Source organism: Taudactylus pleione, unplaced genomic scaffold, assembly GCF_031769625.1.
Source record: "Taudactylus pleione unplaced genomic scaffold, aTauple2 ptg000006l, whole genome shotgun sequence".
NCBI classification, from domain to species: Eukaryota; Metazoa; Chordata; class Amphibia; order Anura; family Myobatrachidae; genus Taudactylus; species Taudactylus pleione.
In genome coordinates, this window is record NW_028284409.1 from 8,474,830 (window position 1) to 8,763,187 (window position 288,358).

Here is a 288,358-nt window from a genome sequence, read left to right on the forward strand (position 1 = left end):
ACCACACACAAATTTTTTTTTCCTCTTAAGCTGATGTAGCTGATGAAGTGAGCAAATCACCTAGCATACAGCACTGCCTCTTCTAGGCAGGAAAGGTGTGGCTGTGGGTAACCTGCAGTAACATGTCCTCAGATTATCTTTTATTTCAAGAAAACACTTTAAGGTATTTATGGTTTAATTGAGGTAATAAAAAAAAGAAAACATAATAGGAGGAATGAACTTTAGTGAATTTAGCTATTTACTACTCATTGTCCTTTGCTACAGTAACATGTTCCTTTACTCGGATTTGTAAATGTATGTCTTTAAAACCTCATTAAACTTAAATGCTCTTCTTGTAACATATTTAACTAAATTGGATGGAATAAATTGTTGTTGTTGTTGGGTCCACAAATTATAAATGTTCTCCATAAAGGCCTTTATGCACCTTAGTTTTTGCAATTGAAATCTATACTATAAAATAGTTACACTGCTAGATTCCCATCCCTCACATTAGATTTACTGTTAGATTAGTGGGGATTTTATTCTATAGCTGTTTGATATGCAGACAGTTCAATGATAATAATAACTGAATATGATGGGGTGGCTGTATGTGTCTATATTTTAATGAATACTGTTATGATGGAAGTAAGGTCAGGATATACTGGTAATGATATTAAAGGGAAAATGGACCCATCAGCAAGTACAGTAGAAATGGTCTATGGTCAGATTGAATATATGAGATTAATATTGCATTTTGTGCATTATAACAAGATAATATGATAATACATTGCCAACAGTCCCTCTGCCATGAAGCCATCCTATAAAGCCTCACAAATGTCCTTGGGCACACGTGGCTACCTGTAATAGAGTTTGGCCTGTCAGTTGGCGATCACAGAGTGCTGTCCTGAAGGTCTCTCTGTGATGAGTGTAGTGTAGTGTAAAGAATTATTGGGCTAAAACCCTTTTACAAGTTTGAAATGCTTTATTCGGCTTGGTGCAGATTATTTAATGAAGAGTATAAATTTAGACCACCTAAAGCAATTTTGGTAGCTCTGAGCAATTGTTTATAATCCTGCTCTGTTAACACTATGTGACTCCTGTTATTCATTTGCTTATGAGGATACAGTATTGCATATCTTTATGAAGGAAGTTGTTGCTGCATATTGTATGCCTCACAAAATGAATGACTGCCTGAGAAGATCAAGTGGCTGACTCTTACTATTTTAAAGCATGGATAGTTAAGGTATCACAATTTGCATAACAGACATTACAGGAAATGGCAAATGTACTGTATATAGCTTCCATCAAACCACACTATGGGGGAGATTTAGCAAAGATAGATATAGGACCTCATTCAGAGGCGGTCGTTAGATACAAGCGGTCGCACAGAATCAGGGCGGCCGCTTGCATCCTGAACAGCCGCCTCCTTGTCGATTGTTAAGCTGTGGGTTACCACCCACAGTTTAAAGACCGCCCAGTTTGATGGTCGCGATGGTGATCACCATCGCGACCATCGGGGCTTACGACCAGACCCTAGGGTAGGGTCTGGGCACTCGTAAGCCCCAGGGAGCATTCTGCTCTGATGGAGCAGGAAGCTCCCCACTGACATCACTGATGATGTCAGTGCGGCCACCCACAAAACGGCAAGCGTTCCTTAAGGAACGCCTCCGTTTTGGAACCACCCCCGGCCCGCCTACCAAATGGGGGCAGCTGTCGATCAACATCGACAGCCGCCCCTTTAGTAACGAGCTCCGGAGCGACAGAGTTTCTCTCCGGGGCTTGCGCACGCACAGTGCAGCCGCTGTGCGTGCGCAGGCCAAACCATCGAGTCGGTTACGAGCGCATCAGCGCTCATGACCGACTCTGAATGAGGTCCATAGTACCAACCAATCAGTTGTGTTTGAAAAAATACAGTTAAGAGCTGATTGGTTAGTACTTTATTCTCTCCACTTTATCTAAGCTTAGATAAATTCCTTCCCATTATGATAGAAAATATGCTCTCTACTATACAGTATGTATAGATTATCAGAGACTTGCGCAGAAGCCGGCACAGGGGGTGCCGCAGCGAAACCTCCCTCACTACCAGGTCATGGATTACCCCGTCCCCCCTTCCTCTGGGACAAAGACTACTCACCTGAGAGAGATGTATATAACGAAGGTGCACAATTATTTTAGTGCATGCAAAGCATGAGCATCTATGTCCAAGTTGTGCTACATTGGGGCTGGGTCGGGATGCTGGTGCACACATGACCGGAGATCAGAATGCTGACGCTGGAATCCTGACTGGATTGCTATACCAACACCTATAGGTAGGTTGTCTAACCCTTCCCCTAACTCTAACCCCGCCCTCCCGCAGCCTAACTCTGACCCTCCCCCTAGTGCCTAACCCTAAACCTAACCCTCCCCCTAATACTTACCGTCGGGATGTTATCGGTTGGGATCAGCGGCATTTCTAGAGAGGAGGGGGCCCGTGTGCAGTCTCCGACATGGGCCCCCTCCTTTCTGTCCGGTGGCCAGCAGCGCACTGAGCTGAGCGCGACTAGCGCCGGTGTTATAGACTCTGGGCACTAGAGTCTATAGAGTATGCGCAGGTCACTGGGAAAATGGCCGTGGCGGCCATTTTCCATGTACTGCGCATGCACAAACGATGGAAAAGTGGCCGTGGCGGCCATTTTCCTGTCGTTTTTACAGTGCCGGACCCCCGCTCCGATGTGGGACTCCGGAGGGGTATGTAATATTATGGGTGCAGGGTGTGTGGTATGGGGCCCCCCTGGACCCAGGGGCCCGTGTGCCCCGCACATCCTGCACCATTATAGATACGCCCCTGGTCGGGATGCCGGTGCTGGGATTCTGACCCCTGTCTGGATTCCATTGCCAGCATTCTGAGCACTGGCATCCCGACCGTCGCGATGCCAACTACATCCCCTACAAATCATTGATCAGCTACATGTTGATGTTAGAAGTCACCACATAAAAGCACAATGCTATAAACCAATCTGAAGTGACTCCTAGGGGCAGATTAATCTTTGGAAAGTGATAATCCACCAGCCACTCACCTAACTGACATGTTACAGGCTTTGATTGAAAAGTGACAGGAGCTGATTGTTTGGTACTTTATCACTCTCCAGAGCTTGGTACATCTGCCTCTGTGACATGATAATTATAGTAGTGTGTGCATTACTCTTTATATTACATAAACCTAAAGGAATTTATACATATTAAGTTCACATAGATTATGTACTTATAGATAAATTAGGCAGAGGTAGTATAGTATTGCCAGCACCTACATGCAAGACTGTGCATACCTGAATAACCCCTGAAATGTGCAATGGCATTTCAGTTTACTTACCGTCTGAGCAGTTAGAAATCTAATAATTTATGTCATCTTTATAGAGGGAGAGAACATGGGACACAATGTGCATTTATTTAGTTGTTTTATCAACAGATTTATATTGTCTATGTTCAGGAATGATTCACTGTTGCTGTTATGGGTAATAAAAGCCAGGTGCCTTTTTCCACATTATACTTTCATCTATTTGGCTTTCACTCCTTTGCTTACCTCAGTACAAACCACATTTCCTTAGTGATATTACCAGCAGTAGACAAAGCTGCCTATTTATAAGTCTATTTACAAAATATGAAACCAAAATTACCATTATTTAATATAATGTGCAGTCATCTTGAGACATGTTACCCTGTAACCAGAGCCGGCCCTAGCCAATTTGGTGCCCTAGGTAAAATTTTGACTGGTGCCCCCTAGCATATAATCCCACCACCAATCTTATTGTTTATACGCGGACGCCAAAAATAACACATCAATTGATCGATCAATGTATCAGTAATATGTTCACAGACATATTGCGTAGGCTCTGAAATTTTGTCATTAGCTATGGTATAGCGGAGTGTGTTATTGAAAGTATCTGGAGCACTATATAATATATATATATATATATATATATATATACACACATATATATATATATATATATCTGTATATATACACACACACATATATATATATATATATATATATATCTGTATATATACACACACACACACACACATATATATATATATATATATATATATATACATACACAAATATTTTTATATATATATATATATAAATATATACGTAAACATATATATACTGTATATCCATATATACTGTATATCTCTCTCTATATATATACTAGGGGTGAGCGGGTTCGGATTTCTGAAATCCGAACCCCCCCCCGAGCCCCCCCTGATCCGAGGCCGATCCGAGTCAGGTTCGACTTTTCCCGCCTGACTCGGATCTGAAATCGAGGCAAAACGTCATCATCCCGCCTTCCGGGTCTCGCGGGTTTTGGATCCTATATAAGGTACCTGCGTCGGCGCCATTTTCTCACTCGGCTGTGGACAGTGAAGAGGGAGGGTGGGAGTTAGGGCTGGCTGGGGTGTGTAGTGTAGTGTAGTGCAGAGTAGTGTTGTGCTGTGCTGTGCTGCTGTTGTCCATAGGGGCTGTGTCCACTACTTCAAAGTCCATAGGGGCTGGCTGTGTTGTGCTGTGCTGCTGTTGTCCATAGGGGCTGTGTCCACTACTTCAAAGTCCATAGGGGCTGGCTGGACTGTGTTGTGCAGTCAGTTGTCCATAGGGGCTGTGTCCACTCCAAAGTCCTGTGCAGTGTCCCAGTCCTAAAGGGGTGCTGTAGTGTTGTCCAGGGGGTGCTCTGTCCGTCAGGGGTGCTCCCCCCAAGTGCTAAAAAAATATATATTTTTTCTGTGTTTGTGAATTGTGTGCGCAGTAGCCGCACGTGCATCAACAAAGTAGTGCCAAGCGTGCGCCTGTGTCATAAGTAAAGGGCCGGCTGGCTTGACCGTTAAAGGGTGCTGTAACCCCCAAAGTAAACTCCAAACCAAATAAAAAAATATTTTCTGTGTTTGTGAATTGTGTGCGCAGTAGCCGCACGTGCATCAACAAAGTAGTGCCAAGTGTGCGCCTGTGTCATAAGTAAAGGGCCGGCTGGCTTGACCGTTAAAGGGTGCTATAACCCCCAAAGTACACTCCAAACCAAATAAAAAAATATTTTCTGTGTTTGTGAATTGTGTGCGCAGTAGCCGCACGTGCATCAACAAAGTAGTGCTAAGTGTGCGCCTGTGTCATAAGTAAAGGGCCGGCTGGCTTGACCGTTAAAGGGTGCTGTAACCCCCAAAGTACACTCCAAACCAAATAACAAAATATTTTTTCTGTGTTTGTGAATTGTGTGCGCAGTAGCCGCACGTGCATCAACAAAGTAGTGCCAAGCGTGCGCCTGTGTCATAAGTAAAGGGCCGGCTGGCTTGACCGTTAAAGGGTGCTGTAACCCCCAAAGTACACTCCAAACAAAATAAAAAAATATTTTCTGTGTTTGTGAATTGTGTGCACTGTGGCTGCACGTGTATCAACACAGGAGCAGCGCCAAGCGTGCGCCTGTGTCCCATAAGTAAAGAGCCGGCTGGCTCATTTCTGAAAGGGTGGTGTAACCCACAAAGTGCACTACTCTCCAGCAAAAATAAAAAAAATATTTTCTGTGTTTGTGTGCGCCTTAGCCGCACGTATATATCAAATCGATATAACATAAATGGAGGACCAAACTTTCTCCGATAAAAATAAAATAGGGTAAGATCAAGAACCACTTCCTCCTAGTGCTGAAGCTGCTGCCACTAGTCATGACATAGACGATAACATGCCATCAACGTCGTCTGCCAAGGCCGATGCCCAATGTCATAGTAGAGGCCGCATACAATCCCAAATGACAAAGTTCAGGAAAATGACCTTAAAAAAAACATTTAAATCATCTGAAGAGAAACGTAAACTTGCCAATATGCCATTTATGACACGGAGTGGCAAGGAACGGCTAAGTTCTTTCCCTATGACTAGTGTGTGTCATACTAGTATGAATAGTATGTTCATGACTAGTGGTTCAGCTTCACATGACGATGGAAGCCCTCCTCCCGCTAAAAAAATCAAACGAGTTAAGCTGTCAAAAGCACAGCAAAGAACTGTGCCTTCTAAGAAGATATCACAAATCCCCAAGGAGAGTCCAAGTGTGGTGGCGGTTGCGATGCCTGACCTTCCCAGCACTGGATGGGAAGAGGTGGCTCTTTCCTCCATTTGCACGCCCCCTGCAAGTGCTGAAAGGAGCACCCACAGTCCACTTGCTGATATGCAAATTGAAGATGTCACTGTTGAAGTACAACAGGATGAGGATACTGGTGTAGCTGGCGATGAGGAGGAAGTTGGCGAGGAGGAGTCTGATGGTGATGTGGTTTGTTTAAATCAGGCTCCGGGGGAGACAGTTGTTGTCCGTGGGATGAAAAAGCCCATCACGGTCATGCCTGGGCAGAAGACCAAACATTCCACCTCTTTGGTCTGGCAATATTTCTATCCAAATCCGGACAACAACTGTCTTGCCATATGTACCATATGTAAAGGTGAAATAAGTAGGGGTAGGGACGTTAACCACCTAGGAACATCCTCCCTTATACAGCACCTGCAGCGCGTTCATAAAAAGTTACTGTCAAGTTCAGAAACTTTGGCTAAGACCGTAAGCAGTCCAGGGACACCTAAATCCCGTTGTCCTGTTGTATCCAAGCGCCTGCAAACCACACCATCAACTCCCTCCTCGTCAATTTCCTCCTTAGTCAGGATCGGAAGTAGTCCTGCAGGCCATGTCACTGGCATGACTGACTCTCCTATCCGGGATTCCTCCGGAGGATCCTGCATTGCTACGCCTCCTGCTGCTGCTGCTGCTGTTGCTGCTGCTGGGAGTCGTTCATCATCCCAGAGAGGAAGTAGGAACACCACTACTTTTACTAAACAATTGACCCTCCAACAATCCTTAGCGAGGAGGATGAAGTACGACAGCAGTCATCCTGAAGCAAAACGTATAACTGAGGCCTTGACTGCTATGTTGGTGTTAGACGTGCGTCCGGTATCCACCATTAGTGCAGTGGGATTTAGAAAATTGATGGAGGTAGTGTGTCCCCGGTTCCAAATCCCGTCTAGGTTCCACTTCACTAGGCAGGCGATACCGAGACTGTACAGAAACGTCAGAAAAAGTGTCCTCAGTATCCTGAAAAATGCCGTTGTACCCAATGTCCACTTAACCACGGACATGTGGACAAGTGGAACAGGGCAGACTAAGGACTATATGACTGTGACAGCCCACTGGGTAGATGTATCACCTTACGCAGCAACAGCAGCTGCGTCACCAGTAGCAGCATCTCAGAAACGCCAGCTCGTTTCAAGGCAGGCTACGCTGTGTATCACCGGTTTCAGTAAGAGGCACACCGCCGACAACCTCTTAGAGAAACTGAGGGAAATCATCGCCCAGTGGCTTACCCCACTTAGACTTTTCTGGGGATTTGTGATATCTGACAACGCCACCAATATTGTGTGGGCATTACATCTGGGCAAATTCCAGCACGTCCAATGTTTTGCTCACACAATAAACTTGGTGGTGCAGAATTTTCTGAAAAGCGACAGGGGCATGCAGGAAACGCTTTGGGTGGCCCGAAAAATTTCTGGCCACTTTCACCATTCAGCGACTGCGTGCCGAAGACTGGAGCGCCAGCAAACACTCTTGAACCTGCCCCGCCATCACCTGAAGCAAGAGGTTGTGACGCGGTGGAACTCAACCCTCTATATGCTTCAGAGGATGAAGGAGCAGCAAAAGGCCATTCAAGCCTATACATCCACCTATGACATACGCAAAGGAGGGGGTATGCACCTGACTCAAGTGCAGTGGAGAATCCATTCCGTGTTGTGCAAGGTTCTCCAGCCCTTCGAACTTGCCACACCTGAAGTTAGTTCAGACACTGCCAGCTTGAGTCAGGTCATTTCCCTCATCAGGTTTTTGCAGAAGCAGCTGGAGAAAGTAAAGGAGGAGCTAAGATGGAGCGATTCCGCTCGGCATGTGGGACTTGTGGATGAAGCCCTTCATTCGCTTTGTCAGGATTCCAGGGTGGTCAATCTGTTGAAATCAGACCACTACATTTTGGCCACCGTGCTCGATCCTAGGTTTAAAGCCTATGTGGTGTCTCTCTTTCCGGCCGACACAAGCCTGCAGAGGTGCAAAGACCTGCTGGTGAAAACACTGTCAGCTGAAGCGGAACGTGACACGTCAACAGCTCCTTCTTCATTTTCTCCCGCAACTGGGGCTGCCAGGAAAAAACTTAGGTATCCTAAGCAACCCGCTGGCAGTGATGCAGGGCAGGCAGGACCAAGTTTGGACATCTGGTCCGGACTGAAGGACCTGGCAACAATTTCTGACATGTCTACTGTCACTACATATGATACTGTCACCATTGACAGAATGGTGGAGGATTACATCGGTGACAGCATCCAAGTAGGCATGTCAGACAGTCCATACCTGTACTGGCAGGAAAAAGAGGCAATTTGGAGGCCCCTGTACAAACTGGCTCTATTTTACCTGAGTTGCCCCCCCTCCAGTGTGTACTCCGAAAGAGTGTTTAGTGCAGCCGGGAACATTGTCAGTGAAAGGCGTAGGAGGTTGCTTCCACAAAATGTGGAGAAGATGATGTTCATAAAATGAATTATCAACTTTTCCAGGGAGACCAGCCTCCAGAACGTACAGAGGGACCTGTGGTGGTGGATTCCAGTGGGGACGAGTTAATACTCTGTGAGGATGAGGATGTACACAACACTGAAGAGGGTGAGGAATCGGTGGATGAGGAGGATGAGGACGACATCTTGCCTCCGTAGAGCCAGTTTGTGCAGGGACACATTAATTGCCAGCTTGTTTTGTGGGGGCCCAAACGAACCAATCATTTCAGCCACAGTTGTGTGGCAGACCCTGGCGCTGAAATTATTGCTTTGTTAAAGTGTGCATGTCCTGTTTATACAACATAAGGGTGGGTGGGAGGGCCCAAGGACAATTCCATCTTGCACCTCTTTTTTTTTTTGCATTATGTACAGTTTGGGGCCTAGTTTTTCAAACTGCCATCCTGTCTGCCATTGCAGTATCACTCCTAGATGGGTCACGTGTTTGTGCCGCCCACTCGTGTCGCTTAGCATAGTCATCCAGCTACCTCGGTGCAACCTTTTGGACATAAAAACACTATTGTGAGGTGTGAGGTGTTCAGAATAGACTGGAAATTAGTGGAAATTAAGGTTATTGAGGTTAATAATAGCATAGGAGCAGAAAAACCAACACATTCTGCGATTTTAGCTGTTTTTATGCTTTTTTAAAAAAAAATACAGATCCAAAACACAAAACCCAGAACCCAAAACACGGAAGGGTGGTTTTGGCAAAACCAATCCAGATCCAAAACACGAAGAAAGATCCAGATCCAAAACACGAAAAGTGGCCGGTGCACACCCCTAATATATACACACACATATATATCCAAATATTATATATATATATATATATATATATATATATATATATAAAAGAGATGAACAGTTCGGATTCTGTGGAATCCGAACCGCACCAAACATAGGGGATCCGAGTTCACCCGAACCCTGTTCGGGTGTTCCCCGCCTGACTTGGATCCCCGTTCGGGGCCGAACGGCAGCCTCCTGATGTCGGATTCTCGCGATAGAATCCGACGTCAGGGCTCCTCTAGTGTAGGGCAGACCGCTGTGATAGCGATCTGCCCTACACAGATCAAACACACAGCCGCCAGCAGCAGCTGTGTGTTTGTAATAGCAGCCAATGAGAGTCAGGCAGACTCTCATTGGTTGCTGCACGGAGGAAGCCATGTTGGAGCTTACTCATGAGCTCCGTCTTCCGGCTCCCTCCACACTTAATAGAGCAGCAGAGCGGGACGGACGGCGGCGGCGGCAGGTGCGGGGATTCAGGTAAGTTTTTTTTTTCTTTTTATGTGTGTGTGTGTTTTTAAGGGGGCGCTACTGGGGGCATGCTAATGGGGGCACTGCTTCTGGGGGGCATGCTAATGGGGGCACTACTACTTGGGGGCATACTACTGGGCGCATGCTAATGGGGCACTGCTACTGGGGGGCATGCTAATGGGAGCACTGCTACTGGGGGGCATACTACTGGGGTGCAAGCTAATGGGAGCACTGCTACTGGGGGACATACTACTGGGGGCTTGTTAATGGGGGCACTACTACTGGGGGGCATGCTAATGGGGGCACTGCTACTGGGGGGCATACTACTGGGGTGCAAGCTAATGGGGGCACTGCTACTGGGGGACATACTACTGGGGGCTTGTTAATGGGGGCACTACTACTGGGGGGCATGCTAATGGGGGCACTGCTACTGGGGGGCATGCTAATGGGGGCACTACAACTGGTGGGCATACTACTGGGCGCATGCTACTGGGGGACACTGTTACTGGGGGGCATACTACTGGGGTGCATGCTAATGGGGGCACTGCTACTGGGGGGTATACTACAGGGGGGCATGCTAATGGGGCAAAGCTACTGGGGGCATACTAATGGGGGCATACTACTGGGAGGCAAACTACTAGGGGCACTGCTACTGGGGGGCATACTACTGGAGGGCATACTACTGCGGGGCACTGCTACTGGGGGGCACTACTACTGCGGGGCACTGCTACTGGGGGGTATACTACAGGGGGGCATGCTAATGGGGGCACTGCTACTGGGGGGCATACTACAGGGAGGCAAACTACTAGGGGCACTGCTACTGGGGGGCATACTACTGCGGGGCAATGCTACTGGGGGGCACTGCTACTGGGGGCATGCTAATGGGGGCACTGTTACTGGGGGGGCATACTACTGTGGGGCACTGCTACTGGGAGCATACTAATGGAGGCACTGCTACTGGGGGGCATGCTAATGGGGGCACTACTACTGGGGGCATACTACTACTGGGGGCACTGCATAGGGGGCCCTACTACTAAGGGGACTGCATAGGGGGCGCCACTACTGGGGGCATTGTGTAAGGGACACCACTGCTGGGGGCATTGTATAAGTGGCACTACTACTGTGGGCATTGTATAAGGGGCATTACTACTGTGGGCTTTGTGTATAAGGGTCACTACTGTGGGAATTGTGTAAAAGGGTCACTACTGTGTGCATTGTGTAAAAGGGGCACTACTGTGTGTCGTAACATAAATAAGAGACACTACTTTATGGTGTAATGTGAATAAGATTGTGCACTGTGACTCCTAGGTTCGTAGCCCACTTTGTAAACAAGTACTGTGATTCTGCTGGCCATACCCCACTGGGTGGGTGCACTACTTTTAATTTCTGCCACTGCTGTGTGGCAATGTGTCATTGATGTGCTTTAAACTGTGGTGTCTGTGCCGCTGCTTTGTGGCTTGGTAACTAGTCAGCTCACTCCAACCTTTGACCAATAATGGTGAAAACTATAATTTAAACTGTGAGGTGGTCTAAATTCACTGTAAATGACTGGAAATTAAGGTTTTTGAGGTTAATAATACTCTAGGAAGAAAAAAAAAGCCCAATTTATGTGATTTTAGCTTTTTTTGTTAATTTTTGTAAAAAAAATCCAAATCCAAATCCGGACGACGAATTAGAACCATATCCGGCAAAAATGTTCCGACGCACATCCTTCTTATATATATATATATATATACATACATATACACACACACACATACATACAGATCACACTGTCAGACGCAGCACTGACAAAAAAATACTCTTTTGCCCCAGGCCTTTCCCCCAGCTAAATGTAATGATGCTGTGGCTAGTGGCTGGCTGTGCTTTATTGTTATTAGTTGTTTTAAACTCTTACCTGCGGGCGCCGGGAAGCAGCCTGAGTTATTCAGAATGGCTGGCTCTGGCTGGGAGAGGGTCTTAAGATGGAGGCGGAGGGCAAAGGCCCATGGGAGGTGTGGCAGTGGCAGGGCATGCGCAGCATGCCCTCCCATGGCCATCTTGGCTCCTCCTGTAGACTGTCAGAATGAGCTTCTATGCAGAAGCTCATTCTGACTAAGTGCCGGGCGGATGCGGATCCCGGTCACATGACCAGCCTGGCCATATGTTGCGCTGCCTGATTGGAGAGCTATGATCGCGGCAGCATTATGGGGGAGAGAGGTGGTAGCTACGCCGCTGGCTCTGGGGTAGGTGGGACTAGGAGCAGCGGGCAACGGAATCGGTATGAGATACCGGCAGTAGCAGCCCGACAGATTAACAGATCCCGGCAGCGGCAGCCCGACAGCGCTGGAAATCCGGATCGTCCTTAGGTAAGTAATAACTAACCTAACCCCCCTAACCCTCCTTAGGGGTGCCTAACCCTAATCTCCCCTGTAAGTGCCTAACCCTAACCCCCCCCTTCCCCGCTGCCTAACCCTAAGTCCTCCCCGGGGGTGCCTAACCCTAACCCTCCCTCCCCCTAGCCTAACCCTAAGTCCCCCCCGGGTGCGCTAAACCTAACCGTCCACCCTCGCGGCTGTCTGCTCGCGAAGCCCGGCATCCCTTCAATCGGGATGCCGGGCGCCTGTCTAGATATAGACGCCTGTCATTTAACCCACGCCGGGATAAAGCAGTCGGGAAGCCGGCTGTCAGGATCACGTCAGCCGGTTTCCCGATTGCATCCTGCGGGCAACAGCTAGCAGCAGGCGGCGGTGGGGGGAGGACTGAGGAAAGACAGGCAGAGCTCAGCCCTGGAATGCCCCTAGCATACTGAGTCGTCCCTAGGAATTTGCTTATAATGCCTATGCCTAGAGCCGGCTTTGCCTGTAACTATATGATGGGGAACCATTATTTTTAAAAATAATCAAGGCCACTGTAGAGAGGTACTGTAAGTGTACCTGTTCACCTGAGTGCTCCCTGCCTAGTAATGTCTAAACGCAGGATGGCCACTATGTGCAGGGCCGGTGCAAGGTTACCGGGCGCCCTAGGCAACATTTCACCCCCTGCTCCATCCAATTCATAATATGCCACACATCAGTCTCCCCAGTTAAATAAAATGCCACACAGCAGAGTCCCAAGATCATAATATACTATATAGAATATTTCACACAGGAGAGCGCCAAAATCATAATGTACCTCATAACACTGCAGCAAATTCATAATATATCACACAGCTGTGCCACAAATTCATTATATGCCACTCAGCCATGAATTATGCCATACAGGTTTTTTTTGTGGACGCAGCTGCCTAAGGTTGCCTAATGGAAGCACCGACCCTGCCACTATGGAGATGGTCTGTCTAAACTTGTGATTTAAGGTATGTACAGCATCATACTAGCAACTAAAGTGCCCAATAAATCACCAATAGTCAATGGTTTTGCCATTGCCAGACCTGATGGTTCTCTGCCATCGATGGCAGAGAGTGCAGTGATGGGTTTTTCCCCCTCCCTGACACCCTCAAGGTGAGATGTATCAAACTCTGAAGAGAGATAAAGTGGAAAAGTCGTCTCTAGCAACCAAACAGCTTCTAGTTAATATATATATTTAAACCTTAATTTCAGCTTAACACATTAATTTATTATATGTAACTATCCCCTCACCTTAGCAGAGGCTACCATACAGTATATTATATTGTATGTCATCACCATGCCTAGCAGGGTGTAAAGGTGGCCCCACACAGAAGGATCAAGTAATTTATTTTTAGACAATATTAAGGAGGGTTTTATATGTCTTGATGCCATTTTCACTAAAATTGCTTCTTCTGGGTTTCTTCTGTCTTTTTTATCATTGACATATTAGTGCACTGTACCTGTCAGTGAACATATGAATGACATGTTACTTCTGAGTGACATACAAGGGTCATATTACTAACCACGGGGATATGCATGACCAATAACTGCTGATAGGAATGAACAACTTCTGATGGAGAGATTATTACATATGATTGTTACACTTTTGGGCCATTACCACTTAGTAGGTTTATTACTTATTTATAGGAGAAGTCGAATGATGACTATTACTAATCCCAAGGATCCCTATGGCATTGGGTGGTACTGTTTATAGTTATAGTATTGTATGGAGGGTATGCAGTCAGGATGTTGACGGTCTAAATGCCGACCGTTGGCATCTTGACTGTCTAATCTCGGTAAGTGTCTAAACACAGGTGTCGACATCCCAACGCCTGTCATTAGACTTACTCCGGGAGCCCGCCGATTGAAGGTAAGCCGGGTGCGGACAGCCACGGGGGGAGGAGGGTTAGTTTAGGGGTTCCCAGGGGGGACTTTGGGTTAGGCTGCGGGGAAGGAGGGTTAGGTTTAGGCACTTAGAGGGGGGTTAGGCACTTGGGGGAGGAAAAATACTTCTCAGTATCTTCACTGCCGGGCTTCCGCTGTCGGGATTTGAACCGCCAGCCATGCGTATGGTGGGCCTGTATTGTTTGGTCTGCAACTAGATTGTGATCAGAGCTTTTCCACGGAAATGAATGGGAATTATCTGTTATACACTGTAAAATGTGCACCATAGTGCAAGACAGAAATTTAAATGAAGTCTACTACACCCAAACCGTTTTGTTCACGGGGTTGAGTGATTTTTTTGCTACTGCGCATGTATCTAAGGCTCCAAAAATGTGCACAGTGCATGCGCCCCACGGTGTGCGCACAGAGACACAGTTGTGATTGAGACGCACTTTCTCAGAAATGTACTGGAAATGTATTGGGCGTTGCTGGGAGGTGGCTATTTAGATGCACAAAAACGGTCCATCTTATGAGGGAATCAGTATGATGCGGCCGGCGTTTCAAAACCCAACAGCGGAAGCCTGGCAGTGAAGATCCCGCCAGGTAAGTATCTTTTCTATTTACTAACCTAACCTACCCGCCTTATCCCTAACCCTCCATTAGGGGTGCCTAACCCTAACCTCCCCTTCCCCGCAGCCTAACCCTAAGTCTCCCGGGGGGGGTGCCTAACCCTAACCCCCCAACCACCTCTTGCCTAACCTTACCCTCCCGAGGGGGTGCCTAACCCTAGCCCCCCCCCCCCCCCCCCACCCTGCGGCTGTTCGTGCCCGGCTTACCTTTTGATCAGTAAGCCTGGTGTCAGGCTCCTGGCGTAGGTCTAATGACAGGCGTCAGGATTTCGACGCCTGTCAGACACTTGCCGGGATTAGACAGTCGGCATTTAGACCATCGGCATGTCAACTGCATACCCTTATGGGAGTGCAGCGGACGTGTTGCTGAAGTGGTTGCTTAAACGCTCACATTAGAGGCCATACTCTGGCGGAGAATCTGCACCTAGCATGAGGCTGGTGCAAGTTTCAATGGTGCTATTGATGGTTGCTTTTGAAGATGCACCAAATGGGATTTCAGCATCTAAAAATGCTCAAAGTGGGCGTCTCAGTCCTTGCACATACAGACTCATGGCTATACATCAGGGAACGGTCTGTAGCGCTATTTGCATAAAGTGCCATAAACAAGACCAGCATAAATCACACACGATCGCTGAAATTTGAAAATCTAACAACAAAGCTCAACATCCAATAGTTACACTCAGATTTACACTGATACGTTTGTGTAGGTTCTGCTGGGAATACATTGGAAGATTTTGAAAAACATTTTGGGAAGATCCAGCAAATATTTACTTTTTCAGTTCCCGTCAAGGTTGTAACCTGTCAGATATCAATACACATGACCATATGAGCATTGCTACTCGTGTTTCAACAAGCTGTATTCCTGGCACCCCCCTCATCTGTTTCCTTTCCTTCCCCACCCATTCCATGAATAGATAAAGGAGGATCTTCCTGTGCAGAGTTATAAGATAAGAGCTTTATTGTCATGCGTTATGGAGGTTGATCAGCGACTCTGAGAGATGATCTCATTTGCTAGAAAATGCCAAGTGAGCAGGGTCTATTGCCAGGTCAATGTACTTGTGTGGGAAATGCTACTTTACAGAACCCTTAGTGACAGTAGTGGAATAAGAGAGCAGAATGCCAAGTGTCACACAAATGGTAACAACCCAGTATTTACTAGAGATGTGCGGGTTCGGTTTTACTCGGATATATTCGGATCTCAAAAATGGCATTTTATTGGCTATCATGTATTTTGGATAGCCAATAAAATAAATCCGAACTTGCGATAATTTTGGCGAAAAGAACCGAGTAAAACTGTACCCGCACATCTCTAGTATTTACCAACATAGAAATATAATCCTGAATCATTCAGAAAATATCTATGTAAATTATTCATTTCTAACTGTAGAAGAACTGTCATTGTTTTTATTTAGGAATATGTATGTTATTTTCTTATACAATGTACAGTATGTACAACCCTTATTCAAATGACGGACATTTTATTGATAAGACATTTACCTTGCATGAATGGTAAATACAGTGCATCCGGAAAGTATTCACAACGCTTCACTTTTTCCACATTTTGTTATGTTACAGCCTTATTTAAAAATGGAATAAATTCAATTTTGTCCTCAAAATTCTACACACAATACCCCATAATGACACCGTGTAAAACGTTTTTTTTGCAATTTTTGCAAATTTAATATAAAAAAAAAAAACTCCAGGATGTCTCTGTACATTGCTGCATTCATCTTTCCCTCTATCCTGACTAGTCTCCCAGTTCCTGCCGCTGAAAAACATCCCCACAGCATGATGCTGCCACCACCATGCTTCACTGTAGGGATGGTATTGGTCTGGTGATGAGTGGTGCCTGTTTTCCTCCAAACATAACACACGCCATTCACGCCAAAGAGTTCAATCTTTGTCTCTCATGGTCTGAGAGTCCTTCAGGTGCATTTTTGCAAACTCCAGGTGGGCTGCCATGTGTTCTTTGCTAAGGAGTGGCTTCCGTCTGGCCACTCTACCATACAGGCCTGATAGGTGGATTGCTGCACAGATGGCTGTCCTTCTGGAAGGTTCTCCTCTCTCCACAGAGGAATGCTGTAGATCTGACAGAGTGACCATCGGGTTCTTGGTCACCTCCCTGAATTAGGGCCCATTTCCCCCTATCGCTAAGTTTAGACGGCCGGCCAACTCTAGGAAGAGTCCTGATGGTTCCGAACTTCTTCCATTTACGGATGATGGAGGCCACTGTGCACATTGAGACCTTCAAAGCAGCAGATATTTTTCTGTACCCTTCCCCAGATTTGTGCCTCGAGACAATCCTGTCCCGGAGGTCTACAGACAATTCCTTGGACTTCATGCTTGGTTTGTACTCTGACATGCACTGTCAAGTGTGGGACCTTATATAGACAGGTGCATGCCTTTCAAAATCATGTTACCTGAATTTACCACAGGTGGACTCCAAATAAGCTGTTGGAACATCTCAAGGATGATCAGTGGAAACAGGATTTTGAGCTTCATGGCAAAGGCCGTGAATACTTATGTACATGTGATTTCTTAGTGGGGTTTTTTTTTTTTTATTACATTTGCAAAAATCTCAAAAAAAATAGTTTTACACGTTGTCATTATGGGGTATTGTGTGTAGAATTTTGAGGACAAAAATTAATTTATTCCATTCTGGAATAAGGCTGTAACCTAACAAAATGTGGAAAAAGTGAAGCGCTGTGAATACTTTACGGATGCACTGTATTAACTAAGTTTATCATTACTATTGTTTATATATTGCCACCAATTTACTCAGCATCATGCAGAGAATATTTGTCACTCATATCAGTCCATGTCCCACTGGAGCTTGCAGTCTAAGGAGTCTATGGGGTCTATTTACTAAGCCTTGGAGAGAGATAAAGTGGACGGAGATAAAGTACCAACCAATAAGCTCCTGACATTTTTCAAACACAGTCTGTAAAGTGACAGGAGCTGATTGGTTGGTACTTTATCTCCATCTCTAAAGCTTAGTACATAGACCCCTAAATTCCCTAACACAGTGGCCTCACTAGGAGGTTGTGAACCCCACCAAGTGTCACCCTCCAAGGCGGTGACACAAAAAGGCTGGGTCCTTCTCAGTGATCAGCAGCACTGTCATGTGCGCAGCGCCCGGTTCTCAGTAACTGAGAAGTAATCGGCAATGCAGGGAAAGTCTCTGGGGGCAGCTCGACATCTCCGGGAGTGTCGGGCATGCCTCCACAGTGATTAACCCAGGGGCCACACTCTTCACCAGTGAGTCCGTGCCCTCTTTTTGGCCATGCTCATGACTTCAGAGCGTGCAGTGGATCTATTAGGTGCACCAGGTATCACCGATCCCAATGACGCCACTGCTCTAACATACACTCATACTGTACATGTACATACTAGTAGTACTTTTTTGTAAGAATCCAATAAACCTACCTTTAAGTTTTTGGAGTGTGGGAAGTATCAAGATCACCAAGAGGAAATCACGCAAACATGGGGATAACATGGAAACTCCACACAGATTGGCCATGACTGGAAATTGAACCATCGGCATCCCGACTACATCCCCTCGCATGCATACTGGTGTTTTTTTAACTGTAGTAGAAAATATCTTTCCAAGTATTACTTCAATTTATTTATTTATGAATTTAGCCAACTCCACTCTGATGAGCATTGGCGTTTATCCAGAGGCTAATGACATGGAGTGTTATTTTTCTATTTTTGTTATATCAGCTAAATGTGAACATGTAATGTAATAATATAATGTGGAAACTGCATAATTAGTACTTTTCTTGGTCATACACACTGTAGTTGTTTAGAGAATTGTATAGCACATATTGAGTATATCTTGACATTATCTGTAATGCACGTTTCCTCTGAGAGAGTTACGTAATATAATATGCCATTTTCCCAACCTGATGATTTGCCATTATACCTGCAGACTGAACAAGGTCCATCAGTCAATATGACATTTATATTTACTTATCCACAGCCAGGTAGTATGGACTCTCAGTTCCGTGGACACTTACCAACAAAGAGCCTGATTCACTACAGTTTGCGGCCGCGATTATGCACATAGTCTGGCTGCGATAGTATGCTAATCCATTGCGATCGCTATGCCGTCGCAGCACTACATAGGGAATGCCCACCTTACCTTACACACATCTGTAATGTTTAGCAAGACTGCAAAACCATTGGTAACAATGAGTAACATTGCAGCCTCACGCACACTTGCACAAGCTCTGACCTTACTCAGAAATTGCTAACTTCATTGGACGCTATGAGTGCTCAGGCTGCGTATTGGCATCGCAGTGGATAATTTATGCACGCCCCTGTAACTGTGTTCTAACCCACTGGCATGCCTGCGTTTAGCCGACCACCCCCATCACCTCCCACAAACGGCACTTCCTGTCAATCACTCTGCGGTGGGCCTGCATAGTCACAGAGATCGCAGTCCCGCTCGCAGTGGCCAGTTCACGCATGCGCAGAATGCAACAATCGGCCATTTGCGTGTGTAATCGCAGACGCGATTAAAGATATATGTTCCACTGCTTTATTTTTATAAGCTAAAATGAATAAAATAAATTGTGTAATATGATTAGTAGTTGGGAATAACGGTATCTTTTTGCAAAGTCACCTGTACATAAGTTTTTATAAATGTTCCCATCTTACATACAAATAGCTGTCCTGGCAAGCCACCCTCTTTTATTATGGATACAGTTTTCACAATAAATGACAAATACAATGTATATACCAACCAATCTGAGCTGTTTATGCCTGAAATGCATTCAGCTTGGTAATCAATGTTTTATTGTGACAGTCTTCACTTCAGTGAAGAACTCATATGAATCTTTTGCCCCCTCTCTTCCCAGACCTGATGCTTTCATGCCACCAAATGGTAGATTAAGGTCTCTCACAAGCCAGCAGTTGGTCCACACAAGACCCGCTTGCAATCTTTTAGCAACACGGTGGGTACGTCCCAGGTCTCTTGTCCAAACAGTTGCTGCCAGGCCATATTTGACCCCATTGCCTTTTCCAATAGCTTCTTCTTCTGTATCAAATGGGACTACACATGCTACTGGCCCAAAGATCTCTTCTTGCATACAACAGGACTCTTCTTTTAATCCAGTGATAATTGTAGGCAGCATGAAATAGCCTCCTTGGTTTTCTGGTGGGATGTTTAAAGAATCCACACCTTCTCCACACACAACAATTGCACCTTCCTCTACAGCCTTCTTGACATAACTCTTCACCTGGTGGTTGGATAATTTGAGTTACAACATTACTTTTATCAACTATCAGATTACTCAAAACACTTGTTGTCCCCAAGAGTAGGACAACATATAACAACATGAAACAGCATAAGAGGCTGAAACTGCTCAATTGCTCCATAAGGAAATACATTTTGTAAAAGGAGTAGGGACATACATCTCCTAGGAATTGAGAAAAAGTAGCTCTAATCTGACATTAATCTTATTGAATACATTCCATCCCTATCCAAATTAATACAAGGTAACCAGATCTATATGGTAGAATAATTGATCTAGTTCCTTCATATGGTAAATCCAAGTAACCAGGTAGGAGATGGCTTTTACAGTATTAGTTCTCATACATTGAGCCTATTGGAAAGTATGTCAGAATAAGTAAAGTCCCAATGCATCAGCATAATGTAATTTCCTGTCTGTTTCATCCCTGATCGTACAGATTTAGAATTTCTGTGAAAAGATAAAATTACCTTTGCTAGATGGTTTTGGCTAATCAGAGCTCCCATGCTGGCTGTAGAATCAGAAGGGGCACACACCTTCCATTTTCTGGTGGCCTCTACAAACCTCTGCAGAAACTCTTCATAAATCGACCTCTGAACGTAAATTCTGCTGGTGCAAAGACAAATCTCCCCCTTGGGAATGACATTAATGATCATGCTAATTAGTTCACTCTGAAATATTGGTAATTTTACTGTATTTAAAAGTATAACCTTTTAACAACCCTTCCAGATCTCTTTTGGGGCTGAGAATTTATAATAGCATCTACTCTGTATGTTATTATAACCACGCATGCGGGATGCCAGCGCTCAGAGTGCAGGCTCTAGAATTCCGACACCAGTCAGAATCCCAGCACTGGCAACCTGATGGTAAATCGTTGGGTTAGGGGAGGGTTAGGGACTGGAGGGAGGGTTAGGCGCTAGGGGGCGGAGGTTAGGTTCAGGGTGCGGGGAGGGAGCGTTAGGTGTATGGGAAGGGTTAAGATACTTACCGAAAGTTGTTGGTATCTTAACCCTGTTGGGATGGCGGCACCGGAATTCTGACCACCAGGATCCCGAGCGCCGGCATTCCGTACCCAACCGGTTATTACGAGCTCTATTTATTATGCAGTGATAACCCCCTTACCACATAAAACAGGAGAAAAAGGGGTTACCCCAGCTTTGTTTGTTCTATTATGATGATTTTCATGTAATATTGCTTTCACACTCAGGTATTGGGAATACGATCTTCTGCCAATTTATTAAACTACAGTGAGCTAATTTTAACACAGGTTATCTTGGGATATTATTATTAGTTATTATTAATATATATTGAAATAGATCCAGTGTATTCTGTTGCACTTTACAATTGGGAACAAAACATTAATAAAACAAGATTTGGTTATAACAGACAGACAAAGAGGTAATGTTTACGGAGAAGCCATCGGAGAGGAGAAATAGGTGAGAATACTTACCTCTTCCTGCTCCCTTTCTGGCAGGCTGCTGGTCGAGCTCCTAAGAGTACACATCTATGCTAAACAGACCCTATTGTATTATTATTATTATTATTATTATTATTAGTAGCATAAAAATAGTAATGATTTTTTTTTAGAAACATGGGAAAGGGGGAGGGTGGTTTATGCTTATATGTGACAGGTATATCACCGGCAATGATAGAGATCTGCTGGGCTCAGATGTAAGTCACCTAAAAATATGTCCGACGCCAGTCTGCAACTCGGTTTGACCTATGCATTGCGGAGATACATACGCAAAATGGGGATAAAAGCATTGGTCAAGAAACCTTAGCTGGAGCATATGTTTCTGACAAAGGTTGATCAAAACTTTGCAGGGGATCCAGGTTTTCGATCCATATCACGATGTACGAGTGTGTAGAGTGTGTATGTGTAGAATAGTAAATTGACGTTTTACTTACTACTGTATCGCTGCGATGCAGTATGTTACTGTAAGTGCCCCTGCTAGAGAGAGGAAATTGATAAATATACCCCTGTACATGTTCTCATCTCATCACTGCGCACTGTAAGCAGTGCTGTGTGATAATCTGTGCTTTTTTTCTTGCCAATGAGCTCTAAAATATCTACAGTGTGTGAAAAAAATTATCTTCAGTGTCCCTCATTGGTCTGGATAAACTGTATACAGGATAGTTATATATTATATGTATTCAAGGCCGCCAATTTCACAGCAATATCCCTACTGCACATGTCCATTTTCCAGGCGATTTTTACAGCACCGATGCGCGACTCCGGAGAGGTAAATATTAAAAATATGGGTGCAGGGCGTGCAGTGTGGGTGCCCCTGGACCTGTGTGCCCCATTATAGATACGCACCTGTATATTACCATCTCAAGTTGTAAATTACATTGTGTATTACATGTCAACTGTCTGTATTTTATACTATGTAGAATAGCACCATCTTGTGGTAGAAACTGGACCTGGAAGTTAATAATTTGGAACAAACAATATTTCCTAATTTATAGATATAAAATAACTAAAATAATGTGAAACCCTTTTTCACATTATTTTTAGTATCACTTAAATGTATTAAAGCGCTTTTGGAGCAGTTTTTTGTGAAAAAAAAAATAAACTACTCCAACTACTCCTTAAATTCGCATTATTTTAGTAAGCATACTTGTAATGGGAAATGTGATCTGCTCAAATGTAGTAAAATAAAACTGTAAAAAATTAACAGATGAAGTCTTGTGGTAATGACGCCACTTGGACATGGCGTTATTAGGACTTTCCTCAGTTTCACCGACTCCTGTTCTGCTCTGACAGGCAAAGCAGAGCTGGTAGCTAACACCTGTGATCAGCCTTGTGTCTCTAAACAGACACAGAAAAACTGACCGGGGGTCATAGGGCAGGTTCCCAGCAATCAGCTGACCAGAGTCACAGAGGAGCTCACTAGATCACGTGCGTGGTCACATTCTCATGGTGTTTTGAGAAAAATACCCTGAGAAGTGCGGGGCCGAGTTTCGCAGGGACAGAGCTTTTTTTTCGCAGGGACAAGCTCTGTCCGTGTATTCAATATTTGATACATCCTTGCGGTGTATTCAAATATTGCATTGTTATTTGGGGAAAATTTATAACATGCCATCCGCATCTGAGATGCGGATTGTGTTAAATATCCCTCTAAATGGTAACTTTTGTTACCACTGCTACTCATGGTTGCTGACATTCTGGCTGTAGGGGGGCGTGGCAGGGACATCATGTTTAATTAGGGGCGCAGCGGGGGGCATGACCACGTGATCATGTCATCATTGCTGCTGCTACACAATGCCGAGATTACTGGCATTGTGAGGCAGGGGGTGGGGCAACGATGATACAATTCAGCATGAATCCAATCATCCCCCCCTGCTGGGTGGCTGTTTGTGTTTTGTTGTGGGTGGGCCAGTGATGGTGCAGGGGGGGGGGCCTGGGGTAGGCAGTCATGACTCCCAATCTTCGAGAACCTCACGGCCATTTCGGGGGGGGGTAGGCAAGTGCAATGCTACATTTCACAGCATTAGCTTCCTAAACATAAGTGGGTTATTTGTGTATAAACACTGACAACATAAATATATATACTGCTTGCTCAGTGTATGTTATACATAGCAGTAAGCCGTTCATGCCCCTCTAAGCAATAGATATTGTGATCAGAAAAGTGCATTAAATAAAAGCAAACAAATAACACTTAAGCAAATTAATATTATCCCATCACTTCCATGGGCGATTTAATATTAAAATCTAAGTGAAAATGTAATATTAAAGTAATATTTATTTAATAAAAGCGTATGGGATGTATTTAGGAATCGGAGATGAGCCAAAACTGCTGGAGAAAATTAAAGTTATGGCAGACTTACCTAGATAACTGCTTTTCTTCTTCAGGGTCCATAGGGTCCACATGGATACCATGGGGATATTGTAGTTGGAGAAATCCAGACACCAACAGTTAAAGCTTCAGCTCCCAGGATACCTCGGATCCTCCTCCATATATACCCCGCCCTTAGCCACAGGCATTCAGTTTTGTTAACAAGTCTCAAGGTAGGAGAAGGAAAGAGGAGAAGGAAGAGCAATCGTACACCAGAAACACTCTTACACAAAATGAGGGAATCTGTGCTTCAGGGTGGGTGCCCTGTGGACCTCAAAGAAAAGGAGTTATCTAGGTAAGTCTACCATAATTCTAATTTTCTTCTTCAGGGTCCATAGGGATCCACAGGGATACCATGGGGATATCCTAAAGCAGTTCCCCTAAGGGCGGGGGACGCTCCTAAGCAGAAAGGAGAACTCATCGCCCAAAGGAAGCATCCTGAGAGGCAAAAGTATCAAAGGCATAGAACCTAAAAAAAAGTGTGGACTGAAGCCCACGTGGCTGCCTTGCACAACTGTTCAGCAGAGGCACCACAACTAAATGCCCACAATGATCTGATTTTCTAACAGAGTCTGTACACTCCATATAAATACGGAGTGCACAAACTAAATCCAGGGAGGATTCACCTACAGAAAGACCTGGAGCTTGAACAGCTGGAACTACAATTTCTTCATTCACATGAAAACGGGACACTACCTTAGGAAGGTAACCCTCCCTTGTACGAAGAACAGCTTTATCCTGGTGAAAAATCAAAAGTGGGGAGGGACAAGAGAGCGCTGCCAAATCAGAGACTCTGCGAGCAAATGGAGGCTGAACTCGCAGAACTCCCTGAAAAAAATTCTAATATCTGGTAATGAGGCAATCTTCTGCTGGAACCATGACTGTGCAGAAACGCATTCGGTATGAAATACCGGCTGACGCATGGCCGGCAGTTCGATTCCCGGCAGCGGCAGCCCGACAGATGCAGAGATCCCGGCAGCTGCAGCCCGACAGTGCTGGAAATCCCGATCGTCCCTAGGCAAGTACAAACTACCCTAACCTAACCCCCCTAACCCTAACCCTCCTGAGGGGTGCCTAACCCTAACCTCCCCCCTGTGCCTAAACCTAACCCCCCCCTTCCCCGCTGCCTAAACCTAATTCCCCCGGGGGGGTGCCTAACCCTAACCCTTCCCCCGGGGGTGCCTAACCCCCCCTTCCCCTAACCGAACCCTAACCCTCCCGGGGGGCGCCTAACCCTAAGTCCCCCCGGGTGCCCTAAGCCTAACCCTCCCCCCCATGGCTGTCCGCTAACGGCGCCTGGCATCCCTTCGATCAGGATGTCGGGCGCCGGTCTCCCTGCGTCGGAAAAATGACAGGCGTCTAGATTTAGAGGCCTGTCATTTAACCCTCCCTGAATAAAGCAATTGGGAAGCCGGCTGTCGGGCTTATGTCAGCCGGTTTCCCGATTGAATCCCGCAGAAACACCCAAAAAAAATGCATACCAAACATAGGGGTGATGGAAGTATAAGTATACAAACAACTGGAGATCTTTAGTACGCTTCCTATGCAAGCATGTTTTTTTAATTGTTACAAGGAGTTTAAATAGGTGAAACAAATATATTCACTGGATAAATTATGTGGATAGAAGTGAATACAGAATATCAATTGTATTACCGGTTTAGATACATTATCTGAATATACAGTGTTATATATGTGATTTCATAGTCTATTGTATAGACATATGTGAGTAAATATTCCAGACAAGATTTCACTACCTTTTATTGTAATAGATGCAAACAATATTATTATTTTTTGAGTATTAATACATTTTTATTAAATATATTTTAGCTATTTCTACAGTACCTTCAATTAATTTTTTGTTCATTTTTGTGACAGTGCAGAAACCTGCCAGGCGGAGACCACGGTCTAACCCCGCCAGGAGAAAAGTCAGTACCCTGGAAATCTGGAACACCTTAGAATCATATTTTCTGTTGTCCCACCACTGACCAAAAGAATGCCAAACCCTGTAATAGATGCAGGCAGAGGCAGACTTTTGTGCCCTAAGCATAGTCTGATTTGCAGAAGTGGAAAAACCGTTTGCTCTTAAGATGGAAGATTCAAGAGCCACGCCGTCAAAGCCAGATGAGCTAAGTCCGGATGCCGGCACGGACTGTATATGGACAGATTCTGTATGTCGGTGAACCAGTGACGTCTGGGCCAAGCTGGAGCCACCAGTATTACTGTTCTGCCTTCCTGCTTGAATTTCCTGAGCTATTGGGAGGAGGGAAATCGGAGAAAAGAGATACGCCAGCTTAAGTCCCATCTTACTGCCAGTGCGTCCACAAAGGTTGCTGATGGGTCTCTGGACCTGGACCAGTACCTGGGGACCTGGTGGTTGTGACGTGATGCCATAAGATCTACTTCTGGTAGACCCCATTTGTTTACCAGAAGCTGAAACACTCCCGGATGTAGAGACCACTCTCCGGCATGTATGTTCTGGCTACTTAGGAAGTCTGCTTCCCAATTGAGTACTCCCGATATGAGTATTGCCGAGATGGCCGGAAAATGACGTCCTGCCCAAATCAGAATCATTGTCACCTCCATCATGGCTGCATAACTTCTTGTGCCTCCCTGATGATTGAGGTAGGCCACAGTATTCGCATTGTCAGACTGGATCTGAACCGAATACAAGTACTTTGTATACTGCAAGAAGTTCCAGAATGTATGGACAGATGACTTTCTTGATTTGTCCATCTTCCCTGAAAGGTGTGATGACCTGTCACTGCCCCCCATCCATGAAGACTGGCGTCCGTGGTGAGAAGCACCCAATTTGGAATCCACAATGGGCACCTTTTGTTCAGATGATCCTTTTTTTGACACCACAGGAGGGAGTGACGAACCTCTGGAGTGAGAAGGACCCCCTGGGACCTTATTAGATGATACTGTCCTTTCCACTTGGATAGGATCAATTTTTGCAGAGGCCTGGAATGGAACTGAGCATACCCCACCATGTCGAAGGTGGATACCATTGATCCCAGAACCTGCATCGCTAAAAGAATGGATACCATTCACTTGAGTAGCAGCTTGCGTACTCGCAATGATAGAACAGCAATCTTGTTCTCTGGCAGAAGCACCCTTTGTGCCCGAGAATCCAGAAGAGCTCCCAATGTACCAACTGCTGCGTTGGAGAAAACAATGATTTTTCCAATTGATGATCCAGCCGTGCTTTTGTAGGCAGGCTATGGTCAGTTGAAGATGGTTTTGTAAACTCACCGGAGCCTGTGTCAATATCAGAAGGTCATCCAGATATGGTAGTATTCTGACTCCCTAATGCCTGAGATAGGCCGTCATGTCCGCCATTATTTTGGTAAACACCCTGGAGGCCTTAGATAGGCCAAAGGGTAGTGTCTGACATTGGTAATGTTGATGAAGGACAGCAAAGTGTAAGAAATGTTGATGGGATGGCATAATAGGAATATGCATCCTGAATGTCCAGGGAAACCATATAATCCCCAGGCTCCATTGCCAAAATAATTGACTGTAGAGTTTCCATACGAAACTTGGGTACATGGATAAACCTGTTGAGGGTTTTTAGAAAACTGAGGGGGGCGCCAATGCTCTTTGTGGCACAGGGCATCAAAAAGTCTAGTTACGGCTCTGGTGAATGGCTTTCTGAAGGGCCAAATCCTTGACTGCATCTGAATGAGGATCTGTACAAAAATACTTCTGGGGAGGATGCCTCTTGTAAGTGAGGGCATACCCCTGAGACACCACTTCTTGGACCCAGGCATCTGTTGCTGTCTGACGTCAGTAATCCGCAAACTGAAGCAGTCGGCCTCCAACCCTGGGATCCCCCAGGAGGAGGCCCGCCCCATCAGGCCGAAGGTTTGGACATCTAGCCGGCCTAGACCTCTTAGTTTGTCACCTTATAATCCTGTGAAAACTAGACGGTTTAGAGGAAGACTGTTCCCTTGCTCATCCCTGAGGATGGAAGGACTGAAAAGAAACCTGCCTAGACTTTATTGTAGCCATATATGGCAGACCTGCTGACTTTGAAGCCGACAGAATAGCTATTATTTTATCTAACTGAAGAAGTTGGCCTCATCAGGCCGAAGGCTTGTCGTCCGGTTTAGAAGCTGGACGTCTTGCAGGGCCAGACCTCTTAGTTTGTCGCCTTGTTGTCCTGCAAATACCAGTCAACCTAGAAGAAGACTGTTCCCTTGCTCGTCCCTGAGGACGGAAGGACCGGTAAAAAACCTGCCTAGACTTTATAGTCGCCGTAGATGGCAGACCTGCTGATTCTGAAGCCACCAGAGTAGCTATAATTTTATCCAACTCTGCTTCAAAAAGTACCTTTCCATAGAAAGGTAAGACTTCTAGCGTTCCCTTTGTTCCTGTATCAGCTTTCCAGGATCTTAACCAAAGGGCCCTGCATTCCACTATTGAAGCTGCTGGTGCCTTAGAAGCTAAAATTCCAGCATCTACTGCAGCTCCTCCCAGATAGGAAGCCACTTCCTGTATATGGGAGACATACCTCATCTGTTCTCTGGCAGCATTTGGTAGAGAGTCTTCCAATGCCCCTATCCATTCCCAGGCTCCAGCCACAGCTGGATGAGTAACAGCTCCAGATGATGAAAATATTGCCTTAATACATGCTTCATTTTTCCCATCTGTGGAATCCTTCAGAGAAGATGCTGATGGAATATGCAATTTAGCATTTCTGATTAAATGCGTCACATGAGCATCCACAGCAGGAGGTACCTCCCGCTTAGTATATACAGAAGCAGGGAAAGGATACAAAGATGTTATTCTTTTATTCACATAAAATAGTTTGTCCGGGTTACCCCATGCCTCTTCCAGAAAGCTCAGTGAGCTGTTCAGATACAGGAAACACCGTTTTGGCCACCTTTCGGTGGTGATTAAACACTTGAGCTTTCTTACTATGAGCTGGTTCATCATCCTGAATATCTAGGATTGATTTAACCGCCCTCACCAAAGAAGGAACATCAACTGTGGATGGATGGTCATCCCCCCAGAGCTAGACCCTGGAGAAGAACCCTGCACATCATCTGATTCCTCTGATGCGTCTGAATCCATATGTTGAGTAGACTAATAAAGATAACTTGCGCTTAGCCGCCTTAGTAACTACCGGTCTGCTTTCAACATTAGTTGGTGCCACACTCTGACTAGAATGACCATAAACCTCCTTCCAGGAAGGATGCATAGGAGGCGCAAACATGGCATGCTGTGGATACCACATCCAAGGAGGCATTGTGGGAGCAGCCATAGGATCCACAAACTGCTTCATTACCTGGGACAAAGAGAATACCCAAGATGGCTCTTGTTCAGGAACAGGTAAACTGGACTGGAGAGGTGGTTCTTTATGACAGACAACACACAAACAATCGTTTACATCCTGAGGAGACAAAAAAAATCATACATGATTTACATGAAACCAGCACAGGGGGCTCCCCCTCCTGTTTTCCTTTGACATGTTCAAAATAAAGGCAATAACATTGCGTTTATGTGACAGCCTTCACAAACCCTTAATGAATGTGAAGTACTCAAAGAAAAACCTCCACCCCAAGGGGATGGAAAGAAAAAACAGTGATAGCTATTATTGACAGACAGAAATAACAGATAACAAATAACAGTGTCAATACAGCAGCTAACCAACAGTCACATACAATGCATATGTAATATAATTAAAATCGACTCTAAATCAAGTAGTCAAACACCAGGTATATAGAGCACTATATACCTTAACCAAGGGAGAGGTTTACAAGGAGACTGACCCAAACCCTCCTGAGACCAACAGCTACAGCAGCACACTGATAGTGGATCATGAGCGTCTCCTACACATGGAGGGTAGGCGGAGCAACCCAGACACGCAAAACCCTTTGTAAGGACTGCGTCTGGTCGGGGGGGGCCTACCTTCCCTAAGCTGCATCAACCAGCCGGGTGCGCTGGCCTCATGGCAGCAGAATTGCATCTGCTGCCGATCCGGGGCGTTAGACGATAAGGCTCCAGTGGTCTAGTGAGGACGTGGACGCTCCCGGGCACTGACTGCAGCAGCTTCTGGTGCGTCTCCGGCGCACAATTCCCCGTAAGTGAGGAATCGCCTTACCGGACATCTCCGTGCATCTGGTTGCAATCAGCATCATTGCTAGCAAGCTCAGCTGTAACCCGCCTGAATTACCATCCCTGTTACTGGTGTTGTGGCCCGACGGAGGTAGATGGAGTCACAGTATATGCGTCCTAATTCAGACGCTCAGCACTGCTACCCCAAAAACATAGAAATAAAATAAAACATAAAATAAAAGCTTAGGACTGCCTGAGCAATCCCGTTACAAAGTTGCATCTTAATCCTGGCACACCAAATGAACAATTGAATACCTGTGGCTAGGGGCGGGTTATATGTGGAGGAGGATCCGAGGCATCCTGGGAGCTGAAGCTTTAACTGTTTGGTGCCTGGATCTCTCCAACCACAATATCCCCATGGTGTCTCTGTGGATCCGTATGAACCCTGAAGAAGAAATATGATTTCTCCTGCAATTCCTAATTTTTGGCTGCTTACCGCAGTCCTCATTGACCTATATGGGGAACAAATCAGATGAGTGCATACTAAATGCACCTGCGCATATTACTTTCTCCATTTGTTGGCAGCATGAGGCTGCCATTGACAGGAAGAAAACCTTCGCAGAGGAGTGGGGTATTCGCCAGGGCTCCAAGAGTTGCTTCAACCTGGTAAATTGTAGCTGTACATCATTATGTACCACTGCGATATGCATGGAGCGATTCATAATGATAGTTACCTATGGCCCACCGCCACCAATGGACATAGAACCCTATATGTATTAAAGGAGTAAATAGATAGGCAGTGCTAATTATTATCATGGTTATTATTGATATTATCCTCTATAAAGCACCAACATTTTATGCAGAGCTTAACATTCAGAGTATTGTGTCATCAGCAAAATACATGCAAAGTGCACAGGGCAGCCAAATACAAACATGGAGCAGAAGCCTCCATCAGCCACAATGATGTGTATTCTAAGCCAATGCCAAAAGCTCTGCACACTCAGCTGCAGGACATGAGCTTTGTATTGTGCCTATTTATCATATCTGTAATGCAAATTTATAGCAGATATTGCCTGCTTTAGTGACAGACTGTATGCATACCACCAATGTATGGGAGATTTTCCTCCGATTGCTAATGCCATCACCAGATGGGTTTTACCAGGCTCACTCCAATGGAAAGAGGGATCTCTTCAGGACACTCTGCTCCCGTGGCCTATCTATAATGGCTGTACACTGGCCTCATGCCACACACCGTGCATTCGGAATAGACTGATAAGAGCTGTCCTTTGCAGTGGGCGGACTTCCAGGTTTATGACCAGGGAGTCCCTCTGCGCATGTGCGAGTTGTGTCTCCGTTAAAAAACCCATAGGCTTCTATTAGGTAACACCATCTATAGACAGCATTGCCTATTGGATCAAAGCTCCGGAAATTTTCACTTTACAGAGCTTGGTGCATATGGTGATTGCGGTCTAACCGCCGAAAACTGCATTTTTGGAGGTTTGACCTCATTTTCCAGTAAAGTACATCCTGCACCAGAGCAGGAGATCGTAAAGACTCTGGTACTGTGCTTTTGAGCCTTTGCAATCTTCTGCACATGCAAATTCTGCATATTTTACCAGAAAGATCGCCGCAGGTAGCAGGGGTCTATTTATTAATCAGGTGTACTAATATTGTATTGTACTTTACAGTATTTATAAGCAGAATATTGGTACACTAACACTATTTTTATGTTCTCTAGTCGGATGGTAAGCAGCTTCTTTTAGCATGCATGTGTTACAGCTAGTATTGATGATGTTTACAATATGATATAGACATATCTCTTACCTGATTGGAAAAACTTGACCTTACAGTGGTGTTGATACATTCTTCTAGGTTTGCATCTTCAAAAATAATAGCAGGATTCTTTCCACCAAGTTCCAATGACAACTTCTTGCAGTATGGGGCGCTCTTCTCTATAATGCGCTGAGCAGTTACAGTACTGCCAGTAAATGAGATAATGGGCACATCTGGGTGACACACAAGAGCCTCTCCAGCTCTTGGGCCCATACCAAACACAATGTTCACAACGCCTGGCGGAATACCTAAGTAAAAAAAAATATATATAAATAAAAAAATAAATATATAAAAAAGAGAAACAGGAATCCGGCTCTCACTCAAATTATTTACTTGAATGGGTGCCTTCACGATGGATAAAAAGCATCAAATGGTAGGTGCGGTACTCCATGCATTAAAAATCCATGTAACCAGCGTCAATGAAGTCAACGTTTCAATGTTTAATACATTTTCATCAGGACATGAAATACAAACAGTATCTTACCTTTGAACCCCATAGCACCCAGTCAAAATGCATGCCAAGCCGGAGGCGGAACCGCACATTCGGCTGGTGGCGCACCATATTGGCGTCATCAAGGCGGTCACATGGACAGCAACCGATGAGGACACCACTGTATACTCCATCACCATAAAAAGCCCTCATAACAACAATAAACAACCCTAGCAACGCAGCTAGAGAACCTGACTACATGCAACAAATACATTCATGAGTCACATAAAACAGAATAAGGTACTACGACAGCATAGCAAGGCATATAAATGTAAAAAAAGGACATAAATATCACGGTATATAGGGCAAACAAAACAGCCCCCATTAAGTAATACTACATGTCACAGAAAACATCGCCCACTTATAAAACAATCAAGTTGATAAGTGATAGTCAAGTACAGTCAGAATACTATAAGGTTCCAATAATGTTTAAACTTTAAAGCAGCACCTGGGTCCTACAAATTACACAAGGCAATGTAATGCCCATGGTGTTCATTGAGCCCCTTAGGAGCAAGGGTCCCCAAATGATGTATCCATCTAGTCTCTCACTGTACCGAATAGGAGACCAATGAGCGGCCATTCTCTCTTTAAAGGATCTTTCGGTCTTACCAAAGTATGAAAGACCGCACGGACAAATGATCTGGTACACTACATAAGAGAAATTGCAAGTTAAGGTATGCCTAATGTCATACTACTTACCTGAATGCGGGTGAAAAAAAGAATCTGCAGCTATTAAATAACAGCAGGTTACACACGTGCATCTAATGCAAGCTAATTTTCTATACATACCCTGGGTCGGTGTAATTCTGCCTACCAAGGTGATATCAGTTTTCACCAATATGTCCCGTATATTACGGCCCCGCATATAACACGACATAATTCTAGTATTGACACGGTTCATATTATTATCCTTACTGAATAATAAGCCAAACTTTCTTGGAAGCCACATTAATTTTAGTACTGACATGACTAAAATGGTTAACTCATGGAAGTGCTAATGATTTGGTCCCTTATATTATGACCATACAGAAATTTCATCCCACGCTTCCTGAAGCACCTCCCACAAGTTGGATTGGCTTGATGGGCACTTCTTGTGTACCATACGGTCAAGCTGCTCCCACAATAGTTCAATGGGGTTGAGATCTGGTGACTGCGCTGGCCACTCCATTACAGACAGAATACCAACTGCCTGTTTCTTCCCTAAATAGTTCTTGCATAATTTGGAGGTGTGCTTTGGGTCATTGTCCTGTTGGAAGAGGAAATTGGCTCCAATCAAGTGCTGTCCACAGAATATGGCATGTCATTGCAAAATGGAGTGACAGCCTTCCTTATTAAAAATCCCTTTTACCTTGTACAAATCTCCCACTTTACAAGCACCAAAGCAGCCCCAGACCATCACATACCATGCTTGACAGATGGCATCAGGCACTCTTGCAGCATCTTTTCACAAATGTTCTTCTGTGTGATCCAAACACCTCAAACTTCGATTCATCTGTCCATAACACTTTTTTTCAATCTTCCTCTGTCCAATGTCTGTGTTCTTTTGCCCATATTAATCTTTTCCATTTAATTGGCCAGTCTCAGATATGGCTTTTTCTTTGCCACTCTGCCAAGAAGGCCAGCATCCCGGAGTCGCCTCTTCACTGTAGACGTTTACACTGGCTTTTTACCGGTACCATTCAATGAAGCTGCCAGTTGAGATCTTGTGAGGCATCTATTTCTCAAAGTAGAGACTCTAATGTATTTGTCTTCTTGCACAGTTGTGCACCGGGGCCTCCCACTTCTTTTTCTACTCTGGTTAGAGCCTGTTTGTGCTGTTCTCTGAAGGGAGTAGTACACACTGTTGTAGGAAATATTCAGTTTCTTGGCAATTTCTCACATGGAATAGCCTTCATTTCTAAGAACAAGAGTAGACTGTCGAGTTTCACATGAAAATTATTTTTTCTGGCCATTTGGAGAGTATAATCTAACCCACAAATGTGATGCTCCAGATACTCAACTAGTTCAAAGGAAGGTCAGTTTTATAGCTTCTCTAACGAGCAAACCCGTTTTCAACTGTGCTAACATAATTGCACAAGGGTTTTGAAGGGTTTTCTAATCATCCATTAGTCTTCTAACGCGCTTAGCAAACACAATGTACCATTAGAACACTGGAGTGATGGTTGCTGGAAATAGGCCTCTATACACCTATGTAGATATTCCTTTAAAAACCAGACGTTTGCAGCTAGTATAGTCATTTACCACATTAACAATGTATATAGTGTATTTGTGATTAATTTAATGTAATCTTCATTGAAAAAAACTGTGCTTTGCTTTAAAAAATAAGGAAATTTCTAAGTGACCCCAAACTTTTGAACAGTAGTGTATATATATATATATATATATATATATACACACACATACATACTGTATATATTTTAAGGGCACTGTCGCGTGCCCTTATAATAAGGCTGCATCTAAAAAACTGCAATTCTCCCGTAGAGAATTCCGGAGGGGGGACATGGTGTTTAAGGGGCTACACCTCAAAAGCTATTGGAGGTACGGACCTGAAATTTGGCACGGACTGGTAGAACTGTCGCTTGGTGCTGCATGATTTCAGGGCATAAACATAAAGGGGTCCCCATCTCCAAGGCATCCCAGGCCTAGGCTTAAAGCCCGGGGCTATCCCCGGCACCCCTGGCCGATGCGTGCCGGGTTGATTATGTAAAGTGTGGTGAAAATAAAGAATTAAAATAGTTTTTTTGCTGTGTAACTACAGTTCCCAGCAAGCCTCCCCCGCATGCTGGTACTTGGAGAACCACAAGTATCAGCATGCAGATCATTACAGGCCTGCTGGTACATGTGGTTCCATAGCAAAACAATATAAAAAAAAACACAACATACCCCGTAGAAAAGTAAAATTTTATTAAAACATACATGCACACTATCTCACACACTCACCTGGTATCCCTGATGCCAATCTGTCCTCTTCTCCAGTAGATAATCCAATGGAGTACCTGTAATAAAAAAATCCATACTCACCTCCTCCTATGCGTAGATCTGTCCAGGGACTTGGCAAAAAAAAACATGCAATTACGTGAGCCCATGAACATTAGTAGTGTTCTCTAAAAACACTACTACCCGAATGACAGCTCCGCCATGAGATTTCAGCACAGAAATCCCGGTGCAGAGCGCTCAGTGGCTGAGAGAGGCAAGCCTTCCGCCTAACAGCCAATGTGCGGTTCTCACCATCGACTTCAATGGTGATAACTGTGATACCCGAGCGTGCCAGTTTTGAAATTCAAAGATGGCCGCTGTGCCAAGTCATCGCCCCGTCCCCTCGGCTGGCTTATAAAAAGCCTGCACGAGGCGCCATTCAGTCAGTCCATCAGCCGGGAAGCTGGAGAGAAGACCAGCTGAAGCATGAAGACACCACGGAAGACCTGGATGGGCGCTGGCCATGCAAAAGATCTTAAAATGCCGCCGCCCTCCAGGTGAAGGTGCGGAAAAATAAATTATTAAAACAAACTGTCTTTGTTTTATTTTAATATTTCTTTTGCAGGGGTACAATAGGTACCAGCAGGCGGGGCATTATGGTACTACTGCAAAAGACAATATTTATATTTTTACCACACTACACGATCAACCCGGCACCCACCGCCCAGGGGTGCTGGGGCTAGCCCCCAGGCTATCAGCCTGGGTTGGGGTGCCCTGGAGAGGAGGGACCCCAACTCCCCAGGGATCCCTGGCCTGGGCTTACTAGCAGTCAGGGATGATGCTTCAGCTGGAGGGCCCGGTGACGGGGCTCCCATGGCTGTGGCATCACCCCCCGGCTAGAAAGGGTCCACAGTGCTGGTTCTGGTAAATACAGGGACCTTACGCATTTTTTTCCCCCTGTATTTCCAGAACCAGGACCGGCTCAGAGCCCAGTGCTGGTTGTGCTTAATACGGGCGACCCCTACGTCATTTGTTCCCCCATATTTTGCCAACCAGGACTTGTTCTGAAAATCCTGGTGCTGATTGTGTTTAATACGGGGGATGTCTACGTCGTTTGTCCCCTGTATTTAGCACAACCATTACTGGGTCTCCAAAGCCCGATGCTGGCTGTTTTTCAGGGGGTGGGGCCATGCCGTTTATTTATTTTTTTTACACAGGGTTTTTTTAAAACAGAGAAGCATAGATGGGTCTCACTGATCCCATCTGTGCTTCTGTGTTCAGTTATACACAGATGCAGGTATCACGGATCTTTCAGATCCATGCCTGCATCTGTGTGCTACTACCTCCCCTGGGTCCTTCCGCCTGCACCACCGCTGCCGCCAATGCCCCCGGGTCCCAGACGCAGCTAACGCCTGATGCCCCCCCAGGTTCTGGCCGTAGCTTATGGCTGCTTCCTTCCCCGAGGCCACCGCCGCTACTGCCTAGACTGACCGGCCATCTTGGGGCACCCAAGTGAAGTACATCTGATGGACGCTCCTACTGAGGCTGCACATCAAGTTGAAACTTCCTATCTCTATAATGGCGGATTCTTGATGTAATAGTTTAAAAACTGTAACTTTCTCAATTACCTAAAAGCACCTACCGTTGAACAATAGCTACCTAATAAAACAAACCCCAAGTCTTCATTCACCCCTACCCTGAATTATGCCTTCACCAATAATACCCCATAGAGAACAGCAGAAAAGTTGTCCTAATTGAGTGTCAGAAAAAACAGACAGCTGGAACTTTAGATTACTCACAAGTCCTAATTTTTTATGTTTTGCCCTGAAATTTGGCATGCAGCACCGAGCGACAGTTCTACCAGCCCATGCCAAATTTCAGCTCCGTACCTCCAATAGCTTTTGGTGTAGCCCCTTAAACACCATGACCCCCCTTGGGATTTCTCTATGGGAGAATTCCAATTTTTTTAAGTGGACCCCTACGTCGTTTGACCCCTGTATCTTGGTAACCAAGACTGGCTCTGATTAGCCTAGTACTAGTTGTGCTTTATATAGGGAACCCCTACGTCATTTGTCCCCTGTGTTTAGCACAACCAGCACTAGGGCTCCAAAGATCGATGCTGGCTGTGCTGTGGGGGCACGTAATTTTTTTTTTATATTACACATTCATTTTTTAAAACAATGCATGGAGAGATCTCACAGATACGTCCATGCATCTGTGTCTTATTGATTTGATTTTCTCAGGTGCATGCCCAGGACCAGTGAGTCCCTTTGTCACCCGATGATGCTTCTGTGCACGGCCCTGTTGCTGCCATTGCCCCACACACCTGCAGCCTGATGCCGTCTCTCTCCCTCTACACTCTTAATACACCCTCCTGTGTGCTCTCTGCTCTTCCAACAGTGTTAGTGTAGCCATTTGTTATCCTTCTGCCCTGCAGGTGGCCCGGTTTGCTTGTCAAAACCCTGATGGTTAATAAATTATAAAAAAGCAATGAAATTCCATAGACAATAAATCTTACAGTTTCACGTGTCCAATTAAGGCTTCTTAAACATGATCTGAAATTTCACAAAACCTACTGCATTTGTGCCATACTGCATGAGTGTATTCCAATGAGCACACAATTCTGTGAATTAGCAGCTCCACCATTTTGTGAGTGGCAGCAATCTCACTCTGCGAGAGTGCTGAATCTGCAGTTAACCACACGGTGTCATGGCATACTATCTCTGTGTTACGTAAGTAACACGTCAGCCTTAATGATCATAATTTCATTGCTGTTTTTTAGTTTGAGTGGCACAAATTCAATATATATATATATATATATATATATAGATAGAACATGGAACGCACACAGCTTGTGTATTCTCAGCGGGTGCCAGGTCTGTGGAATCCATATACAAAACGGCTCCAATTAGTAAAAAAGGAACCAGGACCAGCACTCCATAAATAACTTGACATTTATTGTATCACCATGTATGTTGATACACATACCAGCTGGCCACAAAAAATAGAAAATAGAACGGGTAGTACTTAGCAAGGGACCTTGATGAAGCTTGACGAAACGGCCGTCGGGGCTCATTCGGGTTTAGAGCACAGCTCCCCGATTACTATGATGCAGTTGAAGTGCTAAGTACTACCCGTTCTATTTTCTATTTTTTGTGTCCAGCTGGTATGTGTACCTTGCTATACATGGTGACACAATAAATGTCAAGTTATTTATGGAGTGCTGGTCCTGGTTCCTTTTTTGCTAATTGGAGCCGTTTTGTATATATATATATATATATATATATATATATAATAAAAATGCGATATGCGCAGCAGTTTCTTATAGGTGTATCCAGATTAACCAGTTCTTTTTCAGGTGGAGTGCAGCTACATCCCCGTCTCCAGCCACGGAGCAGAAAGTCCCAAAGATATGTAAACAAAGGGAGAGCGTACTCGTAAGTAATGAGTATCAAAAACTTTACTGAACTTTAATTGTTCACATTACTTATCCATTTGAGCACTGATCCATTTGTCTCTAAAATACTACACTATTAGTCGCACGTTTTATTATTATTTTTCAATATATATATATATTTAAACAAAGGGAGAATGCAATCGTAAGTAATGAGTAGCCACGCCCAACGCATTTCGTCATTGATTGACTTTGTCAACACCTCCTGACGAAGTCAATCAATGACGAATTGCGTTGAGCGTGGCCAGTGACGTGGACGTGTGTGAGCGCCTCCCGCTGGTTTCCGGAGTGGGCTGTGATCTGCAAGTGGCTGACTACTACACATGGTGGAGTGAAATCCGTCCACAGCTAAGATCATTACTTTTAACCTCAATGTATGTGAACAATTAAAGTTCAGTAAAGTTTTTGCTACTCATTACTTACGAGTGCACTCTCCCTTTGTTTAAATATATATAAAGAGAAATAATAATAAAACGTGCGCCTAATAGTGTAGTGTTTTAAAGACAAATGAATCAGTGCTCAAATGGATAAGTAATGTGTGTACCAAAAAATCTTATCTGATAGTCAGGCAATACTTCAATGGTCAGGTAACTTGAACCGATAGCACTTTCCAGGTTTCCATGGGATACACCTTTGTGATAACCTTAAATGTGGGCTTGCAATTTTTTGCCCGTCAAGAGAACATATAGTGTAGTATTATATGCAACAATTAGAAACACCACTGGACGTAAATATATCTGCGCACCAAAAGATGCGTAAGTCAATGCATAAACGATGTCACACCTCTGTGCTTCAGGTCATACTCAGTAACAGTCTGGCTTCATATAACAACAGATTGAAGACCTCAGACCAGAAATGGAGAGAATTCTCTGTGAATAATGTTTAATTTAGACCATACATAAAGCACAATGACAGAGTAAAACCAACAAACTTAAAATAAAAAACAAATAACCGCTTATCTTTTGGTATTGTAGCAGATACCAGTCCACTAATGGAGGTTTTTGGAGAATCAGTTCCAACGCGTTTCATCCCTCTGGACTTCCTAAGTATGACCTGAAGCACAGAGCACCTGTTGCGGCCGTTTAAAAACCCCAAATATCTTTAGTAGGTCAATTCGGGGGTACCCATATCCCTTGGAAACCTGGAAAGTGCTATCAGTTCAAGTTACCTGACCATTGAAGTATTGCCTGACTATCAGATACGCTTTTGATTGTTTATTTATTGGTACGCACATTACTTATCCATTTGAGCACTGATCCATTTGTCTTTAAAATACTACACTATTAGGCACCCGTTTTATTATTATTTTTCAGCACCTTCTTCTCAGATTGCCATATGGATTATTTGGAAAAACTGCAGCCACCTGTTATATTCAGGAGTGTTTTACACAACGTATCATCAATCTTTAACATATGACTATTTACTTTACACAAGGAATTTTGAAATATATATATATATATATATATATATGATGCTATATACAGTGCATCCGGAAAGTATTCACAGCGCTCCACTTTATCCACATTTTGTTAAGTTACAGCCTTATTCCAAAATGGAATGAATTCATTCTTGTCCTCAAAAATCTACACACGTTTTTTTTTTAGATTTTTGCAAATTTAATAAAAATAAATAAATAAGAAATCACATGTACATAAGTATTCACAGCCTTTGCTCAATACTTTGTTGATGCACCTTTGGCAGCAATTACAGCATCAAGGCTTTTTGAATATCATGCCACAAGCTTGGCACACCTATCTTTAGGCAGTTTCGCCCATTCCTCTTTGCAGCACCTCTCAAGCTCCATCAGGTTGGATAGGAAGCGTCGGTGCACAGCCATTTTCAGATCTCTCCAGAGATGTTCAATCGGATTCAAGTCTGGGCCACTCAGACTTTTCGCTCCAAATTGAATACCCCATTAGTCTACGTCCAACTGTGATCTGAGACTCATCACAAAGCCACAGCTGTATCACTCCACAAGTGTAAATAATAACATCTCTGAGACACTGCTCACAGAAAAGCAGCCCATCACTGACATACACATTTTTGTCAGAAATATTTCAAGAAATGTCCAAATTACTTCATGACTCAATGGACCTGATATTAGTCCTCAACAGAGAACTTGAACGGGATTTACCTGAGCAGCCACTTCGGCATCCAGCACAGCAAACAGTGAGTAGACATGCCAGCCTTAGCTCTGAAGAAGCAGTAAGCACTTCCTGCCAGTACAAGTCACTGTACAACACGTTTTCTTTTCAAAATGAACCACTCTTAGGGCTGTATTCAATTAGAAACGAAAAGTCTGTCGCTGATGATGTCATTTTCCGCCATTTTCACTTATCCCCATATTCAATTTCAAAGACTTTTCACGAGTGCGAAAAGTCTGTAAAAAAACGGGAATAATTTTTCACCACTGAATAGGTGCTGAAAAAAGTACAGAATTGGGGTTTTGGGGTGCAGACTTAAAAAAAAAAAAAAAAAAAAAGTACTCGGCGCCCCTTGGAATGTCTCCTAAAAGTAATCTGTGGCAAATAATTTAAAAAAAAAGTTTGATAGTACACCCCAAAGAAAGTGTTTTCGTGGCGAAAAAAAAAAGTTGGGGGACAAAATAAAAAAGTAGTGAAATAGACTCAGGGGGGTCCCCAAGTATGTGGCAGGTGTTTTTTAGAATGTGCTTAGTTGCGGCAGGTGGATTTTTAATGCTAAAAATCACTTTAGGGACTTAAAAATATGCTTGCACCCATTTTCATGTACCCCAAATTTGATGGGACTAGTTTTTTTTTAAATGAAGCTAAATGCTATTCTTCACCAATTCTTTAAAGACGCATTAAATCACCCGTCACGGCCGTTTAAAAACCCCAAATACCTTTAGTAGGTCAATTCGGGGGTACCCATAGTGATCCCCCTTGTCAGACCATCTTTGGGGGGTGACAGGCTGATTTCCCCAAAAGTGACAGGACTTTACGATACTTACCTTTTCGCCGGGTCCCGTTTTCGTCGATTCCTCATTGAATACGGGGATACGTGGGCATGTATCCAATACTTTATCCCCAGGAAAACCTGCGATGACGGCGAAAAGTCCGAGGTTGAATTGAATACAGGCCTTAAAGTGACAGTAATTATGAATGTTTAACTGTTCAACGCCTATTCTGAAAGATCAACTGTTTTATTCACTCACACTGTTATCCAGTTAAATGTTTATTCATTCAAAATAATTCAAATGAAACCGCCTATTCTAATCTATTTTTTACTCCTACTCTATCTGTTTCACCGTAGTGTACATCATTCTCCACATATAACTATTTTGTCACAACAGAGACCATTTTATAAGATAGATATACCGCTCGTGTGTGCAGTCGAGCTCTGTTATATGAACGTCTTGGTAGTTGAACATACAAGGCCAAAGGCCTTATGTGTATATCAGAGCGCGAATGCACACACAAGAGTGGTTTATCTAATATATATATATATACATATATATATACACACACACGGTGTGTGTGTGTATGTATATATATATACATACACACACACACCGATCAGCTACAACATTAAAACTAGTTGCCTAATATTGATTAGCAACCCTCGTGCCTAAAAGCAACTCTGACCCACTGAGACATGAATTCCACAAGGCTCTGAAGGTATCCTGTGGGATCTGGTATCAAACATCAGCAGCAGATCCTGTATGTTGTGAGGTGGGGTCTGTTTTCCAGCACATCCCACAGATGCTTGATCAGAATTTGGAGGCCAAGTCAACCTCTTGAACTCTTTGTCATGTTCCTTAAACCATTCCTGAACAATTTTAGCAGTGTGGCAGGGACAGTGATGTGCAGTGAGATGAGGCAGAACATTTCCTGTCATACTTAGGTATACTACAGAGTCTTGACTATAAAAAAATATAAGAAAAATTTTAAGAATAAATTATAAAATATCTTCTTTGTATTATTCTAATCATTTTTATAGTCAAGACTCTGGAGTAAAAAGTGTATGGCAGGTCGCCCTGACCAAAACACACCAAATTTCCATCACTGCTGCACCTTTGTACAGGGCCAGATTATAGGCAGGGCAGCAGGGATGGTCATCCCTGGGTCCCCCACACACGGTCCCCAGCCACATCCCCCTGATAAACCAATTTTTATTTTTTAACGGAGCCACCTACCACGGCCCACAATTAAGCCCTGCCATCACACCATCAGTGGAGACAGTAAAAAATAGAGAAGTTCTGTTGAAGATCCCAGAAAACTGCCATCCAGCCATGGGTAGTGTATACCGCTCAAGCCCACTACCGCAACAACAGTGCCAGCCACCTTGAAAGACCCAATCCCCACAGCCACTGTGAACTGGGGGTCAACATCAGTAGACTTTAAGTCCTGGCAGCAGTCCCTGTGGCGTAGAATTGGATTTTGCGTCCACATGGGCATAACTGCACATGATTGCATCAGCAAACCGTAACTTTCTCTTGTAAATGTATATGTAATGTTATTTGTGTAAAGGAAATGACAAACCTTTGAAGATGGACAGAAAGTTTTAACCAGAGGTTATAGGAAGTTTGTCTCCCTGCCAGCCATAATTATGTCAACTTGTATATAGCCCATAAGAAGGATGTCCAGGGAAATTACCAGACAGCTGGCCAGATCCTTGATAGCCAGTCTGTAAGAGATCTGTGTTCTGTGAATAGGCAGAGATCAAAGATGGGGGCTTACAGGCCAACGAGAGACAGACCGACCAGCAAAGTGTTGAATCTCTCGCCTAAACTATGAGCTTCAAACAAGCTAGGGAGTTAGCAGTGACCTAATCCCTGCTCTGTTGACCAAGAAACCCTGTGTCACAGACAGGCTCCAGAGGTGTATGTTTAATCAGCTAATCCGTGTGCACGTTTATTGACCTAAGCCCACTTCTGAAACTTCAGAAAGGGCTGAAAGATAATTAAGAACCCCTGCACAAATGACAGGGAAACCCAGAGGCTTTAGGCAGCTGGACAATTCTCTATGAGGTGACCAGAGTTAAAATCACCTCAGGGAGGGGGTCGGGCTGAGCTTGGAAGACTAGCATAAATATGTGATGCAACTATAGTTTGTTGTTCTTTCTGAGGGGCTATCATGCAGTACAGAGTGATCCAGAGTTCGTCATTGATACTGCCCCGTCTCACATCACGCACAGTCAACGTGGTTTGTTTATTCCCTTTTATTTTATTTCTGAAATTGTAATTAATTTGTGTGCAACCTTTTATTTAATATTATTATAATCTTGTAACTTTTTGTAACTAAGCTTTGAAGGTATTCTTGAATTAAAACATTAATTCTAGTTCGGGAACTGTGCTTTTGTGACCCAAGGTCTAATTTGGCCCATGTTACATATTTTTACTAAGTGTGCATAATTGTTTAGCAGGTAAGAGCAAAGGCTCACCCTGTATTTAATACTAAAGTTCCCCTTTGCTGGTGGCAGCTATCAGGTTTATTTAACAATGCATGCTGAGTTAACTTGTAAAAGTCATGGGCGGCGATTCACAGATTGGCGTATCTGGAGAGATCATCCAGAGGTCGCGTGACAGTCCCCATAAGGAAAAGGTAGGAAAAGATTAATCCCCCCACCAAATACACTGTTGAGAGGCAATCCAATTTTACGGTTTCAAAAAGGAGCTATAAGCATATAACCGTTTTGTTAATGGCATACAATGAATTGGCTGCACTAATTTGTGGCATACTATGTATTGAGGGCACTATTATGTGGCATACTATGAATTGTGGGCATGACTGTGTGGCATACTCTGTATTAGGGCTCCTGCTTAATGGCATACTATGTAATGGGATCCCTGCTGTGTGGCATGCTATAGATTGGGGGCCTTACTGCAGGTCATACTATGTATTGGATCTCCTGCTGCTATGTTGTAGACTAGAGTCCTTGCTGCACAGCATACTATGAATTGGCCCTGCTATGTTGCATACAAATTTGGGGCATCTCTGTTTGGGATACTGTGAACACAATGATGTGGCATGGTAGAGCATCATAAGAATTGGTGGCCCTACTGTGTGACATACTATGTATTGGGGGCACTACTGTGTGGAATACTATGAAGTGGGGTCTCTGCTGTGTGACATATGAATTGGGGACATGAAGGTGTGGTATATTATATTGTGAATTTGGGATACTACTGTGGGGCCTGCTATGAATTGGTGGCCCTGTGTGGCATGCTATACATTTTTTCTTGTGCGCTATTCTACATGGTTTCTATCTGCTGATTGACAGAAAGGTCTTTTTATCAAATATGGCGAATGTTTCGACCTCCATTCAACTCTTTCTTCTTTATATTGTTGAAATACTGTTCTGATTGGATAACATAAGTTGCACAAGTTGTTCTTTCTGGGAAACTTTTAAATTATTTGGCTTGACCACAACCAGAAGTACAGTACTACATTTAATTAGTCGATATCCAAACATGGAATGTGGCTAAAGCTTTGTGCTTACTGCTTTCTCATTTCACATACAGTATTATTGGTCTATTTGTTCTATGACGCTCATAGGCTTACAGTGTGGGGACATGTTTGAATTTTAGCAGATATGACAATGCAATGAACGGCCATCGCGATCAATGGATTGGGAGTACAAACTGCACAATCCGTACAATATATTGTTCTGATCTGCAACAGAATAATATATGGTACGAGTAAAACGAATTGTATATTGTGTGTGCCCAGCTTAACTCTTGACTTCTGTCCTCTCTCATCATCTCTTCCCAGTTTCACCTTCCAGTTTCCCCCCCCCATTCCCCTACATTGTAAGCTCTGGTAACAAGGGCTCTCATGTTCTTGCTTCTTACTCCATCCGCACTCACTCTGCAGCTCTGATCCCATCTGTCGGCCCTCATTTACTGTCAATTTGAACTTATTGTATTGTTTCAGTATAATAATATTTTTACGGCACTACGAGCACTTTGTGCTGCAATATAAATAAAGGTTAATAATAAATAAAAAAAGAGCAATGATGTAATGCAATCTGTGAAGATTATTGATAAGGAGAATGCTATATTGGTATCTGGTTAAAATATTTATAGGAGATGAATAGCTACAGATGACAATGTTGTTATGATGGGACACATATACTGTAAAAGAAGATGGGAAACACTAAGAAGTTAGTAATGGTAGTTACTGTACAGTATGTCACGAATTGGGGTCTTAGCATTTCTTACAGACTCAGACATTGGTTTATTTCGGTTTCCAAGACATCACAGGGACGCCTCCCTGTGATTAACTAATGCACCTGTGTGCTCACCTGGTCAGCTACACCAATGGCTATTGACCACCTACTATTTAACCAGTTCCTGTGAGCAATCCATTGCCTGAGCAACCTGTTCCTTCCCAGAATATTTCTATGCTTACTCCTGTATTCTGTGATCGTGTCCTCTGTGACTCTTTCTGCTACTTGTGGATTCTCACTATTTACCATCTGCGCTGAGTATCGTCACCTGCCGGCAGCGCAGCTTCCACGCTGCATACAAACCTACCTTCCATCTGCACCTGTGCTCCATTACCTGTCAGCGTAGCAGCTTCCATGCCGCATACAGTCCTGCTTTTCATCACCCGCTGTGCTCCATTACCTGTCAGCGCTGCAGCGCTCACGCTGCATACAGACCTGCTCCAACCACTTAGTTCCATACATCAAGTATACTACTTTCCATCTGTCGCTGTGTTCCGTTACCTGTCAGTGCCGAAGCTCCCTCACTGCATACAAGCCTGCTCCAACCACTTTGTCTCCATTAGCAAGCATACCGCTTTCCATATGCTGCTGTATTCTGACACCTATCAGCGCAACAGCTTCCACACTGCATATTTACTTATTACTCCTCAGTGCAGAGGTCTTCATTCCATCATACCGCTGGGTCAGTGCATGCAAGTTATGCTGTTTTACTCTATGCTCAGTGGTTGTCCAGGTAAAAGGGTTATACTATGGTGATGACCTTGTATTAGTTTCCCTGCACTATTGTCTTGGGCTTGCACAGAGAAGGGTGCTGGTTCCAGGGCTAGGGTCCCGTGTGCAGTATATGGTCTGTACACTGATGTGTCCAGTAGCTGTATTCCTATCCTGACTCTCAGTTTCCGAGTTCCTCATTGGTTCCAGGTCTTGCGTCAGAGCAGTACCAAAGTTACAGCTTCCACAAGTTGCACTCTGAATACATAAGACTCAGGTTTTTGGCTTGAGTTCTAAGTTCCTATCTACCATACTAGTACTATACCTGTTCTGAGTTCCAGGGGTCACCCTTGTCACTGGGGTATATTGCTGGTCTTACTGGCCTTCACGGGTCACTAGATGGGTGGTTGCCCAGTGGACCTGGTCTGTTCCAGGGCAGTATCCTTGCATATCACAAGTCTGTGGTTCCTACAATGTCACTAGTGTACCTAAGCTCCTGTTCATACACATGAGCAAAAGTATTATCATGCCACCTCATTACCTATGCACATCAGTCAGCCCGAGCCGGATCTACATAGTACCCAGACCGTGAAACAGTACTTACATACAGTAAAGTAGCACATGCAGTAAATTAACACATACACATTATATATTAAACAGGTATAGGGCAGTACAAATACTAGAGTTGTGCAGCACCTGCCAGGGTGCAAAATCTAAATAAGCTACTTTCATTATTCCAAGCCTACCACTAGGGTCACCATTGTGTTGAAATAGAAAATAGATTTGCACATAACCATTCTCTATTGTTTATCTAGTTGGTATAATTGTTGGACTATTGTGTTAATAGGGAGCAATCAATTACACATACTCGTCAAGAGCCACGCCGGGCCCCAGTACAAAGGGGACATGGCCTAATCGCGGGAGGCGTGGTCACGCCCCCTTAGGTAAAAAAATAAAGATTTGCAACGCCCCCCTCAGCACGGCGCAGCCAGTGGGGGGCGTGATCAGCTTGATTGCTCCCCCCACAGGCATAGGAGACAGCTGTTAATGCTTCTTAGCAGCCACGAGCAGTCTCCCAGTGCAGCCCAGCACAGAGCAGCGTGTGCTGGGCTGCTGTGACCTAAGAGGGGGAGGGAGTGGTGCCGGACCCCGCCGGGTCCTTCCAGCAAGCCCGGGCCCAGATAATTTGTACCCGCTCCCCCCTTCTCTCGGCGCCCCTGATACTGGGCTTACCTTCTTCCTCTTGGTGTACAGGATACTGTATGTATTTCCTGTTTCATCTGGCCCCTATGCTTTTGTGGTGTAGCTTCAGATACATTTAGGGTGGTAATAGGAATTATGGTTCTGGCAGACAAACCAGATTGTGGATGGGGGGGGAAACACAGCTGTGTGATCTTGGTCACACCTCCTGTAGGAAGGACCAGCTTTTGCTGAAGCTGCACGGTAACACATGTGCATAGTTGTGGTCTTTATCTGGTCACTAACAACGTTATGATTGGTGGAGTTTTGGGTACTTTAATAGTTTTTCATTTGATTTTTGGGGATAAAAGAAAAACACTAGAATGTAAAAATCCAGCTCACAAATCTGCAATATTGAGACATTATTAAAAAATCTCACCGCAGCTCCCCCTGGGGACAGAGATGAGAAAGACTGGCAGGGGAGAAGAGAGGGGGGGTGTTGATAGCAGGAGTGAACAGCCCTGTCCTAACCGTGTTTCCCCAACCCCACCACCGTGCCTCTGCAGATTCCAGAGGGTAAGATTGGTGGTGAGGGGGACAGAGATGAGAAAGGGAAATTTGGGGTTGAGGAGGAAAGAGATTATAGACAGGGAGGGGTATATAGATTAGAGACAGGGGGCACAATGCATTATGCATTGCATTCGGGATGCCACTCTTCGCATGTATGACGGCGTTAAATAAGCATGAAGGAGACCGCAAAAGACAGCTCTCTTGGTAAGAGCTGTCCTTTACTGGGAATGACACACACGGCAGGTGGTGCTGGGAGGGATCCGATTCTTTGAATAGAAGCCCATAGGCTTATATAGGGTAACACCACCGCATTCAAGCATTCCGGGGCTTGGTGCAAATGGGAATTGCGGTCAAATCCCTTTGCTGTATCCCATCCCCAGGGAGGTGATTGAGCAGGCAAGAGAGACAGGGAGAAGATGAAGTGAGGAGGACAGAGATGATAGACGGTGAGGAGAGGAGCAGCGGGTTTTTTTGAGAGGAGGCATCCCGCGGGTCTCCGAGAAAATGGCACCTGCTCCGTTTTCCCGGGGACATCAGTACTGCGCATGCATAGGTCATTGGTAAAATGTCCGACGCAAAGCAGCACTACAGACTATGGGTGCTGGGTGTACGGTGTGGGCACCCCTGGACTGGGGGCCCGTGTGCCCTGCACCCATTATAGATACGCTGCTGAAGAGGAGGTAGGGGGATAGAGATGAGAGATGGGGGTTGAGGGGGACAGTAATGAGAGAGAAAGTAGGCATGGGTATTAGGGGGACAGAGATGAGAGACAGGGTACAAAAATAAAAAATCCCGCAATGCTGGGCATGATAACTAGCGACCCGATATATGAGTCCAAAATACTATTAGTATATGTCTGGATGATATGTGAAAGCTCCAGAGTCTAGATAAAGCATTCTGTTCAATATTTGACCAAAGAAAACTATCGCTATACAAGGTTTGTATCGGAGGTCGTTGGGATTATGTTTTTGGAAACAAGTTTTTAAGAAGCCACCCGGAGAATGAACCACAATGCACAGTTTGTGATTTTGCTTCCAGTTAATTTTGTCATTCTCTAGCGTCTATAATTTTTTTTTACAGCAAACACAATTATATACACTATACAGTATGTATGTATGGTCTCATTTTCAAAACTTGGTAGAGTACTTGGTGCTATAAAATCAATATTAACATATACTACCTGATTTATTCAGGAGCTTGCACATCATCCAAGCTGTGACTGAGGTCATCTCACTTGGTTTTGCCACAACTGTGTTCCCACTTGCAATAGCAGGTGCAATCTTCCAAGTCAGCAAGTACAAGGGCAGATTCCAAGGGCTGATTAAACCAGCTGAAAGAAACAGACAGTTAGAACAACTAATTTAATGTACTTGTCCCCTACCAACCTCTGTCTTGTAAACATTACCGACTCCAACAGGGGTGCGCACAGTGTAATGCATGCAGTTCAGGGGATCCATCTGTGTGCATTCCGTGGTATGGTGCAGGATGGAAGTGGCAAAGAATCGGAAGTTGTACACGGCTCGTGGTATATCTATAGTCCGAGCAAATGCCACGGTTTTGCCTGAAAGGAAAAGGCAGTGTAACTTACAAAGTGCATTGGCACAGAACTTCATATTAGATATTGTGGTATTTGTTAGTTGTACAACCCTTGAAAGAACCAGATACAAATGTACAAATTCAGATTGAGGATGATCGTGTTAAATCACCAGTTTTTCAGATTTCATTTTATTATTGGGGGAGATTTATCAAAGCTTGGAGAGAGATAAAGTAGAGATAGATAAAGTACCAACCAGGGGCGTATTTATAATGGGTGCAGGGTATTCAGTCCAGGGGAGGGCCCGCACCGCACACCCTACACCCATAGTATATTTACCCCTCCGGAGTCCCACGTTGGCGCCAGTGTCTGGGCTGGAAAATGGCCGCCGCATCCATTTTCCCATCATTTGCGCATGCACAGTACAGGAAAAATGCCCGCCGTGGCCATTTTTCCGGAGACCGCAGATGCCGGTCTGAGAAGAGGGGGTCCGTGGCGGAGACTGCACATGGGCCCCCTCCTCTCTAGAAACGCTCCTGGTACCAACCAATCAGCTCCTATCTGTCATTATTCAAACACAGCCTGTAAAGTGACATTTAGGAGCTGATTGGTTTGCACTTTATCTCACTCCAAGCTTTGATAAATCTCCCGTCATCAAAATTATTATTGCCGGCATGTCATGTACATGATCCAATTGTAACAAACTCAAGCCCCAGCGCACTCACAGACAACCCTTTCTCCGATGCTCCACATGAGACCTCCTAGGGGGAAATGACTCTCTCCCCTATGCCTCTGGGGAAAGTAGCACAAAAGCCATGGGCATAAATTCACTGTCCCTCTGGTCATCTAGAAATAAATCATTCATGTCACCTGGGTTACACTCTTCAAAGTAGCTGAAGTCTGGTTAATGTGGAGCAGGAGTCTGGGTAATGTGACTGACAATGACACCTTGACTAGGACACCCTTGAAGGTATAATTAAAAAAGAAAAAAAAAAAGTGCAGTTATTCCTCAGCAGTAAACATGATTTGTTTTCCTATTAAAGATTGTTATTTTGTAACTTACTAATGCTTTTTCAGCTTTCATTTTATTATTAGCATTATTGGGGGAGACTTATCAAAACATGGACTAGTGTTTGTATAAATACATTTTTATACAAACATTAATCCATGCATGCCAATATATATCTTGTGCACATACAATTCCCCCTCTCAAATGTATTAGAATTCTGATTGCATACATTTGCATGGCTTCTGGGAAATGACATTACCCAGAATTACATGTTCAATTTTGTAAATACAGGTAAAACATCAAAAATACAATTTGGAACAGGTACCACTGAGAGGAAATGGCTGATCTACAGTACAAAGAAGGCAGAGGCGTGGGTACTCTTGCCTTGGAAATACCCGTGCATATTTTATTTTAGTAGATGTAGTGCAAACCTTCTTAGATTTATGCAAACTCATTTCCTTTAGCATACAAGCTAACTTTCCCAGTTTGGGATTTGCAGGCAAACGCCGTTTATTTCTGACTCATTTTCTGCAAATATTTCTACAGCATCTTTACATTTGTTTGCAAATTAAGTGGTTTGTCTCAATAGAGATGAAAAATAGTGCAAAAATACCAGCCACAAAACATACTGTCTCAGTTATATTCTGTAGATTTACCATCTCAACAAATTAAGTTTCATGCAAATTCCCCTCAAACATCATTTTTGAGTAGATGTCTGCAGATGGAGATGTCCACCTAACAAAAGCTCCCAACAGCACGCTTCCTACTATAGACATCATCTCTTAATGGATAGTACTTAAAAATAACTAGGGAGCCTATTCATCAACACTAAAAAAATCGATGGCGGTAATTAGGTTTAGAACTCGCATGGAGTTCTACCTAATTACCGGAGGAATTCATCATTCTTCCTCTCCATAAGTATCTATTCCTGAAAGGCTGTCATTTATGCGGACCGCTTTTCAGAAAATAGATACTTTTCCCTGTTTACTCTAACTTACCGCAGCTGTAATCAGTGCTGTGCATGCGCCGTTACATTCACAAAAGCGGGCATGTGCAGCACCGATTACAGCTGCGGTAATTCTGTGTCCCCCCCAACCCCCTCTCCCACCTACCTGGCCGCCTGTCACAGGCTGCAGCCGCGGACCCCAACCTCCCGTCTGAAATGCAAAAAAAAACGAAAAAAAAAACTTTACTGTGTTCTGCCAGAAGAACACAGTCAGAGCAGCAGACGGTGGAGGGACCAGGGAATGACGGGGAGTCGAGGAGAACCTGTCCAGCTAAAAGCAGGTAAGTGTAACCCGCTATACGCCACCTGAGAGTGGCGTATAGTAACACCATCAAATTCCGAAAATACATACATTTCAGAATTTGATTAATAACCTAATTTCTATATCCCCATACTAATGTATGGGGAGTGTGGGAATTAACGCAGACGGACTTAACCAGGAGATATCAGTGATATTTCCTGCGTTAAGTGTGTTAATGAATACTAAAAAAAAACGGTAATTAAGGAAAATGTCCTTAAAACCGTTATTTTAGTGTTGATGACTAGGCCCCTTATACATGGGAATTCTTTTTGCAAAATCTTAATGTCTTATGGTTCTAAAACACTATGGGTGGGATGTACTAAACAGAAAATGCAGTAAAAACCTTGTTTTCAGGGTTTTACTGCATTTTCCGTATGTATCATCACCTAGCCGCCGGGTCTCCGATGCTGGCGATACCCTATATAAGCCTATGGGCTTCTACCGCATCGCGCTGCTATGAGGGATCTGATCGGATCTCTCCCAGCATGCCCCGGACTCCCAGGTCATAAACCCGGAAGTCCACGGCACAGCACACACCGCAATGGACAGCTCTTATCGGAAGAGCTGTCCTTTGCACTACTGATCGCATATGCGATGAGTAGGAATGCGAAGCATGGTGGGATGTATTCTGCAAGGAGAGTACATCCCACCCTATATGGTGCTTTACCATAGACATTTGTGGAACTTAAAACTATAGAGTGGAGCTAAGCATACATAGGCCTCCTATAAATATCATCTTTTGTCTTGCACTCTGTGTTCACTACACACTCTTCCTTCATAATGTAAAGATGCTGTATAGCGTGCCACTGGTGCTACCACATCAGATTCTGACCATGCAGCTGCCACTTAGCTTTGAGAGAACAAATGTAAGATACTTTCCCATGCTGCACTTCCTGCCATCAACGTATGACCACCACCTGCTGTCCTAGCATCAAAGTCCTCGTTAGTTACTTTTCTATGAATTGTGCACCAAACACTCTTCTGTTGATAAGCAGCACCCTCTGCCCTATTTCATCTCTCAGGTATCTATGCCTACCATGTTATTCCAACCAGCACATTTAATAGGATACTGTGAAAGCACATCAACCAATTGAATCCAGGGTACATTAAATGACTCCTCCCTTGCTTCCCCATGAAAGGCTGCTGCATTTCCTCTCCTAGCTCAAGGTCCGGTGTATGAAGTCGAATGAGCCACCAGCTGTTGACCACATTTGCCTATCACTGTGAGCTGAGCCAGCAAAGCATACAATGCCTCTTGATCATCTTTGTCACTGACCCTTTTCTCTCCCCTCTGCAGATCCTAAAAGGCTCTCTTTGTGGTCATCACATACCAACATCAATATAGGAAATGTGTTTATGCAGTACCCACACATTATTCTGTGTAGTTTTGCAGAATATTTAGAATTCTCAGAAGCAGAATTTAAGGTTGCTTATGCATCCTGACGTGACAAATTAAATCTTCCCAAACTGTCCAGCAAGGCAACAGAGTGAGCTGAAACCAAATGAGTGTATAATTTTTTTTGTATCAACATTATATAGAAAGTATTTGTGGATCTTATTTCGGCATTAATCCACCTTTCTAAGACAGGAAAAATTAGAGTTATGGTAGACTTACCTAGATAACTCCTTTTCGTCGAGGTCCATAGGGATACTATGGAGATATTATGGTCAGGCCCTCCAAGAGCTGCGCGGGGCCCCGGTAGAATGGGGGTGTGGTCTAATAGCAGGAGGCGTGGCCATGCCCCCCTAGGTTAAAAGAAATAAATTTACGTTTTGCTGCGCTGCGCACTGAGAGGGGAGCGCTGTGAGCCTCTCAGCCCGGCACACAGCCAATGGGGGGCACGATCAGTGTGATCGCTCCCACCATAGGCATAGGAGACTGCTCCAGAAGCTGCTTAGCAACTGCGAGCAGTCTCCCACTGCAGCCCAGCACACAGCAGCGTGCGCTGGGCTGCTGTGATGTACAAGGGAGGGGGTGGTGCCAGAACCGGGCCCCCACCAGGCCCCTCGAGGAAGCCCGGGCCAGGGTAATTTGTACCAGCTTCCCCCCCTCTCGGCGCCCCTGATTATGGTTGGAGAGATCCAGGCACCAAACAGTTAAAGCTTCAGCTCCCAGGATGCCTCGGGTCCTCCTCCATATATACCCCACCCCTAGCCATAGGTCTTCAGTTTAGTTAACAAGCCTCAAGGCAGGAGAAGGAAAGAGGACAAGGATCATACACCAGAATCATACACCAGAAATAGTCTTACACAAAATGAGGGAATCTGTGCACGAAAGTAAAAAATTTACCTATGCAGCCAGTTGCGTCAGGGTGGGTGCCCTGTGGACCTCGAAGAGGAGAAGTTATCTAGGTAAGTCTACCATAACTGTAATTTTCTTCTTCAGGGTCCATAGGGATCCACAGGGATACCATGGGGATGTCCTAAAGCAGTTCCCCTAGGGTGAGGGACGCTCCTGAGCAGAGAAGGAGAACTCATCACTCAAAGGAAGCATCCTGAGAGGCAAAATTATCAGGGGCATAAAACCTAAGAAAAGTGTGGACAGAAGACCACGTGGCTGCCTTGCACAATTATTCAGCAGAGGCACCACGACTAAATGCCCACGATGGCTCAACAGACCGAGTAGAATGTGCTGTCACCGTGCTTGAGACCATATAATACAAAAAGAGCATCTGATTTTCTAACAGAGTTTGTACACTTCACATAGATACGGAGAGCACAAACTACATCCAGGGAGGCTTCACCTTCAGAAATATCTGGAGCCTGAAAAGCTGGAACTACAATTTGTTCATTTACATGAAAACGGGACACTACCTTTGGAAGGTAACCTTTCCTTGTATGAAGAACAGTTTTATCCTGGGAAGCGACAAGAGAGCGCTGCCAAATCAGACTCTGCGTGCAGAAGAGAGAGCAAGAAGGAAAAGTGTCTTCACTGTCAACCACTTCAAATCTACAGAGTCTACAGGTTCAAATGGGGGAGCTTGTAGCCCCTTAAAAACCAAAGACAGATCCCACGGTGCTACCGGTGGAACAAAAAGAGTCTGAACTCACAGAACTCCTTGGAAAAATATTCTAACATTTTGTAATGAGGCAATCTTCCTCTGGAATCAGACTGACAGTGCAGAAACCTGCACTCTCAAAGTGGCCAGGCGGAGACCGCGGTCTAACCCCACCTGAAGAAAAGCTAGTACCCTGGAAATCCTGAACACCTTAGGATCATACTTCCTATGGGAACACCACTGATCAAAAGAATGCCAACTCTGTAATTGCTGCAGGCAGTGGCAAGCTTCCGTGCCGTAAGAATCGTCTGAATTACAAAACTAGAAAAACCTTTTGCTCTTAGGATGGAAGATTCAAGAGCCATGCCATCAAAGCCAGACGAGGTAAGTCCGGATGTCAACAGGGACTCTGCATTAGTAAATCCTGCCATAGAGGAAGAGGATATGGACTGTCTACGGACAGATTATGTCAGTGAACCAATGATGTCTGGGCCAAGCCAGAGCCACCAGTATTACTGTTACGCCTTCCTGCTTGAATTTTCTGAGGAAAGAATACCGAATTTCTGGAGTGAGAATGATCCTCTGAGACTTTATTAGATGATACTGTCTGTTCCACTTGGAGAGAATAAACTTTTGCAGAGGTCTGGAATGGAACGTAGCATACATCACCATATCGCAGGCGGATACCACTGATCCCAGGACCTGCATTGCTAACAGAATGTATACCCTTCGCTTGTGTAGCAGCTAGTGTATTCATAATGACAGCGCCACAATCTTGTTCTCCGGCAGAAACACTTTGTGCCCGAGAATCCAGGAACGCTCCCAGATGTACCATCCTGCTGTGTTGGAGAATGTGATGATTTCTTACAATTGATTATCCAGCCGTGCAGGCTATGGTCAGTTGAAGATGGCTTTGTAAAACAACCCGAGTCTGTGCCAATATCAGAAAGTCGTCCAGATATGGCAGAATTCGGACTCCCTGATGCCTGAGATAAGCAATCATGACTGCCATAATTTTTGTAAATACACGGGGAGCCGTAGATAGGCCAAAGGGTAGATCCTAAAATTGGTAATGCTGCAGAACAGCAAACTGTAAAAAATTTTGGTGGGATGGTATAATAGGAACATGCAGATATGCATCCTGAATGTTCAGGGAAACCATGTAATCCCCTGGCTCCATTACCAAAATAATTGACCGGAGAGTTTCTATACAAAACTTGGGTACATGGGTAAACTTGTTGAGGGTTTTTAGATTTAATATACAGATGTGCCCACATACATCTATCCTCCGTGTGATACAAGTCGCACCACATATAACGCGGGAGCTCAGTGTGACTCGGTAGCGCCGAGCGTCTTTTTACCTTCACATGTGTCTAATTCGCACAACAATGCGTCTAGATAGCACAAGCAGCTTCTGCTGACTAATATGATATGCAGCATTATATTTTCAGCTGCTCACATATTACGGCAACAATAATAGTTGAATCTGTGAAACTATAACGTGAGCTGCTAATATTATTTATTATTAGTCACTGAATAATTTAGACCTTTGGAGTCCTGGTCGAGTACTCTAAGAATCATCGTGAATGGATACTGTGTTTGCTTAGTACAAGGATACAATGTTTTATGCACATGCCACTTTGTGACTTTGGAAGCTAGATTTTTATCCATAAGCTTATCCAAATTAACCACCACTTTATATTAGCTGATGGTTTCTTTATATATTTTGTGTGTGTTATTTGGATTTTTTTTTCTGCATGCAGAATGTATTTTATATGGAATTTTATGATAAGCAAATTGATCTGTTTATTGGAATAATCCTTGTGATATTATAATACATTGTTATTTTCTCTACACTTTTTTGTGTCTCTCATGGGTCCAATACAGGCGTTTTGGCGCTATCATTTGTTCACTATATACTATCTCTAGGTTATGGGTGTTGGCAGACTCCTGGGAGAACTGCCAGCCTCCATTCGTCCTTTATTAGAAGAGCGCCCTATAATTTCTATACATGATATGCAGCATGCCTATGTTCTCTGAGCGAGTGCAGGTGTATCTGCATGCGAAATGCTATGTTACAGTGTCAGCGGCTGTAACACTGCAGCATAGTATATAGCATGCAGATACACCCGCAGACGCACACAGAACATACTGTAGGCATTCTGCATATCATTTTAATCATCAGAAGTTGGTTGTGCTAACTATTCACATCATTGTGTGAATAAGACGCATTTGAAGGTAAAGAGATGCACAAAAAGACATTTGGCGCTCCTAAGTCACACCACATCATGGCGCAACTAGAAGGGCTGTTTAACGCACCAGGAGGCTAGATGTATGTGGACCCATCTGTAGGGCGATAAGCCCTATTCCGTTTCTGAACCAGAAATAGATTGGAATAATAACCCCTTCCCTGTTGCAACACAGGAACTGGGACTATTACCCTCACCTGCAGCAGGGAGTGAATGGCTTCTTGAAAGGCCAAGGCCTTGACCGCATCTGATGGAGGATCTGTGCAAAAGAACTCCTGAAAGTGAGGACATACCCCTGAGAGATCACTTCTCGGACCCAGACACCTGTTGTTGTTTGATGCCAATAATCCGCAAACTGAAGAAATCAGCCTCCCACCCTGGGATCCCCCAGGAGGAGGCCCGCCCCATCAGGCTGAAGGCTTGTTGTCTGGTTTAGAAGCTGGACATATTGCAGGGCCAGACCTCTTGGTTTGTTGCCTTGTTGTTTTGCGAATACTAGTCGACCTTGAGGAAGACTGCTCCTTTGCTCATCCCTGAGGATGGAAGGACCGAAAAGAAACCTGCCTAGACTTTATAGTCACCGTAGATGGCAGACCTGCTGATTCTGAAACCATCAGAGTAGCTATGATTTTATCAAACTCTGCTCCAAAAGCGCCTTCTTTGATCCTGTATTAGCTTTCGAGGATCTTAACCAACGGGCCCTGCATGCCACTATTGAAGCTGCTGATGCTTTAGAACAGGCTTGTCCAACCCGCGGGCCGCATACGGCCCAGGTCGGCTCGTAATGCGGCCCGCATACCTCTCAAGTGTCCCGGATTCAGCGGGACATTCACGATATGTCCCGCTGTTCCGGGATTGCTCACTGTAGTCCCGGCGCCCCCAGACCACGCCCCCACGCTCTCCTTCATTCACTGTGCCGCCACCGTAATCACCAGTGGCGGTGCCATGTGCCCCCCGGGCCGCAGCGTCATGCGGGCCGGTGCAGTCTGTGTCACTGTGACACAGACTGCACCGCGTGTGTAGCGCTGACCGGACGGAGTCCGGTCAGCGCTACACAGCACAAACACACAGCCGCCGGAGCTGGCAGCTTTGTGTTTGCTGTAATCAGCAGCCGCTGAGAGTCTGTCAGACTCTCAGCGGCTGCCGCTGCTCCCACTGCGGGAGCCATCTTCCAGCTCCCGCAGTGGGTAATGGGAGAGCCGTCGTCATGACGACGTCTCTCCCATAATGCAAAGCGGCCAGAGGAGCCGGTGGAAGCGTCGGGACCAGGAGCGGGAGTTTCAGGTAAGTGGTTTTTTTTTTTATTTTTTTTATTAAGTCTCTCTCTACTAGGGGGGGGGATTACTATGGGGGCACTACCAAGGGGGGGGATTACTATGGGGGCACTACCAAGGGGGGGATTGCTATGGGGGCACTACCAAGGGGGGGTTACTGTGGGGGCACTACCAAGGGGGGCGATTACTATGGGGGCACTACCAAGGGAGGGGTTACTATGGGGGCACTACCAAGGGGGGGTATTACTATGGGGGAACTACCAAGGGGGGGGATTACTATGGGGGAACTACCAAGGGGGGGGATTACTATGGGGGCACTACAAGGGGGGGTTTACTATGGGGGCACTACCAAGGGGGGGTTTACTATGGGGGCACTACCAAGGGGGGGGATTACTATGGGGGCACTACCAAGGGGGGGATTACTATGGGGGCACTACCAAGGGGGGGATTACTATGGGGGCACTACCAAGTGGGGGATTACTATGGGGGCACTACCAAGGGGGGGATTACTATGGGGGCACTACCAGGGGGGGATTACTATGGGGGCACTACCAGGGGGGGATTTCTATGGTGGCACTACCAGGGGGGGATTACTACTGGGGGCACTACCAGGGGGGTGGATTACTATGGGGGCACTACAAGGGGGGGGACTACTACTACTGGGGGCACTACAAGGGGGGGACTACTACTACGTTACTGTTATTTTATTTTATGTGCGGCCCAAACCAAGTTTTCATCTTCTAATGTGGCCCAGGGAAGGTGAAAGGTTGGACACCCCAGCTTTAGAAGCTAAAATTCTAGTATCTACTGCAGCTCTTCCCATATAGGAAGCCGCTTCCCGTATGTTAGAGAAATACATCCTCTGTTCTCTGGTAGAGTGTCTCCCAGTGCCACCATTCATTCTTCAACAGTTTTGGCTATCCAGGCTCCAGCCAGAGCTGGACAAGTAACAGCTCCAGATGATGAAAATATTGCCTTAAGACATGCTTCAATTTTCTTATCTGTGGAATCCTACAGAGATGATGTTGACGGAATAGGCAATATACCATTCCTGATTAAATGTGTTACATGAGCATACACAGCAGGAGGTACCTCCCGCTTAGTAGATACAGAAGCTGGGAAAGGGCACAAAGATTATATTCTTTTATTCACATAAAAACGTTTATCCGGGTTACCCCACGCCTCATCCATAAGCTCAGTGAGCTGTTCAGATACAGGAAACTCCGTCTTGACCACCTTCCGTTGGTGATTAAACATTGGCGCCTACTTACTATTAGCTGGTTCATCATCCTGAATATCTATGATTGATTTAACCGCCCTCACCAAAGAAGGAACATCCACTTTGGACGCATGGTCCTCCTCCCCTGAGCTAGTCCCTGGAGAAGAACCTGGGGCATCATCGGATTCCTCTGATGATGCGTCTGAATACATATGTTGAGCAGACTGATAAAAAGATAACTTGCGCTTAGGCGCCTTAGTCACTACCGGTCTGCTATCAACATTAGATGGTGCCATACTCTGACTTGACTGGCCATAAACCTCTTTCCAGGAAGGATGCATAAAAGGTGCAATCATAGCATGCTGTGGATACCCCCATCCAAGTAGGCATTGTAGGAGCAGTCATACAATCCATAAACTGCTTCATTACCTGGGACAAAGAGGATACCCAAGAAGGCTCTTGTCCAGAGACAGGTAAACTGGACTGGTGAGGTGGCTCTTTATAACAGACAACACACAAACCATCCTATACATCCTGAGAGGACACATGCCATACATAAGTTACATGAAACCAGCACAGGGGGCTCCTCCTCCTGTTTCCCTTTATCTGTAGACATGTTCATAAAGGTAATAAATGCAATGTTATGTGACAGCCTTCACAAAATCTCAAATGAATGCGAAGTACTGAGGAAAAACCTCCACCCCAAAAGATGGAGAGAAAAAATTGTGATAGCTATAATTGACAGACAGAACTAAAAGACAGTGTCAACAGCAGCTAGCAAACAGTCAAGAGGTATACACGGAGACTGTCCCAAACCCTCCTGAGACCAAGGCACACTGATAGCGGACCACGAGCGTCTCAAACACGTGGAGGGTAGGCGGAGCAACCCAGACGCGCGATAATCTTTGTAGGGACTGTATCTGGGTCGGGGGAGCGCCTACCTCCCCTAAGCTGCGTTAACCAGCCGAGGACGCTGGCTTCTTGGCAGCAGAAGAGTCTGCTACCGATCCCCGGCTTCAGATGATAAGGCCCCAGTGGTGTAGTGAGGACGCAGACAATCCCGGGCCCTCCCTGACAGCAGCGACTTCTGGTGCGTCTCTGACACCAGAAGCAAGGACTGCCGTGCTCGATTCCCAGTAAGCAAAGAATCGCCTTACCTGACATCTCCATTTGTCCGGTTGCAGTCCAGGTTGCAACACTGCTGCTAGCAAGCTCAGCCACGGCCCGCCGAAATCACCAGCCCAGTTACTGGTGTTGCTGCCCGGCGGAGGTAGATGGAGTCATAGTATATGCGTTTTAATTCAGACACTTAGTACTGCCAACCCAAAAAACATAGAAATAATATAAAACATAAAATAAAAGCTTAGGACTGCCTGAGCAGTCCCGTTACAAAGGCGCGTCTTGAGCCTGCCGTACCAAAAGAAAAACTGAAGGCCTATGGCTATGGGCGGAGTACATATGGAGGAGGACCTGAGGCATCCTGGGAGCCAGGGCCGGCCCTAGCCCAAATTCTTTGGTAAGCGAGTAGGTTTTTTGCAGTGCCTGCAGTAGTGGTCCCCCCTGTGCAGTGCCCCTTGTGCCCCCATTAGTAAGCTTATATAGTGCCCCCAGTAGTAGTCCCCCCATGCAGTGCCCCAGTAGTGGTCCCCCCTTGTAGTGAGTTTGTACACTTCACATAGATACGGAGAGCACAAACTACATCCAGGGAGGCTTCACCTTCAGAAATATCTGGAGCCTGAAAAGCTGGAACTACAATTTGTTCATTTACATGAAAACGGGACACTACCTTTGGAAGGTAACCTTTCCTTGTATGAAGAACAGTTTTATCCTGGGAAGCGACAAGAGAGCGCTGCCAAATCAGACTCTGCGTGCAGAAGAGAGAGCAAGAAGGAAAAGTGTCTTCACTGTCAACCACTTCAAATCTACAGAGTCTACAGGTTCAAATGGGGGAGCTTGTAGCCCCTTAAAAACCAAAGACAGATCCCACGGTGCTACCGGTGGAACAAAAAGAGTCTGAACTCGCAGAACTCCTTGGAAAAATATTCTAACATTTTGTAATGAGGCAATCTTCCTCTGGAATCAGACTGACAGTGCAGAAACCTGCACTCTCAAAGTGGCCAGGCGGAGACCGCGGTCTAACCCCACCTGAAGAAAAGCTAGTACCCTGGAAATCCTGAACACCTTAGGATCATACTTCCTATGGGAACACCACTGATCAAAAGAATGCCAACTCTGTAATTGCTGCAGGCAGTGGCAAGCTTCCGTGCCGTAAGAATCGTCTGAATTACAAAACTAGAAAAACCTTTTGCTCTTAGGATGGAAGATTCAAGAGCCATGCCATCAAAGCCAGACGAGGTAAGTCCGGATGTCAACAGGGACTCTGCATTAGTAAATCCTGCCATAGAGGAAGAGGATATGGACTGTCTACGGACAGATTATGTCAGTGAACCAATGATGTCTGGGCCAAGCCAGAGCCACCAGTATTACTGTTACGCCTTCCTGCTTGAATTTTCTGAGGAAAGAATACCGAATTTCTGGAGTGAGAATGATCCTCTGAGACTTTATTAGATGATACTGTCTGTTCCACTTGGAGAGAATAAACTTTTGCAGAGGTCTGGAACGGAACGTAGCATACATCACCATATCGCAGGCGGATACCACTGATCCCAGGACCTGCATTGCTAACAGAATGTATACCCTTCGCTTGTGTAGCAGCTAGTGTATTCATAATGACAGCGCCACAATCTTGTTCTCCGGCAGAAACACTTTGTGCCCGAGAATCCAGGAACGCTCCCAGATGTACCATCCTGCTGTGTTGGAGAATGTGATGATTTCTTACAATTGATTATCCAGCCGTGCAGGCTATGGTCAGTTGAAGATGGCTTTGTAAAACAACCCGAGTCTGTGCCAATATCAGAAAGTCGTCCAGATATGGCAGAATTCGGACTCCCTGATGCCTGAGATAAGCAATCATGACTGCCATAATTTTTGTAAATACACGGGGAGCCGTAGATAGGCCAAAGGGTAGATCCTAAAATTGGTAATGCTGCAGAACAGCAAACTGTAAAAAATTTTGGTGGGATGGTATAATAGGAACATGCAGATATGCATCCTGAATGTTCAGGGAAACCATGTAATCCCCTGGCTCCATTACCAAAATAATTGACCGGAGAGTTTCTATACAAAACTTGGGTACATGGGTAAACTTGTTGAGGGTTTTTAGATTTAATATACAGATGTGCCCACATACATCTATCCTCCGTGTGATACAAGTCGCACCACATATAACGCGGGAGCTCAGTGTGACTCGGTAGCGCCGAGCGTCTTTTTACCTTCACATGTGTCTAATTCGCACAACAATGCGTCTAGATAGCACAAGCAGCTTCTGCTGACTAATATGATATGCAGCATTATATTTTCAGCTGCTCACATATTACGGCAACAATAATAGTTGAATCTGTGAAACTATAACGTGAGCTGCTAATATTATTTATTATTAGTCACTGAATAATTTAGACCTTTGGAGTCCTGGTCGAGTACTCTAAGAATCATCGTGAATGGATACTGTGTTTGCTTAGTACAAGGATACAATGTTTTATGCACATGCCACTTTGTGACTTTGGAAGCTAGATTTTTATCCATAAGCTTATCCAAATTAACCACCACTTTATATTAGCTGATGGTTTCTTTATATATTTTGTGTGTGTTATTTGGATTTTTTTTTCTGCATGCAGAATGTATTTTATATGGAATTTTATGATAAGCAAATTGATCTGTTTATTGGAATAATCCTTGTGATATTATAATACATTGTTATTTTCTCTACACTTTTTTGTGTCTCTCATGGGTCCAATACAGGCGTTTTGGCGCTATCATTTGTTCACTATATACTATCTCTAGGTTATGGGTGTTGGCAGACTCCTGGGAGAACTGCCAGCCTCCATTCGTCCTTTATTAGAAGAGCGCCCTATAATTTCTATACATGATATGCAGCATGCCTATGTTCTCTGAGCGAGTGCAGGTGTATCTGCATGCGAAATGCTATGTTACAGTGTCAGCGGCTGTAACACTGCAGCATAGTATATAGCATGCAGATACACCCGCAGACGCACACAGAACATACTGTAGGCATTCTGCATATCATTTTAATCATCAGAAGTTGGTTGTGCTAACTATTCACATCATTGTGTGAATAAGACGCATTTGAAGGTAAAGAGATGCACAAAAAGACATTTGGCGCTCCTAAGTCACACCACATCATGGCGCAACTAGAAGGGCTGTTTAACGCACCAGGAGGCTAGATGTATGTGGACCCATCTGTAGGGCGATAAGCCCTATTCCGTTTCTGAACCAGAAATAGATTGGAATAATAACCCCTTCCCTGTTGCAACACAGGAACTGGGACTATTACCCTCACCTGCAGCAGGGAGTGAATGGCTTCTTGAAAGGCCAAGGCCTTGACCGCATCTGATGGAGGATCTGTGCAAAAGAACTCCTGAAAGTGAGGACATACCCCTGAGAGATCACTTCTCGGACCCAGACACCTGTTGTTGTTTGATGCCAATAATCCGCAAACTGAAGAAATCAGCCTCCCACCCTGGGATCCCCCAGGAGGAGGCCCGCCCCATCAGGCTGAAGGCTTGTTGTCTGGTTTAGAAGCTGGACATATTGCAGGGCCAGACCTCTTGGTTTGTTGCCTTGTTGTTTTGCGAATACTAGTCGACCTTGAGGAAGACTGCTCCTTTGCTCATCCCTGAGGATGGAAGGACCGAAAAGAAACCTGCCTAGACTTTATAGTCACCGTAGATGGCAGACCTGCTGATTCTGAAACCATCAGAGTAGCTATGATTTTATCAAACTCTGCTCCAAAAGCGCCTTCTTTGATCCTGTATTAGCTTTCGAGGATCTTAACCAACGGGCCCTGCATGCCACTATTGAAGCTGCTGATGCTTTAGAACAGGCTTGTCCAACCCGCGGGCCGCATACGGCCCAGGTCGGCTCGTAATGCGGCCCGCATACCTCTCAAGTGTCCCGGATTCAGCGGGACATTCACGATATGTCCCGCTGTTCCGGGATTGCTCACTGTAGTCCCGGCGCCCCCAGACCACGCCCCCACGCTCTCCTTCATTCACTGTGCCGCCACCGTAATCACCAGTGGCGGTGCCATGTGCCCCCCGGGCCGCAGCGTCATGCGGGCCGGTGCAGTCTGTGTCACTGTGACACAGACTGCACCGCGTGTGTAGCGCTGACCGGACGGAGTCCGGTCAGTGCTACACAGCACAAACACACAGCCGCCGGAGCTGGCAGCTTTGTGTTTGCTGTAATCAGCAGCCGCTGAGAGTCTGTCAGACTCTCAGCGGCTGCCGCTGCTCCCACTGCGGGAGCCATCTTCCGGCTCCCGCAGTGGGTAATGGGAGAGCCGTCGTCATGACGACGTCTCTCCCATAATGCAAAGCGGCCAGAGGAGCCGGTGGAAGCGTCGGGACCAGGAGCGGGAGTTTCAGGTAAGTGGTTTTTTTTTTTATTTTTTTTATTAAGTCTCTCTCTACTAGGGGGGGGGATTACTATGGGGGCACTACTATGGGGGCACTACCAAGGGGGGGATTGCTATGGGGGCACTACCAAGGGGGGGTTACTGTGGGGGCACTACCAAGGGGGGCGATTACTATGGGGGCACTACCAAGGGGGGGGTTACTATGGGGGCACTACCAAGGGGGGGAATTACTATGGGGGAACTACCAAGGGGGGGATTACTATGGGGGAACTACCAAGGGGGGGGATTACTATGGGGGCACTACAAGGGGGGGTTTACTATGGGGGCACTACCAAGGGGGGGTTTACTATGGGGGCACTACCAAGGGGGGGGATTACTATGGGGGCACTACCAAGGGGGGGATTACTATGGGGGCACTACCAAGGGGGGGATTACTATGGGGGCACTACCAAGTGGGGGATTACTATGGGGGCACTACCAAGGGGGGGATTACTATGGGGGCACTACCAGGGGGGGATTACTATGGGGGCACTACCAGGGGGGGATTTCTATGGTGGCACTACCAGGGGGGGATTACTACTGGGGGCACTACCAGGGGGGTGGATTACTATGGGGGCACTACAAGGGGGGGGACTACTACTACTGGGGGCACTACAAGGGGGGGACTACTACTACGTTACTGTTATTTTATTTTATGTGCGGCCCAAACCAAGTTTTCATCTTCTAATGTGGCCCAGGGAAGGTGAAAGGTTGGACACCCCAGCTTTAGAAGCTAAAATTCTAGTATCTACTGCAGCTCCTCCCATATAGGAAGCCGCTTCCCGTATGTTAGAGAAATACATCCTCTGTTCTCTGGTAGAGTGTCTCCCAGTGCCACCATTCATTCTTCAACAGTTTTGGCTATCCAGGCTCCAGCCAGAGCTGGACAAGTAACAGCTCCAGATGATGAAAATATTGCCTTAAGACATGCTTCAATTTTCTTATCTGTGGAATCCTACAGAGATGATGTTGACGGAATAGGCAATATACCATTCCTGATTAAATGTGTTACATGAGCATACACAGCAGGAGGTACCTCCCGCTTAGTAGATACAGAAGCTGGGAAAGGGCACAAAGATTATATTCTTTTATTCACATAAAAACGTTTATCCGGGTTACCCCACGCCTCATCCATAAGCTCAGTGAGCTGTTCAGATACAGGAAACTCCGTCTTGACCACCTTCCGTTGGTGATTAAACATTGGCGCCTACTTACTATTAGCTGGTTCATCATCCTGAATATCTATGATTGATTTAACCGCCCTCACCAAAGAAGGAACATCCACTTTGGACGCATGGTCCTCCTCCCCTGAGCTAGTCCCTGGAGAAGAACCTGGGGCATCATCGGATTCCTCTGATGATGCGTCTGAATACATATGTTGAGCAGACTGATAAAAAGATAACTTGCGCTTAGGCGCCTTAGTCACTACCGGTCTGCTATCAACATTAGATGGTGCCATACTCTGACTTGACTGGCCATAAACCTCTTTCCAGGAAGGATGCATAAAAGGTGCAATCATAGCATGCTGTGGATACCCCCATCCAAGTAGGCATTGTAGGAGCAGTCATACAATCCATAAACTGCTTCATTACCTGGGACAAAGAGGATACCCAAGAAGGCTCTTGTCCAGAGACAGGTAAACTGGACTGGTGAGGTGGCTCTTTATAACAGACAACACACAAACCATCCTATACATCCTGAGAGGACACATGCCATACATAAGTTACATGAAACCAGCACAGGGGGCTCCTCCTCCTGTTTCCCTTTATCTGTAGACATGTTCATAAAGGTAATAAATGCAATGTTATGTGACAGCCTTCACAAAATCTCAAATGAATGCGAAGTACTGAGGAAAAACCTCCACCCCAAAAGATGGAGAGAAAAAATTGTGATAGCTATAATTGACAGACAGAACTAAAAGACAGTGTCAACAGCAGCTAGCAAACAGTCAAGAGGTATACACGGAGACTGTCCCAAACCCTCCTGAGACCAAGGCACACTGATAGCGGACCACGAGCGTCTCAAACACGTGGAGGGTAGGCGGAGCAACCCAGACGCGCGATAATCTTTGTAGGGACTGTATCTGGGTCGGGGGAGCGCCTACCTCCCCTAAGCTGCGTTAACCAGCCGAGGACGCTGGCTTCTTGGCAGCAGAAGAGTCTGCTACCGATCCCCGGCTTCAGATGATAAGGCCCCAGTGGTGTAGTGAGGACGCAGACAATCCCGGGCCCTCCCTGACAGCAGCGACTTCTGGTGCGTCTCTGACACCAGAAGCAAGGACTGCCGTGCTCGATTCCCAGTAAGCAAAGAATCGCCTTACCTGACATCTCCATTTGTCCGGTTGCAGTCCAGGTTGCAACACTGCTGCTAGCAAGCTCAGCCACGGCCCGCCGAAATCACCAGCCCAGTTACTGGTGTTGCTGCCCGGCGGAGGTAGATGGAGTCATAGTATATGCGTTTTAATTCAGACACTTAGTACTGCCAACCCAAAAAACATAGAAATAATATAAAACATAAAATAAAAGCTTAGGACTGCCTGAGCAGTCCCGTTACAAAGGCGCGTCTTGAGCCTGCCGTACCAAAAGAAAAACTGAAGGCCTATGGCTATGGGCGGAGTACATATGGAGGAGGACCTGAGGCATCCTGGGAGCCAGGGCCGGCCCTAGCCCAAATTCTTTGGTAAGCGAGTAGGTTTTTTGCAGTGCCTGCAGTAGTGGTCCCCCCTGTGCAGTGCCCCTTGTGCCCCCATTAGTAAGCTTATATAGTGCCCCCAGTAGTAGTCCCCCCATGCAGTGCCCAAGTAGTGGTCCCCCCTTGTAGTGCCCCTAATAGTAATCCCCCCTCTTGTAGTGCCCCTAGTAGTCCCCCCTTGTAGTAGTCCCCCCATTGTTGTGCCCCCCCTTTCAAGTACCCCCAGTAGTAATCCCCTATTCTAGTGCCCCCAGTAGTAATCCTCCCTTCAAGTGCCCCCAGTAGTAATCCTCCCTTCTAGTGCCCCCAGTAGTAATCCCTTCAAGTGCCCCCATTAGTAATCCCCCCTTCAAGTGCCCCCAGTAGTAATCCTCCCTTCTAGTGCCCCCAGTAGTAATCCTCCCTTCTAGTGCCCCCAGTAGTAATCCCCCCTTCAAGTACCCCCAGTAGTAATCCCCCCTTCAAGTACCCCCAGTAGTAATCCTCCCTTCAAGTACCCCCAGTAGTAATCCTCCCTTCAAGTGCCCCCAGTAGTAATCACCCCTTGCAGCCCCCCCCCCAGTAGAGACACACGTAATAAAAAGAAAAAAAAACACTTACCTGAACCCCCATCGCTCCTGCTCCCGCCGCCGCTATCAGCTACTCCTGACCATTCTCCAGGGCCGCTTTGCATTATGGGAGAGACTTCATGACGTCATGAAGTCTCTCCCATTACCCACTGCGGGAGCCGGAAGATGGCTCCCGCAGTGGGAGTAGCATCAGCAGCCGATGAGAGTCTGACAGACTCATCAGCTGCTGAAACAAACACACAGCTGCCGGCACCGGCGGCTGTGTGTTTGGCACTGTGTAGCGCTGACCGAACTCAGTCCGGTCAGCGCTACACGCGCGGTGCAGCTGTGTCAGAGACACAGTCTGCACCGCTGTAAGCCTCTGAAATCTGCATGGTCGCGGCGCCCTTCACTATGTGGCGCCTTACGCGGCCGCGTACCATGCGTAACCATAGAACCGGCCCTGCTGGGAGCTGAAGCTTTAACTGTTTGGTGCCTGGATATCTCCAATCATAATATCCCCATGGCATCCCTGTGGATCCCTATGGACCCTGAAGAATAAAAACTGAATCCTATAAATTGAATGTACACCTGTTTGCATAGCATATCTTACAAGTTTTTGTACTGCGCATGCTGCAGAGCTGAATATATGCATGTACAGGGGATGCAGACTGTTGAGCATTTCAAGTGCATCTACACTTACTAGTGAGGACTCGGCTGTAACAACGCATTCTCATGTAGGCATGACTCAGTGAGGTTATGTAGATACGGCAGAGTGTTATGCAGAGTTGGAATTAAGCATAAAAACACCTGTTTACAAGCATAAGATGTATTTTTTTCACAAAGTATTTGCTGATGCAAGTGAGGACTGATGATGATGACTAGATCCAAAACCAAGCAGATAGGGGTGGGTGCGCTACAATACGCCTACAACTTTTGCGTGCATGCAATGCGTCAGATTTCTATGAAACTAAACATCAGGCCCAAAACGTGTAAGGGTAGCATGGTTTCACAACAAGGCACACCATTTTAAAAACCAGACAACCTAGAGAATCAAGCGGTCTATTTACTAATCTCCTTGGGTGGAGATAAAGTGATTGGAGATAAAGTACCAGTCAATCAGCTCCAGCCATGTCATAGGCTGTTTGAAAATTGGTTGGTACTTTAGATCCACCCACTTTATCTCCATCCAAGGCTAAGTAAATAGACCCCCAAATTAGGAAATTAGATTATTGAAGCCAGGATGGGAGGAACCTCAGCATCAGAATCCCTCTTAATCTCTGCAATTCTCAATGTTTTGGGCAAATTATTAAAACAGGAAACTCCCCTCTTTCAAGCAAGTGTGCTCCTGAATTTTTAGGTGCCAGGATGTGTGACATATAGTACCCTCTCCATATACCTTGCTGTACTAGTATTTATGTAGTGTAGGTAATTATTATCTGGTCATCACACTGATCACCAGATAATATCTATTAAAGGGACACACAGATTGAAAGAGAGGACTCCCCTGTTTCAAATGAAGGGTCCCTAATTTCTAGTTGTTAGAATGAGGGAGATCATCCCCTGACTCCATTGTTTTCTGTAGTGCGGTGTGCTTAACCCCACTACCTTAATGTGACATTATTTTGTCACCTTCTTCCCTGGTCCCCACCAGTAGTTAGTTGCAGATAAGTGCTAGTTATTATCACAACGATGCTTCAGATCCTATAGCTGTTCTCACCTTTAAGTGCTTGCCGACAGAGTGCATTGCATAAAGACACCTGCAAGAAAACAAAACCTATGTACCGAATGCTAATGGTACCTTTCTGTGTTCCACTGTACATTGGGGGAGATGAGCACACTTTCAGTAAGCCACACATTCCTAAAGTATCCAACTATTCAGCCTGTTCCTCCTTCTGAATTAATGAGACGGCTCTTGCTCACAGAGCAGAAGGAATCTTGTTACAGTTGTAATCCACTAGCTCCGTTATCAGATCCTTCTATGCACCTTTTAGAGATGATTAAGGCTCAGGAAAAATAAAACCATTTAATTCATGAGAACATACCTATGATTGATTACAACGATGTTCAACATGCTCTGTACTGTAGTGCTAGAATCTGTAAAAGTAGCCTAAGGTTTTTTCTCTGTTCAAATGCAGTACTCCAATAGTAATAAACTGTATATACCTGTGTATCTGTCCAGGTCTGTTGCCTTGAACAAATGTATATAAATACCCTTCTACTATACTATTTCGGTTTATAGGGGTGAGCAATGACCAACAAGCGCTGGACGATTATAAAATAACTTTTGTTGGTTTCAAAAAGAAAATAGTCTAAGACAGAGGTTCCCAAACTCTGTCGTCAAGGCACCCTAACAGTCCATGTTTTAATAATATAAATGGTTGAGCACAGATGGTTAAATCAAAATACTGATATACTGTACTAATTAAGTCACCTGTGCACAAGCATGGTTATCGTTAAAACCTGGACCATTAGGGTGCCTTGAGGACCGAGTTTCGGAACCTCTGGTCTAAGAGGTGATGACTGAGTGCGAAGAGTGATGTCAGAGCAGATTCAGTTTATAACTCAGAACAGCAGTACATGTTTTTTTTAATTGCATCCTAAAAACAATTAGCGATAGATTCTGAGTTGGATGCACAGCGTTAAGTGCTTACATCACATTTTACTTGCTTTACATATTTTCAAAGCATCCCTGTATATTAAGTTGTTAAACACCTACAGTACAATGTCTATTGTTGGGACAAAGAATCTCAATATCTTTGAATGTAACTGCCAATATTTACTAAGTGAGTGCTGGGACCATTGCTATAATATTCCTAGCAAAAGGGATGCAGCCCCATGGTACAGGGGCATGGCCATGCATCACACTCTTGCTTTTTGTCACGCTGGGAGCATGCCCAGCACTTTCCGAGCTGACCCCAGACCCGCTCCCTAGTGTATGGATGTCTCGGTGCATGAGCACGGCATCCATTCACCTGTTAGAGGGTGACTTCCCCCCCTGGGACACTGCGGCCCACAGGTGGGATAGCGGTTCAGTGCCTGAAAAGCATGACTGTCCTACCAAAATTGGGATGGTTGGGAGGTCTGCTGTCATACAATCCTAGTGGGGTATGGCCTTGAATATACTGTAAGCATAAAAGGAAAATAAAGATTAAAAGTTAAATATTAAACCTTGCTTTAGGTGGTCGAGCACAATTGAAGAATAATACAGGGTTCCAGAAATAGTTACCAAACTGTGATTTTGAAATAAGGATGAACATCAAATTGTTCTCCATTGATAGGACACAGCAATGGTTCAAATCATCAATGGTTTTCAGTCTATGAGGCACAAGTGCAGACATGTAACGAGGTGGACAAATCAGAACTGGTAGAGCTAAGGGACAGTTTACAGGAGAGGCAAAGCAACGTTCGATTGGAAAAAAGAAAACAAAAAACCTGTCATTGATATTTGATAAACATCTATGGTCGATGTCCATCCCTATTTTGAAAGAGGAGCCTGCTCATAACTGTAGATTGCTACAGACAGGCATTATTGAATTCTGCAGACATGCAATGTTATTCAAACTAGAATGAGGGACGTTCTCAAGGTCACCTTGATCTTTAGATTCTGCTTGTGCAAACTCCTCCATGTGGCTCTCAATAAGGTCAGCCAACTTGTTCATGACTGCAGATCTATCCTGGGGGCTCCAGGAGGACCAGATGGGAAACGCAATTTTGGCAGAACTGACAGCATCATTGACCTTGAGAAAAACATAATTTTCATTTGCTGCACGTTATTAGGCATAGATAGTTATAGACTTACTGTACTTTTATACATGACCACTGGCCTAAAATGCAAATTGCTTAATGTAAAGTAACAAACAGAAATATTAGACAAAAGTTTCAAGAACTTATCACAATGGAAAATATTTTACATAAAAGGTCATTCTGACCATTGTACTTGCTGGTTCCGTTTTGGTAACAAACTTTAAAATCCTAATATTTATATATAGCCATGGCCAAAAGTTCTGAGAATGACACAAGTATTGGTTTTCACAAAGTCTGCTGCTTCAGTTTTTATGATGGCAATTTGCATATACTCCAGTATGTCATGAAGAGGGATCAGATGAATTGCAATTAATTGCAAAGTCCCTCATAGCCATGACAATGAAGTTAATCCCAAAAACAACATTTCCACTGGATTTCAGCCCGCCGCAAAAAGACCAGCTGACATGTCAGTAATTCTCTCGTTAACACAGGTGAGAGTGTTGACGAGGACAAGGCTGGAGATCACTCTGTCATGCTGATTGAGTTAGAGCAACAGACTGGAAGCTTTAAAAGGAGGGTGGAGCTTGAATCATTGTTCTTCCTCTGTTAAGCATGGTTACCTGCAAGGAAATACATGCAGTCATAATTGCTTTGCACAAAAAGGGCTTCATAGGCCAGGATATTGCTGCTAGTGAGATTGCACCTAAATCAGCCATTTATCGGATCATCAAGAACTTCAAGGAGGGAGGTTCAATAGTTGTAAAGAAGGCTTCAGGGCGCCCAAGAATGTCCAGCAAGCGCCAGGACAGTCTCCTACAGCTGATTCAGCTGCGGGATCGGGGCACCACCAGTGCAGAGCTTGCTCAGGAATGGCAGCAGGCAGGTGTGAGTGCATCTTCATGCACAAAGAGGCGAAGACTTTTGGAGGATGGCCTGGTGTCAAGAAGGGCAGCAAAGAAGTCACTTTTCTCCAAGGAAAACATCAGGGACAGACTGATATTCTGCAAAAGGTACAGGGATTGGACTGCTGAGGACTGGGGTAAAGTTATTTTCTCTGATGAATCCCCTTTCAGATTGTTTGGGGCATCTGGAAAAATGCTTGCCCTGAGAAGGAAAGGTGAGCGCTACCATCAGTCCTGTGTCATGTCAATAGTAAAGCATCCTGAGACTATTCATGTGTGGGGTTGTTCCTCAGCCAAGGGAGTGGGCTCACTCACAATTTTGCCTAAGAACACAGCCATAAATAAAGAAGAGCAACTTCTCCCAACCATCCAAGAACAGTTTGGTGATGAACAATGCCAGTATTATGGAGCACCTTGCCATAAGGCAAAGTGATAACGAAGTGGCTCGGGGAACAAAACATCAAAATTTTGGGTCCATGGCCAGGAAACTCCAGAGACCTTAATTCCATTGAGAACTTGTGGTCAATCCTCAAGAGGCAGGTGGACAAACAAAAACCCACAAATTCTGACAAACTCCAAGCATTGCTTAGGCAAGAATGGGCAGCCATCAGTCAGTATGTGTCCCAGAAGATTAACAGCATGCCAGGGTGAATTGAAGAGGTCTTGAAAAAGAAAATAAATGTAATGGTCAACAAAAGCCTTTGACACTTATAAAATGCTTGTAATTTTACTTCAGTATACCATAGTAAAAAAAACACTGACGCAGCAAACTTTGTGAAAACCAATACTTGTGTTATTCTCAAAAAACTTTTGGCCATGGCTGTATATATCCACAATCAACAGAAGTCTGAAGGAAATAATTATTCCAAAGTTATAGTAACTGTCCTAGATAGACCAGTACATATGGGGAGGTTGTTCATAGACCACCCAGCTTCAAATAATATTGCCATATAGAAATTAAAAGATCATTTTGTCATAGTATGGGATCATATACAGTATTTAGAGATGTTAAAAGATGCCTTTTTATTTTGGCTCAACATTTTTTTAATGTTACCCCATAAAAATAATGCACACCATTCATAAGCATTGCAATTCCTCAATCCACCGACTCCGATCCGCAGGCATCAATGATCAGCGACATGTTGGGAAATCTGGGAAAATCTGCATGTTAAAAATCCTGACTCGTTGATCCTGATAATTTTTTGGCAAATCAGGGAATTCCAACATGTTTCAACACAGGAGTCAGGGTATCAAGTAATTGCAGCAGTCATTCGCAGATGTATGGGCCTCATAATTTGTTACCAGGTAATTGGGTTTCTTTTTGGTTAACTGAACAGTAAGAGACACTTCATGCAAAAACAACATTGATACACCTAGTTGTCTATTTGCGTGCCATGTGATACGATTGTTAACATATGATTTCATAAGGGAGGAGCTGAAGCAGAGACTGGAGTAAGGAGGATGCTGTGTGTTTTATATTGTAAATTTTTAGCAACAGGACAGGAATTAAAGATACTGACTCTGGGAAAGAAAACGCATAAAAAACAAAAAGGAAGGCTATTTGTAAATTACTTTTTTTAATCTAAGACCAAGCTGACGCAATTCACTATAATGTATAAAACCATGTGTTATGGATTACAATTTCAGCATCCTACTTTAATAATGTAAAATATATCTGTATGATATAGATCTTTAATGTATGTGAAAGTCATACTGTGGTGTTATTTTACAGCAGTAGTCTAGCATTCAGAGTAAAAACGGAAAAATGCAATTGTTCTCATCATAATCCAATCATTTTGGTTAATTGTAATCCTAAAGTATCTGAACGCAATTTTGCCACAAGTGGGGGCCAGATTGTAAGATTCGCTTGGATTGAAATGATCCGATATGATCAGAATGCAATGGGAATTGGCTGCATATGATACATCTTACTATGGGAATCAGTATCTATGACCGCCGCATCAAATCCCGATGCCGGAAGGCCGGCAGATGAAGATCCCAACTAAGGTAACTACCCAAACCCTCCCTTAGGGGTGCCTAAACCTAACCCCCCCCCTCCCTGCACCCTAACCCTCCCGGGGCGGGGTGCCTGACCCTAACCCCCCCTTTCCCTTGCCCTCCCAGCGGGGTGCCTAACCCCAAGTCCTCCCGGGAGACCCTAAACCTAACCCTCTCCCCCCCGCAGCTATCCGCTCCCGACGCCTGGCTTACCTGCGATCGGTATACCGGGTGTCGGGATTTCGGCGTGGGGCTAATGATAGGCATCAGTACTTAGACACCTATCATTAGTCCCATGCCGGGATTTCAGTGTCGGGAAGCCGGCAGACGGCATTTCCACCGTCGGCTTCCTAACTACATCCCTTACTATGCAATAGTCGTCTGATGACCGCATAACTTGCGGGCAATAGACCAACCTGATTTTTAATTCTACCGGATGCAATCCGATCTGCAATCAGGTTTTTATGATTTAAGACAGGGGCCTTGCTGTGGTTGATCAACTTAGCTAAAGTAAACCACAGCCTAGTATTTATATCAGCCTTGCAATTCACTACAAGGCTCTTCAGGTGTCACAACTTTATAATGCTTTGCAGATCAATTAAAGTCTGCAAGCAGAAGTACTCATTTATGAAGCACATTGGATATGAAGTACAAGATGCCTTTAATTGTACTGGAGTACCAATGCAGCTAAAATGCAATATGCAAATTATTCCATGAGGATGAATGATCACCAACAAATCATAAATGCTTACAGGCACTAATTTTAAGCTATCAAACAGATAGTCAGTAAAAGACAGATCAACAGATTATGTGTTATCTACTGATTTCAAAATATTAGTGGAAGATGCCATATTGCTTTTTCTTGCAATTAAAAATGCAATATAATGAATACACATCATTTAGCATTTTAGACAATTATAATATGCAAAGGAAATGATCACAATACACCCCCCTTCTCACCTCTTCATTGCTACTGTCTGGCACTCTGCAGTAGATTTCACCTGTAGAAGGATCATATGAATTAATGTAGGCTTTACTAGAAACAAATTTCCCACCAATGTAATTTTGAAGCTCTAGAAGTGTCTTTTGTCCCTCCATGTTAGCAGCAGAGTTGTATTTGTTTCAAGGCTTTACAAATAGGCAGAGTAAACTGGAGTTTGGACTGTGCAGTACATCCAAGTTAACTCCACCCCATTCTGCAAATATTCAACTTTTGCAAATACAGTAGTAGTTCTACCTTCAAATCCAATCAGGTCTGTGGAATACATAACGGTACATGATATATGTAAACTTCAGAAATCAAGGTGTGATTAAATGGCCCTAAAGTGTTCAATAATAATAATTAAAAAAAAATAAACAAATGTGAAGAAAGAAACAAGTTGTTCATATACCAGCACAAAGTAAAAACTTTTGTAATTAAAAATAACTCACACCAAGACAGGTCACTGCCCCCAAAAAGGGCAACATTCTTTCATAATAATAAGTGTAGAAAGATATGGAGGTTGTGGGTCAAAACTGGATATGTACTATATACCTCATTAAAGCTGAAAAGGTTTTCAATTTTGATTGTTTGGATCTAGATCGACAGAGAAACCATATCATACCATTGTACACATTATTACTACAGTTTGAGTCTCCCATATCCAAAATGCTTGGGACCAGGGGTATTTTGGATAACAAAATATTCCGTATTTTGGAATATTTGCATGTCATAATGAAATATCTTGGGAATGGGACCCCAATATACACACAGAAAGCATTTATGTATTATATACACCTTATACACACAGCCTGCAGGTAATTTTATACTATATTTTTAAAAAAAAATTGTGGCTCAAGCAAAGTTTGTGTACAGAAATTAAATGAATTTATGTTTCATATACACCTTATACACACAGCCTGAAGGTAATTTTATACAATATTTTTAATAATTTGTGCGGTAGACAAAGTTTATGTACATTGAACCATCAAAAATCAAAGGTTTCATTATCTCAGTCATGCCAAAATTATTCCGTATTTCGGAATATTTGGATATGGGAGACTGAACCTGTATAACAAAAAAAGTTTTTTTGGTTGATTGAAGTCACTACACTGCCCTTTTTAGGGGTTCATTAACAATATGCTGTCTCCCATTTTTCAAATACAGGCATAAGACGCACGCCCGAAAGAGGGGAGTGGCCTCATGGGTAAGGGCCACGACAAATATGATTTGTTTTGGAAGGGGTACCGATCCCGTTGTATCAATGTTATCTAGGTGTCACTGCCAAATACAGTATGAATCCAATGACTGCAGTGATGATACACAATAATTATGCAGTATAACTCACCAGCTCTAGATGTAGGAGAGCACTGGTGAAGCTGTACCTGCAGCAGGATTTGTCCATCAGAACAGCCATGCACAAGCCTGGAGCAGGCAGTGTAGATCACGACTGAAGGTCGGCAGTTGAACTCAGGGTACTCGAGGTGTGCTGGCAACACCTAGGTCGGGAATCGGTGGCTGTGTTCAGGGCTGCCATCAGAAACTGTAAGTCGGATAGCTTCATGTGTAAGGTGTCCCGTGTATGACAGTATTTTGAAATGTGTGCGTTAAATAAAAATAGAGGATGTGACTGAAGGTACTTGGGGATGTGGCCAGATGGAGGGGGAGTCAGCCAAGGAGGATATAGGGGCAGCCAGGAGATGCCGGGGATAAAATAAGAGGAAGTTACAAGTGAGATTATAAACAGAAAATTGACAGACCTGAACAGCACGCCCTGCTTTGCGGTACCCTCTGCCGTGGCACGTCGCTCCACCCTAGTTACGGCCCTGGCCATTTCCCTTTGGTTTCTTTCTTGTCATTACACTGTGTTTTACTTATATTTCATTCTGCAGTTCAGGTTGCACTAATATCACTGGTGACACCTGACATGTACATCTTTGGAGGATATGGTTAAGAATCAGACTACTGACCATTAAGTTTTATTCTATAACCTTTACAATTCATATCTCCTCTATCAGCATGTTTGACCTTTAAATGCCTGTTATGTCACATTCCGATATTGTATAGGTACTATTTATTTAGTTCCACTGGTGATGGTACAGGCTGATTAATGTATCCCTGTACATTGCATTTCCATTGTAGGGACCTCCATCTTATGTGACATATGCTTGCAGTTTATTTAAAAAAAAAAATAACTAAAAAGATTTTCATTTATTAACTTGGAACCGCTGGGAATTTCTCTTTTTTTAAAAAATATACAGTACCATTAAAGTGTCTGCACTAAGGGATATGTACTTGAACTCCATACATCATAAAAAATAATGAAAATGCAGTAATATGAAGTACCACTTACATTACAGCCCTCTTATTCCCTGTTGAAATAAATTAAATTTACTACAGACTTGATCATAGAGCATTCAGTTGAAGACAAATGGAGCTAGGAAGTAGTTTTTTCTTTTTTTTAAATTGTTATGACACACGTATTATTCTCCTAAAACCTAAAAGCAGAATACAACCAAACTATGCGATCATTGATCTGTATGTAAAAAGCATCCTAAATTGTGGTCAAATCAGGGGTGTTAGACATTGAGAATAAAGCCTGCTGGACACCTCCTCATCTGATGCTATATCATTACATGTACTATTACTGCAATAGTGCATGTTTATGCATATATGTCCTTGTATGTATTCTTAAATGTAGCCAGACGGGGTCACCCAAACTGCTATTGTGATGTTCCACTGTTCATCAGGAGGTGCATGCATCATGCTAGGTTGTATCCAACCCAGACGGGCACACTGGACCCAGATCACACTTAGTGACCACAATGTCTTAAAGACTGGGTGTGATCTCCGGGACCACAGAGGGGAGATGAAATACCATGCAAAGTTAAGGCTATAAAACCATAGCTATTTAGTTGTGTAGCTAATTTTAACCTGGTCATTGCTGATGCGGGGAAAAAGTTTTGGTTGGTAAGGATAGAGAAGATTCAGTTAGCTTTGCTACTCTGTGTACTTGCCAAAAGCGGTAAGACGATGAGCTTAGCCCCCCACCCCATGTACAGAAGTATAGTGTGTGGCTCAGCAGCCGGGATTGCACATCAAGGTGACTGTTTAGATGCTGGTAAGGCGTGGAAGTGTGCAGTACTGTAAATTTGCAGTGCTGTAAACCTCTTGGTATTGTTGCCTGAATGATGACGTGTCATTTGTGTATTTTCATACAATAAACGGGTTTCTTCTTTCACCCACTATCTGCCTAGGCAATTTATTTATCTCATATTGATATACCAGGAAGGCCAGTGGTGATGCATAAGGCTGACCTATAGGCACACTAGTTAGCTGGCAGGGCAAAGAGCTAAGTATCACCCTGCATTTCTCACATAAACATATATAAACCAGGGACGTGCAGTCAGGTTGGGGGCAGAGCCTTCCCAGGCCATACCACCACCCCTATCAAATCTACGGAGCTTCCTAGAATTGCAAGAGGTGTGGCAACAAGAGCTCAGCCTCACCTCTCAGACAATGCTTGCACAGCTGGGACAGGGCCACACCACGGCCAGTAATACTGCATAGAAAGAGAGCCAAAAGAAGCATGCCTCACTGTAGGGAGGGGGTGCCTTGAGCACCTTGGATGTCCAGGAAATGCACTGCTCAGTGACCCACCAGAGCTCAGTCAGCAGCAGCAGGGAGAGGAAGAGAAGCAGTTTGTGATGCAGGTAGGAGAATCAAAAGACACTGAAGCTTAGTGTAGTGTGGGGAGAGTTACAGTGAGTAGGGGCTCCCAGCACTCAGACCCACCCCCAGTGGCGTCACAAGGCGGGTGCGGGGGGTGCGGCCCGCACCCGGGTGTCACCCGCCGAGGGGTGACACCAAGGTGCAGGATCCCCCTCAGTGACAGGAGCCGGGTGCTGCACTATAGCATTAAGTGCAGCACTCGGCTCCTGTCAGTGAGGGAGCCCGCACTGCCCATGCCCGCACCTCCTGCACCCCCCGCCGGGCATCACCCCATTGATACCTAATGTATCATTTTGTTAACCACGGCCACGAGCCGGGTTCGCGCCGCGAGGCCACGCCCCTCCCGAAGGCCCGCCATGCGACGCCACGCCTCCAACACACCCCCTCCCGAAGGCCACGCCCCCATTTCGGCAGGTGCCGAGCGCATGGCGTCCCTCCCCGCACCGGGTGTCACCGTGGGGAGGGACGCCACTGCCCACCCCTATGTGTACAAACTCTTCTAAATTGATCATGGATCTTACAAAAGGATCGGTAAAGTGTGGCTATGTTATAGCTGCATTTATGTACAGTAGTGCTTAAAAGGCAGAATAAAAACTACTTCCATGCCTACTCTTATACTAAAATTACAGATTAAACATGAACAAGTTTAGTGACCAATTGCTCTTCACAGTTGCTTAACTTATTACATCTGTTGGTACAACTCATATCTATGGCTGCTTGTGTGATTCATTTAAAAACACAAATCACCAAATTAGTCATGCAACATATTTAAGAGAGCAAGTAAGCATAATATCACTGCATATATATAACACTTACCAGCATACCCATGTCTGTACTCCTAAAAAGAAACCTACTGTATATAATTCAGGGCAAGCTTTGATCACAGAGCGTTCAGGAAATTTGTGTAAATACAAGCCACCAATTTGTAAGAGATCTATTAGATCTCTACAGCAAGCATGTTCATGTCTACTGGTTTCCAGCTACACTGATTGGGTGGTAAGAGTTTAAAAAGTCTTATTTTATTACGCCATATACCTGGTGTACTTGTTAATACATAGAAGAAAATATGTTGGATATGAGCTGGTCTGTTGAATTTGCAACAATATTATATTTACATTGTCAACCTTTTAACTGCCTATCTATAGTCCAGATCCCAACTTATGTAATGTGTTGTACTAGAGGAACACTTATCAAATCATTTCAGATTACATAAGAACACACAAGACACGTTATGCTCAAACTGATTGGGTTTTTTTTGCTTTTAATTGCAGTTATTTTAAATTCCTTTTGATCATTTCATAAGATTGGCACATCCTCTGCAGCATCTCTAACACAACAAATAACCATCTCATGGAAGGTTTCTATCTTTTCAAAGCTCAGCCATGCTCTAAAACTTACAAAAATAATATGGAGTCCATTAGTTTTGTTCCACCTCATATTCACCACTAAATATATTAAATCACTTCTTATTACTATAAATGAAAATAAAATAAAAATGCAGACATTTCAGAAAACAATTGTAAACATGTCTGCCAGTTTCAGATTAAAGCATCATGCTAAATCCCAGCTTAATTATTAATATAACTTATTGTTGCATTTTGTATGAGAAGCTGCTGCATTCATTGATTTAGGACGGTAGAGAGACGTGGAGAAGCACTTTATCACAGGTAGTATGATGCGCTGAACTCTGGACGAGGACTCTTGGCTCTTCCTTCTCTCAGATAGAGATGCTGAGAAGTGATCTTCTAGTGACAGTCCACCGAGATTCTCTCTGGCTTTCTGTACTGTACGTCTTAACTGCACTTTATATCTTCAGCCAGGCAATCCAGGAAGAGAACTTGTGTGTCCAATGTTAATCTACTCAGCTGGTCGTAAAAGTCTCCTTGATGCACTATTAGTGTCATTATTTTATCTAATTGAAATAAAATAAATGAATATAAAACACAATGAAGATGACCTATTGTAATAAAACTCAGTAGTGAATTTAAAATATCAAATACATTTTGTCTATGCCAGAGGTTCCAAACTCTGCTAGTACAGTCCAGGTTTTAAGGATATCCATGCTTGAGCCCAAATGGTTAAAGCAAGTTGACTGAGGTAATAATTAAGTTACATGAACGCAAGCATGGAAAACCTTAAACAGTGATTTCCCCTGTACCCCTGTGGGCCAGTCCGACCCTGTCCTTAAAACGTGGAGGACTGTAATAGCGGAGTTTGGGAACCTCTGGTCTATGCTTTTGAAACAGAGTTGAGAAGGTAAAACCTAAGTCAGTGTTTCCCAACTCCAGTCCTCAGGGACCCCTAACAGTGCATGTTTTCCTGATCTTCTAGAAGGTGCACAGGTGTACTCATTACTAGCTGACATTTTAAAAGATCCACAGGTGGAGCCAATTATTTCACTTGTTGAAACTGATGAGATCTGTAAACCATGAACTGTTAGGGTCCCTCAGGACTGAAGCACTGCCTTAAGTAATCTCAATAACTCTTCTGATGTTAGAAATCAGGCGACATATTTCTTTTTGAAACTAAAACAATATCTGCAAAATAATGTTAGCAACTGATAAAACAGTGAAATAAACAATACATTTCAAAAACTATTTATTCATGATACAAATATGCCTAGCTATATCCTTGCCAGTGGTGTGGCAAATCTCGCCATGCATAGTGCAAGACACGTGCCCGTGAGTGCATACGCGCACTGCGCACGCAACCGCACCTCCATAAGAATGTATGGTGCACGCCATATCGTACAGTAGTGTATGCAGGCACACCTTTGTGGTGCGATCAGCCACAATGTAACTGGGCACATCTGTATATGGCTGTTTTCAATATAGCAGCAAGAATCTAAAATATTGTACCATAGAGCAGTGGTTCTCAATTCCAGTCCTCAAGAAAAACCAAGAGGTCATGTTTTGTGGATTTCTTTATTCATGCGCAGGTGAATTCATCTTTTTAGCTGGGTCAGAAATTATACCACCTGCTTCCACAGACAGATATCCTCAAAACATGACCTGCTGGAAAATCTTGAGGGTTGAGAATTTGGCCATAGATCACTGGTTCTCAAACTCGGACCTCAGGAACCCACACAGTTCCAGTTTTCCAGGTCACCCAGCAGATACGCAGGTGTATTCATTACTCACTGACACATTTTAAAAGCTCCACAGGTGGAGCTAATTATTTCACTTGTGATTCTGTGAAGAGACCTAGAAAACATGCACTGTTTGGGGTCCTGGGGACCAAGTTTGAGAACCTGTGCCATAGATGAACCTATTAGAAGTCACATACTTCTGAGGGTGAAAAAAAAAAGAATACAGAAATCTTCCCTGTCCAGCAGCAGCAGAAGAGGTGCTTTTTCAGTGCAATTAAAAGGATACCAAATGCAGTCATTCAGAACAGACAAGTTAATAGTAGGAAGAAAACCCATTGAAAGAAGCATGCAATTTCACATAGTAAAATCAGAGGACAATTGTCACTACATAATGGAACATGCAGAACAATGAAAGACAATACCCAGGAAAATGACAAAGCGTGAGTGCAATATTAAAATATTAAGAATAATATGTGAGCTGTAATAAGCAATACACAGAAAAGTAAGTAATACAGAGCATGCAAGAAGAATAAATAAGGAAAGCAAAGGAGCCAACATTACGACAGGATTAGATTGGGGCCTATGCGTGTGAGTTTACAAGAAAAAAAAGCCTCTGTTAGCCAAAGTTGTTGGAGAACATTTAAGGATATAGTATATGCTGGTGCAATCATGTTTGTGATTTGTAATCATTGTGTAAAAGAAGAAGTCTCTCAGAACCAGCAACTTTCATTTTGGACTCAAACACCTTTTAATAAACTACTTACTTTGTTTTGCTATTAAGTCAGAAAATACTATGCTCTCCGGCATCATTAAGCCCAGGGACTGTACCAACCATATTATAATACAGATATGAAGACATTATGTGTGTTTTATTACACTCTTTGAGGCCATTTTTCAACATTTGTGCTTGTCACATTCCCACATCAATGATTCATTTTTTTATGCCGTACCCACACAAATTATAACTTTTTTTTTTTTTAAGAAAACTAAAGCTGCATACATACTAGACGATTTTTGTCAATGATATGGACGATAATGATATATCGTTCAGTGCATATGCAGTGAACGACCAACAATGCGATGTCTTTTGTCGTCCGTACATGCAGCTCGATCTGACGATATCGTCAGGAATTGCCTGTTCAGAGATGTGGCAGGTTGACTTCACTGAAAGATATCTTTAAAGATATCTTTCAGTGTGTACAACCAATATAATTTGTCCTGCACTACAGAAAGTTCGAAGGGAATTCGTTCACCAATATCGTTCATACAGTACATCAATTTTCATAAGATACCATTAGTCTTTTTTACGCCTACTAATGTCAAATAAAATGTAGCTAAAAGAAATACTTTGAGGTTCTTGCTTTGGCACTAATCTACATTGTAAAAAAATGCAAAAAGCAGGATTCTACGTGTAGGGTTTCATGAAAAAATCTCAACTTGAAAATTAAGTTTGTTTTTTTTTTTTTTGCCAATTTTGTCTCTTAATGATGCGTTAAATGTGTAGGAATAATATAGTAGCCCAACAATGCCTACCATGTTCTAAACTAGAAAACCTACTGCACTAAATGAGGTGACCCATGTTTTTATTTAACACAACATGGGGGAGATCTGGGCACCAGATCTCCTCCAGCAGTGGAAGATTTTATTTTTTGTGTACTGTTTCAGTCATTGTCTGGTGATTACCACTAAAGAGGCACATCATTTGAAAGAGGGAGCCCCCACGCGTGTGCAAGCCAGTATGCGGAGATAGGGCACAATGGGGTAAATGTATGGACCTCTGATATGGAGGGGGGGAGTGGTAAAGTGGAGTTCAAAGTTAAATGACAGGGGCGCTGTTAAATAGGGTGCTATTGATGATTTCCAATTTTTGGCAAAGATTCTGTGGCATTACAACTATGCCCTATAAGCTTGTCTTGATGTTTGCGACCGGACCGAGGCACTCTAGAGCGCTACAGTAGCATCTCGTGTCGTGTGAGACATGCCTGTGAACTGCAAGACCACCATGTGTGGAAAAACGTACCCTCCTCACAACATTGTTTCCAGCAGGAGCTAGGAGTCGATGGAAATTGGGTGTGAATCTTAGATGGCATCAGGTACCATCTCGTATCTACCTTATAACACGTTTCCCTTATAGCCACATTAAAGGAATCTTTAGCAATTCTGGAACTAATGGCAGACCATCCCTTGTCATCAACAGGAGTTGATAGATCGGCCTCCCAAACTAGTTCATAAGGTTCCCGGTCAGGTCAAGAGTCGTCGGGGCCAGAATTGATAAAGTACGGAGATGTTGCCTTTCTGACCTATCGAGTATATACAAAGGCGTTCAATACAGCACGGGAAGGAGATTTAGAGTTAACATAGCTAACAATCTGCAAGTACTGGTAGTGGCATGAGGAAAGGAGTGAGCAGCGAGTTTGAAGGTCCACCTCTGGACATTTCAGTTCTTTTCTTTGCTTCTTTGAGGTCCGCAGAGTTTGAAGGTCCACAAATGGTGGGTGATGGAGCAAATTTACCCTTCACATGCCAATACCTGTCAACAGGGCTATTTTTATGGAAAAATGGGTTCACGAACTATGGAAGAGGTTACAGGGGGTGGAGCAATAGAAAAAAATTATATATATTCTATATATAGTATTTAGAATAGAAGGCACTCAAAGTGGACTGTAAAATAAAATTTAGCTTATGGAAAATACATTTTGGCCCAGGACATTATGTCATAATGAGAGATTCGGGAACGGAGTTCCTGCTGAAATATAGCACTGTCTTTCAATCTGTAAGCCCTGCCAAAGAGAGACCAAAGAGCTGCCACAACCTGGAGGAAATAAAGGATGGTCCCAAATAGGGGATATAGGAGAGGGGTGCGGCGCTAGATCATGGGAATTACGAAGTCTGTCCCACACCTTTAGAGTGAATTGGATAGTTGGAATCGCATAAGCAGAGGCTGGTCCATGAGATTTAGCGAGCCAGATGATCCCATCAACCTTTCCATACTGGAGCATAGCATTTTTAAGATCCACCAATTTCTTACAACCCGGGTCTGAAAGCCACTATATTACATGGTATAGTTGTGTAGCGTGGTAAGAAGAGAAAAGTACTGGGAGAGTGAGGCCCTCAGGAATGGATGGATCTAATGGTACGAGGCCTTTGGGGCACCTAGCTTTGAAGAGGGTACTTTTTTTGCTTTTTAAGGGCCATTCATTGAGGACGACGAGAAGGACATATCTGCAGATTACAGGTATATAATCAGATGATGAGTCCTTTTATTTGCAGGGATAACATTTTGAATTTTGGTAGCTTAGGAGTGCAAAGTAGTATTTCAATATTGCTTATTTAGGCGCCACTGATGTTGGAAGCCAGGAAATAAAAGTAATTTCTGCCACGCCTCAAAATAAGCCACAAGCCCTCAGTATGGTAACGTAAATTTTCAAAAAGATTTTTGGTTTTCCCTGAGGGAACACTGTGCCAGACACACCAGTGAATGCTGCCCAATGATAAATCTTTCACGTGCCTAATGAAAGATTGTAAAAGCCACAAAGCAGTTTGTTAGGAACATTATGATGTTAGAGTGTGTGTAACAATGTAAGGGCTACCTCTGTGACAACTCCAGCTGCTATAGATGACCCACTATAACGAAGCATGAACCTGCCAAGTTCTTTAAAGTCTTTGTACAATTCTAAAGCAACAGGTCTCTGTGTTTGTAGCTCTATTATGGCATTCATCCCTTTTGTTAGGCATCTGGAAGAGAATACAGAACATAAAGATGAAACATGTATAAAGGAGAATAAAAGTTTCCAAACTGAAACAAAAATTATTACATTATGACAAAGATGAAAAACAGCCTGCCACACTGCAGAAAGAACATTAGTGATTCTATATGTCAGACATTTACACTATCCTATTCAGTCTGCAATTACATCTACTGAGCACTGCTTTAACGACTTTTTGGTCATGGCAACATGATTTCAACCATATATGTAATTAACATGCACTTCAAAAATTAGTATAGATCATATTATTTTAGGACAGTAAATATCTTGGTATTTTGTCGCCTCTACTTACCCTAACAAGTGGGATGTACATAATTTACAAGGGGGAGAACGCTATGCAGGACCGAAGGAAAAACTTAAATAGTCAGCTCTTGAGGACCAACAACTTGTAGTAAAGAAAGAAAGAGGAATCTAGAGGGCAAACTACTGTATACTGGAACAAGTAGCAAAGGATTGGATCAGTGAGGGGGATGATGCGACCCTACAAACCTTTACTTGCAGTCCCCAGCTCCTGATAGAGTCTCTTTCATTGCATAAAGGTTATTCATTTAATCTTCTACTGAGATTAAGAGTAATGTGCGACCCTGCTAAGGGAGAGAGGGCCAGAAGTAGATCAGGTATACAGGTTGAGTTTCCCATATCCAAAAAGCTTGGGACCAGGGGTATTTTGGATATCGGAATATTCCTTATTTTGGAATATTTGCATATCATAATGAGATATATTGGGAATGGGACCCAAATATACACACAGAATGCATTTATGTTTTATATACACCTTATACACACAGCGTGCAGGTAATTTTATACAATATTTTAAATAACTTTGTGGCTCAAACAAAGTGTGTGTACACACATGAAATTAATTTATAAAAAATATATAGAAATTCACCAGCGCTCCAGAAAATAGGCAGCAAACCTAATACAGGAGTGGTCTCTAACACCAACCAAATACATATACAGTACGTGGCCTAGTATGTATTTGTATGGTGGATTGTCATTATCTTTTATATACCTCTCATATCCATTGGAGTGATTTCGGTGTGTCATCCCTTAATAAGAGAAGACCATAGAGAATTAAGCAAGACTCTTCACTTTGATCCTTGGAAATGGAGCACTGAGAGGTGGAACATTATATGAAGTTCTATACGTACTTGTTACAAATTAAATTAATTTATGTTTCATATACACCTTATATTACAGAGCCCTTAAGGTAATTTTATACAATATTTTTAATTATTTTGTATTGCAACTAGAGAATTACTGCAAAGTAAAGATCTATGATGCTGACTGACAGAAGAGACTCCAGGATGGGGAAGTTGTTCATCATGTGCCCTCTGACTGGTTAGCACTTATGTTACTTTAAGTTGTTTCTTGAGCTTACAGACGTATTGAGAGTGGGATACCTGAAAGAACGTGAACAAACCCACACAAGGGTGTGCTATAACTATCCCCTTTGTACAGATGGGTACCCCACTTATGCACACGAGGACACAGATTTAACTCTTTTTCCGTCTTTTTAATCTCAATTTCAAGACACTTTCTCATATGATCCATAATGATCTCACTGCAATTTGATATATACCAGGGAACTGGATGGTTAAAGAAATCAGACAGCAGAAGGGCGCTCCCCAGTTCTCTCATCTACCATTCACTGCCTCCTGGCACACAGACAACAGAAACTGGTGGGAGAAAAATGTTACTTCCACTGTGTATTACTGATGAACTGGAATGGGGATTACATTGTGTATGGACTTTGGATACATTTTATACTTTATATATGTATATTTTGTGTGGAATGAAACATTGAATTTAAGCTTTGAATACAAACCATTTTTTCAGCATTTAGAGACTTGAGAATTGCTCAGAAATAAATTATCTATATACTTCGCCCCTTTCCTTTAATTTGCTGTAATTCACTAGTGATATGATATGCAACTAAGATGCACATTCGTGCGAAAAAGACGCAACACTGCTCGAAGCAGCTCACTTGCATCGGGAATCCTGCACCTTATGGCGTATATAGGCTAAGTGTATGTGGATACTTTTGTACTTTTATTGTTTATTTAGAAGGGACTTCAAGACCATAGCCCTTAAGTAGCAGGGATCTCTTTGTCCTTCCTGTAGTTGTATGTTAAAAAATAACTAATTTAATTTTAAAATATATACCTAATAAAAGTTATATTTTAATGGGTAAAAGTATGCCCTCCAAAAATAGTTTATTTATTTTTCTTGCACATACAATCTCGGCTAATTATACTTATATGTTGTTGGTTCTGGATTTTTTGCTTTAGCTAAAGTGATTGTAAGACCTGTGCTAGAATAAAAAAAAAAAAAAAAACCTTCTCTTCTGCATTATGTGCCAGTTACCCAGATCCCAGAACCTGAGCAGGATATTACAGCCAAAGTATGTATAGTCACTGCAATCAGCCCCTAAACAAGATGAAAGGCTGTGTGGCATAACATTGGCAAACGCTACAGCACAAAAAAATGATGTCATTTTTAGAAAAATCTGTCTTCGATATATACACACTAAAGTACACTATGTTATACATAAATAAACAGTGTACGTTATATAAATATAATTCTCACTTTGGTTTTTTCTTCATCACTTCTCCTGTGTTCTTGTGTAGTACACTGACCAACTTCCTGATGGTGGCCGGCTCACTCACAGTTTGGTAGTGTATAATTACCTACATTTGAATAATAGAATTAAAACACATTAGGGAACAATTTCTGTGATATACTTACAGTAAAGCACAAAGGTAAAATAATGAAATAATGTTAAGCTGTGCGTTATGACTTCAGGTGGAAAGCTAAATGTATTGTATATATATTTGTGGAAGAGGGGGATATACGGTTTGTCTTGCCTTTCCAGGAATACACAGTCAGAAGTTGCTGTCAAATGCTGACGTGACATAGCTCTATGATAGCTCATCTCACATACTTAGTCACTAACATATAAACAGTATAGTAAGCAAAAATGCTGTAGTCTTTGTGTTACTTAAAAAGTCTACTTACAGTGACCTAACGAATCAGAAATCCCAATTAATAAACATTTTAATTATAATACTTTTTTTTTTTTTTTTAATCCTCTATATATACAGAGAGCTCCTTCTCTCTGAGAAATATCATTACAACTCCTAGACACTCAATGTTAAAGAAAAAAAAAATTAAGTTATCCTTAATACATATGAATAGATCCCTCATCATACATGGTCTTTTCAAAATCAATGCTTTACATAGTTATTTTTACACTTAACTGCACTTTAATAGAGAAGGAAATACCAATGAGCGCAGGAGGTTGGCCACTATAGGGTGTGTTTAAACTCCAACATGGTGGCCATTGCTGTGAATACTGAGTGCATCTGCTACAGCTATTTGAGTTACTTTTTTCCCTACAATAGTGAAACAAACAATACAGACACTTTGTATATTTACAGTACTGGTTTGAGGTCTTTCCTGGTCAATAAAATGTGGTGGGAGGCAGCGCTAAAGTGAATCAGTGCTACAGCCATGGCTGACACTAGTTTTCCTTTTAGAACCAGCAATATGCCGGCACTTTGAATGATTTCCAGGGACCTGCAACATGTCTTTGGCTGCAGGGAGGAATCTTGGGGATGTGCCTGCACCATTACTACAGTAAAACCCCTTTGTAAGTAAATGTACAGTCAAAAGTTTTAGATACATCTCTAATTTTTCCAGTTTTTATTGAAATTTAAGGAATTCAAGTCCAGTGAATAACAGGAAATGGTACAAAGGAGAACTGTGTTAAAAAAAAATTTAGGTAGAAAAAAAAACCTGAAAAATAATGTGAATTTTAGAGTTAAAAAACAAACAAATAAAAACAACCTTTTTCAGGGAACACTTCATGGGTTAAGAACTTAGAGCTGTTCTGAAATAATGAGCCTTGCTGGGCCATGGAGCACTGTCAGTGGACTACAGAAGACGGTCTTATGGACTAATGATTCAAAATGTGAACTCTTTAGTTCATCATGCAGTGTGTTTGTACATCATAGAGTAGTCAATAGAAAGGTTTCTCAGTGTGTGGAGTATATTTAGTAAGTGGCAGCTTATAATAGCCACTGCCTACTGGCGTTTTTAAACTCATATTTTAAAAGGGCAATTCTTTTAAGAGAGAAATAGCCCATGTTTTGCTATTAAAGGCATCATCCTTTCAAATTTAGTAAATAAACCCCTGAGACATCAACTGTCAAACATGGAGGAGGAAGCGTTATGGTCTGGAGCTCTCTTGCGGATTCCCCTGTTGGCAACTTGCACAAAATAAGGGACATCCTGCACCAAAAGGGCAACCACAGCATTTTGCAGTGCCATGCAATACCCTCTCGTCTACACCTAGTTGGTCAAGGGTTAAAAAAACAGCAAGACAATGACCAACAAACCTCCAGCTTATTTCAGAACTACCTTTGAGGATAACACCACAATGGTACACTTCAAATCATGGAATGGCCAGTACAGTCCCCAGACTAAAACCCCACTGAGCTGGACAGAAAGGTGAAAGCAAAGTACCACATTAGTGGGAAGAACATCCCAAACAGTATTTGATTTACCCTGTACATTAGAAAGAATGCAAAGAGTATGTTTGGATATCTTCAAAACCTGATATTTAGACAATTTTTTTTTAAACAAAATGATTCAACAATTCATTTTTAATTTTCCATCATTTGTTCTATGCTTTAATTTCAGAGTACAATGAGACATTAAACTGCATAAATTTCAATAAAATCTAGAAAAATGGGGATGTTCTAAAACTTTTTACTTGTAGTGTATATGGGATTGTACCTCCACTATCCAGCAGTATATTTTGGAGTTTGATATAAGGCTGGTCAGGTCAGGTTGATGACAATAGTTAATCAAATTATTACAAAGGCATAAACTCTTATATATGTCAAATATAATTTTAAGCAAGATGCACCATATTTCCTCCTTTGGAAAATGTATCAAAATAATAAGAGTTATGGGAGACTTGCCTTTGTTAACTGTTTTTCTTCGAAGTCCATAGGGTCCACAGGGTTACCATGGGGAAATGTGATTGGAGTGATCCAGACACCAAACAGTTAAGCTTTCAGTTCCCAGAATGCCTCAGGTCCTCCTCCACATATACCCCACCCCCAGTCACAGGCACTCAGTTTTGTAAACAAGCCCAAGGTAAGAGATGGAAAGAGGAGAAGGAACAACAATAGAAACACTCTCACACCAAATGACGAAATTCAGGACCGAAAGAAAAATTACCCAATGCAGCCAGGTATGTCAGGGTGGGTGCCCTGTGGAACCTATGGACTTCGAAGAAAAAGAGTTAACAAAGGTAAGTCTACTATAACTCTTATTTTCTTCTTCAGGGTCCATAGGGATCCACAGAGATATCATGGGGATGTCCTAAAGCAGTACCCCTAAGGGTGGGGATGCTCCTGAGCAGAAAGGAGAACCCGCTGCCCAAAAGGAAGCATCCTGAGAGGCAAAAGTGTCACAAAGGCGTACAACCTAACAAAAGTGTGGACAGAAGACCACGTGGCTGCCTTGCACAATTGTTCAGAAGAGGCACCACGAAGAAACGCCCACAATGGTCCCACAGACCGGGTAGAATGTGCCGTCACTGCGTTTGGAACAGGGAGATCAGCCTGCGTGTAAACCTGAGAGATAGTCATACGCAACCATCGAGCCAGAGTTTATTAGCTGGCCAGCCTCGTTTGTGAAAACCATAAACACAAAAAGAGAGTCTGAATTTCTAAAAGAGTTTGTACAATCCACAGATGCGGAGAGCACGAACCACATCCAGGGAGGCTTCACCTACAGAAAGGTCTGAAGACTGAAAAGCTGGAACCACAATCTCTTTATTGACATGAAACGGGACACTACCTTAGGCAGGTAACCCTCCCGTGTATGGTGAACAGCTCTATCCTGGTGAAAAATCAAAGAGGGAGCGACAAGAGAGCGCTGCCAAATCAGAGACTCTGCGTGCAGAAGAGTTAGCACCGTAGTTGGAGAAATAGATTAAGGCGGTCCAGAATCCACAAGCCACAATGAGGTTCTCAATTGTTGAATAAAGGCCACATGCGATGGGGAGCTAGACGCGTTTCCCTGCGGTAGACCCGCAGCTTCCTCAATAGCATATGCCTCATTGTGGCTTGTGGATTCTGGACCGGCTTAATCTATTTCTCCAACTACGGTGCTTCAGGTTCCTCACCATCTGTGGGCGCATCACCTACTCGTCAGGACCTTTACCTCTTTCAAGTTGGTAACTATTAACTATTTTAGCTGGACATTATTCCGGATTCCATCTTTTGAGGATTATCATTGATTACTAGCACCAGGCCCTTTGGACTGAAATTTTCTCATCTCTATACCTGTGACTTTTATTTTTTCATTTTATTAATATTTTCAACAACCAACTTATTTATTTTGTATGATACTGTTTCATTGTAATATTTGTGCACTATTGTGTATTTTACTGGCATGATTTGACATGCATATTAAGTTAACACAATTTTTACCGTCAACCAAGCCTATACATCTATTTTATTATTAGTATCCATGTCATAATAATTTTGAGATCTGTGAAGTTATCTCTGATATCGACCTAAGAATAGTGATATACTCACACTAGCATTATTATTTCACCATTTATTGTGATTTGTGAATGTGACCACTAGATTATTCTATAATTACTTGGTACATACAAGATTTAGCACAGGTTCTTTCATTATTTGTGGTTTTGTATTAGTTAGGAGAGTGACATCCTCCTTGAACCAGCAGCTGTCAGACAGCGCCATCTGATATTTTTTATCTGACTGAATGTCTAGGTAAGCCATAAAATCCCCAGGTTCCATTGCCAAAATAATTGACTGAATAGACTCCATACGGAACTTGGGAACAAGGATAAACTTGTTGAGGGTTTTCAGATGTACAATAGGGCGATGAGACCCATTTGGTTTCTGAACCAAAAATAGATTGGAGTAATAACCCCTTCCTTGTTGAACCACAGGAACCGGGATTATCACCCCTGCCCGCAGCAGGGAGTAAATGGCCTCCTGGAGGGCCAAGGCCTTGACAGAATCTGATAAGGGGAGTTGTACAAAAAAGCTTCTGGGGAGGATGTCTCCGGAAAGTGAGATTATACCCCACTGAGAGACCACTTCTCGGACCCAGGCGTCTGTTGTTGTTTGATGCCAGTAGCCCACAAATTGAAGAAGTCTGCCTCCCACCCTGGGATCCCCCAGGAGGTGGCCCGTCCCATCAGGCAGAGGGTTTGTCGTCCGGCTAGGAAGCTGTACGTCTGACCAGCCAGGACCTCTTAGTTTGCGGCTTAGTGGTCCTGCGAGAACTAGACGGTCTAGAGCAAGACTGTCCTTTTGCTCTTACCTGAGGGCAAAAGGACCGAAAAGAAGATTGCCTAGACTTTGGCAGCCTCAAAATCTGGCATCAACAGCTACATCAGAGTGGCCACTATCTTATGCAATTCTGCTGCAAAAAGTATGTTTCCATAAAAAGGTAAGGATTCCAGAGCCTTCTTGGAACTAGTATCTGCTTTCCTGGACCTTAACCAAAGGGCTCTACGAGCAACAACTGAAGTTTTCGATGCTTTAGAAGCCAGGAGCCTAGCATCTATTGCAGCTTTTCCCAAATACTGTAAGAGGTCGCTTCCTGTATGTGGAAGATATATGTCAGCTGTTCTCTGGTAGCATTCGGTAGAGTATCTTCTAATGCCCCACGTCCATTCTTCAACAGCCTTGGACACCCAAGCTGCAGACAATAGCTGGTCGAGTAACAGCTCCAGACAATGAAAACACTGATTTAAGACACGTTTCAAGTTTTCTAATCTTTAGGATCTTTAAGGGAAGATGCTGATGGTATAGCACTCGTGACTAAATGTGTCACATGAACATCCACAGTAGGAGGGACTTCCCATTTAGTACATTCAGTAGGTGGGAAAGGATACAAAGATGCTAATCTTTTTGCAACATGGAACCATTTATCCGGGTTACTCCGTGCTTCTTCCAGAAGTTCAGTGAGTTGCTCAGACTTAGGAAACTCAGCTTTTACCACCTTCTGGTGTTTAAACACTGAAGCCTTAGGTCTAGGGGCTGGCTCATCATCCTGTATATTTAGAAATAGTAGTGATAGTATACCTGACAGTACAGAAAAATAGAGGCAGTAACTACACAGCAGAGCCAGCAAGAGTCACATACAATGCATATACAATATACTTACAATGGGCCCTGAATCAACTACTCAAAGCACTAGGTTTGGTAGGATTTTGAGCACTGTATAACCTGGCCTCTGGGGAGAGGTATACAGGGAGACCAGACCCAAACCTCCTGAGACCAGCAGCTTCAGCGCAACAATGATAGTGGTCGATGTGAGTCTCATAACAGAGGAGGGTAGGAGGAGCAACCCAGACGTGGGAAGAACTCCGCTGGATCGGTGTCTGGGCTGAGGGGAGGGGCTGCCGAGGAGAGCCTACCTTCCCTATGCTGTAACAACCCCGGGTGCGCTGGCCTTATACATGGCCGCCGCCACTGTCCCCGACGCCAGACTGACTTGCCCCGGTGGTCTAGTGGGGAAGCGGATGCAGCGGGCGCCCCACTACAGCGGCCTCCAACCGCCAGAGGTACGGATTGCCACGTGGTTTCCCGCAGGCGGGAAAACCACCTTACCTGTGTCCCCGTGCTTCCGGCCGCAGTCCAAGGTCCCAGCATCGCCGTTAGCCAAGCTCAGCTGGTGCCCGCCGAAATCACCAGTCCGGTTACTGGTGTTGCGGCGCCGGCGGGGGTAGATGGAGTAGCAGCACAGGCATCAATAAATCATAAAATAAAAAGTTTGGGACTGCCCAAGCAGTCCCCCTTTTATAAAAGGTGCATCTGAATCCTGCCACACCAAATTGAGTACCTGTCGCCGGGGGTGGGGTATATTTGGAGGAGGACCTGAGGCATTCTGGGAGCTGAAAGCTTAACTGTTTGGTGCCTGGATCACTCCAACCACATTTCCACATGGTATCCCTCTGGATCCCTATGGACCATGAAGAAGAAATATCCATTAATGTGCATTTCATGCTACAGATGTGTCCTCATACTTCTAGCCTCAATGTACTCCATGCAGTGCAACTTGCCTGGCTTGACTGAGCCGCCAGGTACCATGTAACTCTGCTAGTGTCAGGCGTCTTTTTTGGCCGCAAATTTCGACTTGGACGCACCAGGAGACTATGCTGTTTAATTTGACATGCGACACTTGTATATATGAGTGCACCTAAGCCTGTGTACGAAGCACAATGGAACTTGGAATGAAAAAAGCTGCGGCCACAACATTGTAGCACTTTATATGCAGATTCAGAGACTCCGGTGCACACAGATATACAAGTGTTGCAAATCAAACGGCATAGTCTGGTGGTGCGTCCTGGTCGCATTGCATCTTCAGCAAAAAAAATTAATTATATATGCAAAACGGTCGCCCGGTGCTAGCAGAATCACACGGGACCTGGCGCACCAAGAGGGGCTTTTTGGCCTAACTGCAGCAAAGATGTGTAAGGACCCATCTGTACTTTGTTGAACATCAAAATCAATGCTATTGTGCAAATAAAACAGGTTATCATTTGGAATGTCCTATGTGGACACCTGTTTTTCTAGCAGTCCCTGTGATTGCATCCATTATGGTCAAGCATGTTCATTATTTACCATTATGGTTAAGTATGGTCTGCCATTCATGGCTCACGTTATGTACAATCTAAATGTGTAAGAAAACAATCAGATGTGTAGTCCATTCCCTCATCTCTACAACATGTGACACAAACAAATGCAGACTTACAGGGAAACCTTGTGTTATAGGAACGTCAAAGTTAAAGATGAGAACTCTGGCTCGGAACCGAGTGCAGGCTTTAATAGGGTCGTTAGGACTGCAGAACACATAGCCCACACTGCAGAGGAAACAGCACAGTGGAAAACATTATACCATGACCATAGAATATGTGACTATCAGAATAGTTCATTTGCAGCAGTCAGAGACAACTTTCACCACTTATGAAATTCATGTGCTATCCGTCTAAGCATGACTTCAGGTCAAAATACAACCTGGGCTACAGAAACATTCATCCCTAGATGGGAATGCCTTACTACTGTCACGTATGAATATTCTGCTATGAGATGAGGAAAATACTTCCATACATAGTTTCAGGGGATGAATGTGCATTTTGCACCTTCTCTACAAATGATCTATACTGCCTTGTTAATGGACCAACATGTAATAGGGCCCATACACCTAGACGACCAGCATAAGATCCGATTCATATATACGATTTCCCTACGACTCCCAGCAGCTCCCTGGCAGTCCCGGCAGTAAGTTTGTTGTTTTTCTTTAGCACAGGATCTGTCGTAAGATCGATCCTGTGTCTCACAGGCTCATAAAAAAACAGTCATTGAAATGACTTGAATTGCTGCACGATGGATCGCATGAACAAAATAAACGGCAAGATCTGCACATGATACGATGGACAAGATGTGCTGCACATCTGATCATAAAATCGGATCTGATCTTACTAAAAAAAAAGACACGATTTTCACAAGATCCATCTTATGACTTATCGAAGATCGTACAATCGGCCCGAAATCGTATAGGTGTATGGGGGCTTTAAGACTGCAGCAGAAATGTACAATTTACACAACGGCTTTTTAGTTTTCAATCTTTAGCTTAGTATGTACTAACTTTTTACATTTACAAAGATGAAAACACTGTCTAGAATAGCTTAATGAAGGCTACACAAATATCTAATTTTGCTCAGAAAATGTTGTAAGCAGAGGATCGCAGAACAAGCAGATATCAACATATCGTACACTGCACAGCAAAGTAAGAAAACATCCTTATTTGGTAGCAGTTAATGTACAATAATGGGAGTTGTTAAATCCCCAACCAATGACTTACAGCAAAGGGTCAGGTGAACCTGTGGGTGGGAAATTCAAAAGCCCACGGCCAAAAAAGTATATCCAGAGAAGTCTTACCAAACCAGCATTTCAAAAATGGATAAAAAAAAACAATATATAACATAGTAGTCCATTTCATGGAAGTACTGTATGGATGTACAGAGGTATGTTACAGCATCCCAAGAACATTAAGTGATATTTATATGTTGTACAGTATGTGCAAAGATCTAAAGGACAGATAAAAAGGGCTAAAGTGGCAGATGTACTTTTTGATCACTACAAGATGTCATCAGGCTTACATTGGCTGCATATGGCAAAATAGCAAGGACTTCCCAGAACAATCCTTTAAAGTGCCTACACACTAGACGATAGTTTACACGATTCACCCGATTTCGCCGCAACGGGACAAATCATGTAAAATATGTCCAAATCATGAGTATCCACTCACGATCACAATGCCGATGCGCGTACCCGCTGGTAGTACATCGCCATCTTCAGATCTTGCTTACTGCAGGTAAGATCTGCCAATCTCGTACACGATTTTGTGCAGATCGTACGTGTGTTTACACTCACGATTTAATCGCATGATCTATCGTCCATTCCGTCATTTGACTGACATCCCTTTACACGCCCAGTCTCCATTTTGTGCAGCATTGTGATTTCAAGGAAGATGGACGAGATTCCTTCTGCTGGTACACCTGATCGCGTGGACATCTATTTTGGTGAGTATAGTGCTGCTGAGCAGTGCAAACCCTGTGACCCACTAACCATCAATGTGTATAATGCATGATTATGCCCATTATTTACATTTATCTTATACAGTCAAGATCATCGTGAGGTGTTTGGTAAGCTACAGTTTTATTGTGCACAATCTCACGATTTGGAACTCGTACATGACGCACCATAGATCGTTGGTCACATTGGACACTTTTTACACCAAATCGGGGAGAGTTCAAGGGAAATCGCTCACGATATCGCATCGTGAGCACATCATCTAGTGTGTAGGCACCTTTAGACCTGCATCTCATAAATGAGCAGATTGGCTGTTGGTCAAAAAAGATGTGTCAAGAGTAGTCCACTGCAGGGTGCACACTATTAAACTTGGCTATACTTCTCTTGGCTTGTGCATCTGCTTTGCTTGGTAGTAGTTATGTTACCATCTGGGAGAGCAGCAGTTAGCAGCAAAGAACTTTGTAAGCAGTGCCCCATGGGGAACACTCACCTACAGTATTAGCCTTGCTAGAAATGACAGGTGAATTTCTTTTAAAACTGCAATCCCATTAAAAAAAAATGCGTTTTTAAATCTAATTTACTCTGGTTGACGCTTTGAAGAGACACAATCCTCCTTGACCTCAAGTACATGGAAGACCGGGTCTGACACAGATGAGGTGCCTGTGACCTCAGGAACAAGCTTGAGGGATAAAAAGCAAATTGCCTTGCATTAGCAGCCTCATTAGAGTTCCACACTGAGAAACTTTGGAAAGTGAAAACAGTTATAGGAGATCATCAGCTTAATGTTAGATACATTTGTGATTTTAAAAATTAAATAGAAAAAATAGTCTGTGGGGAATTGTAGCATTAACCCTTGGTCATTCAGTATTTAGTGTATACCCAGGGTCCCTCTACCATGTCCATTTGTGGGCAATACTTGGCACTTTTTTTTTGAACCAATGAAGAAAAGCTTCAAAGTATTTGGATCTGTAGTCACCAAATGCTGAAATGAGGGCAAGTGCCTTCAGCCTGCAGTTGTCACAGTTATGCAAATTGTTTCTTAAATCTATATTTTGGCTATAATTTATTTATGGCATTATTTATATAGCACCTACATATTCTGCTCTTTACAGAGAACAATTATTCATTCATATCAGTCTCTGCCCCAGTCGCGATGATGATCTATATACTCTAGCAAGTATGCGCACACACACTGTGATTAAGATTTGGTGAAAAGACAATTAAGCTACCTGTAGGTCTTTAGAGTGTAGTAGAAAAAGAGAGCACACGGAATAACGCACAAACACAGGAAGAACATACTAACTCCACACGGAAGGGCTCAATCTCAATAATTCCGGTGCTGTAAACCACTGAGTCACCCCGTGCTGCCCACAAAAACGTAGTAAATTAATACTTTGCATTAAGCTTTTACGGTGTCTTTTTGTGCAAAAGGTTTTGGACCTTTTCATCTCGCCTAACCAAGATGCACTGCACAATAATTGTGGCGGTAAGACTAAAAGCACGACTCTTTGGATAGTCTTCATGGCAGTGGTCTCTCACATATTTGTCTGTCAGGATCATGCACAAAGTTATAATAGTGTTTTGTAAAATAACCAAGTTTACTTTTTTCAATCCTATAATATATCATGTTATGTCACTTTCACACCATAAAGTCTGGTAAATAGAAGCAACATACTTTTGGCCGCAAAGCTTTTTCCAAAATCCTAGTCCAAATCACTCATAACCGCTATGCAAACGTATAACCCACTAAGATGAATGAAAAGACGTGGAGTCCCACACCCAGGTGCACGATTCTGCACAATGTGCAATGTGGTGACAGCTGATGCCTTATAGCTGGGAGCACACACTATGAGGTGCTATAAACTGCAGAGTAATAACTTGTGTGTTCCTGTTTACTGAAGGACGGTTTCAGACCCAGTTTCATTAATAATTGACAAATTTCAAGCAACAGTCAAATCTAAAACCACTAGATTTTCACAAACACCACCCTTTTCATAGTGTCCTGAAACTGCTGCTGAGTCAGACACCAATTATACTTGTACCCTTACTTGATTTTGATGATATCCATGCCGGTCAAAGTGAGACTAGCGTGATCTCCTGCCGCGGCCCATTCAACTGCTTCATCATGTAATGTGATTCCTGGAAATGAGTAAGATCAGAACTTTAGTGCTGAATGCAAGCAGCGTCTTCTCTGGGCCAAACGGGGCCATGACTCACCATATTTCAGTTATGATGGCAATTGTTTATTTGCAAAAACAAAAAAGAAATACCATGGCAGTATATGTCAGAAAAAAATACATGTATTTCCAAGATTAAGAAAATACTCCATAAAGAACATAAAATAAAAATTCTGCATTTTATATGATCTGTCATTGTATTGGTTTGGAAGTGCAGGAAGTATAGACATGAGTGACTGCCTTTTGGAAGATGCACACTTGACACAACTTGAAAGCAGGCACTGTTAACATGTTTCTAATAAGTTTACTGTAGTATATTTGCCTTGTAGTTCATAACATGGGTATGAATGCATTTGGTCTTGTGCATATTAGTATGGACTTTGAAATTATGCTTTATTCTTTCCACCATGCAAATTTAAGGTTGGACCCACAAAAGGTCCAGCAAAGAGTTTAACTTTGAAATCCCAAAATGATAGTAAGCTGTGAACTTTGCTTTGTATTATGCATGATGCAAATAATTCAGGGCATTTGCGTACACAGAAATATATTGCATGCCTGAAACTCTGTAGCTTGGAAATAACCCTTGCTGACTTATGAAAGCATTTTTTTTTTTTTTAGGGAAAACAGCAGTGTGTGAGGTGACTAATATACACAACGCAAATGGCATTTATAATTCACATACATTTACGTTTTGTAGCAGCCACATCTTCCGCGTGGAAATAGCGGTTAACACCGATACATGTTTTGTACTGTGGTAGCCAACAAGCAAAAACAAGAGATATAAAACATTACATAAATTATATAATTTTATTGGCTACTGGAAATGAAAATCTCTGAAGACAACAGTATTTCCCTATAAAATAAAAGGTTGCGGTAATGGCGACATGTATTAGATAGTCGATTGTAATTTGCTCCCAAACGCTGGAAAACTGTCAAAAATCGTTCAGGCAAATTGATTAGATCAAACGGATATAACCAATCTGTACAAACGATCCTTTTTGTCTGTTTTCCAGTGGTTGGTCAATTGTCATTTTCTCCCATAAACTACCAGATTTTTGTTCCAACTAGTTGGATACAAAAAGAGAGAATACTAGCGCACTGAAACACTGGGGACTGTCCAAGTTAAGTAAGCTGCAGTTTAGGGTACCTGACTCGAACCCTGAACATATAAACACAAATGAAGAATAAACTGCGCTCAACTAGACGTGGTTATAGAACGTGGAGGGTGTTTATATATAGATATAGATACTATGGGTCAGTATCTAGACAAAATGACACTACACATATTAATGATTTCTGTATTAGTGGAATAGTTCAGTGACCAAAGATTGTAGGAAAAACCTACCATAATAAACTGATACTGACCTGTTGGGCTACTAAAAAATCACTGAGTATGCTGGTACATGGATAAATAATTTAATGGAAAATGAAAAATAAAACAGAAGTAAACTCAAATATAATTGGATATATCAACATATAGGTTCAATAAGTATGAAACACACAGTATAAATAGTACATAGGAATTAAATAGTAAAAGTTCCCAATCCTCTGATTGGCGTGAATAAAGATCAATTATGTAGGGGAGATCAGTTACAGGATCTGCTGATCATGAATGGAAAAGACCCCCGGTAGGTCAATAACTGTATATATCAATTTCTGGAATAGATCACAAGGAGAATTGTCCTGGTGGGTGATTGAAAGGAGAATGTAGGGGAAAAATCCAGTATGTGGAACGGTGATGGTACCAGCGGCGTCCCGCTGATACTTGATGTTAAGTCCTGGTGTTATGTACAGAGATGCCCGGGGTAGACTTCTTTGAGGAGGGAGTACGGACTAACCGGCAAGTAAGGGGTGTATCTCGACCAGTAGGCACTCCTATGGCGACTGTCGGCGGAACGTCTGGTCCCAGGCGTTCGCCAGCACCGCTACACGGAGTGACCACTATGTTGGTGGGGAGGGATATTATGGCTCGAGCTTTTGGAGCCGGTGACCATATATCCCCTCCGCACTTGGAGACTTACCTTCCTGTCTCTCGCCGTTGTCCGCTCCTTCCTCCGGCCGGTGCTTGCTTGCAGTCTCGCGTCCTTCTCCTCGCGTGGCAACGATGGCTGGGGTGTGCGCGTATACAATCTTCTCCTCCGTCTCCTTACTTCCGGGTTGTGGTCACGTGATGATGATCAAGCCGCGGCTTAGTGGGTCTCAATGTAAGCAGTCTTGTGTAACAGATCTCCAATGAAAATGACAGAATCACAATGTCTCAATGTCTCCAACGCGTTACTGCCTATTCAGGCCTTTTTCAAGGAGTAAATGGTGTCATTGATAATGTGTTTAAATAGAGGAAGGTCCTCTTGTAATAGGTCATAGCCCAGTGGGAGGGTCTCAGTGATTATAATGGAAAAGTCTGGAATAAGGACTTTGGGATATGGACCTTGGTACTTGGTTTAACAAATTGCGGACCGTAGAGGTTGATGAAATACAGATTCATACAGCAAGCAAAGAATGAAAATCTTCATAAAGAAAAATATGTCAAAAAATAATAATAATAGTATAAATAGAAATAAAAATAAATATAAAAATAAAATTTAATTAAAAAATAAATAAAATATGAAATAAAATAAATATAAATAAAGGAATAGTAAAAATAATACTCATAATAATTGTCATGATTAATACCAGGGTAGTGAGGGGTGTACTTGTGGAAATGTAAACACATCCATCTTCATTTTCTGTAGTGAGTATTAATAAATATCGGGCCGTATTGGCATCGTTGTGCCCCTTATTAATGGATTATTTAGAGATCTCATTTGTTGTTCTTACATATAATAGATTTGACCTCATTATCTAAATTATGTCCTCGGGGGCGAATGTTCTAAGTTCGTAAATCCATTCTAGTTCCCTAGTGTTGATCCTGTGATCAAAGTCACCACCTCTCCAATTGTATTTTACTTGTTCCAAGCCTATAAATTTGAGTGATTTTGGATTACTTTGGTGATGAATTATGAAATGATTTGATAAATTGTGTTCCACCACTCCTCTCTTAATGTTTCTGACATGTTCACTAATGCGGGTTTTCAATGGTCTAGTGGTCCTCCCTACGTATTGTTTTTTGCAGGTGCACTCTAATAGGTAGATAACCCCTTTGGTGTTACATGTGATCATGCTCTTTATAGGGTATTCTTTTCCTGTTGTGCATGATGTGAAGGTCACGGTGGGCTTGGTTGTTCTGTACCCATAATTGGTGCAGCCAAGGCATGTACCACAGTGATAAAACCCGTTGTTACTTGTACCGTCTATGGTAGTCTGTCTTGATACTTTAGGTGAAATGTGATTATGTACTATTTTCTTCCGCAGTTCTGGTGCCTTCTTATAAATTAATCTGGGGTTAGGAGGTAGGTGTTTGGCCAATGTATCATCCCCAAGTAGTATATGCCAATGCTTGTTTAGAATCTGCCTCACCTCTCTGGCTTGTTTTGAATATTGTGTGATAAAGAGGACCTCATTCTTATATTCGTTTTGCTTAGTATCTGCATTTTTATATTCTAATAAATTGACCCTGTTGATATTTGTTACTTCATCAAATGCTTTTTGTACAGAGTCCTTATTATAGTCCTTCTCAATGAAGTGTGACATTAGGAGTTGGCCCTGTGTCTGGAAGTCACTCATCTTAGAACAGTTCCTCCTCAGTCTTAGGAACTGTCCTTTGGGAATAGTGTTGAGCCAGTTCGGGTGATGCCAACTGGTGGCTAATATAAAGCTGTTAACATCTACTTCTTTTTTGAAGGTGTTGGTTTGTATCTTCCCTTTTTCGATGAATATATTAAGGTCTAAAAATTCTACCTTCTCCTTACTGTACTTGGCTGTGAATACTAATTGGTTATCATTATTATTGAGGGTGGTCAAAAATTGTAGCAGTGAGGTTTCATCCCCCCGCCAGATGAAGAGGACATCGTCTATGTACCTCTTCCAGAGTACGAGGTTTGCCCCAAGCCCCGCCCCCCCAGATATGGTGGTCCTCCCACCAACTCATGAAGAGGTTGGCGTAGCTTGGGGCAAACCTTGTACCCATAGCAGTACCGGTGGTTTGTAAGAAAAAATGGTCATTAAACCAAACATAGTTGTGTTTGAGTATGAACAAAATACTATCAATAATAAAGTCCCGTTGAGTATCTGTTAAAGATGCATCTTTGGTCAAATGGTATCTAATGCTGTTGATACCCTGAGTGTGGTCTATAACCGTATAGAGTGAGGTAATATCCGTAGTCACCAATCAGAACTCGTCCTCCCATTGTATACCATTTAAGAAGTTCAATATCTGGGTAGTGTCTTTAAGATATGCAGTTTGTTCTGTCACATAAGGTTGTAATATATTATCTATGTATTCAGATAGGTTCGATGTCAGGGATCCTATCCCCGATATTATCGGTCTACCCGGTGGTTTGTTTCTATCTTTATGCACCTTGGGCAAATAATAAAACACTGGAATCACTGGATGTTTGGTTTCAATGAATTGATGCTCATATTTGGTCAGTACACCTGTCCGAATGCCTTTGAGTAGATGAGTGTTCAATTCTTGTGTGAATCTTTGTGTAGGGTCATGTGTTAGAACTTCATATGTGGTTGTATCATTGAGAAGTCTCTGTGCCTCTTCTATATAGTCTGCTTTATTGAGAATGACAATCCCCCCCCCTTGTCTGCAGGTTTTATGATAATTGAGTGATCTTCCTGTAATTCTCGTAATGCTGTCCTTTCATTCTTTGTTAGGTTATCATATTTATTGTTAGTATGCGTATTCTCTAAATCTTTCTCTATCAATTTTGTAAAAGTTTCAACATATGTCCCTTGCATGTAACTGGGATAGAAAGTGGATTGAGGTCTTAGTCCTGTAAGTTTATTTGTGTTATTGTCATTGATGTTTCTAACTTCTACAGGTGTAAGTGATGAAAAATATTTTTTCAGAGCAAGTTTTCTAGTAAACTTGTGAAGATCTATATATGTTTGGAACTTATTGATGTTGTTAGTTGGAGCAAACTTTAAGCCTTTATCTAGAAGTTTCAAATGTTGATCAGTCAAGGTGGCGTTGCTCAAATTGAATATGCCTCGTCCTGGTGTGATGGATTTTGTGGATGTCTGATTCTTAATTTTGCTTTTTTCTCCCCCCCTACAGCCCCTTCTGGTGCCTCTAATTTTCTTTTTCCTGGGTTCGGGTTCATGCTGTGTGTCACTAGTGGTGTTTTGTAGAGAGATTCCTCTAAAAAAAACGGTGGCTGGGAGACACATTCTTCAAAATTGATGGTCTTCCGGGTAATGATAGGAGAATATGATTCTCTGTTGGGTGTTCCTACTAGATTTCCAATATTCCAACCTATATCTAATGATGTTCTTGCTAGATCCTCGTAATGTGGATCGTCTTCTATTTTGTGAATGGAAAAAGATGTCTCCGTTACTGTACTACATGTAGATAGCTCAGAGAGATGTTCTATGTCTTGATGATATTGCGGCTGCTGGGTTAACTGTTGAGCTATAGTGATAGTATCAGTCTTATGTAGTTTCGACATGTACTGTTGATACGTTAAGTTCAGTCTCCGGTAAATGGGCGTTCTTAAATTTGTACTTTTAGGGGAACTGAAATTCTTGTTTATATTGTTTTTCTTATTGATTCTATTTGTCGGGACAGTAGACTTAAATGTCTTGTGTGAAGGTTTTTTAACTCCAAATTTATCCCTGAGTATTTTGTTTTTTTTGGTTTCGATTAATTTGGTTTCCCCTTTAATGACTCTATTCAGTATAAAATTTGATAGAGCAATTAAGTTGATAGAATCCCTGACATCGAACCTATCTGAATACATAGATAATATATTACAACCTTATGTGACAGAACAAACTGCATATCTTAAAGACACTACCCAGATATTGAACATCTTAAATGGTATACAATGGGAGGACGAGTTCTGGTTGGTGACTACGGATATTACCTCACTCTATACGGTTATAGACCACACTCAGGGTATCAACAGCATTAGATACCATTTGAACAAAGATGCATCTTTAACAGATACTCAACGGGACTTTATTATTGATAGTATTTTGTTCATACTCAAACACAACTATGTTTGGTTTAATGACCATTTTTTCTTACAAACCACCGGTACTGCTATCGGTACGAGGTTTGCCCCAAGCTACGCCAACCTCTTCATGAGTTGGTGGGAGGACCACCATATCTGGGGGGGGGCGGGGCTTGGGGCAAACCTCGTACTCTGGAAGAGGTACATAGACGATGTCCTCTTCATCTGGCGGGGGGATGAAACCTCGCTGCTACAATTTTTGACCACCCTCAATAATAATGATAACCAATTAGTATTCACAGCCAAGTACAGTAAGGAGAAGGTAGAATTTTTAGACCTTAATATATTCATCGAAAAAGGGAAGATACAAACCAACACCTTCAAAAAAGAAGTAGATGTTAACAGCTTTATATTAGCCACCAGTTGGCATCACCCGAACTGGCTCAACACTATTCCCAAAGGACAGTTCCTAAGACTGAGGAGGAACTGTTCTAAGATGAGTGACTTCCAGACACAGGGCCAACTCCTAATGTCACACTTCATTGAGAAGGACTATAATAAGGACTCTGTACAAAAAGCATTTGATGAAGTAACAAATATCAACAGGGTCAATTTATTAGAATATAAAAATGCAGATACTAAGCAAAACGAATATAAGAATGAGGTCCTCTTTATCACACAATATTCAAAACAAGCCAGAGAGATGAGGCAGATTCTAAACAAGCATTGGCATATACTACTTGGGGATGATACATTGGCCAAACACCTACCTCCTAACCCCAGATTAATTTATAAGAAGGCACCAGACCTGCGGAAGAAAATAGTACATAATCACATTTCACCTAAAGTATCAAGACAGACTACCATAGACGGTACAAGTAACAACGGGTTTTATCACTGTGGTACATGCCTTCTATAGATTGTAAGCTTGTGAGCAGGGCCCTCTTACCCTTATGTATGTCATGTATGTATGTCTTTTACAACCCAGTATAATGTTAATCTTGATTCAAATTGTAAAGCGCAACGGAATTTGCTGCGCTATATAAGAAACTGTTAATAAATAAATAAATAATGCCTTGGCTGCACCAATTATGGGTACAGAACAACCAAGCCCACCGTGACCTTCACATCATGCACAACAGGAAAAGAATACCCTATAAAGAGCATGATCACATGTAACACCAAAGGGGTTATCTACCTATTAGAGTGCACCTGCAAAAAACAATACGTAGGGAGGACCACTAGACCATTGAAAACCCGCATTAGTGAACATGTCAGAAACATTAAGAGAGGAGTGGAGGAACACAATTTATCAAATCATTTCATAATTCATCACCAAAGTAATCCAAAATCACTCAAATTTATAGGCTTGGAACAAGTAAAATACAATTGGAGAGGTGGTGACTTTGATCACAGGATCAACACTAGGGAACTAGAATGGATTTACGAACTTAGAACATTCGCCCCCCGAGGACATAATTTAGATAATTAGGTCAAATCTATTATATGTAAGAACAACAAATGAGATCTCTAAATAATCCATTAATAAGAGGCACAACGATGCCAATACGGCCCGATATTTATTAATATTCACTACAGAAAATGAAGATGGATGTGTTTACATTTCCACAAATACACCCCTCACTACCCTGGTATTAATCATGACAATTATTATGAGTATTATTTTTACTATTCCTTTATTTATATTTATTTTTATTTTATTTCATATTTTATTTATTTTTTAATTTAATTTTATATTTATTTTTATATTTATTTTTATTTCTATTTATACTATTATTTTTTGACATATTTTTCTTTATGAAGATTTTCATTCTTTGCTTGCTGTATGAATCTGTATTTCATCAACCTCTACAGTCCGCAATTTATGTTAAACCAAGTACCAAGGTCCATATCCCAAAGTCCTTATTCCAGACTTTTCCATTATAATCACTGAGACCCTCCCACTGGGCTATGACCTATTACAAGAGGACCTTCCTCTATTTAAACACAGGATCAATGACACCATTTACTCCTTGAAAAAGGCATGAATAGGCAGTAACGCGTTGGAGACATTGAGACATTGTGATTCTGTCATTTTCATTGGAGATCTGTTACACAAGACTGCTTACATTGAGACCCACTAAGCCGCGGCTTGATCATCATCACGTGACCACAACCCGGAAGGAGACGGAGGAGAAGATTGTATAGCGCGCACCCCAGCCATCGTTGCCACGCGAGAAGGACGCGAGACTGCAAGCAAGCACCGGCCGGAGGAAGGAGCGGACAACGGCGAGAGACAGGAAGGTAAGTCTCCAAGTGCGGAGGGGATATATGGTCACCGGCTCCAAAAGCTCGAGCCATAATATCCCTCCCCACCAACATAGTGGTCACTCCGTGTAGCGGTGCTGACGAACGCCTGGGACCAGACGTTCCGCCGACAGTCGCCATAGGAGTGCCTACTGGTCGAGATACACCCCTTACTTGCCGGTTAGTCCGTACTCCCTCCTCAAAGAAGTCTACCCCGGGCATCTCTGTACATAACACCAGGACTTAACATCAAGTATCAGCGGGACGCCGCTGGTACCATCACCGTTCCACATACCGGATTTTTCCCCTACATTCTCCTTTCAATCACCCACCAGGACAATTCTCCTTGTGATCTATTCCAGAAATTGATATATACAGTTATTGACCTACCGGGGGTCTTTTCCATTCATGATCAGCAGATCCTGTAACTGATCTCCCCTACATAATTGATCGTTATTCACGCCAACTAGTTGGATGGTTGGACAGTTAATCTGTAGGTGTATGGCCAGCTTTTATCTATAAACTACAAATACAAAAGATGACAGAGTGAGCAAGAGATGGCAAAAGACAGTGCTATAACTGCGATTATTAGGCATCTGGTCAGAAGAGAAAGTCCTGCTGGCAGCTATATGATCAGAGACAGTTGCACAAACATGTTTACTAATTGATGATAAAAGTATTAGGGCTCCTTTAAATTGTAAACAGAAAAAAAAAACAGTTTGACAAACTTCTTCAAACCAAAAAAAAATCACCCCATAATTCTTAGGTCTATAGATCTCATATAAGTTAAACCATTATAAGAAGCCATCCAGTGGCAAACACAAGATTTCTAGAGGGGGGTTTCCAAATGCTTTATTTTAAAGCAAGTGTGTCCATCATTAACCTTTTCCCACTAATAGAAATGCATCAGTAGAGTGGATTATTGGAAAACAAGCATTACGTGTTAGGTTTCCAGACAAACAAAAAAAAGGACTGTGGTGGGGAAACTAGGACACTCATGGGAGGCCATAGCAATACGTGTTTGTGGCAGCTCTGCAGAAGAACATGTGTAACTAGCAGCGAGACAGACATGAGTATGCACAGGAGGGTTCAGACACAGAAGGGAAAGCAACTGCATAGTGATTTGTGGGCAGGTTACCTAGACCAGTTACTTTTGCATATATTATTAATTTTACATACACTGAAAAAATAAGTCACCTCTGAGAAAGCAACACATCAGTAGCTAAATGATATGCAGAGAGCTCCTCACTCCGCTAAATGGAAATAGACAGCTAAGTATACAATTTGCTTATAGCAACCGCCATTTGTCTCCTGTTCCCTGTCCCAATGATCAAGATTGTGGGGTCTATTTACTAAGCAGTGTTAGGAGACAGAGTGAAAAGTGATAAGGTGCCAGCCAATCAGCTCCTGTCATTTTTCAAACACAGCCTGTGAGATGGCAGTTGGGAGCTGATTGGCTGGCACCTTATCACTTTCCACTCTGTCTCCTTTAGCATGCTAAAGACCTGAATGCCAGTCAAATTACTTAAATTACCTGTACCTTAATTAACTAACAGAGGATATTTTCTGAATAGCTTCTAGTTGACTAAAGAGGACAGGTCTCAGAAATAACAGTTATAGACTGCTATAACCATAGCCTTCAATAGAGGGTGCTACAAGCACATGATTCAGTACTGAAAGTCTGAGGTCTACTAACATTTCACAGCAGTACAGTTAACAGTAAAGGTGCGTACACACGTAACGATTTTTTTAACAATTTAACTATAACGTCGTCGTTATCGTTCAATCGTTGAAAAAACGTTCAGTTTCTGAGTTATAACGATGAACGATTATCGTTCATGCGCATTCCCGTTTGTAGTTCATTCTGACTGACAAACTGAACGACTTTCATTAAGGGAAGTTCCAAAAATCGTTTGTAGTTCCAAAAATCGTACATTACACTTTAAAAACTGACAAAATCGGACAGAAAATCGTTGGTAACAAAATCGTTACGTGTGTATGCACCTTTACTACTACAGTTATCTTGCAGTGGTTACAAATCAGCATCAAACAAACTATTACATGTGACGATGTATTGGCAAACAGTCTGTAGTGATCACATTTTCTTTTCAGTTAATGTAATCTAGAATTGTTTATGAATACATATTGTACAGCCAGGAGTCAGCTAATTGCAAGGGAAGGTATGCAGTCAGGCAGCCGATGGTCGAAATGCCGACTGCCGACTTCCTGATTGTGAAATCCCAACGGGACAAATGATAGGCGTCGAAATCCCGACGCCTATCGGGCACTAGGGGCGGAGGTTAGGGTTAGGCACCTCTAAGGGAGGGTTAGGAGGGGGAAAGGGTTAGGTATAGTTCATGTACTTACCGATCGGGATTTTCATTGTTGCCGGTCTTCCAGCGTCGGAATTTGAACCACCGGCCATAGGTCCGGCGGTCATTCATATCGATCCCGTAAGGGAATCATGGAGAAACCAGTCACTGTTGACCTGTGAAATCTTGATCGTGTATGTGTAAGGAACTTGGGCACAAAGGGTATCACATCAGACTCCCCGCCGGAAATTTTTATGACAAGACAACTGACAAAAGTGAAAAAGTTTAAGTCAAAAGACAGCGCTCCTGACTTTGCCACTAAAAGTATTATTAGTGTCATCTTCAAACAGTGATTGTAGAAATAATAAATGGTATATTATTTTCAGTGATCAGTCTCAGTGATTCTTTCCTTTAAAAATATTTTTCTTAGGCATATATACAGAAACAGAAAAATAACTAACCTAATGTACTTCTATAACCAATGTATTTAGGTTTTCTGTTTTAACATTTTTTGTTTAAATGTGGTTATGAAAGTACTACACTGTTTTATTTTTCTGTATATATGCGTAAGAATGAATCAGATAAACTCGTCTCTGAAAATAAAATACCATTTATTATTTCTAAAAACAGCGAGATCGCTAAGTAAACAGTGGTGCAGTGAACAAGAGCACTTCACAGAAGACGATACTAGAGCAGGGACAGGGAAAAGAGCATGCTCAGTGCCCCACGCTCATACATGTGCTTCTGCTAAGTACCTGTGTACACTACACTTGCATCTCTATGGAAATATTAATGATATACGTACATAATAATCTGTTCAGTTCATCTATTAAACCAGAAGTAATAGCATATGGATACAAAAAAGTATAACATAGCTAAACTAAGGCAATGCTGAGTGATTAAACAAAACCTAAGTTTATTTCTTGATAACTGGGAACTAGAGATAAAAATACATGATATATAGAGTTATGGTATAACATACCTTTTGATAATTCTTTTTTTTCGAGGTCCATAAGGTCCACAGGAATTACCTTGGGATATACAGTATAGTTGGACAGCGTCCATTGAACCAAACAGCAAAGCTTTGGAGATCCCAGCAGGCACTGGTCCTCCTCCCTATATACCCCAGCCACAGGCATTCAGTTCGTGACTAAGCCTCGTGGGTAAGAGCCGGAGAATGGAGAAGGAATAAACATTTCACTCAACAAGCGAAGAGGGAATCTGTTATATAAAGCTTTAAGAACAGGTCCAGGAGCCTCAGGGTGGGTGCCCTGTGGACCTCGAAGAAAAATAATTATCAAAAGGTATGTTACACCATAATTCTGTATTTATTTTTCGAGTTCCATAGGGTCCACAGGAATTACCTTGGGACGTCCTAAAGCAGTTCCCTTAGGGATGGGGACGCTCCTGAGAAGATAGGAGAATCCGCTGCCCAAAAGAAGCCCTGGGAGGCATACGTATGAAAAGCATGGAACTTTATGAACGTACTTACGGAAGAAGAGGTGGCTGCCTTGCAGAGCTGTTCAGCAGAGGCGCCCTGTCTTACCGCCCACGATGGTCCGACAGACCGAGTGGAATGGGCTGACACGTTGTTTGGAACAGTAAGATTAGCCTGGGAGATGGTCATACGGAGCCAGCGGGACAAAGTTTGTTTGTTTGCTGGCCAACCTATTTTGTGGAATCCATATAACACAAATAGATAATCTGTCTTCCTGATCGTCTTGGTCCGATCCACATAGATCCTGAGGGCTCGAACCACATCATGGGAAGCTTCACCTGTAGACAGGTCTGAAGCCTCAAAGGCCAGGACTACAATTTCCTCATTAATATGGAAACAGGAAACCACCTTTGGAAGGTAGTCCGCCTTGGTACGGAGGACCGCTCTATTCTGCTGAAATACCAGATATGGAGGACGACATGACAAAGCTGCTAGGTCAGACACCCTGCGAGCTGAAGAGATAGCTAGGAGAAACAGAATTTTCGCCGTCAGCCATCTCAAGTCCACCTTATCCAAGGGTTCAGAGGCATGTGTCTGCAGTGCCCTTAGAACCAAAGACAAATCCCACGGTGCTACTGGTGGGAGGAATGGAGGTTGCAGTTGCAATACCCCCTGCATGAATGCTCTAATATCTGACAGAGGAGCAATCTTGCGCTGAAACTAAACAATCAATGCCGAAACCTAGACTCTCAAGGTAGCCAGACGAGGACCTAAGTCTAATCCAGCGTGGAGAAAACCAAGTATCCTGGCCACCTTGAATATTTTAGTGTCATATTTCCTGTTGTGACACTACAGAAAAAATTACCGCCAAATCCTGTGATACATATGAGCAGAAGCAGGCTTCCATGCTCTAAGCATCGTCTGTATCACTCACTTAGAAAACCCCCTGGCCTTTAACACGGAAGACTCAAGAGCCAAGCTGTCAAAGCCAGCCGAGGTAAATCCTGGTAAAGACACGGATCCTGAATTAACAGGTCCTGTCGCAGAGGCAGTGGAAACGGACTGCCTACTGATGACGTGTCAGATCCAAAAACCAATGCCTCCTGGGCCAGGCAGGAGCTATTAGAATTATCCTGCCACCTTCCTGCTTGAATTTCCCGACTACCCTTGCGAGGAGGGAGAGTGGAGGAAACAGGTACGCTAACCTGAAGTTCCATCTCACTGCCAGGGCGTCCACAAATGCTGCTGAGGGGTCCCTTGTCCTGGACCCGTACCTGGGGACCTTGTGGTTGTGACGTGATGCCAACCGGTCTACGTCTGGTAACCCTCACCTGTCCACCAGGGTTTGAAACACCTCCCGATGAAGAGCCCATTCTACGGCGTGTATGTCCTGACGACTTAGGAAGTCCACTTCTCAGTTGAGAACACCTGGGATGAAAATTGTTGATATCGCTGGAAGATGACCCTCTGCCTACAGCAGAATCTTTGCCAACTCCCTCATAGCTGCTGGACTTCGTGTGCCTCCTTGATGGTTTATATAGGCTACTGCCGTCACGTTGTCGGACTTCAACAGGCCTGCCCTTAAGAAGGTCCTGCATGAGAAGAAGTGCCCTATGCACTGCCCGAAGCTCCAATACATTTATTGGTAGATAGCTTTCAAGGTCTGTCCATCTTCCCTGGAAGGTGTACTGACCCACCACAGCTCCCCATCCATGCAGACTTGCGTCTGTGGTGATGAGTACCCATTCCAGGACCCATAATGGATGACCCTTGTCTAAGTGAGACATCTCCAGCCACCAGGCTAGGGAATGGTGAACCTCTGGGGAGACACGAATCATCTGACTATGCTGACCATCCCACTGAGCCAGGATCCACAGCTGTAGGGCTCTAGAGTGGAACGGAGCAAAAGCCACCATGTTGAACGTGACTACCATGGAACCCAGTAACTGCATAGCACAGTGGACTGATACTACTTGCTTCCACAATAGACTGTGGACTCGAGACTGTAGTACCAAAATCTTGTCCTCCGGCAGAAAGATACTGTTGCAGAGAGTCCAGCAGTGCCCTCAGGTGCACCATTCGCTGGGTCGGTGACAGGGAAGACTTCTTCCAGTTGATCACCCATCTGTGCCCCTGTAAGCAAACAATAGTCATTTGGAGAAGACGTTACAATATTTCATTAGACTGGGCAATTATCAGGAGGTCGTCCAGATATGGCAGTATCCTGACCCCGTCGTCTGAGATAGGCCGTCATGACTGCCATTATCTTTGAAAATACCCAAGAGGCTGTGGCCAGTCCGAAGAGTAGAGCCTGGAACTGAAAATGTTGCTGAACCACTGCAAACCTGAGAAACCTCTGGTGGAATTCTGCAATCGGAACATGCAGATATGCATCCTGAATGTCCAGCGACACCATGAAGTCTCCCAGTTCCATTGCCAGCATGATTGACCGTAGAGACTCCAACCGTCTTCTAGAAGTAGATGTGGATGGTAATTCTGCAGACTTTGGTGTGGCCAATGACGTCATAATATCATCCAATCCTGGTCTAAACACCACTTTGCCGGCGAAAGGTAATGACTCTAGAGCCTTCTTAGACCCTGGGTCTGCCTTCCAGGACCTTAACCATAGGGTTATCCGGGCTGCCACAGAGTTAGCCGAGACCCTAGATGCCATTATGCCTGCGTCAATACCTGCTTCCCCCAAGTATATAGCTGCCTCCTGTATTTGATCCAGATGAAACTTCTGCTCTCTTGTGGGGTCGACTATAGTGTCCGCCAGAGATCTAGTCCAATCTTCCATCGCCTTTGCCACCCAGGCTACAGCCGTAGCTGGTCTGGTGATGGCTCCAGATAACGAGAGCATTGTTTTAAGATAACTATCCAGTTTCTTATCCGTACTTTCCTTCAAGACAGATGCTGCCTGAATAGGCAATGTAACAATCCTAATCAGTCTAGTGATATGAGCGTCTAATGTGGGGGAAACCTCTCACTTATTAAACGCTCCTGGCGCAAATGGGCACCTAGAGGTTACCTTCCTAGTGGGTGTAAAATGCTTGCTAGGAGTTTCCCATGCCTCAGACATGTAATTCGTCAACTGTCGCAACTGTCCCAAGTGCGGGAAATAGTCTTTAGATGCTGGTGTGACCTCCTCCTCCTGAATATTGAGGACAGACCTCACTGCCCTTACCAAAGAGGGAACATCCACCAAAGATTGGTGGTCCTCATTTACTGAGACAGACTCAGAAGACTGAGAATCCTCATCCGATGAGAAGGTTCATTCCGACTCCTGACGCAACACATGGTGACTCTTATGCCCCGTCTTCCTTACCACCACCGGTCTTTCCACCTGTGGAGAGGCTGAAGACGGTAGTATCCCCTGGGTGGAGTGAGCAGCCATATCTCAACAGGGATTCATGGGGGTAAACACATAGGAAGAACATGCTGTGGGAACCCCATAGCCTGAGGAGCCCCCAGAGCTGGAGCCCGTGTCTCCATGGCCCTGACTATCAAATAGGACAACACTTCCGGCGTGATGGTCATCCATGAAGGCCCCGCTGCTGATGCAGGTATAACAGTACCAGGTTCCTGTTTGCTACAGTTTTTACAGAACCCATTCAGATTCACATCCTGCTCAGACAAGCCTGCGGCACAGAACTTGCAGGACATCAGCACTGTAGGACTCGCATCCTTATCTTCTGATATAATAAAATGTACAAGATATACAAGATATGTAAGATATGCAAGTCTTAATGCAATGTGACTTATACTATCAGTGACACACCCCACCCTCAGAGGGACAAAGAGAAACAGTGATAGAAGTATCTGACAGTCTCAGAAAACATAGACAGTGTACATACAGCGGCTGGCACAGTCACATTCAATGCAAAAAGACACGCAATTGCTACAGCATCGTGGACTCAATCAACTAAACTGGCCCCCGGAAAGGGATGGCAGGATATAGAGTACGCTATAAACAAAACCCAAGGGAGAGGTATATAGAGAGACCGACCAAACCTCTGAGACCAACTGCTACAGCCGTGGACAGACGATAAACCGCGCGCGTCTCACACATGAGGTGGTCATTTATACCAGATGCGGGAATCCTGCCCGGAAGTTGGCGTCTGGGGGGGAGGAGTGGCCGGGGGAGCGCCTAATCTCCCCTAAGCTGCGATTTTGACGGCCGGGTACGCTGCACTACAAGGTAATAAGACATTGACTAGTGCGCTCTAGTGTGTCTTACCACCCATCCCCGGCAACAGACGATTAGGCCCCGGCCACCTTAGTGAGGAATCGCAGAGCGTCTTTCACCCGCAGCGGCCTCTGGCGCGTCCCAACACCAGAGGCTAGGGACTGCTTTGCGCATGATTCATGGAGAGGAATCCTTACCTGACATCTCCGTTTACTCGACCGCAGTGTCTTACGGCCGCCAGCCAAGCCGCACTGAGGCCTGCCAAGAACCTCAGGGCACGAAGCAAACTGGTGTTTCAGCGTCGGCGGTGGTAGATGGAGCCACAGTAGAGCGTCATTACTGGCGCTAGTACAGCTAAACTCTGAAGTTTTTCAAACTTAAGGTAAACCATAAAATAAAAAAGCTTAGGACTGCCTAGCAGACCCCACTGTTATAACAGGTGCGTCTTGCCACACACCAAACAAAAAAACTGAATGCCTGTCCCTGGGGGCGGGGTATATAGGGACGAGGACCAGTGCATGCTGGGAGCTCCAAAGCTTTGGAGTTTGGTGCAATGGACACTGTCCAACTATATATCCCAAGGTAATTCCTGTGGACCCTATGGAACCTGAAGAAAGACAGACTGAAGTTATGGCTTGATACGAATTACTAGACGACAGGGCTGTAACTAGGGATGTGCAACCTGTGCCTGCACACAGAATGCGTCGTCCTCAGGAGGCTCCACTTACCGGTGCAGCCGGCTCTGCCTCCTCCGCACGACGTAATTGTGTTGTGTGATAAGGTGGCAGGCCGGAACAGCCCACATTTTAGCCCTATTATGGCTCTAGTTGGTGACCAGAATTTGTAGAGCAGAGTTCAGGTATCAGCACAAAGAATAAATATTGAATACTCTATTATTTAGATAATTTGCAAGAAAAGTTATTTAAAGAAAAATATGAATACAAGCATGATGAAAAAAACGCACACAAAGCAGGCAGGTCCAGTTGTTTGGCTACACATGTAGTCAAATAGGTCATGTCCCGTCATCTGGTGGCTGGCTTGCCAAACAGTGGTCAAATACTGTAGTTCATGTCCGCACACATAATCATGAGTCATTGGCAAACTGGGTTTGCTGCAATCCTGATTAATATCTCATCATTTCTGACCATGTTCTACAGCCATGGCCAAATGTTTTGAGACTGACACAAGTATTGGTTTTTACAAAGTTTGCTGCTTCAGTGTTTTTAGACCTTTTTGTCAGATATTACTATGGTATACTGAAGTAAAATTACAAGCATTTCATATGTGTCAAAGGCTTTTATTGACAATTACAAAGGCGTTGTTCATCACCAAACTGTTCTTGGATGGATGGGAGAAGTTGCTCTTGGGAATAGTTTTGGTACCATCCTTTATTCATGACTGTGTTCTTAGGCAAAATTGTGAGTTAACCAACTACCTTGGCTGAGAAGCAACCCCACACATCTCAGGATGTTTTACTGTTGGCATGACACAGGACTGATGGTAGCGCTCACCTTTCCTTCTCCAGACAAGCGCTTTTCCAGATGCCCCAAACAATCTGAAAGGGAATTCATCAGAGAAAATAACTTTACCCCATTCCTCAGCAAACCAATCCCTGTACCTTTTGCAGAATATCAAGTCTTCGCCTTACTGTGCATGAAGATGCACTCACACCTGCCTGCTGCCATTCCTGAGCAAGCTCTGCACTGGCGGTGTCCCAATCCCACAGCTGAATCAAGTTTAGGAGACGGTCCTGGTGCTTGCTGGACATTCATTGGTGCCCTGAAGCCTTCTTCACAACTATTGAACCTCTGTTTTTGGGATTAAGTTCATTGTCATGGCAAAGAGGGACTTTGCAATTCATCTGATCACTCTTCATGACATTCTGGAGTATATGCAAATTGCCATCACAAAAACTGAAGCAGCAGACTTTGTGAAAACCAATACTTGAGTCACTCTCAAAACATTTGGCCATGGCTGTACTAATCCAAATTAATGAAGAACATCATAGCATACCCTAAAGCAATTTCATTACAATATAGTCTTCAGTGATCATGCATCATAACTGGACAAGTCCAGAAATAATTTTAAAGGGCAAGAGAAAAAAAATCTGGGGGCGTAGGGTATGCTCCTAGTTGTTTCTGCCACAGCAGCAACAGATCCCTCTGGGGATGCGGATGAGATGCCTGCAGATGGGATGATGGTATAACGACGCAGTAATCCCGACGCCCGCCAGGAAACTGACGCAGTAATCCCGACACCCGCCAGGAAACTGACGGGAGGGATCAAGATACAGATACAGACGCAGGCATCCTCAATGCCGGCATCCTGAAGGTAGGTATATGGGTAAGGGTTACTGTTAGCCTGGGGATGAGGGGGGGTTAGAATTAGGGAATTCCCAGGGAGGGCCGAGGGGAGGGGAACCGCCGAGGAAGGGTTAGGGGAGGGGGGGGGGCGGAGGGGGAGGCTTAGAGTACTTACTGGCCCCTGACGGGATCAGGATTCCGCTCTGTCTTCTGACCGCCGGCATCCCATCTGGTGGTATATCATACCAATTCCTCCCCCTGTAAAGGTTCTCAGAACCTTATGTAAGTTGTATGATTAGTGATGGTTAATGGCAACAACCACACCTAAACCACACAGAGTATGTTAGGTTAGTGGGCTGAGCCAATTTGGTGCTCTCTAGAGCAGTGGTTATCAACCTAGGGTACTTGAAAAATGTTTGTTACTGGCGGGCCAGGAGTGGCAGGACATTCAGGTAACAATGGCACATAGAGAAAGCGTTATCTTAGGGAGATCTAGCCCCATGCATCACAGTAGGATCATGATAACAAAATGAAAAGAAGTCTACCACTGTAGAAGAAAGCATAGGTAAACTACAGTTTTATTGTTCATTTTAAATGTTTGCATATATTGTAATAGATCAGGCAGATCAGTGGCTCAGCCTCAGAAAACAAAAGGGTACGTAGTTAATCTAAGGTAAACTAAAGTAACCTGCATGGTTCAAAAGCTCCCCCATTTGTAATGATTTAATACAACTATGAATCACTTTACCAGTTACTTCAATGTTCTTTCCAGTAAGCAGACAAATAAAAATAGCTTTTATATATTGCGTCACCTAAACATATTATCTAATAGCAATTACATGCATTACAAATGTATTGCTTTGCAAATGTTGGATTACTAAAATGAGAATGGGCTGCCAGGGAGCACCTAGTGTATGCGGAAAATGATTGAGGACCACTGCCACAGAGCATAGTACTCACTTGAACAAACCATAAACATTCCAACTGTATATTGTTATTATCTAGGAAAATATTGCACTAAGTCTTTGATCAAAAATAAAATAAACTTAATTTGCACATATAGACCACAGGTTCTCAAACTCGGTCCTCGGGACCCCACACAGTGCATGTTTTCCAGGTCTCTTCACAGAATCAAAAGTGAAATAATTATAACCACATGTGGATCTTTTAAAATGTATCAGTGAGTAATGAATAAACCTGTGCAGCTACTGGGTGACCTGGAAAACGTGACCTGTGTGGGGTTCTGAGGATAGAGTTTGAGAACCACTGATATAGACACAGTTCCATAGTTGAACTCTTGTGTGCTCTGTTTTTTACTGGATTATCTACAACATATATCACCCGGGCATTCATTTGTATCTCCTGAAGTGCTCCTTTTCCTTTATTTCAAAGTCAAAAAGGTTTAAACGGTTTAGTAAATGTATATTTGTCAAACAAAAAATTCCAATAGTCTTCAAAAATATACATTCATCACAGCATAAATCTAATATTAGTGCGTGTGTGTGATTAATAAAGCCTGCACAAGGTTTTCACACCCTGTTAAAATTTACAATGAGGTCGCTACTAGAAACAACCGGCTTTCAAAATTATTTTTGTAAGAACAGTGGTTTTATTTTTAGGGCATAAAATCCAAAACATAACCCATCATACTTATCTGAATTTTCGGCTTTCACACGGTGATGCAAGGGAATATTAGCTAAGCAACAGTGTATAAACAAAGATGAGTAATAAAACAATATGGGAATCATCCGGTGACGTGAGAATCAGGCCAAAGTGAGTGTGAGAAGCCGTCTACACTCTCAGCAACAAGTGAAAATGTCTCACACAAATCTATTGCTACACATCATCAAACACAGTCACCTGTGAGGAAATTCGTTTCAAGGTTTTGGATTTAACAGTCAGTATCAGTTTGACAGTACGCTACGGTTTCAGGTACAGAGGGGACTTTCAGAAGTTATTGTTGGTCCAAAACAGACACATGTAACAATAAAAATAAGAACATCCTTCGACAGCAGATTTCAACGATGTCTATCGGCTTACCTTTTATTGTGCATGTTTCATTAGGAGGCATGGCTAGTAAACGGTCTCCAGTCTGCACATAGCCAGCTTCAATTTTGCCAGTCACACAAAATCCTGAGCCTTGATCTGTGCACATAACATAAGAGGCATGTTAAACAAAAACCATATAACAGTTATTATCCAATTTAAAAGATTCAGTGAACTAACATAATAGATTTGCATTTCTCTATTGCAAACAGTTAATAAAACTACATCAACAGAAAAAAAGAAAAATATCTAATCAAAAAGCCCTCGCCCTCTTCTTAAGTATGACCTTAGTGCATGCGTCCTCTGCATTCCCCTATCATCCCCATTTCACCTAAGCCACTTTTGGCAGGCAGCAATTAAAACATATTGACCTTCACCAACACTGCAGCGTCTTCTGTTCCCCATTATCAGGCTTTCATGCACAAGTCTCATAATGCCACAATACCATAGATGAAATAACTTGTACCACCCCAGCAGATCAGTGGCTCAGCCTCAGAAAATTAAAGGAAGTGTAGCTCATATAAATGGTAAACTAAAGTAATCTGCATGGTTCAAAAAGCTCTCCCCATTTGTAATGATTTATAAAACTATGAATCACTTTACCAGCTGCTACAATGATCTATCCAGCAAGTAGAATGTATACAAATAAAAACAGCTTTGCAAATCAAATCACAAGTCCTGTTGACAATATTCTGTCCTAAATAAACCATATTAACTTAAAGTATTTCCTTCTACTTCAAAGACAGGTTTGAAAACAATCATATCTGAAACTTCACAAAATCGTATAAAGAAATGACCATACCTTACCTGCCATGTTTTGTCCATCCGTTCCAGCTCCCCTCGCCAGTAAACCCCTCATTATCTTTGATCAGAACAATTTTGACAAATATTCATAACTTTGTCTATTTGGGAATATTCCACTCATCTATAAATTGTACATGGCTATCCTCGAAAATCCAGCAAGTTTCTACAACATATTCATGTGTATGATCACTTTACCCATTTGCTAATTAATCTGATGGATTACATTCCCAGTATTCCAAGAAAACTATTTACAACATTGTTAGTTGTCCGTGGTTTTATCAATGTAAAACCCAAAAAGCATTATTCCTTTTTAAATCTTATTCCTGTACTCAATACTCAACTTACCTACCCAATTGTTCCCTATGGGTCAGGCTAACAGAAAGCTAGAATGGGAGGAGGCGCATATGAGAGGTGCATAGGTAGAGTAGACCATATCTGACTATTTGGTTGTGAACTGTAATCTCTGACTAAAGTTCTTGTGAAATTCAGGGCACAGAACTGTATATAAGCAGCACTACACAAAGAAAAAGTCAGTTTGTTCACTTCCTTCACAAACTTGTTATGGAGCTCAACAGAGGCCACTGGAGAACCATGATCTTCTTTGACTACAAGAGTGGTCTGCGACAGCTGGAGAGTTTTGACCGACTGTGAGCTGCTTTTGGATAGGAAACACCGTCCCGAACCCCTGTGTTTGAGAGGTTTGCATAATTTCAGTGAGGGAGACGGTCCCTGGAAGACTAGGAGCGCTGTGGCCGACCTGTGTCCACCAACACCAAGGATAACGTTGCTGCCGTGCTGGCCACAGTTGAGGTGGATGCAAGAGTGTCTGTGGCCCAGTTAGAGAAGGAGATAGGCATCACATCGGGATCCATCCGCTAGATACTCCAGGAAAAGCTTGGCCTGAGCAAGGTTTCTGCACATTAGATGCTCCATCAGCTGACTCGCAAGCAGGAGGAGGCTCGGGTGACTTGGAGCCGCAACATGCTTGCCAGGTTTGATGGCAGTCACTCAAACTCTGTAGATCCAGGATTCATCGCCACTGATGATCTTCCAGACAGTTTCAACCCAGAGACCAAACAGTCGGCCCAGTGGACCCCAGTTGGAGGTGCGTACCACAGAAGTTCCGCCGTGTGAGCACAGCGTGGCCAAGCAGAAGGTGGCTGTTTTTGTGGCCAAGACTTGTCATGTACTGTAGGTACCGTACCACTCGTGCAGTAGCGCATCGTCACTGGATACTACTACACCAACCAATGCCTGCCGCAAACGCTGGAATCCATATCCAGGCACTACGGGCGCAAGTTCTTCCAGGCACTAAGAACTTGCGCCCGTAGTGCCCTTCTCCATCACGACAATGCACCTACCCACAAGTCCAAGACAGTGGTGGATTTTCTGGCCCATGACTGCATCCAGAAGCTTGGTCATCCGCCGTACAAGCCAGACATTGCTCCCTGTGACGACTTTGTGTTCCCACAAATCAAGTGCAAGATGTGGTTAATTTGTTTTGAGTCGCTGGAAGCTGCAGTGGAAACCTTCATCCGGCATGTAGAAGACATACCTGCTTTGGACTGGTCAAGCTGCTTCACCAAGTATATATATACTAATTTATTTTTTAATTATTGATATTGTTTACACTAAGAAATCACTGCAAGTATTATGCATTACTTATGTAGACACAAGTCTTGTCTATTAATCTTTTGGGTAACCAGAAAAAGTCAAAGATCCTAGAAAAGATTTTTTAGCAAATGGCATTGTTTCCATTATGAAAGAAAAATGAAAAAATACTCACCTTTAAAAACATCAGATGCACAAAGTCTAAAAGGTTTGTCTACTGAACGCTGAGGGGCTTTAAAGGAATCTGTGTCAGAAAAAAAATATGATTTGTAATGATGGAACCGCAATGTCAACAATGCAATCTAACAAGAAAGTTGACGCTAGAGTGATATGAATAAGTATCATTCAGTTTCCTTACTCATACTGTTATAATATGCTGCATACTGCTTTTGCAAGAGAAAAGTAATGAATTAAGGTGCATACAAACACGATTTTTTGAACGATTATCGTTCAAAAAAATCGTTCACTTTCTAAGTTAAAATGATGAACGATTATCGTTCATGCGCGTTCACGTTTGTAGTTCGGTCAGACTGACCAACTGGACGATTTTCGTTAAGGGAATATGCAAAAATTGTTTGTAATTCAAAAAAATCGTTCATTACACATTAAAAAATCTGACAGAAAATCGTTCATAAAATCGTTGGTAACAAAATCGGTGTGTGTGTATGCAGCTATAGTATTAACTTCTCTGATGTTGGAGTGTACAAAGATTAAATAGAATTATTTTCAACAACTGGGCACACTAACATCACTGGTTTGGTCTCATATGCACAGGTTTTGTATTTAAAGGACTTAACATGTACAGTGCAAATCCCAACACCCATCACAGAACATCTTACCAATTTGGTCGATAAGGCACGGTCCTTTATACCAACTTGTGAGGTCACTTATTTGACTCCCTTTTGCCAGATTTTCACCACTGAGGCCGCTGGTAGGAATGTAAGATACATCACTGTCCTACATAGAGTGAAATGAACACCACTGCAGTCTTGAATGTTGACAAACATTGCAATTCCACTTTGCTTTGAAAGCTATTTTGGTGCAATCAATGCCACATTTACTTAACATGGTTTAAATGAAAAGTCTTAATTAATCATTTGCTTAATTTTCCATTGTCTTATGCAAACAACTTATGAAGAGTGCAAGCATCACGGTAACCTTGGCAAAATAAGTAGCTTTCTTTTTGTAATCACTGATATTCTTCAGTGCAAATACCTATAAATCCAGCATTTTATACAATAATTTCTTGTAATCATAGTATTTTTTGCAACATTCTACACTAATCTATATTATACTACAGTCTTTAGAGCTTAACAGGAAGGCATTTTACTGATCATGTAAATCCATATGCAAGTGTAAGTTATTTCATGTAAATGAATGTACAACAGCAAAGAAATACAGAAAACGTAAAAGTTAAATCATGTTACCTTGAAACCAGCTTGTTTTAAGAAGTGTCCAAGCTTACTAGTAACTTCGCAAAACCTATCTTGTTGCCAGTTTACCTGAAAGTAATACAAGAAAGCTGAAAATTAACTGCACACAAAACACACAGATCTAGATATGGCCACTGCATCTTGTAAAAGCAGATCAGGTATATTTGAGGTGAAAGAAATTACATCAGAAAATCTCCAAAACATTTTTGGGGGGCTTTTTTGGATTGGTTTGGGATAGTTTTTCACTCATCAGTTGCTTGTTTTTCATTTCAGAGTTGGAAACACTGGTCTCCACCCCCATTCTGCGCCTCCCTGGTTACATGTTGTGCTGAGCACCCAGGTATGGCCAGTGATCAACACACCCACAGCTGCAGGTGCTCACAGGGCCGTACTTTCCCCTGTGATCTCTGCTCCTCTCCCCCTATGAAGATCTTGCCTTGGCTACCCAGTTATCTATCATCCATGGCTGCAGAAGCTGATAGGACTCACTGCAGCCATGCCTCCCCTTCATTCTATCCCCGAGTATATGGACAGAAAACATATCTGCAGTGGACATTAGCACAGAGCTTTGAGTTCTGTGAACTTTCGTTCCTCTGAATGACATACAATACCTACCAGATAAATGTAATCATAGTAGAAAATGAATATTATGATTGCACTTACTTAACAGGTAAGTACTGTATCATTCAGTGGAACTTTAGTCAACAAAGCTCCAAGCCCCATGCTAATACTCACTGCAGGCACTGTTCCTACTCCTCACCACCTTTCTCAAGCAACAACGATGGGTGATTCTCATAGGGATGCCCACCCCCTGCTGTCTTCTTACAGAACGGTCTACTGACAATTAAGAGTTTTTGTTATTAAATTAATGCTAAACAAGTTTTAATTACATTCTAATCATTCCAATTCATTCATTTGAAAAAATTGGCATTTAGGTGCTGTACTGTGTTTCTAAAAAAAAAAAAAAAAAACTAGGAGGGAGAGAGAGAGGGAGAGGGGGAGAGAGAGAGGGAGAGGGGGAGAGAGAGAGAGAGGGAGAGAGAGAGAGAGGGAGAGAGAGAGAGAGGCAGGGGGAGAGAACCAGGTTCCATTGCAAGTAAATAAAAAAAAGTAACAAAGTTTAATTCTCACATAGTACAATTGGCGACAGGCAGATCACTCAACTTTTCAGTCCTATCAGGACCATCCTCAGGAGGTAAAGCATTGCATCAGCATACATAGGGATCCAGCAGTGACTAATTTTTGCGAGAGGATCACTATACAGCACTATTTCCAAATTTTTAGACTATTTTGTCCAACCAATGATCATAACACAGGATACTAAAAGACACCAATTCCCTACTGCACAAATTCCATAATCTACAAGGTCTACCTAACAGTCTACTTCTATATACCATAGACGCCATATCAATATACACCAGCATCCCCCACTGTGAGGGATTGAATAGCGTACATGATTTTATCCAGAACAATGAAGAATACCAAGGCCCACACTCCAACCAGGAATAGTTTTTTATTTGATAATACATTTTTTCTTCAGCGTAAAGGCTGCGCTACGGGGGTCACATGTGGAGAAAACATTATTTCTTGACAACATCAACTTCAATCAGCATGTACAATTTTACATCAGGTATATAGATGACAAACGTGTAATATAGTCCGGGTCCAAAGAAGAATTCCTTTCAGCAATGACACAAATTAACCAGATGCATGAACACAAAATTTACATAGGAATGCAGCTATGAAGCCATACACTATCTAGATGTGCTCTAATTTCAACAACAAAATTTACCACAAGCCAATGGACTGCAACACTTTATTGCATGCTCAGAGCCATCATCCCACTTCTTTAAAAAGGGGACTCCCCTATTCCCAGTTCCTGAGGATCAGGAGGATCACAATATGCGACACCATTGCAGAATTGGAGATTGATGAAATGATGCATAAGTCCAGAAGTAGAGGGTATCGCCTTCTTAGAGACTTAGAAGCTGCAAAGCTTAAAGTAATGAAAAAAAAACTCAACAGGAACTCCAGGTTTCAAAAACCACAAGCAAGAACAAAAAGAACAGAATGTGCTTTACAACTACATACAACTATCAACAATTTCATTAACAAGACTACTAAAAGCTATGGATAAAAGCATTGAATAATTCAACTGTTATGATGTGCCACAAGAGGGGTAAATACCTTAAGGATTGGCTTGTACATAATGACATTTCACAGCTATTCCCACAAAGGGATGTACATTTGTTTTCCAGGAACAAAGTTGTTACCGTTGCAGACAGCACTACCTGTAGCTACATGGAACCAGGCAACTATGTTGTACATCCACATTCTGGGAAACACATCCCCATCAAACATGTTCTGACCTGTAAATACATCTACATGATCAGATGCCCTTGCAGTCTAGTATATATTGGCAAGACGACATAGTTGTTTAGGGAGAGGACGGTCCAACACCGCACTGCCATCAAACAAGCCTTTGCTAGCAAGAGATAGAGCAACTGGTGGCCTGTCATTTCAAAGAGTACAGACACTCTATAGCAACCTTGTCCTACAAAGTGATCGACCAAGTCCCTGCATGTAGAAAAGGAGGTGACCGTGATAAACGCCTTCTGCAATTGGAATGCCAATGATCCACAACATGAACACTGTTGCTCCTTTTGGCCAGAATGAGACTATATCTTCCATTCTTCTTTTTCTGCTTGTTCTGGAATTCGCACTAGCCTCCCAATATCCCTATATGGTTGATTGCTCCGCATTGGTTGTTGGTATGTCTATTACTATTGGGTCAGCTCACACATAGGCGGTGTTGAGTAGTCATGTACCCAGACTGCCTCATTTTTGCACCCATGAAAGTGTCTGTACAGATTATAGTCAAACCGTACTGGCAATGCCCAATTCCGGCCAATCTTGGAAGCCAAGCAGTGCTAGGCCTAATGAATACTAGGATGGGTGACCACCTAGGAAAACTAGGTACTGTAATCAGGGATTACACAATAGTGAATTTAGCATGTGTGATGGTTGAACATACAACACAAAATCTGGTCTGAAGTTTCATTATATTTCATTATTTTGTTTATCTACAGTACTCAAGAGGAGGGTCTGCAATACCTTTGGGATATGTCTTCCATCAGTGGAAAGTATGTTACATTTTCCTTTGCTCTATAGTATTTGATGTCTTCTTATGTTTACATCTCACTTATTTGTTGATTGCTTATTTTTTGATTTTGGTTTAGTTTTGTTGGTATGGAGTTTATATGTTCTCTCTGATTTCTCAGCATCCATAGGGATCCAGCAGTGACTCACTGCTGGATCCCTATGGATGCTGTATGATGATAATGCTGATGCAATTCTGTGCCTCCTTAGGATGGTCCTGATAGGACTGAAACGTTGAGAGATCTACCTGTCGCCAGTTGTACTATGCGAGAATTAAGAATTAAAATTTGATACTTTTTTACTTGCAATTGATCCTGGTTAGTGCCCCTTTTCTATATTTTGGATGACATCCCAAATGTTGCTGTGATTCTGAAGATGTGAGTGCAACCTATTATGGACAAAATATGTTATATACTGTATATAAATATATATATATTTTTTTTGTTTTGTTTTTTTACATAAAATTGCGTTGGATAAGTTTTAGACCTAATTCAGTCAAAAAAATCATTTTAATAAAAAATATTAGTCAGTTAAGTGGTTAAAATAATTATACCCATGAAATCTTGCCGATTCAAGTGAGAATTTTATTTTAAATGGAGGTATAACAGGTCTTAAAAAGTGGTGTATAGGCAATTCTCTCTGTATAAAAAGCTGGAGATATGAAGCAACAAGTGCGAGAACTTGAAGCCATGATGAGGCACTAGCGTTGAACAGCAAACTTCATAATAACATGGTGGCATGCATTAAATGTGAATGCGGAGGGAACACAGAGCAGAGGAAACAATGAATATCAAAAACACACTGTAATGCAAGAAATAAGGACTATGTGAGACTGTGCACTGCATGTTCTCTCCGCGTTTGCATTTATCATCAACCCAAACAGAAGTAAGTGTGGTAAAGTGCTTAGAAAATAACCTCAACTGGTATAGGAACTGATATGAATAATTACACTTTCTCTATAAAGTGTTAGTTCTACATAAATGAAGGATGGTAATAATAAAATCAGAAAGAAAATGCAAAGGGAAGTTACAAAAAAAAAAAAAAAGCTACCTGATCCATTTTATTGACTGCAACTGCGAGCTGAGTTACCCCAAGCGAGCGGACCAGTAGGGCATGCTCACGTGTCTGTCCACCAGCTTCAAACCCCGCTTCAAACTCCCCACGACTGGCATCTACAACCAAAATGGCCACGTCAGCCTAAAAGAAAGGAAACCGAGGTGGAGTAGTTAGAAAAGTGAGATCACCCCTATAGAAGGCGTACACAGTTCTGAAGCATGATTACATCTGGGATCTAAAAGATGTGAATTGCATTTTAAACAGGTCACCAGTTTACACTGAAGAAAAGAGAAAAATCAACATAATATATCTTAAAATTTTCAAAATATCTCTACTATGTGCTATAAGTGAAGCTCATAACTGAATTAGAAACATAATAATGTACAGAATCGCACATGCTGCCATTGTGGCTTTAACAAATCAAAGAATTCTTCATCACCAATTTCTGTTACAGAGACAAATCAACACAATTCTCTATAGCATTGAATTATTTGCTGCATTCTTAAATTTGTTGATTCCTTCTTAATTTTTGTGATACTGTTGATTGTCAATGTCTTTTTGCACTGCAAGGCCTCAATAAAAACTGTTATAAAAAAACCCCCAAAAAACATGCATATAGTTTATGTGAACGCACTTGTGCAGCTCCTGTGATCATGTTTGGGATGAAATCTTTGTGCCCAGGGGCATCCATCAGAGTGATCACTTTAGTTTTTGTTTCAAATTTGGTCATTCCTACATCCATAGTCACTCCTCTACAATGATATAAAAAAAAAAGCATTGTTTTAAGAACATGGTAGGGGAAACAGTAAAAGCAATCAAATGAAATATTAAAATGATGATGAAGCAACCTGCTATCATTCAAGAATGATATGTGGATCCAATAGGCATTACTCACAGGACAGTTCCAGGCAAGACACTATATACGAGCTCAGATAAACACACACAAGCCTCAGAGTACTGACAGAAATGTTTCTGCGCATATATACTGTATATATATATAACTATATATATCTACCAAACACAATACCTCTGCCTTTCTTCTCCCGTCTCATCCAGCACCCAAGCATATGCAAAAGAAGCTTTTCCTGCTTTCTTGGACTCCTGCTCATATTTGTGCATGGTTCTTTTGTTCACGTGTCCCAAGAGGTATAACAGATGACCCATAAGTGTACTTTTTCCAGCATCCACATGTCCTGTATTGAGGAAAAAATGAGTCACTTATTGTGAACAAACATTTTGTAGATTTTTTGCTTTTCGTTCACAAGTCAATTGAGCTTGAATTCGCACAATTTTGCTCAGAGCCCTATGGCGCTGTGAGCACTTTTGTGCAAGTTCGGGTTGCCGTAAAGTCTTGCATCCGCGAGATCATCACAGCTAATTGGATTGAGCCCTATTAATCAATTTTCATGTTTCTAGAAAAGTTATGTAAAACATACAGGTATGCGTTTTTGCACAGACATGTTAGAATATGTGCATTTGCTATTGTATGTCATGCCTGCCATATTAATTATTTTTCAGTGAAAATCTGGACAGCCAACCAGTGGACTCACGACATGGGGTTTTAATACAATTTGAAACAAAATAAAGCAATGCAAAAGTAAAGCTATATACATTAACATATATGGGATGGCAACAATTAAGGGACAATATAGATAAAACTACTATCTAACACATTAGGATCTCAATTAGTTTAATCCCATATATATCTACTTTACTCTCACCTCTCTCCACTCCAATCCACCCTAAACGCTGCTAATACCCCTCCACACTTCTGTCAATACACTTCACACTGCCAATGATGGCCACCTCTCCTCTCACAGATTACCAGCCTCCAGGACTTCTCCCATGCTGCTCTGCATTACTGGAACTCTTTTCCCCTTCCTATCAGACACTCCTCCATTTTTTTTTATAAAAGTCTACCAACTTTCCTAACCCAGCACCTTTTGTCTCTGCATACTGACTCAACCCATGTTTGACTGCCCATCTCCTATAGATTGTAAGATCTAGCGAGCACAGACCTATTTCCTCGTATACTCTTTCTTGGTATGACATGGTCCGACAGGTTATTCCTTTTGTTATCAGTGACTCTGAAACTGTACACTGCACCCGTCAAGTAGGATACAGATTCAACCAGTGCTGATTTTCTCGAAAATATTTTTGTATGTGCTTTATGTTCTGCAATACCTGTTTTGCACTTTTGTATTCATTTTGCGCAAAGTTTGTGGCGTCACAATATAGATAGGATAATAAAACTTTCTTTACTCTGTGTCACATCCTGCCATCTACTCCCACTATCAGTTGGGCTCCCACAAGACTGTTCTTGGTCCTCTGGTATTCTCATTGCACACATCTTCTTTTGGGAAACGAAGTCAATCTCACGCACAGTCAATAACACAACAATTTCATCAGTAACCCAAGCCTACAAGTAGTGAGGTTAATTCATATAGGTGCTCAAGAACAAAAAAAAAAAATGGTACATCCCTTTATATAGTGTAAAGTTAGTAGTTTCTGAAATATAGTCAATAATGCTGTTCTATTTATTATCAATGTAAATAAGCACCTTTGTTTGTCCAAGATTTTGAATGATCCTAAAATGGTCTCCGTTTCTCTTCCTCCTTAGTGAATATTACTCCCAGCGTGCAAAGAATGGAAAGAAATGTGATAGTGTAAAAACCTTTTAATAAAGTAAAAATATACAAGGTATTCAAATGTGACCACCAAAGGTGCAAACGAAAATGCATGCGAATTAGGCTCCTAATGGATGGTTTTGAGACAAAATCCTCAACAGCAGCTTTATTAAAAGGCTCTTGTCTCAAAACTATCCGGCAAGAACCCAATTCGCATGCATTTTCGTAATCACTTTTGATGATCACATTTGAATACCTTGTATATTTTTACTTTAATAAAACGTCTCTACACTATCACATTTCTTTCCATTCTTTGCATGATGGGAGTAATACTCCCTAAGGAGGAAGAGGTCATTTTAGGACCATTGAAAATCTTGGACAAACAAAGGTGCCTTGTTTACATTACATCAATGGAACAGCATTATTGATGGACTGAAGACTATATTTCAGAAACTACTAACTTTACACTACATAAAGATACATACCATTTTTTATTTTTTGTTCTTGAGCACTTGTATGAATTGACTTCACTATTTGTATGCTATGTTATGTGCTTAGGAACACTTGTTGAAACCCTGGAGATTAATTGGTGCGGGTTTCTCATTTCTGCTCAAACTGAATGCAATTGTATTTTACCAAATTTGTCAGTCCACCAAGCAAGTTGCTTTGCTGTCCCATTTGGTACTATCCTTTGCTTTATTCCTCACATCAGTCCTGTCATCTTCTTAAGAAATACTGCCAGAATACACCATTTTCTTATCCAAGATGCTACCAAAACTCTTATTCACTCTACCATCTCCCGCCTTGACTACTGCAACCGTCTGCTATCTAGCATTTCCCTCATCAATCCATCTTAAATGCCACAGCAAGACTAATCTTTCAATCTCACTAATCCACATCTGCTGCATCACTTTCCTACACAAATCCATGGCTTACTGTGTTCTCCAGAACCCAATTCAAATTCTTCACCCTTATTATTTCATGTACTAATAGTCCCGATATCACTGACATTCTAAATTGTATAAGAATGAAACATGACCTATTACTACAAGGTTGAGCAGTTGTTTTCCTCCTTGTCTTCTCTCCAGCTCCTCTTTAATATTAATTTTCCGTTTGGATTTCCCAGAGCTTTTTCCTTGGGACGGGGTGGAAGTAAGGTCTTCGGATACCTGTGATGTGTTAGCTGGCATGGGAGATTGCAGACTGCTGTCGGTTTCTTCTACTACATCATCCAAAGCTTGACCTCTGGCACAAACAGCTGTATCCTGCCCATTCAGTTCATGTGCTGCTCTGTTCCAAGCACAAAAGGAATATATTTAAGCATGTACTGTGAACATACATATTATAAGTGGATGGGAATAATAGGAGGCTGAGATAAGGCAGGAAGCACCAAAAGTCCAACATCAAATAACCACTTATAAATATATGCAAAACTAAACTGGCCTGAACAGTGGCAAAAAAGTGAAGGAATAACTTACAAAGGCTAGTCTAGTTCGCATGAATGAATGAATGAAGTGAACATACATAATATAAACACAAATATAAATGGATGATACATATAAATTTTTTTTTACAATCCTTCAATTATAATCAAAATGAAAATTACATTCTAATATGAAAACAGCAGCTCTCCTCAAATTATCCAATCAACATGGATCTAGAAATGAACACAAAACAGACAAGTGTCACTATAGTGTAGTATGTTAATATTTGCTTAAAATAATTCTCAAAAATATTATGCCTACTTTCAAATTGTTCTTTTTTTTTATAGATTATCTAATCTCTTAATGAATTCCTCCTCTGTTTTCCAATTGTTAAATGTCTTAAATGTCTTAAGCTGGGTACAAACTCGAAAGACATCTGCAGATAATCATTGTTAATACACACTGCACAACTATCATCTGTCAACTGGCCGAGAGTCTTGCTGGCCGACGGTCCCATCACGCCCCCCTCCCTGTCGCCTCTGCCGCAAATGTACAGGCGGTCGGCTGACCGCCCGTACACACAGCGAGATGTGCAAATATATCTGCCATCTGTACTGCACAGCCGACGTGATACGTCTGTGAACGACTTCGTTCATAGACATATCGTTTGTACACACTGGCTGACGCACGCACAATAAATTGGCTGTTCAGTTGAATGGTGGATATGTCTTCCAGTGTGTACCAAGCATTACTGTTCTCTGCAATTATAGCATAGCACCAAAAACACCATATATATTCATCATAGTGTAATATATGGTTAATTAATGTATGAAAGATACAAGAATAACAACTCATACATAATAGCAATATTAGTAAGTCCTATCACTTAGAACTCCTCTTGGAAAGATGACAATCCTTGACAATCCTCAGAATGTTGCTGCACTCTTCAGAGTCAGAGCTCCTAACTGAATGTCTGGATCAAGGAGTTCTGGACAGTTAACCATCACCTTCCAACTGGTTTCACTGTAGTATAAAGTGGGCTTGGGCTTCAATCAACCAATCAGGTTTTGCCCACACTATCAACAAAAGCTCCAGCATAGTGGAGCTATGCTCCACTATGGAGGAGATGAGTTCTCCTTTTTCTTACTGGTATATATATATGAAATATATTACCTCCATAGAATACATACGGGATCCCGGAGGTCAGAATCCCGACAGTTAGAATAGCGACACTTTGTTGCTATAACCCCCCTGTCCCTACCATAACCCTCCTTGGTGCATGAACCTAACCTCCCCCCCCAGTGCCTAAACCTAACCTCGCCCCAGTGCCTAAACCTAACCTCCACCTCCCCACACCCAAAACCCAACCCTCCCCCTAGTGCCTAACTCAAACCCTCCCCCTAACCCCAGTAATTACCTTCTGGATTCCGGCATCTGCATTCTGACCGCCGGAAATTCAGTGGTAGGGATATTGACTGCATCCCTTCTCCACAATGGAGGCTGTTTGTTTTTATTTTTAATGGTGTCATTCTTCAAATATTATGTTTTTTTTTTCTTGTACTGGGTTTCCACCTGTGTATTACTTGTATTTCTATAACTAATATTGGGCAATTACTTCTTATGTATTTAAACAATACATTTGTGTTTGGTATAGCCCAAATGGCATCCATATCTTACCAGCAATTTCGGTTTCTTACTTCTCAAACTACTTTCTAACCTATGACGGTTGTATATTATATCCACCAATCATATATAATAGTATTTTTCCACCTGATCAGACCATTGGATACAATCAATCCACCTGATACCAATAGTGGGAGTAACTTGATCCTATTTGTTAAAAGCTCCAGCATAGTGTGGGCTTTACAAACATGGTGCCGACACCATGTTTGCTGTAACATTATGTGCACTTTATAAACATAGTACGTAGTGAGATACATTGAATGATGGTTGCTCAATCTATTGGCCATCACAGGTGCATGTAAGGGTTTAATCTAGACAATAAAAAAAAATGAAAAAAATACCCCAGCACACTGCAAAATGCCAGCAAAAGAGAAATACAGCCAAAGATGGTATAGACTATAAATTAAAAAAAAAAAAATTCAAGTTTGGGGATGAATTTATCATTTAATGCCAAAGAACAGCAATGGGCACTAAAATAGACCCCTCATACGCAAACAGTTATATGGTCAATACAAAAGAGAAAACATCTACCAAAAAGACGACATGTAACTGTGTGCTATGTTCAAAACACTTGACGCATCCATACTGCCCATCGAAAAATCAGACCCAATACGTTAAAAAAATTGTTGAAAATTATTTTTTTTAAAAATTTGCGTGATTGTTTTTCTCCTAAGTACGCAACTTACAAATTTTTTTTTCCGGTAATTTAGCATTGGGTTGTGTCCAAAGGGTTCTGAAAGAAATCCCCACATTTTTAGCCAAAAATAGGGATTTTGCATTTTTTTTCTCCTGGTCTGGGATGGAGAAAACTTTTCTCCAGTTTTTTTTTGCCTGTTTCCGTTTTCGTCTGTTTTTTTGGCAAAAAAAAAAAACCGCCCGTTTTCGCTGCTAATTGAATACGTCCCTTAATTTGAAGAAATCGTTTCATCCACAGAATAGTCCTATTCTTATAAAAAATAAGTTAGAGAAACACTAAAGACCCGGCATACTGTTTCAACACCCACACTAGACTATGGAATTAGTCAGGAAAAATACTGTTTTCGATATGAGAGAATTCACATCTAATATATCAAGTGATTCAAGGGATGGCTGCTGAAATGGCGTACACACTAATGTCACATCAGCAATAACTTGTGGAGGAAAGTAAAGAGTTCAACAAATGCATCATGTGCTGGGCAGAACTAAACATTCTGTAGATATCAGCCATGTTCCTATTGGGTGGAAAACTGGTACGTTTTCCTAACTCTATAAAATTTTCTTTGCTTAAACAGGCCTTCTAGCTCTGAGCATGATCTTGACCACTCTGTAAGAGAACTACTTTTTTTTTTTTTTTTTTAACTTAACGTGCCATGCCATTATAGCAAGACACGCTAATCCAGAGGATCCCAAACTCAGATGTCCAAGTTTTAAGGATATCCATGCTTGAGCACAGGTGACTCAATTTGTACCTCAGTCAATTTGATTTATCCATCTAGACTCAAGCATGGATATCCTTAAAACCAGGACAGTAATGGAGGAGTTTGGGATAAAAAAAAAAAAAATGCCATTACAAATCCACAAACTTAAAAAGGTCTGTATACCAAGACCATCTTGGCCTTTCTGATGCCACTAACAGTACCTGAACTGTTCCTCTATTTTCACTTTTTGAGGATGCATGGAAGCATCATCTGTGCAGGATACACATACAACAGGTGAAAATCCAATTGAAACCATAACATTGGCTAGGAATGCCTAGTCCCTGGTTTTGCAGCTTAATTACTTCATCTTGAGTCATAGAGCCATATTCAATTTGAGGCAACAAGTCCGTTATTTTTCGTCATTTCGCCTATTTCAATTATCCCCATATTCAATTTCAAAGACTTTTCGCCGGAGCGAAAAGTCTTTGTTAAAAAACGGGGTTAACTTTTCTCCATGTAATACATGGCGAAAAAAAAGTTTAGAATTGGGGTTTAGGGGTGCAGACTTAAAAAAAAAAATAGCCTGCATCCCTGGGAATGTCCCCTAAAAGTAATGGTGTAAAAAAAAAAAAAAATAAATAATAATAATAATAATAATAATCAGGACACCCCAAAAATGTAACCTTAATTGTGGGGGTGAAAAAAAAAAAATAGGGGACAAGCTTCTAAAATAGCTAAATTGATTCCAGAGGGGTTCCCAAGTATGCGGCAGGTGTTTTCTTCATTGCGGGTGGTAGCGGCTGGTGCATTTTTGAAGAATTTTGAAAAAACAGTTTGCTGGAAGATGGCTGGATGGACTACCCTGTGAGATGCAATCGTCCACTGAGTGTGAGTGCAGAGGAGCTCAGGGGGGTCATTCAGACCCACTCGCAAGCGTCAGTACGCTCGCAAGTGGGTCGATGTTCCCCACTGCGCATGCGCACGACGGAGGGAGCTCCGTCGTGCGCATGCGCGAGACCCGGACTGCGACAGCCAAGCTGTCGCTCCGGGTCTCGCACCAAAGGGGGCGTGCTGTCGATGTTGATTGATAGCACGCCCCCTTTGGTGGGCGTGCCTGCCAGACGGAGGCGTTCCCATGGGAACGCCTACCGTCTGAAGCCGGCCCCACTGACATCACTAGTGATGTCAGTGGGAGTGATTGATAGAGCCAAAATCACTCCAGGGCTTGTGGCAGGGAGACCCTACCGCAGGGTCTCCGTCGCAAGTCCGATGGTCGCGATGGTCAAGACCATCGCGACCATCTTTTTGGACGCTCGTATATGCTGTGGGTGGTGACCCACAGCTATACGAGCGTCCAGGAGGACGCTCCATTTTAATGGAGGAGGGCCCTGATTCAGAGCGAGCGCTCTGGTCAGAGCGTCCGGCTCTGAATCAGGCCCTCAGTCAGCTGTCTACTTTCCATCCCCTCTGAAACAGTATCTATGAGACTCTGTCCTAACCAAACAGCATCTCAGAGGTTGGACAATAAATCATAGCACAGCACTCAAAAGAAGAGTGAAAGAACATGGTAAATAGTGAGCATATACTGCTTATTTACCAAGAAGAACTGACTTTTGCTCTGATCCCAGTAACGCGTTACCTCTCCCCTTGAGAAGAGGGGAACTATTGATTTAATTTAACCCTTTGCTGAAGTTTTATAACAATCAAGGACAATATTATTAATTATATTATTATTATGCCACAGCAGCTCACTTAAACTATACTGGACATTTATTTCTCTCGGTACAGATCTCGGGTGTTATATGGGTGTCCTATATGATATACTAGCTGAAGTATTGCCCATCCTCTATGACAACGGAAACAAGTCTTGTAAACCAGCAAATAACGCTCTGACAGTTATACTGATATTCACAACTTCTGCTTAGAAAACCTGGATGAAAAACGTTTTGCACTTGCGATACCTGCTGGGCAGATTTGTACTAAGGCACTGGCAAGAATGAGTGAGAGAGCAGGAGTATGGATAGTTGGGTGCTCACAATAGTGACAAGTTATCAACTTGGGGTTATCTGCATTGTAACTTCTACATGGACAAATGTTGAATAAAAGACAATAATAAAATGTGGAGTAAAATGAAAACATATAAAGATGTGCAAACATAAGAAAAAAGTTTTGATTTCAACAAGGTATCTGATTTAAATAAACATTTGAATAAATTACTGTTTAGCAGAATTGTTTTTCAAGCTCTTCATAGGGCACGCCACATGTGTGGAAAAACATTCTCAGAGGGCCAGACCATACAGAAGAGACAAACCGTTATAAAGAGGAAAAAAAACTCATAACTGAAAATATGTACATTATAAAGTTAAAGCACATCAGCTTATGTGGATTTAAAAAAAAAAAAGTCTGCAAACTGCAACAACTGGGGCTCTAACGGCCATTCAGACTTACAGAAAAATGCAAAACCCCAAATGTTTTAAGTAACGGACACAGATATTAGTCATCCTTGCACTTGCTACCTACGAAATCTTCCTGCAGCAGCTATTGGCTTTTTCTCAATTATATCTGCTTGTCTCAAGTTTGACTCAATTCACCACACCTGTCCAAATGACACAGGTCTGTCCTTCATCAGCAGTTACTCTCATATCCTGTTCCAGATGACAACGATACTTGTCAAACAAAACAGAACGAAAAGGGGAGGAAGTTCTATCAAACAGATTTTGTACAAGTATTTTTTTTGCTGCTGTCAAACCATTCTGTGTATCTGTTAATATTATTTATAATGTACATATCTATATTTCCATGCAATACTTGATTCAACCTTGACAGCATTCATAAAACTGGACAAATCTAATGTTCTATTATTAAGGGAGTGATCAGACAGTTTAAAAATTAAAACATATTATAAACTGCAGTAGATTAGTCAAAAGTTAAAAAGACCAGAAATTAGGATACTTTCAATCTCTTATGACTGATGTATGAATATCAGATATCAGAGTTAGGATGGTGCTGGCTAGATACTGGAATATCATACTAAAACCACATTGGGGCACAACAGTACAGCCACAATACCACCTGGGCATAGGTTCCTGCCAACATGTTGACACTGAAAATGTCATGTTCTGCTTGTCGACATTCAGGACGCCAATATGTTTAACATGTCGACGGATATGCCGACATCAACAAATGTTGATATGAGGTCGCCATCTTGAATATCGACATATGGTATTTGGGTTGGGCTGCAGTTAGAATAAGGCATATTAGGGTTACAGTTTGGGTTACTTTTCACCTATGACATCCTGACTGTTGACATTTGAACATATAGATATGCTAAATGCCAACATACCCTGTAAACCACTTTGGCCCTCTGTATGATTTTATATGTCCTTGCTGAAATAGCCTTTAGTCTGTACTAGGCCCAATATAGATTACAATTTTTGAAAAATGTCACAATTCTGCAATACTTCATGAAGAAAGCTGCATCCATCAGATACCACTGTGAGATAGGAGAGGCCCAGATGTGCATAATTTATAACTGAGACAGCCAGCATGGAAGAGTTATTGCTGCACTAGTCTAATAACACACATGGTATGACTGATACAACAGCTCTAGCTGCTGAGACAGTGAGCCTGTTATCTACTGGGAAAGCATAGTATTTCTTGGTATGAGAGAGCTGGGTATACTGTACCTGCTAACATCACTAATTTCTTTTATTCCAGGTCAAACCTTATAATACGCAATATTTCTTTGATGACAACTCTGACCATGTACTTTCACGTAATGTAACAGATAATTAGATGCTCTGAGAGTCATGTTTCACTATATACGCACCGCGGTACATCGAATCCCATTTTTTGCTTCTTTCCAGAGACTGTCATCTTGGCAATTTTAGGTACAATTTCCAGCTGTGTATCCAGGGAAGGCAATGCTCTTTCTTTGCCTAGTGAAAGGAGGATTATTAATTTTTACATTTGCACAGAATTAATTACCATTGGTAAGGATATATAGTTTTATTTTATAGCTATACAAGAGGTATGCAAAGGCTTAAAGAGCAAGCACATTACTAACTGTCCAAAAAAACACAACAGACAAAATGGGGACAGGTTCACATAACAAAGGCCCCATTTATTTTCATGTGTGATTCCAAAATCCTGCAGCCGAGAAACAATATAAAATAGTACCGTTTTCACTCTCTGGGAGCAGCACACTGACAGGCTGCCTCAAATAGAACTACTTCCTTCTTAACTTAACACTCACGTCTCCATAATCTAGCCTGGTCTCTGATGTCAGCCATTTAGGATTATCCAGTAATTTTACCAAGAGTATTTTGTGTGTATGTGTGTTACATTAACACCACTGACAAGTGAAGTGAATAACATTGATTATCTTGTTACAATGGCACCTGTCAAGGGGTGGGATATATTAGGCCATAGGCGTCTTTATAATGAGTGCAAGGTGTGTGGTGCACATGGGCACCTGGGTCCAGGGGGGCCCACACCGCACACCCTGCACCCATATGTAATTATACTTACCTCTAAGGCCGATCCAGAAGTGCTGCACTGTAGCAAAAGATCGGCGCTGCAGAGCAGCAAACACTCACTGGGAAAATGGCGGTAGCCATGTTCCCAGTGATCTGCCCATGCGCAGAAAAGATGTCCCCGGGAAAGTAGGCACGGGTGCCATTTTCCTGGGGACTCGCGCATGCGCTGTAGATTCTGGCTTAAAGCCAGAATCTACAGCGCTCAGTGCCGATATCAGAGAGGAGGGGGCCCAAACGGAGGCTGCACACGGGCCCCATCCGCTCTTAAAACGCCCCTGTATTAGGCAGTCATAAAGTGAACACAGTCAAAGTTTATATGTTAGAAGGAGGAAAAATGGGCAAACATAAGGATCTGAGCAACTTTGACAAGGGCTAAATTGTGATAGCTAGACTGGCTCAGAGAATCTCCAAAACAGCAGATTTTGTGGGGTGTTCCCAGTACGTACTGCATACTTGCCAACTCTCCCTCTTTGTAAGGGAGACTCCCTGAAATAGTAGAAAAATCCAAGTCTCCCTGAAGAGTCTAATAAATCTCCCTGATTGCACCTTACCCCCATTATGTAGCTGTTATATTAAAAAAAAAACATATATACATTGAAATGGGATCATTAGTATTATTTCCCTGCATTGGTTATAAGGCACAATGATCCCTATGGCTACATGTATTTTCTGAAAAGTATCAGTGTGTTTTCATCAACAAATAGATCTTACTAACTGCTTTGGGACTCATTTACATTTGGGTGTAAGTCAATTTTATGACACGCCTCCCAGATGTAGCAGTACATGTCCACTTTACCGCCACGCTCATAGGTGTTGCTTTCACAATCTCCCTGAAATGCTTTTTCAAAAGTAGGCAAGTATGACGTACCGGTGACAAGATCATGGGCGTCCAAGGCTAATTGATGCGCAAGGTGGTCCAATCTAGCCTATCTGGTCCAGACCCACAGAAAATCTACTGTAGCACAAATTGCTAAAAAAATTAATGCTGGCTATGGTAAAAAGGTGTCAGCTCGCTACGTATGGGACTGTGTATGCACAGACCGGTCAGAGTGCACATGCTGACCCCTGTCCACCGTCAAAAGAACCTACATGAGCGTTAGAACTGGACCATAGAGCAATGAAAAAAGGTGGCCCGGGTTTATGAATCATATTTTCTTCTTCATCATGTGGACAGGAAGGTGCATCATTTACCTGGGGACGAGATGGGACCAGGATACTACTACTTTTGCTTGTAAACCTTGGGTCATGATACACTGCAACAATTGTTTAGGAATGGTTTGAGGAATATGAGAGTTCAAAGTGTTGACCAGGCTTTTAAATTCCCCAGATCTCAATCTGATCATGCATCTGTGATGTGCTGGAAAAAAAAAAGTCCAAACCATGGGGGTCCCACCTTGCAATTTACAGGACTTAAAGATACCACAAGACACCTTCAGATGTCTTGTGGAGTCCATGCTTTAACGGGTCAGAGCGGTTTTGGCAGCACAAGGGATTTTAATGTTATAGCTGATTGGTATATGACACAGTTGACCGACTTGACAAATTATTGCAATATTTTGGAAGCAAGATTCCCTGAATTTAAATCAAATAAGGTTCGGAGTTCACTTGATGAAGACAAAACTGAAGGGAAAATGCCCCAAGAACAAGCAGGAACTGAAGACATTTGCAGTAAAGGCCTGGCAGAGCATCACCAGGGATGAAACCCAGCGTCTGGTGATGTCTATGCATTCCAGACTTCAGGCTGTAATTGCCTGCAAAGGATTTGCAACAAAGTATTAAAAAGTGAAAGTTAGATTTAGGATTGTTTAGTTTGTCCCATTACTTTTGGCCCCTTAAAAAGTGGGAGGCACATATAGAAACCGTTGTAATTCCTACACCGTTCACCTGATTTGGATGTAATTACCCTCAAATTAAATCTGAAAGTCTGCAGTTAAAGCACATCTTGTTTGTTTCATTTCAAAGCCATTGTGGTGGTGAATAGAGGAAAAAATATGAAAATTCTGTCAATGTCCCAATATTTATGCACCTGACTGTATATCAGACCATTCACCAAACTTTTTAGACAGACCTCTAATATCTGTCTAGTCGTTCGAGCTAATCTCTTGAACCAGTGGATAGATTTTGATAGGGGTTTCACTATTCTATATAGCTTTGGTCGAGGAAGGTTTAGGTGTATGAACCATTCATCTGTAATAAAAGGGAGCAAATCAGTGACTATTTTAATGAAGCAAGTCACGAAAAAAAACTACTGTGCGGTGGGCCTGACTGCTGCTGCAGGGGTTCAAGGACTGCGCTCCGATTGGCTCACATGTGTAAAAATTTGTTTGTGCCTTGACACTCACCGCTGTAATTAAGGCAAGAGCCCTTCATAGCTGCATAGACAATATCTCAAAAGACCAGCAGTATTCATCACACCAGGTTGTCCTCCCAATGCAGCACATGCAAATATTCAATGTCCTCCAAGGTACAAAGGACGGCACACTCTGGATTCAATATATATAGTTAACATATAGGAAAAACGCACACACTTATACAGCAAAAAGAACATGTAGGTGCTTGGCCATAACCTATTGATAGATGCAATACAATTCCGATAAATAGCCACAAAGACCAGCACACACACCACTGTTGAAGAAAAAATTAATAATATCCACATTTATTCTGAACTAGCTATAATAGTCCAAATTAATAATTAGTGTTCACGCTTGTATTTTTTTTTTCTTACGACAGGGTGCTGATCACCGAGGAGGGAGCTCCCAAAATGTAGTGCAATCTCATGGGGAGCGGGCTGGGCCTCGTGACACACCCCACTTTAAAATACTCTGGGGTCATGCCCAGCACTCCCTGAGAGACCAGGCTGACCCCAGGCTCTCCCCAAACTGTGAACAGATGTGCGCAGAATCTACTCACCCACTGCTCAGTGTTCCCCTCCCCCTAACTACCCCCACACCGCGGAACAGTTGGGAGGTATGCTATAGCTATGTGGTGTATTATGTATAGGGGGCACTAAAGTGTAGCATATTAAATGTAATTTTTAAACTCTGCCATTTGAGGATGACAACACTTAATGGGCACTCACCCTATCCCCCTACTACTGAGCAGAGTATGACGACTGAGTATGAGTGCGCGCTCACCTTGTCCAACTCGGCCTGCAGCATCAGCATGGTGCTGAGACACCGGTTGATGGTGATGGCAGCCACGAAGAGGACAGAAAGGCAAGTGAGGGCTTTTTCCCGGGAGTCCGGACTGCAGCCTCTCCATCATGTCCTGGAGGACGGCAATGCAGCGGGCCAGGTGGAGGGATGGCTCCTTCAGCAGCATGATGGTGCTGTTCTAGGCCTGGGGACTCCGCTCCTTATCTCCCCAGGGAGCGCTATGCTCCTCCAGCCACTGGGACAGCCTACGCAGGCAGTAGCACTACAGTCACGACTCCTCAATGCCCCAGCAGCGGTGCTCATCCTGGAAAGATAGGGTGCACATCTCCCGCAGCTTCCTGGCCCTTTTGTCTTTCTCCAGGATCAGATACTTCTGCATCCATTCCAATCACGAAAGGAGCATGGCACCACTCAGCATGGCAGCCGGACTGGGAAGGAAACAAGTTTACCAGAAGACATGGCACTTTGTGGACAGTGGGAGGTCCAGCAGGGCAATGGGGCACATCCAGAAGGACAGGGCGCATTTTTGCTTTTCAGAATCAGATAGGACGTTGTGCCCCGCTAAAACAGCTAGCTTGAACACTAGTACTAATATCAGCAAAGCAAATGAACCTGTATACAGACTTAATTGTGAAAGTAATGGCCCGACAGTCGTTTCAGTGGAAACAACCACCTTAAAAGGACACACAGATAATGAGGGACATATAGGCTTAAATGGAAAGGATACATGTAGATTGTATTGGTATTGGTTAGTTAGTAAATTATTAAATTTCAGCAACTAGCCAATCACAGAAAGTAATAAATTGTGTATATAAAAAATAAAGCTAAAAATTATTAAATTGTTCTGTCAACAAACTGCCTTATGTACCTGACAAATGAAATAAGTCTCCTTCTGCTGAGAATATAAACTGGTGTGCATGCTAGCTAGCTCGTATGGTTTGTAACCACAATTGGTTTTAAGGTTTGAAAGAGGTTTGTCTAACTAATAACTTTTATCTTCTGAACCACAAACGTCTGGGGCTTGGCTCTTGTCGCACAGGTTCACCTTCTTCTACAGCTTGGCCGCAGAAAACATGCTGCAGCAACGATGTATGCAGTAAAATTATATTCTTTAGCTATACAGTCTAGAATTATTACAGAAGTTGTGAGACACGTATAAGCAGATTACATTTTAAGTGTATGATTTCATAAACTTGTCGAACTGCTAAACTCACTAAATGAAATGGGAAGCAAATGCACTATTGAACATGCACACATTGGTTTATATTTCCTTCATCTGATGTGAAAGAAGCAAACACCTTTGCTTGGTATGCCATGACTATGTATCTTGGTAGGTTGTTAAATATCCCTATGTATTCCACAGTTACATTATGGTCTGTAAGTGGTAAAGACCTTTAAATTAAATTATTTTCTTAATAGTTGGCAAGCATTGAAATCATTCTCTAATGAAGAGCCTCTAGGGCTGAACCGTGTTAGATGCTACAGGTGCGTTATTAAGCGTCCAGGGAGGAACTACCGTCACTTACACCTCTTCCATGTCATAGACCCGCTGACCACAGATGCACGGACCAACCAAGCAACTCAACCCCCACTAAAACCGGACCAGGGAACACTGGGAAGTCTACACCGGAGGAGGTACGAATTGCAAGGCAAGGGACATTCACTGCAAGCGGAGATTAGAAGTGGCACCACTTACCGGTAACATCAACCAGTGGCTGGTAAAACCTTTAGGAATCATTAATATTTTGGCATGAAAAACAGAAACAAGATACTAACATAGCGTCAGGTATATATAATCCCAGCATGGGAAATCAATGTTATACCGGCTAGCTATATAAATTACAACACTTTTTGGAAGATATGTGTGCCGTTAAATCTGATTTAAAGCTAACGCAGCAGTCCACAATAAGATCATCATACAAGAGAGTCAGACATGGTGGTGGTAGTGTTATCGTGTGGGGATGCTTTGCTACTTCAGTACCTGGGCGACTTGCCATAACTGAAGTAATAATGAATTCTGCTCTCTACCAGAAAATTATGTGGGAGTATATGCGTTCATCAGTCCCTGATCTGAAGCTCAAGCACAATTGGGTTATGCAGCAAGATAACGATCCAAATAACAAGAGCAAGTACACCTCTGAATGGCTCAAAAGAAATAAAATTAAGGTTTTGAAGCAGCCTAGTCAAATCTTGACTTGAATCTAATTGAGATGCTGTGGCAGGACCTTAAATGGGCAGTTCATGCTTGAAAACCCTCCAATATGGCTGAAATGTAAAGCCATTCTGCAAAAACACAGTAGACCATAAGTACTCCACTGCGATATGAAAGAATGATCTCCAGTTATCGGTAGCGTTTGGTTGCAGATGTTGCTGCTAAAGGTGGCATGATCAGTTATTAAGTTGTGGGGGGATTCATTTTTTACATAACTTTTCCTTAAATAAATGAAACATTTAAAATATATATTGTATTTGTGTTTTGGAAATCAAATAGGGGCAAAAACCTTTTCACTTCACTGTATAAAATGTTGGGTGTAAAAATAAAGGACTAGCAAAATAAGCAGCACTGTGAGGAGTTTTACAATTCATAATTATTGCCTATCCCTTATCACTTAATTTTTCATGCCATAAAATAGCATGGAAAGAAAATATACATGTCAGGAGGGAGAATATACCTGGTGAATGCTATTACTATAGGTTGATTGTTAAAATACTGTACAGGACAGTGGTTTCGATACTCAGCACCCTAACAGCCTAGGTTTTAATGCTAACCATACTTATGTACAGGTGACTTACGTTTAGTTTGATTATAACATCTGTGTACAAGAATGGATATTCTTAAAACCTGGACTGTTAGGGTACATGAGGACCTACAGTAGTTTGGGAAACCTTGGTACAGGATATGAACACAGTCAGTGCATCAAATGCATTTTCAAAATGCTTTTTACAAGTATTAAAGTGGAATTTCAAGGTGCCCACATGTTCAAAGGACATTAATGAGATGTCATAATTCTGTTTGGCCAATTTTACAGCTTTAGAAGTTACCTACTAATAACATAGCAACTTAGTGGACCAGTGGGGACTTGAGGCAGCTACCGGGTTAGATTGGGAAGTGATGCCTGTTTGCGAACATCACTTTTGTTACAAAAAAGAAAAACAAATAATGAATGAAAAAAGTGGGGTTAGGGAATTCAAGTCCCTCCATCTCCACCAACATACAACACAGAAATATGTTGAAGATTGGGGGTGGGGGTGAAATATTCCGTAGATTGGGGTGGAAGGGGGGAGAAAATGTTGTACTCATCTCCCCTGTATTGGCCATACACAAGCACACTTGTTTCAAAGAATGGAGTCACCCCTTTCAAACAATGTGTCCCATTAGTAGTTATTTTCAGGTGATCACCATGCAAAGGCTTAAAAAAAAAAAAAAAAAAAAAAACACAGAAAAAAAAAGGCCTCCACACGTTTTGGGGGACACACAACTACAGCCAGATGTCTTCCATATTATGTAAAATAAAAATAATGGTGTGTATCCAACACAAACTGATCTGATAGGGCCATGAACCCGGCCAATAAAACCTGTCTGCCTTTCTTCTCCGTATTCTTCATTTCAACAGCAGCGTCTGAGGCCAGTGTGAAGGAAAACTATCCATCCATTGACCCGTCCAGGAGTGTTTGACCGTTAATGACCTATAGCCCAGACCATCAGAATTGAGAGACTTCTGCTGAGTAGGCACTAGACTATTTGTGTACCCAGCAACAGCAGATGCATCAGATGGTCCGTACACACTGCAAGATCTGGTGTACGACCGCCCGATATATGGTTCCCCCTCCACATCCGGAACCATGGTGTCAGCCGTCAGATCTTCAGACCTGACATCTTAAAACACAACGAACATACACACTGGAAGATGTTGGCAATTCAGATTAGTCCCAAAACAACAAATCATCCAATATATCATCTAGTGTGTAACTAGCTGAGGGGGCATGCTTACTATTTATCGAGTCCTAGGCCCGGTAATTATGATTTCTTATCGCCTCTATTCGCGGCAATAAGAAATTAAATACTGCCGGCATGCATTATAATTAACATGCAGGAACACACAGCCATGCAATGTGTAAAACTACAAAACTACAATTCCTTCTCTCCGGGTACTTATTGCAAAGTGTAGCAATGGCTAACGCCATACTTAAGTCATAGGGGCTGCTTTTGCCAGAGAAAAATGGGTGACTGCAGCAGATATCTCCACTATTCGCTGTGGTTTCCTTTAAATACATTTGGGAGATATTTGCTAGTAGCCCCCAAAAAACTGGTGTTTCTGTGGTGTCGAAGTCGAATAATTGCATGCGACCGCAATTCAACTGTTAACGGACGATTTGGTAGTCCGCTGCCCGATTTATGTTGGTACAATCCACAATGTAACACTGCGTGCGCACGCACCCAGTGTGCGCACGTATCCACACATTCGCACAACACTAAATAGTGAATATACAACACACTCACAAACACAATATTCATGCAGGGTTTAGTTAGTAACAAGAGACAGCTTCTGTATACATGTCTGAGAAAAGTAATTCAAAATCAATACACCAGGATACTGTGAGTGTTTTACATATAAATTGGGAAGCCCCGCATAGACAAGTATGGCTGTGGCAATTGAAATATAACCCAGACATTGATATGCACAATTGAATTTGTCTGAATTAACAATGGTCAGAGGTTTTGCTTACCAGACACAGTGGCAACGACAATCAGCTGGGGGTCCCCCATCCTGCTTGAAAGTGAACCTAGCTGTTTGTAACACCTTGCATTATAGTTTTAAAAATATGTTAGTAAGGGATAATGTATGTATATATATATATATATATATATATTAAATCAATCATAAATAGACTTACATGCATAAAACACACACACAGACTCACATGCATAAACACCGCACATTAAGCACAGTTGCCCGTTTATCATAAGCACTCTGCAAATAAACGCACCACGCATATTACCAACTTTATGCAATATTCTCTTACACTTACACATACACAAATTACATAAAAAGGTTCTGCAGTAATAAAGGTTATTACTAGGGGTGTGCACCGGCCACTTTTCGTGTTTTGTGTTTTGGTTTTGGATCTGGATCTTTCTTCGTGTTTTGGATCTGGATTGGTTTTGCCAAAACCACCCTTGCGTGTTTTGGGTTCTGGGTTTTGTGTTTTGGATCTGTATTTTTTTGAAAAAAAGCATAAAAACAGCTAAAATCACAGAATTTGTAGGTTTTTCTGCTCCTATGCTATTATTAACCTCAATAACCTTAATTTCCACTCATTTCGTGTCTATTCTGAATACCTCACACCACACAATAGTGTTTTTATGTCCAAAAGGTTGCACCGAGGTAGCTGGATGACTATGCTAAGCGACACAAGTGGGCGGCACAAACACGTGACCCATCTAGGCGTGAAACTGCAGTGGCAGACAGGATGGCATTGAAAAACTAGGCCCCAAACTGTACATAATGCAAAGAAAAAAAAGAGGTGCAAGATGGAATTGTCCTTGGGCCCTCCCACCCAGCCTTATGTTGTATAAACAGGACATGCACACTTTAACAAACCAATCATTTCAGCGCCAGGGTCTGCCACACAACTGTGGCTGAAATGATTGGTTCGTTTGGGCCCCCACAAAACAAGCTGGCAATTTATCTGTCCCTGCACAAACTGGCTCTACGGAGGCAAGATGTCATCCTCATCCTCCTCATCCACCGATTCCTCACCCTCTTCAGTGTGTACATCCTCATCCTCACAGAGTATTAATTCGTCCCTGCTGGAACCACAGGTCCCTCTGTACGTTCTGGAGGCTGGTCTCCCTGGAAGAGTTGATAATTCATTTTATGAACATCATCTTCTCCACATTTTGTGGAAGCAACCTCCTACGCCTTTCGCTGACAAGGTTCCTGGCTGCACTAAACACTCTTTCAAGTACACACTGGAGGGGGGGCAACTCAGGTAAAATAGAGCCAGTTTGTACAGGGACCTCCAAATTGCTTCTTTTTCCTGCCAGTACAGGTACGGACTGTCTGACATGCCTACTTGGATGCTGTCACCGATGTAATCCTTTAAGAGACAGACGCACGCTTGTCGCTGCTGCTTTGAGGATTCAAGTGCGGCTACAGCCCACACAATTCACAAAGACAGAAAAAAAAAAAGAATATTTTTATTGTTTGTGGAGCACACTTTGAGGGTTACACCACCCTTTAACAGACAGACGCACGCTTGTCGCTGCTGCTTTGAGGATGCAAGTGCGGCTACAGCCCACACAATTCACAAAGACAGACAAAAGAAGAAGAATATTTTAATTGTTTGTGTAGAACACTTTGAGGTGTCACCACCCTTTAACAGACAGACGCACGCTTGTCGCTGCTGCTTTAAGGATGCAGGTGCGGCTACAGCCCACACATTTCACAAAGACCGAAAAAAAAAGAACAATATTTTAATTGTTTGTGTAGAACACTTTGAGGTGTCACCACCCTTTAACAGACAGATGCACGCTTGTCGCTGCTGCTTTAAGGATGCAGGTGCGGCTACAGCCCACACAATTCACATAGACAGAAAAAAGAAGAATATTTTTATTGTTTGTGTAGCACACTTTGAGGGTGTCACCACCCTTTAACAGACAGACGCACGCTTGTCGCTGCTGCTTTAAGGATGCAGGTGCGGCTACAGCCCACACATTTCACAAAGACCAAAAAAAAAGAACAATATTTTAATTGTTTGTGTAGCACACTTTGAGGGTGTCACCACCCTTTAACAGACAGATGCACGCTTGTCGCTGCTGCTTTAAGGATGCAGGTGCGGCTACAGCCCACACAATTCACATAGACAGAAAAAAGAAGAATATTTTAATTGTTTGTGTAGCACACTTTGAGGGTGTCACCACCCTTTAACAGACAGACGCACGCTTGTCGCTGCTGCTTTGAGGATGCAAGTGTGGCTACATCGCACACAAGTCACAAACACATTAAAAAAATAGTTTTTTATTTTTTGGAACACTTTGAGAGTTACACCACCCTTTAACAGACAGACGCACGCTTGTCGCTGCTGCTTTAAGGATGCAGGTGCGGCTACAGCCCACACATTTCACAAAGACCGAAAAAAAAAGAACAATATTTTAATTGTTTGTGTAGAACACTTTGAGGTGTCACCACCCTTTAACAGACAGACGCACGCTTGTCGCTGCTGCTTTAAGGATGCAGGTGCGGCTACAGCCCACACATTTCACAAAGACCGAAAAAAAAAGAACAATATTTTAATTGTTTGTGTAGCACACTTTGAGGGTGTCACCACCCTTTAACAGACAGACGCACGCTTGTCGCTGCTGCTTTGAGGATGCAAGTGTGGCTACATCGCACACAAGTCACAAACACATTAAAAAAATAGTTTTTTATTTTTTGGAACACTTTGAGAGTTACACCACCCTTTAACAGACAGACGCACGCTTGTCGCTGCTGCTTTAAGGATGCAGGTGCGGCTACAGCCCACACATTTCACAAAGACCGAAAAAAAAAGAACAATATTTTAATTGTTTGTGTAGAACACTTTGAGGTGTCACCACCCTTTAACAGACAGACGCACGCTTGTCGCTGCTGCTTTAAGGATGCAGGTGCGGCTACAGCCCACACAATTCACAAACACAGAAAATAATTTTTTTTTTGGTTTGGACTGGAGTGTACTTTCGGGGTTACAGCACCCTTTAACGGTCAAGCCAGCCGGCCCACACAATTCACATAGACAGAAAAAAGAAGAAGAATATTTTTATTGTTTGTGTAGCACACTTTGAGGGTGTCACCACCCTTTAACAGACAGACGCACGCTTGTCGCTGCTGCTTTAAGGATGCAGGTGCGGCTACAGCCCACACAATTCACATAGACAGAAAAAAGAAGAAGAATATTTTTATTGTTTGTGTAGCACACTTTGAGGGTGTCACCACCCTTTAACAGACAGACGCACGCTTGTCGCTGCTGCTTTAAGGATGCAGGTGCGGCTACAGCCCACACAATTCACAAACACAGAAAATAATTTTTTTTTTGGTTTGGACTGGAGTGTACTTTCGGGGTTACAGCACCCTTTAACGGTCAAGCCAGCCGGCCCTTTACTTATGACACAGGCGCACGCTTGGCACTACTTTGTTGATGCACGTGCGGCTACTGCGCACACAATTCACAAACACAGAAAATATATTATTTTTTTAGCACTTTGGGGGAGCACCCCTGATGGACAGAGCACCCCCTGGACAACACTACAGCACTCCTTTAGGACTGGCACACTGCACAGGACTTTGGAGTGGACACAGCCCCTATGGAGAACTGACTGCACAACACAGTCCAGCCAGCCCCTATGGACTTTGAAGTAGTGGACACAGCCCCTATTAACAACAGCAGCACAGCACAACACAGCCAGCCCCTATGGACTTTGAAGTAGTGGACAACAGCAGCACTACACTACACTACACTACACAGCCCTAACTCCCACCCTCCCTCTTCACTGTCCACAGCCGAGTGAGAAAATGGCGCCGACGCAGGTACCTTATATAGGATCCAAAACCCGCGAGACTCAGAAGGCGGGATGATGACGTTTTGCCTCGATTTCAGATCCGAGTCAGGTGGGAAAAGTCAAGCCCGACTCGGATCAGACTCGGATCGGGGGGGCTCGGGGGGGTTCGGATTTCAGAAATCCGAACCCGCTCACCCCTAGTTATTACCCAAAGTGTTATTTATATTTGCAATGATGTGAAGTGCATGTTATATTATATTTGTGGTTTAGTACATAATAAGTAGCTCATGTTTGGTGCCATTCTGATCTGCTGTGTTTTTGCAGATCTCCAGTTCTATCGGTGGGGAAATCGCTACAAGCATCTGCAAGTTATGAACTATAGGGAATTAGGTGATAAAATTTACAATGTATGAAGTGTTCAATGCTTAGTTATGCGGCAGGAAAAAGTACACAATGAGCCAAGTACAAACAGACCAATGAACTATGTCGTAACAGAAGACCAAAGAAGAAGAACCAATGAAACAATACCAGCTCATGTCCATTGTATTGCCAATTCCTGAAAGAGTATATGTGTGCGCTCTCTGACCCCAGTCTTGAGTCTTCTTGCTGTGCTGTTGACGGAGGTTTCTTGCTGATGCCGGTATCTGGGCCCAGAGCGCGTGTGTATATAACAACTGTATCTTGGGTCTGTATGATTTATTTGCACTAATTGTCTTTAGATCACAGCATGTAACTATCTGTACTTTTCTTGAATAATAACTTTTGTGCGTTGGACCACAAGTGCCAAACTCAGAGCATTTATTGGGGTGTGCGACTGGTCATAGCGCTATTTAGATGCCATCTATGTTTAGAGGTTTATAGGCAGGATTGTCTAGAGGTTTATAGGCAGGATTGTACCAAGGTTTAATCAGGATATAACAGTGGGATATTACACAATTAATAATAATTGATAAATAAGTAACTTATTCTGTGAAAGTGACACTGATAATCAGTGACAGTGGATACATGATACTATAATATATATACACTGGCTGTTGCCAACGGCATCGCCCACAATGAAATCGCTTCTGTCAACATTTTTTTTTTGTATTTGCGGTGTCATAGTTGTATTGCTTTGCAGAGTGGCCCTGTCGCGGGAGTGGTCCACGGTACCAGCAGCGCTGTACAGACTGGTGGCAGCAGCACCTTCACGCACCACTCCCACCAATGTCACTGTGTGCACAGACAGCTATGTAGCCTCTCCCGTCGCGTGTATGGTGCCACAGCTATCTCTTGCATTGACGATGTCTATAAACGTTGTTTTTGCTATTGTTAAGCTTTAACTTGACAAATCGAGATGAAACAAAGTGTAGGTTATTTCACCCACAAAATGATGCAGTTTTCATGAAAATAGGTTCAATAGTTTTTGTGCCAACTTAGAAGAGACAGACAGAAACAACGTTCTTATTATATTAGTATATATAGATATATCAAAATCCTAAACCTTTAATGGCTGGCTGTCAGTGGGCACAAGAAGCCATCAGATGAGGAGGGGGTGGATATTCTCAGTATATTTGTGTGATCACCCACTTATTTTATACTTTCAGTCTGAGTCGGTAAAAAGTGGGGCTGCGAGGGGGCGGTAATGGTGGGGCTGCTCGACTCATCTGGGCTTCCCCTGTTTAATAGGGTTGGTCAAGCAGTGTGCATTCCATGACATGCAGCTTCATGCTGTCCATTATTGCAGAACACGGGCCGCTGAGAGATCTTTCACACTGAAGGGAATTCCACACTAACCAATGTCCGCAGCAACACTGGTGCATAAAGGGTAGAAATGGCCATCAATCATCGATGTTTCAAAAACATTAATGGTTGCTGGCCGATGTCAACTATGTTTGCCATCGATGGAAGAGAACGGATGCCATTGGTAGATGAGCCAATGTTTTTTTCTTTTTTTGTAGGGCAGGACGGAGCTTAGCCCCGCCCCCGGCGGCCGCTAAGCCCCTCCCCAATCTTTCATTGGCCCGCGGCTTTGTGTCCCAGCAGCAGAGGTGACCATCGAGGGGGTGCAAACCATCAATGGTTCATCATAGATGGCTTGTATGCCATCGATGGTAATCACCGATGGGCCCATCGATGGCCATGTCTAATAAAGGGGATCGGAATTGTGGGGCTATCATCCTCCACCTTAGTCTCTATCTAATGCAACATTTTTCACAATAAATTCTCTAAGAACTTTATACACAACTATAAAATCTGATAGTGGAGCGATAGAGATGCGTTGAGATGCTTTAGGTAAATAGACACAAACTTTAGAATGTTTACTCTACAACATGAATAATATTTATCTAATTAATGTGACTGTATTGCATGGAAAATGTAAAGTGTAAAAAGCAGTGCAACAAGACCAAACTACCCTCTTCATAACCATTTGTGTACTATAGCAGTACACAGGAATATGTGGACTGTACACGGCTCGTCAGCAATTCGCGAATATATGCATGCTTATGTATTTTATTATTACCTGCATTGCAATTAATCGTATATAGAAATGTTTGAGATTATATTCAGCATCAGTATAGTTGTGTGAGTTGCAGAAAGCCACATTTGTCGAATGGCCTCCGGCCAGGACAGGATAAGGCCTTCCTTTTTCTTTCTAAAGTAAATAAGTGTGTGTCTGATGCAACAGCCATCTTGTTTAATATTTTAGTTAAAGGTATGTTAAAAGTTGTTCTAGCAGTAGGAATTATGGGTTTAAAGTGTATTGGTTTTAATGTGCAGAAAGGCAGACAGCAAGTCTCAGTTTTTATAAACAAAAAGAGTTACATCAAGATAGCCTTTGTCTGCCATAAGCAGGAGCTGAAGGCTAAAGGGGCCTACATGGGAACAAACAGCTAACACAGAATAAGTGTCAATATTATGATTAAGACACCCATAACCAATTAAAGCTAAGCACGTACGAATATTAAATAAATGAATATTCTCCATTGGATTATAGCCAGAATTATAGTATAAAGCTCATGAGAGAAAGAGGGAGGGGGGAGCAGTCAGAGCACTCGGAGGAAGGAGGAGAGAGAGCACATAACGAGGGTCTGCTGGGAGCGGTTGCCGTAAGTATGTATGAAATTGACTGACTGGTATGCTGCACTGGGTGTCACAAATTTATTTTACAAGTATTCCCTACTGCTGCTGTTATGTTTTTGTTGTAACTCTGCACTGGCAAAATACATGTATAATTCTGCTGTCTTTAAGTAAAAGTATTTATTTTAGAATCTGCATTTGTGTCAATTATTTCATTTCTCTTTGTGACGGTTAAGATTTATAAGTAATATAGAACGCATTGCGTTATCAATTTTGGAGCCCCAGCAGCGAGATACACCAGTTAACGCCCGCTATAGGTCGGTGAGTGAGGGAAGGAGGGAGAGAGGGCACGGGCAGTGAGTTGCTTTGCTCATAAAATTATTTTTTTATTATTAAAAGTGCGGTATTGTTTTTTCTCTCCTCCTTCTCCCTCGGTCTTTGATTTAGTGGTAAGTTAAACTCTGCTGTATTCAGTTAATGTTCTGAATTTGTTTATTCTTGATAGAAGTTTTATTCCCCGTTATTTTAATAATGTGATTATAATAAGTGTAGTTTTGCAGCCTTAGTTCACAGTCTGGGCAGTATGCCCGTAGATAAGAAAAAGTTATGCTGTTCGGTGGAGCACTTTCCACTGAAATAAAATGTCGGTATTCTTTAAATTCGTTAATTAAGTGATTGCCTTTGCATTATTTTCTTTTTGGTTGGTACGTTGATTTCTGAAATTATTACTGGATTGTTGTTTTTAAGGGATTGTATTATCTGTCAGATATGGGACAGACTTTTATGTTATAATAATTTCTTGAGAATAGAATGTCTTGAACCTGTAAGTATTAGATGTGCTTTAATTGTTTGTATTTTGCTGTGTTAGATTTAGCAGACAGTTTGATTAACATAGATCAGTTTGTGTTATGATATATTGTAAACTTGGTGTTTATTCCTAAATTTGAAATATTGTGTAAGATTTGTTTTGTGTCAGATACAGGTTTTTTGTTGTATTAAGTAATTATTCATGGGTTGAGGTGATGGGAATTGGTGACATTATTGTTTTTTTGGATTTTCTTTATTGTCTTTTCTGAAAGGTGTGTATAGAGATGTGAATCTGTTTATGTGGGAGTTACAGGAGTAATATTATAGAAAAAATATGAGATATGGTAAGAACTTACCCTTGTTATCTCTATTTCTACAAAGTCCATAGGGTTCCACAGGATACCTTGGGTATAGGTTATGACGTCCGGCATCGGGCACCATAGAGTTAAAGCTTTCAGCCTCCCAGGATGCACTAGGGTCCCCCTCCTATACCCCGCCCCGGAGCCAAGGCATCTCACTTTCGTACCAAGCCATAGGCCGAAGGAGGAGAAGAAAGAGAGAAAAAAGATCTGGACACACACAAGAATCACATTCTCACCAAAGGGAGACGGAAAAACCGGTGATCAGAGCAAAGCCCATCAGCAGCACAGGTGCGACAGGGCGGGAGTCCTGTGGAACCCTATGGACTTCGAAGAAATAGAGATAACAAGGGTAAGTTCTTACCATATCTCATATTTTCTACTTCAGGGTCCATAGGGTATCCACAGGATACCTTGGGGATGTCCCAAAGCAGTATCCTTTAAGGGTGGGGACGCTCCTGTGCTGAAAGGAGAATCCGCCGCCCGAAGGAAGCATCCTGAGAGGCAAAGGTGTCAAACGAGTAATACCTCACAAAGGTGTGGACAGAGGACCACGTGGCCGCCTTGCAGATCTGGACTGCAGAGGCACCACGTCGAGCTGCCCACGAAGGACCCACAGACCTAGTGGAATGAGCCTTCACAGAAGGAGGAACCGGCAGGCCTTCATGAAGATAAGCTTCTGAAATCGCCATACGGATCCAAGCTGCCAAAGTTTGCTTTGAAGCAAGCCAACCCTTTTTACGGAAGCCATAGAGGACAAACAAGGCGTTCGACTTCCTAAACGAAGAAGTGCAGTCAACATAAAGTCCTTAAGGCCCGCACAACATCCAAAGTGGCCCCACCCACAGAAAGGCCAGGTGAGTTAAAAGCCGGTACAAATATTTCCTCGTTAACATGAAACCGGGAAACAACTTTGGGAAGAAATTCAGGTCGAGTGCGTAGCACTGCCCTGTTCCCATGAAAAATCAAGAAAGGGGGTCTACAAGAGAGCCCCTAAATCAGAAACACGTCTGGCCGAAGCTATGGCCAGAAACAAAACAGTCTTAGCTGTTAGCCATTTAAGATCCACTGAGCCCAGTGGTTCAAACGGCGGTCCCTGGAGCGCCCTCAGGACCACAGCCAAGTCCCAAGGCGCCACAGGTGGAACAAATGGCGGCTGAATTCGCAGAATACCTTGCATAAAGGTGCGCACATCAGGGATTGTAGCAATCCTACGATGAAACCAGACAGAGCAGAAACCTGCACCTTCAAAGAAGCAAGGCGAAGCCCATGGTCTAGTCCCGCTTGTAGGAAGGCTAGCACTCTAGACAGACAAAACTCCTGCGGTGCATAACCTCTCGGTCAACACCACTGGAAGAACGTATGCCACACGCGATGGTATATTCTCGCGGAAGACGGTTTCCGAACTCTTAGCATGGTTCGCACTACAGAGCTGGAAAACCCCCTGGATCTCAACATGGCCGTCTCAACAGCCACGCCGTCAAAGACAGCCGAGTCAGGTCCGGGTGAAGACAAGGACCCTGTGACAGAAGGTCCGGTCGTAGCGGTAACCGCAGAGGACTGTCCACGGACAGACCCTGCAGGTCTGAGAACCAGTGCCGTCTGGGCCATGCGGGAGCTACCAACAGGAGCATCCCTCCTTCCTGTTTGAATTTCCAGATCACTCGCGGAAGAAGGGAAACCGGAGGAAACAGATATGCGAACCGGAACGTCCACCGGACGGACAGAGCATCCACCAGAGACGCCTTTTCGTCTCTTGTACGAGACCCGTACACCAGCAACTTGTTGTTGTGCCGGGACGCCATGAGGTCGATCTCTGGAAGACCCCACCTGTCCACCAGTAGTTGAAAAACTTTCGGGTGCAGAGACCATTCCCCCGGATGAATGTCCTGGCGACTGAGAAAGTCCGCCTCCCAGTTTAGCACTCCCGGGATGAAGACTGCTGATATGGCCGGAAGATTGCGCTCCGCCCATACTAGGACTCGGGACACCTCTACGAGAGCCGCCCGACTTTGGGTTGCTCCTTGCCGATTTATGTAGGCCACGGTGGTAGCGTTGTCCGACTGGACCTGCACCGGATGACCTTGGAGAACCCGGTGTGCCTGCTGGAGAGCATTGAAAACCGCTCGGAGTTCCAAGATGTTTATTGGAAGCTCTGTTTCTGCCGGGGTCCACCTGCCCTGGAACAAGTGTTGACCCGAGACTGCTCCCCAGCCCCGAAGACTGGCGTCCGTTGTTAATAGGACCCAATTCGCCACCCAGAACGGACGACCCTTGTTGAGATGGGTCGTCTGCAACCACCATTCAAGAGACAGGCGAACCTCCGGAGTAAGCACCATCGTCTGGGACTTTAGACTCTGAGGCAGTCCATTCCATTTGGACAGGATCAGGTGCTGCAGAGGTCTGGAGTGAAACTGGGCATATTCCACCATGTCGAAAACCGACACCATTGAACCCAGTAACCTCATCGCCAAGTGTAGAGACACCCGGCGGCTCTGCAGACAACTGCACACCCGCAACTGCAAGGCAGAGATCTTTTCCCCGGTCACAAACATCCTTTGCTGTCCGGAGTCCAATAAGGCTCCGAGGTCCAGAATCCGCTGAGACGGGATCAGGGAGGACTTCTGCCAGTTTATTAACCAGCCGTGCCGTTGCAGTACCGCAATGGTCAGGTCCAAGTGGCGTAGAAGGAGCTCCGGAGATCCTGCCACTAAGAGAAGGTCATCTAAGTACGGCAACATGCAGACTCCCTGCAGCCACAGGGAAGCCGCCATGACCGCCATCACCTTGGTGAAAACACGTGGTGCTGTTGCCAGGCCAAAAAGTAACGCCCGGAACTGAAAGTGATCGCTGCGGAATGCAAACCTGAGGAACTGCTGATGGCGCGAAAGAATAGGGACATGCAGGTAAGCGTCCTGTATGTCCAATGACACCATGTAGTCCCCAGGTTCCAGCGCCAGAATGATGGACCGTAGGGTCTCCATACGAAACTTCGGCACCCGCAAAGACTTGTTGAGAGCTTTGAGGTTGAGTATCGGACAAAACGACCCATTGGGTTTCTGCACCAAAAAGAGATTGGAATAGAAACCCTGGCCCTTCTGGGAGAATGGAACAGGCACTATAACTCCAGCCTGGAGCATAGTGTGCAAGACCTTCTGGAGCTCCGCAGCTTTGTTCCGGTCTGATGGCAGACCCGTGGTGAAAAAACGAGACGGGGTCTGTGCCGGAAGGAGAGGGCATACCCGTGTGAGACCACCTCGAGAACCCAAGTGTCTGTCGTGGTGACCGACCAACACTGGGCGAACTGCAGCAGGCGCCCTCCCACTTTGGGATCCCCCAAAGGGAGGCCCGGACTGTCAGGCCGCAGGCTTGTCATCTGGCTTAGGGGCCGGACGTCTGGTACTCCAGGCCTGCTTCCGGAGCTTGGCCGATTTTTTGGGGCCAGCCTGTCGGGGAAAGGACTGTGCTTTAGGCCTACCCTGGGCCCTATAAGGCCGAAAGGACGACGTACCTGAACCGGAAGGAACTGCAGCAGACGGGAGACATGCCGATTTGGCTGCCGCCAGCGTGGCTACAATTTTGTCCAGGTCCGGACCAAAGAGAACTTCTCCGTTAAAAGGCAACGCTTCCAAACCCTTTTTGGAATCCGCGTCCGCCTTCCAAGATCTCAACCACAAGGTACGATGAGCAGCTACAGCTGCCGAAGAAATTCGAGACGCCAGGTTACTAATATCCAAGGCCGCTTCGTTGATATAAGTGGCGAATCCAGGAGATTTCCGATCAACTCCGTCTGTTCAGCCAAACAGTCGGATTCGAAGGACGCCTCCAACGTATCCGCCCAGCGCTCCATAGCTCTGGCAACCCAGCAAATGGCCATGGCTGGCCGCGCTGCCCCCCCCCCGCAAGGGAATAAACGGACTTTAGGCAGATCTCCACCTTGCGGTCCGTAGCATCCTTAAGGGAGGACATGGATGGCATGGGTAAAGTGGCACTACGGGCGAGGCGTGTCACATGAGAATCCACCTGTGGAGGGGATTCCCACTTAGGAAAATAATTATCCGCGAACGGATAAGCCACCGCCAAACGCCTCTGCGGCTGGTATCATTTGCCAGGCTGCTTCCACGCCTCCTCTAAATGGTCTACCAACTGACCCTAAAGAGGAAAGACTTTGGCATCACCCTTAACATCCTTAAAAAAAAAGAACTACGTCCTCAATCACTAAAGCTGTGTGGACTGCCCGAATATATACCTTGGACCTAGCGTCCGCCTCTTTAGTACGGAGAGGTTCCTAGTCGGAAAGATCCAGAATCTCCCCATCATCAGTCGTCACTTCGTCATCCTCATAAGGAGCAGACAGACGCCACCGGCCGCATATGTGGCCGCAACACAGACTCCCCTTGTAACACCTCTGACAAGTGCTGTACAGAATTAGTCAGAAAACTAACCCACGCCGGCTCCTGAGAGATCGGGAGAGGGGAATTAGGGAGACTGCGGGGTACCACCAATTGCCTCGGGAAACCCTGCATGGGTGACGACACCACTGATTGCTGGGACAATCCCATCTGTGAAAACGCGGGCTGCGGAGCTAACTGGCCCACTAAGGTTGTAAGCGCCTGAGCGAAACAAGCCCAGGGCGGCTCCGGTACCGGTGCTGTGACCGTAATTGGCCGCGCCAATAAAAAACACTTCCGGCATAGGCCCTCCGCGTTACCCTCCCCCTCCGCTATAGGTACTTTACACGTAGTACACTGAAGCTGGAGAGGAAAGTCACTCTCAGACATAATGGTGGAAAGTATGTGACCCCTCTCACCAATACTTTTAGTATAGCGAGAGACCACCCTGCAGCGCAGCACCGCACCGCAAGGGCTTTAGCAGAAAGAGCAGGGACAGTAATAAGGCTGACAGTTTTAGAAAAGAAAAATACAGGCAGCAGCGCTAGCACAGTCACATACAATGCAAAGAAAATCAATTCCTGCACTAACAGCGCTGATAAATCAACTACACAGACACAGAGTCTGGTAGGACACAGCGCTGCATACACAGACCTGACCACAGCGGAGGAGAGGTATACGGGGGGACCCAGACCACGATGCCTCCAGACTTCCAGCAGCGTTCACCATGCGTTCTAGAAGATGGCCACCGAGGAGCATAGAGGAGGCTGGCCTGGGGGAGGAGCGCTGCCACAGGGCCAGTCGGCGTGTGCAGAGAGGGCTGTGTGCAGCGGGGGAGGCGCCAGCTGTGAGAGAGAGAAGGCGTGCTCCCCTGGCATGCATTTAACCCCTGGGACGCCGCAGCGCTACCGCTCTGCCGCGGTCCTGCTGTCCCAGGGGGGTAGTGGAAGCGCAGGTTAGTACCTGGCTCCACGCTGCAGCCAGTCCCCAGGGAGCCCCCTGCCTGGAGACTCTGGACCATGTATCAGCGGGGACCCACCGCGGGACCCCGCTGCTTACCTGCTGACCCCCTTAAATCCGGCCATGGTCTTAAACATCTGGGGTCACCGCTAGCTGTGACCCCAGATGCCTACCAGCATACCCGGATCGGTACCGGTGTTTTGGTACCGGCGGGGGTGTAGGGAAGACAGCATGGACGTCAGGACTGCTTCCAGATGTGCAGCCACAGCTGCATTGAAGAAAACTTTCAGGGGCTCTTCATGGCCCCCCTCTAACAGGTGCATCCGACTCCGGCCAGGCACCAAACTAAACTGGGATGCCTTGGCTCGGGGGCGGGGTATAGGAGGGGGACCCTAGTGCATCCTAGGAGGCTGAAAGCTTTAACTCTATGGTGCCCGATGCCTGACGTCATCACCTATACCCAAAGTATCCTGTGGATACCCTATGGACCCTGAAGTAGAAAGAAGAGAAGTCCACAGCCGTGGCTAGATAGTATAAAATCGATCTGCAGATATTTAAAAATGAGATATTGTTGTGGAGGTGCTAAACTCTGATAACGAAGACAGGGGTGCACAAGGTAGACGTGTAGTTACAGGGGGTGTAACAGGTGTGCTGACCTTATAACTACAGGGCAGGTAGCACGGGAAAAGGTGTGTTATTCTGATAACGAAAGGTAGGTAACACGGATAGGTTGTTTGGGTTTTCATTTTTGACAGACGTGACACAATTTTAAAGTGAAAGACGAAGGTTAATCTCATTTGTTTTTTAAGGGGCAACACTGTCCAAGTATTTGTATGGGATTGAAGATAGTTTAAGCAAGTGATATAGAGGGTATGAGCAAGTGATGTGAATGTGCAGAGGTTGATTGTAGCCTGCAATTAAGCTACAGAGTCCAGGAGCAGGGCTTGTGAAGCACCTGGATGGTAATGGTTGTTTGAATGAAGGTGAGAAGGAGTTGGTTTGGTGAAACGGTTACTGAAACCAGGGAAGTTTACCACAAATTGTATGGTATCCCACTAACATGCGTATACTTAAGAAAGAATTAAGGTTTATCATTGCAAGTGTAAAGCTTATTTGAGGCGCTGGAAGAAAGAGTGCTCCCATTTCAAGGTCAAGAGATTAGCTACTTGAGAAGAAAAACAGTTTTATTTTTGCAGCAGAAAGAAAAAAAAAGAGAAAGACATTTCTTATTTATGGCATCGAGTGAGTTGCCAAGAGTTAAGAGGGTAGTCATTTAAAAAAAAATGTTTAGTGCTTTGCAGCAGAGGATGAGGTTAGCGAAATGCGGGATCTAGGGATAATAATAAAAAATGCATATGTGATTAGGAATGACAAGTATGTATGCAATTATGAAAGACTTGTATGACGATGAGCGTGCAAAATTTGTTCCTAAATAATCACCAGAATCTTTACCAATGTCTGGCACATTTAATCTGTCTGTTTAAGAAGCTTTTAAAGCAACAATTATTTTATTCAAATTGGCCAAATTTATTTAATCAAACAATTGTAATTTTTTTTACAGTGTAGAATTAAGAATCTACGCAATGACACCTACAGTGTGGTATGGCAGTCAGCCAACGGCACCCCCCTGCCTTCACAGCTCTCTCCTCCTCCTTCTCCCCCCTGCCCTCCTTCCCCAAACCCCCTTATCTTTTGTCTCTTTATTCTGTTTTATTCAAGATTTGAACCTAAGAGACTGCTGTCTCTGAAGACACTGATTTAATGTCTAAGCTTACTGTTATAGCTATGCCTGCTGATTTTTAATCGACAATTTGTTTATGACCATTCCCCAGAAGTGAACTGTTAGATCTGATTCAATGATAATGATTATTACTGATGTCCATGTCCTTCCTACAACTAATCTCACTATCATTAGCAGGTTCAATATGTCCTGGGTACCTTGCATTTATCTAACCATTATTTGTTTGTGAGTACTTCACATTTTCCTGATGAAGTGACACGGATGTTGTCACAGAAATCTGTCATCATGTGCAGTATCATTCACAGCAAAGAAATTGTGCAGGAATTTGTGTCCAGATATAGTATCCCATGTGTTGTTGAAAGTGACAAGAGGTACACATTTTACAGAGAAGGTATTCCAAGCAATGTGTCAATATATGGGTATAAAAAAACAAGCAAAATTAAATGTGTAAACACTAACATTAAGTACAAGTTAGCTAAGGTGGGTGTGGGAATTGCCATGAGTTGGCTGGGGGCTTTATCTCTGGTTTTGTATAGCATTCACACCACTCCAAAGCAGCCACTTAACCTGTGCCTTATGAGCTACTTTTTGGAAAACTGCCTATCCTCATTGTAAGTCCAGCAACAGACTTGTCACTGTCATATGATTTAACTACACATACTATGTTATACAATTCTCACAGCATCTGAAGACTTTACAAGAAAAGCAAGGAAAGCTTATGAAGAGACTGCCAGAGGGACCTTGTCATGGAGTGCAGCCTAGAGACTATGTAATGTTAAGAAATTTCTTATGTTCTGGTTGTCTCATAGATCGATGGCAAGGCCCGTTCCAGGTTCTGCTAACAACCTCGATGTGGCTGAAAAGGACAACTGGATTCACGTACCTCACTGCAAGAAGGTTTCTGACCTGGCGGTGAGGTCAGTTGAAGAAAGAGAAGACACAGATTAAGACATTGACTGTGCTTTAAATTTAACAAACTTATTTGATGATGGGCCTGATCAAAGCCATAGTTCAGACCATGAGGAGGTTCACAGAATCAGGAAATATCCTTAGTGATGCTTCTGCGGGTTGTGGACAAAGAAAAAGAAAGATGGCTATGTGTGAACAAGTCTCTGTGTATCCATTGATTGAAGCAGTTATTTATGTTGCATTTTTAATTTTGTTATGTTTTGATAGTGCATAGGGGCTGTCAAGGACTGGTGGCTGAAGAGGACGGTGTGGAGAGTTATCCTAGGGGTACTGCCGGGGTCATAATGGTAGACTCCACTCCTATTTTGAAACCCATGATTATAAGGGATAGGGTATTAACCACATTAAGAGCTGTAAAAGATGCACACATATTTTACTACTGATACTCCCAGGTATAGGTACGGATCAGAGGATGGTCAGAAGACCAAGGTGAGAAATTCTTAATAGCCCATATGTAAAAATAATTACAATATTTGAAAAATAAATATATAACAAAATATAGGTAAATAAGGACTCATACTGGCACTGGGTATAAGATGTATCTGGTGAAGTATTGGAAAAGAAGAGCCATTACAGTGAGGAAAAGGTGTGGAGGTTTGCCTCACAATTGTGGTTTAAATCAGAGAAGAGGTATATACAATGGTGTAAAGACAGCACCTCTATACGGAAGTGGTATGAATTACCGCCGGATGCAAGACGCAAGCAAATCCCGACAGCGGCTGCTCGACATGGGTGAAAATCCCGATTGTCCCCAGGTAAGTATTTACAAACCTAACCTCCCCCCCTAACCCTCCTTAGGGGTGCCAAACCCTAACCTTCCCCCCAGTGCCTAACCCTAATCCCCCCTCTAAGTGCCTAAACCTAACCCCCCCTTCCCCGCCACCTACACCTAAGTCCCCCGGGGGTGTGCCTAACCCCAAGTCCCCCCCGGGGGTGCCTAACCCTCCCTCCCCCTAGCCTAAGCTTATCCTCCCAAGGGGTGCCTAACCCTAAGTCCCCCCCGGGAGCCCTAAACCTAACCCCACCCCACCCCCGTGCGCGGCTGTCCGCAAGCGGCGCCCGGCATCACTTCGATCGGAATGCCGGGCACCGGTAAAATGACAGCCGTCTAGACGCCTGTCATTTAACCCTCGCTGGGGTAAAGCCGTCGGGAAGCCGGCCGTCGGGATTACGTCTGTAGGCTTCCCGACTGCATACCCTCAATACAAGCTGACACTTGTTCCCTTAACACTTATGAGCTTATAGGAGGAACAATAAGGTTGATTGTTGGGTATGTAGTCACCATGTCATTCAGGGAATGATGTGTTAATGTTTATCTCATTACACTGAAATCAAACAACACTTTACTCACTATGTGGAACTCACACACTTGAACCTTATAATCTCACAGGTTCCCTACGTTTAAAATGAACAAAGTATCCAAGGTATGATCAGGACATCATCATGTGTATTAACAAAACGGTACAGGAGCTGAAGGTACTTATTTGGGAACCAGTATTTGTAACACAATCTTACAAAAAGGACCTTTCCGAATTAAACTTGTTTGGGGATCTTTTAGAAATCATTAAATACACGAAACCTAATTATTTATATATATATATATATATATATATATATATATTTATATTAAAAAACTGTGTAATGACAGAAGGAATGTAGGGGTACAATAAAACATGCAGTCATCGTATTGCAGAATGTGACAAGCAAGAAAAAAGCGTGGATGAAAAGGGTGCCTGCTGTAATGTTCCTTATGTTTTTTTCTAAACACATTGTCTAATAAACCATGGACACTATCACAGGGGTTATATTATATTATTTGTGTGGGCATAGGGCTTATAAATGGTTACCAGTGAATTCTTTTGAAATGGGTCTTATAAGACTATTGCTACTTAATGCAAAGGTAACAAAATAGAAAAATCTAAAAGAAACATAAAAAATAGAGATATGAATGGTATATGAAAAGTACAAGCACCTCTTTACACTGTCCCAAGCTTACAAGATTGGTTTGGAATTTGGTAACATAATAACATTTGGTACATAGGGAAAAACTGCAAATCAAAGAATGATACAAGAATTAAGAGAATTAATAAACAATATCACAGACTGTGGTAAGAGAGTTTCAAGCGATAAAACACAATTAAATGCAGCACACACTACCTTACAGCTACAATTTCAGGATACTGTGTCACATTACAAACAGTATATGGGTTAAAGTATTGTACATACATCACAAATTCTTCTGATGCAGAAGAAATAATAAAAGAAAATATGAGAGATAGTAAGAACTTACCTTTGTATCTCTATTTCTACGAAGTCCATAGGGTCCACAGGATACCTTGGGGTATAGGCGGATGAAGTCAGACATCGGGCACCACAGAGTTAATTTTCATCTCCCAGGATGCACCGGGGCCCTCTCCTATACTTCGCCCCCGAGCCCAGGCACCTCAGTTACATAGCAAGCCAAAAGCCGGAGGAGGAGAACAAAGAGAGAAGAAAGTCTGGAACACACAAGTATCACACTCTAACACAGAAGGAGATGGAAAACCGGTGACCAGGACCAAACCCATCTGCAACACAGGTGCGACAGGGCGGGCGTCCTGTGGACCCTATGAACTTCGTAGAAATAGAGATAACAAAAGCAAGTTCTTACCATCTCATATTTTCTACTGCAGGGTCCATAGGGTATCCACAGGATATCTTGGGGATGCCCTTAAGCAGTATCCTTAAGGGTGGGGACACGCCTGTGCAAAAAGGAGAATCCGCCGCCCGAAGGAAGCATCCTGAGAGGCAAAGGTGTCAAACGAGTAATACCTCACAAAGGTGTGGACAGAGGACCACGTGGCCGCCTTGCAGATCTGGACTGCAGAGGCACCACGTCGAGCTGCCCACGAAGGACCCACAGACCTAGTGGAATGAGCCTTCACAGAAGGAGGAACCGGCAGGCCTTCATGAAGATAAGCTTCTGAAATCGCCATACGGATCCGCCGAAGGAAGCATCCTGATAGGCGAAGAAGGGCTTATTGGCAGGCCATCCCTTTGTGTGGAAACCATAGAAGACAAACAAGGAGTCCGATTTCCAAAGAGAACTGGTACGGCCGACCTATATCCAGAGAGCACGTACCACATCCAATGAGGCCTCACCAGCTGAGAGGTCTGGGGACTATAATTTAAAGGCTGGCACTATAATTTCCCCATTAATGTTGAAACTAGACACCACCTTAGGTAGGAAACCATGGCGAGTCCCGAGCACTGCCCTGTCCTGGTGAAAAATCAGACAGGGAGGTCTACATGAGCGAGCCCCTAAGTCTGACACTCTTCTGGCCGAAGCAATGGCCGGAAGAACAGTCTTCGCAGTAAGCCACTTGAAATCCACTGAGCCCAGTAGTTCAAAAGGCGGTCCTTGGAGAGCCCTCAGGACCACAGCCAAATCCCAAGGAGCCACAGGAGAGACAAAAGGGAGGCTGAATGCGAAGTACACCCTGTAGGAAGGTGCAGACATCTAGAAGAGGAGCAAACCTTCACTGAAACCACACCAACAAGGCAGAAACATGCACCTTGAGGGATGCCAGGCGAAGACCCTTATCTAAGCCTGCTTGTAGGAAAGCCAAAATCATGGATATCCAAAACACCTTGGGATCGCAACCTTTAGGACGACACCATTCAAAGAAAGTATGCCACACCCTGTGGTAAATTCTGGCAGATGCCGGCTTTTGATCCCTGAGCATTGTGTTAAACACAGAGCCAGAAAATCCCCTGGACCTTCAGAGGACAGTCTCAAGATCCCCACACCATCAAAGACAGCCGACCCAGATCCGGGTAAAAGCAAGAACCTTGAGACAACAGGTCTGAATGTTGAGGCAACAGCATAGGAGTGTCTATGGAGAGACTCTGAAGATCTGAGTACCAGCGACATCTGGGCCACGCTGGAGCAATCAGAAGCGTGCCTTCCTCTTGCTTGAATTTTCGAGGCATTCGAGGAAGAAGGGAGAATGGAAGAAATAGGGACGCCAACTGGAAGATCCACCTGACCGACAGAGAGTAGACAAGGAGAGCCCCCGCGTCCCTTATTCTCGACACGTACACAGGCAGCTTTTTGTTGTGACGGGATACCATGAGGTCTATTTCTGGAAGGCCCCACTGTCCATGAGGAGTTGAATTATCTCCTGGTGAAGAGACCATTCCCCCTGGGTGCACATCTTGACGGCTGAGAAAGTCTGCTTCCCAGTTGAATACACCTGGAATGAACACTGCCAAGATGGCTGGGAGTTTGCCTTCCGCCCAAGTCAGAAAGCAGGACGCCTCTGTCAGTGCCACCTGACTTCGAGTTCCTCCTTGGCGGTTTATGTAAGCCACCGTGGTGGTGTTTTCTGACTGGACTTGCACGGGTTTTCCGTGAAGAACGAGTCTTGCTTGCTGAAAAGCCTTGAATACTGCCCGAAGTTCCAATATGTCGACTGGAAGAGCAGATTCGTCTGACGTCCACCTGCCTTCAAACAGGTGTGGACCAGTCACTCCCCCCCAACCGCGGAGACTGGCGTCCGTCGTCAGGAGGACCCAATCCAAGATCCAAAAGGGGCGTCCCTTGTTGAGGTGAGACGTCTGCAGCCACCAGGCCAGAGAAAGATGCACCTCCGGAGAAAGCACCATTGTTTGTGCCTTTATCCGATGGGGTAACCCATTCCATCTGGAGAGGATCAACTTCTGCAGAGGTCTGGAGTGGAACTGGGAAAACTCCACCATATCGATTTTTTATTTATATTTTTTTACGTCGACATCATGGATCCCACTAAACTCAGTGCAGAGTGAATGGACACTAGGTGACTCTGAAGGCAAGTGCGTACCCTTGCCGGCAAAGCAGAGATCTTTTCCTCCGTCACAAAGATCCTCAGTTGTTGGGAGTCCAACTGGGCTCCGAGATTGAGCATCCTCTGCTAGGGAAGCAGGGATGACTTCTTCCAGTTGATCAGCCAGTTGTAATTCTGCAACACAAACATGGTCAGTTGCAGATGGCGGTGAAGAATCTCTGGAGACCTTGCCAACAGCAGAAGGTCGTCCAGATAGGGTAACAGGCGGACCCCCTGCATCCGCAGGTGGGCTGCCATAACTGCTATGACCTTGGTAAACACCTGAGGCATGCCTGCAACTGGAATAGTTGATTGACCACTGCGAACCGGAGGAAACGCTGGTGAGCCGAAGCTATAGGGACATGCAGGTAGGCATTCTGAATGTCCAATGACACCATAAAAACCCCCAGGCTCCTAGCCAATATCATGGAACGCAGGGTCTCCATCCTGAATCTCGGGACCCTCAAAGACCTGTTGAGGGACTTGAGGATGAGAATAGGCCGGTAGGACCCATTGGGTTTCGGAACCAGAAGAGAGGTTGGAATAATACCCCGTGCCCCGTAGATGGGCCGGCACTGGCACTATAACCCCAGCTTGGAGCATAGAGGGCACTACTTTCTGGAATTCCAGGGCCTTGTCTAGATCTGACTGAAGGCCTGTGGTGAAAAACCGGCTGGGAGGCCTTCTGCGGAAGGAGAGGGCTTACCCATGAGAGATCACTTCTCTTACCCAAATGTCTGTGGTAGTCTGATACCAGCACTGGGCTAACTGAAGAAGCCTGCCTCCCACCCTGGGGTCCCCCAGAGAGAGGCCCGACCTGTCAGGCAGAGGGCTTATCCTTAGATTTAGAAGCCAGGCGTCTTGTACTCCAAGCCTGTTTCTTTGGCTTGGTGGTCTTACAGAAACATGACAGTCTACGAAAGGGCTGTACCTTGGAATTACCCTGGGCATGATAGGGCCGAAAGGACTGAATACCAGACCCAGAAGCAACCGCGGCTGAAAGCCGACAAGCAGACTTGGCTGCAGCCAATGTGCTCACGATCTTATCCAGATCAGTGCCAAACAGGACCCCGCCATTAAAGGGCAAGCATTCCAACCCTTTCTTGGGGTCAGCATCTGCTCTCCAACAGCGCAACCACAGGGAGCGGTGAGCTGCCACTGCTGCCGAGGAAATCCTATAAGTGAGGAGACCAATATCGAAGGCTGCCTCATTGACATAAGTAGCTGCGTCTCTGAGATCCGTGTCCAGAGACGCCTCCACCCCGCACTCCATGCCCTGGCTACCCAGCTCATGGCCATAGCCGGTCTGGAAACCCCGCCAGCAAGGGAATAAATGGATTTTAAGCAAAGCACCACTTTGCAATCCGTAACATCCTTTAAGGAAGACATGGAGGGCATGGGTAAAGTTGCACTCTTCACTAGGCGTGTAACATGAGAAGCAACCTGGGGAGGAGTTTCCCATTTGAGAAATAATCCTCCGCAAAAGGGTATGCAACTGCCAACCTGTTGTGAGGCTGGAATCTCTTACCCGGAGTTCTCCACGCCTCCTCTCAATGATCCGTCAATTGACCTGATAGAGGAAATCCCGTGGCATCCCCTTTAACATTCTTAACGAAGGCATATTTGGATTTAGCCACTAGGGGATCCACATCATGAATAACCAAGGCCACAAGGACTGCCCGTATAAGGCTTGGTATAGATATTCTAGACTTGGACTCCGCCTCCTTAGTTTGAAGGAGCTCTGAGTCATAATAAGTTATGCATTTCATCATCATCAGACGTCATGTCATCATCATATTGAGCAGTCTGGTGACTCCCCCTGTAAAACGTCTGTCAGGTGCTGTACCGTGTTGGACAATTTGTTAACCCACGCAGGTTCCTGAGAAGCCTGAGGGGGCGATAATGGGAGACAATGGGGCATAACCAACTGCCTGGGGAACCCCTGCATGGGTGAGGAGGCCAACGCCTACTGCGCGGGCCCCACCTGGGAACGCGCAGGAGGGACAGATATATGACCCATAATGGCCGACAGTGCAGTAGCAAAACTAGCCCAGGGTGACTCCTGTACCAAGCTGCAACTGCTGCTCTCCTGGATTACCACTGTGCGTGGGCTAGCCACACACTTTACACAGCCCTTCATGGTCTCCCTTTCCCTCTGCTGTATGTATCTTGTATAAAGTACACATAGGCTGGAGGGGGTAATCCTGTTCACTCGCAGACATGATGCCAATGAACAGTTAAATGTGACTCCCCACACAGAAAAACTGGTTTACTGTGAGGTAATAAGCACCCTGCAACACCGCAAGGGCTTGTAGTAGAAAGAACAGGGATAGTAAAAAGGCTGACAGAAGAAATAGACACAGTCAGACAGCGCTAGCACAAAGTCACATATAATGCAAAATAATGCCCTGTACTAGTAGCGCTTCCCTCAACTACGCAGACACAGAGCCTGGTAGGAGACAGCGCAGCATACTCTGACCTTTAATCGGAGGAGAGGTATGCGGGGGACCCAGACCACGATGCCACCATCAACACTACCCAGCAGCGTTCGTGCACTTTCTTGAAGAAAATGGCCACAGAGGAACTGAAAGGAGGCGGGCCCGGGGTAGGGGCGCTCACACACGCAACCAGACCGCAATGGAGAGGCACTGTGCAGTGGGGGAGGCGCCGCCTGTCACACAGGGAAGGCACTCTCCCCTGGCATGCTATTAACCCCTGGGACGCTGGAACATGTCCTCAATGCTGCAGCCGCTGTGCCTGCTGGTCTACTGGAAAGCGCAGGATCAGTACCTGGCTCCACGCGCAGCCTGTCCCCAGGGAGCCCCCTGCCAGAGGGCTAAATGACTGTGAATCAGCGGGTACCCTACGCAGGACCCCGTCGCTTGCCTGAACACCTGTGAATCCGGCCACAGTCAGGGACATTCCGGGGACAACGCTAGCTGGGACCCCCGACACCCACCATGCTCCCCGGATCAGTACCGGTGGTCTGGTCCGGCGGGGTAAAGGAGCAACAGCATGGACATCTGTACAGACTGTCCTACTCTAGTTGTGCAGCAAAAGCTGCCTTGAAAAATTTTCAGGGACTGTAACAGCCCCACTCTGTAATGGGGAACAGACTCCTGGCCGGGCACCTACGAAACTGAGGTGCCTGGGCTCGGGAGCAGGGTATAGGAGAGAGCCCCAATGCATCCAGGGAGATGAAAATTAACTCTGTGGTGCCCGAAGTCTGACGTCATCCACCTATACCTCCAAGGTATCCTGTGGACCCTGCAGTAGAAAGGTTGAATTAAATTAATTAGGAGATTTAATAAAAATGAATTTGCTGAACGAAATAAATGTGATGGTGTGATTCCCGACAGTTGGTTCACCTGGTTGAACCCCAGTACCTGGTTCGCATGGGTTGGAAATTGGTTGGGCAATATTATGTACACATTGGGAAGGTTAATATTTTTTGTCATGATAATGTTGTTGATTTTCTATATATTAGTGAAATGCTTCAAGAACATTTTCCAATGCATTAAGAAGAAATCAAATGATGCAATTTATGAGAGATATGTACACGTCTCGTCAGCAATTCGCAAATATATGCATGCTTATGTATTTTATTATTACCTGCATTGCAATTAAGAGTGTATAGAAATGTTTGAGATTATATTCAGCATCAGTATAGTTGTGTGAGTTGCAGAAGGCAACATTTGTTGAAAGGTCTCAGGCCTAGAGGGGATAAGGCCTTCCTTTTTCTTTCTAAAGTAAGTGTGTGTCTGATGCAGCAGCCATCTTGTTTAATATTTTAGTTAAAAGTATGTTAACCGTTGTTCTAGCAGTAGGAATTATGGGTTTAAAGTGTATTGGTTTTAACATGTGCAGAAAGGCAGACAGCAAGAACGATTAAGTGAGGAAGATGAGCCTTGCAGATGCCTTCAAAAAGGAATGTAGTGGTGAGTGTCTGTTTTGGTTAAGGCCAGTAAGGAGACTATTGCAACAATCAATGTGGGAGATAATGAATGGATGAATGAGTTTTTGCAGTGTCTTGTGTAAGATATGGGTGTATTCTTTAGATGTTTTTTAGATGCATGTAACATGATTTGGAAACAGATTGAATGTGTGGGACAAAGGACAGTTCAGAGACAAGATTGACACCCAGACAGCGAGCTTGTGTGGTAGTGTTGATTGTCGAGTTATCAAGAGTGGTAGAGATATCAGGTTGGTAACTACTAATGGCCGGTAGAAATATTAAATTGTGTTTTGGAAATGTTAAGTTTGAGGTTTAAATTTGCCAAGAGATGTGGTATAGAATGAGTCTCGCAGTACTCCAACTGATGGAGAAAGCGAAGAGGATGTGGACTCAGGGAAACAAACACTGAAAGAGCAATTTGAAGACCTAGGGATTGTAGTGTTTGTATGAGAAGCGAGTGGTAAACAGTGTCAAATACAGCAGAGTGATCTATAAAAATAAGAAGTGAGTAATGGCCCTTTAAACTTAAAAGATTTCATCACTCTCCCAGAGCAAAGCATATTTGCTTTATCTACCAAGAAATGGACTTTGGAAATTTGGACAGTGCAGGGAGGCAGTGGTAATAGATGGCTGGAGTGCACATTACACCTGGACATAAATGGACAGAAACTGCAGGCTGCCAATCGTGTGCCACCTTCTCAATGAGTTAGTATATATTTTTCACGTATCCTACTCCATAGCATTAAATATTGTTTTTCTTTAATTAAGAGGAGAAAGTACCCTGAAAATGTCTGTTATCGTCAGAAATAAAAAAGGGAGATAAAAATCATACATACAGCATATATATATACACAGTGTATATATATATATATATATATATATATATATATATATATATATATATATATATATATATATATATCAAGAAGCAAAATTCCTGGCACTCCCCAAATTAAATCCAGTGCCCGTGCACTTGTGCCTTCCTAGGAGGATAATTCTCCAATAGGCAGCAATAATAGATAGGTGGCACTCTGTGTCTTGCAAAAAATGCTACATTTATTCTACAACGTTTCGGGCGTCCGCCCATCATCAAGGATGACGGGTGGACGCCAGAAACGTTGGAGAATAAATACAGAATTTTTTGCAAGACAGAGTGCAACCTACCTATTATTGCCTCAGCGCAGATTTAAAAATTCCTACTAGGTAAATTATCACTACTACTATATTAAGAGCAATATCTATAAAGGAAGTTAGGAATATATTGTGAATCTGTGATGGTCCACTCCCTTCTCACAAATTGTTTATCTTACATTTTTATTGCATCCCAATTTAGTGTGTTGAGCTCTGGGGGTGGGGTCCCAATCAGTGAGCACACAGACATGTTTGTAACTTTAGTTATCAGTGCTCACTAAGGCTGCATAGACGTAGGCTGTATTAGATTCAAAGTGTTAGATTATAAGTGTAATTACAATTTGATAACTAAGTCGGAGTTACGCCGGAGTTAAACTGGAGGAAAACTTAGGGCAAACAACCTCAAAACGAGAACATTTTCTGAATGACAACAAGCAACATATTTAGGTGAATAACCAAAATCACCATCTCCTTACTGCACTCACTGCTTGGACATTGCAAGTACTCCCCTATATGTGTGCTGCTATGGTAGATTGATCTTTGTTGATCATAACACTTTGGACTGGATTGGCTCGGTACATTGTAATTTTGCCCTCATACTACATAAATTCTTGTTTGTATTGCCATTTCCCATTGCGTCACATCTGCCCACTTTAATCATTTGTTTAATAACTAATTCCTGCACCCACTACTCACATACCTCTCTTTATATATCACTTTTGGAGCTGCACTCATACATTAGCAATATTGTTCTTTTATCTCTATTTTTTAACATTTAACAACTTTTATCCACACTGTCCCTACATCACACAGCCTCCACTCCAGTTTTCATCTCACTTATTACCTCGTCCACAGCATGAACACCCGTACTTCAAACAGCCCCCTTATTCAGTGCCCACATAATCCTCTACTTTATCCACCCCCATCCTCTCCCTCTTGTCTCCTCCACTTGCTGTTTCCCCTTTTTTCTCTCATCAGTCTCCCTTCCAACCCTCTACTACTTTCCCCAGCCTTTCCTGTTCCTCCACTCTCAACCACATCCCTCCATGGCCTTGCTACCCCACCACTAAGCCCCACTCCCTCCTGGTCCTGCCTGTCACCTCCAGGGCTGCCAAGAGAAATTCTGGGCCTGGGTACTGCAACATCCTGTGGGACCACATCATGATGGGCATGGCTGCACCCATTTGTGGGTGGGTCTATTATGCGAGATGCACCCACTCATAGGAGCATGGCATAGCACCCAGCAGCTGGGACTAAAGTATTCACTACTGTATTAGGATGGCATGACAGTCCCATAATAGCTGCATTTTTATCTGGATGTACTGTATTTAGATGCTAAAATGTAACACACAATAATTAAACTGCTACTACTTTATTTTGTACATCTCTCATGTAAATAAAACATAATTAAAATCTATTTTCTGTCATAGAGATAGATGAATGAAGGACTTAATTTTGACATAACATCAGGTCATCTTATACACACACATTCCGCAGCACATATCCTAACCCACTGCTCCATGCTCACTATCTACTCCATCTGTGTTGCCCCTCCCCTTTAGAATGTAAGCTCTCACGAGCAGGGCCCTCGTCCTTCATGTGCTTCTCCTCCCCCTACTTATAGTATAATTTACTCCTAACTCCATACAACGGCACCTAACACCTGGTTGCTCATGTCCTGCTGCTTGTGTTATGCAGCTATGTATATAAACCATGGCCTTGTCATGTATTGTTTTGTATTACTATTAACTGTTTTTCTTGTGTGCTCATTTATGTACTGTGTAAGGCGCTGCGGAACCTTTGCGGCGCCATATAAATAAAGGATAATAATAATAATAATAATATATATACTGTATATTTAAAATAAGGAAACTCGATATGCATTACAATTCGTTTTTCAAATAAGATGAGCAAGGATGCTTGCCATGAGATTAAAAAAAATTGTGTGTGTGTGTCTATGGTATTAGTCTTTTTTTTGACTAGACAACTATCATTTACAAACCACATTATCAATCGCTGCTCAGGTTACACTTTGTGGTTACAGATGTCACACATTTGCTTCAGGTAAGGAAGCGATCAACCACAAGTTCTTAAACAGTGGACACAAGCAAAAACAATTCAGCAGACAAATTAATGAAGCATACAATTGTATCAGTTATACAAATATCAGGTATTCTGAAACACAAATTTTCATATCTACAAATATTCCTTAGTTTAGGACACATTCTTAAAATACTTAATAGTTTGCATTTTATCCAATTTGCTGCTTATCATATTACTGCTTTCATAAAGAACTCCCAGCAATTGTGGTAATGCCTTATGCACCCAATCACCAAAAATAAAAAGCTTCGGAAACCGCATATAGAGTGAGACGCCTCACGTGTAAAATTGGTTCCATTTCTACCACAAATTACTATATAAAATGTGACCATTATAATGCCATGATTTTCTGCTAAGTTCCAGCCAGCATACTTAAAAATTACTTGCATATCAACATCGCTGACAGGGAACAAAGTACAGTAAATAGTCATATAGGTACATATATAAAGATATACCTGTAGACCGACATGCCAATTGTAGTGTGCTATGGTGCAATTTCAATGTCAGGAACGATTTAAATCCTTAATAGTTTATATACATGAATGCAGTGTACGTAATTCATTATTAATAGGTTTTATTCACCAATATTAAAGTGTACCCTCAATGCGGTTTTAATATTAAGCCCAAGTATAAGCTTAATTTCAATAGAAACTTACTAACACATACAATTTTTGAGGGGCAAACACAGCTATATCGCTGCATCTCTTTGTCAAAGATACCTTAGTGATTAAGTAAATCAGCATTAGTATGGGCAGAAGTTCCTGTCACACTGATTTTATGTGATCATCCAGAGCCAAAGTTATTAAAGCTGGCAGTTGGATTAAAATAGACAAGTGCAAACCACATTTAGCACATGCATCACGTTTGTGTGAATGCATTGGCTGCCAATGCAGATGCAATATGTAGGAACCCACTGAAATGAACACCCCCAATCTCCAAATTAAAAGCAGCTTACAACGGGATCGGTATCAAATCCCAACGCCGGAAGACCGGCAGTGAAGCTCCCAACAGGTAACTATTACTAACCCTACCCCTACCCCCTCCCCAACCCTCACTTAGAGGTACCTAACCCTAATCTCCCCCCCTAGTGAATGCCTAACGCTAACCCCCCCTGCTCAGTGCCTAAACCTAACCTCCCCTTCTCCGCAGCCTAAACCTAAGTCTCCCAGGGGGTGCCTAACCCTAACCCTCCCTTATCCTAGCCTAACCCTCCCGGTGGGGTGCCTAACCCTAAGTCTCCCCCAGGGAGCCCCTAACCTAACCTTACCCCCCCTCCCCCCAAAGCCCCCGCCGAACCCCGGCTGTCCGTGCCCGCCTTATTTTCGTTCAGTATGCCGGGCTCCCAGCATAGGTAAAATGAAAGGTGTCGGGATTTCGACGCCCGTCATTAGACCCCTGCCAGCGGGATTAGACAGTCGGGAAGCCGGCGGTCGGCATTTCGACCATTCGACCATCTGACTGCATCCCACTTGAACATCCTGAACTGCAAAAATAAGTGTAACGCAACCACTGGATGGTAAAATATAGCACATCAACTATGACCGTTTTGTTAATATATATTGTGCATAATACACTCCCATAGAGGTCAACTGACTGTCTTGAGTTGATAAACTTTGGATACACCGAAAACGACCAGAGTGTTAAAAAAAAGAAAATGTTGCCAGCTCATGTAATGATCCTGGACTTATAACATTGTGATTTGACCAAATTTGCAAACAAAATTTGAAGTTAGACGCAAATATGAGCAATGCTATCTATAAAGTTTAAAAGTATTATAAATGTGTAATGTGAATTTGTATATAGAGTTAGCATACAGTGCTTCTCTACCACCACCTAGTGGTAATCAACCAACAGTGTCCCAATTAAAATAATGCTCCAAAGTTTCAGGGCATTGTAGTATAACTAAATAATTTAGCACCAAATAAGGAGTTGAAAACTTGAACTTCTGTCTCAACTTGAGAATTACGTAGTGGCAAGATTAACCTTCCTTACGGGGAAATATGTTTTTTGATGACACAATGTAAACATTCAATTAATTTTGAGTTTACTCGAGTCATTTCTTGTGTCTTTCTTTTCTGCCGCATTCAGGACTATACAAACAATGTTTGTTTGTTTTTTTGTTTTTTTTAAAGCTATGTTCAATACAACATAAACATTGCTGTAGGAGAGGTATAATATTTCAAATTCAATTATAAATATATTTTGGATCTCTGGTTTCAGAGGTTTTTTTTTGGGGGGGGGGGAGGGTTAATTAACATTTAATACTCAAAAAGTGTAATTCAGTGTAAACCATTAAAAAAATGCTAAAACTTAACATGGATGTTATTTTTAGCAGAATTTCTGGTCACATTAGGAATCCCAGAAGAAAGGAACAGAGCCCTAGCAAAGTAAGAGGAGGGTTCCATAAAAAAGGATACCACTTGGATAGTACAGCGCCAGGAAAAAGAGGAGGGTGTCAGGGAAGTAGATATCACTGGGATGTGGACAGAGGGCCTGATTCAGACCTGCTCGTGAGTGCTGAGCGCTCGCAAGCGGGTCAATGTTGGCCGAGTGCGCATGCGCACGACGGAGGCGGCTCCGTCGTGCGCATTCGCGAGACCCGGATGGCGACGGGCAAGCCATCGCTCCGCGTCTCGCTACAAAGGGGGCATGCTGTCGTTGTTGAGTGACAGCACGCCCCCTTTGGTGGGCGGGCCAGGGGCGTGGCTGTCCAGACGGGGGCGTCTAGGGCTGGCCCCACTGACATCACAAGTGATGTCAGTGGGAGTGCTTTTGGCTCTGTCAGAGCCAAAAGCACTCCAGGGCTTGCGGCAACGAGACCCTACCACAAGGGTCTCGTCGCAAGCCAGATGGTCGCGATGGTCAAGACCATCTTTTTGGCCGCTCGCTATAGCTGTGGGTGGTCACCCACAGCTATTCGAGCGGCCAGTAGGCCGCTCTAAAAAAAGAGAAGGACGGCCCTGATTCAGAGCGAGCGCTCTGTCAGAGCGTCCGGCTCCGAATCAGGGCCAGAGTACAAAGAAAAAGAGAAGGGTGTCAGGGAACCATTACTGGGAGAGTACAGTACCAGGAAAAAGAGGAGGGTGTCAGGGAACCATCACTGGGAGAGTACAGTACCAGGAAAAAGAGGAGGGTGTCAGGGAACTAGATATCACTGGGAGAGTACAGTACCAGGAAAAAGAGGATGGTGTCAGGGAACCAGATATCACTGGGAGAGTACAGTACCAGGAAAAAGAGGAGGATGTCAGGGAACTGGATATCACTGGGAGAGTACAGTACCAGGAAAAAGAGGAGGGTGTCAGGGAACCAGATATCACTGGGATGTGGACAGAGTGCCAAGAAAAAGTAGAGGGTTTCAGGGGACAGGTTATCACGGGAAGAGGACAGAGTGCCAGGGGACAGGATATCATTGGGAGAGGACAGGGTGCCTGGAAAAAGGGGAAGTGTCAAGCTGCAAAATATCACGGAGGAGACCGGGCATAGTGCCAGAGGATATGGTCCAACTGGGAAGGGAACAAAATGCAAGAAAAATAGGAGGGTGTCAGGAGAGAAATGGGATCATCCCAAGGACCATAAACCATTAGTCAGCAAATCAAAAGCATCTTCAGGAAGGAAAATGAGTTTGTTGCAAAATGCTTGTTGATGGTTCCTGGGGACTGCAGGTCTCCACAATCTCATTTAGAATACTACAGCCATGGGCAAAAGTTTTGAGAATGACACAAGATTTGGTTTTCACAAAGTTTGCAGCTTCAGTGATTTTAGATAATTTTGTCAGATGTTACTAAGATATGAAATGCTTGTAATTTACTTTAGTATAAGTGTCAAAGGCTTTTATTGACAATTACATTAAATTTATGCAAACAGTCAATATTTGCAGTGTTGACCCTTCTTTTTCAAGACCTCTGCAATTTGCCCTGGCATGCTGTCAATCAACTTCTGGGCCACATACTTACTGATGGCCGCCCATTCTTTCCTAATCAATGCTTGGAGTTTGTCAGAATTTGTGGGAATTTGTTTGTCCACCCGCCTCTTGAGGATTGACCACAAGTTCTCAATGGGATTATGGTCTGGGGAGTTTCCTGGCCATGGCCCCAAAATTTCAATGTTTTGTTCCCCAAGCCACTTAGTTATCACTTTTGCCTTATGGCAAGGTACTCCATCATGCTGGAAAAGGCATTGTTCGTCACCAAACTGTTCTTGGATGGTTGGGAGAAGTTGCTCTTGGAGGATGTTTTGGTAGCATTCTTTATTCATGGCTGTGTTCTTAGGCAAAATTGTAAGTGATCCCACTCCCTTGGCTGAGAAGCAACCCCACACATGAATGGTCTCAGGATGCTTTACTGTTGGCATGACACAGAACGGAGACTTTTGGAGGATGGCTTGGTGTCAAGAAGGGCAGTAAAGAAGCCACTTCTCTCCAGGAAAAACATCAGGGACAGACTGATATTCTGCAAAAGGTACAGGGATTGGACTGCTGAGGACTGGGGTAAAGTTATTTTCTCTGATGAATCCCCTTTCAGATTGTTTGGGGCATCTGGAAAAATGCTTGTCCAGAGAAGGAAAGGTGAGCGCTACCATCAGTCCTGTGTCATGCCAACAGTAAAGCATCCTGAGACCATTCATGTGTGGGGTTGCTTCTCAGCCAAGGGAGTGGGATCACTTACAATTTTGCCTAAGAACACAGCCATGAATAAAGAATGCTACCAAAACATCCTCCAAGAGCAACTTCTCCCAACCATCCAAGAACAGTTTGATGACAATGCCTTTTCCAGCATTATGGAGGACCTTGCCATAAGGCAAAGTGATAACTAAGTGGCCCGGGAAACAAAACATTGAAATTTTGGGTCCATGGCCAGGAAACTCCCCAGACCTTAATCCCATTGAGAACTTGTGGTCAATCCTCAAGAGGCGGGTGGACAAACAAAATCCCACAAATTCTGACAAACTCCAAGCATTGATTAGGCAAGAATGGGCGGCCATCAGTCAGTATGCAGCCCAGAAGTTGATTGACAGCATGCCAGGGCGAATTTCAGAAACCTTGAAAAAGAAGGGTCAACACTGCAAATATTGACTCTTGGCATAAACTTAATGTAATTGTCAATTACATTATGAAATGCTCGTAATTTTACTTCACCATAGTAACGTCTGACAAAAAGGTCTAAAAACACTGAAGCAGCAACCTTTGTGGAAACCAATACTGTCTCAAAACTTTTGCCCATGACTATAGTTTTGTGGTCAGCACTTATGAAACACTGTCCTTCCGAGCTACAGGTAGACCATTACTTTTTGCCATTAGCGCAATCATTTTATGTGAGAAATGTACTATTTAAATGCTTTGAAGTAATGGAAATGTGTTTTACTGATGTTTATAATAAATGTGTATTGTTTTTACCTAAACTAGTGGTGTTATACAGAACTTTTCCACTATTCTGCATATAAGCAGGTGAGTCCATTCATTGGTTTAACTGCATGTCTTTTTGGCAGATTTTCTGTTTATGCATGAAATCTAAAATAAACATTTTTAAACTGAGTAGTTTATTAAATGTGTATTAGCTGTGCATTCTAATGGTAAAACGTAATAGGGCGAGGGATACTGAAACTGCTGACATTTTGGCGAGTTAGCAGTTAAGTTTACGGCAGCAATGCTTAGTAAGGCAAAACCATGTATAAGAACTTTGTGTTTAGGACATTTTCTTGAAAGTTTTGTGAGAATTGTATTTTATAAGTCTTTAAAAGTGGTTTTCAACCCAAATTGAAAAAAAATCACACTATAAACTAAGACTCTGGTCTTAAGGTGTGTATCCACTTCCAGACTGTGAAACAAGAACACGATTACGACACTGTAATCGTGCTGTCGTTTCAGTCTGTGATGTGCCTACACTGAAAGTTCAGTCGTTCAGTGTAGGGACATCCATCTTCCCCGTACATGCTGAACCTGAAGTGATCGTCAGGTTGACCAGCATGTACGGGCGATGATAGATGTCAAAAACGACCAGCGGGCACTAACATCGCTGGTCGTTTTTTACATTTACATGGCCGATTTGCGGACGATTAGCAAGCGTTTGACCGATAACGATGTCGTTATCGTTCAATCGGCCTGTTTAATTGACTTGTGGATACGCACCATCAGACTTGTCTTCACATACAGCTCTCCTGCTTCACTGATATATTTTAATAAGTTTTAATATTCTATATTTGATAAAACATGGTAGAACCTATCAAATAGAGAAGTTACTTTTCCAATACTTACTGTTTTACTGCAGTTATAATGATTTAAAAAATAATTGTGGGTGTAAGTTTAAGTGAATGTACGTTGATATGACACCATTAAATGATAATATTAAATGATGTTTGTGCAAGATACTCAAGACAGTCATGCAGGAACACGAAATGGGGCTTTCCTGGTGGCCTGTGCATATCTGCTAAACAGTTTCAAGCTGTTTGTACATGATACTTGAACACTTTTGCTTCAATATTCAAACAACATTTGGGGTTTTCAAAATAAAAAAAATCTTTAATCAAAGAAAAAAAAAAAACATACACAGGCTACATACAAATTAAGTAGCAAAAAATGAAGAACAAGTATCACATTTACCAGAAGAGGGAGCTAATGGTATTTCTAGAAAACTAGCATATTGAAGTTTAGATGCCCATAATATATGGCACTACATCAGCACTGTAGTTCGGGAAACCTTCCAACTTAATAACATGCACCACACTGCATTATTTACATAAGCAATGTAAACTAATCTCTTTCACCTAAAATACCTTAATTTTTTTTTTTTTGAGGTATATAATTCTGCAATGAAGATCCTATATCGGAGTGTCAAAGTTCCACGACCAATGAAACAATGTCCAATATTCCATAGACATTGGCCATTGGAACCACATGTACCTATTCAATTGTAATTTAAACTGTCAAATTCTTAATAACTCTTGAAGTAGTAACCATCTTAACATGGAGATCGTTGACTCAAATTGTATAGGAGAACAACTGAACGTGTAATTGAGCATGATATCTATCCCTCTAACAGAGCAGACCACCAAAAAATGATGGTATCAGTAATCACAATGTCTCCGGACACTTTGTATTACAACACTCCAGGGATCCCAGGGCCTTAACAGTAGTGGGCATTGAATATATCCCCCCCCACAGTTAGGGGAGGAGATAGGTTCCGCAGGTTGTGTGTACGTGAGGCTTATTGTATACACACTCTGCGGACTTTAGTTCCGGATGGACTGAATGAAATGGTTGACTTAGATTTCTAGGTGTGGTTTATGGGTCACCCTCCTAGAATGTATGGGTCATTGTCCTCAATCTCTTTTTTTGTACTAGACTTTGTTCTGTGACTGGATTATCTAGTGTGGTGCTTATAAGTATGTAGATTGGTGAACCAATCCTTTTATTGGTAGAGGGGTATTCCTCCTATGTCATTGGTTCTCCACTGCTCTGAGCAGTAATATACTAGATCTACTCTTGTCTGAATAGGTTAATATGTGTGAGTTTAGTTATTTATGTATTTGTTTATTATTATTTTTTAGTAATGTGCCATTGGGATTTATTTAATCTGGGTCTCTTTCATTATTGATCTATTTATAATATTTATATTAATTATTTATATATTTTTATATGTCTTTCTGTTCGTTCTGAATATTTGCTGCTATCAGGAATATATCTACTTATTTTTGTTTTATCATTATTTTTTCGTTTTTTGGTTATTAAATTTTTTTTATATATTTCTTACATATATTAATTTTTGTTTTTAATTCTGAGTACCCTTACTGAGTAATTGAACTATTGAACAAACAAACCAGAAAGTATTGATTTATATTTTGTTAGAACATTTGAAAAGCTGCTCATTGATTAAATGTGTTCAGCTTGACTTGAAAGTCTGCTATTGGTAACTGTGTATTTATAATCCCCTCCTGAGAAGGAGAGACTTATCCTGCCTTTTGAAAAAACCTCAGTCAATGAGGAGAAACGAGTCAAGGTGCTGACCTTTTATTCTGAACTGCTGCTACACACCTAGACAGACCTCTGATTGCCGCCTGTGGGAGATCGAACACACTGAAGTGTGCATCTCAGTCACAGACCACTGCGGACTTCGCGGCTTCCACCTAGAACCCTGCGGCATCTACCGCTGACACCACCTCTCACCACTTCCAGCTGATCCCTGGTGTCGGAGTCAATATCACCGCTCCCTGTTGTCCGCAGGTGAAGGGGTTTCACCATTTATACGGGATCTACTCTCCAACACTGTGGCAGCCAGCCCCAAGCCTGGAGACTCCCGTAACGGGTAGGCTGAATATTGCTGCCGACTGTGCCCCTGTGGAATGTCCTGTTGACCGAGCTCCCATTGATGACTGCATATGTTCACCCGCATATTTGGCTTGTTCGGGACTCCAATACACCAGCGGTGAGTGGCCTCTCTTATTTAAGGAGACACGGATAATTCCATTAAAAGGAAGAGTTATTTGCTACATATATTGCATTATTATACCAAGCCACCAGTATCCCGAGGAACTTTGTCATCCACTAAAGGAACCTTATTAATTTCATTAGTCTTTTCAGCTATTTGACTATATTTTATTTATGTGTAGAAGTGGTTTACTGCAATATTGTTATTAAATTTTTATGTCCTGAGGAGCTGCAGTTGTAACAGGTTTATTGTTATTGTAATAAATATATGGTTCATGTCACATTTCTGGTTTGTTTTTATGGCTAAAAGATTTCAGACGCAGACACAAGAGTTTTTTTCACCAAAAAATGATTCTAACATTAAACACACTTGTAGAACACAAGGACTTTGTGTAATGTTCTTATGTGTAGCCGCAATCCCTGTCCCCATCCATTGGCGCCTCTTATCAAGCTGAGGCTGTCTTATGAGTGAAATCTTCTATTAAATTGGATATTCTCTTTTGGAAAAAACAGACTAATCAAGGTAACACACCCTTTTAGTATACGTTGCATAAAGTATTATCAAGGAATAAAGGTGTTGTTAACAACTGTGACCCCATGGAAACAAACACAATTGTCATTCATACATTCAGCATTCGTTGCATAACAGATATTTATAGCTCAAACATAGGGATAGTCAGGGAACGAGAACAATGTAGCTTTACTACTACAGCACAAATTGTTTTTTAGAAAAGTCAATCAATTGATTTATTAAAATAAACCGGGGCAGTGTAAGAGCAGATATGGGATTCTTGGTGCGAGATGAAGAACTATGAGTAAGATTACTATGACTCGCATAAGTGGAATCAACTCTGAAACATGAATGGAATTTTTTATTAATCTTAAGGGTTGTTATCCTTTGTACTGCAATTATATTATAACATTAGATCAAAATGTTTTTCCTGTCTCTTCTGGTAATTGACAAGAAAAAGTGGGCAGGTTTTAAGTACCACTATGCCGTTTCATAGAACAATCTTTAGGCATTGGTATTTTATTTACATTTTTCAATACTGCACAGTATATAAATAAAAATAAGACATTAACCCGACAAGAATAAATAATCATAAAAAGTCTATTTTATTAAAAACACATGGAAACACCCAGACTAAAGAAAAAAGGGTATCCTCTTGGATTTTATTTAAGGACTATTGTGTTAAAGTAAATAGTCTTTCAAAGTCATTTTTACATTCCCCCATAGTGACAGTATTCAAATAGTGAGTAAATGATCCCCAATTCCTAAACAAGTAAAGCAATAGAAAAACAAGGTTCTATATCTGAACCCAAAATTAAAAAATAAATAAATCATAATTCAAAAATTAAACCAATTGTAGTATTTCCATAACAATAATCACATGCCTCAGACTAATTAGCACAACTGTAAATAATAAAACATTCAGAAAGTTAACATGTGTAACCTTAAAAATTGCTTTTAACAGTATTATGAATATTGTGAATACTAGGGACTCAAACGGAGGGGTCAGCAACCAGATGTGGCATGTGGAATAGTTTTTAGTGGTACGCATAGGTGGGTGCATGGGTGTCTCCATACACACCCCAATGTTAGCAGCCTTCTCTCGGTACCAGGATTTTATCTTGTTAAAAGAGAAAATCAGTTATGCATATAAGCAGAGCTGGTATACTCATCCTTCTCTCTTTGTGAAAGAGCACTGAAAGAGAAGATCTGTGCTGTCCCTGTCAGTGACTGCAGCCATCACATCCTTTGTGCACACAAGAAAGCCCAACTATCAGCATTCTGGACCACAAAATACAAACATGCATAAAAAAAGAGGGAAAACACTGGTACAATGAATGAGCTTATCTAGCCCAGTGATTCCCAAACTTTTTTGAATCACGGCACTCTAGTGCATCAGCATTGTTTTCACAGCACCCCTAAGCCAAAAGTTTGATATTAAGAAATTGGGATAAAATGTAGTGAAGCAAATTGTGCTCCTGTCATCCTTAGGTTTGGTTATATAGTGTTGGACAGGTTTGTGCTTCTGTTTGTGCACATATTTTCATCACATTGACCATAAAGAATTTGATTTGATGCTGGACCACCAACCTGAGGCACCCCTGCAAGTGTCCCAAGGCACCCCAGGATGCCGCAGCACACAGTTTGGGAACCACTGATCTAGCCAATTCCCCAACACAGTCCAAAAATTGTTGCTTTTTTCATTATCTAACTAGATTTAGAATGTATTTTTAAAAATGAATTTACAGATGTTATTGAAAAAAATATTCCTGGTGATCTCAAACAACCCCCCAATCCCATAGGACACCATTGTAATTGTACCACCCACCCCTGAGTTGGCATTTTAACCACCCCCAGTAGGAATAGAACCCCGGTGGCAGAGCTTTCCCAACTACAGTGTCCATTCGTATAAGTAACTACCCTGTTAGTAACACCCCCATGTGTCACAATGTGAGGCAATACCATCCTCCTCACCCCTTTCCCAAATTACCATTATGAAGAGTGCAGTGGTGAGTGGCTCACAGGTGAATGATCATAAATGTCCCTACTACAGCTGATCTCTAAACTTGCAGGGATTAGCCAAATAGTGCTCAGGGGGAACCAAGTTCCCCTCCTTTCACTTTTTCTTCCAGCGCACAGCATTCTGGGGCGCGAATCTGGCAGTAATGATTGTCTGAGATAGCTGCATCACTGCAGGGGATATAGATAAGCCATGAGGCAAATTCCTCCTCAAATGCCGGGGGATGCAGCGGGATTGCACAGAGGCATGGGATGCGACCATGTCAGCTAAAGTCCTGCTGGCTGCAGTCGCATCCCATGCAACTGCACCAGTTAAGTGGTTAACTAGGTTAATGCCAGCACAAGGATAAGAAATGGTTGCCAACCTCTGCCCTACATTTGTGCAGAAATTCCTGACTGAGTTTAACACAAGTCAACAAACATGTAATATAAAGTGTGTGTGTGTGTGTGTGTGGGGGGGGGGGGGGGGGGGAAATAAAAATAAAACATTAACAAAAGAACAAAGTTTATCGAATTAATAAACATGAAAATAAGAAAAATTTATGAATCAAATAAAGGCTAGTAACAGTTAACTGTATTGTAGTAGGAACCTTAGATAAGATAGTGTGGCTATGGACTGAACATATTAAGACTAATGATAAGCACGATAAATTGTAGTTACGCACTTGCAATAGTGCTATGCAATCAAACAATAAAGCCAAGTGAAAAAGAGATGGCCAAACTATATAGTGCTAAATAGGTAAGAAAACAAAAGAAAACCATACAGCATAACTTCTTAAAACTGGTGTCAAAAAACCTTCCATTTATTTATTTTTTAGTAGTAGTTTTTTTGTATAGCGCACATTCTGCTTTACAGAGAATATTTCAGTTAGTGGCATCAGTCCCTGCCCCAGAAGAGTTTACAATCTATGGTGACTATTTACTAAGCAGTGTTAGAAGACAGAGTGAAAAGTGATAAGGTGCCAGCCAATCAGCTCCCAACTGTCATTTTTCAAACACAGCCTGTGAGATGGCAGTTAAGAGTTGATTGGCTGGCACCTTATCACTTTTCACTCTGTCTCCTAACACTTAGTAAATAGACCCCTATATTCCCTATCATATGTACATGCACAAACAAGCTAATCAACTTACCAGTATGTTTCATGGATTGTAGGTGGAAATCACAGCACTCAAAGGAAATCCAAGCAAACACGAGGAAAACATACAAACTCCACACATATTGTATGGTCAGTAATTGAGCTACACCTGATCTCAGAACTGAGACACAGTACTGCTAACCACTACGCCAACCATTCTAACAATACTACATATTTTTCATACTAACCAACACAATACCTTTTGTTCCATTCTGGTAAAGTGGTTCTCAGTTGGGTGTAGTATGACTAGTCAACATTCAGAAGGTCAACATTTAGAACGCCAACAGGTTCTGAATGTCGAAAGTCTGAATGTCAACATGAACGTTGGTTCGACAACCAATATGTTGATATTTATGCTTATTTTAGCCTAACCCCAACATTCAACAACAAAAAATTGTTGACATTTTAACCATGTCGACATAATTGTATGTTGACATACTGGTTGTCGACCTAACGTCCATGTCAACATTCTGAACCTGTCGACAATGTGGTGTCAACATTCTGAATGTCAACCTTCTAAATGTCAACTACCTGACCGGATACCATCTCAGTCAATGATTTAAAGTAGTTACACATTAATATTTTGTATTGCGAACATTTGTTAGACTAGGTAAAAATGAACTATCCTTTTTGCTCTTCCTTGATACATTATCTAGGTGTGCCATTTATAGGCATTTACAGTACAGAGATCTTGGACTTTTTTGTCCAAGTTGTCAGTTGTACGCACAAATGATTTATATGCCAAGTAAACACACTCACTTGAGGCATGCATGTGTGCATTTGTTACCCTTTTCTAGAACTAGTTTTTGCTTTGTTGCTTTTACAATGTACACATTATTTTTTATTATTATCTGGTTGAGTCACAGTTGTAAAGAGGCTTCTTATCCAACATAAGAAAATGACAGCCCAATATGAAGAGTACCATGTCTAGCATTCACTGAGAAAGGACAAAGGACTGATGCTGGCATTGTTGTTTTCATTTTTAATCACTTGCTATTTAATGGTGAGAGACAATCATATTAATTTGAAGTCTGTCACCAATTATAAATGTATCATACCAGATCATCTATGCCAACAAATGGCAGAATGCCTTAATATGTTTCCCTTTTTGTTAAAGAAATGATCACTACGATTCATGGGTAGCGGCTATAGTCAGAAATGAGACCCTATTTTGATTAGCCTCCTGAATTTACTAATAAGAATTGAATGCTTATTGTTTCATCAACAAAAGGTGAGGTGAAATAGCTATGGGACCCAAATGGATCAGCTTCTTGTACAAGTAAAAATTCCAGAATACTTGTTTTATGAAAATAACTTAAATCAAGAATATATTAATAAGCAAATGTTTCATTTGGTAGAAATAAAAAAAACGACATTACGGTTTCCTTATAAATGTATTTTCAAGTATATCTCTACATAGACCCAATAAAGTGCTGACTAAACCTTTAGCGCAGCCTAAAGAGCCATCTTTCATTTTGACCTACTAGAATTCTAGTTTATTATGTCTTTACCACCTTTTTGTAGATGTGCTGACATAGTGCAGGAAAGATCACAGTCAAATTGTTATTTATACAATATCTATATCACAGCTACACTCGCTAGAGCAGAGGACCAAAACCTTAGCAAGTACGTTGTTAGTCTGTTTTTACCAACTTACCAACGACAACACCCTGAAATGATGTGCATTAAAAACAAATCTACTGAGATCTGCTGCAGACTATATAAGACATGATTAAAATAAACTTGTAGATAAGAATAGGAAACATTAGCATTAGGACTTTTCAGGGCATACAAAACAAATTTAAAGAGGACTTGGAAAAATACTATAGCTGCTACAAAGCATTTAGATAGTGATCTAGATCTCATGTTGATACCTTAACCTACATCTACTAATAGGCTACTCAATATATTTATGCACATTTACATGAAAGAAATTCATGACAAAAGCTGGAGTGTCTCAGACTTTCCATTGTAGGTGTGGTGTCAAAAGAGCAAGGGGGAAAAAAAAAAGTGAAACTGTTCACTGCAATTTTCATGTTCTGCTGTAAAATAAAAGACACATACCACTTCCTGTAGCATACCCACAAAGGAAGATACCATTGTGGGGAGGGTTTCCAAAATATCACATTTACAAGTATCCCCCATTACTATAGTACCCCAAGTTCTGGTTATGTAAAGCAAGTAATAAACATACTATAATGTAATAGAGGCTGAGATTACTGATCTGTTATCCTAGATAGATATGTATGATGTGCAAATGTTTGACATGTTTATATAGGAAAAGACTTTCAGAGAATAAAAAATATTTTGCTAAATAAAAAAAAGTTTACAGTTTTTGGTTGCATCTTCCCACCCCAAGAAAAAAGAACCATGTCATACCGATAGATGGGTACATCTGCAGACCATATATCAGAGGTTCCCAGACTCTGCCATTACAGTCCAGATTTTAAGGATTTCCAGGCTTGAGTACAGATGGTTAAGTTAAATTGACTGAGGTACAGATGTGTCCTCATACATTTAGCCTCCTTGCGAGTTAAACAGCCCTTCTATTCGAGCCATGCCGTGGCGTGACTCGGTAGCGCAGAGCATCTTTCGTGCAACTTTTTACCTTCTAGTGCGTCTTATTCACACAGCGAATAGGTAGCACAAGCATCTTCTGCTAAATGAAATGATATGCAGCATGCCTATGTTCTGTGTGCATATGCGGGGGTATCTGTATGCAAAACGCTATGTTAGTGTTACAGCCGCTGACACTAATGTAGCATTTCACCTGCGGACAGATACACCTGCAGACACACATATAACATAGGCATGCTGCATATCATTTTAATCAACAGAAGCTGTTTGTGCTATTTAGTTGCATCACTGTGTGAATAAGACGCATTTGAATTAAAAAGTCGCACCAAACATGCTCAACACTAACGAGGCACACGGAGCTCCCACGTTATTTGTGGCACGACTTGTAGCACATGGAGGATAGATGTATGTGGACACATCTGTACTAATTAAGTTACAAGTGATTTGGCATGGATAGCTTAAAACTTTGACTGTAATGGTGAAATTTGGGAAACTCTGCCATAGAGATTTCCATCTTTGTCCCCCATTGGCCCTTTCCTCAGCTTTGTTTTATTTTAATTCTAAAAGAACATGGCAAAAGTTCTAGAGTATTCTGAAAACAGACATAACAATGGAAGAAGAGTATAAAAAAGGTGTCATCCTAATTAAAGATAAAATAATTTGCAGAGATACACAAGGTATTCCCATTCTTCACCTTTATTAAGTGTACATTTTACACCAAAGCTTGTTAATAAAAATACATTTACTTAAAAAGTTTTATGAAAAAGAGAACCCTCCCAGTAAGATCATTGTCATAGTACAAAGGAAAACAATAGTTGTACACAATTAAAATATTCAAATCTTGTACATATCATTCAAAGCAAAAGTATATATATATATATATATATATATATATATGTTACGAAAAAGCTATACAATTAAGCAATACATACATATATATATATATATATATATATATACACACACACTCACATCAGTGCATGCGCAAATAGGATAAGATGGAAATTTGTGAATGTTCAAAGCATTAAGATGAATTAATCTGCTACCCCAAGTTTTGAATGGATGCAAGCAACAACTCATAACCTTTTCATTTAAAACAATTAGAGTAACCTTTTTCCATAAAGACTTCAATTGAATAAGTGTTGTTTGTGAGGACTTGCCTGCAGCAATAGTTATTACACATCACTTAAATAGCCTCAGAAAAAGGTAATTCCAAAGCATTTTTAGATATTTGCTGTGTAATAATTTGCTGTCCTGAAATCAAGGGATTTGTTTTTTGTCTTTTAAATGTTCAGCATTTGGCATATGACCAGTGCTCATACGCATAGCCCTAAGTGTTGGTTAATTATGTTGTCAACAAATCAATTTCAATTAAAACTGCATACCTAGCTATTGCAATATGAAAGTGCATTTTATGAATGTAAACGCCATCATAATTTTGAACACCCTTTTAAACTAAAGCATAATCTAATTTCATGATCTTTCCATTTGGGGGATGGGAGGGGGGTTTGCTATAATGACATGCTATTACTCATACTTACATTTAAAATTACTATGCATTATTCCAAAAATAACACTTAATTTTGTAAAGGTGTTGGTGTTAATTAAAAAAATAATACTGAGTTAATACACAAGAGACAAGACTATGTTCACCAGAAGTTTAACCAATAAAACGGTTAGTTTAAAAACATTTGGGCACCTTAAAAACCATGCCACAAAAGAATGACTGTATGTGTATGTACGTGCAGGTAAGTCCAGTGATTGTAACTGAGGTTTCCAAAAATGTTTTGAAAGTAAAAGTATGCTATTTTTATTTTATATTTATACAAAATTAAACTCACACTATTATTTCAATGATCTCAAAATATCTTTAAGCACCAAATACTGATTTTAAATCTAAAAGTATTGGTTAAAAATCTCTGCTGAAAAACAGATACAAAAATAAAAAGTTTCTGAAATAAGTAAATCTATAGCTCTATTTATGAAAACTGTACAGAAAATGACAAATCATCACAGGAAAAAAGGGAAAGTTGAAAAGCAAGCAAGGTACCTGTACCTGGTAAGATATAGTTGGCTTTATCTCATAAAAGCTTTTTTTTGACTCTCTTTTACAATGTCATCAGGGGAGGGGGTTTGAAAATCAAACGGTATAAGTGCTGGTTGCCCCAATTCATGTGTTGCAGCTACTGGATTATTATGACTGTCCTGGTAAATCATTAAGATCGTTTTCTTGCATGCTTTTGGAATGTAGGTAAAACACATGCTTAATGCAAATGCAGAAGGTTTGGCTTTCAAGGACCTTACCCAATGGCCACATTGGTCAGAAATTATAATATTTTCAGAGTCAGTGCATTTGTTACTTGAATGTTTAGCTTCTAGCTGTTCACAAGTTGTAGGTTTTGTAGTATCACTGTCAACAGGCTTGCTAATAAGAGAGCGGAGATCAATGTTTATGTCAGCCTCAGCGAAATGCAATGTATTGGACTGAAAAACATTATGGATGCCATCATGAACAGGCTTGTCAGCTTCAGCAATAAGGAAAGATAGTGAAACTTGTGGTTCCCTAGGATCAGTGGTCTGAGCTACGGCAAGGGAAGACAAAGATGTTGTAAGGGATGGAATATCTGATATTGTACTGGGTTGACTGGACAACTGAGACAAAGGTACAAGAGATCCAGTCTGCATGTCTGTTTTACACAGATTCTTCTGAGTATCATCAAAAGAAATGTCCGGCAGTGGATTGCTTTGTTTGTGCTCCTGTATCAGATCGGCCAGTGATGGACTTCCATATTTTGGCACAGACAAATTTTCCCCATTTGGAGCAGATACATTTTCTCCATCACAAGAGTCGCTGTACTCAGACTGTAAAACTGAACTTAGACTTCCAAATAAATTGGTCTGTTTACATAAGATCTGATTTTCTCCTGGCCCAATATATTTCCTAAAGGAAATTGCATTTAAATGATCTAAGCTATTCACAGTGTCACAGGTTACAGAATTGTTGCATACTGCCAAGTTCAAAGATCTATTCATCAAACGCTCTGCCTGCAACTGTGTTAAGCCTGGAATCTCCTCAGAGTGCCACGTAGATAATTCAGAGACTTTAGTTATGGAGAGATCTAGTTCCTGTGAAGTGCCAGCATTACCAGTTGGACTTGAAATTAAGTCAAAAAGACTCATTTCGGACAAGGTACCAGGTTTTCCACTACAAAAGTTCTGATTTGAACTTTCATTTATCAGGGAAGATAAAGACAAACTGGAATTGATATCAGATAAAATATTCTCCCTTTTGTCATCTATCAGATCACCTGAAACAATGCTAGTCTGTGACTGCTTTATTGCTGGTGTATGACAGTCAAAGTAAGAACTCTCAATACATTTTGAGTTCTCTTGAAGAGGACAAGATACAGTTTGATCATTACAAAAGCTATGTAAAGAGGTAAATAGGGCTCCTTACCTTACGATGGCCAATAATTTTCAGATTAGTCAAAGATGGTAAAAAGCCAAAGTCCAGAGGCGAAGGCAGCAGGCACAACGAGGAAGAGAAGAGAGGAAAACAAGAAAAAAAATAGAAAAAGGCATTTATTTGCTAAATGTCATAGCAAAACAGTTATGAGAATCATGGCATTATTAAAGTAAACTACTTTCCCACAAAAGATTAGAATCAGCCATATGAGGAAGTGAATAAGAACTGGCTCATTTAGGACATTGGTTTTTGATACAGCAAGTAGTTCTGGTCTACGCGCTCTAATACATCACATATATGGAAAGGTGCTATACAGCTCCGATACTTTAATAAGTTCTAAAGGCACAAGTAGTAATGAATGCTACAACACGTCTACAAGCATTAATTGTAGTACGTAGGCATATGCCAGGGATCTAGGCAAGTTCCCTGTTAAATAAACTGTAAGGGGCTGGTTCATTTAGCCGTAATGTGCACATATCCAGCTACTACAGTAGGAAAAAGGAGATTTATGTGCTTACCTGTTAAATCTTATTCATCCTCCATAGGGGACACAGTCTCTACTCTGGTTATAGGTTGGTGGGATGGAGTCCAGACACCACACAATTAACTCTGTTAGTCACAACCCAGGCTCCCCATTCCCCCTATACCCTGCCCCCAGCCACAGGCAATTCAGTTAAGTTAAGTTAACAAGCCTAAGGCAAGGAGCAAGAAGGAGGAAAAGCAAGACCGGAATGCACTCAGGTTCAAACACACAAGAAAATGTGAACATGAGAACCGAAAGCAGAGCAAAGCCCTGCAAGCCAGGGTGGAAGTCCTGTGTCCCCTATGGAATCGAAGAAAAGGATTTAAAAGGTAAGCACAGAAATCTCCTTTACTTCTTCCTCCATAGGAGACACAGGCTCTACGCAGGGACATCCTAAAGTTAGTCCGATAAGGGAGGGGACGCTTCTGGGCTGCACTGAGGACCCTTGGCCCAAAAGCCGCATCAGGGGTGGAGAGGTGTCAAAGGAATTGAACTTCAGAAATGTATTGGCAGAATACCACATGGCCGCCTTACACAGCTGCTCAGCAGAAGCACCACGTCGCACTGCCCAGGAAGTTCCCACCGACCGAGTTGAATGAGCCCTCACCAAGGATGGTGCAGGAAGGTCCGCCGCAGCATAAGCGTGACGAATAGTCAAACAGATCCATCTGGCCAGTGACTGCATATTAGCCGGCCAGCCCCGTTTGCTTAAGTCATAAAAGACAAAGAGCATGTGTCCTACTCAGATCCTTTGTCCTGTCCACATAAATCCGGAGGGCCCACATGACATCTAAGGAGGACTCCTCCGGAGAAGAATCTGGAACCTGGAAAGAAGGAACTACAATCTCTTGATTGATGTGAAACCTGGAAACAACCTTATGAAGGTAACTTAGTCGCGTTCGAAGGACAGCTCTGTCATGGTGAAAGATTAGAAATGGAAAACGATAGGACAAACGTGCTCAAGTCCGACAACCGTCTGGCAGAAGCTATGGCAAGGAAGAAGACAGTCTTCCAGGTAGCCAACAAAACTTCACTGTGTCCAAGGGTTAAAAAGGAGAAGACTGAAGGGCCCCAAGAACCAGAGACAAATTCCATGGAGCCACTGGCGGTACAAACAGGGTTGTACATGGAGGACACCTTGAAGAAAGGTCTGAATATCAGGCGACAGTGCAATCTGTCTCTGAATGGGAACCAAAAGCGCTGAAACCTGCACTTTTAGTAAAGCAAGGCGGAGGCCCAAATCTAGCCCAGTCTGCAAAAAGGAGAGAACTCGAGAAGAGAGTGTCGAAATGACCTGGGGTTAAAATTCCTAGCCGAACACCAATCAAAGTAAGTCCTCCAAACCCGATGGTAAATTCTAGCAGAAGAGGGCTTACAGGTATTGAGCATAGTGTTAATGATTGACCTGGAGGACCCCTTAGTTCTCAAAGCAGATGTCTAAAGAACCACCCCATCAAAATGAGACGGGCCAGATCCGGATGAAAGCACGGGCCCTGAGACAGAAGATCTGGCCGCAGTGGAAGATGCAGAGGACCCGCAGAATTAGAGAACTTGGAGGGAAGATGTACAGGAGCGGAAAGGTCCACTGAACCACCAAAACATCCACTAGAAAGGTCACTGGTTCTCTAGTGTGAGAGCAGTACCTTGGAAATTGGTGATTGTGTCAAGATGCCATCATGTCCGGCAAACCCCATCGAAGAACAGGAGATGAATGCAATGCGGATGTAGGGCCCATTCGCCCGAATGAATGTCCTGATGGCTTAGGAAGTCCGCTTCCCAGTTTTGTACTCCAGGAATGTAAACCACTGACAGGGACAGAAGATGCCTTTCCACCCATAGGAGAATACGGCTGACTTCCCTCATGGCGGCATGACTGCGAGTACCGCCTTGATGGTTTATGTAGACGACAGCCGTCACGTCTTTGGACTGTACCTGGACAGGGCGACTGCCTAGAGGAGGCAAAGCCTGACACAGGGCCCTGTAAACTGCTTTGAGTTCCTGAATGTTGATCGGCGATTGGACCTCCTGAGCCGACCACTGACCCTGAAAAGTCTGCTGGCAGGACACTGCCCCCCACCTGTGAAGACTTGAGTCAGTGGTAAGGAGAACCCAGTCCTGAACCCAAAAGGGATGAACACTGGCCAGATGGGACCCCTGGAGCCACCACAAGAGGGAGTGACGTACCTCCTGAGAGAGAACAATCATCTGAGACCTGAGCTTTAGATGTGATTTGTCCCACCAGGCAAGAGTCTCCAATTGAAGAGGCCAGGAATGAAACTGGGCATACTCCATCAGGTTGAAGGTGGAGACCAGAGAGTCCAGAATCTGCATGCAAGAGTGAATTGGACTGCAAGTCCCGAACCTTGTCTGCCGGGAGGAACACCCACTGAGCCCTGGAGCAAGGCTCCTAAATGTGCCATTTCTTGAGAGGGAAGTAGAGGGGATTTCTTCAAATTGATGACCCATCCGTGAGCCTGGAGAAGATCCACCGTGATCCGAATGTCCCTGAGAACCTCCTGAGAATGGGCCAGGAGAGGCGAGTCGTCCAGGTAGGAAAAAATTCGGACTCCCCTGTTCTGAAGATGAACCGCCATGACCTTTGTGAAGACCCGAGGAGCCGTGGAAAGTCCAAATAGCAAAGCCCGACATTGTAAATGATCCTCCTGGACCGCAAACCTGAGGACTCGCTGATGACAAACGGATGGGAACATGCAAATAGGCATCCTGGATGTCTAAGGAGGCCATGAAGTCACTCAGCTCCATGGACAGAATAATGGAGTGAAGAGATTCCATTTGGAACTTGGGAATCCTCAAGTACCTATTAAGAGACTAGACAAGTTTAGAGTTGGTCGGAATGACCCATTTGGCTTGCGAACCAGAAAGACTGGCATAGAAGCCTGTGCCCCGCTGAGATGCCAGAAGAGAGCGAATGGACTCCCTCAAGGCTTCTGCCTTCTCCTGATCCAAAGGAAGACCAGTGGAAAAAAACTGGGCCGGAGGATACTCCCGAAAGGACGACATGTAACCCTGGGAGACCACCCTTCTTACCGAGGCGTTCTCCATGATCTCCTACCAAATTTTGGTAAGAGAAGAAGCCGGCCTCCACACTGGTGTCCCCCAGGTGGAGGCCCGCCCCGTCATGCAGCAGGCTTATTGGCTGGCTTAGCAGCCGGGTGTCTGGTAGACCAGGGTTGCTCACCTGCTAGTTTAGAACACTTGGCAGAGAAACCCTGGGACATAGAGCACGACAAGCCCTTGGCTTTACCCTGCAGACCAAAAGGATTAAACTTTATAAGATCGCGACCTAGGAGCTGCCCCGGAAGGCAGAAAGGCTGTCTTAGATGCCGCAATTGTAGCCACTATTTTATCCAATTCTGGACTGAAGAGAACATCTCCTGAAAAAGGGGAGCACTTCAAGGGGTTTTTTTTGGAGTCGAAATCCGCACGCCAGGAACGAAGCCAGAGGGCTCTTCTAGCTGACACTGGCCGAAACCTTGGAAGTTAGAATACCTGTGTCTATAGTCGCATGCCGGATATATTCCACGAGAGAGAGAAAATCATTCCTGTGGGTACCTGAAGTAAAGCCATCCTCCAAGGCGTCTGCCCAGCGACTGATGGCCTTGGCAACCCAGGCTGACACAAGGGCCGGGCCTTTGATAAAATCACATGTTACTGTGACGAAACGCGTTAGAAGTGACGTTTTCTTGGACCCTTCAACTCTGTTTAATTGACCACTTTTAGTGGTTACAACAGGAGCCAGATACCAATTGACAGCGTGCCTGCCTGCAAATAACCAGCCAAGCCCAAGCAGGATCGTGGACTGTTAGTCAGTCACCAACATTGGTGGTGACAGTGGCCCTACAATTCTAAAAACTGTTTTTCAGTCACCAGTATTGAAGGTGACCGTGGCTCGACAGTTCCAACAAGGATATGGAGCACTATCCCGGCATATAATTGATATTAGCGCCGGTTACGTGTTTGCCCACGGCGTACGGGTATATGACCGGTAGAGGGGGCCCCCTCAATATACAGACATACTTTAATCCTGAGTAGTGTCATTATCAAGCACGTTGTGATATACAGCAATCCGAATTACCTAGCCACCGGTCGCCTTAAAAGAAATACAATTGCTGGGAATGTGAGTACATTGATTTATACGGGCACACCTGTTCCGGATCACTAAAGGCTCTGTGAGTAACCATACATCCTTCTTAAGTCTGTTGATATCTAAGAGGTCTGCAAATATTTCACTTCAGTATTATCAGCGAATTATTGATTGACTAGAGGTCCACATTGATCATAATTGTTTATATGTGATAGGTAATGTTTTTTACTTTTTTTTATTTTTATGGTTAATTAAATATATATTTTTTCATATCCTGACAAATCTTATTTTTTTGCTGTGAACAAACCAGGTAACATTTATATACTGGTAATCATTAAGTATTGTTGTGATACCTTTATCAATTAGCCTTTTTTACATTTCTATGCCTAATGATTCTCACATAGATCATGTTACCTTGAGAGGGTTCAGTATCGGTAGATGCACAGACTGTTTAAGGTTTTTTTGTTTTTTTTTTACAAGGGCTGGGCGAGCTACTGCGCCTGCATTAGAGTAAATAGACTTAAGATAAGTCTCCAAATTTTTATCTGTCGAATCCTTAAGTATTTGCCATGTTAGGAAGAGCAAGGGTGGTTCATTCTTGACCAGACGGGCAACATGCGTATTGACCGGAGGAGGAGACTCCCATTTAGCCCGATCGGCAGCAGGCAGAGGATAAAAGGAATGCACTTAGAAACCAGGAAGCGCCTATTAGGGTGGGACCAAGCCTCAGCCAAAAGGTTCTCAAGCTGCACTGAAACTGCCTTCTTTTGCCATTTAAACACAGGAGCACTGGACACGGGCCGGCTCCGCATCCTTGATTAGCAAAAGTGATTTAAATGCTTTGATCAAAGAAACTACGTCTACTTGAGGCTGGGAATCCTCTGGAATAGAAGAAGAATCCGCATCAGAGGCAACAGATATGTCTTCCTCATGGTCGGTGTCCAGCGACTCTCTGAAAGACTCAGACACCTGCACTAACTGCGTAAAGGATTGCATCCAATGAGGCTCCACAGCAGAAGGCAGCAAATGGCATCACATTGAAAATTTGGGTCACACCTGAAGGGCCGCCAGCTGGAGGAGCGACCACAGGGGCTAAGAGCCTATCTGCTACATGTAGCATTACCTGGGATAACAAAGAAATCCAAGAGGGTTCCTAGCTAGCAGGTGCAGCTGTAAAACAGCGAACACAGAGACCATCGTGGTCCGGAACCAGTGGAAAAAAAAACAGCAGTACAAGCCCTACAATTACCCAGCATAAAAGCACCCACCCTCCTTGGGGGCTTTACCCCTGGTAGACATAGTACAGAAATCTAAGGAGAACCCCACACACCAGAGCAAGAACTGTGAGGTGCAAATAAGGGCAGAGCAGAGAATGTAAAAGCACTACAAATAAATAAGTGGGACTATGCAGAGACTGAGTTTATGCAAAGTACATTAACAGTCAAATGCGCAGAAACATTCAATGCATAATAAGAAAGGCAGAAAGAGCTCAACAAACCGGCCCCAAAAGGGGAGGAAGGAGCAATATGTATAACCTGACCTGCACTCTCCAGAGACAAGCTGAAACTGCAGGCACTCAGAAAATAGCTGCCCAGCGTCCGGGGATGAACGGAGAGAGGAGGAGGAATGACCCTAGAACAGACTTCCTCTTATGAGGTTAAGTGACCAGGGGCGGGGGAGGAGCCAGCAGGGAAAGCCTACCTCCCCCTTCTGGCATGGACCCCAGGGCAAATGGCCGCAAGATCAGTACAGCGCCCCGCTGCCCTGGTGGTCTAGTGGGGATGCGGAGAGGACCTAGGTCCCCAGTGCCAGCGTCTCCCATACCGGCGGCAAGAAGCCGCAAACACGCGGCTCCCTGCAAGCAGTGTCACCTTTCAGCCTGCTTTGCCGGCTTTGAGCTCCCTGCTGTGTCCAGAGCTCCAGCAAAGGACACTGAACCATTTGCCAGCATCGCGACTGCCGGCGCTGGGGTGATGGGCATCCTCTAGGATGCCTAGCGCTGCATAATCAGTAAAGGCTGTAAGCACAGCTTACACTGTGTGCCTGACCACAGGCACCAACAAAAAAAGCTGAATTTCCTGTGGCTGGGGTATTAGGAGAGGGGGAGCCTGGGCTGTGACTAACAGAGTTAACTGTGTAGTGTCTGGATTCCATCCCACCAACCTATACTCAGCGTAGAGCCTGTGTCCCCTATGGAGGAAGAAGAAACCTGGTTTGTTTTTTGCTCACACATCTATGGGACACGTGTAAAACAAGCCACGATTTTCTGGCTATATGAATCTGCCCCTTAATGTTGGCAATTTGGGATGAATTGGTCTTGTACTAAAAGAATACTGACGCAGCACACACAACTGTATTGAGTGTTGTAAGCAACCAGTGCAGATTAAGCTAATTAAGCTTATAATGAAGGAGGAAAAGTATGCACAAATGAAGATGAATTTATTTACTTCACTGTACATCACAAAACATTGTCCAGCAAACTTTTCTTAAGATGCTCAGATTGACTACAAGTTGACATAGCCTTCACATTTAAAAATATCTCTATGCTTGCAAATGGACATGTGGGAGTTGGCATATAGCTAATTTTCTGTACTGCAGTAAATATTCTGTCTCTTTGGTTACATGTTGTTCTAACCTCTGTCCTGTGTCCCCCCAGTTTAGAAGAATGAAAACAGTGCATTGGCCCATCAACAACGCACCCAGAAATAGTCACATGGCAAAAACAGGTTGTTTTTACATTCAAGTTTATTTGTGAAGTCCTGTCAGTGCTCCACTATGCAATGATCTCATATTAGTCAAGTGAATTAAGACTGCCGCAAACATATGAATATTTACAGACAAATTACAAGCATACTAATATTCACACCTCTAATAAATGAAAAAAATATAACCGTTGGTTTGTCTGTTCTACATAGGTAAATGAAATGCATTTTTTATTCTGCACTAACATTTCTTTATTATATACGAAAATTAACATTGCGTCTCAGGTAGGCAAACTGTTACACAAGATATTCCAGTCATACCTGCACCTGTGTGCATTGCAGCACATTATTGAAACATGGTTTGATTGATGTAAGCATTCATAGCACATCCTTCCCACTTTAAAATGTCTCTATAGAAGTGGATTGTGCACATACTGATGAAAAATTATCTTTCACATTCATGTCAATGGGTCAGTAATACCAAAGGCCTGTTTTATTTCTATGCACTTATTATTTTTTTGTATTTCTCATAAATTAAAAAGAAAAAAACCCCTTGGAATACAAATTATTTAGTAGATTTATGAATGGAGGGCGTGAGTAGAAGATATAAATATTTACATGTTATTTTTAGTATAATAGATTGAGAATTTATTGAGACCCCATACCATTATACTGAGCTCTCAGTTTGCAGAGTTGCTACTACAGGTGTTCCAATACTCTTCATTATTCCAGTAGGGAGTTTGGGAAAGGCAGTGAAGAAAAACCATCACCCATTTAAGAGTCCCCAGCCCCATGCTTACAAGCGGGCGCTGTTGCTGCTGTAACAGGGCAATGTATTGCAAGGCTGCCACCTAACAGTGAGCACTTGTCTGGGACTTCTTACCATCCTAGCAGGGGGATCCTATGCTCATTGTAGCTCCTAATTTAGTGGCAACAAGCCCTTGGCTGCACACTGCTGTGGGGGGTTGTCATGTTGACAGTTTTTAGTTAGTGTGCGAAGCGTGTCTTATTCATTTCGATAGCTCATACCAATGGAATTTTCTATATGTAGCACACATGCTGGAAGCTCCATTGAAATGTATGGGATGTTAAAATTATGGGGAAAAACGCTGCTGTGCTTGTGTTGCGATTACATAATATGTTTGGTGCATAGATATATATATGCCTTTTCATATGCAGTTTGCACTTACATTTGTTTATGCAAAGAACACTTGTGGGTAAGGGCCCTAAGTCAGTTATAGTGGAGGCTGCGTAACCCTCTTTTCGCTTAAAGAAATACAACTAATAGAACATCAATAAAAACATACCTTTTGCTGGTCTCCCAGCAGGAGGCAAGTCTTTGCTTTCAGACTTCATGTTTGTATTGCAGTCTTGTTTAAACACTAGGTCCAGGGCCTTGGTTACATCAAACTGACATTGCAATGCTGCATCAATCATGATTTGCTCCGAAACAGTTTCCCCTAGGACCTCCCGCATGTGGTCAAGGCATGAGTACAAACGGGCTGAAACATACAAAAAGATATACATTCATTTCAATAACTAGGCCAAAATAAAAAATGTAAACAGAATAATGTGATTTGGCTAGTGTATCTAAAGAATATTTACCAAGCAGAAATAAAGGTAATTAGACCTATGATTAGGCAAAGGTGCTCTATCAATGGGTAAAATTGGTAAACTTGAAATTTCATAGTAAAATATCCTGTTGAGTAAAAAAAAAAGATAGATAAAAAAAAAAAAAATCCTTATTTATAGTTCTTGGGCTTCATGCACTTGAGCATTAATGCGAAGTGTTCATACATATCTTTAACAGCAATTAAAGTAGCTTTAACACTAATAACTAAAATGTTGGAAAAAGAAAATACAGGTGAACATTCTAAGCACAAAATAATTTTGATATACTACAATTAACATGGAGAAGTGAGGTTCTTAGTCCATGTGCGGGAAAAAATGTGCACTCAGGTATTGTTTCCAAGTCACGCCTTAGCTAATTATACCTTCTACAAAACCTCTGGACATACATAATGTAACTTAAAGACATTAAGTTTATCACAGAAGCCTTGTGCTATATTTAATTGTGCATACAGTGAACGGTTACTAAATTTCATGACAGATGGAAGAACCTACTAACACAATATCAAAAAATATACTAAATGCGCAAGACAGAAATACATATTAGAGAGTTGCTGCCTGTTACCTTATTAGCTGATATTTCTTCAGAATTCTTCCTAAACTAAGTGTACGTCTCATTTAAATGATGCACAAATATATACACATATGGGAAAACAGGATAAACACATGACTTATACATGCCAGATTGACATATTGTATTTAGCACTGACTTTCCAAATGAATTAACCTAGGCTAAATAGTTACTCTAATATAGGCATTTATACATGAGTACAAAGATAAAAAGAAATCTGTTCTTGTTGCAGTTCCCTTTATTGTTACCATAATTGGTTAAGCAAAATTAGAATTAGAATACCTGAGCCTTGGGTATTGAAGTAAAACAGTCTCCCCTTCAGCCAGCAATAATGCAGTGAAAACTAAAATAAAGCATAAAGCTACCTGTATATGACATCCACTTTACTTGGACCTATTAGCGTTAGCAGAGCCCTGATACAGATGCTGGGGAAAGCCCTTGTAGTATCTCTGCGGTGATGTCCAGTGACCGCAAATACGCATGTGTATTTTTTTACCCGATTTTGATGACCAGGGACTGACTTTTCCAAAATGGGTGGGTCTCCAGGGACACGCTCCACTACAGTCAATCCATGGCTGCCAATTAAGACTGATGTATCCTGGTCCGGCTGCAGGCTATAAATAGCAGATGTAGAGCCAGGAGAGACCTCTTTGACGCCTCTCCTGATATGCAGTGGCTACAACGGCACTAGAGCCATGATGCGGCTCCCTGCTCTGGCATGAAGATGGCCCCTGCACCCGCTGTACTAGAGGCTGCAGAAGACGTGGTCTCTGCTGTGGGTGCACTGACAGGGGGACAGCAATAAGTCACAGCGAGTAGGGGGTTTGGTGCTGCGGGAATGAGTGGGTGACTGTTTGGAGTTGTGGTGTGTGTGGGTGCTTTGGGGTAACAAGTGGATATTTGGTGCTGTGGCAGGTCTGAGGGTAACTTCCCACGGCTACTGCGAACAGTGAACAGTGGCGGGCGGGAACCGGTCTGCTGCTACTACTACTACTGCTGCTCTCTACCGTTACCCTCTCCCTATCCCCAGCACTGCCTGCCCCTAACTTCATCCTTGCCCCCAGTACTGCCCCAGCTGTTATCTACCCTTGCCCCCTAACTACGCCCAGTACTGCCAGCCACAACCCCCAACTTGCCCTCAAGTACTGCCCCAGTTGCCATCTACCCTTGCCCCCTCCCTACCCTAAATACTGCCTGCCCCAACCACCTCCTTGCCCCATCTGCTATTTACCCTTGCCCATCCTTGCCCCCAATACTGCCCCAACTGTTATCTACCTTTGCCCCCCTATCCCCTGCAGTGCCTGTCCCTAACCCCCTACTTGCGCCCCAGTACTACACCAGCTGCTATCTACCCTTGCCCCCTCCTTATCCCTAGCACTGCTTGGCCTTACAGCCCTCTTCCCCAACTTTCCCCCACCTTTAACCCTTAGCTCTACCCCAACTGCTACCTGACCTCAGCACTGCCCTAACTTCTGTCTGCCCTCACCCCCCATAACATGTGATGGGACCAAGAAATAGCAGAGTAGGACCCCCATTTATTAAAGTGAGGGCCCTGGGACCCACATATCTTTTCGCTCAGCGTGATCACTGGTGTCACACTACTAATGCTTTAACTACAGACATGTATGGTGTTTTGTATTTGAACACCAACATACGCGCAGGGATTTTCCCAGAAACCGCATGTTTTTTTTCTAATAAACTGCCAGGAAGAAATTCAGCTGCGGTAATTGAAATGGGAATTAACATTGCTTATTTATCCATCTTCTGAGGAAACAGTCGCGCTAAATTGATGGAGAAACGCATCAAGGACTTCACCCTGGGACTCTCAAGAATCTGAGTCCCCTGCGCTATATTATTATTACCAGTTATTTGTATAGCGCATACATATTCCGCAGCGCTTTACAGAGAGAATATTTGCCCATTCACATCAGTCCCTGCCCCAGAGGAGCTTACACTCTATATTCCCTACCACACACTAGGGTTAATTTTTTTTGGGAGCCAATTAACCTACCGTATATTTTTAGACACAGTTAGGGCCATGGTGGGAAATGAACCCATGACCTTATTGCTGTGAGGCAGTAACGCTAACCATTACACTGTCTGTGCAGCTATATGGAACATCCGTTTTGACTCTAATCTTGTCTCCCAACATTACTCCGAATTATATTACCATCTCAAGTCGGGAACCCAGAGCCAACTGGACAGAGCATTCCAATTAAACAGTGTGTGTAGCACAGAGAGCCGGAAGCGGCATGGATTGTTACCGCTGATCTCCACGGGCAGATCTGTTAGTAGCGTGCGGCTTGCTAGCTGCTCTACTGTCACTACTCACTGTTCCCCATACAATCTACAGCAGTGTTTTTCAACCTTTTCAACTTGAGGCACACTACACAAGATTTTTAAATTGCCAAGGCACACCATCCGGCGATGCAGTGTGTGTGACCAATAAAAATATACACACACATTGGCCTCCACAGGAATAAAACACTACATTGGCCTCCACAGGATTAAAACACTACATTGGCCTCTACAGGATTAAAACACTACATTGGCCTCTACAGGATTAAAACACACTACATTGGCCTCCACAGGAATAAAACACACTACTGTACAAGTGCGCTGAGCTGACCACCGCGGCACACTTGACAACCGCTCGCGGCACACTAGTGTGCCACGGGACAGTGGTTGAAAAACGCTGATCTACAATATTCCCGCATATTGTATCTGGCTATAACCATGTGGAATAAGCCAGGAATCTAATGGAGTTGCTTTACACTGTTTGGAGGAAACAAACAAATAAGGAAATTACTTTATATTTTCCCTTGTGCACCTGGATTAAATATTCTGACCAACCCTTGTTGACTGGTTCAAAGAACTGAATTGTATAGGTCCATGGATGATATTATGTCATCTATCAATAAATTTCAAACCTACTCCACGATTTCGTTTAGCTGGTTGGAATTCTGCGAATCAGAAAAGTATAAATACCCTGACACGTGTAACTTAAGTCCCATCTCTCTGTTACGATACTAGGATTCAGTCTCCTATGCCCTAGATCCCGATGATAATTTCCCTCCCCCCTCCGGCCCTCTCTACCTCCCCCTGCCCCCCCCCCCCACTCTCACTAGTTTTTTCTCCCTGCTTTTTTTTTTATGTTCTTTTTAATAATTATATTTTCTATTATATTTTTCTAGAAGTGTATTATGTATTTTCTATTATTCTGCCATGGCTTTTTTATAGTTTATACGCTTTTAGGTATTTTAGTTTCTATTGATGTATTTGATTGTGTTGTTTGCACTTTCTATTTTATACTTTTGCTATGGTGTTCCGTTTGATATTCTCTGGTGCAATGAAAATTTTCTAATAAAATTTCACTTGCATAAAAAAAAAAATGACCAATTGAATATGCCACCTTGTGTTGTGCTCACGGTGCAAAATAAATGGTTCCTGAAACTGTACCTAGATCTACTAGCTAAGATTGACAGTAAAGCCCTGACAGTCTTTGCCTGCTCTTTATAATCTCCCATGCAGGGTCCTGAGGCAAATATGCAGCAGGTCATCCAGTGGTTGACATGCTGTATTCATTAGTTAAGCATTTGCCTAGTATAATCTTGTATATTTAGGACAAAACTTCAAAAATAAGATTAATACCTTGATCAACAGAGCTCAGAGCAATGCTTGAGGCTCTGGGTTTGTCCTGTTCATCATCTTCATCCTCTTCCTCTTCCAATGGCTCAGTAAAGCTTGAATGTCGGTCACGTTTAGAATATATGAACTGAGCAGCTGCAAACAATGACAAAACAAACTGAATGCCAAAACAGTAGCAACAACGTGCATTTAAAAACAGTATTATTGTGTCTGTGGAAAAACAGGTTATCCTAAATGTAATTGGTGTTTTAAATTGTGACAATTGCCCTACATGTATTGCACATCAATTCCAATTAGTAAGAGGTGTGTCAGAAGACCACTTGAAACGTGCAATAAGAGAGCATTAATAATCAATATCATTGATACCATGGGGATGTAATAAAGCAGTTCTCCTAGGGTGGGGGACGCTCCTGAGTAGAAAGAAGAACTCGTCGCCCAAAGGAAGCATCCTGAGAGGCAAAAGCATCAAAGGCATAGAACCTAAGAAAAGCGTGGACAGAAGACCACGTGGCTGCCTTGCACAATTGTTCAGCAGAGGCACCACGACTAAATGCCCATGATGGCCGAACAGACCGAGTAGAATGTGCTGTCACCGAGCTTGGGACAGGGAGATCAGCCTGTGTGTACACCTGAGAGATAGTCATGCGTAGCCATCTCGCCAGAGTCTACTTGTTAGCTGGCCATTCTCGTCTGTGAAGACCCTATAATACAAAAAGAGCATCTGATTTTCTAACAGAATTCGTACACGCCACATAAATATGGAGAGCATCCAGGGAGGCTTCACCTACATAAAGGTCTGGAGACTGAAAAGCTGGAACTACAATTGGGAGATTCTCCTGGTGATGCACGGGACAGCTACACAACGATTTTAGTGAGTCTTAAGTTATAGGCATTGCTACGAAGCAATAAAGTTTTCATATAATAACTATTACTTAACAGACCAGTTTAAAAGGAAAACAAATTTAAATGCATGTAATGCACGGGACTCATAGAAACTAATATTTTCTACCTTAACAGAATGTATGAATAATTCTGTGAAGTATGAAAGGGTACATGCTTGTTAAAATGCATTTTCTCTTTAAATATGCTTCAGAGATTGCTTTGGTATAAATTAAATTAATAAACAACTGTGAAATTTTCTGATTTTTTTTTTTTAAACCTTGTGATGCACGGGACAATTGAAAAAGTGATGCACGGGACTTGTGTGAATTATTACATGTTTTCCAGCCTTGAAGGCTGTGTTTAGTATTTTGGAACAATAATTTGGGCAAATTTATGCTTAGTTCAAAACATAATCGTTAAATTACTTGTTTCTACCATGGCTGGATTAACAATGGGGCAGATGGAGTTGTAGCTCCAGGTCCTCCATTGTAAATAGGCCCACATGTTCTCAAATGGCCGGTCCAAGTTCCGTCCACCCTACATTTTGTATGAAATAAAACTGTCTGCCGGCTTCGCCCCCTGGCCCGTCCAGACTAGTTACTGCTCATCTCAGTCAGACTACTGAGCTGTCGGGTCAATTTCCAATGACTTTAGTTCGGTAACTCCGCCCACTGACAGCTGCTGAGCTGCGCCCAGTGGGTTGCCCTGCTGTAACACTGAGGAGATTCCTGATTAGTGCAGGAACTCCTCAGCAGTGTCTGCTGTGCTCCTATTGGCTGAGTGACATCACACACAGTCACTCAGCCAATCAGAGCACATACACTCCCCTCCCCACACCGTGACTGTCCAGACAGGAGTTTGCTGGATTCAATTTCAGGCAGAAGTTCAACATGAACACAAGAAAAATGTTAAGTCTAATGTCAGTGTGTTACATATAGGCCTGTACAGGGAATAAATCAATTTTAGAAGTGTGACACCCCTCCCTCCCCCTTGAAACCTCCATGTTCCTGATCTCTTTATCCTCTAGATGTAGCAGCCCATCCTGTAACCCCCTAACCACTTCAGGTTATTGGGTCTGAAGTTGAAGTTTCAGTAATGATTCAGCACGGTAGAACTAAACAGTGGAAATGGCCAACACAGGAGGATAAGGTGTTTTACACCCAGGACAACACTGTAAGAAAGATACAGCCTCCAGAAGTTGCAAATGCAAGAGGGTATATTACCTGTACTACTTCCCAGATTTAGTTTGATTTGTGTGATGCACGGGACACCTGTTTTTCTCTATTTTACAGCAAATATAAACAATTATCTTAATTTGTTCATGGACGTTAGTTACATATTCAGACTACAAAGATGAGCTGTGGGGTTTTGTTTTGTGATTATTATTTTAAATACAGTATGAAAATGTTGCCTTTCACAGTGATGCACGGGACGGAGCTGCTTAGCATGTTTAAATGTTAATATTGTTACTATTTCTGTGCATATTTAAGCTATATGGCAGATTTTATATTTAATTTAAAAATACCGGATATTGGGTAGAGTGAACAAAGATACAGTTACAATTTACAGAACAGTGTGCTGTGAAAACTGTGTTATAATTGACTATTGTTTTTTATGATTTTTAACTTCTACATTGGTGTAATGAAAACCCTATCTAAAATGTAGCTTACAGGTAAGTCAAAGTAGTTTCTTATACTTTGGAATTCGTACATTTAATAAATATAAAACACATTTCTGGTTAGTGAAATTTTTTGTAGTTTATGTTCACTTTCTAGAGAATCGCCGAAGTTCTTCATTTACATGAAAACGGTACACTACCTTAGCAAGGTAACCCTCTTATGAAGAACAGCTTTATCCTGGTGAAAAATAAGAAAAAATGGAGAGCGACAAGAAAGCGTTGCCAAATCAGAGACTCTGCGAGCAAAAGAGATAGCAAGAAGAAAAAAAGGTATTCGCTGTCAACCGCTTCAAATCTACAGAGTCTAGAGGTTCAAATGGGGGAGCTTGTAGCCCTATAAAAACCAAAGACATATCCCACGGTGCTACTGGTGGAACAAAAGGAGGTTGCACTCGCAGAACTCCCTGGAAAAAAATTGTAACATCTGGTAATGAGGCAATCTTCCTCTGGAATCAGACTGACAGTGCAGAAACCTGCACTCTCAAAGTGGCCAGGCGGAGAACGCTGTCTAACCCCGCCTGAAAAAAGCCAGTACCCTGGAAACCCTGAACACTTTAGGATCATACTTCCTATGGGAACACCATTGACTAAAAGAATGCCAAACTCTGTAATAGATGAGGGGCAGAGGCAGGCTTCTGTGCCCTAAGCATCGTTTGAATTACAGAGCTAGAAAAACCCTTTGCTATTAGGATGGAAGATTCAAGAGCCACGCCATCAAAGCCAGACGAGGTAAAACCAGATGCCGTCAGGGACCCTGCCGTAGAGGAAGGGGATATGGACTGTCTACGGACAGATTCTGTATGTCGGTGAACCAATGACATCTGGGCCAAGCTGGAGCCACCAGTATTACTGTTCCGCCTTCCTGCTTGAATTTCCTGAGAACTCTTGGAAGGAGAGAAAATCGGAGGAAAGAGATCCGCCAGCTTGAAGTCCCATCTTACTGCCAGTGTGTCCACGAAGGCTGCTGATGGGTCTCTGGATCTGGACCCATACCTGGGGACCTTGTGGTTGTGACGTGACACCATGAGATCTATCTCTGGTAGACCCCATTTGTTTACCAGGAGCTGAAACACTCCCGGATGGAGAGACCACTCTCTGGCCTGTATGTTCTGCCGACTTAGGAGTACTCCTGGTATGAATATTGCCGAAATGGCCGAAAGATGACGTTCTGCTCAAATCAGAACCTTTGTCACTTCTTTCAAGGCTGCGTAACTTCTTGTCCTTCCCTGATGATTGAGGTAAGCCACCGTAGTCGCATTGTCGGACTGAATCTGGACTGGCCTGCCCTGGAGCAGGTCCTGTGCCATGATAAGGGCCTTGCACACTGCTCGCAGATCCAAAATGTTTATTGGCACATTACTTTACTGATTTGTCCATCTTCCCTGAAAGGTGTGATGATCTGTCACTGACCCCCATCCGCGAAGACTGGCACCTGTGGTGAGAAGCACCCAAATTAGAATCCAGAATGGGCATCCTTTGTTCAGATGATCCTTTCTTAGCCACCACAGGATATAGCGATGAACCTCTGGAGTGAGAATGATCCTCTGAGACCTTATTAGATGATACTGTCCGTTCCAGTTGGAGAGAATCAACTTTTGCAGAGGCCTGGAAAGGAATTAAGCATACCCCACCAAGTCAAAGGTGGATACCATTGATCCCAGGACCTGCATTGCTAACAGAATGGATACCCTTCACTTGCGTAACATCTTGTATATTCGTAATGAAAGCGCCACAATAGTGTTCTCCGGCAGAAACACCATTTGCGCCTGAGAATCCAGCAACACTCTCACAAAAAGTTAGGATTTCTTCCAATTGATTAACCAGACGTGCTTTTGTAGACAGGCTATGGTCAGTTGAAGATGGTTTTGTAAAACAACCGAAGGCTGTGCCAATATCAGAAGGTCGTCCATATATGGGAGAATTCGGACTCCCTGACGCCTGAGATAGGCCGTCATGACTACCATTATTTTGGTAAATACCCGGGGAGCCGTAGATAGGCCAAAGGGTAGAGCCTGAAATGGGTAATGCTGCTGAATGACAGCAAACCGTAAAAATTGTTGGTGGGATGGTAGAATAGGAACATCAGAAATGCATCCTGAATGTCCAGGGAAACCCAGTAATCCGCTGGCTCCATTGCCAAAATAATTGCCCGGAGAGTTTCCATACGAAACTTGGGTACATGGATAACCTTGTTGAGGGTTTTTAGATTTAGTATATGGCAACAAGCCCCATTCGGTTTCTGTACCAGAAATAGATTGGAATAATAACCCCGTCCCTGTTGCAACCGGGACTATTACCCCTGCCTGCAGCAGGGAGTGAATGGCTTCCTGAAAGGCCAAGGCCTTGACCACATCTGATGGAGGATCTGTGCAAAAGAACATCTGGGGAGGATGCCTTCTGAAAGTGAGGCCATACCACAGAGAGACCACTTCTCGGACCCAGGCATTGTTTTGTTGTTTGATGCCAATAATCCGCAAACTGAAGAAGTCGGCCTCCCGCCCTGGGATCCACAAGGAGGAGGCCCGCCCCTTTAGGCCGAAGGTTTGTCGTCCGGTTTAGAAGCTGGATGTCTTGTCGGGCCAGACCTCTTAGTTTATCGCCATGTTGTCTTGCGAAAACTAGTCAACCTAGAGGAAGACTGTTCCCTTGCTCGTCCCTGAGGATGGAAGGACCGAAAAGAAGCATGCTAAGACTTTATAGTCGCCGTAGATGGCAGACCTGCTGATTTTGAAGCCGCCAGAGTAGCTATAATTTTATCCAACTCTGCTCCAAAAGCGCCTTCTTTGATCCTGTATCAGCTTTCCAGGATCTTAACCAAAGGGCCCTGCGTGCCACTAATGAAGCTGCTGATGCTTTAGAAGCTAAAATTCCAGCATCTACTGCAGCTCCTCCCATATAGGAAGCTGCTTCCCGTATATGGGAGATACACATCCTCTGTTCTCTGGTAGCATCTGGTAGAGTTTTCCAATTCCCCGATCCATTCTTCAACAGCTTTGGCTACCCAGGCTCCAGCTATAGCTGGACTAGTAACTGCTCCAGATGATGAAAATATTGCCTTAAGACATGCTTCAATTTTCTTATCTGTGGAATTCTTCAGAGAAGATGCTGACGGAATAGGTAAAGTAGCATTCTGATTAAATGCATTACATGAGCATTCACAGTAGGAGGTACCTCCCGCTGAGTACATACAGAAGCTGGGAAAGGGTACAACGATGTTATTCTTTTATTCACATAAAAACGTTTCCGGGTTATCCCATGCCTCATCCATAGATTTTTGATATTTTCTCTTTTGTGTATGTTTTATAGACACTGGAATTCTTTAATTTTTTTATTATTTATTTTTTACTATTTTCACTTTAGTGTATATTTTCTTTTTTCACTATATTGGTGTTTAATTTTAGGTTGTATTTTTTATAATATTATGTTGAAACAACAAAATGTTTTGTTGTCCTGAGGAAGGGGTGAACTGCACCTCGAAACGTTGACCAATTAAATCCCTCCGGTGAGGGTATTCTGTTTACTAGACTTCGAGTGCCGCCTGTTTCTTGTGGCTAATAAATTATATTATATTATATATATATATATATATATATATATATACATATATATATATACACACATACATATATATATTTTGAAATAAAGCCGGCACTCCACAGGTTAAATGACATACAGATGCCTGGGTGCCCTCTGATGGTCAAAACAGGCCAAAATGTATACATGCAAAAAACAGCGGCACTCACAGGACTTGCAAAGAAGACTCCAGACTCCCAAGGTCAAGTTCAACTTGACCTTGGGAGTCTGGAGTCTTATTTACAAGTCCTGTGAGTGCCGCTGTTTTTTGTGTGTGTGTGTATATATATATATATATATATATATACACACACATATACATACATACATACACATATATATATATATATATATATATATGTCCCGGCTGTTCATATCCAGGCACCCGAAGGGAGAGGAAACCGACAGGGGAGGTAAGTACCCTATCCTTACCACTCTCCCCCTCACCCCCCCTTAGTGGTGCCTAACCCTAACCCCTCCATGGGGGGGTTCCTGACTACCCCCTTCCCCTAGCCTAACCATCCCAGGGTGGTGCCTAATCCCAAATCCCCCCGGGGGTGCCTAAAACCAACCCCCCTCCTCCCCACGGCTAACAGCTAGACAGCCTTGCTTACCTTCGGGAGGGATTTCGTCGTTGAGCTAAAGATAGGCGTCAGTATTTCGACGCTCATCTTTAGCCCTGGGTCGGAATTCTAACGTCGGGATTCCGACCACCGGTAAATTAACTACATACCTATATATAGTGTTCCCGCTAGGCTGTCGTAGCGGGGCGCGGCGCCCTGCCCTCCTTCTGGAGGGCAAAAAGCACCCTGCCCTACAGGAGGAGGGCATAAAGCGCCCTGCCCTCACAGCCTGCGGGAGGCGTTCTCTCCCGCGGGACGCAGTGTCCCGCGGGTGGAGAAACATGCGGTGACCCGGTCACCGCCGGAGAATAGACACCGGGCGCATGCGCCCGGCATCTATTCTCCCTGTCTGCAGGGCTTGGGGGCTGCCCGGCGTGTCCGTAAGTGCCGGGCACGCCCCCAAGAGTGACGAAAAGGGGACGCGTTTTATAGACACGCCCCCTTTTCCGATGACCACGCCCCCTTCTCGTGCCCTCTCTAGCTCCGGCGCCCTGCCTCCCGCCGGAGCTAGAGGGAACACTATATATATATATATATATAATATCTGTTTAGTTACTATGGGCAAGTTATCCCTTCTTATTGCTTAAGGACTGTGCCAAACACATCACTTTACTATTCTGCATAAGTAAGCTTTGATCCATCTCTAGTTTTCCCTTCAGGGTGTCGCTTTGAATGCCCAGAAAAAAAGTGCTGGTAAAAATAAACGCTACACATTTCAAATCATAATGAAAAAATAACACAGTAATATAGAATTAATTAAGAAACCTATTCCAGGTTGAAACACAGACCAGCACGGATTCGAAGAAGCTGGCTTAATGAAAACAGCTAATCAAAACGATGCTTTGAATTTGTATTATGAAACTCTAACATATATACTGAAAGCATGTAGTCATATGGGTCAATTAAATTAGGCGCCACTAAGTTGTGCTTGCGAGTAAGTACGCTATAGGCCACACTACCAATACCACCAGACTTCTAGACTTTTGTTTGCAGCCCCATATGACTGGTAACAAAAATCCACGAGTTCGGGACAAAATCAGGCCATGAAGGGGGAGAGTTCAGCTGTTGTTGCTGGCTTTTCCACCCTGTTGCAATGGCAACTCGCCACCCTTGGTTTTAATTAAATTGACCACAATATGTCAACATTTAAAATGTCATCACAATTTCAACAGTGTTAAAAAGACGTTGAAGAGGACGGTATGTGCAGACTGTCAACATACTTACAATGTCGACGTTCTATACAGATATTAGGGGGAGGGTCAATGATATACTCAAGCCAGAAGATTTGTTGGATCTGCTGAAAATCATCATCATCATATGACCATTGAAAGAGACACCGCTGGAGCCACCAGAACAGGTAAGTCAACACTAGACCACCAGGGTCGTATTGTTGACATTCTAATCATGTTGACATTCTCTCAGTGTCCAAATGATGAATGTCGACATACAGCATGTCGACAAAATATACTACGCCCGCACTGAACAGATGAAACTATATGAATACTCTGCTAAGGTCTGTCCCGTCTCCAACATGCATACGCAATGGGAGCTGGAGTGCATGCTGACTGTCCAATGCTTCCTACTGCAGGCCTGTTGGAGGAGGTCCCGCTGGGAATGGGTAAGTATGGGGGCGTGGCGGAGGTAGAACAGAGCAGCAGTCACAGAGAAGGGCAGGGTGGGACATAGCATTGGATACAGGGGGCGGGATGGAATGCGGTGGTTCATACTGAGGTGAACCTGCATAAGTTGAATCCCTTTACTACTCTACACATTAAGGGCTCCCCTCGACTATTGTGATTTTCTGGCTTTTGAAGGAAAATACAGTAGCACTCAGAATAGTACTCACACTGGATCTATCTTTAGGGGAGGTTCAATTCAACACGAAGGAAGCAATTTGTCACTCTGGATCAACTAATCATGTCCATCCACATCACAAGTTTTCACTCGCACCCCAGTGAGATGTGCAAGAAAGCTCGGTGGCACATCGCTAGTAGTTACATTTTTGGCAGGCAAAACAAGAAGATAATTGCCAGCAGATAAGACCGAGCATTATAAAGATGTAGAAAACACAGTCTATTCAGTCACTGATCCCAAAGTAAATGTGGGACCTGAAATAACAATTAAAAATATGAAAGGCTCAAAAGGGAGGCGGAGTAATAAAGTCACTGAACACTTGGAATCTTTCCAGAACCACTTCCGCATATCTCACGGATTCAGAGTGGATGAAGCAAAGGTGCACAAAACAACATGGAATTGTGGAGCTAGTCTGTCAAATCTATGAACTACCATGACTTTCAAAAGATCTTTTCACTTGTAAATTCACCTACAGTCTGGGGCTCTACCAAACACCTTAAGGTACGTATCAACTACACAAGAGTGGAAGGACTGTACGATTACAACATTGTAATCGTTCATCATCCCATTGCAGTGGATAACGTGCCCATACTGAACGATATGTCGTTCAGTGCAGGCACCCTCCCTCATCCCCGAACATGCACAACCTGCCGATATCGACAGGTTGGCCTACATGTTCAGGCGATGACAAATGCCGACAACATCCAGCATGAGTGTGCATCGCTGGTCGTTGCCGGCATATTCACTGCACGATCAATGAACGATTAGGATGTCGTAATCGTTCAATCGCTCATTTTTTTCGTGTAGTGGATACGCCCTTTAGACACTAATTCACAGCTGTTGGAATGGATCTCTCGGGTAGAGACTTGAGACAAAAGTGATCATGCAGAGGTTCTGGCTATATGAGAGACAACCTCATGTGATTAATTTAAAGCTATTATCAACCAACCAAAGGAACATAAGTTTAAAAAATACTTGAAACAGAAGTTTGGTTGCTTTTGCACTTGAAAATGGGAAGGAAATGCAATGACAAAATTTTAACTGAAATATGGATTGCTTGAACAGTAAAAAAAAATAAAATAAAGATTTCACAGATTTGTTTTAAAAAGTTTCACTGTCCCCACATTTAAACAGTGACCTCTTCTTTAAGGACAATTTCAGACATACTGCTATGAAAAAGGATCACAGTACACCTTAAAAATGCACGCTGTATGTGGTTAAAGTGCTGCAGACAAGTGTCAACATGCAGTGCTTAACAAGAAGAGTAATACCATCATCAATGTGTAAAGCTTTATAATCACATCAAATAAGTTTATCTAAACTTAAGAATTTAGGAAACAGATTTACAACATGAAGTGTAAGGTGACAAAGGTAGAACACTTGGTAGTAAGAATCGCCCTGTAATGTTTCCTAAATGCCTTACTCCTTAATATGTCTCATCCGAGACGGTCTTTAAGATCATAAATCAATTAAAGTTTAATACAGCTGAGGTGTGTCTAACCACCTGTTACATTACACAGGGAAAGCACACGTGTCAGCTGTCACTTTGGGAGAGATGCATGCTCAACGCCTCCAGGACTTGGGAAATTACCCTCATCATGTACGAAAGAGCAAAGAAGTACACATTTAGATCATCACAATAACAGAGGCAAAAGTAAATCCTAAGCAATGGTGTTATAATTAGCAGACAAAACTTAGCACAAAATGAATGTTTAAAAACTAGCAACAATTTACACATTCGTAATTTAGGTCAATCTCTTCAAACAAATGCCTGAATTCATTTAGTGCCAACGTGGGGCAATGATGAGCATCTACACAGTGGGCCTGATTCAGAAACGTACGCTAACCCGATGGTTTAGGGTCTGCACATGCATAGGACCTGTTCTGTGCATGTGCAGATTGGGTCCTGCGATCTCGCTCGCAGACCCCCTCAAGTCACAGCATGATTAACATGCTGCAGCATTTGAGGGGCGAACCGCGGTGTGGATGGCCACCTATCCTGGAAACGGGGGGCGTGTCGCCCTTGTGTTGCGGGAGGGACGAGGCCAGGGTCTGCATCGGTGGATGCAGATTTCCTGGCCTCGCAGCTGCCAGGACACGGCCAAGATGCGGTAAGCTTCAGCCTCCGCAGCCTGGCCAAAGGAGCAACCATCGAGTTCATCTGTCAAAATGGTGAAACCCAGGCTGCGACCTCAGTCAAGCACTGGGATCGCAGATGCAGCAAGGAAGTGTCCATTTCCTACAGACACCTCCTACTGCATTTGCATTTTAGATGGACAGAATTGCACAGCCACTTGTGTGCGGCTCTGCAATTCTGTCCATCTCTAAATCAGGCCAGGTGCTCGCGCTTACGCGCTATAGACAGTGAGGGACTCCGTTTTGAAAATGAGTGGATCCTTTGTGTCACTTATCTGTGTTTTATAAGCTTAAAGGAAAATGTCATAGAATGTGTTTTTAAAATGCACCACTAGATAAAAGATTTTTTGTAAATAATATGAATTATTGTGTAGACTTACACCTGTGAAAGTTTGTGCTGTTGTATCACCCATAATTCCTCTTAGTACTGTATGTTGCACTGCCAGTGGCATTGGAACTATCAAATGTATGCAACACTTAGCACAATTGAAACAACTGGTATTTGAAGTCTTTTTTTTTAATCAAATTTATTAATCGTTCTGTAGATAGCGCTTACCTATTACAAAGTGCTTTATTACAGATTTAACCAATCATTCACAATAGTCTCCTCCAATCACCATGCCCCAGTTGTTTTAGGGCAGGGATGGGGAACCTCAGGCCAGTGGCCGTATAAGGCCCCCGGAATCATTTGGTCTGCTCATCTGGCTAGCAGGGTGTCTATAATGGCACCCTGCAGCCAGAAACTATGCAGCAGTGCCGCCTGGAGCATCCTTATGATGCTTCAGATGGTCACACCACTGCCCTTACTGCTCCCCGGTGCATCCTCAGGATGCTCCGGGCATTGCTGTAATCACCGGTGATTATGGTCCCACCCCGTGTGATGTCACATGGAGGGGGTGTGACCTACACCGGGCATGCGCATAATGTTATATATATATATATATATCAACATGGCCCTCTGCAGAAAAAAGGTTCCCCGCCCGTTTTAGGGGTATGTTGGATGGTCTGATGCTATGTAGTTTGATCAGATGGGCATTTAAAGGCAGATGGGATGATCTGATGCTATGGGGTGAGGCATATAGGGAGCTCAAAAGCAAAAATTATGTTGGGACCCACAAATAGTGAAGTAGGAACTCAAGTCCCTGGGACCCACATAATTTTTCGCTCAGGGCAATCACTGGCACATCACAGATTACTGCAGAGACAAACACTGTAAGGAAAAATTTGCAATGTTAATGGTTGCGAGGTGCCAGAACCCCGGAACCATCTTACCATTGCTGCTAATTGAAAACCCCTTACAAACTGTTGTCAAATAGGTGAAAAATACTAGATGAGGAGAAATGTATAAAGTTACAGACTTGTTTTCATTAATGTATCAGTTTTGAAACAAAATAGTATAAAGCTAGGTACACAGACGAAATATTGGACGATTTGTCATTTTGGGGTGAATCGCAATGACAAATCATTCACATCTTTCAGTGTGTATGCACTATTGCGCGCTCCTGTGCATCGTTTGTCGCATCTTCAGATCTGCAGGTAGATCTCAAGATCCAGCAAACGACACCATATTTCTGGATGTGGCAGGGGAGCGGTATATCGGTCGGTCGTACACAGCAGATCGTGCAGTGTGTACGGACGGCTTGATATATTGTGCCGTTGCTGGGTACACACAGTCTAGTGTGTACCCAGCATAAGTCTTACTTTTTCCCCAATTTGGTTTTCAACACTACAGGATTGTGCTTTAAATGTATAATACCATCCATGTAAAATATTTTACCATGGTAATCTTCCCCCTAGCCGAGCAATAAAGCAATTTAAAAACATTAACCATAAAACGGTGCATGCGATTGGTTCTTTTATTAACCCCACTTAATTTTTCAGCCTGGGGTGTAATAGGAAAGGAGATCTCTGTGAAAAAGGGCTGTAAGTAGAAGTCCCAAGGCCTTCTTAGCAAGACATTATATTAGGTCAGTGGTGTCAAACTTGCGGCCCATAAGCTGCATGGAACTACACATCCAAGCATGCACTACCAACTATTAGGGCATGCTAAAACGGTGACGGGGCATGCTGGGATATGTAATTCCACAGCAGCTGGATGGCCACAAGTTTGACACCCCTCTACTAGGTGTTAGTGGAGCATTCTTATGAGTAAAATGGTTGTATTTAACGTCCAAACAGAAAAAACAACTATAGGCTCCATAAATACACTGTCGTTGCTGACCAAAAGGATAAAGCTGCTTGTGTTTACCATGCAAAAAGTCATAACCATTGGTTTAATTGTTGCTGTTGACGAAAAGAATAAAAACAAAACTTTATATTTTTAATTTATAAACAAAAATACAAACTCAGGAATCAACTGTTTTCTTTTTGGAAGTCTGCATTTATGTAATATTTTCCTAGATATCGGTATTGCTACATTGTAGCTGTAACTTTATTATTGCATTTTATTCACAGAGAAGATAGTAGTAGTGGTTATATATTTTTTTTAATACAAAATAAAAATATAGAACAGAAGTTGTTTGACAGCTGGAGTTAATTGATTTTTTAGGGATGGTGCCACCTTGCCGGACCTTATCTTGTCTTTGTACAGGAATAATATGATCATGTCATTCAGCCAGTCACAAATTAAGGAACATTGGAGTACAGCACAGAAAGACTATTGTACTAACTATAGTATAGAGTTGCTTCAAAAATGTCCAAAAAGCCCTAGTAACCAGGACTGGTTTCATTCATCTGGCTGCCATGACTTAAATTATGTAAACATACAATGATATTGCAGAATTAGATATTTAAATGCATGCTTTAGCAATTGTTTTTCATTATGATATGTTATATATTTCTCGTTTGCTCTGTTATAATGGAAATACAGTGTGAAGCACCTAATTGTAACATTTGTTCCCATCCTCATACAGATGAACAATATACCTGTAGCTGGCGAGATGCAGTAGTCATCCTCTATTGACTGCCCATATAAGTCGTCATCTTCAAAATCTTAAAAAAAACAACACATGGGTGATTTCAAAACATAAAAGGTTTATATGTTAAATTGTAAAATAGTAAATAAGTACCCTTAACAGTTCTTTTATTCAACTAATGTTTCACTCTTCTTTTATACTCTTTACTCAAATTAATATGCAGGAATCTCACATCAATCACAGCTAGCACTAGGCTAAAAACACACATTGCTGCCAGGTGTCACGTGAAGTCATGTGACACTATTAAATATTCAAATAGTAAAGTTGAAAAGTTAGTCCATGGTGTAACATTAAAATTATTATTATTAAAAATAGTAGTTATGGTATAACATACCTTTGTTAACTCTTTCTTCCAGGTCCATAGCAAATACGTTGGGGGTATATGGTTGGAGTGATCCAGGCACCAAACAGTTAAACGAGCTCTCCGCACCCAGGTTGCCCTGGGTCCTCCCCACATATACCCCGCCCCTGGCTATAGGCAGTCAGTTCGTTACCAAAGCCCAAGCAGGAGAAGACAAAGGATAAGAAGGAAGAACCCTTGTACTCTAGACTAATCTCTCACAGAAGAGGGAAAATATAGAGATACAACAATAGATTACCCAATAACACCAGGACCTCAAAGAAAAAGTTAACAAAAGGTATGTTATACCATAACTCTTATTTTCTTCTTCAGAGTCCATAGCAAAAGCAGTTCCCCTAAGGGCGGGGACGCTCCTGTGTTTCGGAAGAAAGGAGAATCCTACGCCCAAAGGAGGCAACCTGAGATGCAAAGGTGTCAAATCTGTAGAATTTGACAAAGTTCTGGATGGAAGACCATGTGGCTGCCCTGCACAACTGTTCAGCAGAGGCACACCACTGACCATGTAGAATGTGTCATTACTGAATCTGGCACCACCAGATTGGCCTGTGTGTATGCCTGATAAACTGCCATGCAAATCCATCTGGCCAGCGTCTGCTTATTGGCTGGCCAGCCACGCTTATGACAGCCATACAGCACAAACAGAGAATCAGACCTCCTCATGCTGTTGGTGCAATCCACATAAACACGTAGTGCATGGACAACATCCGAGAGGCCTGTAGTCAAAGGCTGGGACCACAATTTTTTCATTCATATGAAAACGGGATACCACTTTCAGAAGGTATCCCGCCCTGGTACGAAGTACCGCTCTATCCCTATAGAATATTAAAAAGGGAGAGCGGCAAGAAAGAGCTGCCAAATCCGAGACCCTACAGGCAGAGGCGATAGCGAGAAGAAAAACTGTCTTCGCTGTCAACCACAGATTTCAAGGGCTCAAACGGTGGAGCCTGTAGAGCCTTGAGAACGAACGTCAAATCCTACGGGGGTACCGGGGTAACAAAGGGGGGCCGTACCCTTAGCACCCCCTGAAAAAAACGTCCTCACATACAGCAGTGGAGCGATTTTCCACTGAAACCAGACCGAAAGAGCAGAAACCTGAACCCTCAAGGTGGCCAGCCGGAGCCCCCGTTCTAACCCAGTCTGAAGAAAAGAAAAGAAAGCACCCTAGAGACCCTAAATACCTCAAGAGTCATATCTCATCAGTTTACACCACTGAAAAAATGAGTGCCAAATCCTATAATAAATGCGGGCCGAGGCAGGTTTACGTGCCCTCAACATTGTCTGTATCACCGCCTCAGAAAACCCCTGTTTCCTCAAGATGGAGGCCTCAAGATCCATGCCGTCAACAACAGACGAGGCAGATCCGGATACAAGCAGGGACCCTGTATTAACAGATCTTGCCTCAGCGGAAGAGGCCACGGAGTGTCTATGGAGGAGACCCCGAAGATCCGTGAACCAATGGCGTCTGGGCCACGCAGGAGCTATCAGTACAAACTCGGCCCTCGGATCCCTGGTCCTGGATCCGTATCTGGGCACCCTGTGGATTCCCCTTGAGGCCATGAGGTCTATTTCTGGAAGACCCCATCTGTCCACCAGGCTCTAAAATACCTGCGGATGCAGAGCCCATTCTCCGGCATTTATCTCCTGCCGACTCAGGAAGTCCACTTCTCAATTTAGGACCCATGGAATGAATACGGCTGATATTGTCGGAAGGTGACGCTCCGTCCAAACCAGGATCTTTGATACTTCTGCCATGGCCGCCCGACTCCGTGTGCCTCCCTGATGATTGAGGTAGGCCACCGTGGTGAGATTGTCGGATTGTACCTGAACAGGTCTGCCTTTTAGTATTCCCCGAGCCTGTACTAGAGCTCTGAATACTGCCCTTAGTTCCAGGATATTTATGGACAGAAGACTTTCTGCCTTTGTCCATTTCCCCTGAAACGTGTGCCGACCCATCGCCGCCCCCCCAGCCATGAAGACTGGCATCGGTTGTGAGAAGTACCCAATCTGACACCCAAAATGGGCGCCCCTGGTTGAGACGGCGCATCTGCAACCACCATGACAGGAACAACCGAACCTCTGGTGAGAGATGAATCATCTGAGATTTTATTGAGCGGTACTCCCTGTTCCAGCGCAATAGAATCAGCTGTTGCAATGGTCTGGAGTGAAACTGGGCATATTCCACCAAGCTGAAGGTGGACACCATCGACCTCAGCACCCGCATTGCCAACTGCACCGTCACCCGCCTGTTGCGAAGCAATTTGCAGGGCCACAATCTTGTCCTCCGGCAGATATATCCTCTGAGCCCCAGAGTCCAAGCGTGCCCCCAAATGTACCATCTGCTGTACTGGAAGAAGCGACGACTTCTTCCAGTTTATGATGCAGCTGTGACTGCGCAGACAGGAAACAGTCAGTCCCAAATGATACTGTAACTCCTGTGGAGACTGCCCCAGCAACAGGAGATTGTCCATGTATGGCAGAATCCTGACGTCCTGGCGTCTGAGACCTGCCATCATAACCTTGGTAAACACCCGAGGAGCTGTCAACAAGCCAAAAGGCAGTGCCTGAAACTGGAAGTGTTCGTGCCCTACCGCAAACCGCAGAAACTGCTGGTGGGACAGGGTGATCGGTATATGCAGATACGCATCTTGGATATCCAAGGACACCATGAAATCCCTGGGTTCCATTGCCAACACAATCGACCGCAGTGTCTACATACGAAACCTGGGCACACGGATAAATGTGTTGAATCCCTTCAGGTTTAAAATAGGCCGGTAAGATCCATTTGGCTTCTGAATCAAAAACAGGTTGGAGTAAAACCTCTCCCGTAATTGATTCTCTGGAACCCGGATAACGACTGCTGATATTAGCAGGGATTGTATAGCCTGTTGAAGGGCCAAGGCCTTTACAGAACCCACTACCGGGTTTATGCAAAAATCTCTGGGGAGGACTTCTCCAGAATGTCAGGGCGTACCACCTAGAGACCAGTTCCCGAACCCAGGCGTCTGAAAACCGAAGAAGTCGCCCTCCTACCCTGGAATTCCCCGGGGGGGAGGCCAGTCCCGTCAAGCCACGGGTTTATCCTGGGACCTGGAGGTCCGACGCGTGTTTGGCCAGGGTTTCTTAGGCACCAGTCTTCTGCCCGAACTGGTTCTAGCTGACGACTGACCTCTGACCTTTCCCTACAGCCGAAAAGTCCAAAAGGACGACCGTCTAGGTCTGGCCACAGATGCTGAAAGGTAGACCAGCCGCTCTAGAGGCTGCCACCGTAGCCACAATCTTGTCTAATTCCATGCCAAACAGAATACCCCCTGTAAACGGAAGGGATTCTGGGGCCTTCTTGGACCCTGCATCCGCCTTCCAATCCCTTTACCACAAGGCTCTGCGTGCCACAATCGAGACCGCCGATGCTTTAGAAGAACGTATACCAGCATCCAACGCTGCGTCTCCCAGATAAGACGCTGCTTCCTTGACATAGGAAACAATCTCCAGCTGTTCCCTGGACGCTTCTGGCAGAGATTCTGCCAGTGCCTTCGTCCATTCTTCAATGGCTTTTGAAACCCAAGTCGTAGCCATAGCTGGACAAGTTGCCGCTCCAGAGAGCGAGAAGACTGTTTTAAGACAAGCTTCAAGTCTCCTATCTGTGGAATTTTTAAGAGAGGATGCAGACGGTATGGGCAATGTGGCCCTCTTTACCAGATGCGCGTCTACCGACGGCGGAATTTCCCACTTGGCACACTCATCTAACGGTAATGGGTATAAGACTGTCACCTTTTTAGAAAGATAGAATTTCTTATCCGGACAACTCCATGCTTCCCCCATCAGCTCCGACAGGTGCTCTGATTTGGGGAACTCAGCCTTAACCATCTTCTGGCGCTTAAACACCAGCGCCTTTCTCTGTGGTGGCACCCCCTCATCTATGTTCAGTACAGCCTTGACTGCCCTAATTAAAAAAGGGACATCTGCTGCAGAAAAATGATCCTCCTCTTCTCCGGAGAGAGACTCCTCAGAGGTATCATGTACTTCCTCCTCCGAGGATGTATCCGAGTCCGTGGCCTGGCCTATGTGAGGGGCCGAATGCCTTCTAGTCTTTGGCTGCATTGATCTAGCTGCTTGTAGCAGTTGCTAAAAAGCTGCTGAAGATGATGCCATGTCTCGACTTGAGTGCGCATACATGTCCATCCAAGATGGAAACATAGAGGGCATAACCATAGAAGGCTGCACCTGCTGAGGGTATCCCCACACTGGGGCTGCCAATCGTTCCGCCACTTGTGCCATAATCTGGGAAAAAGAAGCCCAAGGGGGTTCTGGCCCAGAGGCTGGTAAATTTGACTGATGTGGTGACTCTTTTAAACAGTGACCATATAATCCATTTTGTATGAAATCCTGTGGGGATAACCCCGCTTTGCAGGCCATACAAGACACCAGCACAGGGGCTTCAGTCACCTGTCTTTCAGACTCTGTAGACATAACAATGATTCTTATGCCAAGTTCTGAGTACACATGTGATTTAGTTTCACCCTAACTACCCCACACACCTGTAGTAGAGGGTTATAGGGAGAAACAGCAGTGATAGGTTACAAACTGACAGTTATTGAAATATAAACGGCAGTATCACACACAGCAGCTTTCAAATTCACATGCTATGCATAAAACACCTTAAATGAGCATATGCAATCTAAGCTCTTAGTCAACTACGAACAGCCCCAGGCCTAGTAGGATAGAGAGCTCTGTAATAACCTGTCACCGTGGGAGAGGTATACAGTGAGACTGATCCAGCCTCCTGAGTGTACAGCTGCTTGACAGTACCTGAGAGTGATCTCTGGCTGACTCATATAGAGAGGCTGGGAGGAGCAACCCAGATGCGGGAACCTTAGACTGGGCCAGCGTGAGGGTTGGGGGAGGGGCCGCCGGGGAAAAGCAAACCTCCCCTATGCTGCATGGATCCACCCGGCACACTGACATGGCCGCCGCCTTCTAGTCCCCGGCTGTCAGGATCCCTCACGTCCCAGTGGTCTAGTGTGGGAGACAGTCTACCTGGCTCCTCACTGCAGCGTTCTCCCGGACAGTCTCCCACCAGAGGACGGACCGCCACGTGGTCCGGCATCAGCGGCCACCGACACCACCTTACCTGCATCCCGTTCCCGGTTGCAGTCCAGGGTCCTGTGCCCCTGCCGAAATCACTGGCTTCACACCAGTGTTGCCGCGCCGGTGGGGGCAGATGGAGCCGCGACACGGGCGTCCGCCGGATGCTTTGCTGCTTCAGGTCTCCCCCCCTCGTCAGCGCGTGCCATGAACTCTCCTCTCGTCTCTGGGACTGCTCCTTCCGCACCAAACAGGAAAAACTGACTGCCTATAGCCAGGGGTGGGGTATATGTGGGGAGGACCCAGGGCATCCTGGGAGCGGAGAGCTTGTTTAACTGTTTGGTGCCTGGATCACTCCAACCACATACCCCCAACGTATTTGCTGTGGACCCCATAGAAGAAACTATTTTTTACTAACTATTTTTATCAGTAATGTGATTCAGAAAAGTGTGTTTCGCGCCATATAAAACAATCGATTAAAAAAAAAATCAAAAATGTAAGTATGTTGCTCATACACATGGCACAATGATTTTTCAAAATGATGAATGAGAATGTTACTATCTGGACAGACCAATGCTGGATAAACAAATAAATTTTTTTTTTTAGTGAAGTTTTATGATTGTGTAGCAAATTAGGACAATAAAGATGGATGAAAACGAATGAAATCCATCCCGATTTCAATACTTCCTGGCTAGTGTTGATATTTCTGATGTCATCACACTCCAGCCTTTCAGCCCTACCACTAATATGCCAGACCTGATTATTTTTGTCCATCCACATGTGCAGCACAAAATGAACACCGCTTGGCACCAATTAGTCTTATACACAGCACAAACATGCTTACTGCAGACATATTGTTGGGCACTGCTAGTACTATTGGCTTATGGTGGCTTGTTGCTCGGCATTAAAGTCACTGGGCATTAATTTCACTGCTGACCATATTACTGGCAACTTTACTACTGATTGCTTATTACAAAACAACTTGTAATCATTGCTGGTATATTAGGGTATTTATTACTGCTAGGCATTCTACTACTCAGATATGAAGTGCTTAATTCAGTAATTCAAAAACAAACAGTAGCCAATAAAAAATGGCGGAGATTAATGCTGGCCTAGGATAATCACTTTGATAAAATTGTTGTACCTTGGGTTGCACGAGTGCTGCATCACCCAAGCTATGATTTCACAGCTCTTGCACATGCCAACATTTTCTGTAGTAGTGCACCAAGAAAATATATGGCACTTGGGGCCTGATTCAGAGATGTACACTAATGCCACTGCAACTGCTGTGCAAAAATATGCAAATGTCTCACCCGCTGGTAGATGTATTGAGACACCCACCGGCATATTTGCAAATCCAAGTATCTGCGCAGACAGACGCAGCATTGGTCGTAGATCATTCGATGTTACCAGTCCTGATTAACTCTATGGTCAAGCAGAATGGGCACGAGAACTGAAATGCCGTAGCCATGTTTACTGCGAATGGGATTGCAAATGCAGGATGTGATATGCCCCGGAAAAGGTTGCCACATGCTTGCATTTTCAGTCGACACTCCTCGTTACCATCCTCAAGCTTTCCCTGTCAATCACACTTGAAATATGTACCTAGACACGTGTGTAGTGTGGCTCTGCCTACGGCCGATAATAGCTCATCTGAGAAAACGTCAGCATAGCGTACATCTCTGGCCCTTGGAACTGCTGAACCTGTCTGAGGGTGCAAAAGTGCTCTACGGAAGAATCAGTGATGAATCAGTGGCGTGTCCAGAAGTGGGACTGCAGCACAGTCCAAAATTCAAATAGGGGAGTCACACCAACTGCCAGCGAGTACCTGCCGGCAAAGTTTGGTAGCGTTTGGGGTGGCAGTTGGTGTGGCACCCCTATTTGAATTTTGGACTGCGCTGCAGCCCCACCTCTGGAGAAGCTACTGGTGCTGATGGTAACCAGTACTGATATTCCAGTCCCCTTCAACCTTAATTATTGTATATGACATTACAGTGCATAAATCTATTAGATAATTGTAATCCCAAATAATGCTAATTGTAAAACACAACGTTATATGTTGGCACTAACTAACTGTTAAATAAAATAATAGAGTAAACTAGGTTTAAAAGGAAACAAAATTAACTACATTTTAGGTGCGTGCTGGTCTGAAACATTGTTTAGAAAAGCAGGAGTATCTGATTTTTACAAACTACATTTCCATGACTGGAAAATGCACCAAGTAACCCTTAAAATGGGATCAACCTCTCTAGATCTCCCACAAGTAATGAATCATGGTATGGAGCAGAGAGTATTGTCAGCATGTGCTGAACATGTGTAGTGACAGCATCATGTTTAATTCTGGTTCTGATGTCAACAAAAGCATAATACAGATCAAGCATAATAATGCACTGACTAACCAAAGCACAGCTATCAAAGTGGTTCGGAAAATTTTGTCCACATGAGAATGTTGACATGGTCGTAATGTTGACATTGACTACATCGACACTGACATGTCAACATGATTAGAGGGTTGACAAAACGTTCCTGGTGGTCCAGTAGTGACTTACCTGGTTCGGCAGCTCCAGTGGTGTCTTCCAGGTCCGGCTGTGTGTGGAACGCTTGTCACTCCAAGTTACACACAATTGGAAGTAAAATACGGAGGTGCCAGCAGAAATCTGACTTAAGTGCCGGTCGTGATACTGTTTTCCAGCTTAGCGCAGCACATATGCTGGCCACACACATATATTAGCGATATTTTACCCGAACTGGCCGATTCTGACACATTGGAACGACAGATCGTGTAAAGTATCGCCAAATCATGAGTAAATCGTGATTCGCCACTCACGATCACGATGCGCTTCCCCGCTGGTCGCACATCGCATCGTTAGATCTGCAGTGCACTAGGACAGATCTGACAATCTAGGAGGCGATACACTGTGAAAGTCTGACTGCAGCAGAGATTGTGTGGAGATCGTGTGTACAGCTGCCAGGGAAATCGTACACATCGGCTGATCGTGAGCACATTGCCATGTGTGTGGTCAGCTTAACAGGCTCGAGGCCAGCACTTTAGTTGGAGAATGCCGGTTACTGCAACTTAACATCCAGCCTAAAGTGTGGTAGCCGGCATTCTCTGTCTTAAGTGGTTCTAGTCGTACTTAACAGTGCGGTCAATTGAATAGCTTCGGCAACTCCTTCCTAAGGTTATTCAATAATCACACAGAATTTAATCACCCACAGTGCTTGTTACAATGTTGATCACAATGTTTCTATACCCAATGCAGTACTAAAAAATCCTGCATGGACCATTAATGAAACAAGATGTCTACAGTTTGTAAGATAGTTATACAAAAAATGCCATTGTCCAGGCAATCAATGGTTTACTACTAATAGGGGTATTCAATATGGGTGCGATAACATCGTTTTTTGCGTTAATATCGCACTTTTTAACGTTTTTGCGTTAATATCACTTGTTTTACTTTTACACCCTATTCAATTTCAAAGACTTATCGCAGTTTTGACAAGTCTTTGATAAAAAACGGTGATAACTTTTCACCATTGAATAGGTGTCGAAAAAAAGTGCAGAATTGTAGTTTAGGGGTGCAGGCTTAAAAAAAATAACCCGCACCCCTGAGATTGACATTTAAAAAAGAACTGTGTCAAAAAAAGTTTAAAAAACAATTAGGGACACCCCAAAAAATTAATTCAAAAATTGGGGTGCAAAAAAAAAAAAAATGGGAAAAAATTGTTAAACAATAGGGAAATAGGTTCAGGGCTATTCTGCAAGTATGCGGCAGGTGTTTTCTAGAATAGATTTACAGCGGCAGGTGCACAAATGCAGAATTTTTAACAAATGACTTTAGGGACACCAAAATATGCTAGTACCCATTTTCATGTACTCCAAATTTGATGGGACCACTTAAAAAAATGAAAAAAAATAACCTAAGTGCTCTTCTGCATCACTTCTTCAATGTCGGGAAAAAAGCACCTGCTGCGGCTATTTAAATCCCCAACTTTCAATTAAAGGCTAACCATAGGGGTAACCATAGTGATCCCCCATGTTTTTACAACTTTAGGGGGGTCTTACAATTATTTTAAGGAAAAATTCGTAACTTTACGCAAATCCAACTTTGGAGTTTCCCGTTTTCGTTAATTTGATATTGAATATGGGGATAAGCGGGAGCGCGCACCATACCTTTACGCAGAAAAAAAACTCAGATATGAAACGTTAACTTCGCCAGGGAAGTTAACCTTTCATATTGAATACCCCTCTAAATGGCAATCAATGGTTTACTACTATTAGAAGTGAGCACAGTGATGAAATGATGAGAAACCCTTTGTCAGTGCTACCGCAGCGCTAAATATCCCCATGTTCACCGCAGATCTGGGTCTTTCAGGGTGAAAACAAAGATCCTCAAGCTTGGTCAGCTGGGACTACATGAGCTGCCACCTGAGCCTGGGCAATGGTTTTGATTATGGTCCTATGAGATTGACATGAAAACGAATATGAGTAAAACACATTAAAACTTTGCAGTGCATAGGTCAGAGCAAGCTGTGTCAGCACATCACCAGCCATGTGTGAGACGTATGACAGTGTGTGTGTATTGTGCTGTGCCGTTAAGATGCCTACTCTCCCATCCATATGTGAGCATGTAGTGCCCATTCTGGGGCCTACCAGGAGGCCGACGAGTTTCTTACCGTCATCGTAATTGTAGCCACGCACGTTGCGGTGCCGGGCCATGGTGCAGCTGTCCTCTCCAAGTCCCTCCTGCCCTCACCAGCCACACATGACCGTTCCGGAACGGTCCAGGATCCGCCGCAGCGCCACCCGCCGCTACTCTACTGTCGTAACCACGTCACCGTACCGTGACCGTAGCAGCGGATTAGACAAACGGTTCACTAGAGGTCGCTCACTGTAACATACAGACCCTAAAACATGTCCCTCATTCAATAGCTAGTATTGAAAGCGGCAGCCATGTTGGCGAAGCCCTCCGTATATGCAGTAGCGTAGCTGTGAGCGGACATGCTGAGCATGTAGTTTGAAATGTTTTTCTTAACAAACATTAACAAGTAATCAATATGGTGTGGCACAATATGACAGGCCGCATAGCAGCTAAGTCAGTGCCTCAGTGGGTGCTGCCACCCACAGTATTTGTGATGCGCTGCTATGTGTATCCTGGCAGTTTTCATTTTTTACACTCAGCCTGTAACATGGCAGTTTGGAGCTGGTTGGCTGAGACTTTATATCCATTCACTTTGAGGGGAATTCAATTAGCGGCAAAGTTTTTGGCTATACGTCTTTTCGCTTCATTCGCCTGTTTCAGAGGCGAATTTATTCCGTGAGCGTCCCCGCTTTTCGCCTAATTCAATTGCAAAACAGGCGAAAACGGAAATAGGCGAATGCGGAACAGGCGAAAAGTACTGAAAGAATTGGGGAAATCAGTCTGTACCCCAGAAAAAGATACATTAACATAGGGAATCAATATAGATGTGTACTAATAGCCCTAATAAGACTATTTTGGGTACTTAAGTTGTGTAAATTGCTTGCTATTAGCCTCTTTATAAAAGTGGTGAAGAATAGCATAAAGCTGTATTTTTTGGTGAAAATAAGTATTCCTGTCAAATTTGGGGTACTTGAAAATGGGGGCTAGCATGTTTTTATGTCTCTAAAGTGAACTTTTTAAAAACATGAAAAATCCACCTGCTGCATACACCTGCAATCCCAAAACCCGTGACCCATCCTTGGGGACCCCCAAGAAGTCTATTTCTCTACTTTTTATGTTTATCCCCCCACTTTTTAAATTTTCACCCCCAAAATTACATGTCTTTTTTGGGGTGTTTTTATTAGGTTTTTGGTTTTGTTTTTTTTGCAGATTTGTCCTTTGGGGGGCTGTCCCAAGGGTTCTGAGTCGTTTCCCCACGTTTGCACCACAAAATAAAGATTTTGCACTTCTTTTCACCTGCTATTGATTGGAGAATCTTTTTTGGAGAATTGTTTCTGCTTAGGCGAAATTGTCCTGGAACTGAATTTGGCAAAAAAATTTTAGGCAAAATGTTCTAAAAAAAACAGGCGAAAAAGGCTTTTCACCTCTAATTGAATATGGCCCATCATCTCAAGCCAAGGCTTAGTAAATAGACATTTAGAATGGGCTGTGTGGAGTTAACTTGAGCAGCCGTATTCATTCTGAAAGGTAGCTACTAATGCAGGTAGTATCATGCTTTGTAATAAATGTATGTAAAGTGATACCTTAATAATTCAGTGCATCTAAAATTGCAATACCAAGAACTTTGCTGCCAGTTGTTCATAACTGGGTACCTTCTAAGCAACCTGGGCTTCAAAAGCATATTAGAACTGAAAAAAAATTGAAAAAGTGTCCTACACTCATTATTATTATCAATCATGGTAATGTCTAAATCCCCTTCACGGAGAGGACCCTGACGTCATCAGCCAGTGTGCAACGTCATTGCCTACTGTGGCCGGAGGCCGACCACACGTGATCAAAATGGCTGCCACGGCACTGAAGAGATTAACCCTCATGCCGCGGCACCATTTTTAAAAGGACCTTTAGGCGCAGTGCGCCACGTACTGCGAATGTATAAGTAATGTGTTTGAACAAGTCATTCAATGTGCTGTGCGCAGTTGTGGAATTGTACTTTTTACATATTTAGCCTATGCACTTATAAGGAATGTATAAGTTGTTTTGTTTTAGAAGGCTGTAACATTTAAGTCAAATGTCACCTCCTAGTGATATGTTAATTATCCTGACGTAGTGACTAAACCCTTCGTTTACGTCACTTTCATTGAAATGTGGGCTAGGAAGGCTCCTCTTTGTGTCTGTGTACAATACCCAGCAAATGTGGAAAAAAAAATGCCTTTGTTTTTTAAGGAGCTCCTATTGGGTGTAACTTCCTAAGAACTCAGGAGGTGTTAAAACTGGGAAATCTAAAACTGGTTTTAGTTGTAGATATGTAAAAGGACAAATGCCCTTGAAATTTGCATTTTATTTACCTTTTGAGAGACAGTATATGCTAACTCAATTTATGCTTTAGGAAGCCAACTGATTTTGGGTGGTGAAGAGGAAATTAGGTTAGTATCTTTGAAATGTAAGATATGTTTATTTATTTATATTTTGTGAGCTAGCATGATTGGCTAGAAGGAACCCAAGGCGAACTTACCCCCTGTGGTAATGTGTAGTGGAGTAGCATAAAAGAAGGCTTCGTGCCTGGTAAAATTGTACATATTTGAAAATCCTTTGTGGAGAAGAACTCCTGATTGATAAGATTTCTTGTATGCTGATTATTCCCCTTCAATCCGACGGGAGGGTCTTTTTTAAGACTTTGAGCAATAAACATCTTTTGCCTTTATTTCGACTGCATCTGTACCCTGCGACCAACAGAATTGCGCCAAACGCTATTCCGTTCTCCTACTGTTCTGGGATGAGTCAGGTGTCTCTGAAACTCAAGCCCTCTGCCTGCTACCGGGCAGACCTGGTCCATTGCGAGGGATCAGGTGGGAACAGCCAACACCAAACAGGAGGTGTGTAATGGCAGTTAGTCGACGCATATGCAGCAGAGTGGTTCCAGGCACCATCAGTAGGAGCCTGAGTGTACCTAAGAAGCGGTTCCAAACGCCAATGCTAGAGTTTGATGGTGGCGGCAGCATCGTTACGCCCACTTTGCAGTGGGTGGAGTCAGTGACAGATGGTCACTGACAGTAAGCGGGAATCCCTGATACCCCAAAGTCACGTGGAGATTGAAACCCCAACCTGTAATCGGGAGTCCGGGCTGGAAGCATCCGGTCACACCTACCATCCAAGTGGGCATAGAAGGGGAATACAACCTTGAAACGAGCCACCGAGCCCGAAGAGTGGCGAGCCCGCGAGGGGACAACTTTCTTCTTTAGGTGGGGACAACTTTCGGTACTTGTGTACATAAAGTACACAAGTACCATTTAAAACATTCATTGGGTTCTCTCTGCAATGAGTCCGTAAAGTACACAAGTACCCAATCTATTTTTGACAGTCTTCATTTTCCTCCCACTCTAAGGGGCCTATGTACCATGCACTTCTGCTACGTATATCATGTGGGAGCAGCATATTCTGCACTATTTACATAACACAGTTATTTACCATGTATCTAGCGAAGGTTGCATAGGTGCCAGCCCAGGGTGCAGAGGTGCTGGCACTACTATGGGGGAGACTTATCAAATTTTGGAGAGAGATAAAGTATCAACCAATCAGCTCCTGTCATTTTTCAAACAGAGGGCCCACTATGAAAGCTCTTCTGACATTTTTTTTTATAACAATGGTTTTAATTTTTTCAAAACAAACATACAGTAAAATGGGTAAACATAGTCACTGTACAATAAAACTGCACAATAAGGAACAACATAAACCATTTACTGAAAAAAATAGTTATTAATAAAAAGAGATAATAGAACCCATATAACATAAACAAACTTCCAAGAGGCCAAATTAAAGACCCAACATGTTTCAAACTTTCAATCAAAATGAATGAAAAAAAAAAAAAACAATACATTATGACTAAGGAAGTTGTCAAAAGTAGTGGGGGGGGGAGGGTTAAACAAAAGAAACCAATACAAGATAAAAAGGAGGAAGGAAAAGGAGGTTAGCAGAGACCAGGAAGAGGTGCAGATTGGAATTGGTACCACAGGGACCAAACTTTGTGAAAAGTGGCCACGGTATAATTTTGTAAACTCGGGATGTGCTCCATGGATGCCACAAAATAAACTTGGGCTAGAAGGGCTGCTAAAGAGGGTGCTACTAGAGACTTCCAGTTTTTGGCTATCGGAGATTTTGCAGTGTTACGGATATTGATTATTATCTTATCCTGAAATATACTAGCAGTCTTGGCTGGGGCACATAAGAGTGCTATGGAGACATCTCATATTATGGACAGACCTGTGATCTGTGCTATCAGGTCCCACACTTGATTCCAGTAAGAGCTAATAATGGGGCAGGACCACCATGTATGGTAGAACGTGCCACCCTCACCACAGAGTCTCCAGCAGGAACTTGGAGTAGAGGGGAATAATGAGTGAAATCACTTATGGAAGCCTTTACAATTTTGGACGTATTGGTTGACCATCCCTCATCATCGATTGGGGGCAGGGAGATCGGCTTCCCATGCTAACTCATGAGGTGCCTGATCTGGAGGGTTCGGTACAGCACTGAATGATATAGTACAAAAAATGTTGCTTTAATGGCCTATTGAATATATGCATAAGCGTGTTGCTTTGCATAGAGCCCATGTGACCAGCAGTGCTATACAGACTGGTGGCAGCAGTGCCTTCATCCACTAACATCAATGTCACACAGGGCACAGACTTACGTGCACTGCTGAATAAGGCCTTAAGACCTTTAGAGGCCCTAAGCACTGAAAATATTTTGCTCCCCCCATATATATTTTGCTCCCTCCCCCCCAAAAAAACACAAAAAACACAAAGTCATCTGTGCCCAGAGTCTACTGCGCATGTGCCGGTAGCTGAGAAAATGGCATGCATAGTGAGGAATCCATTTTCCAACATTTTGTGCAGGGTTGAGACACCCAATGCGGGACCTCGGAGAGGTAAGTATTAGATAATATGGGTGCAGGGTGTACCACACCGCACACCCTGCACCCTTTATAGATACACCATGCAACATTGTACTGAGCGCCACTGCACTCTCAGTAGACGACTGAATGGGACAGATGATATGCCCAAGACAAGAACGATCACGTGGGCCACAGTGGACCGTGTGGCAGTTTACCAGTTACCAGATTCTAATTTTGTTGTATTCCCAAAATTAATGTATATCATTAACCTTTATTATTACAATATTATTATATATTGTCCCTTTTTGTGGAACCTGGTCCAGCTGCACCATTTGCAATTTTGCACCATATTGTCCATGGTAAATACGGCAATGGAAAATTTCTGTGGTGCCTCCCTTCCCTTGATGCCCTAAGCATGTGCTTATTTTGCTTATTGGCTAATCCAGCCCTGCCTATCCTATTCAAATGAACGCAGGCCCAAAGCACCTCTCTCCCCACCATTACCGGTCACGCGCATTGTGCCACACCAATATCTTGCATTGATGATGTCAATAAATTTTGTTTTTGCTCAGCTTTAACTTGATCAAGATGTAAGAAATTGTAGGTTATTTCTAGGAGTTTCCACAACAAAATAATGCAGTTTTCATGAGAATTGGTTCAGTAGCTTTTGTGCCAACTTGGAACAAACAGTGTTCTCTATAATATTATATATCATACAATATACCTATAATATGCTAATACAGTATCAATTAAAACTCAATTCATTATGCTCAATAATGATATATTTGATAGGCTGATACCCCAGGTATGATCCTATGTCATCACAGGACCAAATAAGAATTTTTGGTAGATAGTTTTCCTATGGTGTGCCAACAATTCAGTTCAGAATGTTCAATCACAGTTCAAATGTTCACCAAAAAGATAATTTCTATAGCAGCATGTCCTTCCTTTTGTATGGACCTTTCTGTGTCCTTGGGAACTCCCTCTTTTTGGACCAGAGGATGAATGGATAAAGAAGTCTTCTTAAAACAATTTCTACAATGAGACCCTCACACCAGAGACACCCAAAATATACGACCAATCAGCTTCTTTCTGTTTAATATTGGTGTATTAAAACATTTATAGAATATGTCTGTATATAAAATATTTCATTACATGACACATGCAATGTGGCCTTGTTATGGGGTAGTTGGAATAAACTTGCTGTCCTTGCCCCTTATGGATTTTGAGACCTTGACAGTAGGTTTTTGCCCCTTTAGGACACACTTGCATTAAGCACCCAACACATTTTGTCAAATCGACTTCCTCAGGAGTGTATCTTGAAATAAATGGATGTCTCATAAGATTCTTATAATACTTTAGCACAATTTGTAACATTATATAAGCAGTACATACAATTTTTCCCTTTTTTTTTTTTTTTAGAATTCTTTTTATTGACATATAAGACATTACAGAAGATGTCATGTCAAAAAAGCAGAAGAGAAAACAAAGCAAAATAACAATAAAACTGTGACATGACAAATGTAATCAGGTGCATATGCTTGCCACTATTGCAATAATTATAATAGCACATCTAAGTATTAATACTCAGGAGTCAAAGTAGATTTAAATGAATAGCAACCTATGAGTGTAACCACAGTTGGGCAAACAGCTGATCAATCTGGTGGAGTATAGACGAAAGAGAGGAGAAAAGGGAAAGGGGAAAAAAGGAGGGAGGGAATTGCCAGTCAATTGTATCATCAGCTCTTGGTATGGGAAGAGCGAGGCTATACAGTGGTTAGAGATGGTTCAGCCCCAAAATGACTTGTCCAAGGGGACCACATTTTTACAAATTGATTTGGAGTGTCATGAATAACTGATGTGATGTGTTCTAAATCTATAAGTGGACCATATAGTGTTAATAGTAGAAAACAATGAGGGTGAAGTAGGAGATTTCCAGCACACTGCGATTTGGTATTTGGCCGTATTTAATATATGTTTGATACATTTTTGCTGTGGGCGCAAAATATTAGGAATGGGTTGGGATAGCAGAGTGTAAGAAGGAGACCCTCGAATTTCTACATGGACTATAGATCTAATTAATTTGTGAATTTCAGACTAGAACTGCTGAATGAGAGGACATGTCCACCAAATATGCAGCAGGGTTCCCCTTTGACCACATGATCTCCAGCACAGATCGGAAGACAAAGGGTAAACTGAGTGAAGATGCATAGGCACTAAGGGCCTGATTCAGAGCCGCTCGTAAGCGGCAGTATGCTCGTTCCGAGCGATGTTCGCACTTCTGCGCATGCGTACGGTTTATAATACGCATGCGCAAACCAGTCAGTGCGGCTGAAAATCGTTTGTTCGCTATATAGCGAAGGCCTGCTACTTTGAGTGACAGGATGAGGCGTATGTGGGTGGTAACAGGGGAAGGTGCTTGAAAACGGGGAGTGGAATTAAGAACGCAGGCGTGCTTAAAGGTCAAAACGGGCGTTTTATGGGTGTGCATAAATAAAACAGCAGCGTCATTGTCCACGTCACTGGGTTATTTTATAGCCCGAACTGCTCGCAAAATTGTGGTAGCAAAAACCAACCCCAAGAATAGCGAGCAGCTCATACCCTGGTCGATGTACTCGATTAATCTAATAAATAGCGGACATGACGTAGGATGCGAGCGGCCAGGGGGCGTATTTTTCAAATAAAAGTCCGCAAGTTTTGTTCGCTCGTTCAGACATGGAGGCGTGAACAGACCGCAAAGAGCGAACGGATCATTTGAATAGCCACCCCCTTTTTATGAATGAGCGAGCGCTAATTGCGTCCAGCTCTGAATCAGGCCCTAAGTACCAAAGATAGTAGTTTTGTAGGAATATTCTTTTATTCGAATCAAAATTGAGCTTTTTGCAATTTCTAGTCTAATTTCTGACCATTCCTCGGGGGTCAGGGTCTCTGCCTAATCTATTTCCCTTGATAATTCATGCGTTTCTTTTTGGGGTTAGTTATGGGATAGTAATAACTGATATAAGGTTGAAATGAGCCCTCTATGAGTGAGGATGGTGACATAGTGTTAGAGTCTGTGTTTGTTGTGGACCCGGGGTGGTAACAGGAGTAAACACCTGAACAGGTTTAAACTGAAAAGTAGGTTGTTTAATGTGAATGTTGGTAGACATGAACAATAAGATAACTAAACTCCAGTAATAACAAACTAATAACTGTAGCAGGAGAAAACTGTAGTGAGTGGGAATAAACAAATGTTCAGCACATTGACATGTATAAGGTGAATCCAGATGGACTGTGAAATGGATATACGGGTATGCAGAGTAATGGCTGAGAGGGATATCCAGAAATGCTGTGATGATGGCTGAAGGGAGAATCTGGAAACGCTGTGATGGTGGCTGAAGTGAAAATCCTGTAATGCTGTGATGATGGCTGAGAAGAGAAACAGGTAATGCTGTGATGATAAAAGAAAAATCAATAAATTTCCGCGATCCAAATACTAAAGAATGCAGCTGGTATATATCTGGTGACCTACACACGTCACCCAAAGTACAAATAAGGTAAATGAAAATGCCAGCGCCCCCTCTAGGAGATATAGGGAATATAATTGTGGAATATGCAGTATTTGTAGGACCCACACTACCCAACCATCCAAGGTGGAAGAATATACTTCAAGAACGACCAAAAAGGTTTTAAGGTTAACAAATTTATCACATGTAATACAACGAATTGTGTATATATAATAGAATGCGAGTGTGGTCTTCAATACATAGGGAGGACCACAAGAAAATTAAGAGAAAGATGGATGGAGCATCTAAGAAATATCAAAAAAGGTTTTGCAAACCACTCTCTATCGCTGCATTTTAAAGAAAAACATTCATGTTTAACCAGTGGTATTAGAGTTATGATGGGTATAAAAAAAGTAGAGAACCACTGGAGATCAAAAGGTGTAGAAACCTCATTAGCAAAAACTGAAATGAAGTCTATATACGATATGAAAACTTTAATACCAGACGGTCTAAATAACGACTTCGAATTAAAATGGTTTCTTTAATAGAATATTTGTAGAAACCCCCTGTTAGTATTCCTATAAATCTGGCTTGATCGCCACTAGCGTTCCCACAGGGTGACTAGGTTATTGATGACTAGGATCTGGAAGATATATGCAGATTAAGAGTCTGTTATTTAAATGCTTAGACGTCTGTATTTATTTATTTAATGCTTATTTGCACATTGTAATTTACTCTCCTTTTAAAATAATCCATTTTTAACATATTTTACCATGTAATTGACATATTGATTTTGTTTTAAAATATGTTTTTATCCATTGGACATTATGATCTATATTATATGCACTTTATAATGTTATTTGCACAATAGAGGACCATATATACTGTTATTGATATAGCCGCTTTTTTACTTATTAGGTACTTATAAGGTACCATTTCTGATACCCATTGATGTTCTCCACGCAGATTGGATTCATGCATATATACTGATGCATGAATAGTAAAAGGAAGGAATAACGATAGAGGAGACATTGTCCGTACATTTATAAAGGTGGAACGCATTGCGGATATCCACCTTCTCATGCGGGACTTCCGGGTTACATCGAGTGGAACGCACCACGCGGATAACGCGGAATTAGCGGTGAACTCCCATGGTGACGCTGCTTCGGGCGGAAGCAGCGGGTGTGCGTTCCATGGCAATGAAACGCACAGTGTATTAGGAGTCCGCATCATAGCAGGGCGCACCGTCACTTCCGGCGGAAATAGCGGGTATGCGCTCCAAGTGAATGGAACGCATAGCCCCGTTTGAACACACCCACCTAGGCAATTAAGAAAAAAAGCGGGCCGATCATTCATTTGAACCTCTCTATATAAATCAGGCACCTCAGGACACATGTAGATACCTTGATAAAGGCTTTTCTGGCCGAAACGCGTTGGTATTGAAGGGACTGCCAGTTTTCACCACTACAGAGAGAAACCTGTCCATCTGCAGGGAAGGTGATTTGCTGTGGGGGTAGCATTGTAACCCCTTCTGCTTTTACACTGCGCCTTTCTGTAAAGGTCAGTTCTGGTACGCTGCCATCTTTGTTGTATTTCCTGAATTGATTTTGGGATTTTTTTTAGACCATGTAAAAATAAATGTTACTTTACTTCACATGGTGGAATCCATTTTGTGATCTTTTTGAGGTGCTGCTATATGCGAAGAAGTTGTCAAAGAAGCGATTGTGATAACTAGGAGGATCTAAGAAACCAGTTTTCACTGTTTATTGAGGATTTATTAAGGATTTTTAAAAAAGGAATCAGTTTTCACTGCTTTTGGGAAACTGACATTTATATGTTATCTAAGTGACTTTACGTTTCTAGTGTGTTTTTTACTACAGTAATTATATTCCCTATATCTCCTAGAGGGGGCGCTGGCATTTTCATTTACCTTGTTAATGCTGTGATGATGGCTGTACTGGAATGGGTTAACTGTGAAGACAGGTTCAGGCAGGAGTGAGTCTGGTGGAAGGTGCAGGGCGATCTACAGCAGAGTGCAAGGCAGAGCGGTGCAAGTTGCAGGGAGCCAAAGGCAGAAAAGGAGCTAGGGCAAGCACTGGAGCACAGGTCTCAGGTTCAGGAGCGCAGGAACTCTCTCTCACAGCTGACGCTGTGAAACACATTGCACTGGCAATTACAGGGCGCTCCAAACTCCCTTAAGTACCCAGCAACAAAACATGATAGGCCAGAGAGAGCAGGTGACCCACAGACAATTGACCTGCTATGTCACATGGTGTCACGACCAGGGTTTCTCGGCATGGTGGTCGACGGGTATCACCTGTGAGGTGAACGGGCATGTTGTCTCGTTGGGCTGATGAGGCCTGGCAGTGCTTCCGTTCCATTTGGCATGGGTGCCGCCATCTTGCCTCCGGCCATGTGATTTGCTCGCCCAATCCTGGTTTGTCACATGCTCTCTCTGGCCAGTCATGGCACAGCACTTGGTATTTAGGGAGGTTCAGAGCCTCACTTCATTGCCAGTGCAACGTGTTTCTCAGCATAGCTGAAAGAGAGTTCCCTGTGCTCACCACCTGTTGCCTGTGAAACGCTTCCTGCCTGCCTGCTTGTCTGCTCCAACCCCGCTGGACTACCCTGCATCCTCCATTACCTTCCCCTTGCCTGAGTACCTGAGTCCTGCTGTTCACCCTGCACCTCTACTGGATATTCCTTCTGCATTCTTCATCAATCAGTCACCACCTGGACAGTTCCCCTTGTCTGCCACTACCTGGACATTTTCATTAACCAGTCACTACCTGGACATTTTCCATTGCCTGTCACTAACTGGACTTTTTCCCATTTGCCTCACTACAGCTCCCAAGTGCACTTTAGTGCTATACCCAGACTCTCTGTTTTACCACATTCATGTCTGTTAAGCCACTCATTAAAAACTTCACATTTACTTTTAAACCTGCTTCAGTGTCTGCTCCTATTACCACCCCGGGTCTACAACAAAACCAGAACCTCACAGTTTGCACTGGCCGAATGGATTAGGCCACAGAACAGGAGTCTGGAGTAGATTTATTCCGGTGCATTGCTGGCCGTCTGGAAAACCTGGAATCTATGCAGCACCAAATGGCTCAGTTTCTGCAAGAAATGTCTAAACGACAGGATAGTCTGCAAACCTCGTTATCCACCTCTGGGGTACCAGCAACTACACCCACTTCTATGTCCGGGAATACAGGAAGCAGGGAATCTCCCCGCTTACATCTCCCTTTGCCAAGCAAGTTCGACGGCAACCCTAAGCTCTGTCGTGGATTCCTGAATCAGTGCGATATACATTTCACCCTACAGCCTGAATAATTTTCCCACTGCAAGAACCAAAGTGGCTTACACAGTCTCCCTGTTGTACGGCTCGGCCTTCGATTGGGCTTCCCCACTCTGGGAGTGTTCAGATCCTCTGCTGGATAACTGTGCAGGCTTTGTGTCATCATTCAGGAGAATTTTTGACGAACCTGGACGTACTGTATCAGCATTGTCCTGTATCATGACTATGAGACAAGGAATCTGTCCCATCAGCCAATATGCTGTACAGTTTCAAATTTTGGCATCATAGCTCAAGTGGAATGAGGAAGCCCTCACCTCAGCTTTTTGGCATGGACTTTCGGACCGACTAAAAGATGATCTGGTCAACCGTGAGCTCCCTACTAACCAAAATGACATGATTTCGCTCTGTAACAAGATCGACCTACTCTTCAGAGAATGTCAGGCTCAAAAGCATCGGTCTGACAGGCAAAGGTCATCTGCCCCTCCCTTGCCTACCCGTCCAGCCCCTCCTCCTACGGATGAAGAGCCTATGCAGGTGAACCATACCCATCTCTCCAAAGAGGAACATCAGAGAAGGATATTAAAAAACCTCTGCCTATACTGTGGAGATTCGGGACACCTGGTGGCCTCCTGTTCCCGCAAGTCGGGAAACGCCCATTTCTAACTGACACTGGGGACATCAAGTTAGGAGTAATGAGTCCGTCCTCAAATAATAAAGATTTCATCATAACTTTAGCTATAGATAGCAAGCCTAAACCTGCCTTTGTCACTGCTCTACTAGATTCTGGGGGAGCCAGAAATTTTATAACCTCCAGCTTAGTGGACAAACTACAGATTTCTTGTTCAGCCCTCCATCATGCGATTTCCTTGACTGCCATAGATGGTCGGCCTCTGGCAAATGGAGTTGTCACCCAAGAGACTCAACCAGTACTAGTCCATATTGGAGCACTCCATTCTGAGTCTTTAAAGCTCTTAGTGATACCTGAGACGTCTCAAGACGTCATTTTAGGACTACCCTGTTTATGCCTGCACAATCCTAGGATAAACTGGTGTTCTATGCAAATTCTTTCATGGGGAGCTGACTATCAGAAATCCTATCTTCCCAAGACACGACCTGTAAGGAAAATAGCTTCAGTAATATCTCCATCAATTCCTAAGGAGTATCAAATGTTTACTGATGTCTTCTCTGAACAACAAGCAAATGTCTTACCTCCTCATAGAGAGTGGGATTGTCCAATTGATCTATTGCCAGACAAGATGCCGCCTCGTGGTCGCACCTATCCTCTGTCCTTACCAGAGACCAAAGCTATGTCTGAATACATTCAGCAGAATTTGGAGAAAGGATTTATTTGCCCCTCCACCTCTCATGCCAGAGCTGGGTTCTTCTTCGTTGCCATAAAGGACGTGGGCTTTAGACCTTGTAAAGACTACCGAGGCTTGAATGATATAACGGTCAAGAATCAATATCCACTTCCACTAATCACAGAGTTATTTGACAGAGTCAAGAGGTCCATCATATTTTCCAATTTAGATCTTAGAGGGGCCTACAATCTCATTCGTATTTGCTCAGGTGACGAGTGGAAGACCACTTTTAATAATAGAGAAGGACATTTTGAGTACCTTGTGATGCCTTTCGGCTTGTGCAATGCCCCTGCTGTCTTTCAGGGCTTTGTCAATGAAATTTTCCGGGACTTATTGTACATGTCTGTTGTTGTCTATCTGGATGATATATTGATTTTCTCATTTTCTCCAGAGGAACATCATAAACATGTAAAGGAGGTGATGCCTCATCTGAGGGAAAACCACCTCTACTGTAAGCTGGAGAAATGTGTCTTTAGTGTACCCAGTGTGCCATTTCTTGGTTATGTCATCTCTGGCCTAGAAATGGATCCCAAGAAAGTACAGGCGATCCTGGATTGGTCCCGACCTCAAACCTTGAAAGCCATCCAGAGACTACTTGGATTTGCCAACTATTATAGATGTTTTATCAAAGGATTCTCGTCACTGATGGCTCCCATTACGGCCCTGACCTGTAAATGCGCCAATCCTGCCCTATGGTCACCCGAAGCAGAGACAGCCTTGCAGCTTCTGAAACAAGCCTTTATCACAGCTCCTGTTCTAAGACAACCGGACCTGGATAGACCTTTCTTATTAGAGGTGGATGCCTCATCAGAAGCAGTGGGAGCAGTTTATCTCAGCGTTATGAAGACAACCGAGTTCATCCCTGTGGGTTTTTCTCCAAAAAGTTCTCTCCTGCCGAAAGGAACTATGCCATAGGTGAACAAGAACTCTTGGCAGTGAAGTTGGCGCTGAAGGAGTAGAGCTACTTACTGGAAGGCACCAAATTTCCCTTCACTGTCTTCACTGATCATCGGTACCTCCTCTTTCTCAAAAATATCCAGTGTGTGAGTCCTCGTCCGGCCCGATGTGCCATCTTCTTTGCTTGTTTCCAGTTCACCCTGACCTTACGATCTGGAGCTCTTAATCAAAAAGCAGATGCTCTGTCTAGAGCTCTCCTCTGTATCAACAATTTGGAGACCCTACGTAGTGCCCCTGTGCTGGAGTCAAGAGTGTTTGCCACCGTACAAATACAACCCCCTACTGAAAAGACCTTTGTGGCCCCGGAGTTAAGGAAGCAGCTCCTCACCTGGGCTCATTCCTCTCGCTTTGCAGGTCACTCACGTACTCGGAAGACTCTGGAACTTTTAAAAAGAAGTTACTGGTGGCAATCCATGAAGGCTGATGTGCTGGAGTTTATTTCCTCACGTGCCTCATGTGCTCAGCATAAGTCTTCGCATCAAGCCCCAGCTGGCAAACTGTTGCCCCTGCCTATTCCATCACGTCCATGGATGCATCTCTCCATGGACTTTGTAATGGATTTACCGAACTCTCAGGGTTACACCACCATCTGGGTTGTGGTAGACCTATTTTCAAAGATGGTCCATTATGTACCTCTAAAGAAACTGCCTACTGCTCCTGACTTGGCTCATCTGTTTGTCCAGCACATATTCCGCCTTCATGGACTTCCTACCGAAATAATTTCTGATCGTGGTATGCAATTTGTGGCAAAATTCTGGAGAGCCCTATGTTCTGTTCTACAAGTAAAGTTGAACTTTTCCACGGCCTATCACCCTCAAAGCAATGGATCCACAGAGAGGGTCAATCAAGACCTTGAGACCTTCCTAAGGATCTTCATGTCATCATCCCAAGACAATTGGTCTGAGCTGCTACCATGGGCAGAATTTGCACATAATGCCTCCTACCATTCCTCTACTAATCAAATCCCATTTCTGATCGTCTACAGTCTTCATCCTCGGATTCCTGAATTCCCGAAGCCTGCCTGTCTTTGATGTGCCAGCTGTGGACGATACCGTACGAAGATTTGCATCAAATTGATCACAAGTACATACTGATTTGGAGAAGGCGTCCTCTCGCTACAAACTTCAGGCAGATAGAAGGTGTAGGAAGGTACCTTGCATGCAAGTTGGAGACCAAGTCTGGTTGTCCACCCGGAACCTCCGCCTTAGAGTACCTTCGATGAAATTTGGTTCATTGGACCCTTCTCCATCACAGAAATCATCAACCCTGTGGCGTATCACCTTCAGTTGCCCGCTTACCTAAAAATTCCTAACTCACTCCACATCTCCCTCCTGAAACCCCTAATCTTGAACAAATTTTGCAAGGTACTTCCTGTTCTCCCCCGCATCCAGACTGAGAGAGGCGTGGAGTACGAGGTCTCCCAGGTCCTGGATTTTCGTATCCACAGGGGATGACTACAGTATCTCCTAGATTGGAGGGGTTATGGCCCGGAGGAGCACTGTTGGACCGATGCCCGAGACATCCAACTCCCGCACTCATCAGGAAATTCCACTCGGCTCATCTTGGAAGACCTGATTAGTGTCCTGAGGCCACCCATAAGGGGGGGGTACTGTCACGACCAGGGTTTCTCGGGATGGTGGTCAACAGGTATTACCTGTGAGGTCACTGTGGCGGGGGGCGTCTGGTGGTGGTGCTGGTGTGTGGTGAGGGGCATTGGCTGTGCGTGGCTCTGCACGGGCATGCTGTCACAATGGGCTGGTGAGACCTGGCAGAGCTTCTGTTCCATTTGGCATGGGTGCCACCATCTTGCCTCCGGCCATGTGATTTGCTCGCCCAATCCTGGTTTGTCACATGCTCTCTCTAGCCAGTCACGGCACAGCACTTGGTATTTAGGGAGGTTCAGAGCCTCACTTCATTGCCAGTGCAACGTGTTTCTCAGCACCTGTGCTCACCACCTGTTGCCTGTGAAATGCTTCCTGCCTGCCTGCTTGTCTGTTCCAACCCCGCTGGACTACCCTGCATCCTCCATTACCTTCCCCTTGCCTGAGTACCTGAGTCCAGCTGTTCACCCTGCACCTTGCCTCCACTGACACTCTGCTGGATATTTCTTCCTCAGTCTGCATTCTTCATTAATCAGTCACCACCTGGACAGTTCCCCTTGCCTGCCACTACCTGGACATTTTCATTAACCAGTCACTACCCGGACATTTTCCATTGCCTGTCACTAACTGGACTTTTTCCCATTTGCCTCACTACAGCTCCCAAGTGCACTATTGTGCTATACCCAGACATTCTGTTTTACCACATTCATGTCTGTTAAGCCACTCATTAAAAACCCCACATTTACTTTTAAACCTGCTTCAGTGTCCGCTCCTATTACCACCCCGGGTCCACAACAAAACCAGAACCTCACACATGGCCAAAGACAACATGGTGGCGCCCAGGCAGCCGTGATGCGGAGACGCCACTAGTCTTACTCCTGTCAGTACGGCCCGACGCTGGCAGACCTCTGTGTACACGCAAATTCAATCTCCACACGCCAGCTCCCCTGCCAGAAGGACCACGCCACAGCGTCCTCACCGGTAAGGACCGCAAACCTCCAAGCCACAAAACCTGGGTCGTGGCACATAGTGATTCTATTGGTTTTTTGTTAATGAGAGAAGATGACTTATGAATGGAATTATAAAAGTGTTGCAATTGTAAGAACTGGTAAAACACTTTGAGGCAGAGAAAAACAAGATTGTAGGTCAGGAAAATCTGGGAATGCTCGAAGAGGTGCGGGATCGAGAGGGACAAGAATATTGTGACCGGACCAGTGGTAAAAAGCTAGGTGATTCATACCCGGGGATATTGCCGGGTTATACCATAGTGGGACTAATACAGGATGAAACAAACGCAATTCAGAGTGTCGAACACAGAAGACCCATATAGATAATGTGAAGCGCAAGGTCGGTAAGAGTGTGGTGGTGCTTGGGTGTTTTTGAGGCACGCACTAAAGAAAACTAGAGGGTGAGTACATCTGTAGGGTATCTGTCTCAATAGATGTCCAAATCCATTGTGTGGGAGGAGCATGCCATAGAACACATGCTGTGAGCTGTGTTGCACGGAAGTATTTAATAAAGTTGGGGACGCCCATCACTCCCGAGTCGTGGAGTTTTTGAAGTATGCGCACCTTAACGCTAGGTTTTTTCCCAGACCAAATAAAATGTGAAATCTCGATTTGGAGTTTTTTCAGCATGGAGGTGGAGATGTGTATTGGAAGCGTTTGCCATAGCAATCAGCAGGGCCAGCCGGCCCGTTACGCCAGGTACGCAGTCGCGTACGGCGCTAAGTTATAAGGGCGGCAGAGTCCCGCCACTGTCCCCCAAAGATGCCGGAAATGAATTACAGTGAGTCACACTGACTCCTTGTATGCCGCTGCAACTAGCTACAGCCGCTGCCTGAACGGCTGTGGCTGGCTGCGCAACGGCTGTGGCTGGCTGCGCAGAGTCCATAAGAGGAGTCAGTGTGACTCATTGTAATTCACACTGGCCCACAACTTCATTAATGACAGGCCAGGGTCGGCCGGAGGGAGAGGAGTGGCCACTCTCTTCTTCTCCCCTCGGCTCCTCCCCTCCAGAGTGACTCAGCTTACAGGAGTCTTTGCCCGGCTGGAGGGGGAGGAGGGGCCTCGCTCTCCCCTCTCCTTAGCTCCTCCCCTCCATCCCCAGCTTCCTCTTCTCTCTTGCTACTGCTTGGACGCATCTGACGTCACGATCTCCGTCCCCGGCGTTTAGTGAGTACTCCAGGGTTAGGAAGGGGAAGAGCTATCCACGCGCTGCAGTTCTGGCCCCAGGTAAGTCAATTTAATTGAATTACTTTCTATTTGTCATGCAATGGCTGTCACCCTGTCACCTAATGCTGTCACCTAATGCTGTCACCCTCTCCCTGTCACCTAATGCTATCACCCTCTCCTTGTCACCTAATGCTATCACCCTCTCCCTGTCGTCACCCTCTCCCTGTCACCTAATGCTATCACCCTCTCCCTGTCACCCTCTCCCTGTCACCTAATGCTATCACCCTCTCCCTGTCACCTAATGCTGTCACCCTCTCCCTGTCACCTAGTGCTGTCACCCTCTCCCTGTCACCTAATGCTATCACCCTCTCCCTGTCGTCACCCTCTCCCTGTCACCTAATGCTGTCACCCTCTCCCTGTCGTCACCCTCTCCCTGTCACCTAATGCTATCACCCTCTCCCTGTCACCCTCTCCCTGTCACCTAATGCTATCACCCTCTCCCTGTCACCTAATGCTGTCACCCTCTCCCTGTCACCTAGTGCTGTCACCCTCTCCCTGTCACCTAATGCTATCACCCTCTCCCTGTCGTCACCCTCTCCCTGTCACCTAATGCTGTCACCCTCTCCCTGTCACCTAATGCTGTCACCCTCTCCCTGTCACCTAATGCTATCACCCTTTCCCTGTCACCTAGTGCTGTCACCCTCTCCCTGTCACCTAGTGCTGTCACCCTCTCCCTGTCACCTAATGCTATCACCCTCTCCCTGTCGTCACCCTCTCCCTGTCACCTAATGCTGTCACCCTCTCCCTGTCACCTAATGCTATCACCCTCTCCCTGTCACCTAATGCTATCACCCTCTCCCTGTCACCTAGTGCTGTCACCCTCTCCCTGTCACCTAATGCTATCACCCTCTCCCTGTCGTCACCCTCTCCCTGTCACCTAATGCTATCACCCTCTCCCTGTCACCTAATGCTATCACCCTCTCCCTGTCACCCTCTCCCTGTCACCTAATGCTATCACCCTCTCCCTGTCACCTAATGCTGTCACCCTCTCCCTGTCACCTAGTGCTGTCACCTAATGCTGTCACCCTCTCACTGTCACGTAATGCTATCACCCTCTCCCTGTCGTCACCCTCTCCCTGTCACCTAATGCTGTCACCCTCTCCCTGTCACCTAATGCTATCACCCTCTCCCTGTCACCTAATGCTATCACCCTCTCCCTGTCGTCACCCTCTCCCTGTCACCTAATGCTGTCACCCTCTCCCTGTCACCCTCTCCCTGTCACCTAATGCTATCACCCTCTCCCTGTCACCTAATGCTATCACCCTCTCCCTGTTGTCACCCTCTCCCTGTCACCTAGTGCTATCACCCTCTCCCTGTCACCTAATGCTATCACCCTCTCCCTGTCGTCACCCTCTCCCTGTCACATAATGCTATCACCCTCTCCCTGTCGTCACCCTCTCCCTGTCACCTAATGCTATCACCCTCTCCCTGTCACCCTCTCCCCGTCACCTAATGCTGTCACCCTCTCCCTGTCGTCACCCTCTCCCCGTCACCTAATGCTGTCACCCTCTCCCTGTCGTCACCCTCTCCCTGTCACCTAATGCTGTCACCCTCTCCCTGTCACCAATTGCTGTCACCCTCTCCCTGTCGTCACCCTCTCCCTGTCACCTAGTGCTGTCAGGGCTGGTTCTACCATTAATTACGCATGGTACGCAGCTGAGTGGGGCGCCACATAGTGGAGGGCGCCTCAGCTGCGTACCATGCAGGCCGCGGGCAGTCTGTGTCTCTGTAACACAGTGGCACCGTGTGTGTAGCGCTGACTGGATGGATTTCAGTCAGCACTACACAGTACCAAACACACAGGCGCCGGCAGCTGTGTGTGTGTGTTTTGATTAGCAGCCAATGAGAGTCTGTTAGACTCTCATCGGCTGCTGCGCCCACTGCTGGAGCCATCTTCCGGCTCCCGCAGTGGGTAATGGCCCATAATGCAAAGCGGCCCTGCCCGGGAGGACGGAGGGAGGAGCTGATAGCGGCGGCAGGAGCGGGGTTTCAGGTAAGTGGGTTTTTTTTATTATTATTACGTGTGTCTCTACTGGGGGGGGCTACTACTGGGGGCACTACAAGGGGGGGTTACTATTGGGGGCACTACAAGGGGGGGTTACTACTGGGGGCACTACAAGGGGGGGATTACTACTTGGGGCACTACAAGAGGGGACTACTACTGGGGGCACTACAAAGGGGGCTACTACTGGGGGCACTGCATAGGGGGGGAACTTCCACTGGGGGCACAACAATGGGTTGACTACTACAAGGAGGGACTACTACAAGAGGGGGGACTACTACTAGGGCCACTACAAGGGGGGCCACTACTGGGGCACTATATAAAGGGCAATACTGGGGGTACTGCATAGGGGGGGAACTACAACTGGGGCCACTGTTTAAAGGGCACTGCATAAGGGGTACCACTATTGGGGGCACTGCATGGGGGGCTACTACTGGGGGCACTATATAAGGGGCACTGCATAGGGGGGGACCACTACCGGGGCACTGTAAAAGGGCACTGCATAGGGGGCGCCAAAAAATATACTCGCTTACTAAAAATTTTGGGCTAGGGCTGGCCCTAGCTATAAGAGGTGGGGGAGTATAGTCATCTTGACCGCAGCCATGCGTCCCATCCAGGACAAGAATTACCCATTCCAGGCTGATAAATCTGATGTTATCAAAGAAAGTAATCTCGGAAAATTAGCAGCGTAGAGCGTGGAATACGATTTAGTCAGATAAACTCCCAAGTATTTGAGTTTGTCCTTCTGCCATCTAAATGGGTATGATGATTGAAAGAGGCGGAGTTCTGATTATGGGATATGTAGATCCAAGTTTTCCGTTTTGTCTGTATTGTTTATAATTATAAACTTGGCTATAAATCTGGATTTCATCAAATAATTGTGAAAGGGATATATGAGGATTAGTGAGAGTTAAAATCACGTCGTCAGTGTACCAAACAACTTTATGATCAGTGTGTCCAACAGAGATACCCGAAATATGGCGACTAAGTCTAATCCTTGCAGCAGTGGCAAACGCAGGATTTTGAATGGGGGGTTTCCAAATAATTGGTTACAGAACCAATGACAAATGTCTAACCAGAATAAACCTGTACACACAACCCCCTTCCCTGCTCCATCTGTACACACACAGCCCCTTTCCCTGCTCCATCTGTACACACACAGCCCCCTTCCCTGCTCCATCTGTACACACACAGCCCCATTCCCTGCTCTATCTGTACACACACAGCCCCCTTCCCTGCTCCATCTGTACACACACATCCCCCTTCCCTCCTCCATCTGTATAGACACAGCCCCCTTCCCTCCTCCATTTGTACACACACAGCCTCCATGCCCTGCTCCATCTGTACACACACAGCCCCCTTCCCTGCTCCATCTGTACACACACAGCCCCCTTCTCTGCTCCATCTGTACACACACAGCCCCCTTCCCTGCTCCATCTGTACACACACAGCCCCCTTCCCTGCTCCATCTGTACACACACAGCCCCCTTCCCTGCTCCATCTGTACACACACAGCCCCCTTCCCTGCTCCATCTGTCACACACAGCCCCCTTCCCTGCTCCATCTGTACACACACAGCCCCCTTCCCTCCTCCATCTGTACACACACAGCCCCCTTCCCTGCTCCATCTGTACACACACAGCCCCCTTCCCTGCTCCATCTGTACACACATAGCCCCCTTCCCTGCTCCATCTGTACACACAGCCCCCTTCCCTGCTCCATCTGTACACACACAGCCCCCTTCCCTGCTCCATCTGTACACACACAGCCCCCATGCCCTGCTCCAACTGTACACACACAGCCCCCTTCCCTCCTACATCTGTACACACACAGCCCCCTTCCCTGTTCCATCTGTACACACACAGCCCCCTTCCCTGCTCCATCTGTACACACACAGCCCCCATGCCCTGCTCCATCAGTACACACACAGCCCCCTTCCCTGCTCCATCTGTACACACATAGCCCCCTTCCCTGCTCCATCTGTACACACACAGCCCCTTTCCCTGCTCCATCTGTGACACACAGCCCCCTTCCCTGCTCCATCTGTACACACACAGCCCCCTTCCCTGCTCCATCTGTACACACACATCCCCCTTCCCTCCTCCATCTGTGCACACACAGCCCCCTCCCCTCCTCCACACAGCCCCATTCCTTCCACCACACAGACCCCTTCCCTTCTCCATCTGTGCAAACACCACTCCCCTTCCCTCCTCTATCTGTGCACACACAGCCCCCTTCCCTCCTCCATCTGTGCACACACAGCCAACTTCCTGCCTCTATCTTTGCACATACAGCCCCCTCCCCTCCTCAACACAGCCCCATTCCCTCCACCACACAGCCCCCTTCCCTCCACCACACAGTCTGTGTAAACACCAGTCCCCTTCCCTTCTCTATCTGTGCACCTACAGCTCCCTCCCCTCCTCCACACAGCCCCCTTCCCTCCTCGGTGTGAACACAGTTACGCACATCATGGCCCCGCATCACTCACCTGATCGCCTGCAGCGCTGAGCCATGCTCCCTCTCCATCTGGGTTCCGGCGGTATCTTGAATATGGTGCTGGCTGCGCGGACTGACAGCCAATTAGGGGTGGCTACGTGAAGATGATGAGAGGCCGTTAACCAGAATGGAAGCTGCAGGGTTCCCGGTAAAGCGGAGAGACTGCCTTATAAATTTGCCTATTTAAACCTATATTATTAGGGGTTTGCTGAACAAAGGGCCAAGCCACTCTGTCAAAAGCTTTTTCTGCATCTAAAGCCACCACCAGGGCGGGCACAGATTTTTCATGTGTAAAATGAAGAAGATTAATGAGATGCCTAGTGTTATCAGCAGCTTGTTTATTCGGAATGAAACCTATCTGATCTGGATGTACTAAGAGAGGCTAGATAGATGTTAGACAGTTGGCTAAGATTTTGGCAAAAAGCTTTAAGTCAATGTTTAAAAGTGAAATTGGCCTATAGTTTTTCATATTTAAGGGGTCGCAGTCTGGTTTCGGAATGACAATTATATTAGCCGTAGTGGTGGCTTAAGTCACTCAAAAAGTGAATTAAAAAGTAATTTGAGGATTGGTAGCAAGGATTTTGTGAACTTTTTATAATAGAGGGCGGTGTAACCATCAGGGTTGGGAGCAGCCGAGTGTCGGAGTTGTTTTCTGGCCGCCTCAATTTCCTAATCAGTAATGGAGCCATCAGAGCATCTCAGCGAGAGGTCGCAATTATGTGTATGTTTAGCACGTAACCTACGAGAAAGTAGTGTGTCCGTTTTGTTCGATTTTTCTTAGAATCTCTGATGAACCCATAAATGAGCCTTAGCCGCCTTCTTTGATAAAATTTGTGAAACTTGGCCCTTAAGAGCTAAAGTGGCAAGAGTAGACTCAAGTTCTGAAATTCGCCTGATCTCCACTTTCTTTTGTGCTGCTGAGAGATTAATTAATAAGCCACGAAGAGTAGCCTTATGGGCCTCCCATAAAATAGAGGTGGTGATGTCAGGAGTGGCATTGCTATCAAAATAATCTGCTATAGCTTTAGTAATTTCAGCTATGGAAGCTTTTTTAAAAGAGGAAATTCATTAAGGTGCCAGATACGGGCGGACGGACGTGCACCTGGAGAGGAGAATTCGAGTTCAATTGCTAAATGGTCCAACCAGGAAATTGGGAGAACCTGAGCCCCGAGGAGTTTTTGGGTAGTAGCACATTCAACAAATACATAATCAAGGCATGTGTGGAGATCATGTAGCGGAGAATAATGTGTATAACTTCTTGCTGAGGGATATACTGTAAAGTTCTCCATGTATCGTACAAATCATTAAGAGAAATATGAGAAAGGAGAAGCTTGGCTAGTTTGGTAAGGCTGTGAGGATTACGGCCTGGATTAGATCTATCTAAAGTAGAGTCTAAAGTAACGTTAAAATCTCCACCTATGACCACAAGGCCACCTGGGAATTTGGAGAGTTGGTTAAAGAAAGTAGCGAAAAGGGAACCCTGCTGCAATATGGGAGCATATACTCAGGCCAGCCGAGAGCCGCTCTGGGCCTGGGTAAAAAGTGTGTGTGGCCTAAGTGAGGCGGCGTGGCCACGCCCCCAGGTTTTGCAACACAGCGCTGTGCACTGGCCAGGGGGTTGCTGTGAGCCCCCTCAGCCCGGTGCATAACCAGTGGGGGCTCGATCAGCCTGATCGCTCCCCCCAAAGGGATAGGAGACTGCTGTGGCTGCTTTTTAGCAGCCGTGAGCAGTTTACCAGTGCAGCCCAGCACACAGCAGCGTGTGCTGGGCTGCTGTAATGTAAGAGGGGGGGGAGCAGTGCTGGACCCGGGCGCCCGCCAGGCCCCTCCAGCAAGCCCCGGTAATTAGTACGCTCCACCCCCCCTCTCAGCACCCCTGCATATACTGAGGCAAGTGAAATCAGGAGACTGATTGTAGGTACCTGAGAGAATAATATAGTGACCATGATCATCTGCTAAAGATTTATTGATGGTAATCGGTAGATCATGGTGTATCATAATTGCTATACCCCTACGTTTGGCTGACATAGTGGAATAGAAAACCTGGGGGTATTGTTTGCAAACAATAGATGGATGGGAGGCTTTAAAATGTGTTTCCTGCACCATTATAATGTCTGGTTTGCGACGGTTAAAAAATTGAATAGCCATAGCTCTTTTGCTGGGCGAGTTTAAGCCATTGGCATTTAAGGAAAGTATTTTAAGCTTCATGGTGGAAAGCTGAAGTAATGACAATAAAACTGAAGCAGTGACTGGTATGGTCCAAAGTACGGACAGGAAAGTTAGGGTGAGGAGAGAGAAAACCGTATAGGTAAACAGGGAAGGATGACCCTTACCTATATGAGGGCTGGGTCTAGGAAGGAAAGGGAATGTGTCAATCAGACATTCCATTTGATGGGGGACGTAGCATTGACTTATGAAAAAAAACAAAAATAAAAGGGTCATTTGTAATGAGCTGCGACCAAGTGTTAAGGGAGAGAAGGGCGGCTATGAGGAGTGAAAACTTGTAGTAAAGAACAACAATGAAATATATTATCTACAAGGAACTGACAGCTCAAGAAGCTGAGTGTTAAGTTAATGTAACCATAGCCAATTTCAGAACAGGTTAAACAGTTTAGCCTATTAATACACTATTCATCTAAAATTTGATAATATAATAATGCTCTGGTAACAGCCGAAGCTTGCAAATAACTGCTCAAGCAAAGGTAGTAATAAACACATTAGGTACATGAAATTTCAAGAACATCAAAAGAAAAAAAAAAGATATTAAGTAAGTAGGGGAAGGTAACCAGGAACGAGCATATTACCAATGAAAGTTATAGACAAACATAGTTACGTATAAGTCGTCAGAAGACAGGTCAAAGTGTAGTTCAAGCTCAGGACCATTCTGGGGAAGGTGCCGAAGAGTTACGTTGCGGGGTGCGTATTTGTTTCTGAATGCTTTCAGGTAGGTCATCGATAAGATCAAAAGTCTTAAGTAGATCGTAGCCTTGTGCAGGGGTCTTGATAGTGTGGGTTGATCCATCTCTGGTACCTATTAATTGGAAGGGAAAGCCCCATCTGTATCTGATTGAGTGATTTTGCAGGGTTTTGGTGAAGTTGAGAAGGTCTCTGCATATTTTAAGTGTAAATGGTGCAAGATCTTGGAACAGTTGTAGTTGAGATCCAGAGTAGGAGATTGCAGAGGTACCTCTAATCGATGACATGATCTGTTCCTTTGCCTTATAATAGTGAAAGCGGAGAATGACTTCCCGTGGCAGTTGATTAGGCGGCGGTTTAGGCGGTAGTGCTCTGTGTGCTCGATCCAGATGAAGAAGGTTCGAGTTTCGAGATGTCGATGAAAGTTGAATGAGTAGCCCCTATAAATATTCAGGAAGGGATTCAGTAGACACGCTTTCAGGAATATTGCGAATACGAATATTATTGAGTCACTTTCGATTTTCAATGTCTTCTAGATGATGTCTATAGGACTCAACATCGGTTCGAAGATCTGTCAGTTCTGCTCCATCACATTTTGTTAGTGGCTCATTTCATCCACCTTTTGTTCAAGGGTATCAGTGCAGGAGCCTAGATTAGCAAATTCGATTTTGAATTCCGCTAACACCAATCTCATCTCAGATTGTATGGGCTTGATGACAATGGAAATAATGTTTTTAGAGGAGAGAGGAGCTTCTGAAGAAGGTCCATCTTCAACGTTAGAGGATTGATCTGCAGTAGGCGATTGCTGTGGAAGGGAGCCCGTTTTTTTCCCATGCATGTAAAAGGTTAGATTTAGGAGTAGCAGAAGGCTTGCGATTCCTCTGTGACATGATAACAGAGAGGTTGATTGTAGTAGGAAAAAGCAAGTTAGGGCAGCTAGAGACTTCAGATAAGAGCCTTGATGGAGCTTCTGTGTCAGTATGGGATGCTTCAGTAATAGTCAGAGTGGATAGAGCAAAGTTACCCCCCTAAACACGTGGTGGTCGCATCATGGATTATTTGTTAATGAACATTGTAAATAGTGATGGCAGATAATCACGGAAACAAATATGGAATGAGATGTAGAAGGGAACACAGCCTGTGGATCTTATAATATCAGTGAAGCTTGAAAAGAAAATGGCCACAGACTGTAAAGTAGGTATACCTGTGTCCCTGTATTGCAATGGTTAATTTGTGTCTGGGGGATGTGCAGCCAGGAGAGTAGGCAGTCCAGCTTTACAATGGGGGTACAGAGAAGTATATAGAGAGGCAGGAAGTGAAAACTTGGCACTTGCCTGAATCTGTGGGAAATTGTGGCTACTGCAGCATTCAAGATGGCGCCCATTTATAGTGCTGTGTGTGTGAGGCCTGGGGATCACGCTCGGATAGCTCTTCCCCCACCGGACTGGCAGCCAAGGAGGACAGGCAGGGGCTCCAGCAGTCGTATAAGGTCTGGAAACCGGGCCGAGCGCGGGTCCGGACTAATCCTCAATGAGGTTGCGGGCCCAGAAGCTGTAGGACAGACCGCGGCTTCGGCAGCCTCTCAAAGCCTGAGGCAATGTTGTGGCTGGGAGAGGAGTTGGAGAGCCGCTAGAGGAGCCCTGGGCAGTAGTGAGGTACGGGGCCCTGTAGTCCAGGTAGGGACAAGGAGCCAGATCCCCAAGGCAGCGGCAAAAGGGCTATCCTGGAGGGCTGGATAGCAGGAGCTTCCCAGGTACACGTCTGCTCAGCTAGGCAGTCAGGCCACCTCCCCGCCCCCAATTTTTCCCAATTTTGTATATAGAGGTGCAGCACTCATGGAACCCTGAATAATAAATGATCAGAGCGTCATAGCTTGCTTCAACATTTCAGTGTCTTTATTACTTCAAACTGTCATAAGGGGAGTATAAGGAATAAAACAACTTAATTCATACATAAATACTATCACCCACATGTGAATGCTGGCTTCCTTGCACAGGACCTTCTGGCCTGTGGCTCAGCTCAATGATGTCATCACTGAGAGCATTGACTCCAATCATATGACCCTCACCATATACGCAATAGAAAAATAGAATTAAAAAGTTACAAGAATTGACACAAATAGTACCTCTTATTGTTTAGTAATTTGAACCCCTAGAGGAAATGTAATGAATATTAAACTGCAACAGAGTAATTTGTCATAATGTCAAAATAAATCTATTGCATACAAAACAGTACAAACACAGCACAGATGTAATCCTAAAAAGATAACCATTAAGATGAATAAATAAACTAGAGATATGTAGACTCGGACTAGTTCAGATTTTCCCGCCAAAATCTGAGTTTCCCCACCAGAATGAGGCAAAACGTGATCTTTCATGGACAAACATCATCTTTCATGGACAAAACCTGTTACCATCCTTCTTTTTGTGTGTGGCTGTGGCCAAAAGCAACTGCTTTGTCTCCATTTAAAACTGGAGGAGGTATGGGTCCTTTGCAGAGTGAAAGCTGAGATAATCCATTACAGAATCCAATACCTAATAATGAATGTAGATAGGGGCTCCTACCTTAAAAGGAGAGTGTAGCAAGAAAGATAAAAGAAAATGTTGCAAAAGGAAAAGGCACCTCCTGGGATCCTCACACAACCACCGTATGTGCTGTTGGCCAATCATTTTGTAGGCTAGTACCAAACACAGTAACAGACTCGGTGGGAACAGTCTCCACGGTAAAGCAGCAGGAAAATTTTGGGTCGGTTAAGGATAGTGGTCTCGATGGAGCACAGTACATTTAGTGAAGACAACTACTCCATTGCTGGCTTCATAATCTGTCTCAGTCCAGTCTTAACTCCATTATATTGATAGGGCTCTTGGTTGGGAATGGGTATGAGGCGGTTCGATTCCCGTTAGCGGCAGCCCGACAAGAGCAGAGTTAGAAGCAGTGGAAGCCCGCCAGCGCTGGAAATCCCGATCGTGGATAGGTAAGTATCTACTAACCTAACCCTCCTAACCCTAACCCTCCTTAGGGGGGCATAACCCTAACGTCCCCCAAGTGCCTAACCCTAATCCCCCCTCTAAGTGCCTAACCCTAACCACCCCCTTCCCCGCTGCCTAAACCTAAGTCCCCCGGGGGGTGCATAACCCTAAGTCCCCCCCGGGGATGCCTAACCCTAACCCTCCCTCCCCCTAGCCTAACCCTAACCCTCCCGGGGGGGTGCCTAACCCTAAGTCCCCCCCGGGAGCCCTAAACCTAACCCTTCCCCCCGGCGGCTGTCCGCTCACGGTGCCCGGCATCACTATGATCGGGATGCCGGGTGCCGGTCTCCCAGCGTCGGGGAAATGCGGGCGTCTACATCTAGATGCCCAGCATTTCACTCTTGCCGGGATATGACAGTCGGGAAGCCGGCTGCCGGTATTTAGGCAGTCGGCTTCCCGATTGCTTCCCCTTGGATGTTAACATTTTTGAAAAAAAAAATGTTTTGGAGGGGTAGAAAAAGATAGTTTGTCGAAAGAGAAATGTGCGTACATAGGTATGTATATTTTTTTTAAATGAGGATTTGTTTCAGATGTAACTCCAAAAAGGTGTTTACCAGATTAATACATTTTACACCACAAGCCTAACTTCAAAGGATTGCTTATGTCAACCAGTAGAAAAAAGGGAGTTATCCAAAGTGGCATTATATGGGATGGGGAACGTGTTAAAGGGAACTGATGTTGGTGCAGGTCCATATCAAAAGTGACAAGTAGATTGCAGGATGAACTTTCTTGAAAATATATTTTTACTGTTTCAAATCATACTTGCCTACCCTCCTGATTCAACCGGGAGCCTCCCGAAAATCGGGAGCTGCTCCTGGACCCCGGAAAGATAGGTAAGCCACCCGCCCCCTGCCCCGCAGTTAATAGATAAACCCCAACAACAGGGGGGGGCGTGATGTGATTTCCGCTGAATCACGTCATCGTGGCCCCGCCCCATTTCACAGTGCCATTAATCGTGGCATTGTGAAAATAGGGCATGGCAACAAGGGCGCAATCGAGCTGCAATGCTTTTGACATGACACGCCCCACGCTCTGAAAGACCGACAGATCCCTCATGGAAGGAGAGAGCTAAAAGTCGGTGAGTATGTTTCAAATACACATTTTATTTTCAAAACATACTCAGTGATATATGATACCCCATACTCCCTACACTAATGTATAATGTTGCACCTTTCAAAACAGCTGAACTAATGTATGAGAACCAAGAAGATTACACGAACACAATGGACGGTTAATATAATATTCTAAATTAGTGCTGTGGGGGTGTGAGAGGCAAAAGAGACTGACAAGTTTTGAATAAATAAAATAATTTGTGGTCTATTTAAAAGAAACCATAATTTTGCTCCAGGCATTGATGCAGAAAATACACCAGGTTAGCTACTTAGAGAAGCAGCTCTAGGCAAAAACCTAGCCTCTAAATAGGAACACAGCTATTGTAAAACTAGACACAAAAGCCTAGCTATACAAAATTCTGGCCCAGTAATGAACTAGCATCTGTATTGCTTTTTATCAGTAGCTGTGACTCAGTAAAAAAATTCCCCCTGGCTAATTCACAGTACAGTTTTCACAATGAGACTTTTATGCAAAGAAATTGCCTAATTCACCCCCCTTAGAAGATTTCTACTGCACTGACTTGGTTTGGGGGGTGAAATTGGTTGGATGTGATGAGGACTTTCATTTAAAAGGATGCTCAAATTGTGACATCCTGGATGCCTGTCCTTACTTGCTCCATAGGAACAGTTCTGTTCCTTAGATATACGCAATCAGGCAAAACAAAAACTGTATTTTTACATGGCAATAACACAATAACATGTTTCGTTGTATTAAACTGGAAACTTTGCACCTTTTCTTTACAGTGTGACAATAGACCACAAGCTGTATCTCCCATCTGGCTGACACCTTCACACTTATAATCACAGATACCTCTTATTATAACTCCTACCTTATTTCACAGCAGCAGCATTGATATAACTGTTTAGTGCAGAACTCAACAACATTACCACCTCACCAATTTAAAGTGGCACTACTACCTAGGTTGATTGCAGCTTGTGATTGGTCCTCCTGTTCAAATCAATCTAAATCCTATGAATAAAAAAGATGCACAGAGCATCCCCAAGAGCATTGGGTAGGGGGAGGGTTCTCGTAATAAAATATTTTAGCAGTGCAGCTTTACAAAAACATCACATTTGGAATGGTGAAAAATCTTAGTTCTAAGGGTTCTTAACCTGTAGATTGCCATTCAATGTAACAAACTAATCATTTATCATATGGAAACATTAATATTTAGTATATGTCCCTCTTTCTCTATTCATTAACAAGAATGTACTTCATTTCTAGGCTACAATAAAGTAACTAAAAGGAAGTATGCAGTTGAATAAAAACAAACCCATGAACAGCATGGGTTAAGACATATATATAATCCATGTTCAAATGTTTTAAGACATCACACTAGTCCTTGTGTAGGTTGTTCCCTACAGTGGGGTGTAAGGATTAGTCTGTATTCACAAGGCAGAATTATATCTCATATAGAACTATATGAAACAACACCCATGCCGCCTGGGCCAGTCACTGTTTACAGATGAGTAATGAGATACAATGATAAGTCAGCGGTGCACAATTTCTGCTATATGTCTGTGTATAATATGCCACTGGCTTGATGGACACTTATCTAGCAGATTTCACTTGAGGGAAGGAAACAGTCATAGCGATATTATCCTGCAGGAAGGAACAACTGCCAATAATGGCTACATCCCTATCTATTTCTTTCCTTAAACATAATTATTGTAGATATGTAGGTGGTGCTTGATTTGGCTCACTGTGGGTACTCTCCCCATAGACATACTGTAGGTTAAACACTGACAGCCTGTCCTGTTTTATATTGCACTCCCCCATGTGACTGCAAACTGTACAACCAATGAGTACAGTAAAAAAACACTGTTGATCTAAACATGAAGATTATTTCTCAGAAGGTTCCTCTGTGAAAAAAACATCAAAAAGTATTTTAGGTATGACTATTCATTTTTTGAACACCTTTTGCATTTGTTTCAATAAGAATTATTCCAAGACGGTGGAAGTATATTACTACAGAAACTCATAAGGCCAAGTGCATCTGTGTAGAATAGAATCAAAAGGATCTCTTTCATTGTTGGAAGCTACAGATCAGGGGTTATCATCTATGCTGAATGCAATGAAACTGGCAAAGGAGATGATGTGACAGGTGTAAATAAATAATAAGCATTTATAATGACTCGCTTTATATACAGCATATGTTCTAAATGTAAAACTGAAAGTGTTCTTTGAGGAGACAAAAGCAACTGCATGTAAAATAATAGCTGAATTTCTGTTTTACGATGTTAATGCAGACAACAAATTATGTTAATGTGGTATAAATAAATGTCTCTGAATTTAATTTTGAATACAAAAACGTGCTCAGTTATTAAAAGCCTGCATAGGTAAACAGTAGATATATTAACGGTTGCGTTTACACAGGCGACTTTTAGTACTCTAGCTGGAACAAATTATATATATATATATATATATATCCGACAAATGCCCCCTCTATGAGCTAATTAGTGCAAAAAGTATAATAGTTCCAAATATACTAGATAATACAGTGGATGGCTGCACCTTTCACTAGATATCCCTGTTAGACATATATACAAATAGATAGTAGCAAAAGAAGAAGAGAATGAGCGCTCACAAATACATACTTATTAGAAATATTTATATAAAATCATGTAGAGTACAATTAATATAGGTAAAAAAGAATATAAATAAAATAAAGGGCAGTCTTACTGCCTGATCAAGCAGTCCCAAATGGAGAGATAGTTGGTGGATTCTTCTTTGAAGAAATTCTATAGTTATGTTCTTGTTAATCTTTTACAGCTTAGTATGGCGTTAGAGATGATGTCTACAATGTTCTCAAGATGTTCGCTTTCTCTTAAAGGTCTTCACTGCAAAATACCCTTACACCAAAAAACACCTGGACATAATGGGCCACCAGGGCCACTATCACTAATAGGTAAAAAATCCTTAAGGACACAATATATTAAAACAGTTTATTTATTTAATATAAAAACAGTATAATCTGTCAAAATGATTCACAAATATTGACGAAAACCCAACGCGTTTCATCCTAAAAAGGACTTCATCACGGGTATATCATCATAACACTGAACTTTCAGTCTTAACTGTAACCAGAAAGGATCACGGCACAGTACTGGTTTTAAATGGCGAGGTGAGAAAGCACTCTCAAATAGACAGATTTTAGTCTGTAGATGGAATGCATTAATTTGTAGTATTGCATCCCACTCCTTAAGACATCGGCTTCAGCTCAGCTTGCTTAGCGCACTGCACTGTATATATATATATATATATAGATAGATAGATAGATATATGTTCCATAGACAAAAAAAAGTTACGGTTTCACAAAACCTACTGAATTTCTGACACTCAAACTTAAAAAGGCAATTAAATTAATAGACGTGTTCCTTACGTAATACAGATATGGTATGCCATTACACCCTGTGGTTAACTGCAGATTCAGCACTCTCACAGAGTGAGATTGCTGTCACTCACAAAATGGTGGATCTGCTAATTCACAGAATTGTGGGCTCATTGGAATATACACATGCAGTTATGTGGCACCCACATCCCACTCAATGCCCACAATCTTTCCATTGGATCACCACAACAATCTCACTGGGTTCCAACATCCTTCCCACTCCATACATCCATCTTATTCAGAATACACATTCAGCTCCCTAATTTCTAAAACTATCATACTCTGTCTATGCATGTACACTTTCTTCCCCTATACTGATCTATGCTGCTATATCTTTCCCAATCCCTACTGCTGTGTGGTATCCCAACTGTGCTTGTCTGTGTTCCCTCATCTGCACCAATCTGTCTTTCCCCATCCGCACCACTCTGCATCCATGCCACTCTGTTTCTTTCTGCACCACTGCCATCCCCCCAGCCACGCTTCTCTGTCTTCCTCTAATCTGTGACACTCTTTCTTCCTCCATCTGCACCACTCTGTTGCCCCCAACCGTGCAACTCTGTCTCCCCCCCACCCGCACCACTCTGTCTTCTTCCCCATCCACACCAATCTATGTTCCCCAATCCCTACTGTTGTGTGTTCTCCCATTTGTGCTAGTCTGTTTTCCCTCATCCGCACCAATCTGTCTTTACCCACCTGCACTGCTCAGTCTTCCCATGTTCATGCCACTCTGTAGCCCACCTCCATGTCACTCTGTCCCCCAAAACTGGGCAACTCTGTTTCCCCCCCATTTGCACCACTGTTTTCCACTCATATGCCTCACTTTGTTCCTCCTCCTATCCGCACCACTGTTTTCCACACATCTGCATCACTTTGACTCCCCCCTCTGTATTACTTAATCTTCCCTGCTCTCCACGCCTTTCTGTCTCCCCCATTCACACTGCTCTGTCTTCTCCCATCCACACCACTTTAATCTCATCTGCGCAGCTCTATCTTCTGCTCAGATCTCAGTTGCATAGACTACATGTGTGTATTCCAATGAGCACACAATTCTGTGAATTAGAAGCTCCACCATTTTGTGAGTGACAGCAATCTCACTCTGTGAGAGTGTTGAATCTGCAGTTAACCACAGGGTGTATGGCATACCATATCTGTATTGCGCAAGGAATACTTCCATTAAGGCGTTAGCCTTAATGATCAAAATGTCATTGTTTTTTTAAGTTTGAGTGGCAAAAATTCAGCAGGTTTTGAGAAATTTCAGATCATGTCTAAGAAGTCTTAATGGGACATGTGAAACTGTAAGGTTTTTTTGTCTATGGAATTTCATTGCTTTTTTATAATGTATTAACCATCAGGGATGGGAGCAGCAAACTGGGCCACTGGCGCTGGTGTTGGAGGGGACAGCACACAGGAGGTGTTTTGGGGGTGCAGAGGGAGAGACAGCCGCGGGGGCAGGCTGCAGGTGTGTTGGGCAGTGCACAGGGGCAGCAGTGGCAGCAGCAGGGCAGTGCACTGGGGCAGCAGCAGGGGACAGAGGGGCTCACTGGCACTGATGGTCCCAGCCCTGAACTGCTTCCCAGCCCTGAACTGCTTCTTAAGGCCCCTACACACGGGACGATGTGCTCACGATGCGATATCGTGAACGATTTTTCTTGAACATTCCCCGGCACTCCAGGACACGATATGGTGCTTAAACAGCACATTTTGACATAAAAACTATCGTGCAAGTTCTAATGATATCTTACTGCACACACGGATCAGTGAGATCTGTGATGCAGACATCTCTGTAAAATAAATTATTCAGAGATGCACGCACGGTTCAGTGTCATCTCTCTCTCTATTCCCAACTCTGAATCAAGCCCATTGTCTTTTGCTGTGGAACTACCGGTCCCAGCAAGCCTCCCCAGCATCATGGTACTTGGAGAACCACAAGTACCTGCATGCTGGTACCTATAGTTCCACTGCAAAAGAAATATAAAAAAAAGACATTACACACACACACCGTGAAAGTACAAGTTTATTAACACATACATGCACACTCATATCTCAAATACTCACCTAGTATCCCTGCGTGCATCAAAACACAGATGCCCCCATGGATTAGTGTGTTCCATGCGGCAAGCACATGATAAAACACACAGATGCATGGACAGATCAGTAAGATCCATCCGTGCAGCTGTGTTAAAAAAATAAATAAAAGTATTAAAAAAAAAACTGTGTAACCCCCCCCCAGCTCAACCAGCCCCAAGCTTTGGACCCAGTACTCGTGCTATATACAGGGGACAAATGAAGTAGGGGTCCCCTGTATGAAGCACAACCAGCACCGGTCTTCTGAGAACCAGTCCTAGTTGCCAAAATACAGGGTACAAATGATGTAGGGGTCCCCTGTATTAATCGCAAACAGTACTGGGCTCTGAGCCGATCCTGGTTATGGAAATAGGGGGGGGAATGTGTAATGGTTCCCCTGTATTTACCAGAACCAGCACTGGACCCTTTCTAGCGAGGGGGTAATTCCACAGCCATGGGAGCCCTTTCACCGGGTCCCCCAGTCGTAGCATCACCCCTGACCGCTAGCCCAGGCCAGGGATCTCTGGGGACCCCCCAATAAAGGGGTCCCCCTCTCTAGGGCACCCCAGGCCCAAGCTGATAGCCCAGGGCTATACATGGTACTCTTGGCCGGTGGGTGCCGGGTTAATTGTGTATAACATGGTGTATATCAAGGTTTAAATATTGTCTTTTGCAGTAGGACTACAGGTCCCAGCAAGCCTCCCTGCATGCTTTGACTTGGAGAACCACAAGTACCAGCAAGCGGGGCATTAAGGGCTCGCTGGTACCTATAGTACCCCTGTAAAATAAATATTAAAAGAAGACAAAAACAGTTTGTTTTAATAATTTACTTTTATGCACCTTCACCTGGATGGCAGCAGCCTTTAAGCTCTTTTTCATGGCTGCCGCCTTCTCCAGGACTTCCACGGCGTCTTCACCTGGAGGGCGCTGCCCATCCAGGACTTCCCCAGTGTCTTCTTTCTTCGCAGCTCTTTTCTACCGCCTCCTCGCCGATGGACTGCCCTGCCGTTGCCTTGTGCTGGCTTATATAAGCCAGCCGAGGGGGCAGGGTGATGACATCGCGAGCCATTATTGGCTTACAGCGACATCTTTAAATTTAAAAAATGGCACTGAGGTGCCATTTTTGAAATGGGCACGAAAGTAGCCTTAAGTTACTTACACGGTTTTCACAATTGAAGTCAATGGGGAGAACCGTTCATTGGCTGAGAGGTGGAAGGCTCGCCTCTCTCAGCCAATGAGCACTTCACACCGTGATTTCTATAGTGAAATCCGACTGCAAAACTGTCATTTGTGTAGTACTGTCCTTAGAGGACAGTACTAAAGTCTGTTGGTCCGCGTACTTCGTTTTTTTTTGTGCCAAGCCCAGGGATGCCTACATGGAACGAAGAGGACCTGATCCACGCATAGGAGAAGTTGAGTGTGGATTTTTTTATTACAGGCACACTATGGATTATCTACTTGGACAAGTGGACATGATTGGCTTCAGGGATTCTAGGTGAGTATGTGAGATAGTGTATGCATGTGTGTGTGCATGTATGTGTTTAATAAACTTTTACTTTCAATGGTGTTTGTGTCTTGTGTTCATTTTAACATTTCTTTTGCTGTGGAACTGCAGGTACCAGCGGGCCCGTAATGTCCCGCATACTGGTACTTGTGGTTCTCCAAGTAGCTGCACGTGGAGGATACTTGCTGGGTCCTGCAGTTCCACAGCAAAAGACAGGTGCTGGTTTTGGATAATACAGGGGGACCCTACACATTTTTTCCCCTGTATTTCCAGAACCAGGACCGGCTCACAGCCCAGTGCTGGTTGTGCTGAATACAGGGGACCCATATGTTGTTTGTCCCCCATATTTTGGCTACCAGAACTGGTTCTGAATAGCCCAGTGCTGGTTGTGCTTAATATGCGGAACCCCTACGTAATTTGTCCCCTGTATTTAGCACCACCAGGACTGGGTCTGCAAAGCCCGGTGATGGTTATTCATATTGGGGGGGGGACGCCATTTTTTCTTCATTCTAATTTTATTTATAATTTATATATATATATATGTACACACACACATATATATATATATATATATATATATATATATGCCACTCATCAGCAGAATTGTCAGCATTTGTAAAAGTGTTTTGAACATGTAAGTCCAGTAAAGGTCACATTTTCACTTTCAAGTTAATATCAGCTTGTTTATCAGTTAATGTTATTTATAAACCTTACAGTTATTAACAACAAGTATTTGGAAATGTTTTCTTCTTATTATAGAGCTGCAGGAGTGACATTGTTATCATTATAGCACTCATGAGTTCAGCAATATTACTGTAATTTGCTACAATGTATAGCTACCACAGTACTCTTATTAATAATTTTACATATGGATCACAAGTTATTGAATTAAGCATACATATTTTGCAACCAAGTATTTGTCTCATTAGTTTTGGCATTGATCGTCAAATTTCTTGATTTCCTATGTATCTTAAGCTTGTATTGTATACAACAAAAACAGTAAAGCATGTTGAAATCAAGGTTGTATTGTAGTAACCCTGGGTCAGAACCCTATGCCACTAAGAAGTATTACTCAATGTCCCTCATTTCCCATTTTTGGCATCATTATGAAGTTAAACATGCCATTATCTCAAAATATCTCCCAACCCGACCTCTCCGCTTTGCTCAAGATGTGCATATCTTATCCACACGCATCACCTGCTCCCATTCACAGATCCAGGACTTCTATGAGGCTGCGCTCACTCTGTGGAATGCCCTCCCATGCACAATAAGACTTTCCTCTAGTCTCTAAACCTTTGAGCGTTCCCTGAAACATATATCTTCATACAAGCTTATCAAATTCCAGAACTCACATAAGCTCCATAAGCTATCCTATCCAATTACACCCCACTCTATACAGTCCACACATAACTTGACATATTTTCTCTTTTTTCACATTCACATCCTCCTGATCCTAGGCCAACATTCCTGTGTGACTGGGACATACAATATAGTCCACCAAGAACATCTGCAATCTGGCTGGGCCAATATGTAATTTGTAGTACTTAACCTTGTGTATCAGTGTCTATTTTCCTATAGATTGTAAGCTTGCGAGCAAGGCTCTCTTACCTCTAATGTATGTCTATCTATTATCACCCAGTCTTGTTCTATTATTTTTGTTCCAATTGTAAAGTGCAACAGAATATGCTGGTGCTATATAAGTAACTGTTAAAATAATACATTATATGTAATTATATGTAATAGGGCCTGATTCAGAGCCGGACGCAAGGGGCTGCTCGTTCGCTCCGAGCGATGTTTGCCCAACTGCGAATGCATACGGTTTGTAATACGCATGCGCGAACCAGTCAGTGCGGCTGAAAATTGTGTGCTCGCAAAATAGCGAATGCCTGCTATTTTGAGTGACAGAATGAGGCGTATGTGGGTGGTAACAGGGGAAGGTGCTTGAAAACAGGGAGTGGAGATCCGATCGCAGGCGTGCTTAAAGGTCAAAACGGGCGTTTTATGGGTGTGCATATTTAAAACATCAGCGTCATTGACAACGTCACTGGGGTTTTTTTTAGCCATTACTGCTCGCAAAATTGTGGTAGCAAAAACCAACCACAAGAATAGCGAGCAGTTCATACCCTGTTCGATGTACTCGATTAATCTAATAAATAGCGGACATGACGTAGGATGCGAGCGGCCAGGGGGCGTAGTTTCCCAAAAAACGAATGCAAGTTTTGTTCGCTTGTTCAGACCTAGAGGCGTGAACAGACCGCAAACAGCGAACCGTTCATTTGAATAGCCACCCCTATTTTTTGGACGAGCGAGCGCAAATAGCGACCGGCTCTGAATCAGGCCCATAGTCTGTTAGTAGTATACATAGTTGGCCTGCTTGATCGGTAGGCAAATATAATATACCACCAAAGGAAATGACAGGTAGGTTGGAGGATGGAGACATTCTGCAAGAGACAACTTTACACTTTGCCTAGTAGCCTAGTATAGTTTATGTTTGATTACATATACATGAAAAGTAAGGTAGACCAACATTATAGGCTGTAACATAGCAGATGGAGCTCACCCCAATTGGTCCCACTGCCATGTGTACATGAATGATTAAAGGTGGACCTCAGACTAGGAACCCCTCAACAATATATAATAAGTTTCCCAGGTAGATAGAATTTTATGTAGTAAATAAAAGACCAAAAATAATATAAAGAAGATATAATGGAATTTTTTGAGGATTTAGTACCTTCACAACAATAAAGCACCATAATATGATAGTTGGGGGTATTTGGGCAGTGTCATCTTGAGGGGGGGCAGTGTGAGTGGTGAGGGGGGATCAGTTAGATGTAAGTTGAGGCATTGTGAGAGGGAGCAGTGTGGGTTGTGAGGGGGGGGAGTCATAGCTATGAGTGGGGCAGTGTGAAGGGAGCTGAGAGGAGGGCAGTTTGATCTGGAGGGGGGACAGTATCCTGTGAGTATCGTCAGTAAGCTGTGAGTGGGGTCAGTGTAAGGAGGGCAGTGTGAGAGGAGCAATGTGAGCTGTTAAAGGGACAGTGTAAGTGGTGAAAGGGGCACTGTAAGCTGAGGCATTGTGAGGGGCATCAGTGTGGAGTGTGAGGGGGGGACATTCATAGCTATGAGTAGGGGCAGTATGAACGGGCTGTGAGCTCTGAGGGGGGCACTTTGTTCTGCAGGGGACAGTGATCTAGAGGGGGCATTAAGCTGGGGAGGGAGGGGCAGTGTGAGAAGGGCAGTAAGCTGTGATGGGGCTGGTGAGCTGTGAGTGAAGTCAGTGTAAGAAGGCAGTGTGAGGAGGAGCAAGGTGAGCAACTAGAGGTGACAGTATGAGCAGTGAGTGGGAGCTGTGCAGTCTAGGAGCAGTGTAATCTGTGAGAGGGGGCAGTGTGATCTATAATAGATAAGTGGTACCCCCAAGTGCACAAAAGTAGGCTGCATAGAAATGATCTAATAAAATAATATATGGTGGTCATGTAGTTTTACATAAGATGTTCCTGCACAGTATGCTGTAAATTTATTTTAAACATTCACCATCATATTGTCATGATCTTATTGATGCATGTACACACAATATATTTTGTACCGATACCGTATTTTTTTGCAATTGTGAAAAGCCGCTAGATTTAAAGCTGCAATATTTTAAATTGGACAACCAGCCTGGTTTTGCCATTTAAATTATTGCTTCTTTAAAACTAGCTGATAAAATTCAGGAATCTTGTGGCTGACTGCAACCATAGGCTATTACATTTATCCCAGCATGTACAATTAGTAGGCCTTTTGCTCTTGTTTCTAAAGAGCCCAGTCTGGGTGCTCTGGTTCTGCAACAAAATGTGATACTCGTACAGACAGGATGGGCATATGAAAAATGAATCACCCATTGTTATAGATTTTGGTAAACATGTAAAGCTGCGTATACACTAGACGATATTTAAAACGATATTGGCGATAACGACACATCGTTATGGCAATTTTGTTTTATCGTCCTGTGTGGACGCACTATATCGTTAATGATGCGTGCTCCTGTGGGTTGTGTTAGCGAAATCCCCAGTCGTCTGTACTTGAACACAATCTGGGGATATCGTTAGCGATGCCATGCTGCTGAATGCAGCATGGCCCCGCTTCCCACCCCCAGCCGTCGTTCGTCATTGCCGGCATCAGCAAGTGTGTATGCACTTACCGATGCCGGCACACCTGCTGTGTCCACCGCATTCGACATCGCTGGGTACACACCTCGTTTAGTGTGTGATCCCAGCATTAGTGTGCGGCAGTAATGTGAAGCTTTGCCTAAGGCGCCTGTAAACCTCGTACTGGCCCTGAATGTATAAAGAAGCTTTTGAGCAGACACAGAAAACTTAATTATGATTGTTCAATCTACCCACACACAGAAATACAATGGCTTCCTAGTATTGGGTAATCAAAATTTGAAAGGCTCTTTTCTTGTAAACAGTTTATACACACATGTACATAAAGGTCTAAAAAGTAATTGATAAACAGTACTTTGGCTTTTAATCATGTTCAGTATCAGAGCCGTAACTACACTTTTTGGTGCCCTGCGCCAGAGAGAGCATTGTCGTCCCCCCATTTTTAATTTTTTAAATAGGGACATAAGATGCATTCCACCTGAAAGAGGGCCCTGGCCTCCTGCGGAAGGTCCAGGGAAGAGATAGGGGAGGCCAGGAGATGCCGGGGATAAAAGAAGAGGAAGCTACAAGCAAAAATGATAATAAACGGGAAAATTGACAGGCCCAAACAGCGCCCCCTGTCCTGCCATGGCACAGGTCGCACCACCCTAGTTACGGCCCTGTACAGTATAAATTACTTCATTATAGTTGCTTAATTTGCCAACACAATCAGTAGTAGAATTGTTTTCAAGTACTGACAAATCAACATTATTACATTAAGCTAATACACTTTTAAAAGGTCCTTTGAATAAGATTCTATTGTTTTAGCTTGTTTCTATGACACACTCACTTATGCTGGCACAGATGATGAATAACGAGTAACTGGCCACAGCATGTTTGACCTAAAAACAAAATCATCAGATCAAAATTGACCATATTCTTATCAGGCTAATGGCTGGGTGCATGTTGACATGGGGAGCAGTATGGCTGGTTGCAGGGTGACATGGTGTGCAGTATGGTTGGGTGCAGGGTGACATGGGGTGCAGTAAAGTTAGATTCATGGTGTTGTGGGTACAGTACGATGGGGTTGGTTATGTTTGTACAGTTAAACTGTGTGTGTGGTTAAATAGAGTTGTAGTACAAGGGGGCTGGTGATGGAGGTACAGTAAGGCTTGTGACATGGGGGTGCAATAAAATGGAGCTGGTGATATGGGGTACAGTAACATAAGATTAGGGGCATGGTGACATGGGGGTGCAGTAAGACTGGGGAAGGGTACCAGATGCCCTCTGCGCTGGGCCCACTGACACCTGCAGACAGTGTTACAGAAGACAGGTAAGGTAAAGATTGCTGGAGACACAGGGGAATGGGGCTGAATAGACACAGAGGACATGGAGCTTGAGGCACAAAAGATGGTGCTGGGGGAGAAGTGAACACTGGGGACACTGGAGATGGTGCTGGGGGTACAGAGGAGCTAGCGCTGGCTGTGGGCTCATAGGAGATGGCGCCGAGGAGACACAAGAGGGGAGGGGTATCTGGTGCTGGAGACACACAGGGGGATGGTGCTGGAGACACACAGGTAGGACTACTGGTTGGATTAGAAGAAAAGACTGAGGGACAGTAATCTTCAGTTAGACACCAATTCTAAAGAAACCATGTTTCTGATACCAATGGTACCAAATTAGCAAATATATTTTATTTATAAAAATATTTTGATCAGGGAAACTCACATTTTGGTCAGGGAAACTCCTATGTATTATCTGGTTGAACCTCTTTTGCATGATGATGACTTTGGCTTTATTCCTATTCAAACAGGCGGCCTGCATGAATAGTGAATACTGACTCAAAACATTGCCTGTCCAGGAAGGATGAATTTTTTCAGAGGTTCCCCGCTGCAGAGAGATTATATAGGTAAGAAAATATTGTCATTCACATGCTCGCTGTGTTTAGTCACTAAAGAGAGGGACTGGGGGCATATCCATCAGCTCCCGGAGGGGTGGGCATGCCCCAGGATGATAAAAACAAGGGGAGTGGCTTGTGAGCATGGCATTTCACACAAGGCCACACCCCTTGCCACAAGGCCACACCCACATTTTCAGGGACGAGTACATAGGGCCACTTTGAGGATTTTTTTCCAGGGCCACTTTAAATTCCCAATCCGCCCCTGCTTGGCAGGGACAGCTACTTGATGAATGACCCCTTGTTTGTTTATGCTTGTCTTTTCCTATGCTGAATATAATTTCCATCTTGGACAGTGTCACGTGATCTGCTCTGCCAATCGGTCACATGTTCCGCTCAATCTTGGGGATCCTATTTAACCAGGAAGTATTGGCAGTACCTGGGGCCTGACTCAGAGATGATTGATAATGTAGCCACGCTCGCAGTCACTCTCTCAATAGTGGTTGTGGGAATATGCAAATGCTAATCTCAGCCTTTCCTTTGTGCAATGGAGTGTACAAGCGTTGGGACCCCCACTTTCAGGCTGCGTGGTCTGTGTATATGCGATGTAGATTGTAAACACTCCAATATCCATGCAACATCAGTCGCACCATCTACATTTACAGTAGCCTAGGGTCTACTCTAGCTACTCTCCTAATACTAAATATGGGCTCTGAAGCTGTGGATTTTGCAATTGGGAACACAACAGTGTTCCCAGACACGGCCATGACACTTCCATAATGTGCCCATGAAACGGCACCATTTTGCTATCACTTTAGGTCACCTCCAAGTCTCCACCATGAAATTCCCAGAGATCGCAAACCCCTTCTGAAGTGTTAGCGATGCTGTGTGCAATTGTGAACGGCATTGGACTTTTCGTGCATGCACAGTAGCAAAACATCACTGAACTGCGTAAACATCAGCACTGCGTTTATCTCTGAGTCAATCCCCGAGTACCTTGGCTCCTGGTTCTGCATTGCTTCACAGCATTCTGTTCATTATATTTATGAATTGCTTCACAGTATTCTGTCCAGTCTATTTCAGCAGCCTGCTTCAGCTGTGCTTCCAGCACCAGTTCCAGTATATGCCTGCAGCCTGTACCAGTTATGCTTCCCAGCTTTCTGTTCCAGCTCCTCGGTTAGAGGCAAATCCTGGTAACCTGCAATAGCATGTACTATCCTATCAGCCTGCATTTAGCCTCAGTGTCTGTCCTTCTGACTTCCTCTGCAGCATCAGTCTCCCACTGCTACTAACTTCACTAACACTCAAACACACTGCTAGACTAAGGGGTCCTGAACCGAGTCCCAATCTTCCTAGTGCCATGAGAATTGGTATATGCACTCTTCTACATCTGGTGATGGACCATTCATAACAACCACATTTAAATGTTTTATTCTCCATAGTAGGATGTTCGCTTTTAACTACCCAGAATTCTGAGAGGGGTACCAGGTTAAGATTTACTGTACTTATATTCATTCATGTAAAATAACTACTGATATTACTTGTGCGTGGGTTTCCTCGGGTGTTCCTGTTTCCTCCCACTCTCCAAAAATATACTGGTAGGTTAATTGGCTCCTAACAAAAATTAACCCTAGTTTTTTTGTGTGTGATCATGTGGTAGGGAATATAGATTTTAAGCTCCACTGGGGCAGGGACTGAGGTGAATGGCCAAATATTCTCTGTAAAGCGCTGCGGAATATGTTTGCGCTATATAAATAACTGGTAATAAAAAATAAAAATGGAAGTGTTGGTAGAAACAGGGTCAAAGGTGGATTTGGTATATTTATTAACGACTGAAACAGTGGTATCTGTGGATAACAGCTTATTCTCTTCCTGATAAAACTCCCGTTTATATGGTCTACAAGATTTTCTACAGTGAGTCCCATCATTCCCAGAGCCAGCAAGGCCTTGTGGCCTATTATAACTGCAGACCTTCCTGGTCTCAAACAAGAAAAAAACATGACTTGTTACTAAAGAGGTAGAAATCTTTGTGATACTTAGTAAAAACAGACATTACTGAATACAAACCGCAAGTTGGCCTGTTCGGACATATCAAAAAGACTGGATGCAACTGCTGTCTCTCCTGCACCACCTGTAATTATCTCATTACAGGAGTCACTTTCAAACACCCCCATAAGAATATCTACTACAAAATACAACACGTGCTCAATTGCTTTTAGAAATTTGTTATATACTATATCACCTGCTCTTGTGGCATTTATTATGTGGGGATGACCAGCAGAATGTTAAAGGAATGCATGCGCTCGGCTATTTCTAAAGCCATAATGGATAGCAAAATAGATCAACCCGTGGCTAGACATTTTCGCCAACACAAACATCCATTAGCAGTGTTAGGTTATCAAATAATAGAACAAATTCACCCCATGCCTAGAGGTGGAGATAAGCATGCAGCTCTCATGAAACTGGAATCCAGATGGATCTACAAACTGGACATGTTACAACCACACGGGCTCAATGAGAAGATTAATTGTAACGCCTTCTGGCTGTTCCTCCATGTTTTGGAAACCTATGGTTCATCAGCTTTTCTTTTCTTTTTTTACTTATATATTATCACATCATGGTTTGTTTTGGGATATGTGTTTGTGTTATTTTTATTCATTTTTATTTTTATTTTCATTTCCATTTTTCTGATTCTTTTGTATATATAATTCACTTGCACCCTGATGAAAATGCATAAATAGAGCATTGAAACGTTGGAATATAACCCGTTGTGTGTCTTATTATTCCTGAGGGCCGCCGGTATGGAATCGTTTTATATATATATATATATATATATATATATATATATAAAACGATTCCATACCGGCGGCACTCAGGAATAATAAGACACACAAGGGGATATATATATATAGTCAGGTCCATAAATATTGGGACATTGACAGAATTTTCATATTTTGGCCTCTATTCACCACCACAATGGCTTTGAAATGAAACAAACAAGATGTGCTTTAACTGCAGACTTTCAGATTTAATTTGAGGGTAATTACATCCAAATCAGGTGAACGGTGTAGGAATTACAATGGTTTCTATATGTGCCTCCCACTTTTTAAAGGGCCAAAAGTAATGGGACGATCAACTCAGAAGCTATTTTATGGACAGGTGTGGGCTATTCCCTTGTTATTTCATTACCAATTAAGCAGGTAAAAGGTCTGGAGGTGATTCTAGGTGTGAAATTTCCATTTGGAATCAGTTGCTGTCGACTCTCAATATGAGATCCAAAGAACTGTCACTATCTATGAAGCAAGCCATCATTAGGCTAAAAAATCAAAACAAACCCATCAGAGAGATAGCAATAACATTAGGGGTGGCCAAATCAACTGTTTGGAACATTCTTAAAAAGAAAGAACTCATTGGAGAGCTCAGCAACACCAAAAGACCCGGAAGACCATGGAAAACAACTGTGGTGGATGACAGAAGAATTATTTCCCTGGTGAAGTAAAACCCCTTCACAACAGTTGGCCAAATCAAGAACACTCTCCAGGAGGTAGGTGTATATGTGTCAAAGTCAACAATCAAGAGAAGACTTCACAAGAGTGAATATAGAGGGCTCACCACAAGATGTAAACCATTGGTGAGCCACAAAAACAGGAAGACCAGATTAGAGTTTGCCAAACAACATCTAAAAAAGCCATTACAGTTCTGGAACAACATCCTATGGACAGATGAGACAAAGATCAACTTGTACCAGAGTGATGGGAAGAGAATGGAACTGGTTCCCTTGTATTTATTGATGATGTGACTGCTGACAAAAGCAGCAGAATGAATTCTGAAGTGTTTCGGGCAATATTTTGTGCTCATATTCAGACAAATGCTTCAGAACTCATTTGAAGGCGCTTCACAGTGCAGATGGACAATGACCCGAAGCATACTGCAAAAGCAACCAAAGAGTTTTTTAAGGCTAAAAAGTGGAATGTTATGCAATGGCCAAGTCAATCCCCTGACCTGAATCCGATTGAGCATGCATTTCACTTGATGAAGACAAAACTGTAGGGAAAATGCCCCAAGAAAAAGCAGGAACTGAAGACATTTGCAGTAGAGGCCTGGCAGATCATCACCAGGGATGAAACCCAGCTTCTGGTGATGTTTATGCGGTCCAGACTTCAGGCTGTGATTGCCTGCAAAGGTTTTGCAACAAAGTATTAAAAAGTGAAAGTTAGATTTAGGATTGTTTAGTTTGTCCCATTACCTTTGGCCCCTTAAAAAGTGTGAGGCACATATAGAAACTGTTGTAATTCCTACACCGTTCACCTGATTTGGATGTAATTACCCTCAAATTAAATCTGAAAGTCTGCAGTTAAAGCACATCTTGTTTGTTTCATTTCAAAGCCATTGTGGTGGTGAATAGAGACCAAAATATGAAAATTCTGTCAATGTCCCAATATTTATGGACCTGACTGTATATATAAACAATTCCATATCCATACCAGCGGCACTGAGGAATATAAAGACACACAACAGGAAATATATTCCAACATTTCAATGCTCTATTCGTGCATTCTCTTCAGGGTGCAAGTGTATTTTGTGTATATAAGTGTATTTTGTGTATATATATATATATATATATATATATATAATATATATATATATATATATATATATATAAATAATAATGTCCGAAATCAGCCCGATTGTTACTGATGAAGAGCCTACAGCATGTAAGATATGGTTTCAATATTCATCCATTATTTTTCTTAAATGTATCAATTTTGTTTTTATTTCACTTGCTGACAAGCGCCTTTCACCATATCTGCAGAATACTAATCTTTTGAAAAAGCTGCCATTGAAAATTAAACAATCTATCTGCAAACCAATCTGATAGCAAATACATGCCTGCAGACTGATGATTCAAGTTATATCTGTGTTCTTGTCACTCAGGCTCTTCTCAAATAAAAAAATATTCACCCATGGTTGGGTGGGTGTTGAAATATGTGAGCACACGATAATAGGAAAACATTTGCCACAAAGATTAAAAGAGGAACACAAACAACACAAGCCTGTGCCCCAGTTCACCTTATAGAGGCCAAAGTCAGTGTGTGTACACTAAGGAAAAGAGACATATCTAAAATTCTGCCAGCATGATGGCACAGATATATTTATGTGGCATAAGTGTCACTGAACTTCTGTACTTATTATAGCAGTCAAAGGAAGACATGTTTTTGGGGAAGACAATTGTAATAAAAATTAATTTAGGCAAAGGGTGGCCACAATACTGGTACATTTAAAATGAAGTACCTCTTACTGAACAATGGACATATCAACATTTTCACAAGGCATCAATCTCTCCAAGCCATTTCCCTGCTCCATAACGAAGAATAAAACGTACAAGATCAGTTCCGCCTTAAAACTTTACTCACAACTGCCGATATGACACTAGTACGTGAACAATAAATACATAATTTTAAGCTCAGTAACTATCAAACTATTGAGTCAATCCTATTAGCCGCAATGATTTCGCTGGTGCGAGTCATCACAGCAGTGGGTGCACTTGACGGAAAACCGGATTCGCCAAATTTTGGTCGCAGCCACGTAGGGCAGCGAGCAAAATTTAGCTAATTCAGGGTCGAGACGGCTGCGAATGGTGCGATGTGCTTGTCCGTTGCTGGCGTTTTAACGCCATTGCAATGGCACATCGCACTCTACGCACGGGATAGGATTGACCCCTTGGTCCTGATTCAGAGGTGGATGCAGTTCCATCCGCGGCTTTGTATTTTTACGCAGTCATGACTGCGTCTTTATGCTAATGATCTGGCGCTTGGACACCTTCCAGCTACGACGCTAATCCATAGCTGTGCATATTAAGATTCACCATCGGTCGCACCATGAAGATTGTACTAACCACATGGAGGCGCAGAATCTCCATCTGAACATGGCCACTGGTGTCAGAGCAACTGTGTTTTTGGACACAGTTGCTGACCGCAACACTCCCGCATCTGGCTAGCCACCCCCTGTTACCTCCTGAGATGCCCACCGAAATTGGTATGACTCTTCCTCCTTTAAAATGCCTCTGGGCTAATGTGATATATCTAACACTAGTTGACTAAATATTCTGAATTACCGTAGAAGGAAGTTAAACACAATAGAGAATCATTTCCTGTTTCTGGGGATGGAGACTATGCAGCTACATAATAAATGGGTTGTGTACAGGATGCCGGAGCTCGGGATCTCGGCAGTAAGAATCATGACGCCAGCATCCCGACAAGGATAGGATACCGACACTTGTCATTATCCTAAACCTCCCCCTCATCCTACCTCTAACCCTCCCTCACCGGTGCCTAAACCTAACCCTCCCTCCTTAGTGACTAACCCTAACTCTCCCCTTAGTGCCTAACCCTTCTCCTAACCCCAGTACTTACTGTCGGGATGCCAATGGTCGGAATGCCGGCGCGGGGATTCTGACAGGTGTTGAGATTTTAGCGCTGGCATTTATAAGCGTTGGCATCCCGCGGATTTTGACTGGATCCCTGATAAATAGCTAAAGAGTGCAATTTCTTTCAATGGCAAACAGGGCCTGATTCTGAGTCTCACACCATGCTGCTATTTACTGAAATGGTAGTTATTCATCTGCGCATGTGTCACTAAAAAGTCACATGGCACATTCATCCCATTGTTCTAGTGCACAAAGTCACAAGACCGATTGAGACGCATAGACTCAGAAATGTACTGGCCAGTCCTTGGCGGTGTAATTATTCAGATGCACAGAGATGTACTGTCTTATGGGCGTGTTATAGGAGTTTTGTGGGCAGGTCACTGATGTGGTTGCGAACTCAGAAGCGCAATTGCTCACATTGGAGGCCATGTGCACCAAGTGTTATTTGAGTATCTAAGTGGGCATCTCAGTCCTTGCACAGTCAGATGCATGGCTGTACACCAGGGAGGTTGTAGCGATATTAGCATATAGTCACAGTGACTGCAGCAAAAGGCGCACACACATACACCACTGTGTCCAATTCAGAATAAGCCCCACATTGTCTAGCTAGGAGTGGATTCGGTGAGAGACAGAATGGGGGAATGCTAATGGATGTGTTTGCTTTGTCTCGTTTTATGGGTGATGTGTAAAGTGCACCATCCTACAGTGATTTGGAAAAGAACAGAGCATTTTGCTAGTACACAATAAAATGAAATAGTTATTTCTTATGTATTTGATGGTGATTTGTCAGCTGAGGCCGGGGCGTATCGATTCTTTGGCCAGGATGGCACTTGCCAGGGGTACCCAGCGGTGCCACCCATGGCTAGCAGGTAAAATCACATACTAGTTCAGTCCAGAGGCGTATCTAGAGCGGGAAATGTGCTCTAGGCCCTGCAGCAGGCCTGGCAGAGGGGAGCGCCGCCGGCCAGGGCAGTCATCCCTTCCCCACCGGGCCGATTCACAGGCCCCTATCCGGCACAGGCGACTAGGACAATAACATTTTTCTTTTGTTATTGCGGCACAGTGCACGTGACATCATGACGTCTCGCAGCACTGCACCGCTGAGAAGCAAAGTAGCCGCAGCACGGTGCAAACAGGATCATTAGCCAGAACAGAATAAGGTAAATGACTGGTCTGAAGCCAGAGGGATATAAGGGGCTAGAGTGACACAAGGGGACCCGGAGATACACAGGGGGGGGAAATGAAGAGACACAGGGGTGCCTGGAGAGACATGAGGGGGTTGCCTGGAGAGACACAGAGTGGTAACATGTGGAGCCTGGTGAGTCACAGAGGAGTGACAAAGGGTGGGCCTGGAGAGACACAGAGTGGTAACATGTGGAGCCTGGTGAGTCACAGAGGAGTGACACAGGGTGGGCCTGGAGAGACACAGGGGGTGACACAGGTGGTGCCTGGAGAGACACAGAGGAGGCCTGAAAAGACATAGGGGGGGTCTAGAGATACACAGAGGGCACCTGGAGTGACAGGGGGAGCCTAGAGAGACAAAGGGTGGCCTATAGTGACAGAGGGTAAGCAGGCCCCTTATTTTGTCAGGGGCGATTGGACCCCTAGATACACCCTTGAGCTCAGGTGATAGTAGTTTGATATTAGCAATGTTGAACCTAGTCTGGCTGGAGTATGCTGGGTAGGCGGAAACCGAAGTCTATCAGGGCTGCTCTGCCCACCAGGAAGTTAAGACTTTATGCCAGAAGCCAGTGACATGGATTTATATTTTAATATAATTACACAATGCTGCTCTCAGGGCGTCACGGCTAGCTTGCTTCACTGCCTCACTCCAATGAAGTCAAGTGGATTATGCATCCAAATTCACCCTCTGCTCCCTCTACAACCCTCCTGGTGATTTCTGCCAATGTCACCATTAAGGGGCAGGGCACAGAGGGGTGACACAGGGCCATTGCGTTGTGGCCAGTTGGCATAAATTAATGAAACATATTATTAAATATATTATATAGAGAGAGAGTAACATGTGGCAAGCTGGTATAAATTAATTAAATATATTTTATTTATGGGGGCCAGGTTATATGCCATCAGCTCTTCTAGATGTCTCTTAAATGCCATAAGGATCTTACACGATCAGCCCTTTTATATGTCCACTAAAGCTCATCAGACCTCCCCATGTGCCACTTTTATGCCATCAGATTCCTGTAAATTACACTTATTTGCCACCTGACCCTTACACATGTGCCTTATGTGCCATCAGACCTCTCCACATGCCCCTTATGTACCATCAGTTTCCTCAATACGCCCTTTTATAAGTATAATTCCTTAACATTTCCTGGCTAATGTTGTCCTAGTGTGGTGGGTGCCTGTTCTCTCTTACCCAGGTTCCTTAAAATGTCTACCTATAACTCTGGGGAGAAAGCCTGGCAGCACCAGCCTTTGCAGCCCCCTGAGACCGAGAAAAAATATGGGGTGGAAAGGAATAAAAGAAAGCAGACAGCCCCATTAGGTCACCGGCCTACTGGGAAAATTCCTGGTAAGCGCTATGAACAATGCACCCCTGCACACAGACTCTGTCAGCATTGGTTAGAAGCTAATTAATCTACTAGTATGTATTTGGACTTGTGGGAGGAGCACTAGTTATCCTGAAGGAAACCCATGCTGGGAAAATATAAAAACTCCATACAGGTAGAGTCCTGGTCAGAATCATACACATGACCCCAATGCTGTGAGGTAGCAATGCAAAACACTGTGCCACTCACATAGTTTCATGAAGTATTACATAAACAACAAAGAATAGTGACTTCATAGTAATTAATAAATGCAAATGTTCCATAGCAAATGATACTAAATAAAAGCACTGTTTACCCATTTAAGAAACCAATCACAGTCTTCGGCCCTGTAAAATTCAAAATGGAATTGAAAAATAAGTAATGCAAATAGATGAATGCCCATGACTTAGTATAAAATAGCCATAATGCTAATAAATTAGGTGTTATTATTTAATCAGAAGGAGTTAGATAGTGCTACTGGTGGTACTCATTATCAAGGGCACCGATGGGGGGGCAGGTACTACTTACTCAGTCCCGGGTTGGCGAAAGTGTGTACCCAGAATATCACTTGCAGACTCCTCACTGCAAGTGGTATGCTGGGTATAATACACTATCACAACAGATTGATCAGCAGACCGATCCGCCATCCAAGCGGCTGATTGGTAAGCTATATACATTTACCACTTGGCCACTCGATGTGTCTGGCCTTACATCATAACTGGGTGGGCATACATATCCGCCACTCTTCCCAGAGCGCATTGGACTTTTTGGGGGAGGGAACATGGTCACGCCTCCTCTATTTGGCCACACCCCTGTTCATCATTATTGCTTATCTTTGCAGTATCCCTCAAGTACCGATATGCAGCGATAAGAAATAATATTTTTAACAGTAGAGATTTCATATTAGTGGTAAATTGGCCCTTAAATGAGACTCTACATATACTGTACATACAATATTTTACTCCATTTCCATATATTACACATTTATTACTCATGTTATTTATAGCTACTAATTTCTAGCTAAGAAATATTGTATTGCTTTTATTTTAAGCCTCTTAATTTATGTATTTCATATTACAGTGTGTGAGGTTCTGATGTATATAGAAATGTGTTATTTACATAACATAGAACTACATTTCCTCTCGATAGGTTGTTTTAGTAGAAGATATAACGACAGCATGTATAAGTATTTTTAAATCAAATTAATACTTCTATCATACAGTTGAAGCTATACAAATTGCAACCCTCCGCCTATGGTTTCCGCCCCTTTCTAGTGATGACACATGGTATGGACTGACAGAATTCTTGTCATGCCACTTTTTTAAGTTCATATATAATATATATATATCTGTGCCAGTGCCACAATTCCAGATGTTTTATTCAGTGATCAGTCAGTACTGCCACATGATTTGCTATCTGCCAGACTCCATCTCCACTATTGTTCCTTCAGTACTCTCGGCTGCAGTACCAAAAAACAAGTTTTCTTGCTCCTCCTGCAAATGGAGCGAGACACAAAAATGCAAACGAGTAAGTATGTCTCTGGCCAGATTCAGTGCATCCCGGACGCATGCGTATAGGAAAAACATTGGGCACTTGCATCCAATATTTGTCCTGCATCTAAGTATGAATCAGCCCCTCTGTCCCTTATATTTCATTCTGTCTCCCCTTCCCCTTTCTGTGTCAGTCTTTCTGCCCTTTCCCTACCTGTGCCAGCCTCTCTGCACTTTCCCTGTCTGCGCCAGTGGCATGAATCCTCTGATGATATTTACTCTACTACTTCCCAGCTTTACTACTAAGTAGGATTGGCACTGCCTGGAAGACAGGTGCTGAGTGTAAAACACCAGTGGCTTTAGCCAGGAGGTTTGGACCTTTTTGTACCCAGTATGCAGTTAAAGGCCCCCTGCCCAGGCTCCCAGTGTAGTAGGCTGGAGGTAGGCAAAAGAATGGTCAAATGGGCAATAACCAGCACAAAGAGCTGCAAATAACCTTACATAGGGAGATCCAATTGAGTGATCAGGAATTGCCAAGGGTCAGCAATAAAGGGTCCAAAATGAGGTACAAAATCAGTAGGCGTATATACAAAGTCAGAACAAGCACGGGTCAAAACACAGTAAATCTATTCAAAGGGAACTGGGGCAGAAGTTATACACAGGAATACTGGAGCTAAGTAGACCTAATACTCTAAGGCCCTCATTCAGAGCCGTACGCTCTGAGCAGAGCGCACGCTCTGAATGAGGGCCGGGCTCCATTTTCATGGAGCGTCCTCCTGGACGCTCGTATAGCTGTGGGTCACCACCCACAGGCTATACGAGCGTGCATTGTGATGGTCGCGATGGTCGAGACCATCGCGACCATCGAATTTGCGAGCCGGAGCCTGCGGTTGAGGTTTTCAACCGCAAGCTCCGGAGTGATTTTGGCTCTATCAGAGCCAAAATCACTCCCACTGACATCACTAGTGATGTCAGTGGGCCGGCTTCTGACGGGAGGCGTTCCCGTGGGAACGCCCCCATCAGGGAGGCACGCCCCCGGCATGCCCACCAAAGGGGGCGTGCTGTCAATCAACATTGACAGCACGCCCCCATTGATCGGACACAACGAGCGAAGGACTTTCCTTCGCTCGTCGCGTCTGGTGCATGCGCACGACGGAGCTCCCTCCGTCGTGCGCATGCTCAGTCCATAACATCGACCCACTTGCAAGCGGACAGCCGCTCGCGAGTGGGTCTGAATCAGGCCCTAAGTCAGAGTATTGTTAAAAAAGGCTGGACCAGTTAGGTTTGGTGCCAGATATGAAGCAAGTGATCACATGATGGTAAGTGTCACGACCTGGCCCTTGAGATTTCCAGTCAAGGGACTGGGAGCCGAGGGGACCAGATGGGGAGGCATCAGTAAACGAGGAGGAGGTATATGGAACTTCCTCATCGGCTAATACTCGGTGTTCACGAGACCTGACCAGAGGCGTGGAATCTAACTCATTGGTGGTGTTCACCAGTGAACACTCCAAGTGGGATATGGTCTTAGCTGCGTCCAATGAGCAGGTTGCGGCCCCCTGGTCAGTGACCGAAGAATTAGCAACTGACTGGAAGACAACTGAGTGGCTGGAGATAAACACTAGAGAATATCGGTGATAGTTGATGTTGAATGTTACTGAAAACTATCTGTTGTGACTGATGTTAAATATTACTGGAAAATATCGGTAATGACCGATGTTGGATATCACTGAAGAATATCGGTAGTGACCAATGTAGCACACTGAAGAATATCGGTAATGAACGATGCTGGTAACACTGGAGAATATCAGTAGTGACCGATGTAGCACACTGGAGAATATCAGTAATGACCGATGTTGGTTATCACGGGAGAATATCAATTGAGACTGATGTTGGTTATCACTGGAGAATATTGGTAGTGACCGATGTTAAATATCACTGGAGAATATCGATGGAAGTATCACTGTAGAATATCAGAGACTAATGAGAAGTACACTAGAGTATATAAACTGAGTCTGATGAGAAGCACACTAGAGAATATCAGCTGAGACTGATGAGAAGCACACTGGAGATATACAGCAGAGACTGATGAGAAGCACACTGGAGATATACAGCAGAGTTTAGTGAAAGAGCTCTGGAGATAAGAACGTGGAGCCTGGAACATAAACATAAACATCAGCAGCCTTTATCCATGCTCGTTCTTCCAGATGTCAATGTCAGAGTAAGACTCAAGAAGACCAGAGACAGCTGGTACTTCTACCGGTGGTAAAGCTTGAAACTCCAGGACAGGAAGATGCTTGCCAAAAGACAGCGAAGCAAAGAGCAGAATTCATGCAGGTGTGATAATGTTATTATGAGCCAATTCTGCCCATGGCAGTAGATCGATCCAATCATTCCGTGAAGAGGATACAAACAATCTGATGAAACTCTCTAGTTCTTAATGGACCCTTTCAGATATCTTTCCAGCTTTTTTATCCAGAGAAAAGACCCTTGTCTTCGGAACAAATGGACCATTCACCACTGTAAATGGAATTTTCTTCATTTAGAAAGTCCAGTGTGTCAACAGCATAAGGATGCTTCCCTGGGACTGAGGTACAAATAGGTTTGGTACGTAAAATTGTAGACCCAGAAATTTTCAATTGGTATCTTGTATGGTAATATGGACCTTTCTTCTAGAAACCCGTGGATCTCATTGGCAATTCTTGGGAAAATACATGGCTAGAAAAAATAGGGTCAGGAAACAAGAGATCATAAGGAAAGGGAGTATTATCATGATCAGGATCATAGTCAGAATCAGAGTCCATATCAAAAGTGAGTATTGGATTATTTTTCCAAGAAACAGCAGAGGCTAACTTAGATGAAGTGTCCATATGACTTGAATACCCAAAGGAATCAGAACATGAGCAGAGGGAAAAATAGCCAACTCTGAGATCAACAGGCTGTTGTATTTGTTGTATTTGAACTGTTTTTAGAGTATTCCTATTCCAGATGTATTGATCTTGCTTGTACCTGAGTCTCATTTAAAATTGAATCGCAGCGACACCATCTTGCGACTGGCCGCAAGACGCCATTTTGCGAAATGGCCGCCTAAGCGCCATTTTAGATAAACTCACGCTTTAGTACATGTGGCGATAATACTATTAGCATCATGCAAATGCATCTGTGACCATCGCCATAGGTTACGGCGATTCACCAAAAGCCCATTTCATTACTTTACGTATTATAAAGGATATATATTTCAGAAATGGCTTTACAGTATGCCAAAATTGATTGCATTAGCTGAATAAAGCAAATGGCCAAGTGACAACTAGCCTGTGTAGATAAGCTTCCTGCAATAACGTCTGCTCTCACTCCAGGTGGTCCGGCTAGAATACACACCTTACATTAGCAGGCTTCCTGCAATGACATG

At 43.5% G+C, this 288,358-nt stretch overlaps 2 protein-coding genes and 1 pseudogene across 3 annotated transcripts; 1 reads left to right on the forward strand and 2 right to left on the reverse strand.

Annotated features, from left to right (window-relative positions):
- Window positions 1–19,489: 19,489 nt before the first annotated feature.
- Window positions 19,490–76,305, reverse strand: ALDH8A1 (aldehyde dehydrogenase 8 family member A1). The gene is made up of 7 exons (XM_088451612.1): window positions 76,168–76,305; window positions 72,153–72,300; window positions 49,603–49,758; window positions 49,378–49,527; window positions 31,678–31,934; window positions 20,425–20,586; window positions 19,490–19,942 (listed from the first exon to the last, which is right to left on the reverse strand). Exons 1-7 carry the CDS (start codon window positions 76,303–76,305, stop codon window positions 19,490–19,492), a joined length of 1,464 nt encoding a protein of 487 aa, XP_088307738.1.
- Window positions 76,306–81,164: 4,859 nt separating this feature from the next.
- On the reverse strand, window positions 81,165–232,370 carry HBS1L (HBS1 like translational GTPase). Of its 2 annotated transcripts, XM_088452350.1 has the most exons (18): window positions 232,155–232,370; window positions 221,985–222,050; window positions 208,317–208,448; window positions 203,773–203,967; window positions 140,288–140,396; window positions 132,994–133,244; window positions 130,355–130,520; window positions 129,962–130,079; window positions 129,322–129,468; window positions 125,107–125,181; window positions 124,519–124,636; window positions 123,855–123,923; window positions 121,259–121,363; window positions 100,479–100,569; window positions 96,590–96,698; window positions 89,363–89,463; window positions 86,597–86,741; window positions 81,165–81,830 (listed from the first exon to the last, which is right to left on the reverse strand). In XM_088452350.1, exons 1-18 carry the CDS (start codon window positions 232,195–232,197, stop codon window positions 81,822–81,824), a joined length of 2,049 nt encoding a protein of 682 aa, XP_088308476.1. In that variant the 5' UTR covers window positions 232,198–232,370; the 3' UTR covers window positions 81,165–81,821. The 2 variants fall into 2 exon arrangements, with proteins under 2 accessions (XP_088308476.1, XP_088308479.1); XM_088452353.1 differs by lacking the exons at window positions 81,165–81,830; window positions 86,597–86,741; window positions 89,363–89,463; ... (9 more) ...; window positions 132,994–133,244; window positions 140,288–140,396 and adding an exon at window positions 192,635–195,121.
- Window positions 127,982–128,100, forward strand: LOC148543059 (5S ribosomal RNA; annotated as a pseudogene).
- Window positions 232,371–288,358: the final 55,988 nt, after the last annotated feature.

What these genes read in the sequence shown, in the direction of transcription:
- HBS1L (XM_088452350.1), bottom strand. Translation starts at nt 232,197, where the DNA reads ATGGCCCGGCACCGCAACGTGCGTGGCTACAATTACGATGACG. An exon ending in TGCTGGGAGACCAGCAAAAG is followed by an intron (nt 140,397 to 203,772) that starts GTATGTTTTTAT and finishes TCCTTTCACTAG; the next exon opens with GCAAAGAAAGAGCATTGCCT. An exon ending in GCTCAACCTTGTAGTAATAG is followed by an intron (nt 130,521 to 132,993) that starts GTCATGTTTCAT and finishes TCCTCAATACAG; the next exon opens with GACATGTGGATGCTGGAAAA.
- ALDH8A1 (XM_088451612.1), bottom strand. Translation starts at nt 76,305, where the DNA reads ATGGAGGGACAAAAGACACTTCTAGAGCTTCAAAATTACATTGGTGGG. An exon ending in GCGCACCCCTGTTGGAGTCG is followed by an intron (nt 49,528 to 49,602) that starts GTAATGTTTACA and finishes TGTTTCTTTCAG; the next exon opens with CTGGTTTAATCAGCCCTTGG. An exon ending in GGTCAAGTTTTTCCAATCAG is followed by an intron (nt 20,587 to 31,677) that starts GTAAGAGATATG and finishes GTCATTCCCAAG; the next exon opens with GGGGAGATTTGTCTTTGCAC.